The sequence below is a fragment of the Aquila chrysaetos genome, chromosome 1 (genome assembly GCF_900496995.4).
Source record: "Aquila chrysaetos chrysaetos chromosome 1, bAquChr1.4, whole genome shotgun sequence".
NCBI lineage: Eukaryota > Metazoa > Chordata > Aves > Accipitriformes > Accipitridae > Aquila > Aquila chrysaetos.
In genome coordinates this window covers 12,830,000-13,074,759 of record NC_044004.1, presented here as the reverse complement: position 1 = coordinate 13,074,759, position 244,760 = coordinate 12,830,000, and the positions used below count along the sequence as shown (strand labels likewise).

Sequence of the window (244,760 nt, the reverse complement as noted above, 5' to 3'; positions counted from 1 at the left end):
AAACTTTAAAGGATCTTTCTGTTGTAGATGCTTTCCTGACCCACATAGTCATTTTGTGTGATGCACTTTTCCGGCAGCAAAGCTAGCTTAAGAACTTTTGTCACCATATTTTTCCACCCACTCAGTAGTACTGTAATGAGAGTTTGTGGGGTTGTTTTGTAAATAGGTACAATGAGGTAACCAGGGCTAAAAATAAACCTTGTTCCCAACCCCTTTTTCTGTGTGCTAGTTCATTTCATCTCTGACACTAGATGCTTTGGATTAGAACAAAAGCATCTTCCAGAGTAAATATAAGCTGCTATCAGCACTGTTGAAGAAGCTTCACCTAGTTTCTAGACAAAATATTCTGCATGCTGGAGCTGCCAGCTGCATAACTCAACACTAAATGCACAAATGTAGATATTTAAATACAAGAGAAACTAGTTTTTCCCTTGAATATACATATACAAACTTCATTTATTCTACATCTTTGATCACTAGTACCAAACATAACATGAATGTCAGTGCTAACAGAATTATTTAATATAATTAAATAACATCATTAAGTATAAATTATTTGCTTTAATATATCCTTTCATTCCCTTGAATTTAAAGGTATTTGTTTGTCCTCACTAACTCTAAAAGGTGATAACTAAGTCAGCTGAGTACCACCAGAAATGGAGATAGCCTACAGCACTTTTTGACATTTATCTTTGCTATTGTCTCATTTTTAATTTTACTTGGTAGCGTAAATGACACTGGAAACTACTTCTGTAAGGTAGCTACTAAGAAGCAGGTGAGCTGATGCATCATGCTTTTGTTGCTGACAAATGCAAAGGAACAGTGCTTTAGGCTTTCAACGGGGCTGTGTCTTCACTGCAAATTGCAGTTCAGCTGTTCTGGACACCTGCCCAGTGCTGCTAAAACCTGACGTTAGTTCTAGGAAATTTTGTGCTTGACAGGTTCTTACAAGTTCTTAATTTAACTTATTCATGTTCTCAGCATTTTCTATTTGATTTGATATTTTTTTTATTATTTTTTTTTTTTTAAGTTCTGTCATTGCAATTTTGATGTTACCCAACTGAATGCTTTTGTGGGACAATTTTGTCTGGCCTGGTACCTTTGCATTTGAAACATCTGTCCAGGGAATAAGACTGGGTAAGTTGAGAAAATGGAAGCAATGTTTTGTCTTCCACTTCTCTGGCCAGGCAATGTAAGTGATTCGGGGTTGAAGCCAAAAATCAGTACTGGAGAACATTAAACAACATACAGTTATCTATATTTGTAGAATTTTTTTTTAATAATTGAAGGCAAGTGAGTTTCAACATGGGCCTTAACTTGATGATGTAACTATAGATCATTTTATTTAACCCATGCTTATAACCATCCTGAAACAAGCCTTAGTTAACATACATGGCACTGGTATTGCATTAATGCAACTGCACCTGCAGAGGTAATAGTGAGACGCATTGCGTACACAGCGTAGTGTCCTGGATTGTTTCCCACTGATGTTGCAGGATGTTGGGGCCACTGAAAGTGCAGTCTTCAAACTTGGCCTTCGAACTCAGCCTTCTTCCATTGCTCCTGCCAATGGAGCTATGCTACTGTTAAGGCAAAAGTAGGAAAGTACCTTTCACAGGAGGGAAGAATTTAGGCAAGATTTCATCAAGATGACAATTGAATGTGTGATAAAGAAAGATAGAAGTAATACTTGGCATCAATGTAACCTAAGTACAATCATTGCCTCTTTGGATGTGGACAAGATTCATCAGGTGGGCTGGAAGAGGCTACTGACAAGATGTACACAGTAACTAAAGAAGTCTAATCTTCATAAAATGCCTTTAAATGAAGTATTGCAGAAGTGCAGTGGTGAACATTCACGAGACCACTGTAAGTATGGAAAAGCAGTTCTTTATGTCATATCAGAAAAGAGGCTAATCTAGTGCTGAAAGGTAACCAGTTAGGACACAATTTAAAATTTAAAGAAGAAATGTTCTGATTTCAGACAGTATGGGTGGGCTTTAAAACAGACACATCTATGACGGCAATTTCAAAGAGTGTAGGGAAAATGTGGGTTGCATTTAGGTTATTATCGCCCTCACTACGTGAGGGAAGAGGAAGTTAGACTAAGAATCTGACATGCTTTCATTTGTTGTTTTGCTGATCTTTGACAAAGACGCCCTCATGCAAGCGCTAATCCTAATCCTTCATGATGATCATAATTTCACTGGAACTTCTTTTAACAATGTGTTTTAGCTGCTTAGGTAAGTGCTGTTTATTTTCTTTGTTTTGTTCATAGTTAGTCACCTGTAATTCTTGAACTGGATTTAAAAAAAACTTCTCACAGTATATCCACCTCAAATACTTGTGTGTGAGACAAGGAGAATGTTAACTATATTTTCATAATGCTGAAATAAAAATTAAAATGCATGGGGAATCAAAAAGCATTTTCACAAAGAAATTGTTGTACACCCAAAATTCTGTTAGCTTAATGCAAGCAGCATTTTTCTTAGACCTTCAGACTTTAATATTTATTGTGACAAACACTGAATGTAGAATTTTAAAACGTTGAGGAGGTTTTGTTCTAGATCACGTAGGTACTGAAATACAAAGCAGATGAAGTTTCATGTTTCTTATTCAATACAAATTGCACTGGATAATACTGAGGGTGTTCAGCATAAATTAAAAAACAGAATGAAATACAGGGAGAGATTAAGAGATTAAGCAAGGGCAAAAGTATTTTTTCAGTGATATTTTTCAGAAAGACACTGAAGTCACAAGACGGAAATGTAGCACAGCCTATAGCACAACTGCATTGCACAAATGAACAGAAAACCTGAAATTAGTGGTCAGTTCTTTGACACTTGAACTGCTTCTAAGTTGTCATTTACACACTACATCAATTCTTTCCCTTATTTTTCTGCTTACCCCTATACTGTCCATATTGTTCTCTGAAAGACGTTGAGCACTGCATTGTGGAAAAAACAGAGGTGCCTAACTCCTTTAGGTGTGATGAATATGTGGCTTTTTCTAAGGGCAAAGGAAAAAAAATTATTTGCGTAATTCTGATAAAACTTATCAGATGCCATTTTAGAACCAGATAGGGGCAAAATCATTCCATTACTTATATGTTGGTGTGAAATATGCCTGAGTTACAAACAGGATAAAATTTGGAAGAAAATAATGCAGTTTACTGTCATTATGAGTAGCTCCTCACTTTAATAGTATAAATGCTAGAAAAAAGGAAGTTATAATTCTTCATGCAGCATATGCAATTAATGGTTTCAGCAGTCATGGGGATAGATTTTATATGAGTAGCACTTTTGTGATAAGCATCAATGTCATTAGAATAAAAAAAAAGTTAGCTGATATCTGCACAGTGGTTTCACTTCTGAAGAAAATATTTTGTACGGTATTGCACACTATCTCATGTAGATCACTTTGCATATGGACAGTGAGTGGTAAAGATATTCAAAGCAGGAAAGAGTAAAAAGGTTGATTTCCTCTGATACAGTCCGAGTCAGCCTTAGCTAAAAGCCAGGCAACAGACCTGATGAGGCAACTGTGGTCTGCATGGCATATTGTGTACTTCTTAAACTAAGGAGGTGAATTTGATTCTATAAACCACTTGTCAGCAAAAACTTAATGAAAGAAGTTTAAACAAAATTAAAGAACCTACCTCAAAAATGCTGTACCCTTGCCACTAATTAGAAGCAGTGCAGGACAAGAACTCCTACATGGTCAAAGAAATTGTAGTGGATTTTTCCTTCGTTTTGATGAGTCTTTCACTATTTACTGATGAATCATTCTGAATTACTCCTTTTGGTCAGTCTTTATCTGGCAGACAAAGTGTTTAATATGCTTCAGACTCAACCTCTATTATAAAAGCTTTTTGTTGAAAATAAAAAATAAACATATCAGCAAGTACACAGAAAATCTTCATTTATTGTGCACAAACAATGATGGAGGGCTTTAACACACCAGATTAAAAGTTTCCTTTAGCCAGAAGGTAATTGCCATTGTTCAAAGGAGAAATGGGTCATAACTAATCTTAAAAATTAATCTCATAATGATTTTATAGTATTAACATTGTTTTAAATACTGTGATTGTAGACATTACAGCTGTGATGTCATCTCTTTGCTGCTTTAACTTTTAAATTTATGTGTATTTCTCCACTAGCTACAGGTCCCAATAATTTAACAGTCATCCAAACACCAACAAAAATACATCTGTCAGTTGGAGACTACACTGAAATCACCTGTATCTGGGAAAAATCTGTTGTGAGGTATAGAGTAAGCTGGTATCTTGTTAATAAAGAGAACATCACCAAAACTATATCATCAAAACTTTTCTATGTATCCAACGTCACCCGTGAAAGCAAGGATGTGCTAGTGATACAGTCTGCCAATGTAAATGACACTGGATTTTACTACTGTGAGATAATTATTGAAATACCTTTCTGTAAGAAAGTATGTGGAAATGGGACAACAGTGATAGTTGAAGAGAAAGGTAAGCTAGCAAGAACATATGCGTGCCATTTAACTTGTCTTCATAAGGATTCTTCAGTTTGAACAATTTTATACTTTTCCTCCCTCTCCCACTTCATTCCTTCAACACTGTGGATCTCAGGATGAAAGAGACAAACACAGAGAGGACCTGGACAGCTCTTAATAACAATTGACTTAAGCTCTCTGCCTTAATACCCACAATGTAGTGTTTGTTTTCTTCTATAAGGGTTTGCTAATAGGAATTATTAGTTAAGGTTTACAAAAAAGCTGTGCATCAGCTGTGTATTTCACAAAAGACCCAAACACAATTCCTCCTCAGAAGGGATTTGGTAGGCTAGATGTGAGACAGTGAATGAATTTGCCTTGTGGTAATGAGTGGCTGAAACAATCACATGGTTACTCCGTTCAGTAATACGTACCCTTTACTAACCATTCTATTTTTTTATTACAAGTTCCTAATAAAAAGTGGGAGATAAATCAACATGGAAGATAGAGCAGTATGGGCTCTATATTTATAAGGATTTGTGTCCATAAAGTTGTTACGACAAAATGTTTTGTATAGGCTGTGTCTCCTTATTTTATTATAGTCATATGGTAACCTTTACAGGGGAGCAATTTAAGGTCTCAATTCTGAATTAAGCATTGAAAAGCATTAATATAATGAGTATTCAAACAATTAAATTTTTCAGCGATAGGATTGACGTATGTTTCACCTTAAATTATGAAAAGAATGTGACATACCTAGAAAACAATTTACATCACTTCTGTTACACAACTGTCTCAAGATACTATGCATCACTTCTTGAAGATGCTGATCTCTGCCTCTCTCTTTCTACCTGTCAACTGTAGTGAAAGACTGGGGGACTAGCTCTGACTAGACCTTTAACATTATCAAACATCACTCGTATACCAACTAGTCAAGTCATGGGAAGTAACCTTTCTGTTCATCCGGGACAGTCCAGTTTTGGACACTATTTTACACTATTGGCCAAGTGGTAGTCCAAAGAGAGGCACAAAAATTATCAAAGATTTAGAAAACATCAGTGGCAGAGAATGAATGAAATAATGTTCAAAATGGGGGGAAATGAATGTAAAAGGCTGTTAAAGAGTTAAAATAATCTGAGCTCCTAAAATGAGTTAAGTGATCTGATCTCTTATTTGGTCAAGTAGTAATAACCTTAAAGTACAAGCAGAAAAGACTCAGATTAGACACCGGGGGGCGGGGGGGAACTGCAGGAGCTATAGGAGGGATTGATGTTACTGTTCATCAGGCGTGCATCCTTCAGGAATGGTATAGATGACCTTGCACTTGGGTGGGGGGATAGACTGATTCACTCCTGAAGTCACTTTTAATTTTTAATTTTTAATTTAATTTTTTTTTTGCTATGGTGGTGTTCTTCTATTGGATCTTTGAATAGTACATAACTTTATTTGAAACATATAATTGCAGAAGCTGACTCATTGAAAAAGATACATTTGACAATATGGGCCATCATTCCCTTCTTAGTGGCAGTGGGAAGCTTGTTTCTTTGCTACAAAAACAAACAGCACTCAAAACTTTTTGGTGAGTGACAATATTTCCATTAACACATACTTTCTAAGTTAGATGTTTGTTTTGAAATGGCTGGACAGGTGCACTTAAGAGGCATCACTAAGAGGAATTTAAGTGTATAACTTTTGCTCACCTGGTGCTGATCTGCTGAGGGCACCTCAAGCTGAGAGGAGGGATCGGATGGCTCAGCTTGTAGTTCAAGTGAGCGTTCTTGCAGCCACTTGCCTCCGTTATTTTCTTTCCAGAAAGAGTGAGCACTTAGACTGACCTGTCTAGGATATGGAAGGAATATCAGTTCTGGTAATTTCTTAGCAGACTGAAAAAGTGAGGAGTCAGAACTTTGCTCTGCATAATGGTCTTACTCTAGGTAGTGACACCTGGAAGTGACATCTGAAAGACCCGACTTCGGGGACTTTGTTTTGAGCTATGTTTTTTAAGCTGCAAATTTTTTTAACTAATGATTAATTTTTGTTTGTTGCAAAATCCTGAAATGAAGGACGGAAGAAGTCACAGGAAGAAGCAGTGAAGGGTACAGGACAAGTATAAATGTAGGGCATCTGTGGGCGGTGCGTACAGATCAGTGACATATAACCTAAGGCAGCCTCTTAATTAACTGTAGCATGAGTATTATGGTTGCAATGTGAGGCTTACTCGGCTTGTGAGCTGTCAGGGGTATAGGTGGAATATCTATGACTTGAGATGCAATTCCACTTGAAGATTAAAAAAGCAGAGGGAGGGGATTTAGGCAAGTGAAAGCTCCTATTTCAGTCGCTGGAGTTGACACAGGCGTGGATCTTGAGGCCTCTGTATGAACTGACCCATGGTAGATGTCTACTTAAGGGTGAGCCGATCAGTTCTCTTGATTGGTTTCCATGGCTCAAACTCTGTTGAACAGAACTCCATTGATTAAGGGGTGTTCAGAAACCTGAAGATAGCTGTTTCCATCTGCAAGCTGAATAGCGCTCGAGCACCCGTCATCAAGGCTGGCTGTACAAGAGCTCTGCACTCTTCATTGCAGAGCTGTATAGTACTCTGGTAGAGTACCAGTGTGACTCTGGAAATGGACAGTAAGCAAGCAGTGACTGTGACTTGGTTTTTGCTAAGGTTCTGCACAACTTCCTGTGACGGCAGGAAGGCATCAGGAGGAGCAGATGCTCGAAGCTGCAGAACTTCATGGGGGGAATAAATCCACCAATGAAGCAGCTGAGGAAAACTCATCATGCAATTCTGCTGAATGGGTAAGTGGTTTATAAAGAGACTCTTGCTATGACAGAAGGACTTTCAAAATGAGGCACTGGGGAGTGCGCCGAACAGAAAGCTGCTGTTCCTAGGATGGCATCTTGCTATACATGAAAAAGGTTTAAAGCAAAAATTAAAAAAAAAGAAAAGTTTTCTTGCAAGAGACAACACTTAGAAATAAGAAAAAAAGATATTTATGTAGCAGGAAAGTACTGGATTCTGTATTTTATATTTAATGACACTCTAAAATTGCCTGGAGAAGAGGGCAGCAAAAAGTGGAGAATATCAATATAGAGACGGAGTGACATAAGTGCAGAAGAAGAAAAAAATGGCAGTAAAGTCCCTTTACATATAATTGTACACCAAGCTCAAGGGGCTTGGACCAGCTTTGGCTCATAGGGCCATTAGGTCAAGCAACACTTGCTGAAAGCAAGTAGCAGATTTCAGGCACACTCCTTTTTCCAGGCAGTTATTCATCTTTTAATTACATTAAAATATAAGGTGGGCAAAGCGAAGAAGCCCTAATTTAACTCTTGCATATGCAGGCGCAACTTCCATTGCAATCAACTGGACAGGCTTGGACAAGCCACACAGAGGTGATGTAAAATGCCAAAGCCCATGGTCACAGCTGCAGTTACTGAGCTTATAGATTCCTGAATTCTCCTGTTAGAGAACCTAGCTTCAGTCTTGATTTGGTCATATTGGTACTGAAATCATGGTGAGAGAGAATATCAGGATGCAGGTAATAAAACAGTAATATCAATCTTTTATTGTGCAATAGTCATCACTCTAAAAAAAGAAAATGTATACCTGGGAAAATTCATTCCCCATATGTAGATTCCCACTGAAGGTAAGAGACTTGCTTTTAGAGGAAATGTCATAGTAGAAAATTATAAAAATACAAGGCATGAGATGGTCTGGTCATTGTAATAAAATATTCTAATTACTAGCTATAAATGGGTAACTCTTCTACTTGTTAATATTTAATGAAGATGTAAGAAAACAAGGTTGAGAATGACAAAGCAAGCATCAGAGGTGGTGCAGAGTTCGTTAGTAGCCATTAACTGCTCAGGGTTTGTATGGACAACAATACTCATCCAGAGGATGTGCGAATACAATTATAAAAGGTCTTTTGTTGTTGCTTTATAATTTAGCAGTAATGTGTCATGATATAGGTTCAGTGTTTTCTTTAATGTAACAGACCTTTTTGCTATTTTAAAGAAAGCAGAAAGAGTGATTTCATAATGGTATCATTTTAAATGTGAAAGCATAATTGGATCTTATAAATCATTCAAGAGATCCAGTAGATTAGTAAAGCCAGTACAAATGATGTGCATGGACCCTATATTTCAAACAAATTAAGCCAGTAGTGATGAGCAAATATTATGGTATGTCTGGAGTTGCACTCATTGCCTTTCAATTGTGTTGCAGAACATCATCGGTTTAATTTTTTTTTCCCCTGTTTGTGCAAACGTAAGTCTCTAAAAAGTTCACACTAGTTTTTTACGTTGCTTACGCTTTTTTTTTTTTAAGCTTGGAAATTTGCTGTACATTCTGGGTAGGTTTGGGCACCATTTCTAGAACAGCGAAAGTGAAGGTTCTGTACGCCTCTGCAAGACTATTTACAGTCTCCAATTTGTGTCATGTTTTTTTCCAATTCTTGGGGTTGCAAAGGCAATCTTGTACACAGAACTTGAATCAAGCCATGGATTTTATTCTCACCTGTATCATATGTCATAACAATGCTGAGCAATTAGGTCAGGTGACAACACATAGCTCCAAGTATCTAAGTTAACTTAACCTGAGAGTGAACATCCCCATGGCAAAGCTGGCCACTGTAGTTGTGCTTTTACTATATAGCATTTGTCTCTATCTCTCTGGAGATTCATCCCATATTTCCTGACTTCAGATGCTCAGAGAGTGTTTCCCAGACAGTTCTGCCAGCTGCAGGGGAATTTGGCCCTTTTAGGGAATTCTTGAAGCAGTTGATGATTTTTTCATTGCTAAGTTCTGCAGGTTCCAGCCCAAATCTAAGCGCTGCTGTAGCATTAATTCAAACTTCCAGCTCATGGAACCACACAAAAAGCGCACTCCTGAGGGGCTCTGGTTGTGCAAAAATGCACAGAAGCATCATCCAGATTAGTTGGCTGTACTTACCATGCCTCCTGTTTGACATTCAGCCAGCCGGTACCTCTCTCTGTTCTGAACATCTTTCATTAAAACAAAAATAGTTAACCCCCATAGTAAAGTGTAAGTGTGAAGACAAAAAGCTACCACTGCATGACTTCCACCTTTTAATTATTTTATTCCATGTCAGCCCGAGAATTTGATTTGATATATCTGTGAGCACAGGTCTTTGTACACATTTCAGGGAGAACTTTAATTCTCAGGTTTTGCTAAAGGACTTACCTGAAGATCCCAAATCCTACATGCGCTTAGGAAATGGAAACAGGATGATTTTTGCACAGGCTAGAATAACATCTGAATAGCGCAGCAGTTTGCTGGTTTACTGCATCAAAAGAGCATCCATCCAGAAGGAAGTGTGTGATAAAGCTTTTTGGAAATACTGGAGTTAAATCATTAAGGGGATAAGAAAGCTTTGTCATTTCAGATTTCATAGAACCTGGTTTACACTGGAACTTGACATCTTTGGTATTCTAATTAAGTACTTTGTGCCTGGTACCTAATTAACTAAGAGAATTGAATCCAAACATAGGAAGACTTTGCCTTTCCATGTTAGTATCAAGACACTCTTTCCCTCTGAAATTATAACTCCATGGCCTGTGTTTCTCTCTGTTCCCTCGGGCTGTGCTAGATGCTGCGTCTTGGGTAAAAGTTCATTTTAAATAGACTTTATGGGTAAAAGTTATTTTGACTGGAGTTTTCTTTGCTTTTTAAGGCTGTGTCTACACTTTATGAATCACTTGATTCTTTTTTGCAATGAACCAAGAGGAAAAGATGACAAATCCACTGTGACTATTGTATCCAATGCAGCAGATGAGCAAATTTCACAAACTAGGGCAGCTGAAAAGTCTAGAATGAGACAAGGATCTGCCATCTACTTTGACATTCAGAACTAAAACGACGATGTCATAAACAAAATATGGCTAAACAACTATGAAACTGAAAACAATATGATAATTTGCTGCTGAAGGATGGATTAAGTGAATTTCCTCTCAGAAGCATGTCAGTGGGACAATATACAAGAAAAAAGGTTGGTTCCAAGCAGTGTCTGAATGTTTTGTCACTTAGAAAACACTGTAAGGAGCTTGAATTTGGAGGGTATGTCATTTTAGAAGACTGTCTTCAACTCTTCCCTCCATGTCCAGAAATAATAAAGGATGTATTATACTTTGAAAAAGTCTCCTTGACTGAACAACATTCTCCGACAAAAGCTTTTCTTCAGACAGCCCATGTATAAATAGTAGAACGTAGAGAAAAAAATGCACATGGTGGTAATCATTTGACTGAATAGACAGTACTATGCAGAGGATGGAGTCTGACCTCTGAAACTATCATCACTGTTGATCACATCATAGCCAGAGTGGTATGCCAGAAAGGATTACATTCCTGTGGAAAGGGACTGTTAGTGTTAATTCATTCACACACTAGGAAAAACCTTCCAGAGAAGGTAGTCTCCTATGCACAATGAAATACTAGGTTTAAATGAAGCTATATATATTATTATGATGTATAATTATTCTCTAACTGGTGGAGGAGGGTTGCTTGGAGGAGATGGGAGTGTTAACACTTGTTCCACTTTTGCCAGCAATAAAACTTTTTAAAAAAATCACTGAAGAAAAATCAAAACTGAAAATGTAAGTAAAACCTACCTTCCAAGGTCTGAAGAGAAGTGAAGAGTATTGACAGCAAAGCTAATGGCACTTGTCCAAGGACTGCTGAATACTAAGAGCAGATATCTGAAATGTGAATGTATTTATGTACCAAGGTTACTTCAACTTCTGTTAAAGTTTTTTCAGAGCTCAGCTGGAGGTTAGATCACCTTGCCAGCAAAGCAGGGAGAAACGACTTCACTGCTCAAGAGGTTTGTTACAGCTCGTACCTGGGCAGTGCAGTAGATGCAGGCTAGCTTTCCCAGATCCCTTACAAACAGTTTGCCTGGTCTAAATGTGTGACTGCCTTGCTACCCAATATTCTGTAGTGAAATCATTGAGGCCGTACAGCATGGCTCGTGCTCTGGCTCTGTCTATGCTATAGTGACTACAGTTCACAAAGCTACCTCTCAAATTACTGTAGCTCAGCTGTGGCTCACTGTTTGGTGGGGATCCCCTTTCCTGGGCTATTCTGTAACCTGCCCTGAATCCCCTTCTGCACTAAATATACTGCTATCCAAAATATGCTGTAATCGCTGTACTGTGAACATACCCTGTATGAGAGAAACTGTTTGTTATAGTACATCCCATTGTATTTATGTATAAATCGAATAAAGCAAGAGGATTTTCTTTTCTTCCTTTTGAAGTTCAGTCACTTTAAAATCTCGATGTTTTTTGTCCTGAAACTCATTATTACAGATTTGTTTCCCTTACTGCATGGTGAAACACTGCCACATGCCATATTCCTTTGAGGATCACAAATGAGACTCTGGATTTCCACAAACCCTGTAACTTTGTCCCCTGCACAAGAAAGTCATAATCAGTAAAAGGGGTGATGACCTTCAGCCCAGGTCCCTGATCAAGGAAGCTCTCAGTTATGCACCAGCGCTGTGACTGAGTGCGGTAAATTTTGGTCTTTCCATATCTTACTCGTTACTTCTCTATTTAAGCACAACAAGAACATGTAGAGCATTCAGGGAATTGTTAAAGGAAAACCACTAAATTGGGAAATTGCCACCAAGCCACAGTTAAATAGTGTCCAAATCATATTTTTGTTACAACAGTACTAATAAAATTGTTGATTAAATGTGGTTCCTACCAGCAAAGAATGCTGCCGTATTAACAGCTGCTAATATTTTGTATGCTAACATGGTAATTTCCAACATCTGGCAGTTGAAGACTACACTCAGTTTATCATGACCTATTTTTAACTATAGCCAACAGTGGCTATGAGCCAGCAGAGTATTTTCAGAGCTCCCGCTGGCTGTCCTACTCAGTCAACAAGAGTTTGACATCTATGCATCATGTATATCATCTCTGCTTCTGTACCAATTGTGGAACAGCAAACCCTGATGAGGACTTTCCAGGGCAGACAGACTTCTGCTTTTTCTTCTTCATGGTTATTTTGGTAGCTTTAAACCAAAAAAGAGCTCTTTAATTAACCTCAGCACACATTCTAGTGTTCAGTATGATCTCGATTTTAACTATCTCTTTAACTGTTTAGTATATCATGAAGCCCACCTGCCTAACAACAGAACTTGAAGAGAATCCTGAGCCTTTGCTTCTAGCCAGTTTTGGTGGTTATTCTCTCTTGAACAGGCTGCTGCAAAGTGGTGGTTCCATTCCAATTTGATTTGAGATTCAAAGTCCTGTGTTAAGCACGGGCTAAAACGTGCTAATTTAAGAGCGAGACTGGCACAATGTATTCTAAAGCCTCGTACGTGTTCTGCCCTGCTTTTAATGTCTCAACAATGTACTTGGCTTAGGCATAGTCCTACAGATGGGGCTCCTTCTCTGTTTCTGTCACACTGATGACCCTGGACTGGAGAGCTAGTATAGTCAGCTCGAGACTATGGCCCTGAACTTCCTCTCTTCCTGCTCCATTGCACAACGATCCGAGGAGTTGCAGCTCAACTAATCTACCTAGCACTTAGGCAGCTAGTCTTAGCAGTTGGGTACAGATGTTTTCAGTCTAACTTGAACCACACTTTTTTTCCAAGCCCTGGGTTGGGGTTCTTTCCTCTCATAGCATCTGTGGAAGAAGAATACGGAGCGCGTATTCCCGGCTCCATTACGTCAAGGATCCTCAGTAGCAGGCAGGAAGACCAGTTGTGTTTGTGTGCGATGCTGTGACTAATGTTCTTATGCCTGATAACGGTGCTGTCAGAACAGCAATGACATTTACTTGGTTGACTAAAAGTTGTTTGAAACCTTGTCTTATCTAAGGTGGTTTCTCTGTACTGCTGACATCAGAACCACTGCAAAACTGCCACTATTCTCAAAAATTCAACAGCTACCGCCCAGGCTTAAATCAACTTAAGGATGTCTTCATTCAACTAGTTAAGAACACTCTCAGTTTAAAAACACTCCTCCATAAGGTAGGTGCAACTCTGGAGATAGGCTAAATCTATACAGAAAGTCTGATCTATGCAAACAGGAAGGGTTTTGTTTGAATTGTAATTCTTGCCTAGTTCCTAGCATTGCTTGGGAAATAGAAGTTGAAATCAATACTTTGTCTGGACTAAAATGTTTTTACCTGCTTCTCTATTAAAGACTGCGATCTTCAAATAGATCCCAAATTTAAGGAAAAATACCATCCGAGGGGAAATTAACATGTGTCATGGGGTCCACAGGGCCCATGTTTTCCACTAACCTAAAGCGCATGTTATGTTGGTTTTATTCTGCCTTGATGTACTGTGCATTCAAACCAAATGCAATTTTGTGTGCTGCTGTATCTATTTCACCATCAGACTCCAAATCAAGATATATTGCCACATCCTCTATAAAAAACAGCAGAAATAAACCAGAGAGTAAATTTATAAGATGATCAGAATTTATTTTTGCCATCATGCTTGTCTTGGGTATTTATAACAAGGGCAGCTGTAAAGGGATTTTTGAATTATTATTTCTTTTAATAAGCGGTCTTGTCTCAGTATTTTGTAAACAGAAAACCGCAAATACAACTGACGAATACGCAGATCAAAAGAGCGTTAACCAATTTCTCTGACCAAGAGAAAGGACAGGTGATAATGTATAAATGCTTCTCATTCTCTGCATAATACGAAATACTGAGATGGGAGGAAAGATTTTGATGAACTACTACATTCTAGTAACAAGGCTTTGGCTAGGTCGCTGTGGTCTGGTGCTGGGCACTGGTGGATTTTCTTGGCCGATAGGATGTGGCAATGATTAATTCCTCGTCCTCTTTCCAGAGAATAGCTAGTTGGCAGGCTCAGCAATGTCTTATACAGCCAGAGCTGCTCTTATCAAAGTTACTTCATAACTCTGTCTCAGGAAGTATTCAACTCCACAGAGGTAGAGGAGTATTAAAAGGATGAGGCAGAGAGGGAGTAAGTGTTTAGCATTATTAGCAGACTAAAGACAGACAGAGTTTAAAGAAATAATTAAACAACATAAGGATTTAAAATAATAACAAGGAACGGGGTCTGTCACGTACATCTGCTCTGACATGCTCTATGTTCTGTTACCTGCTGATGTGCTTGTCTTGTCCTAAAGCTGAATGATCGGCTCCGTGAGCCAGGAATGCTGTATCTGTACATTGCCTGGCGTAATAGGATTGCAGTCCACGGTTGGGGCTTCTGAAACTACTGTGGAAATAAATCATGAAAGCAAGTAATAGGTATTGCTCCCTTTTTCACTTTATAGCTTTTAATTCTGGAAAAGAAAAACAAGATAAGCATCTCTAATGAAGACAGCAGAAAAAGATCAGGTATTAAGGTGACAGACACTCCAAAAATACCAGCGGGCTGACTGGGTTTGCTCAGATAGACTAAGTCTCCTTCCTCTGTTTAGCAGCTGTACAATATTAAACACAATTTGTCCTTTTAAGTGTCGTCTTAAATACAGACTAAGCTTAAGCTAAAGATTCTAGGTCTAATCTAAACAGGGACTGCTATTGAGGAAGAAAAGAAATCGAAAGACTAGCTACCATTTCATTCAAGCTCTGCAGGGAAAAAATGAGCTGATTGCCTCTGGCTAGAAAGAGTAACAACTGGTTTCTCAGCTCGCCTTCAGCTCTGCAGTGTGGTAGCAAAGCTATGTGAGCAGTGGGCATGGGCGCAGAGCACGAGGACCTCAGAGAGGCACAGGCCATTTCCCAGACACCATCACCAGTAATTGTCACACAAATGGCTACTCTGTTAAATACACCCAGTAGGTGGTCCATCTAGATTTAAACACATTTAAAAGATAAATGTTGGCCAAAATAATGCAAGTCCTATATTTATATCCATGACCACGTTTCCTCAACACAATCAAGTATCCTCTGGCTTTAGGTAAGAGTCTGTTCATGGTTGGGATCCCCCCCTCAAGCCAAGGACTCTCCCAGTTCTGTGGAGGTCTGTTTCTTATTTCCCTGTTTGTTGAAGGTCTTCTCTTTTTCTGATAAGCAAAATCTGAAGTTAAATTGTCTGTTACAAAAGCATGCTCTGATTCCCACTTCCCACCCCATGTTTTAGTATTTCTGAGCCTGGCATGCTCATTTGCTGCCCCGTTAACAATGACAGAACAATGTCAGTGTTTGCCTACTGAAAAAGCCCTACGTCTTCTTATCAGTTGCGCTACGCCCCGTGGTTACTTTCTGGAAACCAAAAGCAGCCAGCTCTGTGAAATGTGTGTGCCTCGGAAACTTCCACTCAATCAAGTTGCCTTGGAAATCTTCCTGACAGTGTATATGGACATCACCTCACTTCACGCTCAGTTCTGTGGTAGCAAGTCAGCCCTTCTCATTTCTTCAATGCAAGCATAAATTAATATTTTAAAATGAAAAAAAAATATTTTTACGGTGGATGCAAAAGTTTTTTCTTGTGTTGCCTGCACAGACACTCAACAGGACGCCACTTTCTCTTTGGGATTCCTTCCCTCTGAGAAAATGTTTTTGTACAATAAAGCAAAAATAGTATTGCTTGGTTCATGAGAGCTTAACATGGCCAAAATACTCTTTGCATACAAAAGTCCTTTGAAAGCTTTCTTGGAATTGACTCAGTCATTCTTGTGTGTCTTTACCTCTCTCTAACAAATAGGAACTTCCCTTAAAAGGTTCACTCAGTCTGTTTTAAAATTTACAAAACAACCATATCCTCTCACAGATAATGTTTTTTCTTTTTTTTCTTGTTTCTTTCTTTCTTTTTCTTCTTTATCTTCTTTTTCTTTGTCCTTTTCTCCCATTCTTTCTGACCATGCCACAGAACAAGTTTTTGTGATGGTGACCACAGCTTAGCATGATGGCCCTGTATCTGAGGAGGATTTTATAAGCATTAAGGTAGAGCAAATGATACTTGGACTGCCTGTATGAGACCAGCTGAGGAATCGCAGCACTTTTAGAAATCATGACTAAAGCACTTGAGTGGACAATATTCAGTTACCTTAGGGTGTGACCTCTCTTTCTGTCATTACAATAAAAAACAAAATTAGTCTTGGAAGCCTTAATATCATAAACCTTCAAACAGAAGTATAAAAAAACCCCTGTAAAGATTAGCATCCAGGAAATTATTCAGTCAAGGACTGAAAACTAGACAGAAGTATTTACACTGTAAATAGTAATTTATTGGCTGTAATATATTCATTGATTTTACAGTCTAATATGGCTATGTCTAGTGCACTAATAAATGTATTTGAGTAGAGTCAATATACAGTGATGAAAGTATGTTTCCCATGGTACAGCTTTGCCAGATGACAGTGTTATTACCCCAAATCTCAACTCAGAAAGTCACACAGCCAGTTAGTCTTCCCCATTTTACCCGCCTTTAAACTTCACTTAAACAGTACGTGAGCTTATTAATTGCATTTGTGAAATATGTTTTAAGGATATTTTGAGAAGTAAATGATAATAAAATAATGAAAACTTACACATATGTAATTTACAGAACCTATACAGCATCACCGAACATCACACTGTGCTGAGTACGAACTCCTCTTCTGTCTGTGCCTCGTCAGTGCCTGTTTAGTCTAATCTTTCTAACTGTGTTTTGCAAAATGGTGTAGTAACTGCATCATTTAATCACTAGACGTAAATAAATTTACCGTGCATTGTGGAAATGAAATGACCTTTAAAAACTGTTAACCAGACTTAGAGGAGGTTTTCAGAAACAGCGCAAAGGAAAACCTTACTCTTTAGTAAATAAAGTGTGTTGATACTCTAAGTTCAACAAACAATCCAGGACACTGGAAAATTTGAGGGTTTTGATAATTTTGTCTCAGTGTGGAACATGCAATGCTTGTTTATGGTTCAGATGTTATCCTCTTGCTAAGAGAAAAATAAAGTGCTTTTTGTACTGCTGCCAAGATAGATACAACTTAAGAAAAACAGCGAATTCATCATTTCAGGTTGTGTTTTCTTCCTCCTGTGCTTCTTCCATTCAGATACATAACAGATTTGTGGAAATTGTCAAAAAGTCCTTCTCATTTAATTTCCTGCATCTTTTGGAGTAAGCTTTAAGGGATGATAAGCTCTGTTAGAAGTTTAACATTTCAGCTACCCCATTTCAGCTATTCAGCTGGCTGTGACACAAATGGCTCTTTAGAGTAGAGCTCATAAATGTATTTATTCAGACTTTTCCAAAACAGACGCTGCTGCAAAGAGCATAGGATAAAATTTATTCTCTAAGAGCAAATCAGCACAAGGTCACACAAATCTCCTGTAAGCCTGAACATCTGGCCAAATGCCATAAAATTTGAGTATATCTGAATGGGTTTTGAAAATTATGTGTGTGACAGTCCACATTTGTTTCACATAAATAATTTAAACTTTTGGCCCAAGTGAGGAACAGCAAGACCTAATTCTGTATAAACCCTCAGTAAATACTCACCCAAGCTATTGCCTATACCATTCTTCAAAGAAAGAAACCTGAAAGCAGCAAATAATGGATAGTGTGTACATTAAAATAATGATATAAAATTTAAAGAAACACACAGAAAATGGCTTATCTTGCTGGGGAACTGGACAGATGGCCCGACATCAAAACACTGTTTGGTCTCCTGTGTGTACCTCCTATTTGTACTCTCCTTTGTTTTTGCAAACAGTTTTAATAGTCTGTGCCTTGTGCACAGAATTGCTATTTTAATGAAAAACAAGTTGTAAGAAAATATTTAAACAATACAAAAAGTGTGAATTGAAAAGTCTGAGCAGTACTGATGTGTGTGTGCACATGCATGAATACAAATATGACACATTAAAAACAAACAAAAAAAAAAAGCCAACCAGGCAGTGCTACCACGGTGACCTTTCAGTTTGTAGAAATTCAAGCCCTGTGGTTTATTTTGTGTTTTAGCATTTTTGGAGCTGTCTTTTCAAAAATTGTGTGTCACCTGTGTTTGCAGAGGAAAATGGGTCAAGAATGAGGACAACTTTTCTGCCGAGTTATGTGGCAAAGGTGTGGACATACTGACATATCCTGTTGACTGAAGGTGATGATCTCCCCCTCTGCCTTTTCAAGGCACTTTTTTCCTTCTTCTGTATAACTAACATCGATGTTCATGATTCAGTCATGCGGATGCATGAAGTAGACGTTTTATTTTGTTAGGTTTTCCTTTAGAGGGAGGAATTGATTTGTCTTTAATGGCCATGTTTAATATTCATGTTACAGATATAGGTCAGAAAAGGACAAAGAAAAGTTCCTGGCACTTGACACACCAGCAACTGCCATTGTGTGTGTATGCAAACATCAGATGATGTTCATAGTTAACAAGGGCCAGTTGTTTGCTCTCTTCTTGTTCCTTCTTCTGAAGGAACCCCACAGGTTTCAACATGCACTTTAATGTAATACGTTCAAAATTCACTTAAAACCCTTACCCACTTAATGTAAATCAGTTGCAACTATGTCATGAGGTTGAAGTCACAGGAACAAATAGTTCTCATGAACTGTTTGAAAAAAGCATACAGCCTGAGATGTTGCCATGATTTTCTGGGAAATGCAAAATCCCTTGTTGGAGAATATAAGACTGAAAATCATGGAGTTTTTGTCTCAGAAAGGTAGTAGATTTCCGTGTACTTGTGATGTGTAGTCTTGCTCTGAGATATTGTAGGTGTTACAGGACAGATTTTGCCTGGGGAACAGGTGGCTATAGACGTCTGGGAGAAAAGAGTTTAATTTTTAAATTTTTTTCTTAATTAAAACAATTTTTTGCTAACTTGTCTATGGCATAACAAGTGGAAACTTATCTTCAAGCATTCAGAGGTATGTCCAAAGACATCCAAACTCAGGTTTAATTTTGGGAATCCACAGTCAGAGTCTTCTATAGAGAACACTGCACCCTGGGGTCCATCAGCATTATTCATGCATGATGCCCTGCTTTTGATAGGTTCCCCCAAATAATTTGCTCAGAGTGTGTCCACTCTGCAGACCCTAGTATAGATGTAACTCACCTTAAATGAGCTCCTCCAGGTCTAGCATAGCCACCTCAAGTTTGAGAGAGGCCAAGTTACCCTGCTGCTTGGCCAGAAATTTTAACTTGTTCAAAACTCAGTGTAGCTGTAGCTGAATGAGCTTCCATCGCCTGCGCTAACGCTGTGCCCGTACCGCTCAGCTGCCAGCTCTGACCCTCAAACAGCTCTCTTGCGTGTAGATGGGGGTCCAGTGCGCTTGGCATTTTAATGACGGGGGACCACGGTTTCAGGTGAATCACAAAGTTAATCAGAAGGCACAGAGGACCACGGGACTTCAGTGACCTTTTGTTTTCAGTACAGCCCATACTATTGCAAGGTTTGATGCTGCGTAGGGTCAATAACAAGTTGTTTCACTGCAGATCAAGATGGATTTTGATACTGGCTGTTTGCTCAGGTATCAGATGTATTCCTTCAGGTATCCCCACGTGAGCAAGTTCTTTGTGGAGCGGCTCTGCAAGGTTCCCTTTACTGGCCCTGGAGAGATGTTGGTTCATCAGACCTGTTTCAGACATCCACTCTGGCCTGAGTGCAAGCCCAGGGGGACAAAGTTAGCTGTCTGCGTCGCAGACCTCTGCTTTTGATCTGGTGAATCCCACCCCCAGCGTGTGCTAGTGAGCCATCTGCTCTGCAACAAGGTCCTCTGCATGGCAGCAAAGGCAGTCTATGTCTGCTCTTGGCTCGGCACAGGCAGCACCTTGCAGAGCCCCTAACTATGGTTGTGAAGGAGAAGCGAGATGCTCCTCTTCCTCCTGAGCAGGCTAGAACATGCTCGGCTGAAGCTGGGCTACCAACCCTCTGCTCAGATGGGGATATCTGAAGGAACAAATCTGATTCTTGAGCAAACAGCCACTATAAAAATCTGATTTTCGTTTGTTAGTCATACTGTGTATCTTGAAGGAGAGGCTGGTTTCTACTGGTGAGCAACTGGTTGTACCAGCCACACCAGGGTGATAAAGCTTGAGTTTTGAATAGCTGTCACCACAGAGGCGTGTACTCCAAGCAGTGCTCAGATACGGATGTTTGCTAAGGGATAACTGTCCCTTTGGCATGTGACCATTGATTGGATGGGACAGTTGCATAAAGAGCCCAGACTAAGACCAGTCTCCATCCTCTGAGAGAGCCCCGAGGCTGTTCCTGTTCAGAAGAAAGCCAGACTCCAGCAGCAACATGTCTCAGCTGGAAACTGCGATGGGAATGACCATTGCTGTCTTTGACAAATACGCAAATACTGATGGCAACAGGCAAACCCTCAGCAAAGCAGAACTAAAGACCCTCCTGGAAAAAGAGCTGCCAAACTTCCTCTCGGTAAGAAAAGAGCGCAGCATCGTTTCTGTGTAGTGGATGCAAGGGCTGCCTGCAGACACAGGTTTTAGTACGTTATGGGGGAAATGATATCTGGAAATATGCAATGGCTTGTAGAAAAATTTTAAATAAAAAAGTCTTTGCACATACTGTGTAAAACCAATTCTAATATTCAGGGCCACTCCGTGTTTACTAAATTCAATACTCAAGTTGTCAGCACAATGGCTTTGAAATAGACTGGGTTTCATCTTCAGAATTCACCTACTTTTTCTGTTTGCCCCTGGATTTATCAGCTCATGTCGTGTTACAACTGCTGTGAAGGTAGTTATGTTGTCAGCAATTGAAGATCTTGATTGCAGATGGAGAGTCTCTAGATATTTATACACTTAGTGTCGCTAGGTATTTATACTACATACGCAGTATGCTCATGAAAATTATGCATAAAAAAGAACAACAGATGTACACAGAGCAAACTGGTTTGCATTTGTCTTTAATAGTAAAAGAAAGACCTGAACAAGTGTTTTACAACATAGAGTTGTATGTAATCATCACGTGCATTTAAGTAGGTTTTATAAATATATATATATATATATATAATTTCTCTTAGTAGGTATTCAAAATGCTTAATATATTATAGTAAAAGCTCTAGCTAGCTGGGAGACAAAATGCATTTCATTTTCAATTGCTTTTTATTTGCTTCCCCTCACTAAAAATCCAGAAAACACTTTTAAATGTCTTGTTCTTTCCATACAGGAGTAATGTTTATCTCTCTGTACAGTTATTCTTAATTGCAAAAGCCTAGAACCAAATTTTCCAAATGTGGCTACCACTTTTGGTATCCAGCATAATTCGATTTTTCAACTTTTCCAGTGCACTGCAGCCAGGGTACTTGATACAATTCGGTATCTTTCCATGCAAGCTACCTGAAATCACTCTATGAAATCCTTGCCTGCTGGATTTATGACTCACAAATGAAACACAGCTGCAATATTCAGAATGAGAACCTGGATGGCTCTGGGGGGGATAGATGAAAATGTCTCTGAAAAAACTCTATAAACCAGATCAGTGGTTGTGACCCAACAGCGTCATCGGAAGCGTCCTGTTCCTGATCATGGAGCTGTGTGTTACCTGTAGCACTTTCATGTAAAGAAAAACAAAACCAACAACAAAACCACAATTGTAAGAGAGCAAGGAAATCCCCCAGAAACTTGACATTTGGTCTAAATAAAGGTGGGGAGCCGCTGCTCTAGACAACTACCAAAAGGGATGATGCTCAAAGGTCATTCCTGACGACTTTTACTGGCCAGGCACCACCTTTTCCAGTTCCCCACAGCTGCTCATACTGGCTCTACTTATTTCCTGAAACTGCTGGAAAAACTGGAATTTTCCAGGAAGATGATTAGCTGAATGTCCTCTTATGTTCTAGTCTCCATCTCCCTTTCCCATTTTACCTATTTTAGAAAAAAACAATTATATCCATTTTTTTAAATTTGCAAGAGTGTTCTGGGAAACAGAGTCATTTAAATACTCATGTGTATTTCTGGTCTTAGAATTGGTTATAGCTGACACAGCTCACAACTACCTGGAAAGGTCTTGAATCAGTCAGAGGCAGAAATGAATCCATGCCACAGGACTGAAGGACTGGACTCAGTTATAAAGAGTTTCCAAAAAATAATTCCCACGTGCATTTCAGAAGTAATTCAGAGGCTAAAACTAGTTCATATATTTAACGAAATAATTTTAAGTATTTGCTTATAGAATCAAAACTGATAGTAATTTGCAAAGTGAAAAGGAATAAACCTTCCAGACACAGTCATCAGTCAAATCTAGGGAAGTGGTTCAGTTTTTAGTGATTTTAAAGGTGCATATATTTAAAGTGAAACATGAAATTAAAGAATGAGAAATTTAGTTATTTAGACAATGATCAAGAAGTGCCTTCAGATTTCAGTTAAGGTAGTACTTCTTATTTTAAATTCATGGAAATTTTCCAAAAGTTTATATAATTTCTTTCTAGTACAGTATCAGATTTTTTTGTTTGTTTAGCTTCAACAAAATCCACATGGTTGTTCATATATACGATAGGTATCTACTGCCATCGCCTGTTTATTTTTAAAACTGCGTCTTCTAAAATCAGTGGAGATAATCAGTGCCAGGACTCAAGCAAAAAACCCTCCTGTAAGCTACTTTAGAAAAAAAAAACCTGCCTTTTTTTTTATATTTTGGCAAAACTGAAAAAAAAAAAAATCAATCTCTTTTTAATTGGGTGGTGCCTTGCTTAACATCAGCCTCGAGATGTACTGGTTCAGTCAGTCCATCAGAATTATGACAACTTTGAACGAAAAAGATTTTTCTCACTGCCATAACTCAAACTCAGCATCACGCTTGCTTCAGGAGGTGCCTTCCCGGGCGCCAGCTCCCGTGAGCAGCTTGTGCTGGGCACCAAGGCCAGAGAGAGCACTCGAAGCACTTTTGAGGCCGTTTGCATCTTTGCTGGGGCAGCAGTGTTTAATGAAGCTTAAATTTGACATTTGCCCCAGGAAATCATCACTTTGCAAAACTGCAAATTGCCGAGCCCTTCCAAGGCAGCAGATGGGGAATGCATGGCAGTTAATTCAGCTGGGTGATGTCCTCAGGGCTTTGCATTACACAGCTTTAATCATGATAAATGTTGTTTTAAAAGTAGAAAACATGCCTCTCCACGGCGGTGCATGACTGCAGCTCTCAGGTGTAACAAACCCAGGAGCACAGGCTTTCGGGGGGACGGCGGGGGGCGACGGGCTGGCTGCTGCTGTGCAGAGGGTGGGAAGGTGTGGGTCTGTGCCCATGCTACGAGGATGCTGGGACTCGCGCTCGGTCCTGCTGTCACCCAGAGCCCCCAGCCTGGGCCTGAGGCCGGCGGTGGCACGAGTTCCCGCGGGAGGGCTGTGCTTTTCAGGGAACCGGAGGAGATGTGCGGCTCCCACCAAGATGGGCAGGCGGAGGTACCGCAGTCCCACGTCCCGTGCTGGGCGCTGAGCAGTTGTCTCAGCCAAACACGGTGCAAAGGACTTCATGGCTTTATACCCAGAGATATAATGCACAAAACAAGCAGAGAGAAGAAAAAAAAAAAGGTCTCACTAGCAGAAAACATGATAACCTGATATTCTGGGCAGGCCTATGGCAGGGCTGCATGCAGGAGCCGTTACATCCCCATCGCATCCCCCCAGCCACCTCCCAGGCAATTCGATCGCAGTCCCCCATGGAAAGGTACAAGGTGTCTGAACTGGCATCAGCCTCACGCTCCCAGGTGCCCCCCCCCCCAACTCGAGGGCCCAGAGCCCCACCAGGGCCCTTGTTTGGGGTGCGGGTAGTGATGCCGCTGCGGTCAGGTTCGTGCCTCCTCTCACCTCAACCTGCTCTTTTTCTTTTGCAGTCAGGGAAGGACAAGGATGCTATCGATAAAGTCTTCAAGAACCTGGATGAAAATAGCGATTCCCAAGTGGACTTCAAAGAATTTGTCATCTTTGTGGCAGCTCTGACTTGCTGCTGTCACAAATATTTTGAGCAGAAAGCAGCCAAATAATGGTTGAACTGCTCACAGAAGCCGTCTTTGCCTGTGCTCCATATGCTAGTGGTATGGATCCCTTTACTTCTTCCATGTATCGCCATGCAGTTTACAAGCATGCTGGGCTGTAAAAATAAATCCTACTGTGCTTACTTCCCTGTCTTGAATGTTAATTTCTGCTCGTTTGTGGAAGAGCCTGGGTTTAATGGCTCCCACTAACTCATATTGAGTAGTTTCTCTCTTTTTCCGCTTTTCAAAATTCTATTCTTAGCCAAAAGGCTCAGTATTCATCCCAGTGTAGAAGCTGCACAAGGGTAAATGCTGCTGGAGCCATGAATCAGCTGCCAGCTGCTTTTATACAGCAGCATCTCTGGGATGCAGCCTGCCGAGCTTCGGCTGACAAAGGCTGCAGCCTAAATCTGCCCACGCGTGTGCCACCATGGCTGTTTGGGACCGGTCTCACCGCAGCTGCCTTTGAGCCCGTTTGGTACCCTCAGCTGTGTGGTTGTGGCAGGGCTGCCATGCAGACTCCTTCTTGGTTAAAAAATGAAAACAAGCCCAAACACTTTTTTTTTTGCAGCATGGAGGATTCTGTGCAGTTTTCTGTGCTGGTGAACCAACTCACCCAGCTCATATGGGTTTACTTCCTATAGCATAAGGCTTTTGTAACAATATAACGATATTACTCTACCATTGGCAATGTAGGTAGGGTTGTACACTATAACCATTTTATTTTAAATAAATTTGAATACCCCCCAAGTAGCATGTCATAATATTTTTGCCTGAAGCAAGACTAGTGGCAGCAATTATTGCTTCTTTACCTGAAAAATGTCTGTGTGGAGAAGTGGAAGAATTTGCTTTCAGTGGAACAGGCAAAAGACATCAGCTGTGACTCTGCAGCTGGAGCAAGAGTGAACCAATCTATATTTTGAAGCACTTTTCAGGTGAGCATCCTAGTGCAAACTGCAAAAGCATCAATTTTAGTGCCTTTATCTTCAGAACAGTCCTGTTTGGTGCTATTCCTGTCTTATGCCAAGAGCCAAGTCATTCCCTGTCCTACTGCACGTACAAATGTGCTGTGCAGGTAGGGGTGCCACAACTCCCTGTGCAGCTGCACACCAGTTTTGTGCAGGGCTCAAGCTCTGACTGGAGGCCCCGGGAGATCGCGCAGCACAGCAAACGTAGGAACAAGAGCTCTGGAGGTGCAGAGCACTGCTTTAACCGCAAAAACATTTTCCTCTTCCTGCTGAAGCCTGGTACAATGACCTAACTGAGCACAGTCGCATAACTGGAGCTGGAACAAAAACTTAGTTTCACTGGGTTTCCTGAGTCTGAAGTTAAGCCACAGGTTCGACCCATTCATAACCATGTATAAGCATCCATGTCCTTAAGTGTATTCATCTTTTGGGGAACCCGCTGGGAAAAGTTTAGGCTTATTAGATGATTTCAGCCTGTTTTAACCATTACGGGTATGGCTGTGACTGCCGGCTGCTTTGGGAAAGGCTCTGCCCTTCTCTGCCCCTGCGCTGCGGGTCAGATTGAGCAAATCGTGATCCAGGGGCCCGGCTGTCCTTGGTGAACATGGCTCTGTCCGCACCAGAGCCGTACACACCAGCACCGTACCTGGCACAGGCACCCGCAGAGGTGTTCCCCCACCCAAAAAGCATTAAGGCCACGACTGCTGCAAGTGGAAGCAGCCACTGGTGCAGCTGCAATGCGTGCTGTTAGCCTGTGGTCACGGTTAAATAAGACAGAGACCGTACTTAGTATGCAGCCAAAAACTAGCAAGTGTTGCCCACGTTCATGCCTTCTCCTTGGCACCTTGCCGAGAACAGATTCTCAGCTCAGCACGCACATACAACAAAATACTAATGATCAGTTATTCCTCGCTCTTGAATAGTCTTCATAAACTAGTATCTGTTCGTACAAGAGATTGCTTGAGAAAAAGGAAGCATGCATACGCGTGTCTGCCTGCATGTGTGAGCATGTCTGTCCCCTGCCGAAAGGGACAGCAGAGGTTTGTCCCCATTCCAGAGCTGCTACAGACTGAGCTCTTGCAATCGACCATTTTGAGCAGGGGTCTGACTTCTAGTCGCCAAATCCTTGAGGCACACAGTCACACTGAACAACACTCAGGGGGTTGCTGAGTTCCAGGATGGCTGGAAATTAATTGCATCACATGTATTACACTTGCAGAAGTAAGATCGTTTGTTTTATTGGCAACAGTAATATTTCTCTGCCATACCTGAGTGAGAAAACTGTTAATCATGAAAATGTGCAAAATTCTTCCCAATCCAGGGATACCAAATCAGCCTTTTTTTCAGACACGACTCCATATTATTTCAGTTGTTTGAGATATCTACAGCTCTAATCCAGTATGCCCCTGCCCGATGGCTGCTGTACAGCTCATCACTTACAAGGGCTGGCAGATTCCAGTATCACATCCCTCACTATTTTGTCAAGACTATAAATGAGCAAAGCGCTCTCCTTATTGCAAAGGAAGTTGATTATAAATTACAGAGGTAAATTTCATATATTGCATATCTAGCTAGCTAGTGGTATAAACGATCCTCAGGTAAGGAAATTCAGGTGAAACCTGTCACCAATGGATCAGTGTACACTAATTTTTTTAAATGTATTTTTCCTTTTCCAAGTTTAGCATTACCATCGAAAAGGTTTCCTCTGCGTTGTTTCGCAATATCCATTCTCACTGAAATTACTTTTTTTACCACTGTGTGGCACTAAATGCAGCCTTTTTATTACCCACTGAGCCCAAAATTCCGTGTATCATTATTGAGACAGAATGTAAAGAATTTGTGTTAAGATTAAACAAAAAATCAAAAGAGTTCTTAACATCACGGCAATTTCATTTCTAAACAAATACTCTATGTCCCATCGAGAGCATTTCACTGATGGGAGTGGAAGCAGCAGGAGCTGAGAGCCACGCAGAGGCTCCATCTCTTGGGCTTTCGGTAGGGTTTAGCTGCACCGTCCCAGTCTCACCCTTGTGAAAGAGGTTCCCCTTGTTTGTAAATTGCAAATCCCTTGTGCAATTTATTGTAGTGTCATTCTGTGCCCCACTGAGATGGCTTTTAAAACACATCTGTTAAAGAGAATGTTGGTGGAAATTTCCTGTCTTGTCAGCCAAGAGATTCACCTTATTACTCCATTTTATCTACTAGATTTTTAAAACTGCACTGTTCAGCAGTGAGAGCTGTCATGTATCCCATATTTCACTCTTATTCCCTAAACTTCCTATGCCCGGTGTCCGATACCCACACAATTTCACTCGCTCTCTAATGCCATTTTACCCATTTTCCTGATATTGTGTAGGTTTTTTCTGTGCTTGTAGGGCACCTGAAGACTTGGTTTACTCTGCTTATCTGCAATTCTGCTCACAGCAGCCCAAAGCCGCTCTGTAACCGCTCCACCTCGCAAAATGGGTACCAACCAACCCTGATGAGCTCAAGCACCCTCGCTTCCATGAAAGAATACCTGAGCTACCCCTCTCGCCACCTGCTCAAGTGTGCTATGAAACGAGTGGAATGTTATTTTTCTCACTGTTTCTGCTGGTCCCAACCCTGAAAACTCTTACACTTGTGTTGAACTCTCGTTAGGCTCCCCGGTCCCACCGGTACCTGGGGGGATACCTGGAAAGCTCAAAGACTGTGCCCAGGAGCACACGGATGCTGAGTGCTGCTTTGCTAACCAGAGGGAGCTGTGCATGTTCAGAGCTGCAGAAAGAGGGGGAAGAAAACGGGTTTGGTTTTTTTTTTTCTTTTTCCCTGCAGATCTTTCAAAAGCTGTAACTCGGTGATGAATATTCATTTCAATGTAGTACTGAAAGTTCAACTGATGACACCTCAGAGAGAAAATGATCCGGGAATAAAAGAAATTAACATATAGCTCCCACCTTACCATAGAACAAAAGTGACTTTTCAGAATATATTATTTAACCTAAAAGCATTTGAGCAGAGTCACTTTAATATCTTTCAATCCATTAATTTTATTCCCCAGTATTATTTTCACTATAAACCCACAGTTTACCCAGAATATACTGTATATTTCCTTCCCTGGGTAAACTTTTGTCATTCAAGGTTCAAGCTGCGGAGATGCTAGACCTGGTTTTATACCTATCATTTAATGTCAGCTCTTAGGCCTAAATGTATTATGTAGGATGAGATAGGTAGTTTAAGAAACAGTATAGGCAGCTGTAAGAGAAAGGAAAAGACAATATAAAGAGCAGCTCAGCAAATAGGAGCTAACAGTTGTGGACAGCACATGTTTGACTTAGTTATGTTAACAGAAAATAAAAGATATGAGAAAAGATATTACTAGCAAATGACGATACGGGAAATCATCATCTGTGATGAGTTTCAAATTAGGCAAGGCTTCAAGGCAGAGGTCAGAAAGACAGTTAAGCAGCAAATCAGCCAATAGGTATTTTTGTTATCTTATACAGAAAAAGTATAAATTTTTATTAGCAGTAGATACCTTCTATAGATTAAGATACTCCAGTATCTATAGTTGCCATTTTGAAATTTGGTGGGATATTGTCAAGGCTCTTCAGTTTTTAAAATGACATACTGAAATCTTATTTCAGAGTGTATATACAGGAGAAAATAGGCATAATGTTACCTAACCCTGAAGTCACTTGTGGTCACTTACATTGTGGTTTTACCTGGGAAGGTTCCTCATTATTTTACCTTCAAGTTCACTGGGGCTCATGGGAAAAAAAAAAAAATTCACCCAGTCAAGCATAGTGTTTATTTCCCCAGTAAAGCCAGTTTGGGGCTGGAAGGTGGAATTTCTCTCCCCAAGCCCTCCGAGCATCCCATGCTAGCAATGTGCACCTTCAACACTTGACCTACAGTGCCAAGGTCAAGCTCTTTACAAAATACATTTTAGCTGCTAGTTTCTTTATAAAAGGTGGGTAGAGGAGGAGGAGTAGATGTTACCTATCTTTTATGCAAGTCTCACTGTGAAACGCTCCTGTAGGAGCTGGGAAATTGTGTTCAAATCTTTCCTCGGCTGAAACCCACACATGCCAGCTGAGTGCACTAAATAGCAGGAGCCAGGGTAGCAGGAGGCCCAGGGTACCTGCCACCTCCTCCCTCCATCGTATCAGCCACTGGTGCGGCTGAGGAGGCCTGAAAAAGGTGCAGGAGAAATAGCACGTCTCTGTAGCCTGTAGACGGAGAATATAGCTGGCAGTGCAGGTGGCTGTGTCCCAGATACACTATAAGTGCAGATTTTGTATTTTAGTCAATAACCATTTAGTACAAAAGACACAGCCGGCATAACTGTAAAGATGCTCTTTGCCAGACGAGTTCCCAAGCCATCGAAGGGTAGAGTTATGGTCGCTGCTCCGGTCCTTTCTCTTGGACCATGTTCTCTGCAACAGGCTGGAAAGGTCTCAGCAGAGGAGGAGAGGGAGCGTCTCCTCCTCCTCCTCCTCCTCCTGCCCTGTAAAATGGTGTAACACGGCCAGTGATGCTCAGCCCACCGCCAGCAGAATGAAAAGTCCTGCTGGCACATCTCCCCCACCCTAACCACTCAGCAGTGCTCAGCAAAGCTCTTAAATGAAAAAAAAAAAGCTGACTCCTGCTCAGATACCTGGCAGGAAGGATCGAGATCTCTGTTTTGCTGAAGAGGGATCACGGCGGCAGCCCAGGTGAGGTTCGGAGCTTGCCCGGTGTCCTCTGGGACATCGCTTGTGTGCAAGCAGCTCCCCAACGGATGGACTCAAGCTTTTGGGTCCCTTTCTGAGATACCTTTCCCACATGTTGGGAGCAGAGCCTTGGGGCGTAACACAGGTTTCTGCAGTCTGCTCAGATCCACCCACCTGGAAATTAGTCATTCCAGCAGCTAATTGACTATGCTTTTGTACAGCTTTTTCAGGCCATTTTCTTCCCCAGGCTCATTCCTTTCTTTTTCCTTCCTAGTCAATAATTTTTTTTACTCCTGTGCCAAGCTGAAAACCTCTGGGTCACAGCTCCATTCTGGAAGCTGCTCATTGTCTGAAGGGAGAGGAAACTTCATCTTTTAAGGGCACAGCTCTGCTACTCTCTAGCAGGTGATCAATAGGTACATACACCATATTATGCTCCAGGACTAGGCACCAGAATAGTCTATAAATAGGTTTGATTTTGCCTAGTAAACCTTTCCAGTATATACAAATAAATGTACTGATTTTTGTTTCCTTGTGATTTTATAGCTTTCTATTTAGATGCAATTGCCAATAACATTTTCTTTTGTTTAACGACAGGCAGAAGTAGGTCTCTAAAGTATTAGGTAGCTATTGACTGTTGCATTCAGAAAGAACAGAACGTTCCTGAAAAGGAATGGATAAGAAAGCCGAGCAGAGATGTGCTGTGAGAGCCAGGAACTTCCTCTCCAGGATGCAAGTACAAGCACAGAGAGACTGAAGCAACCTGCAGGTCACTGTCACAGTTTTAGCCTTGTTACTTAAAGGGGTTTAAATCTGATGAAAGCTTGAAATCCCAGGATTGTGGTTTGCTTTGGAAGCATTTTAATGTTCAAATATTTATTTTCCCTTAGTGACGCGAAATCCTTGTTATAGTGATTATAGCTCCCTTCTTTCTCCTCATTTCCAAACCTTGCTCTGTAATTTGAGTCTGTGATGCTTTGACCAAGTAGTTTCAGATGAAGGTGTTCTGGAAGCTACCAACACATCACAAAAGTCAATTTGGTGTTTCTGAATTAACTTCTTCACCTGTGCTGACCTCAGCTAGTTCAGTCTCCCCACACTCTCTGTGAGATTTCCTATCTGTCAGTGTCAAGTTAATAGGTTTAAAAGGCTGAGCAATAAAACCTGCAGAACAGGTAAAAGGTCAAAGACCCTGTGCCCTCTGCTGCTCTTTCTGCAGGTACTAAAAGGGCTGTCTGAAGTGAATATTTAATCTCCCATGACAAAAACAACATCTTCCTCCCCACCACTGACTTCCCAAATGAAACAGGTGAGAGAAAGAGAAAGCCCAGAGCTGCACCTGTAGGGGAGCTGGAAAGGATCTAAAGTAAATAATAAATCCCGATTAAATCAGCGATGATGCTGGGTTTGCGTATGAGGGCTCTGTAGTCAGAGGCAAAGATGTGTGCCTTGCCTGGGGCTCAGCCTGGGAGAAAGGGGAAGCCCAGCGCTGCAGTTTTAGGGTGCTGGAACGCATCTTCCAGAGCTAACTCGGGGCTGTTCCTTGATTTCACTACTGCAGAATACGTGGTCTGAACATAGAGCTGCGTGCCCGGCCACGTGCAACCTTACACTCCAAATTCACAAGGATGCTGAAAGCCACGCACTCCTTAGGCTGGTATTGTTCCCAGCAATCATCTCAGAGGCAGGAGGATTTTAGTCTGGTTTGGGCAGGGATAAGGGCAATTCCTGCAAATCCAGCTACTGCCCTGCCGGTCTTTCGATAGGAAGACTGTCGGCTTTCTCGCATCACGAGGCAGCAGCAGATCCTTGCTGACAGCCTGCTCTTGCTAACAGACTCTGCAGGCACATCTCCGCAAGCTGGAGAGGCAGGGAAGATAACAAAGGGCAGGAGAAGGCCAAAGCAGCGCAGCGGGGTGAGGCAGACCGGCAGGAAAGGACACTTTCCCCCCGCAGAATTTGAGCTGTATCCTTGTTTTTCCCTGCTTTCCACGTTTTCCTTCTTTGCCTTCCTGTTTCCTTCCTGCCTGGATATGAAGGAGCCTTTCAGCAGAAAGCCACCCTGTTGTTTATTTTGTAAATAAAAACCCAAAGCATTTCTCTCCTGCTAAGTCCCCCAAAATCAAGCAAAAGAACTGTCCTCTTCCTGACAGAGGAGGCTGCTATTTTGGCTCACAGTTCAGCCGGCACAACGTAGTCCTTTCTAGCGAGTCTCGCACTGCTGCATGGCAGCTCAGTCTTTCAGCCCTCAGAGAATGAGCACATTAGGAGCTGAATATAAGCAATGTTTGCTTCCAATTTGCTGAGGCTATGCCCAATTACTTTATTAATGGACTGGTTTGCAGCAGGGTTCAGATAAAACAAAGCTGTGCTTTAGATTTGGTTTTGCAGTCTTCCCAGTTTCAGAGCAATAAAAACGAAGCAATGTTAACTTTCTTTCTGCGTGATACGGTCTACAGAAGCATGAGCTAAAGATCTCTCTATGGGCAGACTGTCCTCTGCACAGCTCAGTGCTAATGAAAGCAGAAGGATAAATAATTTTATTTTCCTGATACCTTTGATTAGGAAAGGATGGTTCTTCAACAGCTTTAAATGTCTGTTTAATAATTCTTTTGGGATAATGAGTGTGGTGATTCCCTCCACCAAGCGAGTCCAGGGTCCAGTTGGGACTCCTCCTGCAATCCCACTTTTGGATTAAGTCCTCCTCGCCAGGAGTGTTTCGTGTACTCAGGAAAGCTGGGGGAAGGCTTTTTAGGGAGATCCGGGGACCTCTGGACCAGTTGTCTGGGGTATCAGGAGCACGGCTGCTGACAGCAGCATGCAGGTAGCGATAACTGTGCGCTTCAGAAAACAGCGAGCGAGGCTGCTAACCTCTGAATGGGAAGGGGAGACACGTGTCACTCCTACCACCCCCCTCACAGACGAGGCCTTGAGAGTCTGGACAAGACGATAGGAAGAGGAGGTAGCTTTACATAGGTTTCTACTATTGTAAAGCATAATTTTGGCCACTTTAATACTTTGTCTCTCAGAGATTAAAACATCCAATACATGTGCTTGGAAATGCTTTCTGTAGAAGGAATCAGTGCAGGCAGAGCCACCTTATACAGAGCAGTACGAGACACGCTGGAAAGCTGCTGTCTTGTGAGATGATGTCCGGAGCCTGCTATGAACTGGCCCAATGCCTGGACGGAGACTCAGTGATGCTGCATGCTGCCCTGTCCACAGGCTTCTCTGTAACTCGAGGAGGTCATCTTTAAACCAAAGGTTTTAGCGGTGGCTACTAGCTGCTGGGCTCTGTAACTGGTTGTGTGACCTCTACATTTTTTTAAACCTGCCTGTTCTTTGAAAGAATCATCTTCAAATAAATATAAATCAATTATTAGTACACTTACTGTCCTGTGGAGCCGATTACTGTATTTCTTTGACAATTTTTAAAAAAGACTAGGGCTTCATATAGCATTGTAAAAATAAACCAGAAAATTGTTTTTTGTACTGCCTGGGGAGAGCTAATAGGTCTAGCTGTTTTGCAATGAATACCCACCTCCCCTTGAAATATTTTTCTTTTTATCTTTGAAAATGTACATAGTACTGAAGCACAGCTAGAAAAGAACATAAGAAGAAAAGGAGAACGTACAGACCTGGTAAGTGTCAAACTTTATAACCACACAATCTTTTCAAATGGCATCAAATGTCAGCTACACCTGGGGACCAGAAGCGGTGACCCTCCTCCTGCCCAGCTACAGGAATGCCGATATATGGTCATCAAACAAGACGTGGACCTTGGCAGAAAGATGTGGGGATTAAGATGCTTCCTTGGAAAAGCCCTCAAAGCGATTTGAAAAAAGTGCTGTGTCCCCAATTCCAGTTGATAGCAAAAAGTACTAAGTTTCACAATTGGTCAACAATATGGGGTGATAGAAGACAATTCGTGATAACACACAAAAGAGCCTTAGATGCTTTGTTATAGGATGTCATCTGTTCTCTATTTACATAGTGCCTTTGTTTCAAAGTACAAGTGAAGGATAACAGCAGTGAAACGGAAAGCAATACTTGACAATGAAAGCAAACAAGGCATCATCTCTGGATCTCAAGTGAGAACAATAGATTGGGCTTACAAAGGAAAAGAAAAGATCGAGACAGTGGGAGAAGTGGCATAAAAGAAAGAAAATAGATTCCTGTGGCTATATTTAGAGCTGAAACTGTGAATGATGAGGAAGTACTTTTTTGCTGCATCACGTCAAGGTAAGATACAGAGACCAGGTCTACTTTTCTTTTAGACCCTTTCTCATGCCCTCCTTTGCTGGTGATGGTGCCTCAGTCTGCAATACCCCATTGCAATGGATCCTGCAAGTTTTAAGTCATCTGCAGAGCATGTCTACCTCGCACTGATGTGCCTGACCTTCTGAGAAGCATTGCAGTACTTAGCAAAATCCTTTTAGCTTTGTTTTTCTCCCTCAAGTATCTGAATTGCCCATGCCCTTTGCACCCCTCCTTCCCCAAAGAGATTCTGCCTCACCCCTGTCATCATCTACCCTCCACCAGAAGAACTGGTTCTCCTTTTCTCCCATCCATGATGTCCTATATGCCATCTAGGGCTTATCTACCTCTGTCCCAGGAACAGTCTGCAGCTGGGCTAGGAATCACTGCAGCACCCAGGAAGACAGCAGAAGATGATGTGGGAAAAAAAAGGACTCTTCTAGAGATTGTGGGGATGAGATGGGGATGGGGAGGATCACCTTTCAAGACATTAAACCAAGACAGCAGTTACACTTTCTATGCAGGAAGGATCAAACCCCTTCATCGTTGTCCAAATAAAACCAAATGTATTAATTTCCATAGGCCCTAGGCGAAGAAGTGCTCTGCACAACCAGCAGCTGAAGGACTGAAGGCAGTGGCCTTGTTGTCCTGCAATCAATGCTAGCCCGACGTGCCAGACAGGAGTGGACTCTGTCTTCCCAGTCCACCCGGGAAAATCCTGAAAGCAAACACTTCAGGACATACGGAGTAAGACAGGGCCTCGAGATAAGTGAGAGATTCTGCAAAAGACAGGCAATGTTAGCAGACACATCTCTGGCTTTGGTCTTCTAAAAGGCCAGGAATTAAAATCATAATTAATAGCTGTGCCAACAGGTTTTGGCTCCACTTAACAGGACCCCTCCAACAAAGTCTTGAGCCTTCATTTTCTTTCCAGACTGGCTTCTGTGAGATCAAGGACTATTTGCTCCAACAGGCTGGCCACTGACCTACATAGAGCAGCAAAGCTCAATGCAATAAAAGGCAAAGCTGAAGTTCATTTTTAAAAATAATCTAAGTTTAGAAACAATTTAGATGCTGGTGTAGCCGTGTGACTCCAGAAGCTGCAGAGCCTAAAGTCAGTTGTTTAATCTGTACCTGGCTCTTGGCAGTCCATGTGCTGCTGCTGCTTTTGCATCTAAAAAAATCTCTCTTTAAGGTGTTACTAGTTCTGAAAGCAGAGGATTAGATGGAAGCACAAAGAAACCATATTTCTTAATATGTAACCGTCTCTAAACACGGTATTTTGTATTAATTTAAAGAGGTCTGCTCCAATTTATGCATACTGCCTAGCCCAAAGGAGGTTCAAATTCCTGACCTAGGCCTCCAGGCAGTATGGCAAGATAAGTAAAAAATGTTAATAATATCTCTCATTATATGTCTCTAGTTGCTTACATGTCTTTTAACAGTTTTCAGGGCTGGGATTTTCCTAACTGCTCAGTGTTGGTCTAACTCTTGAGGCATTCATTCGAAACAGATCCCAATATGAATATATAATTTGGGACAGAGAAGTAAATTTTTTCCTGTTCTTATGGAGTAATATTTCGCGTGTTAATCACATAAACTCTGTCTTCTGCAAGCCCTGAAATAATTTATCCTGGTAGAGCCTGTATTCATCTTGCTGTTATTCAAAGTGGTTGATCTTTGATGACCCAAACACATAGTCAATCTTATAATTTCTTAATCTGCATCAGGAGATTTTAAAAGTGCAATTTATGTAATATCTGAGCAAAAAAACCTCTTACGTGTGAGAAATTACTGGCCATCCATTTTGTGTTCGAACGCATACAGCAAGATTCGTGATCATCTGTGGCTCAGCTGTTATTTTTACTGGGCTATCAAAGCCCTGGGGAGGATTTTGTAAAGCTATTTAGCCTGAAGGAAGGGATTAAAGAGGTTTCTCCCCATGAAACATCTGTTGCAAATGTACTTTCTAATATTCGGAGCAGAATGTTAAAATTAATCAGAAAGGGGAAGAGTCTCTTCCCTGTTCAGCAGCCGTACTCTCTGCTCAGCCATCCCACGGGTCAGCCCACTGCTTCTTTCCCAGCCCAAAGCAGAAGCTGCCCCCACCACTATAGAACAGAGGACTTCTTTGGATGCTGTGCCCCTCAACACCTTGATGGGGTACTTCAACTTTTTCCTCAAGCTCTCTTCCCTTTTGTCAATTAATGAGAAACTGGAACTTGAAGTGACTGTTATAACCAGAGAAGCCAACCATCCATGATCTCCTTCTCTTCTCTTCTCTGGAGCCCATTATCTACAATCCCCCTATTTGTGTGATTTAAGAAAAAAATCTGTGCTCGCTAAAGAAAATAAAAGAATAGAATATTAAACAAACTTGGGTACTCGCAGTTCTGATACTGATATGGCTCAAGAGCTGTTTTCTGTACCTTTCTTCTCTTCTCACAGAGCTCTCTCAAGCCCACTTATCCCAGCCCCAGGATAAAGCTTGTACTCTAGGGGCAAGGACAACTTTTTTTTTCCAGTAGCAGATAGGACTAGGTTGTGCTATGCTTTTACTACTTCTAGTATTGCTTTTTATGATATGGGGAGGGGGCGGGAGGAGACAGCCAGTAATAAGCAAGCCCATTCACTACAGAGCAATATATACTGTGCAAACTTAAGTGCTAAAAGAATTTGCCTAAAAAAAATTTCTCAGTTTATTCTCCTGGTTCATGCATAGGAGATTTTCAGAGAAATTGAGGAGACCAGACTTGATGTTCCTCATTCTTAGTGCTTTTTTTATTATTGAGTTTAAGAAAACAGTCTGACTTTTTTTCTTTTCCCAAAGCAAAAGGAGAAGTAATTTAATTCTTCCCCTCTGTATAAGAGGGGGAAGAATTATATACTCATGCTTATAGATGCTGGGTTTAGTAAACTGAAGCTTCAGGACAGTGGGGGAATGGCTTACTGTTAGCATCACAGTTGTATCCTAATCAGAGCCATAAGTGACACTGATCACACTGCATTTCTGTCCTCAGTTCATCCAGACAAGTGACAGAGCCCTCAAAAACACATCACCATTGTTGATGAGGATGATATCCCTTCAAACACAAGAAGAGGAGTAGCACGACTATGGTGGTTGCTGAATGCTTAGCAGGACATAGCTGCCCTTGTCAGTCTGTGCTGCCAGCTCAGTGGAAAGGGACTGAAGTGTCTCACTCCTCTGGGCCAAGCTCACCTGCTCCAGGTGAGCTGCTGCCAGCAGACATGAGGGCAGAAGCAGTGGTGAAGCAATGATGTACCTACTATGCATGTCCTAAGAAATAACAAAGCAAGGATACTAAGGCAAAAAGCTCCTAAAGCTGGATACTTGGGGAAGCTCCCAGGAGGGCCCAGGACTTACACCCTGTAGTCACCCGGGAAGGGAAGAGGTTTCTTCTTGCAGAGCCAGGTTGTGGTAACAGAAAGTAGAACAGAAATTTTTAAAAGACTTTTTCAGGCTGATATATAGAAGAGTTAGAGAGAGAACTTCTAGTGCTGAGTATGAGGACAAGGTCATAAATAAGAAGGCAGACAGTAAAACAACAGCAAATGCCTGTGCCTACTGCTATAAATTGCAACTCAAAGATTAACTGGTATAGGTATACCAGCCAAGCTTTTCTACTATGGCATAGGCTTTGAAAAAGTCCTTAAGCACTTCACCTGGTTGAGGTTGTACCAGAAGTCCTGGTGAATACATCCTGAAACCTGAGAGTGGATACAGTGACCAAATGACCAGGATTTCTTTCCAAGGCAATGAGAAAGGGGCGCCTAGACTTTTTCCATCACTGGTATGCACAGGTTATGCCGCAGTAATTTGGGAGTCCACCTTCAGTGCCTTTTGGTTGAGAGTAGCAAAATAGTGAAACACGTGAGCTCTTGTCTACTAAAAGCTGGAGTAAATCCAGAGTAATGTCATGGGGGTCATAAACCAGCCTGTAAATAACTGCTGAAAACCTGGGCTATATTAAAACTGGTGATATGTGATTAAAAAAAGCTATCATTCCCCTCAGCCTCTGTGCCCACATCCAGGTGACATGCTGCCCTCTCCACGGGGATGGCTGGGACACAGTAGTTGACTTGGCAACTGTTGCTGTAATAAAATATTTTCCCTCCGAATCAGAAAGTATTAAAAACATACCGACAAAATGCACTCTGCATTTTTCTCATGTAATAAATCTGCTTTTATATTTAAAGACCATACTTCTTCCCCTGGCAGGACATAACTGTGGAATATTTCTTTCCTCAGAAGACACTGTACCAGCCCCATTTCTGGAGGGCCTGTGAAGGGGCGATGCAGAAGTGCAGAAGAGGAGCTTTGTGCAGATTGCTGCTGGTGGAGGCACAGGAGATGTTCAAGGGACATCCATGGGCTTTGGGGAAGATACTGCAAGGAGCAAGCCATTACACAGCTCGCAGACTCAGCTGGCTAATGCAGGACAGAGGTCTGCCAAAGCCCTCCCTACCCTGGGAAAAGGACTGTCACTCGGTCACGTCAAAAATTTCCTGCATTCCCCGTAGTGCATGGGCTCTCACTCCAACACGCTTCTGAGCACGGCCCAAGACAGGTGAGAGCATTTACTCACGCTGTAAGAGCCCTACAGAATCTGTACAGGCTGTTGTGACCTGTTCTTAAAGCCATTTTGACTCAAGCTATGCAGATAATATCTTCTGTTGAGGGGTGGGTGTATGAGAAAGAAGCTAAGACAATTCCCAGGTACACCCTGCCTTTGGGGGCTGCTGCCTGGCTTTAGAGGACATGGAGCTGTTCCCTGAAAGGAGTAACCAGAAATAACTGCAGCCTTACATGACATCTGCAGCCAAGTCTCAAACACAGATGACAAATATCTTGCCTTGAATATAATCTTAGCTATGCTATTTAATAAAGGCATCTATTAACTAATTATCGGCTGGTGGTTACACAGCACTCTCAAGTACAGCACAATCAGGATTCATGGTGTGAATGGTAGCTGCCTCCTTTTCCTACATTTTTTGTAAAATAACTCTGGGGAGGCATGCAGAGGAGCAAAGCCTCTGAAACACATTTAATTAGATAAGCTGAATCTGCAATGTAGAATTTGGAAACTGTCCAGGTTCAAGAGGGATAATTCAGTAATCTGGCTGAGTGATAGCGGACTCTGCTGATTTATGTGTGAATCAACTGCTGCTCTTCTGGGTTTCCCTTTCCCCTCCAGCCCGATAATTCACTTGACCACCCCTTCTCCCATCTAAAGCTTCGGGGGGTTTTTTCACATTGCCATCCCTTTGCCCTGAAACACACACATATGCTTGCTTTTTCAGGGCTGGCTTTGCAGGGGTGAAGAGATGGAGGTGCACGGATTAGCGAGACCATTGTGCTCGATGGGTAACGGGGCCACGGAGGAGATGACTTCCCATGTCCCCAGTCCTATGGGATTTCTGCTGTCTCTTCTGCTTAACCAAGAAGCTCCCTCTTCAAGGGAGGGAAGAGGGCTCTGTATATCTCCTGCTGTGGCCCTCACTGATATTTATTTCCCTGGAAGCAGACTGTAGAAATAAAGAAATCAAAGGGCCCAGACTACAACTTGCATGAGGGCTGAGAAGCTTCTTAAAGCAATTCCAGGGCCAGTCACAGTCACTGAGATATTCTGAATTAGCAGCACTGTGTGTGTGTCAAAGGGTACCCTGATGAAGAAACATAGATTATCCTTCATATTGGCAAAGTAATACCTGGGACAAGGTTGCACAATATTATAATCTAGAACTCAAGGTGTCTCTGGCCCTTGCCCAGGTAACTGCACCCAAACTGTAGACTGCTCACAGGTTGAGGTTAATCCACTAGAATCCCAGCCATCAACTTTTAATATTGTCTGAAAAGTGCTGGAAGCGTGTCACATCCCCTGCACGCTCATATCTGGGGGCCAGAGACAAAACCCAAGCTGGTCCACGGGGCTGAGGGCAGCAGGGAAGGGGCACAGCTCCCAGTGAGCACAGTGACGGCTTCTGCTGCTGGAGGGAAGAGGGAGGTCAGGAGCTGCAGGGAATGTCTTCAGTGAAGGACAGAAAGCAAAGAGTCTTCAATTCTTGGAGCTGCCCAGCAGTTCAAGAAGAGGAGTCGTTGCCTGGCATTTTCTCTCTCAACAGCAAACTGCTGGCCAGCCGCTGTGGAAGGAAACTCATCAGTCTGCTTACAGTGTCACCTGGAGCACTAAAATAATTTTTCTTTTGCTAGGAAATATTTGGGCTTAACTGACACTGGTAGTGCTGCAACCCCGGGGAAAAATACGGTGAGGGAGGGGGAGACAGGGCTGAAAATGCAGGAGACGTGCTGTGTTTGCACAGCAGGCTGCCAGTCCCCGAGCAGCCTGTAATCACTCCCGCCTGCCTCCCAGAGCAGGTACTGGATGTGTGCGTGCAGAATGGGGCTGAGTAACACATCTGTGCTCCAGAGGACGCTTCGGCTTCATCAGCCTGTGAGCAAGAATCAAGGCATGTCTTACAAATAAATAATTTTTGAATGACAGAACATGTGAAGGCTGATTTCAGAAGGCTTTGTGTGCTGGGTTGGATTATTATGTGTGTAATAAGGTGCAGGCAGTGACTGAAGCATTTCCTGCAGCTCTCTCCTCCCTCGTGTGAGTTCCCTGGTACTCACTCACACGTTTGCTTTCACAGTGTAATCTGGCTTTCCGCAAGGGGTGCTCATTTTCCTCTGTCCTCCTGCCTAAATTTTGCAAAGCTGTGAAAGCAGACTGTCTTTAAGACAGCTAATACTGGATTCCTTTTGGTTGAAAACTTTGAGTTTCCATTTTGGGAAAACAGTTGTGGTGTATCTCCATTGTAGGGGGACTTTTTAAACGCCCGGTGTCTGATGTCTCTTCAATTAATCATACGTTCCAAAAAAGTTTATTTAATGGGTAAGAGCTAAACAGAAGTGCAAATAAGTCATGCACATGCAATATCAATTACCCATTCAATTCTAAAATCATTCAAGCCTCATGAAATTCCTTTGCTGGTACCTGGACCTATTAGCTGAGAAATTTCTGCCTAAATCTAGTCTCTTCAAACCAGAACTGAACCCTGTTGTTTGTGACAGAGCCAGGAAGGGAGCCTGTGCTTTATTATTTTTAATAATAGAACAAGAAATAAAAGAGTTTTCTTTTTCCAGGATTCTCCAGTGAGTATTTTTCACAACCAATATCTTTTCTTCTTTGAAGGTAAATAAATTGCTCTCTTGCTGGTTGAAATATGAAGCCAAGGAATCTATATTAATCTCATCATTTTAAGCTCAAAAAAACACCTGTACTCAAAGAAGCTAAGAAGAATAGATAGCTGACCAGCATCAAGGTTTCCACTGCGGTTTGACTCTCTTGCTGCATGTCTGCTGTCCAGATAATTCTTTGAATGCAAAGGCCAGAGTGAAAGTGTTGCCTTTATACCATATGTATACATGCACTTCAGCTCAAGCGAATTTAGCCGTGGACACATAGCGACTCCATTTCTTCTAACAAGCATCTCACTATTTGTCTCACCAACACATACCAGCATCTTTTCTGCAGGATAGTCACTACCATTCCTCCTTCTGCATGTGATGTGCATATGCATGCAACCCAAAAAAATAAACACTGCAAAGCAAGAAACTGATGAAGTAGTAAGCAAAACCAAATGGCATAAAACCAGGTACTGTAGGAATACGGTGAGACTGGAATAATCTAATTTACAGTTAACAACCCAATTTTCCATGAGAGCAAGAGGCCACACTGGAGACACACTAACAATTTTTATTCTTTCTAACAAGTCTATTGTCACCTGAATTGTACATCAGAGGATCATCCTGGTCGCAGGTGCAACCCAGATTTAAAGGTCAGCCTACAAAAGACCCAACAACCATCATAGTGAAATTCAAGACAGATATGGACTTCAGAGGAGTGAAGAACTTAGTTAATAACCAAAAATAACGCAAATTCTATCCTGATACCGTGAATGAAAGGATATTAAGAAATTCAAACGTTCTCCATTAAGAAGTACAAAGTTGCCTTGTTTTAAGGAGCCCCAGACTAAATATGTGTTAATAGTAGTTGGATGGTTACTATGTGCTTCCACAACAGGATAAAATGATGTTGAAAAGTTTCCAACACTGTTTACTGATGTATTAGGATGTGGTTTAGAAGGAATAATTTTTTTTAAAAAGTATGTAACGGAGAGGCAGAGCTGCAAGGCAAGGTGACAATCAGCCCCCAACTGTGTGACACAGGGTAGCCTAAAGATTACATACAGCCTTTCCTCCCAGCTTAAAGATGGACTGATGGACTGTCAGATTAGTCCTACCCCTGAGCAGATTTGCCTTTCCCTTTTATCTCCCAGCTTTCACTGCCTTCTGCCTTTCTCCATCTAATTAGATGAATTATCAAAGCATATTTTTGTGCTGAGCAGAATACCCCATCCCGGTGCAGCATAGATGGATTTTCAAAAGAACATAATCTTGGTTTTGATTAGGCTTTTGATGAACAGAGAAGATGAAGCCTGTTAGTCCCTGCAATGAATCCATCAGGCACTCCTGAAGGTGCACCGACGGGTGTTCATTGCTCGAAAAGCCCTCCAAAACTCTGCTTTTTAAACCCAGGCTCCATCGCTATCACCTCTCTGTCTTCGCTCCCTTCCCCGCCGCCTCCCTGCCCCAAGCCCCTCCCTGACGCCTGCCACCGCCGCCTTGCCCCACGTCTCTCCTGCTCCTGCCTGGATCTCCTGCAGTCGGGGCTGGAGCCCAGCCAAGCAGCCTTGGTGCAGCCTGTCAGCTGAGGATCTGCCAGCAGTAGGTCTTGGCCCCCACCGGGGCCGGCGTACCTTGCCACCAAGGCGTGCCTCTGCTGTTTGAGGGAACGTGGCCGTCGAGCAGCCTCAATGTCACCCAAAGCCAACGGGGACCTGCGGTGCCGTTCCTTCCAGCCATGCCGTGCCGCGTCGGGAGCCTCTGTGCAAATTACTACGTCTACGTATCACAGTGATCTGCCTGTCAGAAATAGTAGCTTCAGTCTAGAAGTCGGTATGAGGATGATGCTGCACCCAGATTAATGAGCACGTTCACTCTCAGCAGGGCCAATTAGCCAGGGAGGGCTGGTGGGTTAATTCAGTTCCAGTGCTGGCTTGTTTTCTAGTTGTGACCTTGTTTGCCTCTCATTTGGGTATCTTTGCATGCTGTCACACTACATCTTGGGACCTGGCAGCATCTATGCCACTTCTGAAATGCCGCTTAGTCATTTAGTTCATATAAGCCTTGTCACACTCGGCAGAGCTATACATAAATATGTTTTAAATATCTAGGCACCAGCACACTTCTCAGGTGGTTTCAGGAGTCCAGCCCACACAGCCCTTTAATGCCAACCTGAGAGTGGCTGATTGCTGCTTCATGCAAAACCTGGACTGATGCATTGTTTGATATATCTATCACAAAAGTAAATCAAATTGAAGCATAAAACACAAGAATCAAATTAAAATACTAGTGATCACCATACTACTAGTTCACATGAAGAGGGGACAGCTAGAATGGGCACCTAGAAGACTGACACTCCACCAGAAAATACAAGTTCAGTGACAAGTCCTGAGAACTGCTTACATTTATTTGAAGAATAAAATCCTGTCTGTCTCCCTCGTTTGCTCTTGAGGGAGGAAACTACCACTTAAAAGATGTACATAAAGTCTTCAAGAAAACAGTTCAAATGAGGTGACTGTCTTCAGATTTACTTTCAAAAGAAATTCCCTTATGCTGGGCTCATAGTCACAAGGCTCAAGGCAGTGGTAGCAAAATAATTTAGTAAGCCTTTACCATAAAGACACAATCTTAGCCAAAAAAGAGTTAAAATTTTAAAAAGTTGAGAGAAAATTGCTCATTATACCTGCAATAATCTGAATTACTGTACCATATCTGTATTTTAATATTACCTAGTCATCGGGGTTGAAATATCTTGTTATTGCCATAATTCTCCAAGAAGCAATTATATTACTAAAGACATTATAAAAAAACAAAAAGGAATTTTCCTGATTAGTAGGAACAATGTCGCGGGACCGAAAAAAAAAGTTTTATTCAGTATCTCTGAGGGATAGACAGAACCAAATTTCTGAAAAATTGTCTCTTTCATCTCAGAAAATTGAGCCTGTAATTATATTCTAGATCTTGGTAGAGACTTAGTATTTATATCATTGTTATGCACTTCTTCTTTGTATATATGTTAATGTGCCATTTTTTAAGTTTTCATAATTTTTATGTATAGATGATTCATTTTGAGCAGCAGCAAAGGAATCTTGAAAATTTTCATCTTTTTTTCCACACATTTTTGCAAATCTGGTCACAGCTTTGCACAGACGTGAGTTTGTAACCAAGTTTTTTCAGTCCACGTATTTACAGAAACAGTTCTGACTTAATGCAAAGTAACCACGGAAAGCTGCGACAACCTTCGTACTCGAGCAAAACTGTAAGGAGATATTGAAAACGAGCTGCTGTTAAGAATAACTCCGTTAAATAGCAAATACAGATGTCACGGTTGCGCAGGGCGGGTTTTGTAGGAGGCTTGGGGAAGGCAGGCAGGCTGGGGAGGTGCGATTAGCCGGGGCCCCGGCGGGGACGGGGTTATCGCCGGCAGAGACTCCTGCCAGGTCACAGGGCAATATTTCTCTGAAGCGGACAATCTGCAGGAGTTTAGTCATAATAAAACAGGATAAAGTGTGTTTTCGTAAACACAGAAAGGACACAGGCTCATGCTGCGAAAACAGCTGCGAAAACCGTCAGTGTTTTGGAGTCTGGCTTTCTCGGCTTCAACTTTTAAGATATTTAATTCTTCATAGAATATTTAAAAAGGAAACAGTGACCATGAGTAGAAATTTAAGGTCTGAGTCGGGGGGGGGGGGGGGGGACGACACGTATTTTCAAGGGAATGTAGCGTTTGGGATTTTGCTTTTGCAAAATCTGGTAAAAACAGAAAGAACTGAGGGGAGAAAAAGGAAGTAAACTTTTTTTATCAGACATTTTCCCACAGAATGATCAGTGAAGCAGAGGCGCTTGTTTCAATTTGTACGAATCTCCAGTTTAGGGAAGTATGTGAATATCACAGGGGGAGTTTCAGAATTAAATGACTGGATCTCTCAGACCCAGATTCTGCACAGAGAAACCAAAAGGAAAACCTCAGCCACTGCTGGCACTTCCAAGACTACATCAATAACTGCGTTGCTTCACTCACCTTATACTCACTGTAGAGTGGCTATTTTTGTCTGCGGTTGTAACGCCGCAGCGCAGTGATAGCTCACTATGAGAGTGTGTGGGGCTTCGCTGTGTAGTTTCACCTGCGCTTGGGCTGATTGTTGAGCCTGAGCCCCACCAGCTGCTTCGGCAGGGCTCTGGGTAGCGGTGTGGCACATCCGCTTTCCAAGCTCTATTTCATACTATGTCCATGCCTTCTTTTTTGCATATAAAAGGGTTTCCACTTTTAACGCCTTAATTCCTGCTCAAATTTTAGAGATTGTTAACAGATAGAAAAATTGCACGGGGACACCTAAATGTTTAATCCAGCTCCGTGTCTACTACTAGATGGCTTAGACGTTGCTCATATACCCTTGTAGAGATCAGAAAGCTTGTGCTAGCAGATCCCTTGCAGGACTAGGACCATACTTCATGAGTTAAGAACAGCTCTCCATGCTCAGCCATGTTTGGCTTTGGCATGTTGCATATGACAAGGCCAGCTGTACTAGTAGGGGTCTGGATGTCTAATCAACCAGAAAGAGCAAGCGGCTATCTCTGGTGTCCTCCCCCATCCCCCAGCAGAACACATTTTTCCAGAGCCACTGATATTCTTGCAGCGCAAACCTGATTTATGACCAGTGCCTTCAGGAGCTACTGCAATGCACATACTTAATTTGATAGTGATAGTTCCAGTAGCACAAACTGATAACATTTACAGAGGATCTTTCTGTAAGTGACTTGTATTTACAGAAATAAATTCCATTAGTATCTCCTATTTTCAAACATTCAAATCTGTGAATATGAATGCTCCCGCATTTGTATAAAAATATCCTCAAGATACTCATGCGAAAACATTGAAACATGCACAAATATATATATAGATGTATGAGAGAAACACAGTATGAGAATTAAAGAAAAGAAATACACTAAATATAGTCTATCAAAGAAATACCCTAAATAAATACCTGGTTTTAACTTGCCTGTTCAGCCCATGTAACAGTCCAACAACTACGTTGCTCAGGTGGATGGTCCCCTCAGCTACTTTCGGTTGAAGTACACAAAGCTGAACTCAGCAATTAGATAAAAAAGTTGAGCTACTTTCTAATTTCCACATGTTCAAGTACATTAAGCAATTAGCAGGAACACTTTGTGGATTAGCTTTTGCAAGCCCTGCTAGAGGGGCCTCATGTCCTTAGCCTTGCCGGAACTGCACACTGATGAGATAATACGCAGGTAAAACCCGCACAGCCCCCTCCCATTTGCTGCAAAACACTTTGCATGTGGTAGTAGGGTCTCTTCTATTAACTCGGAATGTTTTTAATGCCTGTAAGTTATTTGTTTGATAGAGGGCAATAAAGAAAGGTGAAAAGGGCTGTCCCTCTGACCCACAGCGTAGTGCTCTGCAGCAGCACGCAGTAGCCTCGGGTGGTTTTTATGCCCAGGATTAACAGGGATTGGGAGCGATGCAGAAGCAGCATGCTGAATCAAGGGTCGGAAATCGCTTTGCGGGGCAATTTCTCTAGTAAGACTCAAAAATGATGATGATTTCCAAGTACAAACAAACACCCGAATGCCCTATATTCAGAATTTGTTTATTTAATCTCAATTTTTGTACAGTAAATGGTGCAGCTCAGAGCTTGTTTGGATGAGCTGACAACGCTGCGTTTCATGGCACAGAGGTTTGGCTGCAAGTGACAAAACTATCAGAAAATTTGGGAGAAGTGAATGCAAATAAGTTTGTTAAACTTTGACAGCAAACAAGAGAAAAAAGAGAACTTGTTTTCAATCAGAGACATTGCGTCAGGCCCTTTTTCCCTTATTAGGGAAGGCACTGAAGCATTTCTTTTTATGCTGAACTTAGTCCTGGTAGCTGTGGATACAACTAGTTTCAAATATGTATTCTTTTTAAAAACCTTTTTTTCAATCTCTAAAACCTTTAAAAAAGATTCTCTTGAGTCTGTTCTCAGTCAGATGGATTTCTGCCTCTGGGTTTATTTTTTCCTCATGTTCATTTTGGCCTTACGAAGGATTCAGTATTAAGGAAAGTGAAACATTTATTTTGCTGCAAAGTCCTCTCCTTGTAAAAGCAGCATGTCTTTTTTTTCCCTCATCCTTGATTCTCTGTCCCTTTGGTCCATTTCTTCTCCGCAGTTTTCAGGCATCATAAAAGCTGCAATTCTCTTTTCCCTAGGTTTCTGATAATTATCTCTTACTTGTTTCTACAGTCTCTCTCCCATTCCCTTTAAGAAAATTGCCAACACTCTACAAACTGCATAATGAACAATAATGAAGTATTTTATTGCACACTTAGCTGTAAGCACACTCATGAATTACCTAAGTTTGTGAATGAATATTTACACTTAACCTTGCCTCAGATACACACATGCGTTGAGAATATCAGTAATATCTGTGACAGATAGAAATGTCTCCAAGTTTTCTGTAACAGGGGAGAAAATCCTATCTTCATTTGCTCTTCAGCAGTCTCAAGAATATGTCTGTGGAATAAAAGTATTTTTTTTCTTTTAGCTGAAGGATAGAGCTGCATAGTTCATCATGCCAAGCTAATGTATTTATGGTCCGAAAAGCTCTCCTCACTCCCAGACTTCAGGCTTACAGTGGAATCCAAGGTATGTAATGATGATATGAACATGATATACTTTACTGTAACCTGTGCTTCAGGCAGCTGTTAATGCCAGTCTAGCTTTCTGTAGTCTGTAGCCAAATGAAAGTTGTCTGTAGCATATGTATAGCTTCAGTCCGCAGCATACTTACTGTGAAGTCAATGGCATGCTGAAGTAGATGCCACAGAACCTAAGAGCCATTTGTTAAAATTCAAGTCTCAGATGTTAACGCATCTTTGGGATCATTTCTCTGTCTAAGAAAGAAATTAATTTCCTCCCTGCTAAATTACTATTGTGGTAGTGTCTAAAGACTCGTGCAAAGATCCAGAGACACATTGTACCAAACTTTACAGAAACACTGGGGAGGATGGTCTGGCTCCAAAGAGATAAAAGTCAAAGGTAGCAAAAAGGTCAAAACACATAAAGGAGAAACCAAGAACTACAGTGTGAAGGGAGACAGAGAGATACACCGACCTCCCCACAACTGCTGAGCAGATCAAGAACAGAAGGACTTGAACTCAGTCTGTTGGCTCCTAGTCTCATCTTCTATTGTATGCTGCGCTTCTGACAATCTTGGCCAGGAGAGAGGTGCCTTATTATTTCAATATTGTCCCAAATAATCTCTCTTTAAGTTGCTCTTGTTATGCAGACCCTTAAATTTTCAGGCCCAGTTTATGCAAGTCATATGCTGCTTTGTTAACCAGGAGGTCATTATATTTTTCACCAAGTGTAAATGCTTTCAGTGGCATGCAGGTCAATAATACCCTACTCCCTGCTTCGTTTATGAACATGCAACACTTATGCATATGATATAGATCCAAAAAGGTGCACAGTAAGTTTCTCTGCAGCATCTCAGTTAGTGGTTCTGGTCCTGAACTGTCAGGGAAGGGAATCAATCAATCATTGCTTTTCCTTGGACTCTTGCTCTCACTGATCTGCAAAAAAGAACATGAGTAATTTTTAAGTTCAGACCTTCAAAAAGCTAAGTAGTGTGGAAGGATTGCTTGATTTTATTCACATGCAACACTCCTCCTAAGACATCCTCATAGGATGTTTACTTTTGTGCAGCAGTATGACATTGTTGACTCATAAGTGCTTTTTTTTTTCTTCTATCATCTTCAAATATTTTTCTACCAAACTGCTGCAAGTAAGCAGTTCCCATTTTTAATTAATTAGTTTTAATTTATTAACAGTAAATGATGTTTGTCAGTACCTAAATGTACCTTAACTATGAAAATACCAAGTGAAGTATTATCAAAGGCTTCATTAACCTCATCACATATACTTACAGCTTCTCCCTCTACACTTATTTATGTGCATACATTAGTGAAAGCAATGGCAACATGTATTGATTGTACTGTGGATTAGATTTTAATTATTACAGTTTGTAGAACAAAGACATAATTAATTTCACGCGACATACAACTGCCGTAGGATAACTTTACCTTCTTTGCAACATTTTCTAGAGAACCGGTTCTCTATGAAGTGACTCTGCTTTTAATCACACTGCCAAAATATAAAACTGTGTTCATAATTCAGGTGCTGTACACCAAGTACATCTTCAGTGTGGAGGTCTCAAGACCTTTTTGGAGTGCAGGGGCATCACCCATGCTCGCAAAGAGGTGGAGCTCAGGTATGGACACAGCTATCGTCTACATCTGAATTTCTCGTCTACAGAGCCAGCTATCAGGTGCCAGACTGAACTTGCAAATGCATAGTGAGAGGCAGGCTTTGTGGACGAGTGAAGATAAGAAGTAGCTGCAAAACTCACAGCAGACAGCACAGACATGTATTTATCTTCCCAGAGCTCCTTGGAAAGGGCTCAAGACACCTTCAAGGGCATTTCCTCTCACAAGAGAGAGAGTGAGCACCTTCACGGCTAAACTCCTTGGTGATCTATAAAGGATTAAGCATTAGGGAGAAACAAGAAGAGCCAAAGTTCTGTAATTGATTTTTGGCAGAGAGGAGCACTCAAAAACCCCCACAGATTTGGTGGTAGCAGGCAAAACTGATTTCTTGGATCTAGTGCTGCACAGAAGTATGAAAAGGGTGTAGACAGGAAAAGATGACACCAAGACAACAGGGCAAAAACAGAGAGTAGGAGCTGGCTGCCTGTTAAGAGGAGAGGGAAAAGAAGGCAAAAGAGATATTAATGTCAATTTTCTTTCCATAAAAGCCCTATTTTCTACTTGATTGTTTCCATTTTACCTTAGCCTTTGATGTCAGTGAATGGCGTCTGTTCATTCTAGCAATAAATCTAACCCACAGTTTCTAGATCCCATTATTTAACAAGATTTCAGAACTTTGTCATTTGATTATTTGCACATTTCTATCTGATTATTTGCACATTTCTACTGAATTATTTGTCTGTGTGACATTCTGACCACTACATCCATCATAAAACACACCTTGGAGTAAGTGTAACAGTGGGTTTTGCTTGCCTGAGCTTCTTTAAAATTGAAATGCAATTCCAAAAGAGGAGCTAACCTGCATGTGTAGAATCATGAGACTACTTTAGCATCTTGCAAACACATTTGGAGAAAGCAAAATTAAACATTTAAGCATGCTGATTAAGGCATTGATTCTGCAAATACTTACTACCAGGCTTAATCCCCTTGAATCAGGGGGACTATTCATGGTCAGAAAAGCCGTGCCTGTGAGTAAACATTTGCCTCTCTCAGCCCTTGAAAGCAATTGCAGACAATATTTTTCTTCTAGATGGACAGTGCTCACTCGTCGGCAGTCCACAACTATGAAATGACATATATTGTAATTGTGAAAATTATATAGGACTGCCCCTAATAACAGCCTGTAGTCAGTAATTGGCTCGGTGGTGAGACAAGAAGCGCTTAGTCATTCCGTGAGAGGCACGCAGGAAATGCCAAGACGAACTGTCGTAATTAGACACATATTATTAGTATTTATTAAAACACAACTAGTTACACTGGTTGTGCATATTCTGTAGGCAGGCCTTTTGAAAAGCTGGGTAATCTAGCCTTAGCCATGCAATATAGGCCTTGTTTACAATAGAAAGTTGTGCTGACCTAACTATATTACTACAGTTAAAGCTGTATACCTCCCGTTTAGAAGAAGCTGTATCAGAATAGCTTATTTTTCCTTAGCAGAAAACCAGGGGCAGTGTAAAACACATTTGTACCAGTATAAGCATGCATCATTCTAAATAGTACAATTAAATCGGTTGTAAAAATTCAGACAGCTCAGATAACGTAGTTAAATTTGTATATGATGTATGAAGAGACCAGACTCTCTATTTCACAAATAAATGTGAATCACTGATTCTCAGCCCTCTTGCATGAAAGAAGGGGGAGAAGAGAGAAGTGAAAATGCCCAGTGTTTAGGATAAAGCCTTTTATGCCTGAGCATCTTGTGACCTAACCAGCATTTGCAACTCAGTGAAATGCAATGTATTCATTTGGCAGCCGCCTCTAAAAGTACTTGAATCAGTCTGAACTGATTCTTTGAATAGGAACGAAGAGGGAATCACTATAGCTGGAGGGAGAGAAGCTGCTCATTTAACAAAACACTAAAAGGTCACGGAGGGATAAATGTTTCTGCCAGCATTAATTTTACTATAAAGTTCCAGTTTCTCATCTTGAAAATTGAAGGGATTTTTTCCCTTGTTCTTCCAGTCAGAGAAAGTAATGCATATATATGAACAAGCAGCGCACTGTGTTATGGTGGAAGCTGGTTAATACTCTCTGAAGAAGATTTTTGTTTTCCATTGATCACTGATGAGCACCACAGCGCTGGTGGACAGACAGCAGGACCAGGCAGCAAAGCCTGGGCTTCTGCTTGGGACCCTACCTCTGGCCTGCTGTAACACCTTCGGTAAATCACCTTCTCTCTCTGCGTCGCAGTTTCTTCCTTTACAAAATGAGAGAAGGTCAATTGGCAAAGCACTTTGAGAAATAATGATTACAAGTGCTATATATTAGTTGGGTGGACTTATTAGCTTCTATACCTTCTTTTCTTGTGCAATAGCCACCAATAAAGACAGATATTTCAGCTTTGATTGCTTATTAGATAATTTACTAATTTTGGATTCAAATCTGAATTCAGATTTCAAATGAAATTTGAAGCTTCAAATTATTGAATGTGATTTTTCAGTTTCATGTTACAGAAAATGCAAATTTTCATATAGAATACTTCAGTAAAACACATTTTGTTCCTATTTATTATTTTGAGTATCCAAATGGACACAATCGATCTGCTCAGCAACGCTACCTCTTTTTGAAGATTCCCCTCATTAGGTATTTATAGAGAAATTGCTACAAGTAATTCCATTACCAATTGCTACCAGTAATTCCATTAGGCTGAATCACCAAGTAACCTTGTTTCTGACACTATAACCAGATATATCACATGAAGTTGTGAACTGAATGCATCATGCACTGGGTGGCTGCTGAGAAGAGTATACTGAAAGTTAGGAAAAGAGAAAATCGTACACAGACATGGGATGTAACAAACTGAGACAGGATTTGGAGTCCATTGTTCCTTGCTGTATCTTACTAGCAAACTTACTACAATTAAACTGGGGGGGTGAGGGGGGGAAGTTTTGATTTGCATAATTACCTAGCATGTGGCACATCTTTTACCTAAAGTCTCGAATATGGAAATAAAACTATTCACATGTCAAAATATTTTCAGCATCAGAACCGATATCATCGAATCATAGAACAGTTTGAGTTGGAAAGGACAGTTAGAGGTCATCTAGTCCAACGCCCCTGCAATAATCAGGGACATCAGGTTGCTCAAAGCTCCATCCAACCTGACCTTGAATGTTTCCAGGGATGGGGCATCTACCACCTCTCTGTGCAACCTGTTCCAGTGTTTTGCTACCCTCATCATAAAAAATTTCTTCTTTATATCTAGTCTGAATCCACATTCCTTTAGTTTAAAACCAACAGGTCCATGTCTTTCTTCTACTGAGGACTTCAGAGCTGGACAGAGTACTCCAGGTGAGGTCTCGCCAGAGTGGAGTAGAGGGGCAGAATCACCTCCCTCAACCTGCTAGCCAAGCTTCTTTTCATGCAGCCCAGGATACGGTTGGCATTCTGGGCTGCAAGAGCACTTTGCCACCTCATGTCCAATTTTTCATCCACCAGCATCCCCAAGTCCTTTTCCACAGGGCTGCCCTCAATCCCTTCATCCCCCAGGCTGTCTTGTGCAGGACCTTGCACTTGGCCTTTTTGAGCCTCATGAGGTTCACATGGGCACACTTCTCAAGCTTGTCCAGGTCCTTCTGGATGGCATCCCTTCCCTTAGGCATGTCAACTGCACCGCTCAGGTTGGTGTTGTCTGCAAATTTGCTGAGGGTGCACTCAATCCCACCATCTATGTCATTGATGGAGATATTAAACAGTACTAGTCCCAGTACAGACCCCTGAGGGACACCACTCGTCACTGATCTCCAACTGGACATTGAGCTGTTGGCCACTACTCTCTGGATGCGACCATCCAGCCAATTCCTCATCCACCCAACAGTCCATCCATCAAATCCGTATCTCTCCAATTTAGAGAGAAGGATGTTGTGGGGCACCATGTCAAAGGCCTTACAGAAGTCCAGACAGATGACATCCATAGCTCTTCCCTTGTCAACTGATGTGGTCATTCCATCATAGAAGGCCACTAGGCTGGTCAGGCAGGACTTGCCCTTGGATATTGTCAGGTGTTCCCATATGTAAGTTCCAGGCAGCATGTTCTGTCACTGCAAGATCGTACTTGGTGTCAGTTTTACTGCTTTAGTTCTGTAAAGGATCAAATACAGGTATAAACTGGAATAAACAGAAGCTAGTCTCAGCTGTTTGTGTACTAGGTGTGGGAGAATAGCTACTCTTGCTTGATTGAAATTGTCTCTATTTCTGTTTTACAGTTGTCTCTCTTTTGTATATGCTAGCTAAACTTATTTAATTACATGTTTTATATTTGAAACATTTATATTATAATATTTTTCTTGATATAGCACAGAAAATAATCTAAAGCATACATTTCAATAATATTATTTGTCAAATTATTTAATCTATTTCATGATGGACTACTCCTTTAATTTTTTTGTATTTCCTGTATTCTTGGTATACGTAAGAAATTATCTTTATATGACACTGAATCTTTGAATGATGATAATACATGATATTCTGTAAGACAGAAACTTCCTAGTTATGAAAATGGTTCGTTCTGCAATTCCTCTAAACCTTTCCAATATTTAAAGGTATAGTCTTGAATACCGATGACCCAGGCCCCACTGGCTTTATCAATATCAATTTTACTGAGCTGTTTGCCAGGGTGCCTGTCATGAAATACACAAATAGCTTTTGTTCTATTAATTGTCTTTTGGATATCATCCCAGCATCTTCTGGCCATTCCAAATCATGTTTGCTCGAGATGGGTTTGAATTAATTCTCTGAATTCAATGACGTCTCAGGTCAAGGAAGTTCAGAGGCAGGCTCTGATGTACTCCCTTCTCTTACAAATTTCCTGCCTGTGTCCCTTCATCTTGTGCCATGCAGTTATCTGAAAACCCTGTGCAAATTATGAACGCTTTTTTAAAAGCTCTAATTTTGCCCAGATTTGTATTAAAATTATATTGTAGACATATATATAGGGATGATGAGAGGAGTCTAGGATCTTAACAGGTTGTGTTCTTCCTGTTCAATTAGTTGTAAATTGTATATCTTTCTGGCCCTAATTTAGGAAACCACTTTAATGCATGATTAAAACCCAGTGAAATCAAGATCTCAGCACACATTTAAGGCTTAGCCTACACTTCAGTGTTTAAAAGAGCAGTTTAACAACATGCATTCCTGAAGGAATATTTATCATGGTAAACCAGTATTTCCCTGTGATTGGGACGCAGTCTCTAGGGAATCCACCAAAAGAGATCTAAGAGATCATGAGACACTGAAAAATTTATTAAATAACACTGAGACAACTTAAATATTTAACTTCTGTGAGGTCTGACATAGTAAGTTTGGTAGCTCCACCCTTTTCATACCCTGCAGGTGACTCTTGGCATTATCTCAGTGCTCCACAACCCACACTCCCTTATCATTCACCGTCAAGAATTCAGTCAATCTCTTGAAACATGCATGGAAATGATGTACGCATATACTGAGAAACACAGCAAGGTACTGTTCAGCACTCCTATCTGAAAAAACAGTATAATTTATAGGCATGAATACATACTAGCATATACATGTACATTTATGGATTTCTGCTTTTACTTTTATGAACCTGTGCAACAAACTTTGCAACACCATTATTTTTTTCTTCCCAGGGGAGTAAGGAATTTGTGTATATTAACCAGGTAAACATAGATTCATCTCTATATAGTGTCTTCTCTGACATTTTGCTAAACTGAAAAATTGGCTGCATCATTGTTATTCTGTGCTTTCCAGAAGTCCACAACTGAACTGTCAGCATGCTGGAGGTGAGAAACCATTAGAACCTTACATATGTGCTATACCCTGTCAAAGTGTGGCAGAGCTCGTATGGTCCTTCCCCAGATCCCTTCCAGGCATTGGGGCTTAAAGGTTATGTTCCCTTCTGGAAAACCACGTGTACCCCATTTTGTTTAACTAATGCTTTATCTTCAGAAGCAGGTTTTCCAATACAATGTAAATATAAACATTCTGCTGTGACTTCCTGTGGACTCCCTTATATTATAGTGTACAAATGGCTTTTTTGATTTTCTGATGTCACATGGAAAAGGGACCGAAAGTGGAAGAAAAAACCCTTATACAAGATGAAAGGAGTATTCATAGCTGTATGTGGTAAACCTTTCCCACAGAGACAACTTAAATTATGAAGCTTATTTTTTTCATTGGCATTACATTAATTTCTTACTGAGACATTTAGTGACTGCAAACAGCAACTGATATTGTCTGCAAATATGATACACTATGTGGGTGTTGTGAAAGCTAAATATAGCTCACAAGACAATTCCTCTCGTACTATCGCTACCATCTTGTACAATCTTGGAGTGGAGATGAAAGGAAGTGACTAATTCAGGAGGTGCATGAATCTCAGCAGAAGTTGCTGCTTCCACATGAAGGAGTGGTTTGCCATCGCTCGGCAAGCAGAGACTAGTGTTTTTGTCCAGCAGCAGCTCCAGGGTTTAAAGAGTGGAGAGTGCAGGTGCATGAACCTCTGATAAACCTTCTCAGCTCCTTCTGGGAATGGGTTGCTGCTGCAATAATGTTATCACAAGAGCCTGTCTGTAGAGACTTCTGCCGCTGTTGTGTGTCAGTGCAGAAACGTGTTGGTACAACCTCTCTATTCAGCCCTGGGAAGGCTGAGAACCTGGTGAGACCAGTGGGAAGACTGAGCTTCTACTCAGTGGAGCAGCACCATGCTGTCCACTATACCTATGATACTGCACTCTTGACAGGTGATAAATCATGTCAACCTCCTTAGCTGCCATAATGTTTCTGTTGTAATTATATCTATGTATCTATTTATTGTGATGTTTTATCTTGCAGGTTTTAAATATGATGTATTAAAACATGGTGCAGTGCAATCCAAATGCAATGAGGCAAGTAACTGTAAAAGCCAAAATTAGGATACAGAGAACAATGTATTTCAAATTAAGTGGGAACAAGATTACTTGTTAGCTGAAAATAATGAGCACCTTCAGTGCCTTATGTGCATGCAAATGATAGGTGTGCCAAAGGAATATAATATCAGCTGACATTACAAAACCTACCACCATGAAAAAATAAGAGAAGTGCACTGGAGAACCTAATCATTACAGAATTAAAAGAAACTCCCCCCAAAATCAACATCACAAGCAAAGAAGCATGCTGATTTAAAATGTCACTGCATAAACTCAAAACCGGGCTGCCCCAGATAAGACATGCCTCAAGTGAACCCCTGAAATGGGATGGTGAGCCAGAAAAAGGTATGCAGTTAAAATGTTCTCTGCATCTATGGCTAAAAAAAAATTAACAAATCATGGAAGCTTGTTATCATCCCATGTAACTATAGAAAGCAGAATAGTTGGTGCAAACAATCACATGCTCAAAATTTGAGACCAATCACAGAAAAATGTAAGCACTTATCATTGACTTTGGATGAGACCACTAACAGCAGTGAAACCAGGCAGTTATTAAATTTCAGCTGAGCTATTTCTAAGGTTTTCTTTGTAAAACAAATGGGGCAGTACTTTTACCGTACATTGGAAGTACTTCTTTCTACCACTAGCTCATGTAACAGTTTTCAGAACTCCCTTGTCACAAATAGTGACAAGAAGTGACTGTCTAGAAAAGTCAGTTAATGAGTTTGCTGAAAAGAAACTGCAGCTGAATACCTCACTTTCACTGCACAATACATTACCAGACAGTTGGTGGTAAATCTATGAAACAAGGAACATGAAGACTAGTATCATATATATTGTTAACCTCATTCACAGAAGTAATACTGCACAGACACACAGAAAATGTATCAGATATCTGAAGGAGCTGAAGCCAAACTATGGGAATTTACCCCCTCATTCAAAAGTTGGTGACTGTAAGCAGAGAGGCTGCCTTCTTCACTTTTCCAAATCTGCATGTATGAAGATGAGAGAGCAAATAACACATTTCAGTTATAAGAGCTTATCTCTGCTCATTGGTCTTCCTACCAGCTTTGTAATAGCTCCAGTCTGCATGGTGCCTAAAATCTGAGAGCTATTCAGGTCACATATTATCCATGGAAGAGCTTAAAATTTACTAGAGTTTCCATGTCGGACTGCAAAATTTTCTACAAAGACACACACACACTTAAAAGTATCCCAAACTGAACTCTTAAAGCTGTAATTGAGAAAGAAGTGCCTAAACTCATCCCTAGAGAGCCCATTCCCACACCTAGCATCCATGAATAGCACTGAATTTAGCTCAAAATCCATTTAGTACTCCCAGCTGACATTAAGCACTCTTATCCCGCCTGTGGAGCGAGCTCTTCCAGAAGACTGCTCTAAGCAGCAGTATAGAGAATAGCTTAGGATGAGGTCCATATCCTCCCTCCTTTTAACTCTCAGTAACTCACTCATGAGATAGAGATAGTATTTACATTTTGCATTACAGAGTTAGGTAAACTGCATACATATAAATGGAAATAGAGTTTGAATTCCAAGACTTTTAGACTTTTCATTTTAAAGGAGTATCTTCAGCAACAAGATATAGGGAGTTTGGGTCTGGTTTTATACCCTTCTTGGTTCTGCCTTTCCTTTCTGAACAATAACCTAGTTGCAAAAAGAGGGATGGAGAGTGGCCTGTATCCTAGGGCATTCTACCATTTGCTCATTCCTTTGGAAAATCAGAATCGGTGGGTTCAGCTTACTCAAGACTGAAAAGGTCCTAGAAGAAACATTTCTGTCTTCTAAGACAAATGCACAAATCAACAGATTATTGTGCACAGGGCTGCCACAGCTATGTCCTCCACTGGTACCTGCCTGCTCTGAAGACACAAAACAGTATTTTGAACTCTGAAGTTATGTCTACAGTGGCATATAAACCAAGACCAGGGTATGGACTTGAACACAGGACTACGTAGTACTTTACTTAACTGTTAGCACAGTTGGCCAATAACCACTGTCTAGCATCATCTGGAGTAGCACATGCCAAGAACCATCCCCGACAGGAAACCTGGATATAGCCACACTGCTTTGGGGGAGTGAGGAGAGAAGAAAGTGCAGTCATGTGGATGTGAAGTGGGGGCCTCTCACGACCCCTACTTACTTGTAAAAATGTCTTGTTGTCTAGAGTTATTTCTGGCAAAGCCAAACCTGCTGTCTTTTCAGATGGTTTTCAATAGAGTTTTCTACTGATGAGCTCTAAGCAGTTCTCCATTTCAGTATAAGGGAGCCCTGGATCACCTGGCAGCCCTAAGCAGTCGGGGGAGATATCATGGTTTAACGCCAGCCAGCAACTAAGAACGACACAGCCGCTCAATCACTTCCACCTCACCCAGTGGGATGGGGCAGAGAATTGGAAGGAAAAAGGTAAAACTCATGGGTTGAGATAAGAACAGTTTAATAGAACAGAAAGGATGAAACTAAAAATGATAATAATAACAATAATAAAATGACAATACTAATAAAAGGATTTGAATATACAAAACAAGTGATGCACAATGCAATTGCTCATCACACACTGACAGATGCCCAGTTAGTTCCGAGCAGCAATCCACCCCTCCCCAGCCAACTCCCCCCAGTTCCTATACTGGGCATGATGTCACATGGTATGGAATATCCCTTTGGCCAGCTTGGGTCAGCTGTCCTGGCTGTGTGCCCTCCCAACTTCTTGTGCCCCTCCAGCGTTCTTGCTGGCTGGGCATGAGAAGCTGAAAAATCCTTGACTTAGTCTAAACACAATTTAGCAACAACTGAAAACATCAGTGTGTTATCAACATTCTTCTCATAGTGAACCCAAGACAACACTGTACCAGCTACTAGAAAGAAAATTAACTCTGTCCCAGCTGAAACCAGCCAAAGCAGAGAAGCCTGTGCCACATACAGATGCCCTGAATCCCTTTTTACAAGGGCTTATAGTTTCTCACTGACTGCATAAGAAACATTGCCTTAATATTTTTTGGCACAGCAATGCTTCAATTCCAGATATGGAAATCACTTCTATGCACAACAGTGGAGCATGGAATTTTCAGCTTGTTTCTTAAGGGTATAATTTCCTACCTGAAAAACTTTGCTATGAAGTCCTGTTTGGTGTAAAGAAACACATGCATCTGTGAAAGTATGCTCCCAGGAATAAAAATCTGTAAAATCAAAATATTGCAACAAGCCAGAAAGCAATGCCCTTGGCTGCCAATTCTTATTCACTGCTGTGAATATTGACATTGACATTTAGGAAGAAAATACGTGTTCTGAGAAATAAACTACTCTTTTATTTAATGATACTGCATTCATTTTACCCCTTTAACAACTAAAGTCCAAGAGATCCATCTCATAGGATTCTACTTCCATCTGTGATCTGTAGTTTTGGCCCAAACCTGGCATCTAATACTCTCCTCTGACACACCGCCACTGGATTAGTTTGGTCTTTAGTGCCTCCTCCTTGTGTTATCTTATCACAGTAGGTTCAGGATTTAGCTCTATCTGGGCCTACAATCAGCCTCAAAGAGAGAAAAATGTTGCTTTCCTAGGGGAAATGACCTCTGGCTTACCTACACCTGGAAAAGCTGGCTGGGTCTAGACATTTAACCATTCCTTTATTTCATGACCTCCTCAACTGTCGAAGCATGTGAAGTTTTTCAACATCAAGACAGAAATTTTCATTCAGCCAGTTAAAGCTATGCCTGCTTTTTTGTCCCTTGGCAGTTGATATTGAAATATTATCAAACTCAAGAGACACACCTATTTCAACACAAAATCCTAATGAAACCAGAAAACAAGTAATATTCATGTCAACAGAGATAACTTCCTTGAGAGAAAACACCTTTGTAATATAAATACATAAATTGGCCTTGGAAAGAGAGATAGTTTTTTTTCCCATTAACAAGTTCCAGTGAGTAACTCTTCAAATGAGCGCCTAAATATCATTCAGTTGGAATTACAAGCCAAAATATCATGAAAGATATTTTAGAGAGCTTATCAGTGTAGTTGCAAAGTATTGAAATATTAGCTACTTCTTGACAGAAAAATACCCTTTCCCTCTCTTGTGCTGCTCAGTGCTTTCTATTTCAGGCTGACAGCCCTGTAGTCAATCACGGTAGCTAGAAATCTCTCCTTAGTGCAGTTACAGGTTTGGAAATGCAGGTACTAGATCTCAGCAGTATTTCCAAATAATTTTTTTCTAAGATCAAAATAGTAATTTTTTTGGTTGGGTTTCAATACCCTTTTTTAAATGCTGCTTTTGTCAAACTTGACTTTTTTCCCTATCCTATATGAACTCTTTGTAATAGCTGCTGGCATTAATCAGCCACTCTTAATGGTTCTTCTATCTATGGAATTAGTTATTTTTAATGGCAGCACTTCCCAGCTTATCAGTTCTATCAGAAAGCAGCAATGGCCATTTTTCCTTCTGCTCCCACACAGATAAAACAGTTAGTTCACGCACACAAAAGTATATAGAACAAACATAAGATTATTACAGCCTATAAGTCACGCATACAGATTCCCTTACCTGCCACAGCTTTCAAAACATGTATTTTTTTTTTTAAAGCATCTGAAAACATGCACTCTTTTTGCTTTGCAGTTTTTACCATGGGATCAGATAAGAAAGCTTTTTTGATCAGTCAAAACATAATGTCAGAGTGCCAAGACAATAAGGCATTAATACACAAAGAATCTTTTCTTTTACTGGGGTCTGCAACAGAGTATCATGTTAAGAAAATGCTGATGTATTGGATGAAAAGGATAATACCTTCGATGCAACTACTTTAAGAACTCGATACATTTTCATGTTTCGTTCACTTTTTGTTTCATATAGATCATTAATAAAGATGGAATGACTCTTTTAGTATATTCATTCCAAAATCTGTGGCCAGATCGTCAGCTAGTATAATGCAATCAACTCTGTTTTCAGCATTTTCACTGACTGAGAATATGGCCAATATCTGAAAAAAACGTTTGGTGGAATTAGTGTGGAACAATAATTGTATTTCTGACGAGTAAGGCAAGGATTGGATGCTGATGCTGCAGGCTACTCAAGGATGGTTAATTGTATTCATGAACTATTTGTAAGACAGCAAGCTGCCAAAACCTCAGACATTTCCAACATGGTAATTCTGGAATGCTGTAGTAAATAGGAAAAAACAGATGTCATAATGTGTTTCATCTAGTTTAAAACTTAACATGTAATTAACTTAATGGCTTGACAATAGCTGATGTAGCAACAAATATAATGCAATTAAATTAGTACCTCATTATGACATCAAATTCTTCTACATATGCATTACAAAAAAAAGATCAGATTTTGAGATATTGGTATACTTTACAGTGACTAACTGTCCTTAAAATGCAATTTGTATTGTTTCATCCCTTGTGAAAATTATCTCATTTTTATAACACTGTACTTTCTGTACTCTTTTCATTACACCACTAGTGAAAGCTGTTCCTTGGTTTACTGTTTCCAATGCTCTATCTAGGTACTTGGACTTCTACATTCATTATGTAGCATAAAGCTTTCATTTTCTTTATCTTTTGTGCTGCTTGGCTGCTTGTCCAAAGTGGTGTAGGCAATTATCGCTGTTCTTTCACATCTTCTCTAGTATTTCTTACAGTAGACTTCGGGTGGTCTGTTTTATGCACACAGCAGCATGTTGAGACAGAGTCCTGTTCATGTATTATTTTGGACTTCCCAAAGGTTTCTCAGGGTATTATTAGGGTTTCCCAATTGTTAGTACTGCAGGATGAAAAAGGGTAAGAGTACACTGAAGCAGAATAACTTTAAAAAAAATGTAGGATCCCAAAGAAATACCAACACCAAGCCCAGCCATTCTTGTTACAGAACAGCAGTGCCTGACCTGCCATTTCTGTGACAGTTTCATATGTGTGGTTTGTGTTCAAAGAAAGCAAAATAACATTTTGAGGTTATAGCGATAGGGTTGTATTAAACAGAAAACAATTTTACTTTGAATTTTGTAATTGATTTTTCAAGTGACTCAGATCTTCCAAACTCACCATGCTAGTGCATTCCTACTAAATATATTGAAACCTGTTAGAGAAAAGTCTGAAAGGAAAAAGGTCGAACTGTGGCCTAATGCAGATCCTACTAAGATTTAATGTTACTTTCCATTCACAGTGGTAGATGAGGTCCTTGATGCTGACAACAAAGTGGCCCTCCGATGTGGTGGGTATCTACAGCTTGCTTTTTCACTGTGCTGGGATATTATTAGGAAAAAGGGATCAGTAAAAAGGAATCCGAAACCTGATCTAGTGCTGAGGAATGCCTTTTGAATGTGTCATTTGAACCTAGTTATTACTTCTGGGAGGTGTGAACGTCTTTGCTCAAAACCTGAAATGGACCCTGAAAGTAGTAAAAAAGTTACACAAGCCTTCATGCAATTAAGCAAAGTAGTTTCAAAGAGGTAATTATATACTCCTGAAGCTGTACATCAAGATACCCAATAAAACGCATCATGTATTTGTTGGATGTTCCTTGTTTCACCTTACATTAAGGTCCATCCATTTTCTGGATTTTAAAAATATCTATGAATTTATGTATATATTTAGATCCTGCACACTTAGATGATCTTTTTTGTTCTTAAACTACATTTATTCCCTCATGAATGTTGCTCTATCTCCATTTATAAAACGCTGAATGGGCAGATTGTTTCTATCAAGCATTTCATATGAACAGTTTATGAAGTGTGAACAATAGAGGACTGTCTAATGATTGGTTATCATGACTTTCAAAGTTAACTGATACAGAACCCCTGCTCAGGGAGAATCAGGGGTTTTTATTGCACCAGCAGGAAATTTTAGGGAACATTATAAACTGGCCAATTTTAAGGAAGTAAGATGGATGGCTGACAGTAAAATGCTTACAAGCCGTGGCTATATATGTAATACTGAACTGCTGTGCAATTCCTCCTTCGGTATGTTCCTTAATAGGAAAAAATATTATATGGTGAAATTGATAAACTTTTAGAAATTTACTGGAGACCCTTTCCAGCAGAGCTCAGAATGAAAGAGGGAAACAGTGGTACTTGCTGAGGCTGACAGCTAAAAGCACAAGACCATCAGTCATTCAGATGTGGTTTAGCATTCAATGCAGGTCATTTAGCCTTGATTTTCCAAACAACTGCTGTCTCCTACAATACACACCCACCTAGTTGTTCTCGCTGTGTGTAGGTTGTCACACAGGGGCAACAAACAGGGTTCCCATAGAGAACTTCCATCTTTGCAGTTCAGAAAGGAAAAGCCACTGATTGGAGTCAGCATGCTGTATCCCTACAGCTTTTTGGAGAAAAAGTTCATTAGCTGCTTCGCATGCCAAGGGACCAGCTGTCCTTCAGCACATGGAGCAGCTCTGATTGACCAGGAGGACAAGTGGGAAATAAGCTCACAGCAGTGCCAGCAAGGCATATGGTCATGTACCAGCTGTTTCTGAAATGCTTGCCAAACGGAGATCAGAATCGGGTTGGCTGTTAGGAAAATAAAACCCAACAAAAACCAACAAGCAAACAAAAAATTCCACTGTCGGGATTCCTGAGATCTGACCACAAAACCAGAACTGTCAATTTGAAATGTCACACAGCAACTACGTGACTATTCAGAATAATCTATCATTGGCTTGCATGCTCTGACTTGCTCTATTAGAGGAACACCGATGTTCTGAGCATCTGTCCCTTCTACAGAGCTTTCAGAGAAAAAATAATTATAGAAAGGGTGAAATAAGGTAAGTGGATTCATATTAGTGATATATATTACTAATACATTGCAAATACGTTCAGAAGACTGAATGGAGATTGATTAAAATTGGTGCCAACTGTTATTACAGACAAATCCCAGGTGTCCCATATTTTACTGTATTTTATTTCTACCTTGAAAAGGGGAATTCAGATTCTGAGCTTGTGAACAAAAGAAGATTTGATTGCAATTGGCGCAAGTCGTATTACAGCGTTGGTGAAATGCTTCTGATAAACCAGTGGAATGACTCAGCAGAAAACAGTCAGCAGGATTTTTCCCCCAAAGCTTTTCAGTTTCAGCTTTTCATAACAAGAAAATAACTTGGAACAGTAATTAAATGGTTCAGAGAACGACACTGCCCTTCTATCACAGTGTTTAAAGCGCTACTTTCTCTTTAGAGCTTTCCCGTAATACTCCTTCAAGGTTTGGAGAAAGCCGAACTGATGAACTGCACGTTCGTATGACATCAATTACTGCCTCGGCAGCATTTAAGACAATGTCGGTAGCTCATGTAGCTACATAATCCTGCATATTTAACTTTTGGCTAGCCTAAATCAAATTTATGACTAAATTAGGTGCTAAGGGTGTTCAAAAAAGGTGAACCCTAGCTAAAAAAAAAAAAAAAAAAAGCAATGCTGCTCATGTATCAGGAAATGAGTACATAGGCTGGGAGGCAGTGGTTACTATCTTGGCTTGCATTCATGTTTCTTATGAGACTTATTTTTATATACAAGCTTAACTTGTCAAAAGGCCTAAACAGGACTACACTCAGGGTGGGGGGAGATCATCTTTTCAAAGATGAGCTTGGTTCCAGTGACCAAAGATGACGTTTGCACAAAAGAAACAGTGTTAGCCAACGTAGATGACGTACCACGTTTTGGAACTCTAGGAGCCACACACTTAGCAGTAAATAAAAGGAAGAAAACCCTTAGAATTGCGCGCAGACAGAAGACTTACTCTGACATCTTACGTAATATTGACTTTCCTTAGACCCGTATGTGTTCACGTATTTGAGAAATGAGAGGTGCTACTGTACACCTGAAAAGGGCATTATTATTTTCGCAATTAAGGAGCTTAATTAGTACTTTGGTGTGTCGTCTTTGTCATATTTTCAGTCTTACAGCGGCCCATTTTCACCCATCTACTATGCTGAAAATGTTGCTCTTTCATTACTCCACAGTTGTGTAAACAGTTCCGATTAAGCCGGCATTTAAAAAACTGGAATAAAATCTTCCCGGCTCCTGAGGAGCTCTGCTACCAAAACCGACTTTCAACGGCATCAATCTTCTAAAAGACGACTTTCCTCCCAGACAGGCTTTCATTTAGCAGCAAAATAAACTTTATTTGCTAACCTTGCCCTCAAGAGTCGTTAAGGATTTCAAAAGGACCTCCCACTACAAACACCGCCACACTCCATCATTATCCCCCGGTTTCCTCCTTCGCATTCCTGCCCCGGCCCTGGGTGTTTCCCTCTCCGTCGCTACCACGCAGCCCGCCCTCCCGAGGGGGCGAGGGTGGCTCCCGCCGGCAGCTCGCTGAGGGAGCCCAGCCCAGGCGAGGGGCCGCCGCCCGCCTCCCCGCCCGGGTGACGGCCACCCCGCGGCAGGAGGGACGGCGCGGCGCCGCTCCCCTCCCCTCGCCCGCCGCCCCGGCGGCCCTCGGAGGCGCTCTCCCCGCCGGCCGGCCGGCCGGTGACTTTCAAACGCCTCGCCCGCCCCTTTTCTCCTCAGGCGCCCGGCGGACAGCGCGGCGCTCCCCCGGCGGGCGGGGCCGGGCCGAGGCCGTGCAACCAGGGTGAAGAGATACTTCCCCTTCTCCCCCGCCCTTCCTGCGCGGCCGCCCGCCATGGAGCCGGCTCGCTGGCGCCCGGGCGCTACTGGACGGCGGCGGAGGGGGCCCGGATCCCCGTCCCCGTCCCGGCCCCCGCCCCGCCGGCGCGGCGGGCAGCTCGGCGCCCTCCTCGCCGCCCCGCTGCGCGCGCGCAGGCAGCCCGGCGCGGCCCCAGGGCCCGGCCCGCGCGCCCGGGCGGCGGGATCCGGGCCGCCCTCTGGGCGGAAGGATACGGGGAGGAGCCTGCGGCGCGGTCCGCCGGGGCGCTGAGTCCTGTTGCCGGGTGACGGAGCGGCCGGCCCCCCCCTCCCTCCCCGTGGCGCTGGGAGCCGCCGCTGCCGCCGCCGGTTTACGTAACGCCTCCCAGGGCAGGTCCCGGCTCCGTCCCGCCCGCCTCACTCGGGGACGGCAGCAGCGGGACGGAGTCCGCCGCCTCCTCCGGCTGCCAGAGGCCCCGGGGCCCCGCTCTGCGCCGCCACGGCAGGTAAATACCCGCCGCGGGCGCGGGGAGCGGAGGGAGGGGTAGGGCTGGAGGGAGGGCGGCTGCCGCCCTCCCCGTGGCAACGGGAAGACGGAGCCGGGAGGCGGTGGCGAGCGCCCCCCCCCCCCCCCCCCCCCCCCCCCTTTCTTTCCCGCCGCTGCGCTGAGGGACGGACGGGCGGGCTCGACCCCCGGGGAGCGCCGGGCCGGCGGCTCGGGGCCCGGCGGCTCGGAGGCCCGCGCCGGCCCGCTCTCCCCGCTCTCCCCTCCCCGCTAAGAGCCCGGGAAGAGGAGGAGTTGCGGGGCCGGGCCGGGCCCGGCCGGCGCCGGGAGGACGGTTTCCCGGGACGGCGCGTCCCGCTTCTGGGCTGCGCCTGCCGCAGCGCGGCGGGAGCGTGCCGGGGAGGCCGGGGGCAGGGCCGGGGGGGGAGAGGGGAGGAAGCGCGGCGACGGGAGGAGAGGGGCCGGGCAGGGGGTGACAGGGAGCGCGAGGGGCCGGGCGGGGGGGCTGGCTGCAGGCCGGCGGCGAGGCAGGGCTCGGGGGCGGGGCCGGGGGCCCGGCCGGGGTGCCCCGGTCCGAGCGCCTGCCTGGGAGCCGAGCCCTCCCCGGCGCTCCCCCGGCCCGGCCTGGCCCGGCCCCTGGGGTCTCGGCGTCAGGTGAGCCCCTTGAGCCGGCGGGCGGGAGGGAGGCGCCGGCCCGGAGCGGGAGCCGGGGCTCCGTGCCTGCGGGCCGGGTCACGCCCGGGAGGAGAGGAGGAGGGAGAGGAAGGCGGCACCCAGCACCCACCCGTCGTGGGTGCCGGCCTGCGCCCATGTCACCCGCCGCAGCGGACGGGAAACCGGAGGATGCGGCGCTTCGGGTCGGGGTAGCGAGAGCCCGAGCCGGGCAGCCCCTTCGCTGCCCAGCCTGACGGTGAGGCTGAAGTGACAGGGCTTTCCGCGCCCCCCCCCCCCCCCCCCTCCCCGGGTGCTGCCGGGCCCGGCTGGCGTGCGGGTATGGCTCACGCCGTGACCTTTCATCCTGTGCGTAATTGTACAAAGCGCAGGCAGCGGCTGCTGACCTGCCGGTGGGGAGGAGCTGGGAGACGGGTCCAAATGCCTCGCACCGGGGCAGATGGAAACCACCGCTGGCTTGGCTACGGCGTTACAGGGTTACCCTGGGGGCCGATCTGGTGGGACTGGCTCCCCTCCTGGGGTTTTTCTTCTTTTTTTTTTTTTTTTTTTTTCCTTTCCGACAGCATTGTCCTTTAGGGCCTATTGAAGGCAAAAGGCGGATAGAAAGGCTAGGGCTGCTGCTGTTTCAGGAGGAGGAGGAGCTGGGCTGATGGGAGACTGATGGGAGCCGCATCCTATGGCCGCTCGGAGCTGCGCGCCGCCGGGGCGGGCCCGGCAGGGCCGCAGCCGCTCGTAGGCAACGGGCGGGGTGGGGGGGGGGGGGGGGGACAAGGTTTGGCGAAGGTTACAGCTGAATGCAGAAGTGACACAAACTGACGCTTCGTTCCAGCAAACTCATTTCCATCTTCTCCTCGTGTCGTCTCGATTAAAAGCCTACGTTTATTAAGTCGCGTTAGGAAACTTTGAGAAAAGCGAAAGTGCGGTGCCTTTTTTCTGTTTTGTCTTTGTTGTAATTACTCATTGCAGTACCTGATACTGATCTGAAGGGTGAAAATAGTACGATTTGCTTGTCCTTTCAAATAAAAGGCATTCCTGTATTCCGATGTTTTCTGTGTATAAGTAATTCGGGTTGTAGTTTACAGGCCTGGGATCAGAGGACACTGTGGTGCAGGTAGTTGATTTTCCTCATACCAACCCTTTTAAGTGTTTAGGTTTTTACCCTTCTGTTGCACACCGTGTATTACTTCTGTGCTCCTGGGATGAGCTGGGAATTGCAGATCAAATTTGGTTTCTAAGCTGTCAAAAGTGAGCTTGTGATGATTCAGTAGATAATTGTGTAAAACAAACTACTTCACTGCAGTGCTTAAAGCCCAAGTATTGCGGGCTTCTCACAATCCATGGGAGCCTGAAATTGACATTTTTCTTTATTATTTAAGACAAAAATATGCCTTATAAATGACATGGAACTTGATCGTTACTTGACATGTAACTGTGCAGATTTTATTTTGTACTAATCCTCCATCTGCTGTTTCTTGTCAGTATGGATATGCTAAAATGGTAGTGTACAACCCCTCCCAATCAATAAAGCATATTGTATAGGTATCAAAATCTTCTACTTTGATCATTGAGATATAAGAGGGGATGTAGGTAACTTGAATAAAGTAAGTAGTACACTATATATTTATAATGTTCTTCATTTTCAAAGACTAAGAATTAAAGGGGAAATCCTGATTTGTACACTCCATTGAAAGCATCAGCAGTTTATATCCCCGCCATATTCTGCTTAGCAAATATTCACACACGTACAGTCACAGAACTTTATCAGTTCATTTGTCTCATGCACTGTGGGGGTAATGATCCTCTGAGATGACAGATTCTGCAAATTTCAATTGAATCCATGACCCTCTAGCTTTTCTGCTTATCAGTGAGGGAATCGGAAGGAAAGGAAGGGGCAAACAGATCTATATGTGACTCGAGGAAAAATTGGAGGCCTTAAACTTCTCTTGTTAATATGCTGATTTCATAGTCTGCATTCCCCACTGCTTTTGTTGTTGTTGTTGCTATTAGTTAATCTTCCAAGTAAGAGAAATTCCATAGGGGTAAAATGATGTCAGCATTTTCCTTTGCTCATTTGCTGTGCGTTCTAGCAGGAACAGGGACAGAGGAAGATCTAGATACTGCTCATAACTTCATTATTTGTCCTTCCTGAGCATCTTGTTTCTAGGTGAATAGGGGGAATGAAGGAAGCCAAGAGGTACATTTTATACTTAGCATGGGTGAATTTGCTGTGGAATTTTATTGGGTTTTAGGCATAGCGCTGTAGAGTCGGAATAGACTTTCTATCTACTTAGAATCCTAGCAAAATCGTATATCAGTTTTCTGCTTCTTTACGCTTTGCATAAAGCGGTACACAAAATTTGTACTGATGGATGCTGAAAGTAGTGTTAAATACTTCCTTTAAAGCCATCTGCAAGTTAATGTGTTCAAAGTAAGAAATTTGACCTGGTTCTTTTTAATTATTTTTTTTTGTAGCTTGTGAGAGTAAAGGACCCTTATTTCTTGTTATTCCATTGCAGCTTGTTTTTCCTTCTATCTTTTCTTAACACATGCATTTATAGCGTAGGTTTCATACCTGTCTGATAGACTGATAATGCGAAGCCCATAAATTGTATAATGGTAACAGCAACTGATAGCTAATTACTAAAAGTAATAACTTATTACTATAATAAGATGAGTAACAACGTCTGGTAAAACAGAATGTGATGAAGAGAGCAAGACTCGGAATTCCTGTAGGCTACGAGAGGTAGCAGGAACAATTCTAGTTATCTGCACTGCTAGTGGAGCTTGGAATACAAATGATCTTCTAGAAGCTATTTAATGTGCTCTGTTTATTGGGATAGTTTCTTCTGTATAGCGCGACAGAGATTGGAATCCTTCATTGTAGTCCAAGAACAGTGACAGGCTGGTTAGGTAATTTGTAAATGTAATTATAGAAACAAGTTGTTGTGTTGTGTCGTGTCCATTCCCCTAACCCTGCCCCAAGAAATTTTTTCTGAGTAAAGTCAATTTCATGATACAAAATAAAAATGTTCAAATGAATATATGAATGCTCAGTTGCATTTCAATACACAGACAAAAAGAAAATTGGCTGATAGGAGGGAAAAGTATGTTGTTTTCATAATTTGGAAGTAATTTACCAGATTTTTCTAGGCAGAAATACTGGGTAACTGCAGGACTGGCAGAGTGGTTTAGTAGAAAAAGACCTAGATGAGCTAGTTATAATGTTTTTACTAAAAGCATCTTGTGCTACTTTCCTGAAAGTTGGTTGGGTGCATTTGTGATGGATGCTGAGGGACTGAATGTGTATTTTATTGGGCCACGGTGGCGGTTGGTGGTGTGGGAGGAAGGGTTGAGTAGTTTGAACATTCAGTGCAGAGATTATTTTTTCACAGACTTCTTACTAGAAGTTATTTCTCTAGCTTTATTGGAAGCCACTGAATATTTTTAATTTTAATCTGCTGTTTCCTTTATAATTTCATATGCAAGTGTTTGGATTTACCTGCATAAAACTGTCCATTTATTATTTCTGCATCATCTAGGTTCTGTTCATAACTTGGCTTCTGTATGTCCACTTTGGTATCTGTCTTTCCAAGAGGTTTATTTCTAAGGCAGTAGTGTGGAAATTTCAATTATAAAGGATTTAAATTCATTTTTCACTGTTGTGGTATTAAATGTAGTAGACGAATTATATCCTGCTAGGTTTGTGCATAGTCTGTGCTCAGGCTTGCTATAACAATTTTAACTTTTAATATAATTTGGGGAATGTTTAAATTTCTCTTTTTTACTGTGTTGAGGAAGAAGTTGCAAATATGCGGTCCATGCTAATTTTACTTTTGTCTGTAACTTTCTAGGCCTTATTCTGGAAAGGATTGCATCTGAAAAATTTATACTCTGTGCAAAAAACTTGTTAATAAATAAAAATAAATTGTAACGGGGATGAAATCTGAATAGTTTTGTGTTCTTTTTGTAGCTTTTAAAAGTCTTCCCCTGATTACTGTTAAATTTATATAAGGAACAAGGTCTGCTGGATGGAACGCTGGACTAGGATTGAAGAGATCTGCAGTTTTCTATCAGCTGTGTCACTGAGTGAATTCAAGCAAATTGTTTCATCTTAATGTGCCTGTGTTTAAGATGCTGTGTGGAAAGGAGGAGCTGTTATGCCTTTTGTGTGTTATTAAATAGTGTGAGTGTGGGATTTTTGTTGTTTTTATGGTTTGTTTAGATGAACTAGCTTGGTTAGAGAAGAATTCTGAAGAGAGCCATAGTTGCATTGCAGATGAGGTTTTGCACATATAGACTGCAGAAGAAAGTAGAGAGAGAGATAAGAGGTACAAGACTAGGGGAGGCTGAAGGCCAGAGAAAATAAAGCAACTTTTCATAAGATTGTGTAGTTTTAACATCAGAACACCAGAGTTGAGTTGCAAGATATGTATACTCTGCAAGGTTATTCCAGGTAGTGTTAGCTTAGTCAGGACTTAGACTGAGATAATAATCTTCAACAGTAAAGTGGGAAAATGTGCTAAAACTACACAGAGTGATTAAGGAAATTATTTTGGTCATTTAGTATGTGTCATATGTGCTTCTTAAGAAAATAAAGTGTTTTATTAGCCTAAAAAAAAAAGGCTGCTTGAAGCATCACTAATGAAGAAATCAGTAATGCGTATTGCTGCCATTGGATGAGTAATTAATTCTCACTAAATCCTTGTGACACTGTAATCTGTTATTACAAACTTGAAACAAATTTGAAGACTGTGGCTGAGTGGGAGTGCAACATTAAAACACTGCATTGAATTTAGGACACTGGAGTGTCTTTAAAGAAACAGAGCCAGCTTCCAGTGATTTGTCTGATTGATAACTTAGCTTATGAAACTTCAGGAAAAACTTTTACTGTTTCATGATATTTTAATTCTGCTGGCTGAAGATTTTGAGCTAATGACTGTTACTAATTAGCTAAAGGTTGCTGTTGAGTTAATTCCTATTCTCCTGGTTCTGTCTTCTGGGGTAGAAGTTCACTCTGCTGCTTGTTTGACTATTGCACTTAACAGTGAAACTGAATTACCTATAGCAATTTTTGTTTTATTGAAGTTTTTATAGCTGCTTTGCTGGGAAGTCATGTTGAATTGTGTGGGGTGACATAAGAGTTTTAAAATGTTTCTGTAAGTCCAGATATTAGTTTAATTTTCATATTTACGTAGATCACTTTTTCAGCAGCTTCTCTGAACAGGATATCTTATCAGCTTGAGAGAAACCTCAGAGTTCCAGTTTTTAGTAACTTTGTTCTTGAGTTGTGAAAGAAATGCCTTGGTTAACAGTATAGTAACTTCCTTGAAGAGAAGTAATATAATGCTGACCTGCTGTTTTTGTAAGAGGTTTACTGGTGGTGATAGTTAAATATTTTGCATTTTATGTAAAATAAGATTTCCGGTTGTCATTTGAAGTAGCAAACAGCAAAGTTATTATTTAAGAGCAATATTAACCTGTTCTACCTGTTAAGTCTGTAAACTTTTTTTTTTTAAATAAGCAATAGCATTTTTCAGCAACATACTTAATCATAAAAGTGGAGATGTGATATGGCAACAAATATCACCACTGTTTTTATGGAAAAAGAGAAGAAAAAGTTGTTTTCCTGGCGGTCTTACAACATAAACTGAACAAACAATGCCTACGCAAATGCACTCAAATGCTAAAATATGTATTCCTTCATGTGAGTTGTTATTCAGTTCAAAATTGCGGAGTCTCCTACTTCTGATCTCAATTTCATAAATATATAGAATTTCATTTACTCACATTTTGGATTAAAAATTAGAGGTGGTAGCAGTGCAGGAGAAAAGCGTTTGAAACAATTTCCTTTGTCGGTCTGCCATATTTTCTTTGCTGCAAAGTCAGTACCTTCTCTGCTGGCTAAGTCATAGAGCTTGCAAATTCAGCGTGTCATAACTCCTTGCCATTACTGAGCTTCTTGTGGCTGACACATACTATACATTTTTACACGGTTCTTAATGAAATCATTGTCTATATGTGACTTCCAACTGAATTTATGCTAACATCGTTTTTTTAATGAAAAGAGCTGTTGAAAAGACTATATAGTTAGGCAATAGTTATATTTGTTTTCAAACCCTTCATGAGGCTATTTTAAGCTTTTCCAAAAGGTAGTCATTAACTCCTTGAATCGCAGACCAAGTATAGAAAACTTCAATAGTAAGCTTTCAGAGAAGACCTTCATAGAAATTAAAGAAGTTAATAAAGCAAAGTAAAATATATAGTATGGTCATTAACTGGTTAGATGTTTATATACAGCTGGATTATTAAGTTTTGAAGTACAAATAGCTGGAGAAATACCATAGCCTTTAAACGGGCAGTGGTTATTTGATCTTTGGAAGTCATAATTCATTCTCCTTTTCCCTCCCCAGCTGAAAGATGCAACGTATGTCTAAGAAAAAATTGTATATTAATTGAAATAAATCCTATATGGTTGCACTAAAAGAGTAGCCACTGGGCTACTTGGTGCCACAGTAGTGTTCCAGCTCATGTGAACAGCACCGAATATTTTATCAGGGTGGCCCCACTGGTGGCCTGGGGGATGGGATGCTCCTTCTGGTGGCTGCCTGTGCCTCGGAGGAGGCTGGCAACGCCTCTTGGGGCACACTGGTGTCTGTGTCTACGCACTGAGAGGTTATGAAACTGGAGGCAAGTCTGTTTTAATGGATACACATTGCTCAGGCCTCCAAGCCATTACTGTCCCGCTTGGGAAGGGAGTTCAAACACAGGTAAATAGCTGTTAGTAACAGGTAGTTTGAACGGCTCTAAAAGTCAGGTCAATAGAAGACATCAGGAGGGCAGGAAGGAGAGTGATCAAAGTAGTCAAGAGCATATATCTGATCTTCCCGTTACTTGACTGCATCCTCTGTTGCGTTGTTAAGCCCCACATATATTCTAGGTGATAGAAAGGCTAGTAAATACAGTGAGACACAAGTAGTAGAAAGTTTATAGATATTACATGCCAAAAGTCCTGAGGATAAATGTCTCAGTGAGCTTAAAATGTGTGCATCCTTTGTGATGTTAGTTATATTTGGTTTTGGTTTTTATTAACTCCGTTTACGTTTCCTTAAGTCTGAGAAAGAGTTATTGAAGTATGATGATGGTAATCAACGATGTGTGGTCTGCTGCATGTGTACATAGTAAAAGATACAGCTTTTGATAAATAGTGTCCCTGTGAAGATTCTCATGGGACTGAACGAGAAAGACTATCTGTCTCCTTGAAGTTACAGCTAGACAAGTATTTCTCCCCAAGACCTCTCAGGCCCAGTAGCAGTCCATCCAGGCAATCCCAATGTGTAATAGACTTGAGGTAAACGGGGGAGGGTGAGATGTTTGTCACTGGCTTTGCTCTGGTATGCTGATAAGATCTGCAATTTTAAATTGAAAAACTTAAATCATACCAATGTCTTCAACGGTAAAAAGAAACGTAACAGAACAGTCTGAAACCTGATGTCGGTCGTACTGAAATTACACCGATGGTTGGGGAGTGCTGTAAAGTAGGAGCTGAGGCAACGTCTACGTTTTTGAGGTGTACACATGCCGCTTTCTGCATTAGCACTCACACTTACTCTTGGGTTCTCCACACTTTGGTGACCCATAATATTCTAGGCTAGTTAAAGCGCAACACCTGCCTCTCTGTGACCAAACTTGAAGCAACCAGTAATTTCTTTGTCATCTCCAGGCTACTGTTGTGGTGGAATTCTGTTTGTTTTGAGGCTGAATCTGCTGAATTATATGAGCATGGGATACAGTTGCATGGGTCAGTAGGGAATTTCTGTAAAAATGTTGGAAGTACATATCATACCTGCTGAAATACCTGTATTGGCTTCCCCGCTTCGTGTTCCAAAGAATAACGGTGGTCTGAAAGACTTGTATCTGAATTAGCTAAAATGTAGTTTCTGAACTCTGCCTTCCTAATGTTTTCTTGTTATACTTAACTGGATCTAACAGTGGGTTGCTTCTGAAAGGGACAACCCCACTTCCTCTCGTATGCCAGATGTAGAAATATTGTGGCAAGGGAGTGAGTTGAGAGGTTATTTGTATTTTTTTTGAAGACTGGCCCACTAGAAATGAATTTTTTGCATTTGGAACAGGGTGATCCAGTTCATCCCTGCAACCACACAGTGGACGGGTTAAGTACAAGGACAAAAGGGTGAGAATGCCAGGAAGGGACAATGGGAGAAACAGTAGAACATCCTCTCTTGGTGGCAATATGCAGTTTCGGTGCAGTTTGTGTTATGCTAACAAGCCTTTGAGTCAGCCACACAGGTTCCTCTGTCAAGATGCTGCTGCTGGTGTCGTTCTCTTGAAAGTTAGGTACTGCTGGTATGAAAAACATCACTTCTGTTTTTTACAAACTGGTACTTGTGCCGGCAATACCAGCAATTCAGATTTTGTCAGTTACATGCAGCATTTTTTAAAGTTCATTTTTAATGTGAAAAATATTTACTTAATCCTTGTCATTAGATGCCGATCTGTATTTTTAAACTTACTAAAAATTATCATTTTGAAGTTACGTGATATGTGTACATTTTTTTTTTTTTCAGATAGGATTTTAAAAAAAATGTAATCTTGTTTAAACAAGGGAGTAAAATTTAGTTCAAACACCAATTTTAAGCAAGCTTGAAATTTAGTTCAAAATCCAGTCTGGACAGTAAACTGGAAAAAAAATCTCTCATGGCAGTTTATGTTCATCATTTTTTAAGAATAGAATAGAATTATTAGGACTGTACTGGTGTCTGGATAACCTTGTTTGGACGAATTCATACTAAAATAAGGTAAATGTTGCCATTGTTAATGGCAGATGGGCATTTAAAATTAGTGAAGCAGTGTTTCACTCCTTTAGATTCAGACAGTCTATAAATACCTTTTGATTTATTAGATCTGATCAATGTTTGAAGGCGTTTTTAAGAGTTGTAAGCCCTTCTTAAAATTAATACTGAAATTTTGGAGACATAGTGCTTTGGGTTGGAGGGGTGCAGGTTACAGATGTGCTGTACTTAGACTTACCTGGTACAACTGCACAACAAACTGTGGTACCAGAAGTTGTTTTATTTTGTCAGAAGTGTTCTGGGCTCCCTTATGTTTATTGAAATGGAAGTGGTGGCTATGTGCTGCATAATGAAGTGCTTGCTTTTGATTTTTTTAATGCATCTTTAATATTGAGTCTTGACCTCATGAAACAGTTTCCTAAGTGATGCTATGAAATAACAATACTTCTGTCTTGAAGGTAAAATTTGCTTCCTAAATTATCAAGACAGCTATTGAACCATGATATGCAAAACTTGCCAACTATTAGGACTTATTAATTAAATTTTTAAGTCATATTACATGTAGTGAAGAACCACTTCCTAGGTCTCCACTATGCAGAGATGCTTCTTTTCAAGTTTGCTATATGTAATAGGAACCCTTTCAAAAGAGTCTGTTTATGAAGCCACTTTCAGACCTTCTTACAATTCTATAAAGCGATGACATTTTGGTATGTGGTGGACATAGTATGCTGTGAGTGTTCTTCACAGTGTTTGTAGGTTTTGCTGCTGGGTCATGCTTTTTCCTCTTTCCATCTTGCCTTTTTTTCCTAACTTACAAATTGTACTTTTTCCAGCTTATATTACATGTTTGTTTTGAGGAAGTGGAGAATATTCAGATTACGGAGAATTTGCAGTCTTGGATATGCAGTTGAACCCCTAGTGCAGGTGCCTCACCTGCTAATTCTGCAGTCCATTAACAATTGTTTCCCATAGCTCAGTTTTTGATCTGTGACAGGATTGATATTCTGACATCTTGTAACAAAGTTCATATATGTTAATAATGTGCAGCCCTGTGAGTGGATCAGCTAATTGAACTCCTCCAACTACTGTTTTTTGAATTGTTGTTCTTGTATTATGGTGAACATGAATGTTTTATAAGAACAGCTGTACTGGTTCAGACAAAGGCTTTCTCAAATCTGGTACTTGTGTGCAACAGCATCTGTAAGTGAGCTGTTAGGGACGAAAAAGAACAGGGAGAGTATATGTGATACCTCTCCTGAATACTCCCCTCAGCCTCACACCATTTTCAGTCTAGGGGATTTCCTGAGCCTGATGTGGTTTGTCTAGTTGGAAACTCTCAAGGGATCTCTCTTGTTCAATTTCCTTTGAAGCCCATCTAAATTTTTTTTCTTTTTTTTTTTTTTTTTTTTTTTTGAGTCCTCAGTGTCTTTTGGCAAGGAATTTCTAGTAGCTGTTTTGTGAAGTTTTGTACATAGCTCTTACTAACTCGTTGGTACTTTCTGTTAAAAAAAGACATTGACCAGTCAATCTCTATCCATGGAGAGGCATGTTGTCTTTGATATTACAGGACCAGGGTTGCACATTATGTACAATATGCGTGCAAAACATTAATTCAGTGACACAAGTATGACTTTAGTTTTGTTCTGTGATTTGCTCTTTTGACTGCTGCTGGGTTTGAGCTTACAGTTTCATGGAATATCTAACATACTACTTAGGAAATAGATCCTGGGATTAATAGTCAGCTCACAACTTGTTGTTCTATGTATTAATAGCATGAGGTTATTACTCCCGCTATGTCTCATTTCAAGTTTACCTATGCTGAATTTTGTTTGCTTTTTGATTGCCCAGTCCAGTTTCATAAAGTCCTTCTGCATTTTTTCAGTTACGTTGTGTTCACTATCCCTGATAGCTTGCTGTTGTTTGGTAGCTTCTCAGCTGTCACCCATCTCATCTTCCAGGTCACTTACAAATTTGTTAAGCAATGCAGGTCCCAGTGCAGAATCCTACGGAGCTGCACTGGCAACTCCCCTGGTGTCATCTTGGTTACGTCTCTGTTCATCTTCTTTGCTAACCTAAGTAAATGAGGCTTATATGGTAGCTCTTGAATCCTTTGAGTAATTCCATTAAGCTTTTATACAGGATTAGCAGCTTCAGATTTTCATTTGGATAAGTGTTATGAAAATAAGCTTGCAGATTTAGAAGAAAAAAAATCCTGCAGTAACACCCACACACTGGTTTCTCTGTCCTCTGTGGGTTCTCTGACTTGACTTGAGTTACGCTAGAACCATAGCATAAGCCCAGCCTCGTTAGACATCAGTCAACCATAAAACATATATCCATTACAAATGAGATTGTATCATTCTTGCACTTCCCAATAATACTTCTTAAAAAAGGAAATTCTATGTATATCTAAAAGTTAATTCACAGAGCTGCTTTTATGCTTCCAACCACTTTTAGTGTTCCTTGCGTTGATTCCAGCCAGGTGTTTTAATCTGTGTTTCTCATGGCATGGCAATGCTTCTGAAGCTTTGTGGCAGAAATTGTCTGAACTGAGGTAGAGGGAGAGGTTTGTTTATACCATAGGCATTATAAATTTTTTTGTTTTACAGTAGTGTTTCAGTGCCTTGGTCATGAATCAAGTCCCTGCTTTGCTGTTTATTGTACAATAACATCAAACATCACCAACACATAAAAAAGCTGTCCTTGCTCTGAAGACTGTACAGCCAAGTTTCGTAGATTATCGAGGAATGTGATTAAAAAATAACAACTTCTTTTACTTCTGAATTCACATGTCTTTTAAGTGCCATGTGAAATTTATTAAGGACACAGTTTCCATTGTTTGCTAGATTTTAAACAGGCTTTGTTTCTGGGCTTTGACAGTGCCCTCCCCAGTGAGTGGCTGTTTGGTTTGTATGTTAAGGATTTGTTTAGATTTTTCACTGAAAGAAACAGAAGAAATGATGGTAAAATTGCTAATTCCTCCATAATATATAAGAACAGTTTTGGGCTTCTGGTACCATCATATGATGTGACCATGCTTTTGATTATCAGTTTTCTAGAGGGGACTGAAATTTACTGAAGCAAGTATGTGATTTTAGTATGTTATTGATGAAACTTGATAAAATTTTCACTTTGATTTATAGTAATTAGTGTTTGCATTGTTTTTGGTACATGTAGTTGCCAGGGAGAGGAAGGATTGTCTGCTTTTGATACAACCATTCTGGGGAGAAAATACTACTTCTAAAAAAACTTCGTCCTGGTTAAAAAATGTGGACACTTACATCCACATCAAAAAAAAAAAAAGTAGGAAAGGATTCTATAATCTTTTTTTTCTTGATGCCTTGAAAAATTGTCATACATTGACAAAGACCACAGCGGGGAAAAAACTTCTGAAAATAAGAGCTGTTAATTGTAAACTTTGTACTGTACTGGCATATTTCAAAGAATAATAGAGGAAACTTTGTATAAAACAGCAGCTATGACTTAACTATTGTGTGAGAATGTGTTCAGTCTAATTGTTAACATATAGCAGTAGGCAGAATGAAGCACTAAAAACACAGATATTATCCCTTTTGGGAATGGAAGGAAGGAAAAAGGTAGCATCTGTAGCTTTATCCAAGAGATTGACTTCTCTGTAGTAGATGCATCAGAATGTGTAAGGAGTAACTTTTAGGCTTGAGAGACTTTATTTGTAGAATATACAAATAAATAATATTTTAGTTTTCAACTTCCTTCAATATGTAGATCCTGTAATTTTTTTTCCACTGAGAGTGTAGACCCCAGTGTAGTGAATTTAAGCCTGCAGACAATTTGCTTCCTTTTTAAGTTACCTTTTTATGATTTCCAAGAAATAGTTTGTGGACCTTTAGTTTACCTGAAAGGACAATAGTAAGGGGTATGGTTTTTACTCTCCTATTCTAATATTTTCTGTTACACCTACTATCAACTCTTAAAGTATCTTTAAGAAAGCTTGAAAGCTTGTTAAAGGGTTAAGCCTACTTATTTTTTTCATTCCTGAACAAACATTTTTTTGTAACCTTACTGTGTAGATACGTAATTTTCAGAGGCCTCTTGGTGCTGATAAAATACAGGTGAGGCTACCTTAGATTAATTCAGTGGATTTTGTGGTTTGGCTTTGGTCACTGTTTTCTAAGATTAGAAACAGTTGGAAAAAAAGGCCTTACTTAAAAGTAAGCTAAGTAAGCTATCAAGCTCCTTAAAATAACTTATTTTTTTATATGAAAGGGAATTATGGAGAAAAAAAGCTGTTGAAGACATGGAAATGGCTTGCCTGGCATGAGCTTTTAGCCAATTTACTCTTTTGGTTGATAGTCTGATATGAACAGTTGCATATGCTAGCACTTTCTTGGTGGGCTTGTATCAAACTTCATTGAAGAGTGATTTAATTACACTGTTCTTTTACTGCAGGCTTTGGTAATCTTAGTGTAATTTTATACTATCATGCTGTATTCCTGTAGACATAACTATCACAAGAAGGTGTTTGTGTGGCTCTCATACTGTAGTACCAAGGCACTTTTTATTATTTTATGTATTTCTTATGACAATACCTGTATTCAGGGTCACTTACAGGGAAGCCTAGGATTATTTAGTTTTCAGAAGAGATTATTTACCATGAAAGAACAACTCTATTCTAGGGAATGGCCCTGGAGTGTTCCAGCTTCAGTTTCTGTACCATTGATCCTCCTTCCTGCTTCTTGCTATCGATTATTTAAAGTTGTTGCTTTTCCATAACCAGATCTCAGGAGACTAAAACTCAGTTATTGTCTTCTGCTGTCTATTTTAGGTCAAAAGAATGTTTAGTAACTATCACACTGAGTAGAATTTTGAGAAAGAGTATCTATTCTAAGATAATCTAAGTTGTAAAGTCCGAGTGTTTACACAATTATCTATTCTCATTCCTTTACAAGACACTTCATAAGTTGGCTCTTGTGCCTCTAGTTGTTAAGCTGTTGACAACTTACCTAACAGTGACCTTATTAAGGTCATTGATTAATGTTACAAAAACTGAAGGTTACTTAAAAGGAAAAATTCTGCTAGGAAGTGGAGTAAGTAGAAATTCTTTTGAAAGAATTTCATAATATATTTTTTTACTTTAGGATTTGTAAGTAATCAGTAGTTTTTACAAACTATTGAGAGAGATGTGTAAATTTTTACTTGGTAATTCTCGTTATAGGGCATGTCCCTCCATCATATTTTATAGCTGTAAATGGAAAATTCCTTCCAACTTCGTAGTTCAAATAACTAGCCTCGCACTAATTACTTAGGCTGTATTGTAGTCTTCCTGTTCACATTAGCCATGGTCATTGTGAGCATGGAGAAAGTTATTTTTAACAAGATATTGTGAAAAAGATTTAGAAGGGGTGATAACTTAGAAAATGTTGTCTCTAAAATTGAGCTTCACATCTGTTAGCAGAAGTGTTCACTCTGAGTGACTTGTATTAATTTGATATGGAAAGCCTCTCTAGTACTGGGATGGGAAAATACTCAGTTTGCATGAAATTTTGTTAGTTCTAAAACATAATGGAAGTACATTTAAGACTCTGTAAAACAAAGTACTTGAGACAATTTTAAAATGAGAACTCTCAAATATTATTTCAGAATTTTGTTCAATTTCCAGGTTTTATATCATGTATATATTTTGAAACTTAAAATAATGTTAAAATATGTAATTGAATATGATACTTAAAAAAGATGGACTATAATATTTGAACACCATAGAAATTTTTTTGTTGTCTCATTTCTTAAATCCAGTGATAACCTCTCTCTCTTTTGCTGTCTCTCCCCTCCCCATCTAAAAAAAGGAAGACATGCTTTAACTGGTCAGCCAAAGTCAATCAGATTTTGTTAGCCTGGATCTCAACAACTGAATTTCTCAAATGCCTCATGAAAATAAGTGTTAAGATAGAGAGGCCACATTATCATTATCACCTCATTCAGGGAAAAGCTGAAGCATAAACTCAGTCCTTACTAGGTGCGAAGGATCTAAACCATGTGTCTAAGTAAGTTTTGCTTGAAGTGACTCAGTATCCAGAAGCCCTTTGCTTTTCTATATTGTAGAATCAGAATGGTTTGGGTTGGAAGGAACCTTTAAAGATCATCTAGTCCAACCCACGCCTACTGTGGGCAGGGACATCTTTCACTAGGTTAGGTTGCTCAAAGCCCTGCCCAGCCTTACCTTGAACACTTCAAATAGGTCATCCACAACTTCTCTGGATAAGCTGTTCCAGTGTCTCACCACCCTCATTGTAAAAAATGTCTTCCTTATGTCCAATCTAAATCTATCCTCTTTTGGTTTAAAACCATTGCCCCATGTCCTGTCACAACAGGCCCTCGTAAAAAGTCTGTCCCCATCTTTCTTAAAAGCCCCCTTTAAGTACTGAAAGGCTGCAATAAGGTCTTCCCAGAGCCTTCTCTTCTCCAGGCTGAACAGTGCCAGCTCTCTCAACCTTTTTTCATAGGAGAGGTATTCCATCCATCTGATGATTTTTGTGGTCCTCCACTGAATCTGCTCTAACAGGTCTGTGTCTTTCTTGTACTGGGGACCCCAGAGCTGGATGCAGTACTCCAGGTAGGATTTCAGAAGAGTGGAGTAGAGGGGGTGAATCTCATCCCTTGACCTGCTGTCCACACTTCTTTTGATGCAGCCCAGGATACAACTGGCTTTCTGGGCTGCAAACTCTGGCTTATGTCCAGTTTTTCATCTACCAGTATCCCCAAGTCCTTCTCTGCAGAGCTGCTCTCAATCCCTTCATTCCAGCCTGTATTGATACTGAGGATTGCCCTGACCAATGTGCAGGACCTTGCACTTGGCCTTGTTGAACTTAATGAGGTTCCCATGGGCACTCTCCTCAAGCCTATCAAGATCCCTCTGGATGGCATCCCTTCCCTCAAGCCAATCAATTGCACCACTCAGCTTGGTGTCACCTGTGAACTTGCTGAGGGTGCACTCAATCCCACTATCTATTTAATTGATGGAAGATATTAAGTAGTATTTGTCCCAATATGGACCTTAGATGGACACCACTCATTACTAGTTTCCACTTGGACATTGAGCCATTAACTGTAACTCTTTGGACACAGCCATCCAGCCAATTCCTTATCCATCTAATAGTGCATCCACCAAATCCAATTTAGCAGCAAGGATGTTGTGTGGGACCATGTCAAATGCCTTAGAGAAGTCTAGCTAGGTGACATCTATAGGTCTTCCGTTGTCCACTGATGCAGTCACTTCTGATTGAAGTAACTAAATTTCTAGAAGCCCATTGCTTTGCTATATTGGGTACTCAAAACCTTCAATGAAAAATGTGATCACCTTAACCAAGCTCTCTCCATTCTGCCCCTCTTGAGTGTTTTTGGTGGTATCTTTGCAAACCAGAGACTACTTGGAATGTGTGTTTGTGGTCCCTCTCCATTCTCTGTACACTTTATAAAAGAAAAGATTATGGGTAGGTGGGAGACCTGCTGAATTAGAATAAATTAATTTCTCATTTGGTCAATTTCTCACTTTTTTTTTTCCCCCTGACTTTCCTCACTGTCCACCTTTTCATAATTCCCCTTTCCAGTGGAATTTTGTCAACTCCGTCAAAAAGTTGTTGATTTCCTGACCATTCAGGTAGTTCTGCTCCATGTCTCAAAAAAGACAAATCACGAGTGTCTGTTTTCCCCAATCTTTGAAACATGGGGCTTGGGGGGCTGACTGGGATTGTGGCATTGACTTGGCAAGAGTGTTCATCACATGCTGTGATGTGGAGTACCAACAAGAGAAGGACAAAATAGACTTTTGAGTGGAATATTGTTCTTCAACAATTAAGAGAATATGGAATGCTTAAGAGTTTGGACTTGTGATTCTTGATTTGGAGTATCTTGGTCACAATATTAGACTTTTCTCATACTTTGTGTTCTCTTAATTATGTGATGAAGCAGTAACCTCCAGGCCCTTTGCAGGATGTTTCTACCTACTGTTATTTGTGCTTACTTATGACATTCTGACTAATACAAACATGTTACTGACAAAGATCGAATACTCTTGCATTACTTACTTTCTCAAAATGAACATTGTCATCAGAGAAGTAAGGTGGCATAATGTAGTGTAGGGTTTTGTCAGCTTTGTAGCAACTGATTATAGTGAGTTTCTTTTTGATGATGTCACAGCTGACTCAGTAAAGATCTGGAATATACAGTTGTACCTGGGTGGTGATGCAAAGAAAGCTCCTAAAAACTATGATCATTTGTTGTGTGGGCATAGGTATCAACTGTAAGGTCACCTTTCAATTTTGGCCCCAAAACACATGCTGCCCACAGTATATAGTTTAGATATATTAGGTGATGTCTGTTTTGAGTGTGTTGGTCATCTTGCAGTGGGGTTGACAAATTAGTAGATTTTGCTTAGATCCTTTAGTCTTTGTTTCCTTTCAGTGAAGGGATATTTTCTGCTAGGATTTGAGCTTTGTTTTCTCTGCTGAGAAGCTGGAGAGGAGAGAGAAGGCCTACACAAATGCCAGATTGGCATGTGGTTGATTGGCAGACCAGTCAAAAATGCCTTTTTTTGGACTGGCTGCTTCTGGGTTAGAGGGCAGAATGCCTACGTGTGTGGTGCTTGCACCTTCTGCCCCTTACTTATTGAGATTGATTTGGGATTGTGGGTGGTATAAGTCTTAGGATGGTTTGTCTATTTTAGGATATGGTATAGAGTGTAAGCTCTCAGGTAAGACTGGTGTATGCTTTCTGTAAAGAGGGTTAAATGTTAATTCTGGCACTGATAAGTTATGTTCTGCTCAATTTTTTTAAGTTATTCCAGAGATTTATGTTTTTATGAGGACAGATTTTGGATGATAAAATGCTTTGCTGTCCTGAGGCAAGGCAAATATTGAAACTAAAAAAAGCACTCAAAACCCAAGCTTGAAGATAGCAACTATTTAGTAGTAGGATTTTTGAAACTCCTGGCCAGATGAATTTCATAAATTCAGTGTTTTATAAACAAGACACTTTTTTCTATCCCAGAAACAGAAGTCACTGTAGGACAGTAAGATTATATTGTCTTCTAGTGATGCAAAATATACAGGCAGTCTTTATGCAAACTAACATAGATTGGGAGTTTTTTTGTTTTTATCAAAGTGGGTTTTTTTCAGCTGATAGTGAAAGTAATAAAGTCTCAACTTTCTCATAAAGCTAGGTCAAACATACATTTCAATCAATGGATTAGTTGTGAAGTCTTTGATGAAAGAGTCTCTCTTCCTGCATTAAAAAGTACCTTTTCTAAAAGTCACCTTTAAACTTGGAATAATTCCTGTTACTCTTCAAAATGACACTGAATAGGTGTATTATATATGTGGAGTAAGCAGTATGTAAATGACTGCTTTCTACATTGGGTGTTTTTTTCACTGTTTAATATTATTCATGTATGGATACATATTATCACAACTTATCATTTTTTCCTCTTTATAGGTCCTGCTGGGGACTTGCATCTGGCCTCAATGTGAAATTAAGGTAGAAAAACACATCTACATATGTGTTTGCTATTAGGATTTAGTTTATTCACTGGTCATGCCTGAAGAGTGATGTTCGTCTCTAGACGGCTAACTGCCAGGAAATATAAATGATTGTCCTAGAAGTCAAGCCTCTCTCCTATTTACTGGAGTGAAAATCACCTCCAGATATCGACGGAATATCAACTACAGAAAATGCTTCACGTTATAAGGATGCCAACCACCTAGATTCATGCGCCCTATCTGTACAGTTGTTGTGGATGGTTTGCCATCTGAAAGCTCCTCAAGCTCTTATCCAGGCCCTGTATCTGTTTCTGAAATGTCTCTGCTACATGCTTTGGGTCCAGTGCAGACCTGGCTGGGACAAGAGCTAGAGAAGTGTGGCATTGATGCCATGATTTATACTCGGTATGTCCTCAGTCTTCTGCTGCATGATAGCTATGACTACGACCTGCAGGAACAGGTATTTACATATTTTAGATGTTGTCCAGTGAAAGTGAGTTTTTGTATCAGTTATGTTTTGTGTATTAAACATGGGTGTGGCTCAGATGGGGAGGTGGTTGTCTTTCAGTGTGTGGGTGGAAGGGGGGTATAACCCACATGGGAATCAGATTTGATGGGTGAACTGAGATTAATGTAGTTAGTTTGTTGTTTGAGCAATTACATTAAACAATATTTTCACATTGCTACAATTGATATCACTGGGATGTTCTGTATCATAAATGCAGACCGTCAGTACTCGTGATTATAAGGTTAATTTAATTTTGGAACATTAGTAGTAAACTAATGTAATTCTTGTAAACTGTGTGTCAAATTGGCCTGCCTCACAGTAGTTTGTAGACTCCCCATCACTTCTCATGGATTTCTTCTTGTGCTATTTTCAGTAAAGAAAACCCTTTTTTTTTTTTTTTGGTAGTATTCAGGTATTTAAAATAAATTATTGCACATGCATTATTCATCTCTTCTTAAAGAATGTTAGTGCTGAATCCTGATAAAAGGTATGCAAAAGAGTTGTGGAACAGTGAGTCGCTGTACATGGCTGTAATAGGGGGAGAAAAGTGAAGCTATGTATCAGATAGGCACAACTTTATTACTGTTTCCATGTGCCTTTATTGCTATGGATTTCATATGTCCATAGAACATACTTTTCAGTCCTGATTTCACCTCTTTTTCTGTTTTTTTTTGTTTGTTTTTTTTTTTTTTTTAATTTTAATTTCTCTATATCATCAACCTATATCAAAATACTTTTAATACTGGAGTTTTCTGGATATAGGACTCAGGGAAGTTCTGATGTTTTCAAGAAGGGATGAGGTTGCTGTTGATCATAGACTTCGTCTCATAAGATGGCTGTGATTACAGTGGGAAAGAAGGAAAGCAAATGCCTCTTATTTGGTGGCTTTATTAGTTGTTTTTTGTTGCTGTTGTTTTGGTTGTACTTCGCACATTGCTATCTAACTGCTTCAGAACTTTCATTGTTTTCTGGTTTACCTTTTTTCATTGTTTTCTGGTTTACCTTTTTAAAAATCCAGCAAAAGCAGGGCAGGGTGTTGCAGAAGAGATGTAAACGTAGCTGAAGCAGAAAAAAATTCATGTCAGATGCTGCCAGTTTCTGAACTCTTAGCAACCATTACTGTGCATAAAAGCCTTCATGCTTCCATTGTGCAAAACAGAAAACTTTATGAGCAAAAGTAATTTTTGTTAAAAAGTTTATCTGGCAGCAGTAGAAGTCACCAGGAGCAACCTCCTGATTAATAATAATAATAATTAAAAAAAAAAACCCCAAAACCAACACCATAAGCACTCTTTGGAATGTACCTTAACAGTGAACTTACTTAAGTCTTGGTGAGACATGAATAGCTGTATTTTAGAAGGGGACAGAATAAAGTTCCAAAACCTGCTTGAAAGGAGGGTGTGGGGTGAGGACAGAAAAAAGAAACCAAGTTAAACCACACCAGAATTTGAGGAGCGTTATAGGTAGTCCTGTGGCCTTGGGGAAAAATGAAGACTTGTTTCTTTTCAGTCCATTTCAGTCATAACTGTGAAGTCACTACTGTGATTATTTGAAATGACTGGAGTGCCAAAATTAGTTTTCTTTTCATCAGACTTTGCAAGAAGCAGGGTAACTATATTATGAAAACCTCATTCAGTTTATTTCTTGTTTTGATACCTTAACTGGGTGCTTTGCGGGTTGATAGTAGATCTTTAAGGAATGTGTCTGTTCTTTTTCCAAGTTGATTATCTGAGCCTAATGAGCCAAAGAGAGAAGAATACCACATGCTGACAGGGTAGCCAAAACCTGTGTTGCTGAGCGGGTGCTGTAGTACAAACGTACAGGATGTCTTCTGAACAACATCATGATTTGAAGAACTGGAAGTTTCTTTTTCACCTCCTCCAATTTGATCCTGCTTATAACATACCTTATTGGATTTGTTCCCTCTACTTCAAATAACCATTTTCGAAGTTTTGAGACCTAATATCGATTTAGTTTTGGGATGATATTATATAATAGTGATTGGATGCATATGTTGTGAAACATACTGCTACCTAATTGCTTTCTCAAATAGCTTAGTCTTTAAAGACTGCAAATACAAATATCTTATGTGGAGAATTGAGGAAATCTTAAACCACATGTGCTTGTCCTTTTATTTATTTTATTATTTGGTTTTTTATTTACTATTGGTTACTGGTTATTTGTATAACCTCGCATTTCAAAATTAATTTTGGTTTAGTTAAGTCATTGAGAAGCAAGAAAATCTGTACTCTAAAGCATGTTTGCCTATAAGCAGTTTCAATCCAATTTTGATGATACGTACAACATTGACAAAGGGGAAAACCAAATACTAGTGTTGTTTACAAATAGAAATCAGGGAAGAGTGCAGCAATTCAACATCTAAATTAGAAATAATTTAGAAGTAAAATACTGAGAGTTGCTGAGCTCCTGTAATTCAGATTAATTTCCATGGAAGAGTTGGTTCTTGGCATCTCAGGGATTTTCTCCCATATGATTGCTTTGATTCTTGAGAAAGATGACAGAATTTCCAGGGAAAGAACTGTTCTAAGTTGTGGGTTTATTGCAGTGATTTCTCCCCAACTGAGAGGACAGCTACAAATAGGATGGAGGCTGTCTTTTCACAAGGAGCCACATGGAGAAGACAAAGGAAAACGGGTACAAGTTGTGCTGGGGGAAGTTTCACCTCAGTGTGAGACAGAAATTTGTTTATTTTTTTGTAGCAAGAACAATCATTCACTGGAACAACCTCCTCAGGAATGTGATGGAGCCCCTCTTGCTGGAGGTTTTCAAGATGCAGTAGGACAGGGTGCTTGAAAATCTATCTAGGCTCCCTTTCCCTCGAAAGGGGGGACCACGTGATCTTTTGAGGTCCCTTCCAACCTGGGCTGTTTTATGATTCTATGATTCTTCGCTTCTAGAACTCTGTTTCTGTGGGGAGTGATTAGCCATCACTTCTTCCACAAAATACAGCAATCGCTTCTGTTTCGAACAGGTTAGAAGGAATGTGTGGTCTCTGAACACCCAAAATGGGATTACACATATGAACAATCCATTGCAATGTGTTTTTTGGGGGGTGGGGTGGGGTGCACAGGTGGGCAGGTGGTAAAGAGGAACAATTTAGGAAGTCTTAATCTTATGGATACGGTATAAATCATCTTCATTAGAAATGTTACAAACTGAAGTTAAGATGGTCGTTAAGATCTTTCCACCTCACAATGTTGGTGACATCATTAGCACTGTTTTAGTCGCTTCAGGGAGCCTCCTTCCATGCTTTCTTTATAGTATTCTGGTGTCATCAACTGTAGCAGGGAAATGGGACTCTGAAGTCCTGGACTGAGATTCTGTCAGGTAAGTACAGAAAGATTTAAAATAAAAAATGTATGAAAAAAATCCCCAACCTTACTAGGCATACCCAGCTATTTAAGATATCAGTGTTAGTGTGTTATCAGTCACTTCTGCTTACATTTAAAATAAGTATTTCAAAAGAATATGTGGGTCTTAATTGACTAGGTCTTCAGGGTTATTTTTGAGAATGAGCAGGCATGTTCCCTTTGGTTTGTTAGTAATATATAATATGTGGTTTCTGGTCTTGATTCTGCTGCAGACTTCTGTGGCTTGGGTCACTTGACCTCTCTTCCTCCAATACTATCTGTCTCTGTACAGAGAGGTAGTTTGATATGTAGATAGAAGATAAAATGTGTTTAAGGGTTTGGTGTGTGGGGTGGTTGGTTTTTTTCTTCTTTGTTTTGTTTTTGTTTGGTTTGGGTTTTTTTTGAGTTGAGTTTTTGGTTGTTTGGGGTTTGGTTTTTTTGCTTTTATTATTACTGTTAATTCTATGCCTTGCCCAATTAGAGTGGTCTCTGTTGGGTGTCATTATATGGAGTCAGACTCAATATCACAAAATGATAGATCAGTAAGTCATGAGTTTTCAGAGAGTTGATAGGGGCTTTTTGCAAGTACTTGTGGGGGGAGCTGTGGAGGGAGGCACAGTACAGAAAACATAGATGAAAGTAAAACCCTAATACACTGCAACCAAATTTTACTGGAATGTTTGCAGTTTTTATTGATGACTCATTGAAATATCTGTTAAAATATTGGGAAAATTGATAAGCAGGTATGTTTTGCCCAGCTGTGTTTCAAAGTCCTAGAGAGCTTTCAAGAAAAGAATCTTGTTTATGGTAAATTGCACTCTGGTACCAAGATCTTCCAGAGCTGCTATGGTTATGCATATGTTATACATACCTGTCAAGAATTACTGTAATACCTCTGAAATATACACGCTTTAAATGTTTTTTAAAAAATACTCAAGTACTGAAGTGAACTTATCTTTGGCATTTATAGCACAATTCTTATTCAAGCCATACTTGCTACTTTTGGAAATGAGTCTAAAAGCTTAAGATGTAAAAGTTCTTAAGCAATCCTTCATTCTTAGTGTGTGCACTTTTTTCATTTTTTTAATTTTTTTTTACATCACCACCCCCCCCCCCCCCTTCTTTTTTGCGGCAATGATATTGCTGGTGGGAGGGTTTAAGAGGGTGGAAGGAAGGAGGCTCTTTGGGATTTTTTCCCCAGCGTTGACTGATGGAGGAGAGAATACAAAGACAATATGAATTGGGTTTGCACATTTTCCTTGATTACTGTGACACAGCAGGATGTTCATAGAATTAGTTTGGGTTTGAGTTTTGGTGGCTAGTTAGTTTAGGTCTGTGATAGCAGAAGACAAATAAGGACTTCAGTGGTAGATTTGCCTTTTTTTTTTTTTTTTTTTTTTTTTTCCTCCTAGAAACAAAGATGTTTCTTGCTTACAAACTTTCTAGACAACACGATTCTCAAATTGATTTACACATAAATTAGATGTCTAATGGTCAAAATTACTACAGGAATCTGTTGAACCGTGTTTTATAACATATATTCATTATTTAGGTGTGTTAGGGTTTTTTTGTTTGTTTTGGTTTTTTAAGATTTGAGGCCTATCAATGGTCTCTGTTCAAAAAGTTTTGAAAGCACTATTTTGTTCTGAGGTAGATGACCTTTTAGATGGTTTTGGTCTGTTAAGGAAAACTTCATAAAATCAGTATGGATTTGAAGACTGTGTGATGGTAACTAAAGTGCAGAATGTTTCTGTTAAGTATATTTGCTTTCATAATTTGCATTTTATTACTGATTTTTTCTTATTTTGGAATAAAAGATAAATTAAGGAGAAGAACCCATGAAATTACTGACAAATCTTTAACTTTTGGGGACCCGCAGAATTGCTGTTGGGGGAGATCTGAACATTGTGAGACAGTCATTTGACTTCAGACTAGATTGGTTTTTATCAGAATGCCTTGTTCTTAGTTTCCTAATGTTAAACCAACTAGGTGCTTTTAAGATTTCTGATTGTTATTTAAATGCTAATTAAAAGTACATTTGTAGATACATGTGTTTTCAAACCAGTTTGTGATACAGTAAATATTGCATTAAGATAGTATAATCTGTGTGAAGCGGAAGGCATAGCCTTAAAATATATTTTGTGTGAAACATTATTTCATTGATCTTTATTTGTACAGTATTAAAATCAGTGTTCTGTATTGTATCATTTATATACTATTTGTAAGCGTAGCTGTTTCTGAATATAACAAGTTCATGGTTTTTTTGCCTGCAGACTGTTCTCCCTTTTGAAGAGATAGAGCCTTTATTAAAAAAAAAAACAAAACCCAAACCCAACAGCTAGACACTCTGTGAGATAAAGGCTTTGTTTGTAAGCCTTTGGTCATGCAGCATGAAGGTCTAAATGCATTTGTTATGCATACTTTCCATATCAAGTGTCTTCTGTTGCTTTTGATCTACTTTCAACTCATTTTTGGAAGTTGACATTTTTTTCTGACCCTCAAAAGTAAAAATCCTAAAAAAGTGGGTTTTTTAAAAGATATTTTCCTAACTCTCAGAATTAAGTAGCTATTGTACTGCAAACTGTGTTCTTCTGTGACCAGCATGAGATTTTTCCTTTTGATTTTTCAGTCTGTAAGAGGGAGGGTTTCATTCTGGAAGACTGATTATTTGTAGACTGATTTGAAGTAGTTCCATTCGGGTAATCTTATATATGGAGGGTTAGGAAAAGTCTTCAGAATGATAGCTACACTTCTGCTGATCGTAGTTTTTATTCTTGCTTTTTCATCATTAGCACATACATATTTAAAGTCCAAAATGTAGTTTTCTTTTTTTGTATTAAGAGAAGAACAGAGCAGTGGAAAAGAGGCCTCAGCCCATATATGATAAATTTTAGGTCTTTCCTGTGTGGTTTTATCTCTGCAAATGCTTTTGGCCTTTCACTCTGAACTGGGATGGGGGTATCATTGCCAACTCTTCTGCATTTGGCTAGCGTGGGCTGGTGACGTGGGACACTTTGCTGACAGCACCTGTGATGCACCTGTGCCGTTCCAAGATACAGTCAAATGTGGGGCGTTTGTTCTCCCTGCCATCCCAAGTTAACCCAGTAGAGGGACCTGATGTCTAGATTTATATTCTAGTAATAGATATTTAGTTTTTCACATGTATATTTTAGGGGGAAGAGGATGTGTTTTGTTGTGTTTGTTTTGAAGTGAAAATCTCATCCATAATCTAAAGATAGGAGGAGAAATAAGGATTTGGTCCTCTGTACTACACTAACCTGTGTTAAATGTTAAATAGGCATACCAGCCAGATTAACAAAAGATGACAATGCAGGTTCTCATGTAAGTACACCTGCTCTTCTATCATCCCTAAGAAATAACTGTGGGTCATTCAAACCCATTTTTTTTAAATGCATTAAAATATGCATAGTTCAGTTACAGTAGAGTAGTGCCATGTGACTGCTGCACACAAGCGAAATTAAGTTCCAGAATTCACCAGCAACATGTAGAAGTAAATTTCTTGAATGCAGAACATTTCCAGTTTAGTTTTTATTTGTGTTACTGCTTATTAAGCTGTGCAGCATTCCCATTGGAGCAATTTTGAAAATATTCTGATGTTAGTTTTTTAATCATTACCCAAACTAAGTACGTAAAATTCAAGTTGTGGAAATTTGTGAATGAAGAAAAGAATAGTTAGGTAGGAAAGGGAACTGTGAGACCAAGACTTCTGCCTGTACTTTTTTATAGGATTAATTTGAAGTCCTTAGAGTATTCAAATGTGTATGTGTTTGCAGGGTACGGAATAAAACCCCTCTTTTTCTCATACATGAATATGTAAACTGAAGAAAGAGTAGGTTTATCATATTTAGGAAACAGTACTATAGCCTCAAGTTAATATGCCCATAAAGCTTATTTATTAATAGAAAATAGTTTATGTTTTGTAAAAGCTCAGACAACTAAGTTAAGTTCACAGAGGAAAACTTAGCTGTGCTTCCTTTAAACTTTGGAAAATAAATCTTTTGTATACAATATTAACTTGGTGAGAAAAATGGGGGGGGGGGGGGGGATTCCTCTTCAGTTAAGCAGTGGAAGATGACTGAAATGGCTTTACTGTAAAGGCATGTGCCTCAGAAAACTCCCAGATATTCTCTCTGAACTGCTGTGTGTGCAGCAGGGTAGGGCCTCTTGTTTTCGGTCTTAGTCCCCCAGCGCAATAGGCTTTGTCCTGTGAAAGCACCTGTAGATAGGCTTGTGAAGAACAGCTGCACCTATGGTTGTTTGCAGGTGCTTAAGTCATTTCAGTTGCGTTCCTTTGCAAGTGCTGTCACTACAAGAGCTTCCAGCTGTTGTGGTTTAACCCCAGCCATCAACTAAGCACCATGCAGTCACTCAACGCACTTCCCCCCCACCCAGTGGGATGGGGAAAAAAAAGTAAAACTCCTGTGTTGAGATAAGAACAGTTTAATAGAACAGAAAGGAAGAAAATAATAATAATGATAATAACAATAGTAAAATAATAATAATAATAATAATAATAATAATAATAATAATAAAGAATTGGAATATACAAAACAAGTGATGCATAATGCAATTGCTCACCACTTGCTGACTGATGCCCAGTTAGCTCCCGAGCAGCAATCCCCCTCCACCCTGGCCAACTCCCCCCAGTTTATATACTGGGCATGATACTACATGGTATGGAATATTACTTTGGCCAGTTTGCATCAGCTGCCCTGGCTGTATCCCCTCCTGTCTTCTTGTGCCCCTCCAGCCTTCTTGCTGGCTGGGCATGAGAAGCTGAAAAATCCTTGACTTAGTCTGAACACAATTTAGCAACAACTGAAAACATCAGTGTGTTATCAACATTCTTCTCATAGTGAACCCAAGACAACACTGTACCAGCTACTAGAAAGAAAATTAACTCTGTCCCAGCTGAAACCAGGACACCAGCCAAAGCTTATGTAACAGTTCTGACCAATGCAACTCAAGTTCTCACTGGTGCAGTGTCTCTGGGGGACTTACTCTTTTTTCTTTTCTTTTTTAAAAAATTATTAATTTGTAGTTGGCATTTGACTTGTTAATTAGGACTGCTCTGTTCTGTATTTCTGTCTTGGTGACTGTTAGATGTCAGGTAGATTTGGAGTATCATGGACTAGGCATTTATATTCTTTATTCCATTTCAGGGATAGGAATTATGGTGGCAGGGATTGGAGCTCAGCAGTAGGCTCTCAGGGTCATTGTATTTATGCAAACCATACAGGTTTCAGGGTAGTCAGCTTCAGCTGATATGTTAGTGCAAAAGAAAAGCATTTATTCTTAAAGACTGTGGTTATCTGAGAAAGTTTTTCTTTTAAACTGTCTTCTGCCTTTGTACTGATGTGAGTGATTATGTTGAAATGCCGATTCCTTTGCAAACATGTTTGTTCCAATATGTGAATCATAACTTTCAGGACATTAAACTTACGTAGGGTCTGCGGTGCCTGTCTTATGTACTATCCTATTGAAGTAGGCACATCCGTGTAATATAGTTAAAATGTTATCATTAGCTTCTGCTCTTAGTAATCAAACCTATCTTATAAAACAGTACTGTATTGCCTTCTGTGACTTTCTAAATAGCATCCATCTAAAAGTCATGCAAAAAGAATAACAGAATCACTTTTTTATTGTTATGACTACTGATGTATTCTCACAAAGGCTTACATAATGCAAAGCAGAGATATAAGCTCAAGTGCCAAGCTGGTTAGTCCTCCTAAGAGTCGGGATTTATTTGCGGCCATCTCTGTGCTGATGTAATTGTATTGTTTTGGATTCTGGGGCTAGCTGAGATACCTCCTTGGTGTTCTTTGTACAGTAGACCATTGTGTGACAGTACACTCAGCACATGTCTCCAAGCATAGGTATGCACTGCCTATATTCTCTGAAATCAGATGGTTACAGTGGTCTGTGATGCTTGCCACACAGCTTTATCCCTAAGTCCAAGACAGCTACCATAAATTCTGTGGAATAACTTCTCCAGTCATAACATGTCCCTTTCAGGTATCTGCACTCTGTAGTGGCAGTTTCTGTTGAGTTCTTGGCTTTCTTTTCTGCCAGGTAGGTAAGACGTGCAAGTAAAATTGTGTCTTTGTAGCTGTAGCTATAGCCTTGCTAAATTTTCTTCTTTTCTGCTTTTACTTTAATGGGAAAACTCTAAAGGCAGCCTGTTCAACAAACATAGGATTTCAACAGATGCAGCATTTGCATGTTCTCTCGCTCTTTGGAGTAGGTGTGATCAAATTTCTTCTGCTTGGTTTCAGCCTAGAGTAGCTTCTAATTAGTGAACAACACATAGACTGCCCTTTCGAGTTGGTAGCATTATAAGCAAGAGTTTATAATTGACAGAAACTCGAATTACAGGATTTTATACTTGGATTGATTGGTTTTGATAGGTAGAGTTCTCTGGTAATATCTGGATTTGGAGTAATTATCTAACATTAAAGAATGTTTTCCGGTCTTCTCCATTCCGTTGTAGCATGGCTTTTGACATGGAGAAAACTTGTGCTGCTCTCTGACAGTGTCCTTATCTGCTGTTTGTCTGTTGAACCTCTTGTTGCATGTCTTTTGGAGAATATAAGCTGAGCTTGTGCCACCGTTCTTGTGTTTTATTCTGAATTGTCTTGCATATGTATTATCTCACTATCTTTGTCTCAGTCTGAGGCAGCCTATGAGGAATGTCTGAGCTGATCCTCGCCCATTATAGACCTTTCTCATTAATTATAATGAGATGCAATGTCTCAAAAATTTTCGCAGAAGCCATTATGAAAAGGTATATGTCCCAGTGGCTTTAAGCAATCTATGAGAGTTTTTCTTGAATCTCAGTTTAGGGGAAGTATTTTTTCAGGGAAGATCACTTAAATTATTTATACAGTCTAGTTCTTGAATAATCTTAAAGGTGAAATACATGTGTGATCTGTTGCAGTTTTCCCCAAATTCTCCACTATGAGATCCTCCTAGAGGTAGTAAGGACCTATTCCATTTTGGATATAAATTATGGCTATTTTCTTCCGTTCCCTGCCTGTCCAAACATCTCAAGAGTTGTTTTTTGGAGTTCTTTGAGTAAGTTTTTGGAACAGCTTTCTTGCAGAGCACAATGGTTCGTACCTGTCTACGTGAACACTGCATTTAATTAAACATCAGTGCTGTAAAAACTGTTGTTGCCAGAAGAGACCAGGACTGCTGGACTACCTGGGTTTTCATTATGCCAGATTATGTAGTCTTTGTTTTCATTTATTCACTACAAACCTTGATAGCCGTCACTGACTTAAGTTGTACTGATGATAGACTTTAGTAGGGAAATTTTGTGGACTGCATATTGACATTCAGGAAATATTTTGTGTGTGTTTGTGGAGAGGAGAATGTGAATGCCTTTGGAGAATGCTGCTGGCTTGAGTTGAGACTGTTCTGTCTCATAGGCAGAGTAAAGGTCTGCAAATTCTGTAGTTCCATCAAAACATTTTGGGGTTTGTGGCATCTTGTACAATCCGTGACCACAGTATAGCATTTGGTTTGGGTGATCTGTCTTTTCCTGGTTTTTAGCTTCTTTATAAGGAATGACAGCATATGCATTCACTGTTCACTCTGTCCATATAAGCATTCATTCTCTTTTTCCCTTTGGCCTGTCCAGTAATTTGATGATCTATTTTAATTGCATTTGAGCATCTTTTAAAAAGTTTTGTAAGAAAGGTTTCTCATACAGCTTAGTAGAGGAGTCTGCATACTAATGCCCCATTTTAGAACAAGCAGACAAAACTTAATCGTTATGTACTACGCTGGACAGAACTGGGCAGACATTCAGTAGACATACAACTCCAAACTGTTCATGGCAAAAATACAGATCAACTGTTCTACTGAGTCTTTGGCAAATGTTTGCCCCTTTTAAAAAAACTGTGGGTAATTTTTTTCCCCTTCCTTGGAGATATATCTTAATCTGTTAACTGAGAATTATAAGAAGGAAAGATTGTTCACATGTTAGTCTTGCAGGACTCTGCTTGCATACCGTAACAATTTTGGGAATTCTTTTTCACATTAGATGATCTTGTCTGGATGTTTAGGTTACTTATTTTGATGGTATTCTTTGAGTTGGATCCTTAAAGGGAGAGACTCTGCGTGTGTGATTATTTTGTATTTGAGAAATTATGATATTGAATGCTGCTTAATTTTTTTGTAAGAACTTGTTGTTACTAGAACTTGCTTGTTGAAGCAGCACATTTTGGCTGGCCAGCAATAACTTCTATGAGAGCAAGAAACACCAAGCTGGTAATATGCCTGATTAGCAACTGGTTTGTGCTGAAATTAAAACACTCAAAAAAGAGGAGTTCTTCAAAATTCACTGATTCGGACTTTTTTTTTAACTCAGTATTTTATTCTCTGCTCTAAGAGAATGGAAATTCTTGCCCTAAAGTCTCTTGTATATAATTTGAAATAGAAATGTTGACCACATAGATAATTAAGGCTGTTCAATACATTATCTGAAAACTTAATATACGCTGTATTTGTTCATCATCTTAGTGTGTATCTAATTAAATCTGTAGTGCATTTACACAGGGAGAATCTTAGGGAATCAGTTTCCCTGAACTTACTTGAAGAAAAAAAGTCTGATTTTTTAAAAACATGGATTTCCCCATTTGGGGAGTTTGTTGATCTGATTTCTTTCCTGTGTATTCTGCTGATAAGGCAAAATTTAAGCCTGTTCACTTACCTGAACAGAAACTGGGACCTTGAGTCATCTAGTGTTTCTGCATCAGTGAACTTGACTCCAGCTTTTATGAAATACGGGTAGTTCCTGGCAGATTCTTGAAGTATGTTTTAACACTGATTTTTTGTTTATATAGACTATGAACTTCAGAACAATTTTCAATCTTATCACAAGGCATCACATCTGTTCTCTTACTGGTAATAGATATTTCTCTATTATCTTTCTAACAAAAGTAAGAATCACTACCAGACTTGCTTTTCTTTTGCTTCTCCAATTTCTTGGTAGTGTGGAGGGAAGCAGTGGAATTCCTGCTTTTGCGTAGTTGAGCAGGAGAACCAATTTAGAAATCTTTTTCTAGAATTTGCACCTGTACATTAATTCAGGATTGAATTAAACACTGCAAATACTGGATTTCTTGAGGCAGCATTAGCATAAAGAATACAGATACTTCAAAATTTCTTTAGCCACAGTTATGGTTCTTAAGTTATTCTTGTCATGAAACTTCGCACTTTCACTGTCTTTACAATTAGAAATCTCTAATATGAGATTATCTAGTAGTGTAGTAGATAGGTACAGTAGGACTCTGAAGAATATATGTTTAAATAACAGTTTAGATATTCAAACTTGAATTTTTCCAATATCCAGATGGCCCCGGCTTACTGTTGATATTTAATATTGGGTGGTTGTCCCTTAAAAATTTAAGTAGTGGTAGTCTGTTTTAAGTATTAGAATCTTGTAAGCCAAATTTCAGTTTTTCTTCTGTGTGTATGCATGCTTTTTAAATCTCTAAGTTTGGGGTGGCATTGCTGTTAGGAAATATTCAGCGACCACTAAACAGAATTGTGAAAATTCTAAGCTTATGGTAGAGCTCTTGCATTAAAACAAGCATTATAATAGAATCTCTACTTCTGTTAGGAAACCAAGGTAAACAAAGGCATCTAGTAGCTGAAGAGAACAGAAGTCCTTAGTGATTCTTTCCATGTGAAGTAGCTAGTTTATTTGCCTTCGTGCATACAGAATGTTTTGTTGAACGGCTTTCTTTCCTGTTTGTCATGGGCTTAATATTTTCCAGTCTAAGAAGTAAACCTACTGATGGGCTTCTGACCAGTGGAGACAAAAGAGGGGAAAAAAAAAAAAAAAAAGGCAGGGAAAAAAGCAAGAGATTAATTTAAACCATTTGAAACTACTGGATTGTCTTTTTTTTTTTTTTTTTTTTAATCAATTTAGTCATCATAAAAGCAGAATTCCACTTGGTTTCTGTGTAACACCTCAAGTTCTACAAACTCACTCTCTAGGGTATGTGACATTGTCTTGTTTCTTAGCCGTTCCACTGTAATGCTGCTTTTCTTTTTTTTTTTTTTTTTTTTAAATTGATTTAGAGTCATTCTGATAGATTATAACACAAGAATTACATGTAAGGATTTTTTTTCTTCACTGTTCTATAGTGCTTTATGGCTGTGGTGTTTGATTTGTATGCAGAAAGTGCAAGGTCCTCAATAAATTTAGACTATATCAAATTCATATATAGTCCTGATAAATATTGAAGTTTACATGAAGATTTTAAACTTCAAAATTTTATGTGGCATAGCTGTAATCCATGGTGTTTGCTAATCTTTTAAAATCTGAGGCTAAAAAACCAGCAAGTTTGTCCAGGAAAAAAAATTCAAAAACTCAAGTTCAGGCTTTTTCCTATAAAACCTAAAATGGTGGCATGAAGCACTGGCAGCCAGGTGTGACTGAAAACTATATGTTCAGAAACAAATTTTCTGTGTATTGTATAAAGAGCTAGAAAGGAGGAGAGGATTCTACTGGAGCTCTGTCCTCAACTGCTGCATCCTACAAGATGAGCCGTGTTGTTCGCAGAGTGCATGAACAATGTGTTTACTCTGGAAGGAGGGATGAGACTGTGATACATGCAGCTATATGTTCAGAAACAAATTTTCTGTGTATTGTATAAAGAGCTAGAAAGGAGGAGAGGATTCTACTGGAGCTCTGTCCTCAACTGCTGCATCCTACAAGATGAGCCGTGTTGTTTGCAGAGTGCATGAACAATGTGTTTGCTCTGGAAGGAGGGATGAGACTGTGATACACGCACCTCTGTGGTGGGGGGCCTGAAGGAGAATACCACTTGGCCTCCCTTACCCCATTTAAAAATGGGTATTTGTTGCAAGGATTAAATTTTTAAAAATTGAAAAGTGTCAAAGTTTGTGGACGAGTGTCAGATACCTTTCAAATTATGTATGTGGAGAACTGAATGAAATGCTTTATAAATTTCTGTAAGCATGAAGGTTCTTACTGCTCTGTTGACAGACTGCTAGCGTATACAGCTAGTAAAGCTACTCTTGCGGAGGTTAGCTTTAATGTACTAGTACAAAGCAAAGCTTTGTTGGTGTAGATAAAACAAAATACTTTAATATATAGTGTTTTGGCAATGTTTTCCTAGTGTAGATGTTGCCTTAATCAGCTTTCCATCTAAAATCAGAATAAATTAAGTTAACCCAGTGCACATTTGCTGGTGTGCCTGGATTTTCATTTTGAGTAATGTGTTGCAAGTGGGTATGTATTTTTTCATTTGTAATTGTGCCCATGTGGATGAGCAGGACAGGCTTTGGAAGCTGGTAGACGCAGGTGGGTCTCATCAGTTCGTATACTTTCAAGTGAATATTGGGAAGAATTTTGAGTGCTCCACAGCCTCATTGTGTATAAAAAAATATATAAACTACAATTTTGGAAAAGACTTATAAATTTATTTTTAAACAATGGAGTGTACGTGTGCACATTCTATTGAACCTGTTTTCTGAGATTTTATTTTTTCTTTTTTTTTTTCCTATTACATATTTCTGTTACTCCTTCTAAGAACAGTAGCCTGTTCAAATTTCTTGTTTTAAATGAATCACTGGCATCTTGCACAAGTATAAGGAAAAAAAGAGTGACTGGTAGCTTTTTGTTCTTTCAGAACTAGAGCCATTTCTCCAGTTTTTGGTGATCAAATAAGACTTTAAGAAATAAATTCAACAAATTGTTCTACTCTTTCCTGAAGGACTTGGTCATGTAAAATCATGAACGGCAGCCATTTCAATGGCTGCTTCTGAAGGTGATTGGTCTCTCTCCACCCCCTTTTTTCCCCATCTTATTCTTTGCACAGAGACAACTAGTTTCACTGACAGCTTGATTTTACTTCATTTTGAAGCCATGGGGAATTGGGAGTTGTTTTAAATGAGGGTAGGCCTTAGCCGGGACTTCATTAGCAGTAATAACAGATATGTTGAAAAGGTTGGAACAGGTATGTTGAAAAGCATCAGGTGTTTGTGGATCTCTCTGAAGAAGATGATTTAGACCAGTGTACATTAAAAGACGTTAAAGATTATTTTCCTGGTAGCCAAAATATCTCTTTGATGAGATTAATATGGGAAATTGTGTATATATGTGAACGGACAGTGAAGAATACGCAAGTCTGATAATAAATCTTGTAAATTCTGAAAAGCGATATAAAATGGATACTACATATCTTCAGATGATTACATATAATACAGTAGCATTCTTTGATTTTATTGTTCTTAATTAAATGTTCTCACATGTATGGGAAACCCCCGGCCCCATGTTTAATTTTCTTCTGAAATTAGTTCAGGCTCATTTTAAGATAGGCACTGCTATCTCTAGTCTTAATGATGTTCATTGTGAGACTGAGTTGAAGGCTTTGGGATCTAATGTTGCATTTTCTTCTTTTGGCTTGTTTAGCTTTCTCTTAAGTTTGATCCTAACTCTGAGCTACTTGCTTTTCATCCTTATTATTTCAGAGATCAGTGAAACTCTCTAACATATTTTGTGTAAATTACAGTAATACATTCAACCATAAGTTGGCCATAAAATGATCATTATGTATATGCTTTGCAATTGGAAAATATTGCCATGAAGTGTGAGTAGCCTCCGTGTCCTGTGAAAAATATGTGTGCTTTTCTGAATAGTAAGTGCAAGTTTTCTGGAATGAAACTTATCTTTAATTTGGCAAAAAGTAGTTTTTAGTAGATAGGATGAGGTGGTTTTTATTTTGAACAGTATGTTATTTGTACTCCTGTTCTGCTATAGTACTGAGATATTCATGTATTTTAAGTAATGTAATTTCTTTATTTTGATTTTAGGAGAATGACATCTTCCTGGGCTGGGAAAAGGGAGCTTACAAGAAATGGGGAAAGAGTAAGAAAAAGTGCTCTGATCTAACACTAGAGGAAATGAAAAAACAGGCTGCTGTCCAGTGTCTTCGCTCTGCTTCTGATGAAGTAAGTTTGGACTATTCAATAGATTCTTAAGACTTTATGCCCTTCTTTGTGTTAGATATATTTAGCTTGTGATGCTCATCTTTTAATTTGTGGCTTCTCAAAATGCAAGTTCGACGAGAGTTCTCGGAGAGTTCTTCATTTTTCTTTAGGAAATTATGAAACGTGTATGGCAGCAGGATTTCACAAAAGATTCTGTAGTGTCATGCTTTCCTTTCTGTAAGCCCTCACCTATTCTTGTCAGGGAGAGTTGCAATGCACCAGTTTGTGTTGAAATTACCACAAAGCTTTGCATAAAGGTATTTCTTAAAATTCTAAACTTACTTTGTGTTGTGTGTGAGCAGCAAGGAATAGAATATTTGGGCAGAAAGCCATCTTGTTTTGTGCATGCTGTATGTGTAATCCAGAATTGCTAAATAAACTGCAATGTATAGTAGCAAATGTTCACTTTCCAGATTACATCATTGAGTGGAAGTGGAGTTGAAGTGCACTGACTGGAGAAGGTGAGGAGAGGTGAAGGCAACAGGTTGAATGAAGATACCAGAGGCAGCAGATACCATGTAGCTCAATGGAAAAGTGGAGAAAGGGAGAGACCATCGAAAGAAATGTTTAAAAAGCAAAAATAATCTGTAGCACAGGTCAATGAAAGCTCTCCAGGGAGATTTTTCAGACAGCAGAAATGACAAAGTCTATGTTTTAGTTTACAGAACTACAAATACTCTGACCTGTAAGAAGAAACTCTACCCCGCCTATGCAGCCTGGTTGCGTTACTGCTCCATACAGCTACCTGGTCACAGTTTGTGCTTGCGCAAGCATTTGTGTGGTTGTGTGGAGAACTGGATTGGGAAAGTGAATCAGTTTCTGGAGATTGACCTGGTTTGGGTGGAGGAAATGTTAACCCAGAGAGGTTTCCTGGTCAGATTTGTAGCACAGTTACTTGTGCCAGCAAGAGTGGGGAAGGTATGTGGCCAAGAACAATGAAGGAAGTGGGGTTGATTTGTGTGGTTATTCCCACCACCACCACCTTCAGCAGCATTGCCATCATATACTGGTTTACTGTTTGTGAAGCTACTTGAGCATTTGTTTGGTTACTAAAGTGCTAATTGACTAATTGGGAGATTTCTGAACTCCCATTTTCCCATTACTTATCCTAATGAAGTGATGCAAAATATAATTTTGTTGGTAATTTGCTCTGCTCTCATAGTTACAGAATATTGAGGTCAGCACTCTGACTACCATAAAAGTTAATTTAAAATATAGAGCAAGTAAGAAGAAATAATTGCAAGAAGTAATGTCTTTCTTGAGGATATGACTATCTTTGTATACACATGAACAACAAGAAGTAGTAGTCTCATACATAGACCACAGGACTACTGATGATTGATTTTTTTTTTTAGCTTTAGAAATTACTCTCTTGATGCATCTTCACAAAGCAGAAAATCAAGGAGCATCACTTAGAGCTAAATTTATATTATTGTGGTGGGTTGACCCTGGCTGGGTGCCAGGTGCCCACCAAAGCCGCTCTATCACTCCCCCTTCTTAGCTGGACAGGGGGGAGAAAATATAACAAAAGGCTCGTGGGTCAAGATAAGGACAGTTTAATAAAATGAAAGCAAAGGTCGCGCGCGAAAGCAAAGAAAAACAAATGATATTATTCTCTACTTCCCATCAGCAGGCGATGTCTGGCCACTTCCTGGGAAGCAGGGCTTCAGTACGCGTGGTGGTTGCTCCGGAAGACAAAAAATGCCTTCCCTTCCGCCTCCCTTTACTTAGCTTTTATATCTGGGCTGACGTCATATGGTATGGAATATCTGTTTGGTTAGTTTAGGTCAGCTGTCCTGGTTATGTCCCCTCCCAAGATCTTGCCCTGCCCCAGCCTGCCATTGAGGGAGGGGGCAAAAATGTTGGGGAGACAGCCTTGATGCTGTGCCAGCGCTGCTCAGCAGTAGCCAAAACACTGGTGTGTTATCAACACCTCTCTAGCTACTAATGCAGAACACAGTTCTATGAAGGCTGCTATGGGGACTATTAACTCCATCTCAGCCAGACCCAATACAATTATATAGAGAAATCTTGTTGAAAAGAAAAAGGAAGGAGGTAAATTTATTAATAATCCCTGGTCTGCCTCCACTTGAAAGTTCGTATAATCTAAAACAGAAGAAGAAGGGAAGAAACCCTTCAACTAGAGTTTTGAAAGAATAAAAAGATGTGTGATCTGAAAGATTGAACAAGTAACTTCCTCCTTTGACTCCTGCCACCTAGTCAGATTTTAATTGTTCAACATTAACCTAATAACTTCTGTTATTTCAGGGCTGTTTTGACTTCTGTTGCATGGTCAAACAATTAAGCTTGCACATTTGTTGTCTAATGAAATTGTAGGTCATAATCTTTTTTAATGTATTTTCAAACACAGGGTGGAACTTTAAACCTTTAAAAAAAAAAGTTGTTACTTAAAGCTGTTCTGTAGGTGGTTTTTCATGTGTATTGCATAAGAGAGAAATATAGATTACTTGTTTTATTTATTTTTTTTTTATGCTGAAGTTGGGAGGAAGGGTGATCCTGCTTTTGATGCTAGTGATATTTTAAAGTAACTTGTATCTTTTCCTTCTGCTTTTCAAACACATTTCCTATGTTGGCTGGTTTCTGTACTTATGTTTGTACACTAATCTGATGGGAATAATCAGTAGTTTTTGGACTGTGAAACATAATGTTAAAATACTATTTCTGCTGACGCATTCAAGCTGCTCCATGGAATCTTCATGATTTCATCTCCACAAAAAGATAAAAATACTCTGTAAACTGTAGCCAAAATTGATGATTAGTGGTGTGTGTGAGGACCATTTATAAAAACTATTGAGATACAAATAAATACTTTGTTTCTAATACCACTTGAATTTTTTAAAATTGCTTTCTGAATCATCTGAAATGTTTACCTGTGGAGTTTTGGGGTTTTTGTTTGTTTGTTTGTTTGGGGTTTTTTTTGTCAAATAGGTAGATGTGTTCACTAGGAACTTCATAAATATGTCAATTAGTAGCTTTGTTCTCACAGTTTTTTCTTCTTGCAAGGGGTCTGGCAATAGTACACATGGGCAGTTCTGGAGCTTTCTTATAGTTTTGCTATCCTTCTGTGATCCTTTTTTCAAAGTAGGTGGATATAGAAATACCAATATCCTCACATGGATATGGAACACTTTCTTTGCCAGCCTAACCTCTTCTTTCAACCTTAGCATTGGAGCAAAGCAAGAAAGGTTGAGGTAGCTCCATTATTGGGAGTAATCAAAAGAAGTCTTAGTGTATTTAAATTTAAGTATATTTAAATAAAATTTTATTGAAGTGAAATGGTTAGAATGTTAACCCTGTGTGTGTCTGTAGAGAGAATATATATACACACGTGTGTACACTCACACAGGCAAAAAAAAAAAAAAAACAAAATAGGGAGACAATTAAATGAAAACTTCAGGACTCTGCAGCCTGATCTATTTTAAGGGGGGAAATGTGCAGAGGATGAAAAGGTGTTGAGGGTTAATAATAACTGTTCTAACTCTCATAGAAAATGACAGAGATCCAGGTACCATAATTTTGGTGTTTAATTACTTAAACCAGTAATGTGTTGAGAAATTGCAGACAGTCTGCCTCCTCCCCCCTACCAGTAATCAAAGGCCCTAAAACTGGGTGATCATTTCAAAAAGATACTTGATGGGGAGAGGAAGTCATAAAATAGATTAGATGAAAATTGACTTGATAACAGTAAACACTGTTTTGTCAGTCCTTCATTTAATGGTTGAAATAAATATTTTGAAATCTTGTCTCTTGTGGATTTTCAATTACATAGTATTCATTCTTAGGGAGTACTTTATTTGGTAGCTTAGTTTTGTTTGAATTCAGTTTTTTATCTCTTATGAAAAAGAGTAATGCTGTAAAACACTAGTCTGACAGAAATCCAAGATTCTAGTTATAATTTTGTGGTGCAGAAAACAAACATTTGACTTCAAAAAGCCTACAGTTTGGTGCTTATTTCTAAAACATTTCCTGAGTTATGGAGTATGACAAGTCAGAGAAGCTGCAGTCTTTTGACCACTCTGCATCACTGTGTCTTGCAGTGGCAAAGCATGTTGTGGACTAAGTGCTTTTCTGAGAGGAGGCCTGATTTTGACAGATACTATCTGGTATATGTAAGAATGCAAATTGTTAATGTATGTATGTATGTTCTGAGGACAGTATTTTTTGTGTGACGAGCATTTTGGTGTCTCAAATTGTCTGTATTCACATGAATCTTTGGCTGCAGATGCTCTTGATGCAGTCAGAAGCAGAGAAAATCTAAGTATATTACAACTTGCCAGAAAATGAAGACAGAATGATGGTGAGAAGAACTTTTAAGACAAGTACTTTAATGTAGCAATCAGTTGCTATTCTTACCACAGTTCTAAAGTTTATTTTTTCCAAAACACTTGAATGGAATATAAATAGCAGTTCAAAGATGTGCTGAAGAATTGTTCAAATTTTAAAAAGCTTGTTAACATTGACCTGTGGTGTGTTGACCCTGGCTGGATGCCAGGTGCCCACCAAAGCTGCTCTATCACTCCCCCCTCCTCAGCTGGACAGGGGAGAGAAAATATAATGAAAAGCTCATGGGTTGAGATGAGGACAGGGAGAGATCATTCACCAACTACTGTCATGGGCAAAACAGACTCGACTTGGGGAAAACTAATTTAATTTGTTACCAATCAAATCAGAGTAGGGTAATGAGAAATAAAACCGAATCTTAAAACACTTTCCCCCCACACCTCCCTTCTTCCCAGGCACAGCTTCCCTCCCAATTTTCTCTACCTTTTCCCCCCAGCGGCGCAGGGGGACGGGGAATGGGGGTTGGGGTCAGTTCATCACACGTTGTCTCTGCCATTCCTTCCTCCTCAGGGGCAGGACTCCTCACTCTTCCCTTGCTCCAGCGTGGGGTCCCTCCCACGGGAGACAGTCCTCCATGAACTTCTCCAACATGGGTCCTTCCCACGGGCTGCAGTTCTTCACGAACTGTTCCAGCGTGGGTCCCTTCCACGGGCTGCAGTCCTTCAGGCACAGACTGCTCCAGCGTGGGTCCCCCATGGGGGTCACAAGTCCTGCCAGAAAACCTGCTCCAGTGTGGGCTCCTCTCTCCACGGGGCCACAGGTCCTCCCAGGAGCCTGCTCCAGCATGGGCTTCCCACAGGGTCACAGCCTCTTTCGGGCACCTGCCTGCTCTGGTGTGGGTCCTCCTTTCTGGGCTGCACGTGGATATCTGCTCCACCGTGGACCTCCCTGTGCTGCAGGGGGACAGCCTGCCTCACCATGGTCTTCCCCAGGGGCTGCAGGGGAATCTCTGCTCCGGCGCCTGGAGCATCTCCTCCCCCTCCTTCTTCACTGACCTAGGCGTCTGCAGGGTTGGTTCCCTCACGTGTTCTCACCCCTCTCTTGGTTGCAGTTTCTGTGCCCCAGCAACTTTTTTTTCTGTTCTTACATCTGTTATCCCAGAGGCACTACCACCGTCGCTGATGGGCTTGGCCTTGGCCAGCGTCGGGTCTGTCTTGGAGCCAGTTGGCATTGGCTCTGTTGGACACAGGGGAAGCTTCCAGCAGCTTCTCACAGAAGCCACCCCTGTAGCCCCCACCCCGCTCAGCTACCAAAACCTTGCCACACAAACCCAATACTTCCTGACCTGGAGTAGAGATTTTATCTTAATTCTTATCCTGCTGAATTGTAGAAGAAATTTTAAAATATTGTTTTGCAATTAACTGGCAAAGTAAGGGTATCCCTTCTAATGAAATGTTGGGTTAAAAAAAAAAACAACTGTTTAGGACTGGGGAGTATTTATGTAAAAGTCCTTTGAGGAAAATAAGAAATTTTATCCTGATATTGCTGCCTCAAATTTTAAGTAAAAACAGCTGTTTCTGTCAGCATTAAATGACTTCTTTGGTTAGGTTTGTTGTTGTTGGTGGTTTTTTTAATTCCTGTGTGGTACACCTAAAATTGAGAAGGTCAATTTGTTCATGTTTAGTTTCCAAGAGGCTTTTTTTTCCTTTTCTTTTCTTTCTTTTTTAAGCCTCCTAATTCTGAAAGTCTGTAAATTATTTTGGATGCGAATAATGAAACTTGCCAGTAACAAGACAAAATATCTTTGAGACTCAAAAGGTTATTAAAACTTAAGAGTTTAGAAATTCACCTGTGTTGTATTTCTGCAAGGTGGATACTGTCTGAGCAAGATGGGAATTAGAGGTTACTTGTTGAGACTGATATGTGTAAGACTTTTCAGTAAGTATATTTCCTAGTAATAATATTGAAATTACTCATGTTGCCTGTCCACTGGTCATAAATCCAAGCATAATTACATTTTAACTGACTAGTTTTCTGCTAAAAGTTGTGTTGCTCAATAGGGTAAGCAGGTTTTCAGCTGTGTTATTGCAGTTTCTATGTAATATAGTTCATTCACTGAACCCTTGTAGTATTACATGTGAAATTCCACCCCAAGATGGTGCTAGAATTTCAGTTAAAGCAATCAGTGTCTTTATTCTGCTGAACTGTATGAGGACATTTTAAGAATGAGACTACTTCATATATATCTTGCTTTCTGCACTGATGAAACCAGATCTCCCAGACTCTTTCCTTCTCTGCCTATAGATGGCCACTTCACCTAAGCTGTTCCACAGCACATACTGACACACTGTGCTGGTGTCTAATGCGGCTGATCTTGCAAGGCATGTCCTAATGGGGTTGAGGCAATGTGGACCATTTCTGAACTAACCAGGCTCTCAAAATCTACTAACTGCCACGTGAAACAGTATACAACATGTTAAAGTAAGAATTAGTCTTGGTTGATAGATTCCATAATGGATTTTGAAAGAGCACTGCTCTAATGTATTTGACAAAAGACAACAGTGCCTTCCATCCCACCATTCTAGGAAGTTACTGCTTGGGGGTAACACTGAGACATAGTTGATGAAACTTTGTAACAGTAATTTCTTTGAAATGTAGTCAGGTGTGGACATGCTGTTACTTGGAGCATTGGCTTTGCTTGCCTTGAATTATGAGAGGGGAATACGACCCTTCGATAGCTGTGCTATATGGGAGCAGTTAGAGGGGAACAAGTGTGGCTCTAGTGAACAGTGGTGTTAAAAATTTGAAGAGATAATCTTATTCTCAAATGTACCTTGCTTTCAGCACAATTTTGAGAGGTGTCTAAAATAAGATTCTGTTGAAATTTTTTTAGCATTTGTCATCTTTCTTACTCTCAGTGCAGAACTGTCAAACTTTCCATGTAGTTACTACAGTTCTACACATAAACCTTATTTGAAGAAATAAATTTCTAATCAGGCCAAATTAATCAATTGGTTATGATTCCATGTCTGAGCATGTTTTTATTGATGGGTTACTCTGGCCAACTATTGTAGTCTCCAAAGATTATGGTATCTGTGTGCCAGTTAGACCAAGGCACTATTGCATGATCTGTCTTGCACTTTGCAATAGTGATGTGCAAGGACTGAGGTAAAAGGACTTGTGGAGCCTGTAGCACAGGGACTATGTTTCTTCTTATGTGGGTTGCCAGATTAACTAGATTATTTAAAATTAATTTTAATCACTGATTTATTTCTGTTGTTCTCTGCTCCTCTGATGTAAGCCAATATTAATTAGGTAAATCACTCTGACCACTATGCTGGGGTACCAGGGAATCAGGTAGCAAACATTAGATGGTTTGTTAAGTGTTTTAACTTACGCATCTTCATATAACTAGAATTAACATGAACAAGAGATGTGTAAGGAAAGTGCCTGATATTCTTTTCACTTATTTTTAAAAATAAGTGAAAAACATTAGTCAAAAAGCCCTGTAAGGAGAGTAACAAAGTGCTAGGATGAACACTGTTAATGTAAAGGACAGCACAAGAATGAAGCGAGTTGTGTAAAAGCCATCTTAATGAATCAGAAGGATGAAATGCTGAAGTTGCTGTTGAAAAGTTTGAATTTATTAAAGCAAAAAAATGAAGATCAGGTTCCAAAACAACCATAATGCTTCTTGAAGCATGTATTCTGACTAGTTCAGTAGTAAGCATTTCTGTATGTCTGAGGATGATTGTTCAGAATTTTTTTCCAGGAATGCCAAAACACTTCACAAAACCAGTGAATATCATCTTTCTTCTGGGTTGTATCCAGTTGGAATTCTGGAAGGGGATATACTAGCTGTTTCTAGAACACACAGCATTATTTAGGAAAGGATTTTAAAATTTTTCAGGAGCTAAGAAGAATTTTAAACGAGATTTATGTTTTGAAAAATAACCAAGCTAGGACTGATGTCACTTAGCTTCTTCTGTAAGAAGGCACCATAGGGTTTTATTGTTTCCAACCAGTCATTGTTTTTCTATGATAATTTAATTTGTATTGGTTTAAGAGAATTTGTATTGGCTCTGTATTATCAAATCCAGTGGCTTCAAAAGTTTTACTTCTTTCTCCATTCATTTACTAAGCAAGCTATGTGGTATTGAATTTGGCAGACTATATTAGCCTGTGTTTTATAACTTCAGATACCATATAGAAAATTGAAGTGAATTGTCTTGCCAAGGTAACCATCACAGAATAAAATAATTACAATAAACCAGTTCCTTTTTCCTTATGACTTTGGCATTTAAATAGATATTTATAGTACTGCATATCTGATTTGTCAGACACGTGAAGCTGAAGCTGCTACCCTCAGTATAATAATAACTTTAATGGAAATTGACAGAAGTTTTAATTATTCCAATTTTTGTATTGAGTTTTCTTGATATAGAAAAAGTATATATCGAACTGGAAAAGTTCTTTGTGGGAGCTTAGCCTACACAGAAGTTGCTTTGTAGCATTTTGGGGGGCATTTGTTTCTCGGTTTACATCAAGCCAGCAGAAGTAAATTAAAGCTTCTCTTGTATTTCTTGTATTTAAGTATCTCCCATAGTTTAGATCATTTTGTCTTGGAGACTGAAAGTAGGTGTTTGGTATGACTGAAAGTTATTTCACCTAGTGTGTACTCCCAATGATAATGGGAGCAAAATGGGGCAAGGCAATTTTCTCGACAGCAGCTTCTCTGATAAGTCTGGGACAGAAAGAAAGTTTGCATATGCATGTCTTGGAGGGAGAAGGTGGGACAGTCTTTCAGATACACAAGCATGGCCATGAAGATGCCAGAGAAGTTGGTTACAGAGCTCTCCTGAATAATGCCTTGTGTTTCATTGCAGAACAATGTTATTAGATGATAATTTTCCTTAATATAGAACAATAATTTTCACCAAAGATTTGAATTGTGGTCCATTATGAATTCTTACCATAGGTACAGGCAAACTTCAATGAATATGGCAGAGTACCTACTGAGGAAATTTCAAGTGTCCTCTCTGCATTTCACTTTATGCAGAAAATAACTTTTGCATAATTGCTGGGAACACACTTCAGAAGTTTCTCCCGTTTCATTGATAATATAGATAAGAACATTTCAGTATCCGCAAGCTGAAGTACTGTGATTAAGTGCAGTCTCACAGCAGCACTGCTTACAAGGATAGTAAGTCTCTTCTGGCTTTGAAGTCAGCATGTTTGTTTATAAGCAATGAATAATAATCAAGAAGAGTAGTTTCTAGAGAGGAATTATCCTTTCTTGAGATAACTTTTATCTCAATGTAGCCCGCTATGGGAGGGAGCTACAAAAATTAAGTTTTAAATAACAGAAGTCAGATTAGCTGCTCTAGTAACCTACATTTAGGGATAGCGTGTTCATTTTAAGTTAATTTGAGCTGGTAGTTGACCTCTTTTATCTAGAATTGGTAAATAACATGTGCTATTATCTCTCTGTCTTAGAATGTGTGAAGTGGTGAATTACAGCTCTGAAATCTGAGCCTGATCTTAGTTATGTGATTTATCTTTCCTAATGCTGTTTTAATACAGAAGACAGGACTAAGAGAGTTGCAAGAACATATTTTTATCTCCTTGTTGGATAGCTATTGCTCTTGTATTGCTTGAGATTGCTTGGGGTTTTGTGATGTTAAGTCAGTTTATCTGCTTGGAAATCGATATTGTAAGGTCACGCATCTATTGAAGATTACTTAGATCAAGTATTCATGAGCCCCAAATGAGAAGTTAATAAATAGAATTTGTTTTTCTGACTGGTCCAGTGTCTTTGTTGTAAATCATTATGTAGTAAAATGAAAAGATAAAGATTTAATTGTGTTCTCACTACTGTAGGATCAAAAAAGTGTTGTACAAATACATACTCTTAAATGTTTCTTAGTGTCATCAACCTTACTATGCTGGAGGAAAATCCCATAATGCAAACTGGAACCTTGTTTTATTCCTTTTAACTTGTCCTACTTTCAGCTGGGATAGAGTTAACTGTCTTCCTAGCAGCTGGTACAGTGCTATGTTTTGAGTTCAGTATGTGAAGAATGTTGATAACACTGATGGTTTCAGTTGTTGCTAAGTAGTGTTTAGACTAATGTCAAGGATTTTTCAGCTTCTCATGCCCAGCCAGCGAGAAAGCTGGAGGGGCACTAGAAGTTGGCACAGGACACAGCCAGGGCAGCTGACCCAAAGTGGCCACCAGGGTATTCCATACCATGGGACATCCCATCTAGTATAGGAACTGGGAAGTGGGGGTGGGGAATCGCAGCTGGGGGACTAGCTGGGTGCTGGTCGGTGGGTGGTGAGCAATTGCACTGCGCATCATTTGTACATTCCAATCCTTTCATTATTGCTGTTGTCATTTTATTGGTGTTATCATTATCATTATTAGTTTCTTCTTTTCTGTTCTATTAAACCGTTCTTATCTCAACCCGCGGGTTTTGCTTCTTTTTCCCGATTTTCTCCCCCATCCCACTGGGTGGGGGGGGGGAGTGAGTGAGCAGCTGCGTGGTGCTTATAAACCATGACATAACTCTACCTGGATTTAACACCCCAGGGAGGCTGCTGTTTTGGTAGATTGATTTATTTATTCATTTATTTATGTAGTGGTGATCTTGGGGTTAGGGATTTTTTTAAATTTATTTTATTTTTAGTGCTTTTTTAGTTTTTCCGTCTCTTGAGCACCTCTTTTGAGAGTACTTGTAATCAGATGACTTATACTGTATTACAATGTTAGAAAATGAAAACCTAGACTTTTATCTAGCTCTCATCATCCTACAAAATATAGAAATAGATGTGTGGTTGCAATGAATCACATTTTGTGCCTTATTCAGTTCACGTGGCTTAACAGCTGATTCATATAGAACAGCTACCTAATCCTGCTCTTGGTGACAGGCTACATGCCAAGAAAACAGTCCTGGTACACTAAGAGTACCATCTCTGTCTGGAGAGTCCTGTGACCGGTTAAAAGAATGATTCAAAACTATGAATATTTTCATTTACTTTAATTTCTAGATTGTTTGAACTTGTATTCTGTGAAAGGAGCATCTGTATTCTGCTCTAGCTGATCCTGCTTCAGCAGGGGTTTGGACTAGATGATCTGCAGAAGTCCTTTCCAACCTAAACAATTATGTATGTCTGGGAAAGCAAAATGAGGATTTCTTTTAAAAGTGTAAGCTAGAAAGCTCTTAAAAAACTAAAAGCGAATGAGTGATTATTTTAATTGTTAAAGTAAAATGAAGTGTAATGCTTCTGTTGTTTCAAAAAGCTTAAAGAGGAACAAGGAACTTTCTTCATACCTTACAGGCCTGAAGTAACAAGCTGTATTTAGTAAATATTTACACTAAACAGTTCAAAGCTTCTGGAGGAAGCTATTAACTTATGTTAGGCTAGAAGCAAAAAAACACCCACCCCCCCCAAACCCAAATGAAAACAACCCCCCCCAAAACAACCCTTCCCTTTGAGTTGTATTCATCTGATGGAATTTTTCAGTTTCTGTGTATATATTTATGGTACATCAGATGTGGAAAGCTCATGCTAAATATTGGCTATCAGAACTTGTTTTCCTTTTTTTGTCCAGAATTTTTGGCTATTGCATATGTACAGATCTGCAGAACAAAGTATACATTTGCATGGCATTTTTTGTATGGAAGTATGAGAGCCATAGCCAGACGACATTACTGGGTGACAACAAGGGGTGAAAGCTCAGTGAAAATGAAAAAAATTGCTGACCAGTGCTATCCTCAGTTCCATAGAATAACTATGTGAAATAATAGTGGTGCATGAACATTTGTGATCAAATTCAGGAAAAACTTGCTCAGTCTCCTGGATGGTGACTGTGCAGTGCTTGTTTGCAACATTCACAAGTAATCTCCTAGCAGAGATGAATGTCGACAAGAATTAAAGTGATTCGTCAAGAATCTGAGAGGAGCTAATGTTTCACAGCTTCTTACTAAAAACTCTCAGAACATAGAAGTCAGTGCCCACTGTTAACATAGGCAAGACTTTTTAGTGGATTTGAATTGGTGTACATAATATTGTTTTGTTTTCATGGTTCACAATTAAACCGATTATTTTAAATTTATAAAAATATTTCAGAAGTAACTAAATTTATAGATTTAATATCTTCTGGGAACATTTTCTGCAGCTATACAGGGGTGTGAACATACGTATAAAAGCGATTGGGTTGCTTTAAGCTAATGAGTTAGCACTTGTCATCTCTGACTGCTCTATTTCCAAAGTAGAGCATGTTAAAAAGATCTTTGATTTAAGATTTGATATTACATATATATATATATATATATGCGCATGTGTGTTAACAAACAAAACCAAAACCCAACAAACATTTTTACCCAACAAACATACATTTACATTTATGTAAAAATGTGAGAGCTTTTTGGTTTTTTTTAATTGCTCTCATTCCTCATTATGCAGAACTGCATTAATTTGGCTCTGAATGGAGTCATGTTGGTGAGTAAGGAAGACACTGGCTATTAGAGTCCTGTAACTCCAGCAGTAAGATTGACTGTTCTTGTTCATGCTGGGTGAGTTCAGAAGCTTAATTTATCTGGTCACTCCTATGGCAGTAACATAACACCTATCCTTTATGTAATCCTTCCCTTGCTTCAGCGAGCTGATGAAAAGCCCAAAAGACCAACTTTTGATGGAACTGGATGTAAATTAAAGCAGGGGAAGGAAACAGAAATATGTTGGAAACAGGAGAACACAATAAAATGCGTTTTTATTGTGGAGGAAGTTTTGTTACGCAAAATGAAAAATATGAATTAAAAAAATGATGTGCTGCCCTTTGTAGTTTGAATGAGAGAAAAGGATTGGTAGAAATTTGGGTCAGTGGTTTAAATAATCTTATAGATAATCATGAGATTTAAGCCTTTTGTGTTGGAATTACAAAAGCAATCATAATTAGGCACTTCCATGTTGAAAAATGTTTTTAAGGTACTCTGGTATTTGTACTGTTTGGGGACTGCCTTTAAATTTGAACATAAGCAAAGCAGTTCAGGCAGATCACCTAATTTTGTTAACCGATTGTGTCCTATTGAACCAAGCCAGTGCCTGGAATGCCTTACTTTGTGGCAATGGGTTTTCTGCAACTACAATGCATTAACTTAAACAATGAAAAAATACAGTAACAAAACCTCATGTTTAGAGAGCAACACTGTCATACACAAAATGATTGCTGAGGCATTTGTTACATTAAGCCTGCGGCTTGTTTTTATATACTGCAGTAAGAGGTTGAGCAAGTGGTCTCTAGAGACTTGGCATTCTGCACAGTGGCTTCCCCCCTGCTTTTTTTTTTTTTTTTTTTTAAAGCTAGCGCTAACTACATCAGTGTGCTATGCAGGACAGCGTGCAGTCTGTCAGCTGACTCAAGTATTAGTTTCATGGTACAGGAGGAAATGAAGCATTTGATTCCAAAAGTTTTCACTTCTTCGGTGTAATGGTGAGCATATTGTTGCTGGTTTGGGGGAATTTTGGGGGGTTTTTTTGTACATGGTGTTATAATTAAGTTAAGGAAGTGAATCTATATTCCTTAGATTTTGAGTATTTGCTACAGGTGTCCTTTCAATTAGACAGTTTGGAGGGCTAGGCAAAACCAAGGCCAGCTCCTCCTCTGTTGCCCTTTTGGGGGGATGAGGGGGGAGTTAGGAGTGGTGTAGGCATAAAGTGACGATTATTACAACTACATAGGTTTGTCTGTATTACTGTGCTACTTGGTTATTTCTAAACAATTTAATTTATGTTGGTAAATTTACTGATACAGAAGATGCCTTCTAAAGTTTAATATTGCTAAGTCATCCTCAGTTAAGTGTGTGGCATAAAGGTTTATATTTAGCACTTCAGTGCAGCAATGCAGTTAGGAATAGAAAATTGCTTTCTCACTTGACTGCAAATAATTAAAATTTAGAAGTTAGCATATAAGTCATTGCTTCCGTATGTGATTTTTCAAGTGTGTGTTTCTGACAGAGAATTAAAGAAGCTAGTTTCACTGTATAAATTAGTATTCCCTTTTCCATAATATTTTCTTGTGCTTTAGCAACATATATTCATATTTGTCAGCAATTTCTAGCTGGTGATCAAGAGAGAGGAGAAACTCTTAGATCTTGGAAAAATGAAACCTTTATACCGCCATGGTGACACAGCAAATCAAACTCTTTTTTATGCATTTCCGTAACTTGATATTTGACCTGCATTACCTCTGGAGAGAATGCATATTCCATGACTATATGCACACAAGATCATGTCAAATTCAGGTGGTGAGATAATTTTGCAGGAGGTTTGTATAAGTCTCAGAATCTCCAAGTACAATGGGGACAAGATGCTGGAGCTGTTATTGAGGAAACTGTGCACAGGATACAAGAAGCTGCACGGTTCTCCCTCGTTGCCATTCCCAGCTGTATGGTGATGTGCAGGGGACTTCTTACATCCTCCTCACTTGTTTTGGATTGCTGCGTTTAGCTGCGATTCCAGCCTTCTGTTTGCAGTTATGGAAAGTGCAAAGTGTAATCTCCAAGCGTGATCCCTGAGCATCAAAATACCATGAACATGAATATCTATGCAGTACCCACCTTGCCTAGTTTTCCTTCCAACAAGAACGGTCATTTCAGGCTGTAGGTTGGTATTTAGTATTTCTCTGACTAGAATTCAACGAATAGCACGGGGTTTTCTCCTGTGGGACAGTTAGTAGTATATTGTACCATTTTGTGCGTGTGTGTTTTTTTCAGTATTTTGCTCTTCTGGTGCTGTTGCTTTATCTGGAACTGCTTGCAAGTCTAGGTAGATAGTAAAAGCAGAAGCCTGTGAGAATAACACTGAAATGGGATTTAAAAGGAAGCTTGAGTGTATAGAAGGTTTATGTGGAGGAATAAAGGAGGAAAATACAGGCTTATGGGGAAGATGAATAAGGTGTTTATTTTTCCCTGTGCTTTCCTGAGCAAACAACAGAATGTTTAAAAAGAAAAAAACTAGGCATCGTAAACTGGCAAAACTATGGGATAAGTTTTGCATGAAGATACCGTGGAAGTGTTTCCTCACCTTCTCTGCCACCTACACATATATGTCTTCATACTGTTTTCCTTTTCACCTTCACTCCTGACTTTCTGTGTCCTTTTAACAGTCCCTTTCTCACGGGTATAAGTTGTGCAACCAAAAGGGTTAGGCTTAGCTTTTTAAAATGCATCTTAGTGATCGGTTGATTCTTGCACTTTTGATCTCTTGATCCTGAGACTCTGGGCTAAATCCTAAGTGATATAGTAATACAGTGCAGTAAATGTGACAGTGCAGAGTTTGTAAAACCTTCGATATGCAATAGTGCAACAATGTGACTTGTAGTTTGAAACCTTTGTGTGAATGTATGTACGTGTTTAGTGGAATCATTTTGACCTCTAATTAATGTATTTTTAGGAATGGATTTACATCTAGTAATAATTTTTGTTCCTTTTTAATGTGTAGTTACCATGCAAAATTAAAAATACATGTCTGCTAAGATATGTTTACTGTATTAATGTCTTTCTATAAAATGAATATTCTTTTTATTAAGTTATGTTTTCTTTTTTTCTTCCCCCACCCTGCCACCCCATGGTTTTGTTGTTGTTGTGCAGAGCTCTGGGATTGAAACGTTAGTGGAGGAGCTTTGCTCCAGACTGAAAGACCTTCAGAGTAAGCAAGGTGAGGAATAAATCTCTAAACTTCTGAGGCCGTAGATCGTATTTATCAATTGTGTAACATTCTGAGATGTGGGGCTGGGGGAGCAGGCTGCTAATTCACTCGCTTTTAATACAGGCCATGCAATTTTAAAATACATTTGAGTAATTTAATTCAAATAATTGAAGCAATTCTGTACTAGTAAGCTTTGTTTACCTAAGAAATAGCCATTCACAAAGGGAGTTTTCCTCATGAAAAGCTATAACTGTTCATATCCAGCTATGCCTGTTTTTTTAGTAAATATTCCGTATTCAGCACCCCCCTTCCCCACCAAAAGAAATAAAGTAGGCTTGATTCTGTTCTATTGTGTATTGATACTTGTGAACAGTAGATTGGCCTCAAAATCATTATATACTAGCTATTCCTGTGAAAAGCATCCAAGTAGCCATCACAGAGAGGTGTGCTTAAAATTTCCGGGCTTTAGGGAAATGATAGTAGGGACTTTATGTTGTCAGGCTTAGGGCAGGGAGCATAATATAAAATTGTGGTGTGTCCAATGAAAGTTCATCACCCATAAATGTTTGTTCAGGTGCATAGCAGCAGCCTTTGACACTTAGAGTAAAATTAATATGCTTATCGTGAGGTATAAATAGCAATAAATAAGGGATAAATATTTACCTGCTTAAAGCATGATTTTAGCTGTTTTCATTCCCTTTTTCTGTTTTTAAACAGTAATTACTAGTCAGCTCCTAGTATTTCATAGTGCTATGCTGTGGCACTTTATTACTGAGCCAAGGTGATGTTGACCATTTATTTGGAAAAAAAATAACATTAATGTGTATCTTACAGCATTTTTTTGGTATTTTACAGATTTTAATATAAAGAATTAGAAATCTTTAGAGTCACCTCTCACACAGGAAATATGCCTTTACATCCACCCAAAGCACAGCAACTACTGCAGGGGTACTTCCTTGTAGTGCAATAGGTGAGAAGTTAGATGCAACCATTCACAAAAATATTTAGTTAAATAGTTGATTTTTTTTATATATATATGTAGCAATGCAAGAAGTTAAGGATTTGTATGTGAAATAACTAAAAATTCAATAGGAAGTCTCCTAGTGGGGGCATTGCTAACCATGAAGTTGCATGCAGCTGCTAGCCAGTCATGTTTGGTGAAATTTGCAGGACATAACAAGACAACTGTGGAAAACTTGAATTTTGGGTGGTAACTTGTAACTTCTTTATGTATAATAACCAGAATATAAATTGTTCTGTTATTTACAGTGTTTTATGGAAATTTACTACTGTTACAGATATACATCCTGATGTTCTTTGTTAAATACTGTTATAATATACACTGGCTTTTTGAATTTTTCTGTTAAGCATTTGGAATTTTCTTCCAAAACAGAGGAGAAGATTCACAAAAAGTTAGAAGGCTCTTTGTCTCCTGAGACTGATTTATCTCCCACAGCAAAGGATCAAGTAGAAATGTATGCATTTTTTTATTATTATTTTTATCTGAGATGCTTTTTTCTTTTCTCCTTTTACTCCCATGTTTTAACACAGTGAAGTTAACTTAGTGGGGAATCTGGACTTTGTGGATATTAAGAAATACATTTTTTTTCCTGCCACCTTCTTTTGTTAATTTCATATATTTAAATATGAGCATTTGGTACCATGGGCTAGTTTAATTTCTGGCAAAGTCCTGACTGCTTTCTTTTGACTGTGTGCAGAACTCAAGCCATACTGCATTTTAGTTTCTTTAAGGCCAAGTGAACTAGACAAATTAAACATCTTTAAAACAGCATTAATTGACACGTTAGACTTGCAGGGAGAGAATCAGTTTCCTGGGTTCAGAACTCTTTGTCTTCTGTTGCAGAAAAGGGAAACAAACTCTTTTCTAACCTTAAAACTCTTTATACCCGAAGTGGTCTGCTAGTTACCAAGTACCCGAGTCCAGTGTTACTGAAGTACCCAGGAGTTTTTCTCATTGACTTTTCTTGGAGATATGACTGCTTCTGTATCTCTTAATAGTAACCATTGGTGGCAGAAAGTGTTGCTAAATGGATGATACTTCTTCAGGGAACCGATTGTGCTAATGTGCATTTAACTTAACTGACTTCTGAATGTTGGTTAATAGGTTTTCATTGAAATATATGTGATTCAGTATAAATCTCTTTGCTGTCAAACACATACTACTTTAAACATTGCAGAAAACCGTATTTTAATCTTGTCCCTGTTGCACAAAGCTGTTAAGCGTCTTAAAATACTCAAGAACTAATCTTTTTTTGCAATAGCTTTTTCTTAATAACTGGCCGATCAAACTATGTAGAACTTAACAGATAGTGTCTCAGTTCACCAAGGGGAATTTAAAAAACAGAAATTCAGGACTGAACTGACTGAAATTCAGGACTTCCTCATTTATACTCTAAATCAAACATGTTTAAGAAGACTGTAGTGAATTGCTACATTATCTAATAAATCTGGAGGTAGGCCTTCACTGTTTCAAGCATCCACAATTTCTGTCTACAGTGAAGTTTAGTACTCCCTAAAAATGGGATTGTTTTACCTGGCAGTATGCTTTTAAACATATATTAATATAAGCACTTTTAAAGCTTATCTTAATCTCCCCTTTGTTATCATTCAAATAAACAGTGCAATGAGTGGCATGTGCATATGTAGAACAAACTAGATTTTTTGGCAATTAGATTGGTAGTGTTTTGATGTGGTTTAGTAATACCTTCTAATCTTAATGCCTATCTGAATGTCACCTTTTTGTTTTGATTTCAGGTACTATGAAGCATTTCCTCCTCTTTCTGAAAAGCCAGTTTGCCTGCAGGAAATTATGACTGTGTGGAATAAATCCAAAGTATGCTCTTACTCTAGCTCCTCATCTTCATCCACTGCTCCACCAACTAGCACGGATACATCTTCACCAAAGGACTGCAATAGTGAAAGTGAAGTAACTAAAGACAGAAGTAATAAAGCATCTGCCACTGTACAGGAAAGAACCCAGCAGAAGAAAAGTAAAAATGAGAAAGAAAACAAATTTAGTAACAACAGTGTTGAAGAGAAGCCTGTTTTGTACAAAAAGCAAGTCCGACATAAGTCTGAGGGAAAGATGCGTCCTCGCTCCTGGTCATCTGGATCCAGTGAGGCTGGCTCAAGTTCTAGTGGTAATCAAGGTGAATACAAGGCATCAATGAAATGTATTAAAGTAAGACACAAAACAAGAGAGGTTCGAAATAAAAAAGGGCGTAATGGGCAAAGCAGGCTTTCAGTGAAATCTGGTGAAAAGGCTGATAGAAAAGTCCACAGTGGAAGCAGTAGCAGCAGTAGCAGCGGTTCCATCAAACAGCTGTGCAAAAGAGGTAAAAGGCCATTAAAAGAAATTGGAAGAAAAGAAGCTGGCGGTAGCGATGGAAAAGATTTGTATTTAGACAGCAGAAATGAAAAGGAATATAAAGAAGAACCCTTGTGGTATACTGAGCCGATTACAGAGTACTTTGTTCCTCTTAGCAGAAAAAGCAAGCTGGAGACTACATACCGCAACAGAGAAGATATATGTGGCGTAACATCAGAGGCTGTAGAAGAGTTGTCTGAATCAGTGCATGGTCTTTGTATTAGCAACAATAATATTCATAAAACATACCTCGCAGCAGGTACTTTCATCGATGGTCACTTTGTAGAAATGCCTGCAGTTCTAAATGAGGATATTGACCTCGCTGGGACCTCAATATGTTCTCAACCAGAGGACGACAAATATTTAGATGATGTTCATCTGTCAGAACTAACACACTTCTATGAAGTGGATATTGATCAATCCATGTTGGATCCTGGTGCCTCAGATACGATGCAAGGGGAGAGTCGGATTTTAAATATGATTCGACAAAAGAGTAAAGAAAAAACTGATTTTGAGGCAGAATGTTGCATAGTGTTAGATGGAATGGAGTTGCAAGGGGAAAGTGCAATATGGACAGATTCGACCAGCTCTGTTGGTGCTGAAGGGTGGTTCTTGCAAGACCTTAGTAATTTAGCTCAATTTTGGGAGTGCTGTTCATCCTCTAGTTCTGGTGATGCAGATGGGGAAAGTTTTGGAGGAGATTCTCCGATCAGATTCTCCCCCATCTTAGACAGCACAATGCTTAATTCACACATGCTTGCTGGCAATCAAGAGCTCTTTTCAGATATTAATGAAGGGTCTGGTATAAACTCTTGTTTTTCAGTGTTTGAAGTGCAATGCAGTAACTCTGTTTTACCATTTTCTTTTGAAACACTCAACTTGGGAAATGAAAATGCAGATTCTAGTAGCACTGCTAATATTCTTGGGAAAACACAGTCTAGATTGCTAATATGGACCAAAAATAGTGCCTTTGATGAAAATGAACACTGTTCCAATCTTTCAACAAGAACTTGTAGTCCATGGTCACACTCGGAAGAAACACGTTCAGACAATGAGACTTTAAATATTCCATATGAAGAATCCACGCAATTTAATGCAGAAGATATTAATTATGTAGTTCCTAGAGTGTCTTCGAGTTATGTAGATGAAGAAATTCTAGATTTTTTGCCAGAAGAAACCTGCCAGCAACAAGCTAGAACTGTAGGAGAAATGCCCACTTTGATTTTCAAAAAAAAATCTAAGCTAGAATCTGTCTGTGGTATTCAGCTAGAACAAAAAGCAGAAAGTAAAGACTATGAAACTACACAAGGGTGTAGTGAAAACAGTCCACATGGAGATGGCTACAGCTCAGGGGTTATTAAAGATATTTGGACAAATATGACAGACAGAAATTCTGCAGCGATGGTAGAAATAGAAGGAATAGAAGATGAATTGTTTTCAACTGATGTAAATAACTATTGCTGCTGTTTGGATACAGAAGCAAAAGTTGAAACCCTCCAAGAGCCCAATAAAGCAGTGCAGAGATCAGAGTATCATCTTTGGGAAGGTCAAAAGGAGAATTTAGAGAAGAGAGCCTTTGTCTCAAATGATTTATCAAAAGTAGATGGTGGTGACTATACTACACCATCAAAACCTTGGGATGTTAACCAGGATAAAGAAAACTCATTTATACTTGGTGGTGTGTATGGGGAGCTCAAAACATTTAACAGTGATGGAGAATGGGCAGTGGTGCCACCTAGTCACTCAAAAGGGAGCTTATTACAATGTGCAGCTTCTGATGTAGTGACAATAGCTGGTACAGATGTTTTTATGACTCCAGGTAATAGCTTTGCCCCTGGTCATAGGCAATTATGGAGGCCATTTGTATCATTTGAACAGAATGAGCAATCAAAGAGTGGCGATAACGGATTAAATAAGGGTTTTTCTTTTATCTTCCATGAAGACTTACTGGGAGCTTGTGGTAACTTTCAAGTTGAAGAACCAGGGCTTGAATACTCATTCTCTTCCTTTGACCTGAACAATCCATTTTCACAAGTTCTTCATGTAGAGTGTTCGTTTGAGCCAGAAGGAATTGCATCTTTCAGCCCTAGTTTTAAACCTAAGTCAATTCTGTGCTCTGATTCAGACAGTGAGGTTTTACACCCCAGGATATGTGGTGTTGATCGAACGCAGTACAGGGCTATACGGATTTCTCCAAGGACTCACTTTCGCCCAATTTCTGCATCTGAACTTTCTCCAGGTGGTGGAAGTGAGTCAGAATTTGAGTCAGAAAAAGATGAGGGAAGTATTGCTGTCCCTTCTCAAGTAGATGTATTTGAGGATCCACAAGCAGATCTCAAACCTCTGGAAGAAGATGCAGAAAAAGAAGGGCATTATTATGGAAAATCAGAGCTTGAATCTGGAAAATTCCTTCCCAGATTAAAAAAGTCTGGAATGGAGAAGAGTGCACAAACATCATTGGATTCCCAAGAAGAGTCAGCTGGGATGTTGCCAGTAGGAAACCAAGATCCCTGTTTAGAATGCAGTATGAAAGAATCTCTAGATGGGAGGGCAATGGAGAGCTCCAAAGTAAACTGCAGAATAGTGGAGCCACGTGAGGAGACTAGCAGGTTTTGCAGTTGTAAAGCAGGGTGCCATTTCCCCACGTACGAGGATAATCCTGTTTCTTCAGGAGAGCTTGAAGAGGTATGTGGATATATAAAATTACAGAATTTGCAGCTGGCAGCTGATAACCAGCAATTTGTCATGTGACAGTTCAATTTTAATGCTTGCAATTGTATAGCTCTCTAGAAAGTACAGTTTTGTAGAAACACTGGAGGTTCCATCTGAATATAAGAAAAAACTTTTTTGCTGTAAGGGTGACCTAGTGCTGGCACAGGTTGCCCAGGAAGGTTGTAGAGTCTCCATCCTTGGAGATACTCAAAAGACATCTGGATGCGGTCCTGGGCAACCTGCTGTGGGTGGCCCAGCTTGAGCAGGGGTAGTTGGACACGATGACCTCCAGAGTTCCCTTTGAACCTCAGTCATTCTGTGATTCTCTGAAAAATTAACTATCTTCAGGCATTATGGTGTCATCTTGCATACCTGTAGAAATATATGCATGTGTACACTCATGTAACTTTACAATCTGTTTACCTTAGGTTTTTAGCTTATTTGATTTACATATAATATGTTAAAATGTGCATAAAGTTTGAATAATGAGATATTACTGATTTTGATTCAAACCTATTTTAAAATTTTGAAGAGGAAGATCTGAAGTCACTTTTTTCAATATAGTTACTTCCAAGTAGAATAATTTGGAGTTGAATTATTGAATGTAAACTTCAGCAAAGAAAGGTTTGTAGAAAGGCTTAATTGTCTGAAAATTAAAATGTTCTCTTGTCAGCATAGACACAAAAAGAAATAAAACATGGATGCAAAATATCCATCACTACCACAGTACTGTCAGGAGGCCTAACTATAACTAGGAGTTAAGCTCAGAGTTTTCTTTCAGGTACTTGTAGCCATAGGTTAAATAATGGTCAAGAGCAAAAATCCTTTCCAGCCAAAAATATCCAAGTTTTACTTGCGATGAGCTCCCTCTGCTCTTGAGAAGAAATATTTGACCAACAAAATAATTCAGTTGTGCGGCCAGCCCAGAGATATTGTCTGGATAGTTATAGGTTGCATCTCACATTTTCTTTTCTTCTTCAGCCTCCTCTTCCACATACTCAGCAGTTGTAGTATCTACATTAGGAGGGATTTTTTTTTTCATTTTCAACTGAAGAGGTGCACCCAGCTTGTGTTGTGCTATTGTATACTCCTCAATTATTAGTCTGAAACACTAATTCATGCAGGGAAAGCTAACTTTTCTCTTGCTAAAACTAAAGCTAACCTTTTTGTTGAACAAAATCAGAGTTCCTTATTTTCCTTCTTCCCTATTTGTTTCTCCTCTCATCCTCCTTTAAATTCATTGCTATTGCAGCTTCTTTCCCCAGTGTTAATAAGTTGATCTCTGCTGCTTGCACAAGAGAATCAAATTTGTGACTTTTCCAGACCCTTTGTAGACATCTTGGTTCCTGCTGCTCTGTTAAGTTAATGGAGATGAAGTGGCTCCAAAAGTCTTTTCTGGAGTCTGGGAAGCTTCTGTGTTTGTGCCAGGCCTTGCAAAAAGTCACCAAAAATATTAATAAACTTAGACTGTAAGTCAGAACAGATTCTAGAATTACCTTTTACCAGGAGTAAGCAGAATTTAACTTCATCATGCAGTAGGACATAATGAATGAACAAATGGTATAATACAGTTGTTTGTGACACCAAGAGTCTAAAGTTCCTTCCAGCCCCTTCCAGATCTCCTTTCTGGATGCATAGTGCTCCATGAGGATGTTTATTCTCATCTTTGCTTCAACCACTTATCCACTCAAGAAAGTAGAAAGTGTCTGGTGTAAGTTTACAGTGATTCCATAGTTTATGATAGCTATGAGGCTTGAAAAAAACGTTGGTACTGAATGGTGCTCAAAAAGCTCTGGTATTTTATTTTCTTTAAGTTCCTTAGTGCAAGAGGAAACCTAACTGCTTCTCTTGCTCAGGTCATGTGATTTTGTAGGCATTTTCATAGCTTCAAAATTATAAGCCACTGAGAAGTACAAAGGGCCAACAACCATCTCAGCAGTCTAGACTCCAATCTGGTTTGCAATTAAGCTCTTCCTGGGGGGCTTGAGGAGCCTGATTACAACCTAAACTCAGAAGGACTGGGTTAACCAGCTCTCCTGTATCTAGTGTGTCTCAAGAGGATGTATGCACACTGTGGGCTTTTCTGAGAGCCATTAATGTGCATCTGAAGATAATTGGCTTTTTGGCTTGAGACCATTTATCTAAATTTATTATTGTAGTTAAGTCTATCTGTAAAGGAAGAGGGGGTTTTTAAGCATTAAAGCAATTTTAATATGTTGGTTATGAAGTAAACTTTGATCAGTAAAGATGATGACTATATTGTGTGTAGGAAGGGGTGCAAATGTCTTATGTGTGTGAGCTTTTTTCTTTTTAAGAGTGGTATTTTTTATTTTCATGAACATTAAACAAAATCAATATAAAATACCTAGAAGTAGAACAGTTTAGGAGAAGCATTCCTCCTGGACACCCCACATGTACATGCATGGGAAAAAGAGTTTTAACTTGAGAAGGGGCTGTTGAATTGACTGATTAGTATAGATCAATATTTGTAAAGAATTTTTTTAAATGAAACTTCTGTGTGTCCTTTTATTGAATTATGACAAAAATTAAAGTTATTCTTTAACTCACTGTTGTCTAACATAAAGTTTGAGTTGTGTTCTGAGGTACCTCCAATATTTTTGCATAAATAATGGATGTGAAAATACTAATGTAGACCACAGTGTAATAGTAACACATTCTGTTTTGCATCACATAAACTTGAATTATATATGTGCTGTGCAAACACATGTCTTTGAATACCTATTCATCAGACTGTAGGAGAATCTGGTTCAGTTTCGTCCCTCTTACCTTGTATATTAGAGCACTTCTTTTAGAATTATAGCATATTTTGCAGCAGGAATTTGCTTGATAGCTCCTGCAGAAGTTCTTCAAAAGTGATTGATAATTATATACCTAGCCTTAAGATTAAAAAATACCCCCAAAACCCAAACAAACCAGACCCCAATCCCCCACCAACAACCTCTAAACAACAATAAAAAAACCCACAAAAAATACCCCTTGAAGTACAGTCCCTTTTCTTCCCAGTAAATGCTCTTACCAGTTAGGTGTGGAGTCATCGGTAAGTACACAATCTGGTCCAGTTAATGGTCTCTGCATATAACTGCGCTGAATCTCTTATCAACAAAGGTTATATGGGCTCTGATCTAGTAGGCGTGCCCTAATAATGCTTATACTATCAAGTCCTTGAGATAGATAAAGGGACTTGTGAGGTTTGTTGGGATCGGTACCAAACTTTTAAGGTCTGAACATGCCTAGGACTATGCATTTGGGGATGAGGAAATTTTACTGGCAAAAGCCGTAAGTGTTTATGGATCTCATGACTTAATTGGCCTATTAGATTTGGTGAGGTACTTTGCTGGACTGGAGTAATGCGATGTAAGTGTATAACTCCTTTAGGCAGGGCTGGCAAGAGAGGAAGGGAAGAAGGGTGCCTTACAGAGATCAATAGTGTAGGAGATAACATTCCATAAACCTAGGTAGTGATAAGAGGGAGAGAAAATTCAGAGAGGTCTGCTTTGTGCCTTAAGATCAGGAGAATCAAGTGGGAAAAACATTAAAGAGCCCATAAAGTCATCCACATAGAAAGCAAAGGACTTCACTGTAAAAGAGAGAGTAATTTGGGGGCTGAGAAAGGGTTGGTCCAGATAGTTCGTGGTATGTGCTGATCATGGCAGATGATGAAAACACCTACAAAGAGTCTGAGCTCTAACTTTCTAATTAATAAGACATTAATCTGCTGAGATTTTGAAGGGTGAAGGTATCTTGTATATACGAGAGGGTCCTTAAAAAGATAGAGTTCACAATGACAGTATAAAAATTACAAGGAAAAAACCAAGGTTTAAAGTAAGCCAATAAAATAAACATTTGGTATACCTGAAAGTCCTGGAAGTAAATCAGAAACAGAAAAATGACTGAAGGATATTTCTGAGAGACAGAACTAACAGGCTTCGAAAGCTATGGAAAGATAATGTCAAAAAGGTATTGTTTATTGCATTTTTGTCACTGTTTGAATTGTTGGTGAAAAGATAATTAAGCAAAGCAGTAGTAAGATAAATTACACTGTTTCAGCTAGTCATAGGAATATTTGGCTAAATATCATGAGGAGCAGCAACTAATTTGAAAAAATCGTAGTAGAATACTTGTTTGAGAACACACAGAAGATGGAAATGTGTTTGCCTTTTATATATTTTTTTATCTTTTAAAAGAGGAAAATGGAACTTGGGATATTACCAATGACTCTCTTAAATTCCCTAAAGAAATGTTTTAAACTGTAAATGGCACGGATGCATGAGAAACTGAGAAAATGTCTTAAGTATTGGTTTGGCCAAAAGGTTGTACTCAAAATAACAGTCAGTGGCTTACTAGAGGACAAGGGAGATGATTAATTTCTCTGGTCTAGGGCATAAAATGCATGTTTATGAAAATTCCTGATGACACAAAATTGGGAAAGTCTGCAGTTACATTGGAAGACAGGATTAGAATCAAAAGGTTGTTAAATTGGAGAAATGGTCTGAAAAATAAAATGCAGTCCAGCAGGGACAAATACAAACTTCTGAAGAAAATAATCCTCTTCACAAACACAGTGTGAGGAGTGACAGGCGAGGAAATGATGTGAAACAGAAAAGCATCTTCAAGTAGGTCATAAGCTGAGCATAAGTCAGGAATGACACACTGCAAAAGACAGCAACATTGTTATAAATAGGAATGCCTTTCTGTAAGAGGGGAAGTAATTGCTCCTCTGTAGCTGGAACTGGAAAGCCTTTTGCTGGAGTACTGGGCTCAGCTCCCATTGCCTTGTATCAAGAAACATGTCCTGAGGAGAGCAACACAAAGATCACTACTTGTGAAAACAAAGTGAAGGAATTGGGGTTATTTTATCTCCAAAAAAAGAGAAACTTGAAGAAGAACCCAGCAGTTTTGCAGAAGCCATGTTCACAGTTACAGGAGATAAGGAAAAAGCTGTGCTTGTTCTGTAGGCTCTGGTAAACATGAAGGAAGTTGATGTGATGACCTTGAATCACAGCAAGGGAAATTGAACTAAAAGAATTCTAACCAGAAAATGAGCTTACTGTAAGGCTCAATTATTTTTAGGGAAGCGGTGGAAATTCTGCCTTGAAGAGATTTAGAGTGTAGGAATAGTGCATTATAGTTGATTCTGGCTTTGTGCAAGAGTAGGAGCCAGATGATCTCGTAGGGTTCCTTGCACATATATTTTCAGTGAAATTAGAGAATTAGGTGACTGCCAAATAGGTTTTAAGAATATAAAGTCTAGACTTGGCTCCCTTTAGTCATTTGTGACCAGCTTCTTGAGCTAGTTGTATCTTCCCTGGGTAGCTGATGAACTAAAATTAGGATCTGATCTTTTGGAATGGGACTCAATGGGTTCATTGCTGCTTTGACTTCTAAATTATTCATGTGTTTCTTGTATTCTTTGATAACAAGGGGCTGCAGAGCAGGTTCAAGGCAGTTTGTACTTACAGATTTATATGACTTACTTTTTCTGTGGTTGGTTATGAAACTCAGTCGTAACACTTCAGAAAATATTCAGATCATAATGAGGCTTTAGTGCTTATTCTGTTCAGATTGTGCAAAACTCTTCACTGCCTCGATCCTTGTCAGCATGCATTTTGAAAGAGTAGAAATATTGGATGCTGGTGTTTTCAAATTATTATCTAAAGCCCAAACAGTCTATCCTGAAAGGCATATCAATTTAGATGAAAAAATAATAGCTATTCAGATGAGTAGCTGGAAAATTTAATAAAACTTTTCATAAAATACTGTAAGTACCTGTTTTTTCAAGACCTTCAGGCAGATGGTCTTTAAAACTGTAGACCCCAGCTCTGAGAAGATGCTTTGCATAAATTTTGCTTGAAGAATAAAGTTCTGACAGTTGTACCTTTTCTGACTAGCAAATGACTAATCTGCCGTATGAACTTGCTGTGGACTTTTGTCTGTAACTGCAGGGAAAGACACCTGGTCCCTCCCAACTTTGGTAGTTGTTGTTTCCTCACCTGCCTAAATGCCCCTGTCAAAGATATTCCTAAAAGTTGGCTTAGATAGAAACTACAGTTAAATTTCAGCTCTGTCAGCAAGCCAACAGTACCACTCAAATGTCCTGTTTATCAGGCTGCCTGCTGGTCACAGTCGAAAACCGTGTCGTTGGATACATCCCTTGCTGTAATGAGTACGGGACACTTTACACAAGCAAAATAAGCAAAAGAGTAAAATGCTCCTCCCGGGCATTCGTTCTGGCAGGCCCAGCTCCCCAGTCTGAAATGTGTTCACCAAAGCAGCTTGTCCTTTTCCCCAGATTAATATAATATGATATTCTGCTGCATACTCACAATACAGCTTTATCAGCTAATGAATTACGTATTGCTGTCCATAGCAGTCTGGTGAAGAAAGCAGGAATACAATAAAACTGTGTAGAACAGTAATCTTCCTTGGCTGCTGTATTTCAAATATGTGTGTGAGGGGAAGAGGTGAGGAAGAATCTCATCGGTTGTAGGAAATGGCATTCATGGTGCAGGAAACAATCTTTCACTTTTATGCTTGTTTTCCCTTTTCAGTTGTATCCTTAAAACACTGAATTGCTTTTCCATTGTGATGCTGGAGATCAAATACACTGTTTAAAATGGTTGTTGCCCACTTAAGCTCACAAAATCTCTCCTTCATGTAGCTACTTTAGCTAGATTACGGAGTCATTTCACTGTAATTTGATCTTTTAGTTGAAAAAAACCTAATACTTGCTTTTGTTCCTCTAGAAAGTATTTGTACTGATGTTTGCCAGGAATGACTGTTCTTTTGTATACCAGAGGTTTCATTTGAAATTTTGGATAAAAGACCTACGTGGACAGCCCTGCTGTTGTATGAAGTTCTTAGGAATGTTCATTTGAGAAGACAGACATAAAATGATGTTGGAGGGAACACATGTGAGTTAGATGCCAGTGAAACACATATAACTGCTATTTAAAGTTTGAAACTATTTTACTCTTTCAAACTCTGATGCAAACATTAAATTATTTTTTTTTTGCTGTTGGCTTAACTCTCAGTATAGGAGAGGAAACGGGGACAGAAGCATAATTTGAGTTTTAGTTTTTGCATGTAACTGCACAATTCTGACCCAAATCTGCTGAAAATTCATAGACAGTTGTGGTTGAAATCAGCTGGGACTTGGGGCAGGAGAATCTTGCATAGCTATAACATTATGGTAGTGTTTGTGCTTGTGAATGCTGAAGTCCTCAACTGATTTTACATCACCTGAAACAGAGGCTCTCAGAGAAGCCTCAGTTACCATACATCTAGCTGTAGAACAAGAAAGGAAACCCATCAGTCTTCTCTCAGACCTGCAGCAAGACTGGGAGCAAAACAGCATTGCAGTTGGGTTTGCCTTGTTGTCTTTGAGCTCTGCTTGAGAATAAAGTAAAATAAATATGAATAGTTTCAAAGGAAAGACTTCCCCTTGCAATTTCTAATACCAGTACCACTGAGAATCATAGCTATTTAGATGGGTAGCTGGAAAATTTAATAAACCTTTTCACAGAATGCTGGAAGTGTATGTGAGTATGTGTGAGAGAGAGGGAGGAAGCAAAAATTGAAAATGCTGTTTTAAAAGGGAGAGAATGCCAACAAAAGAAGGTAGAGTCATGGTACTATTCTGGAGTTGGTATTTCGTATTTACTAATTGCGAGTATTTCTTTAATTCACAGAAATTTTCATGATGATAGGCTGTGCAATTATAGTAAACATCTAAGCAACCCTAGGAAAAAATGGTTTTCTTCAGTGAATGTATAAAATGGACATCAGCTTGTGCCCTCCATCCCTTCCCAAATAAAACTCCCAAATTGCTTCAGTATGGATAGTGGGTCTTTCTACAGATGTCCTTTTGCTTTATACATCTGACCTTGATGCTGGTTTAGAAATGAACACAAGTCATTCCACGAGGGTCAGTGTGAGGGCAAGAGGGCCAGGTCTGAGCTCAAACTGAAGTCTTGCTGGGCTGCTTCTGCATTCAGCCAGGAGATGTCTCTGGCTTTCTCTAAATCTTCTGGTATTGAGGCAGTGATGGAAGGACGTGGGAGCTGAGGCAGCCTGCAGCCAGCATCAGTTCAGTCACCAAGCCGTCCTGAAGCAGGTGCGTAGGCTCTGATGGTGACTTAGCCCAGGAAGCAAGACTGCCGTAGCTTGTTACACCCTGCAAGACTCAAGCTGGCTTTGCTTGTGACCAGTGGTGGTTCATCCAGCTTATCACGAGTGCAGGTGTGACGCCAGCAATGTGGGAAACTTTTAAGTTAATTAAGTATTGTGCCTGTGCAGTTTAGATGCCTCTATCTATAGTCAGCAGCAGAGCGAGGCTTCCATGATTGAATTTGTTTGTAAATGCACATATTTCTTATTAAGTCCTGCTTCAAATGCCCTTGAGCTTGCTTTTTTTTTCCTTTCTTTCTTTCTTTTTGCTTTTTTTTTTTAAACTATAGTTTAACTTTCTAAGATCTTCCTCATGTTGACGCATTAATTATCTAGTTTAATTTTATGTTATCCCATTGGTGGTAATGGTACTGCTAATTCACCCTTCCAGACTTTAAACATTAAATTTTGCCGCTTTCTGTTTGCTTTCTTTTCTGTTTTGTTTTACACTGAACTATTTGTCATGTTGACTAATGTTGTTTCATTGTATTGTCATCTCTTGGGTAGCTATCTGTTCTCCCTTGTTTTGTACTTAGATTATAAAGTGTAGGGCTGGAATTCATCTTTTTGTTCTGGATTTGCACAACTCTATATGGGCGAAGCACGAGCGTGGAGTTCATATTGGCTACAAGAGTTCACATAACGGATGTTCTATTGTAGTTTGACAGTCCTTTCCCATTAGAAATTGAACAGTGTGACCTGTAAGACCTAGCAAATTGGTGGTAATACCCGAGTGTCCTCCTTTACATGTAAGTATATTATTTATGGCATAATGAAGTGTGATTATTGTCTAAACACTTTCCTATATTGAATACTAATCTGCAGAGAATGAGTGGCAGCCAGGAAAAGCAATGCTGGTGGGAAAAGGCGCTCTATTCTCCCCTTTTTCCTGCATCACAGTGTGAAGGTAAGAAGCTATGGCTGTTTGAACTACCTTGCTGTTGCACCTGTGTTAGAATGAAATGCTCTTTCTTGCGGATTGGAATTGCTGCAGATGAATTGGAAGTACCAAAACCCAGTAAACTTCCACAATAAATTGTCTTTATCTGAGAGAAAACTGGGATGCTTCAGTTACATTCGTAATAGATCTCTAGCATGCTTCTAAATAGTTTTTAAATGAAAGTGCTTTTAAAATAGTCTTAACATTTATGCAAATTTACTTAATTCCAGCAGCTGGAATTAAGTAAATAGAATATTAATCTCTGAAAACACTTTACTGCATTTTTTTAGTATGTTTCAACCTGAATAATACTTACTTAGGTAGCTAATTTTATAAGAATGTGAAAACATGATAATTACCTTTATGGGTTCACATAAATAACACACCAGTTACTCAGTGAACGTGTGGACTTTCTCTCAAGCTGAGAAGGAGAGGGATTTGCCTGTCGGCCACTCCCTTCACAGTGACAATCTGGGAATTTTTCTGTCCTGCACAGAGATTAAGTCCAGTCTTGGTAGGCAGGCTGCTCGCAAGCGGAAGCAGGTGTGCTTCCAGCACTCTCTGTTGCCTCCCAAGAATTCGTAGCATCTGACAGCTGGCCCAAGCCCAGTTTTTCAGTGGACAGGCAAGAATCCAGACACCTTTTTTTTTGCCTGCATACCAATTTACCTTTGCTGGGGAGAAGGCAAGAAGTTAAATAAGAACATCCTGTATACCGAATTGACAGGCTGTCTGATGCTTTCTGTTGGTAGAGGCTCAGTGCAAGAAACTCTTGATCAGAGACCTGGTTCCATAATAAGCCGGAAGTAGATTAGCCAGTAATTATTACTGAACTATTTTTGGAGTGCACCTTAAAGTGCAGCCAACTAAACTCTGTTCTCGGTGCCTAAATGCCCTTACTTTGGTGTTTAGGACAGTTTGGGTTACTTTCAAGAACACCTTAACTTACTTCACTCCCAACTATAGAAGTGTGTTTGCACAGTGAGAGAGAATAGATTGATACCCACAGGACTGTGATTTGCCTCCTGGACTGGTCACAGAACCTCCCATATTAGAAAAATACTCAGTATTTACAAAGTAAAGATATTTAGTGTTGTTTTGTAAAGTTGTGGGGGTTTTTTTGCACGGTGATAATTGCAGAGGTATTGTTGGTCTGATAGCAAATGCAGTGACTCGCACTCTTGAGTACTTATTTTATACAGAGTAGTCCTTGAATATCTGTGAGTGAATTGTGTCATCTTTTTGCTGACATCTGCTGGTGAACCTGCATAACCATGCAAGTGTTTCACCACATTATTTCGTCAGAGGGAGACAGAATATGCAGTATAATATACTAGGAAGTCCAGAGCCTGCTTGATACAGTGGCAGAATTTCTGTGAAGTAGAATAGTTGCAGGATTTCCTCTTTTAGACTAAGTTTAACAAAACCAGAGCTTTATACTCAGAGATAATGCTGTTATTTCACAGATCTTTAGCTGTATCCAGTTTTCTGTATGGCTATTTTTTGTATATGGATATTGATGCATGTGATCCATATATATCTGTATGATATACTTTGATATTATATATGGAAGTTTACTCTGGTAAGTAGAAACCACAGCCATTCACGTCAACTTTTTTTTTTGAGCTTCAGTCAGGATCAAGCTGCTGCTGCAGTATATTTTGTATGGGTATAGAAATAGGAATGATCTAGAACACCATGCAGTATCAGAACTGAAAAATGTACTGAAGCATTTATAATAAAGAAGTAATTCTTGCTCTTTGTACCTTACTATTTTAGATGTTTTCATTAACTAAGTAGCTTTTTTTTATTACTATTATTTGATTATCCAGGTAAGATGTGATGAAGCTTCTGTAAGGTATTATGCTTATCTCTTTAAGGATGTCAGACTATAAAATCCCCCACAAGCACAGAGTTTACATGGCTTAGAGTGTGAATTTCAAGAATACTTCTCTAGATGCTTTCATTTTGGCTAAATGTAAATAACAGTGTTCCTCAATTCTGTTTTTTTCTTCCTTTTTCCTCTGAAACACCCCCACAAACACAATGTAAGAGTGTTATACAAATGCCAAGGGAGAGAATGGTGTAGGAGAATTTGCAGATGTAAAGGAAATACCCAATGATGATGAACATCTTTTAGATTTTAATATGGTAAGTGTGTCATTGGTTTGGGGGAGGAGTTTTTTTATTTTATAAGGGTGTGCTACTACATCTTTCCTTTCATCACAGTTTTCAGTCTGGCCTCAAATGAAATTCCTGCAAAAACCTTCAAAAGCTTTTCTTGCCTTACTTTGGTTTTTAATCTTCTCTGCATCTTGAGCATTCTTGTGAAAATGCCTCCAAGCATTGTACTTTGGGGAGTACAACCCTTTGTACAAACAGTTGAACTTCTAGTAGTTAAGCAAACTCAGTTTCCTTTGGGAACACTTGGCTTTTGCTTGTCATGTGTTAAACATGAGTCTTCTTTTCTTCAACTTCTAGTTTCAGTAAGCATAGAGTGGGCTGATGTGCACTATGAAGGCAGAAAGGACCAGTAATGAAAGGCGTAAACATAATGTATGCTGAATTCTGTCCTGCCTACAAGCAAAAAAAACCCTGGTTTTTTTCTGTAGGAAGAAAATTCTGTGTACATGTGCACTTACTGATACACTTTCAAACTTTATAGTGATGATAGCACTTAAATTTACAGTGTGACATGCTTGCTATAGCTTTACTGATTCAACTGAAAATATATTGGGTTTGCCTGAAATTTAGTCAGATTTGCGTGTGTTTTCTTGACATTTAATACTTACTACCAAATTTTGGAGATAACTTTTACAGTAATTTTCTAACACGACCTGTGGTAATGATGCATTCTAACTGAGTTCACTTTTGATTCTCTTGCTGTTTTGTGCAAAACCTAAAATTAAGGAATAGGAAAAAAATAATAAAAGCCCCACCTTTTTTTCCTGCTGTTCTGCAGTCCTTTCTACATAGTGGACTAAGTCAGGAAAGAGGAGGACTTGCCCTGTAATCGTGACATCTCTCTTGAACAACTACAGAATTATATAACCTCCCAGCCCAGAAAAAAGCAAGCATGTTCTTTATTGTTCCCCATCAACACTGTCAGTTTAAATCCTTAGGTTTCTTCTGTTTATGAAGCAAGATGTGCAGATGATATAAATGCTGAGGCAAAACCAAATGGCTTCAGGAAGAAGATCTACTCCAGTGATAGCTCCAGCTCTGAAGACACAGCTTCAGAAGGTGGAAGTGAATGGGCTGATCCGTGTGAGGAGGAGCTTTTTTCTCGAACTCAACTATAAAAACTGCAGAGTAGAACAGATGATTTAAAAGTAACATGAGATGGAAAACTATCCTTCTTGAGGGTCTGTAGCTCTAAAACAACAACTTGAGTTTCCTCTTCAGTTAATGGATTCAGATGTGTATTTATCTTTCTCTTCTTGCTTATTTTATAGATGAGGACACAGCTGTCCTGTTGAAGATTCCCCCCCCCCCCAAAAAAAAAAAACCTGTTAAATTCTTGGCTATTTGAACTAGACTAGATTGTGTTGTCAAATCAAGAATGGATGTGCATGTGCTTGTCTTAGTAGTACCACTGCTTTTTTGCATCTTAATTGCAGTTATTTTCATTCGTAACTGTAGCCCTACCACTATTACTATCTTCTTAGCATCGCAGTGTCTACAACTACTTCTGCTATTCAGAGACTTCAGCTTTCTGCACATTAGGCTTTGTTCTTTAAGAACTGGGAGATAAATACTTAACACTGTAATCTATCAGTGCCTTTCTGAATGCAGGAGAAAAGCATGAATGACTTGTCCAGTCTTCATTCAGTAAATCTCATAACTTTGAAGTAGGAACAACAGGGTTGTGCTTTAGAGACTTACAGAAACTGTGTTTTCTATCCTATGATTCCCCCCTCCCGCAAACCAACACTGAGGATACCATGGTTTGTATTTTTGCTAACTGGAGAAGCCAAGGATTTTTTGTAGGTATGGAGGCAATGTGGGGTTTTTTTTCCTTTTCTTTTTTTTCTTTTTTCTTTTTTTTTTTTTTTTTTTTTTTTGTCCTTTTTAGCAACTTGCCAATGTGGGGCAGAAGTTTAAAAAGTAACACCAAAAATAATAAACCACTGGGGTGATGTGTGGATTGTTGTGAATTTTGTAACGAGTAATGAGAATGTTGTCTTGTTGCAGATGATGGCATTCATGTAACCTGCAAAAGCATCCTGTACTGAACTTGAGCCTGAATGACTGAAACTATCTAAAATGCTCAGAGTGTTCAATGTTTTAAATGCAAAGGGTCAGTGCTTCACTTGAAAGAAATCCTGTGGCTGCTGCAGTTAGCTGCTGTTGTGGCTGTAATTTAGTAAATCTCGTAGTTCATTTTGTGTTTCTGAGAGAATGTGTGGGGCAAGTTCTGTGTGTGGTGGGTGGGGGTAGGGAAAGTGGTGACTTACAACATACATGTGTGAGTGCAGTCGTGATTGTTGCTTTATGTGACTTGCTTTTAAATTTTATTTTGTTAACTTAGAAAGTCAATACATTGTCAAGTCGCATCTGTACAAGACTATCAACTCCTTGTGCTTTTAACACATTATGCAAAATGTATAAGCCAGGAGGAGCAATATTTGCAAAACTAAACATTCTAAGTTTTCACCAACTCATAGTTTAAAAAACAACAACAACTAACTAGTCTATACAATAGCAGCATGTCTATAACATCAGGAAGTGCAGAAAGTCCAATACTGACTTGAAAAGCTTAACCATTAATTTTGACAGGCAATAAACCTCATGAGAACTATAGCTGTCTGAAATGTGAGCTGAACTGCCTTTGAAATATGTTCTGTGCTAGAAAGGTTTTCTGAGTAACTGGGTTTTGTTGCCTTTATTCAATTGATAATGTAAGAATTTAAATACATGGTTGGAAAACCATGCCATTCTTTGTGCAACGCTTTTGTTGAGATCCTTACTTAAAATGGGATTGGTCTGTCCTTACCCAGGGACTTTCTTTTGGTCCTCCTCTTAGACTATGTTTTGGGGTTTGTATTCATACAACAACTCTTTTGACACTTTACAGTTTCTTTTCTTAATTTATTTGCAGACTTTGGATAGATTTTTTTATATATATTTTACTTTCTTCTGGAGCTTCCTTGAGAGGTTGTTTAGCACCTGCACTGAGAACTAGTTAACTGTAACATGAAAGTAAAAAAGAACTTCACACAAATTCTTGAAATCACTACAGTGAAGAATGGAATAGAACTTCATTTGAGAACAAGAAATGACCAAATGGACATATTTCAAACACAAACTTCAGCTCAGTTAATTTTGGCTAGAGCTGCTTCTTTGGTAAGAAAGGGCTCAAAAATAACAAAGGTGTTGCTTATAGTTACATTGTGGCATGTAATAATTCCAGCACCTTTGGGGAAAATAAAATCGTATATTGAGCTTGGGCAATAACGAATTGTCTTTACTTGTTTTCATAGTTTAATGGCTAAAGCTCTAAAGCTTTCAATGAGAGTTGAAGTGTGGTTTTTAGTTTTTCTGTATGGATAGAAACACACACAACAACAACAACAACAAAAGCATTAAAGGTTGGCATACGCTGAACCGCACTGTGGTATGAAGCGCATTGCATATCCATAGCACTGAAGTATCAGTTTTCCATTCCTGGGCTGAAATTTGTTTCTACTTTTTGCTTCAAGTGGTTGTATTGTTCTGATTTCACGTACACCAGAGTAACTGATTTTGTTTTCTTGTGGAGTTACTTAACACCGAATAAAAATATAAAAGGACAATTGGATGGCGTGTGCGTGTGTGTGTTCATTTTCTCTGGCTAACTTATATAACTTAGCTACAACACAGCAGTTAAGCATTAAAGATTCTGGAGAGATAGCATGAGGTATCTAATTTGGGAGTGCTTTTCATTGCTGTAATTTTTTAATCTATTTTTTCTTCTTTTTCATTACGAGGCAGGAAAATGAAATACACTGCATATATTCTTAAAATAAAAAAGACAAGCAAACAAAATAAGCTTAGTGCCCACTTTAATTATTTCTGTAGAAAATATCATAATCTCATTACAAAAATTAATTTGTAATTACAACTTCACATTTAGAGAACATGAGACCTCTTTCAAAAAAAAAATAAATAAAACCCAAGCAAACCCAGACCCTCTCTCAGAAAACAGTTAAAGAACTTTTATATAGTACAGGATCTAAAATAGCAGGCTTTTATTTCTGCTTTCAACTTGTGTTCAGCCATCAAATGGCCAGTATCTCACTTCTACATTTAGAAAAACTGCATCTGTGACAAGAAAATGCATATTCCTAACTCCATGGCCGGACCCCTTTATAAAAAGGAAAAAAAGACCCAGTTTTCAACAGCTCACATTCAGCTTGGTGGAGACATGCGCGTAGTGTTGCTGCAAGTTTACAGCCATAGTGAGTTGGGATTCCGTGCAGAATGATTCCGACTGTCCTGAATTAGAAGTGCAATGAAGATAACACATAAATACACACTTGGGAAATAATGGAAAGTAGTTGCTGTCTAAGGTCCTTGGGTGAATACTTTTGTTCATTAGTATCTAGCATGCTTTAAACTTGGTAGTTAAAACTTTCAAAGGCATAAATTATTTTTAATTTTCTTAAATACAGCAGAAGTATATTTTCATTGTGTTTATGCCTGATGTTTGATAAAAGAATTAAGCAGCCAGGCCTTTCAATTACTGTATTTCAATTAATATTAACTCCACATATCCTAAAGAATTAGTTTCCCATGTAAACGATGCTTCTATCATGCAAAACCCACTGTATAGTCCTAGGTAGCAATTGCATCTGCCAGTGGTAGGGCAGGCTTTAAATGCGTGTCCGACTATGGCTTCATGGGAGTGCTGTCCGCAGTGAAAATCCACGGAAAGGTGCTGCAGCTCCTGGAGAGCCGGTCTTCCCTTGACACTAACTCATTCTTTTCCTGCCAGCACCAGCATACTTAAGTATTATCCCCAATGAATTTGTCATCTACCTTTCACATACAGCATCTCACATAATTTTATTTTTTGACCTATGAAACTAGTAGCAACAAGACTCCAGAGGTTTGGGACAAATGAGACTGATACATTTTAGCTTTCTACAGTAAGATTCCTTTTCCCTTCTTCAAGCTGCTTTTCAAATGTATTACAACATACAAGTGCTTATAAATTTAATGAGCTACCTCTATGCTCTGATGTGATGATAATGGGATTAAAAGGAAAAACAAAGCTCACAGAGCTGGCAGTGGGTCAGCATGCCGCCGAGAACAAGTGACTGGGTGGCAAAACATTGGTTTCCCTGCCCTGCTTCATCGTTGCGTATAGCTTCACCTATAGAGAAAGCACTGAGGACAGAGATGGAGATGAGAGACTTGCAAGTACGCTGCCTTCTCCTACCTGACAGCCTTCCTGCAGGGAAGTGCTTCTGGAAGAACTGTGTCTGTTACTGTAATGTATTTGCAACTGTAGAACCCAGTTAATCGACAACACGAGGAGGTGCAAAAGCAGTAGTCGGTCTCTGTTTCCCTCTCAGTACAATGCAGGGTCATTTTTATTAACAGCAGTAACAGCTATATAACATTGCTACAACTGCTTTTCACATAAAGATTTTAGAAATTGTTAATGAAGAAGGCTTGACTGCCCATCATTTCTGCGTAGACCTTGTTTTCCTCACTACAAGGAAGCAGAGGCACAGTGAGATGTAGCGCAATTCTCCTTATATTACAGAACTGAGCAGTCTCAAATTCTTGAATTTCTTTTAAAGTCAGTCTAAACAATCAAGCCTGTTAAAAAGAATAGATGAGTATATTTTCATATTTGTTTCAGTGCTTTTCTTGTTTGTAGCCATGGAAATGCCCGAGCAAAGGGCACTACAGTACAGTAGCAGTACTGAAAGCAAATACATAAGCACTAGAACAGACTGCCTAAAAAAGGGATGCTACTTCTACCATTGGAGATTTTTAGGAACAGATTAGACAAATGTGTCAGAAATTAGGTATGTAAGTATGTAGGTATACACACATCCTGCCTGGGAAAAATAAGGAACTAAGTGATCTCCAGATTTCTCTGAATCCTGTTTTCCATATAGAACAGCTTATATCCAGAAGGGCTATTAAATTGATACAGAGTTTACAGAGAAAAAAGAACCATTAGATTGCCTATGGGACATTAAAACTTGTGCAGTTTTTCCTTTATTGATCCCCAGCTTCTATTTGAAAAAATTACTTGTTTGTGGTTTAAGCCCATCGTCCAAAGAGTAATTTGCCTCATTAATCCCTACCTGCTCTAGTAGGCCACCCTGATCCCTTCCAGATATAGGACAGAAATTGCTATTGAATTTTTCTTTTTTGCACAGTTACTTTATTCATGTAATAATGAATGTTAGGGAGTGTTATCCTTTTTGTTCCTAATACCCTTTTGGTAGGATTTTTCCCTTTTTTTTTTTTACATTTCATAACTTCTAATTTTTCTATTGATGTTTGGCTTTTAATTGTCTTCACTTTGCGATGGGGTTTTAGCCCATAGTCTTCTGACTCTGGAACCCTCATCTATTTGACAACGAAGTCTTCTTCATGCTTTTAAAATATTTTTCCTCCATTTTTCCTATAATTTTATTCAATACAAAAACATTAAATTCTTTGAAGCACTGCAGATCCATAGAGAAATAATAATGGGTCTGTTATCTGCCCAAATTGAATGTTACTTGGTTTCATTCATTATTATTAGTTCCAGACAACAACTAATTTTTAGTCCAGTATTTTTTTTTCCTAGTGAGTTCCAACAAAAAGTTACCACATGTTGGGTGCAATGCCTGTTGTGTTACAGAATTAATATATTTGCTTTTGAAAATGTAATTTAAATTGTGCTTGCTTAAGAGAATAAATCTGCTATAGCATCCCAACTTTTCATTATGCAGCTGTGCATAATAAAAACCTTGTTTCCTTCTCTGGTATGATTTAGTGATGAGTGAAGATCCATAACAGAAGTACCATGGAGGCTTTGTTAGCAATTATTTATGGGCAGTTAAGATTCTGCAATTCTGAGATACAAGTAGCAATATTTTTAGTTTGTATAGTCTTACTCCTTCACACCTTATTACTCATTTTGTCTTTCCTAAACAGCTTGTAGATGGCGATAGAAACAACCCAGTCACACGCGTCATGTTTCAGTAATATCAATTCAAACGTGCTGGAAAGTCTCACAACTATCTTCCCTGCTCTTCATTTTCTTGCTGTCTCATGGAGGGGAACTTTAAATCATGTAAGTCTATTCTTACCCAGTGGTAACAGAAGGGTTAACAGTAATGGTAGTTATAGACCTGGCCTCATTCCTCATCCTTTATCAAGCTTAAGTTCCTATAGGAGGAGGCAGCCTTCTGGGAGAGCGAAATGGCACATTCTCCAGCTATTCTTGATTCATCCCAAACCTATTAAAATGGTTTGGTGCACAGATGTTCCCACTGCTAGTAGGAATGCCTGGGCAGATGGTGGCTGTGCTGGGAATGGACTGCTATCAAACCCAGATGTGCAAAAGATAGACAGATATTAGTTTTGTGTGAACAAAATTAATTTGTGATTGATTTGAAGTAGAAGAGCATAGTATTCTTCATTTGTCAAAAACATCACCATTCGCTTGTGAGGTATCGATATTTTTGATCAAGTCATCCTGCTCATTGCTACAAGTCAGTAGAAACTTGAATTTATTCATTGTTCTCTTTTCCTGTACCATAAAACATGCATTAGTTACTTTACCATACATACAAGTAATTCTGTAAAGCAAGGAGGAAAAAGATCAATGTCTCATCTCCATTCTAACACTTACCTTCAAGGGAGAATTTTTCTGACTCTTACCCTGATGGACGGTAACAGAGATTATCCATCACTTGCTACACTTAGTATGCTTGCACTCTTGCTTGCGCAAGCTAAAACTACCTTAAATGACAGTAATGGGAAATGAAAGCAGGAGCTCTTGGTCAGCTAGTATTCAAAGATGTGCAACTGTTGTACCTTCACAATATGCAAATCCTTGGTTAACTAGAGGAAAAAAAAATATTGAAATGCCTCCTAGTTTTATGATGGAGAATTACTGACCTCAAGATGGATAGGGAGCTGCACAGCTGATTCAAATGAAGCTGTTTGGCTGTCTCTGCTTGCATCATACTTGGCTTCTGATGAATGAAAATTCAGTCTAGATGTTCCCATCTAGTTCTTAAAAAAACCTAAAAGTTGTATCAATTGCAAAATTGCTGAAGCTTCAAAACAGAACTGAAAGCCTAAGCAGAGAATGATTTCTCACGTCTACAGGGATAAGAAGCAGGAAGGAAGCTTGCATTTCTGTTTCTTAACTCTACCTTGTTCTAAAAGAACAAAGGAAGGACTATTACTTTGCATACTTTTTTCATGTGTAGTGTATTTCGAGAAATCAGTGAGGCACAACACAGCACAAACTCTTCATGCTTTCTTGCAGAGTAACCGTAAAACGGGTATCAAATTCTGCTGGCATGACTATGAGTTTGTATGACAAGAGCTTTTGAAGTGAATGTTTTTAAAAAATTAAATTCTCTAGCATTAATCTGTTATTAGACCACATAGATGTTTTTTTGCCCACTAGGTGAACATCAGTTGCCAATTTGAAGCTGCTCTATGTAGTGCTTCATTTCTACATACCAGCCACGGGAAGACTCTCTTGAACAAAACATCAGGATTTTGTCCCAAGAATTTTTACAAAATTAAGTATTTTACAGGTTTACCTGACTCTCGATGGCAGGGGACTGATGGTCCAGAGGACCACGCTGAGTAAGTGCCACAACTAACTTCTTACCACACTTTTGAGGATTTACTTACAACCCATCTGTTAAACCAGGAAGACTTGATTTCTCAGTGTCCCCTTCTGGATGAACTTTAAATTTTGCCCAGCTGAAAAACAAAGGCATTAAAGGTCCCCTTTGCACTTAGTTATGCATTTATCCTTCCTGTATGTGGTAGTACCTGTTCTGTTTCCTTTCAATAATTAGGACATGTCATGCTTTCATGAGAGCTAATGGTGTGATGCTGTATTTAGTCACATCATGTCAGCCCTTTGGCTTTTACCAATACAGAGGAATAGTAATACACAATACTTGCAGACAGAAACATTATCTTGGATGGAGGTGGCTTTAACAGAATTGATGTTAACTGCTAATGCAAAAACTCAGCTTTTGCTAATAGCTTACACCAACCAGGAATGCTCTTTACCCTTTTCCATGAGTTATACAGTCATTCACATGCAATAACGAGTGGGTTCTTTTAATATTGACTAGGCTGTGATTTTCTGTAAACATTTGTGGCTGACCCTGGTATTTTTATGCTGCCTAGCACATTGGGACCTTGGTTGTTCTGTGTTTCTTCAGTGCAAAGAACAGTAAGAATTTTGTTGTGAGTGGGTAACAAAAAACCTACCAGCTGAAGAGTCATCTGTGGGTTGGAAATGGAAAATATCCACTAAAACAAATCACTTACTTACTTAGAATGGGATCTCAAAGGTATTATGATTGTTAGGTAAAATTCTATCCTTAAATAAGTGCTGACTCAAAAAGTGTTTAAGCGCCTAACTCGTGTGATTTGAAACTTTCAGCTGTACTCTACGCTCTGCTACTGCTGAAAGACTTCCTGCAGCATATTTTTGTAATAGTTTCTTCAGCCTAAATAATATTACGAAGATGGGAGTATCATTATTTCCTTTGGACACACTCTGCAGACTTAGAGAATCCATGACCGTGTATTTCCATTCTGTTATTTACCGTAGGAACCCAACAACTTTGACCCAAGTTTGATAATACCACGATGACAATACATTCTTCTGCTCACTCCAGCGGAAGAACTGATTCCCACTCTCAAAACCAGAAGGCAAATGTTCATACTGAAAAAGGAATTAGTGACAGCATATGCTCCAAAATAGTATGTCTCTTGCATATAAACAAGTTCATAGTGCTTCAAAGCCATTTTGCTTTTATTTACTTTAACAGTAATATGCAAGCTGTCTTGCAGAGGTAGCAGTGATTTTCAAAGAAAGGTAAGGAGAAACTGGTGCCAATCTTAATTGTTTTACGGTGATACCCATCTGAGAAATCCAGCAAAATAAGTGCTGATATTTATCAGTCTCTGACCCAGTCACAGAAAATGTCTGCAGAGGTGCAATTTTTGGTTGATGGTAAGTGTTCAGTGCCTAGTTCTCATCTTGGTAATGACCTAATTCTCATCTTGACAGCATGGAACTGGTGTCAGTGGGGTCATGGTGCCAAGTACTTCTGTACAAGTTTACCTCAGCCTCTCACGGTCTATTCAGGTGTAACTTGCCTGTATCAAAGCTTGAATAATTGTGGCTTTGCTCTTCTTGATATTGAGCTAATTACATTAACACAAGTTCAGATATTTCTGCATTTGCTGCACTCAACATTTCCAGCTTCAGGGTAGACATAAGAGATGTGAGGTGATGAGAGGCAGGTACTTACATCCTCAGTTAAGATGAGGGACAACTTTATCTTACTACCACTCCAGAGACATGATCACCAAGTCTAGGTGCAACGCGCATATGACCTTTGCAGAAAAAAGCAGTAACGAGTTTCAAAGATGATAAGGAAGCATGAGAGCTCTGCTCCTGTAAGGTACTGACTGCTCGTAACTCCTTTGATTTCAGCGTGGGGGTGGAGAGAAGGGTTGTGCACGATAGGTTCACTATGCAAACGCCAGAAGATGGAAGATAAAGAGAATGGAAAGATTAATCAAACATGCTCGAATAGCAATCACCACCCTAGAGCCTCCACTTTTGGCACTACAGGTCAGTTCCACAGAGCTATGGATACACCTTCACTTGATGCCCCAGACCTTCCACAGTCCAAACTTTCCAAACCCACCAAATTCTGTTTTCCTCGTAAACGCAGCCAGGAACAGAAGGGGAGCCCCGCCGCAGACCTGCTTCCCCCGGGAGCCGCCACCTCGCAGGCCCGGCCGCCCCGGCGCGACCCGGCCCGGCCCGGCCCCCAGAGCTACGACTGTCAGTAACGCAGGACGGGCTGCAGCCGCCCCGTAGCGACAGAGCGGCTGCCCTCCTCTGAACGCCCGCCCTCAGTTAAAGCCCATCGCTCTCCAGCCCGCTCCGCTCCCCGGGACCACCCCACCGCGCCTGGGCCGGGCGCGCACCCCCCGCTGCCCCCCACCTCGGCCGCGCTGAGGCGATTCAAAATGGCGGCCGGCGCGCAGCCCCGGCGGCCGCCTCCCCGCCCGCCCCCCACCGCGCAGGCGTTTCCTTCCCCGGCGGGCGGCGCTTCTCACCGCCGCGCTGGGGAGGGGGAGCGGCGGCGGCGGCGGGGCGGGAGGAGGCCGAGCCGCGGGGACCGGGGCGTCCCGGGAGGAGCCCTGCACCTGTCCCGCCGGCAGAGCCCGCCGCTGCGCCCGCAGCCAGGTGTGCGCCGCGCCGCGTCCGCCGCGGGGGCGGGCGCCATGGGAGGCCCTGCGCCTGGCGGAGACGGCGCTCGGCGGGCGGGGGCTGCTCCGCCTCACCTCCGCTGAACCCGCCGCTCCTCCGCGGGCACCGGAGAGCGAGATGGACCGCCCGCCGCAGCCGCCAGCCGCCTCCTAGTCCCGCAGCAGCAGCAGCAGCGGGGCGGGTTGGGCATGGCCCAGCGCGCGGAGAGCGACGGAGGGCAGCGCTACCCCGGTGAGGCGTCAAAGTTTCTGCGTGGTTCTTCCTCCTCGGGCGGCAGTCCCGGCCGGGCGGCGGCTTGCGCTCCTGCCGGGGCTCGGCCCCCGCTTGGGGCCGGGGCGGTGTGTGTGTATGTGTGGGGGGGTGTTTGCTGGCACCTGTTGGGGTGAGGGGCAGAGCCCGGGGCGGGCGGGCAGGCGGGAGCGGCCCCCCACCCCACCGCACCGCACCGCGGCGGTGAGGGGCTCGCCGGGGGCCGGCCGGGCTGCGGAGGGGCGGGCGGCCGCTTGCGTTGCCCCTCTGTGGCCGCCTTAAAAAGTTAGGAGGAGCAGCTGGGCTCCGCCGGAGTCTTCCCCGAGCGGTTTAAAGACCGCAGAAGAGGGTGAGCGTTGCTTCCTCGAGCCGCTGGGGAAAGGCATCGGTTGTGGGTTTTTTGTTTCTTTTGCCGTTTTTTTCTAAGGGAAGGCCGGCAGCTAGGAAACCTTCGCAGTGTCGGGTCAGCCTCAAAGCCCGTGAAAAGCAAGCAACTTTCGTCTCTCTCGCTGCTTCTCTTTCTAGTCGAAGTCTCCTAGGCGATTCCCAAAGACCAAACAAAATACAACTAACGTTAGCTGAAGTTCTCGTGACGCTGCTGCTAATTTGACGTGGCCTCGCATTTTTCAGTAATATTGGGGTGTGTGGCGGGGAAGCGCTGTAAGCTGCCTCTGGAGCAGAGGCTTTAGAAGAACGCTGTGAGTCATTTATATTGCCTGCCTGACATAGCAAAAAAGTGGAAAAGCAGTGAATGGTTTGCTTATGATTGCTCTGCAAGCACTCTGCTCAGAAGCCAGGTTCGTGAAGCTCACACTTTGTGAAGGGTGCTGGCAAGGAGTTAGGTAGAAGACTTCTTAATTAAAAAAAAAAAAAAAAAAAAAAATCCCAACTTGTTTCTTTTCTTTTTGCCATTAAAGTTTTGGTAGTGCTTACGTATGTAGCCTTAATCGCTGTATCTCATGCTGCTTTGACAAAAGCTAGACTTCTGTAGCCTCAGGAATTCTTCACTGTTGGCAATGCTGTGGCTGTTAGGCCGTGAACATAAACAATCTGAACCAAGACATGTTTAATAAACAAAATGGGGTTTGGTGCTCTTGTGCACTGAGGTCATCTGCAGTTGCACTTCATAGCAGCAATGTGTTTCTTGGTACATGCAACAAAAATAGTCAAATGCACGGAGAGTGTAAACTGTTAATTTTTTAAAAAATATTTTTCCTTGAAGAAGAGAAAAACAGCTGCAACTCTGTAATTGAGAAAATTCCTTGCTCTTAAACACTTAATAGCAAAAAAAATTGCTGGCAGAGATAAGTGTTGAAGAGACAAGGCATGTGATAAAAATTGAGATGTTAACTCTTTGAGAACTGAGCAGTATATGTAAACCATTCCTCTTCTCATTCCTGTGAGGCAAGAAGGTATAAAGCCTGTTTTGTAGATAGTTGTCTTGCGCTTCCTTCTAAACAAGTTCGTTGCCTAAATTGCATTGCAAGTCACAGCAAACTTGGAAGAATGTGGTTTGAATTGGCATCTTTCTGATCTTTGTTTTACTCTAGTGGTTTGGCATTGCTGTTAACTTTCTTTAAATTTTACATTAAAATGGGTTAAAAAGCCATTTTATTCTAGATCTTAGAAATTATAATCAAATATGACTTGCTCCCTCTGTGTGGTTGAGTGATACGCAAAGTCAAAATCTGTTTTAGAGCCTCTGGTAATTGTCAGAACATGCCTTCTTGCATGCCATGATCAGAATCTGGGGAATGTAAGGCTGTATGGACAGCTATACTGGGACGGACCAAACTTCCACCTGTCAGACTGAAGAATTTACCTGGGAGAAGGCCTAAAAGCAGGGCTAATGTATGTTGATGTTTCTATGAAGTTCTGACACTTGCAGTTCAGGGGCTTCCTGAGTTTGTTTAGGAATCCTCAGTCATTTTTAATTCCCTGAGCTTACATGTAAATTTCTGGTATCCATGGTGTACTGTGGCAAGGAGTTATGCAGGTCAGCTACCCTTTGCATGAATAGCTATGTCCTGATGTTAATTTTGAACCTGGCTACAAAACTATCTGGTGCCCCTTAGCACTTATGTTGGAAGAGTTAATGAGTAAATAATATGTACCTACCCTCTCATTGCCACTTGTGACCTCTGCTGTGTTTTCCTATCTCCCTTTCCCTTGTTATTTCTCTTCTGGGATATTCACACCATGGTTCCTGTAAGACATAGGATATTAAGACTTTACAAATACCAATTTTATTTAGATGATAATATATTTAAGTAACCCATGGGGATTATGAATGTTTTGCAGACAAGAATGCTTGTTCTTTCTCAGTTTATTATACTACTAATACTTTAATAATGCTATGTTTATTATGATAATGTTGCAATAATGTTATGTTAATAAATGATTTATGGAAAGAAGTTAATATTGGAGCACATGACACTTAGAATGTTTGACGTCAATTGTCAGATTTTGCACTTACCAGTGAGGCAGCTAAAATAAGGAGTATAAATATCACTTCACTACATACTTAAAAACAATCCTACAACAACCTAATGCAAAATGAATCAAGGAGTTTTCATGTATGTTTTTGACAGCTGATTACATTTCAAGTTTTCATTTAAAGCCCTTGATGGGTATACTTCAAAACTTCCCATAGTTTTGCTGAACTGTGTAAAACCCTTGTAGCTTGTTATTGCATAATTTGCTCCAGCAAGCTATAGCTGTTATGTGCTTCTGCATTTGCTGGCTGCCCATTTAAAGGATATCTTCCTGTTAAATTTCTTGCTTAAAAAAATACCAAACCAAGTTAAAATAGCTTCAGTACCCTGCATGGAAATTTATTTTCACTTCTCTTTGAACTCTCTTATTTACAGAGTTGTTTGGCCTCTTGAGCTGCTGTATTTACGGGCTCTTCCAAGGCTGCTTGAATGCTTACATTTGTAAGCTGAGTCGAGAAGAGGCATGCAATTAAACTAAGGACTGGCTGCTGCTCCAGAAAATCACTGAGCAGAAGTGAAGGCAGTCAGTGGAGGAATTCATTATGGGAACATGCTTGTGCTATTTACCCAGACGTCATCAAAGTTGTTCCTGGCTGATTACATTTCTGTACTTTGTTTTCTGGATGCTTTAAGAAGTATGAATTGTGGTAAAGCAAACGCCTGCACCCTTGCTTACACAGTTTCATAGTGTGTGTGTATGTGCTTTAGACTAACATTGGAGCTGGGTGGGCTGGTGATTTAAAGGGCAATGTAATGTGTATGAAGGGGTGGGTGAGCATGGGAAAAACAGTCAGACTTGTGTTAGAAAAATAAGTGAATCCAAGCAAGAAGGTCTGAGAGCAAGAGATCCAAGTATATGCAACACTGCTGATGTCTAATGCTCCATGTTATGTCATATTTGTACACTTTGACTGTCACAGTTGACTTCATGAAGTAGAATAGTTTGTTGCCTGTATTCAAGGATGGTTGTTGAAGGGGTTTTGTTTGGTTTTTTGCTGGCCCTTAGAATTTTAATTTAGTGAACAGAGAGGTTCGTAATGTACACAGTTGGTATGCTAACTATCTCAAGACATCATTTCTTTAAATTGCAGGGGATGTAAACTTTTCAAACCACGGTAATGTGAAAAAAGAAAAGTTGCTATAGCAACTCAGTGAGAAAAGTGTATATCTTCACAAGATTTTTAGTCAAAACAATACATTTGGAACCTTGCTTATCCAAAGGACTAGGCAGTTGATGCATTGATTGATTTGGGTGGGTTACATAGTTGGCTGTTAGAAAGTTCTGAAAAGGTCTAAAAGATCCAGGGTTGTTTCTACTTGACTTTTCCCTACACTTAGGAGTGGATTGAACTGGAGCGTCAGATCAACTAGTGAATAGCATTTGTGTAGTAAGCTAAAGAGTTGGTATAGGATACAAAGTACATTTGGATTCATTAACTTTTCATGTGACTGAAAGCTTGTGGAAGAAATTGTTACAGTTTGGACCAGTGGAATATGTTTGAAATGTGTTTTCTGTCACTTACTGCCTGTCAGTATCACAATGCCAAAGTGTATTGATGGGCTCAGATCTAAGAACGGACAGTGCATCGAACCCTGGTGTTTGGCAGGGCTTAGTTGCCATTAGCCAGTGGTTTGGAATTGCTGGGAGGAACCAGTTTTCCCAAATGATATGTTTGGGTTTTGTTTTGTTTTGAGGGGGAGAGGAGGTTGGGTTTTTTTGTTTGTTTTAAAAAAGTAGAATGCAGGGAGGACCTCCTAGAGAACAACTGGCAGCTTTAATTAAGTGCTACGCTTGAGAGAGAATAGGAGACCAGAGGCAGGAGACCAGGCTTCAGGAACTGGAAAAAAATCTGTCTAGAAAGCAAGCTGTTTGCAAGATGGAAGGAGCATTCTTCACTCCTTCACACTTAACCCAGAATGTTTCAGAGTGAAGAAACTGAAGCAATATGTGCATATTTGTTCTGCCAACTGCTGCAGAGTAATTACATTGCAAACTTCAGCAGAGCTGTAGATAATTTAACCATTCATATAGAAAGAGAGGATGTATGTAATGTCACAGTAATAACCATGTAGAGTTTTAAAGGGTCGGTAGTGGTTCTGGGAGCCAGGGCAGCAGTCCTGATGGTGTTCCAGGTTTATGAAAGGCTGCAGTTGCCCATGAGGACAGTGCATCTAATCTGCAGCTTGTACTCGACTGCCCTGTCTTTGAGAGTCGCTCAGATTTAGACTGGAAGTGGGGCACTGACTGGATTAACTAACCTGCTGGCAACCCCTGGGGAGACAGTGTGAATGTATATTGCAAATATGAAGGATAGCGATCCCTGAGTGCAGTAAATACAATGCATTTGCAAGTGTCAGTTTTACTGTACGTGCACTGATGAAGTGCATCATGCATATTGTCAAAACGTTGGCTACATTAATAGCTTTAAAGCTCTTCAGATTTTGCATCTCTTGCTTAATGCAAAACTGATATATTATGCATTCTCTTTCAGTGACAAATTTATTATCAGTTTTATGGTTTCCAGAAGAGCGCTAAGAAATTCTGTTTAAATGAACACTTCAGAATTTTGGTCCAAGTGTATGGAAACAAGTTTTGTAGCTCCCCAACATCAGTAAATATGCATTTATGACTGTATAAAAATAAATTTCAAATATTTGTCTTAATATTGACATGGAACATTAAAGTACTGCAGTTTTTATAGTATGTAATTTCACTCTCCAGAGATGTATATGAAGCAAACACTGGCACACAAACTGCTTATGAAAAGCCTTTCATGCTTGACATTTTCTGGAAGCCTAATTTAAGTTGCCATTGTCCTGCTTGTTCAAGCAGGGGGAAGGGATAGTAATCATGTGCAAAAGAAGATGAATAACTTTTAATTAAAGCCTAAATTATGACAGGACTGAGGTACTTAAAAAAACCAAACCCAAACAACAAACAGCCAAGAACAAACTGCAACCTTCTTGCAAACTCATAATCTTGTCTTTTCTTTCTTTTTAACTAGTTACCGGTTGGGCCAAGACAACTGATGTAAATTTATCCAACTCCTTAAATGGTTTGAGCTTTCTGGGAATTCTGGATGCAAGAGTGGGCAGCGGAATCCAGGGCCTTCAAAACTTGAACTCCGGGACCCCAAGATCTCTCTCATTGCCTGAGTATGGGCCTGGTCAGCTGTCCAGTGCTTTGGAAGATTGTCATAGCCTTAAATCAGTGGATTCTGGTATTCCAACTCTAGAAATAGGAAATCCAGAGCCTGTTCACTGCAGTGTGCTAAATGTGAAGAGAAAGCAGTCAGAACCTGAAATTGTGGCTGACAGGGCTTTTCAGAGTGCGTGCACACTGCCGTCTTATGTGCCTCCACATTCTCTGACTTCTGAACATGACCATGCTGTGCGAAAATCCTCTACTTTCCCAAGAACTGGGTATGACACTGTCAAACTTTATAGTCCAACTTCAAAAACTCTGAATCGAAGTGATGATATCTCTGTCTGTAGTGTTTCTAGTCTTAGCACAGAACTGTCAACAACTTTATCGGTTAGCAATGAAGACATTTTGGACTTTGTGGTCACAAGCAGTTCAAGTGCAATTGTGAATCTTGAGACTGATGAGGCGCACTTCTCGGATGTTACCCTGAATTCCACTAAAGAGACCAATGATCAGAGTCAGCAGGAGTGTTGTCAAGAGACAGACGTGGACAGTAAACGAAAAATATTGGGACCTTTTACGAACTTCTTTGCCAGGTAATGTTTCCATAAAATATATTTGTATTTTAACAGTGAGATCCAGTAAGATCATAGGAGAAAGGTATTGTGTGATATTTTACTTTGAAAAAGATAATAGCTTGCTATTTTAATTTAAATTGGTATTAACAGCATATTTTTTTTCTGTTCCAAGTAAGTAGGCAAATACTGTTAGGGACTAAGGCCTCTGAATCCTACTTTGTATTATCTTTGTGATATATGGAAGCATCTTAAATCTTCTTAAAAGATTCCCTCTACATTACAGTAAAAGGAGTTCTGAACAAGGTGTTTTTCCTTTGAACAAGGGTTTTCTTCCTGGCTTCTCCAGTGATGCCTTCTGTGATTTTGGCCAAGGTCCTTAATCTCGTGTCGCATAAATAGGTAAATATAGGTAAGATCCATACTTGTATTGAAGAGCTTTTGTTGTCCCACAAGCGGGGTTCGATACCCGGTGTGCAATAAGCCAATCTTACACGCAGAGCTGAAATATTTATTTCCTGTTTGCGCAAATATGGGTGCTAGGTGATAATTCCACAAAGCTAGCACATCACACCAAAGAACTACAACATATTTATCCTGTTACATGATTAGTAAAAACCTGCCTAAATTTACATTCGTTAGTTAGTAGTCACCATCTCATCTACTATTGTTTAGTTATATTTAAATTAGCCTCGCTTGCAATGTAAGTTAGCAGGCATGCTCCTTGCAAGTGTGGGGAGGCAAGTCTTCTTGGTCTTGAATTGAGTCAGTGGTCACTATCTACCCCTGCTGCCTTTACCTTTCCCCTAGTTACTGCAGTTTTTCTGACTTCATGTTTCTTTGGCAGTCATCCCGCCTTCGGCGCCTTCTGGAGCAGGATGTTCCCTTTTTATCAGCCTTTTAGTTCTTCAAGGGCATAGTGGTTAGTAAGGTGTGATACAAAGTAAACAGGCCTGCATAGTGAAACTGTTGAGTAATGGGCCTCCTTAAAGGACAATGCATCAAGTTTAACCCTAAATTAAGGAGTATCACCACAGCCTAGGCATTAACTCAAGCATATGGCTGCTCTTTGACATTTGAGGATTCGTAAGTGGTCTAGTCGTGATGGAGTATTTTATTGATTGATATAAGTGTATGAAGCTTAAAATACAAATACTTGGCAAACACTTGTGTGACTACTATGATTTTTCCAAATCTCAGTTATAGTTTTGTTAATACCTTTTTTTCTTCATTTTTGTATGGAATGAGAACATCTGACATTTTGTCTCTCAGTTGTTGAAATGAAAGCATTGGCCACTCAAAGCAGTTATGTGATCTCTTCTAAACATGGCCCTTGTATGAATGATAAGGTGTTCTAAATGCAGTTACCCAGTGGCAGTGGTGAATGAGGAAAAGGACTAGTCTACTTCTTGGGGTTTGGGTTGTTGGTGGTTTTTTTGTTTTTATTTATTTAAGGCCTTCATAACATCTCTTATTTTTAGGATATAACATCTGAAGTATGATATATTTTGAAGAAACAGTTTTAGAAGTAAACTTTAGACACCAAGCAGAGTTGGCTGTATCTAACCTGTTTTGAAGACCTAATCTCTTCCTCGTGTAGTTTTTTTTTTTTTGCATGAGATGAATAGACTGATATGCAAAGACTGATAAAATACTTAGAGAATTGGCAAACAACATTCTTTGAAAGGCTGCCTTATTTGCAAAGCTTAAGAGAAGCAGTTTCTTTAGATCTACTAAACTGGCTGAAGCCTTCATTGGTTTTTATTCTTAGGTTAAAGTAGAGTACTGTGCAGCAGAACTTCTGTCATCAGTCCTGTTTGAGGTGCTGAAGCTTTTGTGGACCTCTGTCTGTTTGTTGCCAAGGAACCAGACTTAATTCTGAAGCAGGAGGCTTCTCAGCACTTCAAAGCATGAACTTTTGTTACCCATTCTGGTAGCACAAATGCTAACTCAAACAAATGCTGTCCTTCAGCCTGGAGGGAGCACAGTGAAACAGGTGCATTTAGACCCTGCTCAAAGTAGGATGTTTAACCGCTTCTCAACTTTCCTCATCCAACAAAATAAAGCCATCTGTCCAAATTCTGTTCTAGTGTAGTCTAGTGGTTTTTGCCAGTGTTACAGAAACGGTGGTACTCACTAGACTGAGCCTTTTAACCTGAATCTTTTCAGGTACATTGAATTCCACAGAACAAAGGCTGTCCTTACTGCCTTTTAAATGGGGAACAGGTAATCTTGGTAACCATGTGATCTCATCATGAGAATAGGAGGATTAAGTTCAAACTAGGTGATTGGCCTTGAAGTTCTAGGTCCTCTGTCTGTAACCTGGCCTTTAATATCCTTCCCTTTAACATCCACTTTCTGCTCTGTTTTGAAAACAAGAGTTGCTCACTTTTTGTTTGTACTTGCACACCACATCCCCATATTTTATGCATCCTTTCTCTTATGTTGTGCGACCTGGTGGTGAGTTTCACAGGTATTAGACAAGCAGGGAGCTTCTGAAGGTCCTTCTGTGCCACAGGAAATACTGTCTATATTTATGCTGTCAACATTGTTAAGGATCAAAACATGCTGTTGCTAGTTTTTGATGATATTTGCAATCTGCCGTCCGTGGAATTGTAATGGCTTCTTCTAATGATCCCATACAGTCCCTGTTTCCTGGAGTTCCTATGGGCTCCTTGGATTCCCAGGGCTTAAATGAGTACTTCAGTAGATGAACTTAGGCCCTGCAGTGTTTTGTTTGCAAGTAACAGACTTCCAGGGGCCTTGCTACCTAGCTCACCCTGCGTTGTGTGCCAGGGTTTGTGCACAGTGTTAGACAAGGAAGCGGCATTTGGAATAGTATCTTTGAAGAGCAGCTTGCTGAGAAGGGAGCTTCTTGAAGTAGTTTGTAAAAAGTGCTGCAGTGGTAGGTATAAACAAAGTCCCAGAGAGGAGCATGTTCTTAGCACTTCACTGTGTTGAAAGGAGTTTCACTTGAGATTCACAGTCTTGCAGGTTAAGTGCGTAAACCTTCGCTTTTGAAAACCAAGGATGAACTATGGCAGGAGAAAGCCAAATTGCTTTGGCCAGTGGCTGGCACACTTGTGTACAACGTGGCAGAACAAGCACTTGAGTGGTTTGTACACAGCCTCTCTGTCTTCCAGCAGCCTAATGGTCATGGAGTAAGGCTGCAGTGCAGGGGCTCTCAGCCTTAATCTGCAGGTTTAGCTCTTTGAGGGCTCCTTTGAGTAATGGGATATGGGTTTTGAACCACTGAGAGTGAAGATGAATCAGCTTAGTTTTTGCCTAAGTTGTTGACATTTGGTAAAAGGAGAAACCTTGCTGCTTGAAACAGCAGCTGTGCTTGTATTGAACCCCGTCTGTCATCTGAGAATGTGTTAGTTTCTCCGAACTTGTCAAGACAGAGTTTGCTCTGGATATGTCAGTTAAGATTTGTGGCTGCCTGTAGAGATAATACTGACAAAAATTAGATGCCTGCAGTGCTTGGTCACATGCACCTAAGCTGCTTACGTATCAGTTAAGGGTATATCTTCTACAGAATCAAGAAAATGCTTAGAGAAGCACCTGCTTTGGAATGTAAAATTATTTCTTGGCACTCTCTAGATTTACTTTTCCTTGCGAGATCGTATCTATGTGTGCACATGCCCTATGCATGGTTGTGTGTTCCTTATTAGTTGTGGCAATATCTGTGGTGTGTTACAAAGGGTTGGTGTTGGCTTGGGGCTGCAGTTGAAAATTGAGTTGTAGATGGGATCGAAGACAGGAGAACCCTGTTGGCTCCGTGCCTGTCAGTCCCGGCACCTTCAAGGGCACTTGGGAATGGAGTGCTCCTGCTCTGCCTTCTTGAGCACTATGGTAAAGAAAGTTTCTTGGCCTGCTCCTCTGGCTCAGTTGCTGTCTCTTCAGCAGTTTGAGGCTCTGAAAGGTCTGTGTTTCCTCAGGCTGTTACATGCCTCTTTGGGTGTGGCAGGAAGATCCAAAGTGAGAAAAAGAGACCGCTTTCCTGCTTGTTTATGCATAGCTTTCCTCTTGGAAGAGCTTAAGGCACCACAGGTACAGTGCGAGGTGGAGTACTAGTGCTCTCATTAGGCTCCAGGTTAGCCCATGAAAATGGATTATTGCTTCTGAAAGCAGCTGTAAAGCTGACTGCTGACAAAGAAACCTGACACGTTGGTTGTTTTCAAGTGTCATGCGTACTTGTATCAGCTCTAAATGGCCGGAGGTCTTTCACATAAAGCATGAGTTTGAATTAATTTCCTTCGTTCGAATATACGCAGGAACTTGGTTTGAGAAATAGTATGAACAAACAATTGGCTGGGAGACTAAAGAGTGGTGGCTTGTCTGTCCCTTTGCCCTAGTGACCCAGAGTAGCGTAGGTTAGTGAGTTTTACCTTTGGACTTTGCTTCCGTATAGTACTGCTGAAACACAGACTTTTTAAATGTTCAGGTTTTAAACAGCTTTGCGGAATCAGGACCATTGTGATCTCACTGTAGAAGCTGTACTTTTCATTTATCGTTTTGGAGACTGAGGATGAGGCTTTTTATGGTTACATGCAGCATGACCATGAAAAGGACTAGAACTATGTTCAGTTAAATAATAAGCCATGCAGTTACCTTCCTTTTTAATGGACTAGAAGAATCCTAAGAATCTTTACTTAGTCTGCTGCTGTGGATATTGTGTATTTTTCCAGGAATCTGGATCCTCTTTCTTTTCAGGCTGCTCCTAGAAGTTTTTGATTCAAATGTTCTAAGTAGCAGGATCTCAGGAGACCTCTACGGAGAATAGGAACAACACATGAAATAAAGGGCTTTAAGAAGAATATTTCGTTTTACTGTTTCCAAAGAGTCTCTGTATTTCTGAGAGAAAGCTTCTTGAGCAGGATTGGCATCCTACACCATACATAGAAGCACAAACCTCGTCCAGAGTGTGGCCTTACTTGTAGTCAGATAAGAAAAAGGGCTTAAGTTTCAAAATAATAGCTACTGGTTTCAGCATTAAGTCTGAAATCATGTGAATTTAATATGTTTATATCACAGATACACATATGTTCTGAGGTGGCTGGTCACCATAATTCGGAGTTCTGAACTTAGGAATTAGGTCCATCGATAGCATAGATAAGTCACCTGTGTTAATGAATAGGACCCTTTCATAATGTCCTGTTGCTTTTAATGAGAGTACAGCTTATTGTACACTTTCATTTTGGTGTTAAAAGGAAGGTAGAATAACAAGGAGCATTATAGTGTTGATTCCCCACTTTCATCTCCCCAGAAAGGGAATTCACTGACCACAGAAGGGAAGAGAAAGGATGAAAATAATTATGATTGAGTCATCTGAGAGATTAAATTTTATATATGATGTTGTCTCCTGTGCATGTTTTATGTTAAATGAAGCCTATTAGATCGAGTATAGGCTGTTCAGGAGGAGACAGGCTGAGAACAGGACTGAAGTGTGTAGGAGGAGGGACAGAAAGAGCTGGATGCGCTGTGGGGGAGGATATGAGTACACTGCTGTTAACCACAAATGAACAAACACTAGCTGAGCTGCAGGTGGAGTTGTCCAGAAGGTAGGAGGAGGGACTCCAGAAACCCAGCCTGGGACAGAGGGAAGCCGCATGGATACCCAACGCAGGCTGCTTCACTGCCCTGGGGGCAGGCTGGACTCCCCAGTGCTGTGGTTGCCTGACCCCCCAGGATTCACTCTGTTGGAGGGAAAAGAGGAGTTTGGTTGCAGTAATTCCTCCCCACTACTCTGTCTGTGTGCATTTTGAGCTAATTGTTGCCAATAATGGGCATCCAACAGGGTTGGGGAGAGAGGAAGGCAACCAAGCTTACGTTTCAGTGGTGTGGAAAGCAGCATAGGCACTGAGGATCTGTATTAACAGATGGAAACAGTATTTCAGCAGCCCATGAGGTGTTCAGGTATACTCATTGGATGGTTGCTTCAGTATTCACAATATGGTTTTGGATACTACTAATTTGAAAGCCACTTTCTGTCTACTTGATACGAAAGACTAGTGGTTCTCCCCTCATCTGTACATACTATCACGTCTCTGTGTAGAACAAAAGAAAAGTTGCAGAATTTTTCTGAAATAAACATTCTCTGTCAAAGCAAATCTTCCATAGGTGCAAAATTTGAGTTCTACAAAGATAATAGCCTTTTCTTTTGATAAAGGTTGAAAATTGTATGATACAGTTTTCAGAATTCCTGTCCTCTAATTCAGTGTATGAAGTTTTGAACTTTGACATGTGGCCTGTTCTCTACTAGGTGTTGAACTGAAACTGTCCACATTAATTTTAATCCCTACTTTCCCTTTATGTGTGGAATAATGTAACTTTTGTTTAGAATTACTGTTCTGTTAGTTCTTCCTTAAATTTTGCACTAAATCTTATTTGAGATGCGGGTCTTCAGAATAAAGGGAAGTTGCTTTTGCAGATAAAATTTGCTTTAAATAAAGTCCTGTTTGTGTGAGACTGTTTTCAGTTACTCAACAGCAAAACTAAGAGGCTTGTTGAAGTTACTTGTTCATTATGGAAGCTAATGAAAATTTGCTCAGCAGTACTTTGAGTTTGAGTTTTGGCACAAAATTATGTGGTGAGGACTTGATGTAGTCCAGTTATTATTTTAAATAAAGTCAAATACGTATTTTTCTCTTGTAGTGGCTGGTGGGAAGCATTACAAAAGTCTTGCACTGGCTAGTGAGTGAGATTTGTAGCGCGGATGGGTGTTGTATGTTGCTTGCAGCATTCAGCTATAATGCTTTGCCTACCCACCCCCCCACCGCCCATTCCTTTATCTCCTGTGTGAGGCTGCCTTTTGGAAAACTTATGGTTGTTCAGTTCTACGGATTCTACATGCTTGCTTTTGAGTAGAAACAGTAAGAATTACATACATTGTGATAGATATATACAAAACTCCAGGAACTAATTCAGATGAATTAAATTAAGGTCTGTTTTCATTCTGATTCATTGTCTATATGAAGGTTTAGTGAAGTAGTGGGTCAGATGGTCTTTGTATCTTCAGTTAATTCACGAGAACTTTCCTGACCTTTCCCTTTGTTAAAAGGAGCTGTGAGAAGAAGTGGATGGGCACTGGGGAAGAGGGAGAATATCAGCATGATCGCTGCCATGTGACACTCTATCTAATCAAAATACCATTTGATGTTCAGCTGATTTTGTTCCCTCCCTTCCTTATCAGCAATATCAACTGTTGTAAGTTACTGCAAGTATAGAAATGATAAAAAAAAAAAATCACTCTGACTGTAAAGAATACTTAATTCAGGGTCAACTTTGTGAGGGAATGTTATATATGCTTAGAGATTCTGAAACATGCAGCGAGCAAGGTGAAATTAGATGGAATAAATACCAATTCTTTCTCCTTGGGTTTTTTTTAATACTGTCTCCCTTCCTGTGTTATGTCATCTGTGGAGAAGTTGGCATCAACGTTAAGTTTTGTTTTTAAACATCTTTATAAAGGCTCAAACAAGAAGTGGTCTGTTAATAAAATTCTATGTATGGATGAATACTTGTTTAACAGAAATAGTATATGGAGACAACGGGTTTTCTGGAGCAGGAATATGTGTTTTTATGCCTTGCTCTGGATATTCAGAGTTCTGTTAAATGTTGAGTTTACTGGCAGGAAAAAAAAATAATCTATGAATTCTTCTTTATGAAGTGTTAATCTCAATTTGGGCATTAGTTACATTGCTATTTTAAGGGGCTATCCATATTAAGCCTCTCTTTGTAGTCATTAAGTGCGTCAAAAGTTTTCAAGCCATACTGTAAGAATAATAAAGAAAAAACCCTATGGTAAATAAGGAGTCATTCACACCTTACATTGACAACTAACAGAATAAACACAAGAACTTGGTAACAATCATGAGGTAAGACATGATATTTACTTAGTGCTTGGACTCCCCTTTGTGAGCTGCAGCCTTTTGCAAGTACAGAATCGCAAACCAGTTTAGGTCTGAAGCGACTTCTGGAGCCAGCTGGTGTAACCTCCTGCTTGGTGCAGGGCTGACTTCAGCACGAGATCACGTTCCTCAGGACCTTGTCCAGTCAATTGTGAGCGTATCCAAGGTTAGAATTGCCACAAACTCTATAGGCTGCGTGGTCCAGGATTTATCTACTACCACTGTGATTTTTATTTATTTTTTTTTTTATCCAGTTGGAATTTACCTTGCAGCAGCTTGCTGCTTTGCCTCTTGTTTTTTCTGTTTACATCTTGGAGAATGGTCATCCATGCTAAATGAAACCACCTCTCAGCATCCCCGCTTGTATGTCATAGGCCTCAGCACCCAGCCATCGTAATGGTCATCCATTGGACTTCCTCCAGTTTTTGATCTCTTTATTTCCATCCAGGGACCCCAAACTGGGTACAGGTAGAGTCTCATGGGTACCAGCTAGAGCTTTTAATCATTTTTTCCTCTTGATCTTGGTAATATAACCCAGTCCATGTTTAATCTGTATTGCTGCAAGGTCTTACTGCTGACTCAGGTTCAGCTTTTTGCATAGGATGATATTTCATGTATTCATTCCATGTTTGATTTGTGTGGTAATAGTACTTCAGATCAATGAAGAAATCTGCTTTCAGACTCTGAGAATAGAATTTTGGGTTATTCTGATAACATTGGGATAACTGGGAATTTTGCCAGCCAGAAAAGAACCATTGTGTATAGCTGGTTGACTCTAATAGTTTGAACTTGGACCCAAATGTTGCCTTTGTATGAGAGTCCTAACTTGCTGAAACTCCTGTTTCTGAGAACTTGGCAGCATTCACATGGTAGGCTAGCAGAGTGCATCATCCACATACAAAATAGTTCTTGGTTTGCTACAACCATTCCTAACTCCTACACATGCAGGATTACTGTCTGATTTATCTTTTCATGTCTTTGACACTTCAGTGGAGGCAGCTCTGCTTTGTTCTCCCCTAAAATGAGGGCTACTCTCTAAGGAAAAAAAAGTAAATGCAGAACACCGTAGTCTTGATAAGTAGTTTATCAAATCCTGCTTTTTTCCCCCAGAAATCTAAAGAGACATTTCCAAGTTACCCTGTTGCAAGATTATCAAGTATCCTGTACTGCTAACTTGTATTACTGTCTCCCTCAACTGTAGAAATCTTTTTTTCAGACCTGCAGGTATCTGTTACCCTGTAAAGTGTGATTATTCTTAGTTCTTACTGAACATACTGGAATGTCAGTGGTTGGAAAACTTAGTTTATAAAATGTGATCGGGATTTACAAAACATGATTTGTCATTAGTTACCTCTTTCATAGGTAGGTCAAATTCTAGGCTGTCTGGCTCCACTTCTGTTGGATTTGTTTATCCATAAACCAAGCATTGTTCTTCCTTTACCCTGACCTTTGTCAATCGCCCAGAGAAATTCTGCAAATCCTGCTTTTGTATGTGATTTTGGAATCTTATTCAAAGCTTAACTTTCTACCTGTTGATGAAGATTTTTTGCCATAGCCAAAATACTTGGACTTCTTTGATGATATTTTGTTCTGTTGGTTGTTTTGGGTTTTTTGGTTTTGTTTTAATAAAAGTGTAGGTTGACTGAGAGGTGATCTGGGGTTGGGAGGGGAGAATGCAAGAACTGGCAATCACTGCATCTAGTGAATTATTTCTAGAAACCAGTGTTACCTGGTCATGGGTACTAACTGTTAGCTTCTACCTATGCAGAATGTACATTCAGGGCTTTGCAGGAGATTTTGGTAGGTCTCCTGACAAGAATGTCTTGTCAAGTCCATCAGTTCCCTAGTCATCATGATTTATGTGTCAAGAGTCTTGTTCTTCCACTAATCAGGTAACCAAAATTCCTGTTACTGACTTTTCAGGGTTTACTTTCTGTGCCTCTGCAAGTTGTTTAAGTGGCCAGAGTGCAAATTTGGAACATCTAGAGGTCAGAATCTTTCTTGTGTTTGTTGAGGGTAAGTTGTGAAGGTTATGGTTAGTACAGTCATTGAAGGATGAGAAGAAAACAATGTTGTTATACCTTTTGCCTGAACTCTGTAATAGTTTGAGAATGTTTCTTAGATAGTGTTAATTGAATTTGTGCCATGCCAGGTAAGGTGGCTGGACACTTTTGCTCACAATGCAGCAAATATTTAATAAAATTTGGCTTAATATATTTTTTGCTTAATAGGTGCTGTACATTACTTAAAATGTTTCAATGTAGGCTTCTGGATGCCTTGTAGCACTGTGCTTATGTGCTTGACATGGGTTTACCTAGTTCTTATGATTAGTATCTGCTTACTGTCAAACTCTTTAAAGTCCATTATACACAGTACGACTGCCTTTGCATAGGCTGAGGGGCTTAAGACCTTAGTGCTCTTTCCTCACGTACTTTAGAGTTACCAGGAAATTTCAGGATCTTCCTCCAGAAGTAGCTGAAATGAACTTTGACTTGCGTCTGTTTGCTTCCTGCTTCTTAAGAATGCATGCGAGTCTGATACTCATTTGAAATTGTTTTTCAAGATAATTTTGTTCTACAAAATCTGAACATTTTGAACTTTCTTCACTGTCCTTGTTTTTCATCTGCTCTACTCATGAGACTGATAAGTCCTTCCAGTTAATTGGCATGACTATTCCAATTGTTTTGTCTTCTGAAAATAACCTTCTTAATTGAAAGACTAATTAAAATTTGGATGTGAGCATGCATCTTGAGAGCAGGAAATGTTGTATGTGTTTTTAACACTTGTAACAAAAATTTACCCGCAATTGCAAATTTGTTTTGGGAAATGCAGATAAAAAATTGGATCAGTCTGTGCATGAGTTGGGTCAGTGTCTAGTTAATTCTCATGCATGTTTCTTTACAGCAACTGTCTCTTCTAAGAGTAAGGAACCCATTTATTTGCAAATATAATCTCTATGCTAGGTCAGTGTTAAAGTAGTCTACCACAGAGCAGCATATGCCATCTCACTTTTCTTTTGTTTGGAACTATCATTTCGTGCTGCTTTCCAGTAGTTCGTGTACTGTGGAACTTTGTCTAAGGAGCCATGTCAAAATAGCAACAGCAAAATAGTTTGAAATCATCATTTTCAGATTTTTCTGAAGAACCCAAATACTCTAATCGTGAAAACTCCTAAGTCCTAAGCTTCTGTACTGTTTTATGTCAGGCAACTGGTATATCTTGGGAGTTCTGGGGAAGAAAAATACCGTGCATTGCCTGGAAGCCCAGGTGTGTGTGGGGGTTGTTCACGCTGACAGGCGTCAGTGGGTGTATGTATGTGTGTCTGCCTCATACAACTCCACCCTAATGACAGGTACTGTGTTGGAGCCTGTCCTTTTCTTCTTGTTTCCACCTGTCCTTGACTCCCGTGGTACTGAACTTTAGAGGTATCTTGAGGGGCACAGTATTGAGTCTGCCTGGCTAGAGAAGACTTTGAGACTTTTTAGGGAGGAGGTTTACAGCTGACTTTAATATCTGGAGTAGGTTGGCAGCAGGAACCATGACAGTACTGTCTCTGCTCCTTTTAGTGGATAAGTTTGTATACTGAACTGGGGGGAGTGGTTGGGAGGGATGACCTTTTGAGAGGTGACTTGACATGAGTGACTAACCTTGCCTGGGACAAGCCACAGCTGAAATGTGGAAAAGCGAATACTTGAATGCTTGCGGAGCAGCACTATGAACTCGTTGCCTGGCAGTAGTTGCTGGCAGTTGTGTTACAGGCTTCCTGTCTTTTCAGAAAGAGGGTCGGACTAAACTAGATAAGCTTTCTGCTTCGGTGGTGGTGCAGGACTTTGTTTAAAAGGATAAACTTGAAAAAGCTATAATAGATGCTGTACAGATAGTTTTGGCTTGATTACTTGTTATTGATGTGGTTCTAAGATTTTTAATATTTTTTTATTATTATTATTTGATTGAGGCTTCAGCCTAACAATAACAGTACACAAGGCTACATAAATCCTGGCAATATATGAATGTGCAGTATGTATGTATGGCAACTATTCAGTAAGTTTATCTTAGCAGTGCTTATAGAACCAAAACGAAGTGGTTCTTAAGTTTTTGTTAAAAAATAAGGTTTTCCTGACACTGCTGAAATTATCTATTGGTATTGACTTCCTCTCTTCCCCACGAAAAAGGCAGTTGGGCAGATCAGTATACAGTAATGGTGCATTATGCATATGTTCAAGCAAAAGATTGTTTGGTCTTTCTCCTGTATCACAGGATGCTATTTGTATGTATGTAAACATTAACTCTGGAGTTAGAATTAAATTCTCTTCAGGCAGGTAATTCCTCTCCACAGCTCAATTGAAATAACAAGGTTAAACAGCTGTCTGGTGCCAAGTAGTTTTTAGGGGACTGTGCAAAAGTAATTTTCTCTTTGAAATGTGATCTCAATTTAACTTCTGTGCTTAGTTTTCTTAAAATAAGCAGCTGCAGACACTTAGTGTAAAATAGTTAATGTGTTCAATAGGAATGCAAATGTAATCCATGACACTTTAATGGCTCCATACTAATGATACTGCAGACATGATGTATCATGTCAGATATTCCTGTTAATATCCCTGTTGTAAATCAGCATGATGTCCTCTAATGGTTGTGAAGAGGACAATGAGACTGAGACAATGATCAGCATGTGATCTTTTCTTTTAAGGTGTGTCAACCCTTTTTACATTCAAGATCTCAATTTTTGTATCTTAAAACACTTGTAATTAAACTTTGAGACCTTTTACCCTAGGATTTCTGAGCTCATCTTTGGAGTGAAGAACTGTTTGCTGTTTTTTCAAATAGAGAATTTTTCTTCCTTGTTAACCTGTGTTTTCCATTAGGTAAGATCTCCTTAAGTTACCTTTTAGAGTGGAATTTTTTTTTTTGTGAATTATATTTGCTCAGAAGTGAGACTGCTTAGTACTTTTTTTGAAAATCCTAGGGAGCTGTGTAAGCATGGGAGGAAAGGAATTCCTTTTTGTACTGTGGCAGCAGAAAAATGAAAGCTTTTGCTATGAATTATTTGCTCTGATATATATATATGGCAGAAATCATTACTTCCTTCCAAGGGAGTTGCATATTTTAAGGGTCTACTTGCAGTCCAGAAGTCTCAAGTAGTGGTTTTATTAGGACCCTGTGGTGTTGTCTTGATGTACTGCAAAGCTCTGCAGAAATCAGACCAGAGAACATTCCATAGTATTTTTTTTCCTTAAGTTTTCTAAAATTAGGTGCAAAGGGAGCAGCACCTCTTCTGCTTCTTCCATGCCAGCCCAGCTGTCACGTGGTTTACTTTTGGCTTGTTCCAGTCTGAGGCAAATCAGGGTTTAACAATGCTGTGTGTCCTCAGTCAAAGCAAGAACAGGTTGTAGTCTGCGGTTCTACATCTGATTGTGCCAATTTGTGGCTTCTGATAAGGTTATGCCTTTTGGGAGTTTTGAGACTTTTTGGAGTGGATAAAGAGTGTGGACACCAGCAAAACACCAGGACTTAGGCACAGAGAGCAGGGAAGAAGAGGAAAAGGAGAGTAAGTTGCTCTGTACAGAACGGGAATTGTATATGGACCATGCTTGATGCTCTCAGTTCAATATAAATTTTAAATTATAAAAAAAAAAAAGTGAACTGGAAATCCCTGACATAGTACAAAGGGAGGAAGAGAAGCCTGGTGCCCTAGAGTGTACAGTGGAAATCACACAGACGTAGACGAGAGTGAGCTGAGAAGGTCCTGTGCCATCTGCTAGATAAGCTGGAGAACAGATTACTTATTATGAAGCTCCCTCTAAAGGCAAAACAGATAGTTAGGATTGCAGAATTGAATTGAAGGCAAATATGTGAGATTGACTTTTCAGGCTTAGTTCATCTTACGCAGGCACTTGCAGCAGGGAGCTATTATACTTTATCATTCCAATTCATCTTTATTTTTGCTCTGAGGATAAAGACCTACTGCTGCTCTTAAAATCCCTCAGAGAAGATTGTTGCTTGTGTATACCTGTGTTAGCAACTTCTAATGTGGATAGATAGGGAGAGAAAATTGCCTGTTAGTCCTTTAATTTTCATGTTATTGCAGTGCTAATGAACTGTGGTAAAAGCCTTTTATTTGCAAAAGAGGATTTGAATGTGCACAGAACTGTGATGCAGGTGTGCCTCCTTATGGGGCTCTCTCAGGTGTCCCTGAGGCTCGAAGTTCTTGTTTTCTCTGAAGACAGTATGTAGTCTGGAATTTAGTTTGCTTGCTTCTGAAGTAGTAACAGTCTGAAAGAAAACCTTCTGCAAGAACAGCCAGCCTGTCTTGCATTGTGTATCCTATTTACCTGCAGTGGTTTTGATGATGTTATTCCTGTCATGTTCTCCTTTTTATTCTTAGATATATTTCAGAACTTGCTTGGTATTTCTCCATTTTAAATTAACTAACATATGTATAAAAAGAAAAAAACCTCATGTCTGTCTCTGTTTACATTTTATTTCCCTGGTAGCTGTCTCAAATGATCCTATAAATCCATCATCTCAGGCTGTTTTACATACATGTTACAAACTTGGGCAGCGGTAAGAAGATAATTACATGCAGAAGCCCTTCAGGGTACTAAATGCTCAAACAGAATAGATTCTTTATATTGCCGAAGTGAAGGAATTGCTGGTGAAAAGAAAGCAAATTCAACTGAGGTATCTTCATTGGAAGTTTTTGTTGATGGTCTCTTTTTCCCAGCACTAGCAGTTGTAGTGGTAGCAGTGTAGTCAAACTTGTTGACTAATGCTCTAGTTAGCTTATAAATCTCTAAGTAGCATTACAGCTGTAACGATGAGCTACAGGAGAGCTTCATAACACTGAAATGGAGTATGCTAGTTACAGAGACAAAGCAATTCTTTGGGTTTGATCAAGTAGTTTACCTGTAGAATTATAATTTAACGCTTTGAAAAAAGTGCAAAGATGGAAAACATGGCAGTACATTTCTACGTTTTCCATGCTGTTCTTCTTTAGTGCTTTCCCTACAATTGTTTCCTGTACATCTTTATGCTAATTTTTATTTTGTGTGAGGTGGGGTAGGGGAAAGCTGAAAGGGGTTTGTAGAAGTACAGTTACTGCTTAGCTTTGACATCGGTTGTTACTGACTTGTGTGATTTCTGTACCTAAACACTTTGTTCTTATCTTTTAATATGATAAAGTTTCTGGTTTGGGTTTCAAGGTAACTGTACCCTTGTGATATAGAAGCATGTGATCATTTATGTAAATATATGCATATTTAAGGATGGCAGTGCTCCCTATTAACCTTATAATACATTCGAGTGCACTCTGACGTGTATGCCTCAATTGTTTTTCTCGTATTAAACATTTCTCTTGTATTCCAAACAGTACTATCTCTGTTGATGTATTTATGATATTGTTCATGTTAGCTGATCCAAAGTGGCCAGGAAGAACAACTTTTTAGTGTCCAGATTGTTCCTATTGCAGATGTGTATTCAGCCCTTTTAGAATGTGAAGCTCAATATAATTTTATTTCCCAAACTGCCACACTTTATGAATAAGAAACAATCTGTACTTGGTGGGTCAACCCACTGGGCATTAAAGTAGTAACTGTATGGAAAAACAGTAATGCCATTCCAGAAGCATCCATAGTATGAAGGTGCTATAGCTGCCTGCTGATTGAAGGAGCAAAAATGCTTTTGTCTCGGTGAAATTTTTTTCCTTTTAAATGAGGGATCGAAAGCCTGGAGTCAAGTTCCCAGAAAAACCTACCACAAGGTGTGTAAATAATTGAGCTAACCTGGAGGTATCTGAATATTCACTGAACTAGACAGTAGGACAAAAGAGAATCTGTTACTTCAATAATCCAGACATGCCATGGGTGTAGAACATCTGTTTTGCTCTTGGAGAAGCTGACTGCTACCAAAAGCATGAAGACTGGTCTGTACTGTATGTCCAGTTTTGGATAAACATAGTTGTGGTGAGAAGATGCAGGTCTGGCATATGGCTTTATGATTAAAAACTTGTAACATCAATAAAAGTAATGTAATTTTCAGTGGCTTTATGTCTAGCTTTATGACTGTTACTACGGTGTTTAAGCGGGTTAATTTGAGACATTTCAGAGAGACTTCAGAATTAATGTGTTTTGATAGCTGCTTTTAAGGTTATTCAGGAAAAATAATCTTTTATGAAAGCAGATCAAATACAGTAGAAGGCTGCTATGTCTACAACTTTTGTGATTTTTGGTTAGTAGGGTGTTGTAACAGGCGGGTGGAGAATGTTTATACAAAAAGATTTAGTGTCGTAGTCTTACTGTAAAAGACTGAGGCTGAATTATCTAGAGGGAGGGTAAAAAAGAAGGCCACTTTTAGAAAGTTACAAATGAACTTTTTTTATCTACTAAAAATTCTTACTTAACCAAGTCTGTTGCCTAGTATGGTGATAATACTGCATGATGTACCTCTTGAGGATGGAAAACAGTGCCTACTAGCACAACCACAAGAGGAATTGAACTATGTGATTGGGATACATAAGGTTAGCAAATTGTCTATCCTTCTGTTTATTATAATTAATCAACCCTTTTTCTTAATCAAACTTTTTTTTGCAGGAATTTGTTTGTCAGAAAGCAAAGTGCAAGATTTGAAAAACAAAATGATGTGGGATGGAAGTTGTTTGGAAAAGTACCCCTCAGAGAAAACTCACAGAAAGATCCAAAGAAAACGCAAAAGGTATTTGTTTAATTCTGTGTTAGTATTAGTGGTGAATGTAGAAGCCAGTTAAGTTTATGATCTGTATGAACGACTGTGAAGCCTGTTTGTTTGATGAGTTGCGCACAATTTCTTGGACAGTGTCAAAGAAGGTTCGTCATTGAAATTTTACTTCCATTATAACAGTGCCGTTCAAAAGAATGTGTTCTTACATGGTCATTACATTGAGTACTCCATGAAAACACATACCAGTTTGGTATAAAGCATTTCATGTGAAGATTCAAAGTATGTGAAAGTGTATTTGTTTTTTATAATCAAGCTTAGTAGGTATTTTGCAAATCTTTCAAATTCCTTTATCTTGGTCTGGCTTTCACTGGTTTGTGGCCTTTGTGTCCTGGACCCATCTATAAGATGCTGTTTGAAGGGAAATTGTGTTCTGCTGGGCCTTGGCTTATTTATGCTTAAATAGTAATTAAAAATACATAAATTCAAAATAGAGTGAATGTGGTAGAGTGCCAGAAACTTGTGTTGGAATGCTAGTTTCACCTATTCCTTGTTTTCTGAAGTATTTGCTGTTTGGAGTTGAAATTTTCCATGTGTAAGCCTTGATGAAAATTTGTTTCTTGACTTGAAATGTTGGAACAATATAATACAGTTCAGGATAAGTGAATGGAATAATTTGTTTTTCCTTGTACAGTACAGTCCAAGAGGGAGTGTGTATTGAAATTGTTTGTTGAAGTGGTTCCCTGAATAGAGAAAAACTTTAAAAGTACCAGACACACCAAAGAATTTAGTTTTTTCCCTGTCTTCATTGCTGCTTAAGTAGTTTTGATGCTGGTTTTTATGTGTGTGTCTGTTGCTTATATTCACCAGTAGTTAGATCCATGATCTGTCAAACTTTAGCAGCTGTTTTGGGGGCTAGGGAGGGGGGTGAAGAGGTTATACAAAAACCTTTTCAGGCCTTCCTTAGTGTGTCATAAGAGAGTAAAAAACCACAGTGAAAACCCCTTTTCTCTTTCTTTGCATATCACTTCTCAAGCTATAGCATTATAACATTGTTGAAAACATAACTTTTCAGAGGACTGATTCTACTACAGATGAACCCAAGCATATTGCTAGTGAATCAAATAACCTGCCTTCCCAGTGGGGAAAGATCTTGTGAAATCCAACTACGTGGTCAGTAATTTATGAGCTGCTCTTTTGGGGAGAAGAAAACATCCTGTGGGAATAGGAAGGTTTGCATGGAGAGAGACCACATAGTAAGAACTTCAAAACCAGCTGCTGTATGTGAAATGAGAATGCTGATTTGAAGGACTGTGCTGTTTAATTTAGGGTAAAGTGGTCTGGAAATCCAGGTGTGTCATGTGACTGTTCTTAGCTGTAGCTAGGCTGTTAATTTAAGTGAAGTTTAAGTAGCTTTTCGAAGTTGTCACTGTGATCAATCATTCAGGCTTTATCTACAGCTAGTCTTGATATAATTAACAGTTCTGAAAGTGTTCACCAAAGATTTTTGATGACACAATTGAAGAGGCTTAATAATTGCAGTACTCTGACACTTAGCAGTGTATTTTATTGTAGTCATCTGTTCTTTGAAAAGTGGGTAAATACTTTATTAACATTTTGCTGCTGCTACTGTGAATATTTTTCCTTTAGATCCAAACTACCTTATGTCATGAGTATTCAGTGTTCTTGGAACAGTACAGCTTTGAATGGTTGTATTAAATTTGTTAGAAAAAAGTAGCTATTAAAGAATTTTGTGGTATGGCTTCCAACCATTAGTGAGTTTCTGGAAAGATTGCAAGTCTGAAACAATTGTCTCCAGTGCCTCTTGGATGACAATAACTAATCCTTTCTAATTTGTTTGGCACTTTCCTGAAGTTATTTTTGAAATGTAGACTTTCTGAGACAGGAGTAACCCTGTAAATAACTAATCAAGCCTCACCAGCACTCCAAAGCACATCCCGATTTAGGTTATCCCTCACAGGTTGCTTTGACAATGATGAAGTAGCACTTGTGTTGCAGTTTTTTTCCCATTTAGAGGCATGCTTTTAGCCCTTTGATTTGTGCCTAAAGAAGTTGCATATGTGTAAGTGGAGGAGGTGACAGCATGTGGCTATTGGGATGATGCCTGCTGGCCAACACCAGTGCTTTCTTCTTTCTGGAAAAAAGGGTACTAGGCCAGAGGAATAAATGCTGTGACTCTATTTCTGCCTTGAGGTATGTATTTTATTTCCGTGGCCAGAAGAGTAGGTGCTGGAAAGATCCTTATCTCATGTATTGAAGAATTTGGAGGTATGCGATGAAACGTGGGGGTTGCGGAAGATGGCTGTGATCAAGGTAAATGGTTAGTGTCCTAGTAAACTATTTCAGTCTCCTGTGGGGCATTAAACAAAGTGCCTAAACTATTTCTTTTATGGGTGGCTGTTAATTGTCAGCTCTTTATGTATGCTTTACTTGAAATTGGGCTTGATTTTTTTTTTTTTTTAAACTTATTTTTCTTTCCAGAAGTGCTGGGGCCTTCCTTAAAGCTCAGTGCAATGGGAGTTACACTTGCATTATGTGAAATCCACTATAAACACTAGGTGCCCTGAGAAGCCAATTGTTTGGAGATGTAAAGTTGGTGACTGTTTTTGAGCTTGAGACTTCGTATCTTGATCACCAGTGTTTCACGACTTGACTACCACACTGACTTACACAAAGAGATGTGGAAAACATTGTGGAACACTCTTTACATGAACTTGTCTTCATGTAAAAGATTTCTTGAGGACTGTGCAGGGAGCTGCGAGGCCCTGAACAATGATGGCAAATCATAATTGTTAATTGAACAATGTCAGCTCTATGTATTGAGTGAAGTGTGTAGAGCACACAGTCCAAGTGGAAAATGCCACCTCGACAGAAGGGACTAATTAAAAATCTAAGTATTCTTTTAACATGGCATTTTGTGTAACTTTCTATACGCTTCAAGAAAACCAAACTGGAGGGAGAGAAGAGAGAGTCAGTTTTTTGGACATCATGGGAAATCAGCAGGGTTTTGAACCCTACTGTCTGATCTCTTGAGCTAACATAGTGATTTGTAGCAGCAAGTCACCTGTCACTCCACACCATGAATTTCTGATTATATTACACAACTGGGCTTGTGCAGACTTGGTGAGAAAGGGTTAGACATTGCTCATGTGCTGCTGGGCACAGTTATCATGAGTATTGCTTCCTTGCCATCCCATAGTACACTTTATTCCTTCTGTCTTCTTTATGTGCAGGATTATCTGTCTTCATTCATAGGACTCAGTGCTCTGACAGACTTCTTTCTAATGTACATCATGTCAGCAGCACGAAACAAAAGAATTGTGCGTTGGTGTGCCCTTGTAACTAACTTTTCATCAGTCTGCCCTTTTGGGTATTCATCTGGATTTGTACTGAAGAGATACTCAGCACCCTGTTAAAGCATTTCATGCCTTTTTACTGGTGGCAGAAAACTGACAGGCTTCTGAGAGTCTGTTACTTGAGATGCCTCAAGTCTGGGAAAGGGTGGAGATGTAGACTGTGCCATCCTTTTGAGCTTGATGCTTTCCCTCCTGTTCCAGTTCCTGCCTCTGTTGGTGCTGGTACTTGAAACAGGGGTTATTTATTGAGCAAGAGGCTTTCCATTCTCTGGCTGCTCAGGCTTGACTTACTGTTTCTTTTCAAGGAAAAAAAACCCCAAATTATTCATACCATGGAGTCCGGGTCTTCCTGCAAATTGTGTGCTTACAGTCATGTTATTGTCTATGTGGTGAAATACTCATTAGCTGATAGATTGTAGGAGACTCAATCTGCCTAACTACAGAGGCTCTTGAGTAGTGTTTCTATTAGCAAAATCTTGGTCTAAGTTAATTCTGAAAGGCAACTTAGAGGAACGGTGATAAAATCTTCATTGTGATTTTTACTTGATTATGGTTTCCCATCTTGAAAAAAGGAAAAAATAAAATTCAAGTTGTGTGTAACTTTAGACTATCAAAAGTTCTTTGGATTATCTAAGATGCCACAAAATAGCCTGACTGTAGTAGTAGCTATGGTTATCAATTTCTGTTTGTAGCAGTCCTCAAATTTCACATACCTAGGGAAATCCATTTGATTGTACTTGCTTGCTATGAAGCTATTTGTGCACAGGAACTAAGGTGACTGAGCCACCGAACAATCCTTTTTCAGGTCAGCTTCTTTTGCTTCTGGACAGATATCAAAGAAATCCTTTGTGCCAGGTAACTAATTAGAGCCCTGTGACTATCCTACTAATTTGGCTGTAGACTCCTGTAGGGAGTTTGTTGGTATGTTCGTGGTTCCATCTTCTGATACCTTTATTATATGGATGAAAAATTATTTTTTTTCCAGAATGAGATGAACAAAGTTGACTGCAAACTTAAATAGTCTTCTGAAAGATAAGGATGATGTGTTTGTGTGCACATTTTTTAAACTTATATAAAGGGAACAATCTTTAAAATACATTTTTATTGTACATTGTTCTGATACTTTCCCCATAATAATCTTGTCTGGGATTGAAAGAAATTTGCAATAAAGAATGCAATTTTAAGATATGTGCTTATGTAAAGTACAGAAGAGAAAAAAAAAAGTAATTGAACTGTGAAGTGGTTAAAAATTGATCTTAGATGTACCAGTTCTTATTTCCTTCCTGCTTTCTACTTGTAAACTAAGTAAATAAATGATGAAAACTCCAGACTCTCAACCTTCAGTTGCCATTCACAAGTTGAATGTTGTTATACCATGACTGAAGATGGCTGTACATATACAAGCGAGCCAGGCACAATATGTGAGAAGTAGCATTGTTTTCCCCTCTGACCAAAAGAATGGACAGGTTTTTGAGCACATAAGCCTCTTCTCAAGTCCTATAAAAACTCTTCTGACAGCACTCACTTGTTTAACTAGTGTATATACAATATAGTATCATACTCTGTTTCAACAATGTGGGAATTAAAATCAATCCAGCTAAATTGCTGTTTGTCCTACCTTTAATGCTGACAATATGCATGAATATTAGTCTTTTGATGAAGAATCAATGTTAGCATATGCTAAGGTTGGATTGCTTTGCATGGTCACCAAGAGCTTTTGTATGGTTTTTATCCAGTTAAATGTTTTAAAGCTTAAAAGCTGTCAGAATAAGTAATTTCGTCTGAGAAGCTGGAAGTGCATTTACAATGGAGGCTTGCATGAATCATTTTTTGTATCAATTATCTTCAGGAATCCTGCTCGAGCAGAACTGGTTATGCTAGTTGCTTTTGTAATTGATGTGTGAAAACGCACTAAAAGTCGGATGACAGTACTTCACTGAGAATAACCACTGAAGTTAAATTCTCTTCCCTTCCAATAGACTGTAGAGCTGAGCTAGGCTTTGTGGCCACTGTTTCTTTCAGGAACTCTTCTCAAGATTGACAAGAACAGCAGATGTAAATACCATATGTTTGCAACTTTTTTTTTTTCCTCCCCCCAGTGGTTTTGTTAGTGAATGCTCTTGAAAAAGAAATGCCTTTAAAAATTCAAGAAGAGGTAACATTGTTCTCAGCATATCATTTGGTTGTCTTCTCATGTGATCAGTCTTCACAGAACTTGTTTGCAAATGGCCAGTCAAGATCTTGTGTATTAAGAGGCTAACGTGTGTAGAGGAAAGTCAGATTTTTAGCTATATCCTACAGATGCATTACAGTTATCTTCCCCAAAGGAGCGTCTTAAATGAAATTTTTTTTTTCTGTAGTGTAAGTACCTTTTTTTCTGTAATAGGAAAATCCATTTTTTTAATCAGTGTGTAATTTTTTTTCCCTTCCAAATGTGCTGTGACCCTATGAAGACTGTTCGATTTAACTTTTAACTGTATGAATTCAAAGAGTTCAATGGAATGTCTTAATTTTCTTTGAGTTTCAACACCAGTAAAATTCAACACTTGAGGCCTTTCAATAACAATGTTTACTCATAAATTAATGTCTAAATATTCTATGATCTCATTTGTTGACATTCCATATCAGAATATTTAGAATTTCTAATGGCAGTTCCTGAATAATAGAGTAGCTATGATTTTTAACCTGGGGATTGTCATCTTCCCAAATGTACAAGGATTCCTGTTCTGAAAGCCATAGTGTGCTCTCATGGGGGGGTAGGGGAGACCGTTTTTGGTTTTTTGGTTTTTTTTTTTTCTTTTTTTCTTCCCCGTAAGGATATGCTTTTAAATAAATGAATTGCTGGGGAGTTGGATTCCTGCCCTGAAGTCACCAATGATGAAAACAGTCTGCCCACCTCAGCGGCAGTGGAAAACTACAGGGGTTTATGTGCAGCTGTAGATAACAAGTTTGTCTGTGCGAGGCCCCAGGAGCAGATTGCAGGCGTGCAGTAGGTGGAGTGGCAGCATAAGAGCTTACAGCCAGGCTTTTCAGTACAACTTGCTTGTTCTGCCCTTACCACTACAGGAAAGTCATTTGAGTCAGATTGTTCAGCCTTGATGATCACATTAATACAATATTGCTTCTATCATACAAGCTGCCAGCAGTGTGTTCCCACCCCCTCCTACTAAACTGTTTTGATTTTTTTTTTTTTCAATTGTTCCTGTATTTGTTTCTTTAGAGGAGACGGGGAGATGGAAAAGTCTCATTCTTTTTTGGTACCACTGATAAAATTTCCCAACTGGGCTGTCTTCAGCTGGAGACACAATAGGATTTCTTTTAGGAGTGATGCACTACCAGGAAATAAATCAACATGATTTACCAATTACGTTTTTCTGTAATAATTAGATCATGACTATATGTGGGATCAACATTTCAGTCAATTAAAATGAATTGTAGTTAAGAGGCTTACTCTGCAGCATATGATAAAGTGAAAAGGAGCTCTTGAAACAGCTAAATACATTGCTTGGCTCATAGGTGATGCTTTTTTATGGGATGAAGAGTTAAGCTTCTAACAGTACTCTAGGAAAAACCTTTGTAAGTTTATTTGGGTCAGTTATTCGACTCGCTCTTCACTTGATTTTCCTTTTTTTAAGCTATAATCGTAGTTGATTAATAAAATCACTTTATTCAAAGTCTGGTTTTTTTGGCTTGAACCTATTAGGTGGGAAAGAGTTGCATAGCAACAGCACCCAGCAAGAAATACTCAAAGAAGTTACTACAACCCATGCTTTAGGCAGACAGGAGCTCCTGTTGAGAGCAGTGTGTTTTATCCAGGGGGAAAAAAAAATAAAACAACCACACAAAAAACCCAACCCCCAAAAATGTCCATCCTGTCCCCCCACCCCCCGCAAAAAAAACCCAAAACGACCAGAGAAAAGTCCACTGACCACTGATGTGGGGAGGTTCTTGTGCAGCTCCATGTGCAAGAGCACTCCAGATGGAAGCTGTGCAGCGTGGCTAGCTGCTGCCATGTGTTCCGCTTCTGCAGCCCTCTGCTGATGGGTGGCAGTTGTCTAAAAATACTGAGCTTTTCTAAGCATTTGTCTTAACCATGCTTTACGCTGTATTCAGATGGTCCATTCAGGGCCTTTTGAAGAGGAAGTGGTTAGTTCAAGCTGGCTGCTGATTCTGGCAGGAACTAGATCTGCCATTTTGGATAGAGCATTGTCTTCTGCACATACTGAGTTTGTCTTTGGATAGATCACTGGATAAATCATTGTGACTAATGGCTATAGCTGTTAATGGCAGGCTCAGTGTTCACATGTAGACTTCGTTCACACTTTAAAGCTTTCTAGGTTATAAACTGTCTAGTGCGTTGTTTCTGTTCTGCAGTAGAAGTCCAAGGGTGTAAATGAGTCACTTCCTGTGTTCTCCTCCTCTGGGTTCATTTCTACTTGTCAGCCTTCAAAAAGGCAGGATTTAGATCTGTCATGGTGTGCCTGAGTTCCTTTTTTTAAGAATAAAGAAACAGAAGTGGAGTTGCAGTACAAGAAGGCATAGTTACTGTGGTTAGTCTAAAAGTAACCTATGCTTATTCTTGTTGCAATCTCTAGAAATAAAGGTGTAACTAATTTTCCCACTTAAGAATTAAACCCAAAGTGTGCAAGTTGCCTTAATGCACTGCTATTTCATGTCTTCTGATGCAATTAAAAATATTTTATTGTAATCATATGTAAAGGGCATCTAATTTTTGTGAAAGTAAATAAAAATAAGTAAAGAAACCAAACCTGTTTTGTCACTGAAATCCTAAAATATCTTTTTTTTGAACAAGAACTGTACTAAATAGATGATTCGGCAATTGCAGTAGGCTGTATTACTCTACAAAGAGTGTGTTGCTCTTGTCCTGACTTGAAAATTACCTGCCTCAAACAAATCTACTATCATATTTAAACAGATAAAGCAAGAGTAATAGCTTCCATCCATAGTAAATGAAAGGGTAGTTTAATACTATGGCAGAAGGATTGTTCCTGAGTATTTTAATAATAAAAGAATGTAATATGACCCACCCAGGTATTATAATCTAGCAGAGTCTAGCTGCCAAGTGCTGCTTTTGATGTTATTGGAACTTCTTCCCTTATGTTACGAACATGTGAAAGCACAGAGTATGTTACGAACATCAGGCTAATAGAACATAATAAGATTTGAGTATCAGTTTTAACAGTTATGACAAGCTACAAAGTATTTTTTGAAAGGAAGTGAGGGGTTTTTCCCTCCTTTTCCAGTTAAAAAGCTTTAAGAAGTTAAAGCTTTTATTTTAGTTTCATCACTCTCTAAAACTCCTTATAAATTGCCTGGGTCAAAAGCTGTGGAAGCTGGAGGGGTCCTAAACAGGTGTAACAGTCAGTGTTTAAATTGTTAGTTGTTATTGCAGTTAAAATGGTAGCTGCTAGTCTCTACTGAAGGGTCTGTTTCAATGCCAGTGGTATGTTTTAGGGGAAATGCAGTAAGTCTAAAGTTGTCCAGTGAGATCATAAAGTTTGTCTGTCTTAATTGAAACAGTTACTTTGTAGCCCAAGCTGATGCTTAGCATTAGGTGGAACATAAATTCACATGGCACAAGATTATTTTTAAATGCAGGAAGCCACAAATTCATGGGAAAATGCCTGACTTTTGAGGATGAAGTACACAGCTCTTCCTACCCCCAAAATTTCAAGGCCAGGGAAGACATCTTTTCAGAAGACCTGATGCATCGCTGGAAGTTTGTTCTTATTTGTTGTTAAATGAGAATCCAACGTGCAGCTGGCATTTGTGTGTCTGCTAGTGCTTATAGATAGATACTTAAACACCTACATCTTTGTGTAGCCAGTAAGTTTTTTCAGTGTAGTAACCTTCCACCGTGCATGCTGATAAGTAACACAGAGGAGGCTTTCGGACTTTTTTTTTTTCTTCCCCCCTTGGGTTTTTGAATGAAAATAGAAGTCCGTAGAGAGCCTGGAAATACCGACACATGCTTCTGAATGTTGCATCGCACAAATACTTGGCAAAATGTTATTATGAAACAAAGCTGGAGATAAATCCATAAAGGCAGGTGTGTTAGCCTCTAAATATTGTGGTGGAACTGCCTATCCTAACAGGAGACTAGAACTTGCATTGCTAAAATGTAAAATTGAGAAAGCTTTGCTAGACTTCAATATGTTATTTTTGTGTTAAACAGAAGTAAGCTCCCAAGAAATCTGACCCAAAGGTTTTCTTTGTCTGTCTTCCAGTTTATACATCTCAAACTTCATCTAAAATTAAAGAATGGGGGGGAGGTGAAGGTTTTGAAAAGCTAACTCTTACTATGCTCACTAGCAACAACAGACAAAGCTGATGTTCTTTGGCTCTGCAAAATGAAAGGAGTTACTGTATGTGTGTTACTGGAAACCCTGAGGATCTGGATGTAAGGATTTTAAAAAGCCAGACTGGTACTTTTTCCATAAGTGTCTTTCAGAAGAAAGATTGGGAAAATATTTCTTCACATTTTATGTTCTCATTCTCCCTCTCTCAGAGGACAGTTGATCTCATTTTTCAATGTGATTTTATTACACGTTTTTTGCGCCAGTTAGTAATTTTCACATAAAAATTTTCTTTTGCTCTATTGCAAAGTTGTCTCTTTAGCATGACAAAGTTCAGTGAAACAGTTTCATTAATATTAAAGCATGGAAATAGTTATTGCTTTAAGCTAGACTATGAAGGTATGTTGCCTTTCTTCATATATTTTATTCATATTTGTGTGTAGCTTTAAAAAGCTACACTCTTTTCTCCTCAAGACTGAACCTTAAGTTGTAAAGAAAATTATATTCAGGAAAATTTACATGTTGATACAGTTTTTTGTAAAACTAAAAACAGAATGCACAAGAGTCCACCAGTCCAAACAGATGATGAGAGATAATATGAAGCACACTATCAGTATGAGTACAAAAGAAGCTTTTATTAGACACATAAAAAATTGGCACCAGTAACCGCTTCAAGGGTAATTTTGGGGATCACAAAAGCAAACATGGATCTAGAAAACCACTCAAGGAGGCTTTAGTGCAATAGACTTATCGCCTTGCTTTTCTATCATTTCTAAGGGCAAACAAGTATCAAACTTGAAAAGGTCAGAGATCCTTAGGGATGCACAAATCTTGATGAGGAAGCAGAAGAGAAATTAGCAGAGGGATTTGAAAAAAGAGGAGGAAGTGAAATATGGTTAAAAGTATCAAGTGAAGTACCTTTTCTCGCACTAGTTTGGTGTATGTACTGAAGTCATGTAGCTATACAAGCCTGCATGTGCTTACCTACATTGACAGCCGTTTGCAAACAAAGATAGTAACTGTGTGCTGTGCTGGGTATCTGAACAGCATAATAATACTGAGTCGTTGTGCATTGCAAAGTAGATGGTATTCCTGGGTGACTTTTACGCTGCCTTGAAGATTGCAAGTACTTGAGGTGGTATTTGCAACTGATTTGAGAACTTGCAAGATAAAATGCCATATTCCTGTGACTCCTTTCCTATATCCTGGAGTTAACCTGGTGCCTTGGCCATTTCAGAATGGCGTCAGCATGAAGCTGACGTGGCATAGAGAGTCTTTTTATTTCTGTGTCTCACTCAGAGCGAGGGGGACAGTTCTGACATGCTCTTCAGCCAGATTGAAGAGCATGTTATTTGAGACTAGATAGGAAGGATAAGTTTTCTTCTGCCACATCAGCACTAATGTGAAATGTCGGGAGAAAAAGTTGCTGAGAGATTATTTGGAAGGATATGGTGCTGAGGCTATACAGAAAATTGAGGCGGAGAGATCAGTGAGTGCACATACGGTTTATGTAAAATTATGTTTTTACATGAAGTCCATATCTAGTGTACTCCCAGTCCCTGGAAGTGACATTTAAGGGATATGCTAAAAGCAGGTGTTGGTAGTATTTTATTCTGGTAGATGTTCATTAAAAAAAAAAGTAAAAGACACATTTAGCTTGTATTCTCTTGCTCAAGCATTCAAGCAGCTTGCCCTCCCAGAAGCCTTTCTTGTAGATGTTTCCACTTGTTTGATACTGCAGTGTATCAGATAGTATCAGTATATAGGGAAGCTGTGCACATGTTTGTATATGCAGATCAAGTTACATCCTTTTCAGTGTTCTAAGCAGTAGGGGTTTTTTTTGTTACTGTGACTCACATTGGAGTCACTTGTAACACTACGCTCTTACAATCTGATTAAAGATCCTGCATTTGACAATGAAGAGCTATTCTTAAGCCACATGGTTCATAGGTATGTTTTGTCTCTACTTCAAATATAGGGAACTATTCTAGGTTCCTTCCTTTTTTTTTTAATAAAGCATGTCACTCTGCGTGAACCAAAAAGCACTTAAATTATTTACATATAGCACAAATGAAACATGAACCCTGAGGGTGAGAACCATCTGATATGTAGCACGTTGCATGGTTAGAGGTGAGACTCCAAAACAGCGAACTGTTGCTTTTTCTTGGAAGACCTAACTTGGCCTTATCTAGGCCTAGGTTTTAAATGTTCCTTAATTTGATGCCTCCGTTGCTCAAAATATGATGCTATAAAAACACGTATGTGTAAAAACTGTTAAAATAGTCCCGTGGCTGGAGCACAGGACTGCAAAGCAGGGTATGTGGCTTCTGGTTCTCTCTTTACTGTTAACCTTTTGGAAGATGTGTGCATTATTTTATTCATTTAACTTCAGTGTGATTGCATGGGACCACAGTTGCAAGCCCAAGTTCTGTATCACCTGTAATCAGAAGAGACAAGTAGACACTTCTCAAGGGAAAAGGGGGAAATTTCAGAGCACTTGAAATGATGCCTAAAAATAGGTAGTGTGAGGTTTTCCTCATGTGAACTGGCTATAGCCTCTTACCCTTACGTTGCTTACGGATTCCTAATTTGTTACGTATAGAATGGGAGAATACTGTGGTACTAACAGATGAGAAGGATGTGCTGGTGGAAGATAAAACTTCACGCACTTAACATTATTTCAGTCAAATTCTGTCATCACATTGCTGTCTTCTGCTCTGGTATCCTTTCTATAATGTAAGAGGATTAAATATGTAGAGAAATGGGTAAAGCAAGTAGGGCTGACGGTTCTTGAACCATTAATTAATTGTAGAACTTGCCAGATCACTTTGGCAAAGTGTGCAGGGTGAGCATGCAACTTGGATTTCTCAGGTTGTTAGATCAGTAACTGATAAACTAATTGCCTTTCAGAATAGTTCTGTACTGGTTTTGGAGTTACATAAAAAGCCCTCATATATATCCCTTAAGGAGTTGTTTGAAAGTTTAATATCTGAGCTCAGCAGTTTGTATTCTCTTTCTGTTAAGTTTTGAAGGGTATTTTCATAATCTGATCTTTGCCTGAGGTGATGGACTCCTTAAGTTCTCTTTTGATTACTGTGTATGTAAGAGCCTCCATTAAAATGACTTTTTTATGGCCTGGTGCCATGTCAAGAATCAGATCCTAGTTTCTCAACCTGAAGATTGTCACAAGTTTCATGATCTGCTGGTTTCAATTAAGCTTCTGAAAGAAACAGTCCTGCTGCTTGCTCCTTTTCCTTCCACATTTACATTGCCCCACAGCAGACATTGCCAGAGTAACCAAACTAATCCAACAAAACAAAAGGTTAGTTTTTAGCAGTATCATTTCCCCAGTCTAGTGTATTGTACAGTCACACAACTACTTAATGGTGGCACAAAAAAATTGCTGCGAGGGGCCAGAAGGGCAAGGGAGGGCAGTGAAGTCCTGGCTGCGTACCAGCGTAAATTTATCTGGTAAACCACTTTATAAATAAAAAGCAGGAGATTGCAGATGGAGAGATGGACATGCAGTAGAAAGCTATGAAGGAACAGAAGGGAACGTTGAAGCAATATTTAGGTAGCAGTCAGACTCAAAACCTAGGAAAAAACAATTTTCTGTTTGCTTGTGCAATCCTGGTCCAGTTCCTATCTCGCATACTGAATGAGGTGGAAAAAATCTCGTGTAACTAAAGCTTGTGCGTAACTTGTTCGAGTAGCCTCAGGTACTCTTATAGTTGCGGCAGCCCAAAAATAATGACTGCTACCAACTGTCTGTGTAATGTGTGGCTAGCTATGGTTTGAGTTACAGAGCATGCTGAGCTTTTCACCCCACAGAATTATCTTCCCATGTCACCAGGCATCACTCTCTCCCAATCAGTGTGTTGCAGAATGCATAGTTGGTTGAACTCCTCTTTTTGTGGATCAACATATGGCTGTTTCCTGTGTCTAGGAGAGCTGCAATATCTTTCTATTTTCAGCCTGTGAAACCACAGAGATTTACCACAGGAATACTGTTGTCTACCTAGAGGTTGCTCTTCCTCATGATCTTAAGTTTCTTCTGTGTTAACAGCTGTAATTTTACATATATGTTTTTTGATATGTGCGATAATTTACTGCTTCAGATAGCTAATGAGAAAAAGCGTTAGCATCGGAGTCTGTAGTGCTTTTCATGAGCTACGTTGACTTGCAGTTGTGGTAGTTATTAGTGCTCTGACACTAGATGCTTGGATGGCAGATGTCTGTGGTTAATTGGCGGTGGCAGGAATGAAGCTGAAGTGCTTTTGAAGACTGAGCTGTTCCTCGTTTGGTATAATATTGCTGCATCCATGAGCTAGATGAGAAGTCACAGGTTGAATACAACAGCTGATGTAACAGCTAGCCATTTTGAGAAAACAAGTTATCTCAGCTTTTGCAAAGCCACCTCTTGAAAGCAGAATACTTAAGTGACTTTGGTTGTTTTCAGGTCTGTCCTTGCTGCTCTCATTTTGTGATTCAGGATCAGGCCTCGACAAAGGCCATGAGCAATGCAGCCTGGCAGCTGCAAACCATAGTCAATGAGGTCGAGGAGTATGAAACCCTTAGTACAGTGCTGAGAAAAGGACAACTGACGGTTGCAGATGAATAGATAATAGGATAAAATGTGGGTTTACCAAAGGCGGTGCCACAGCGACTTGGGTATCTCCCCCGAGTTAGGTAACAGCGCTTTGGGCCAAAGGGAAAATGGCAAACTTAATTCATCTGGACTGAGGCAAAATACTTGATGTGACGTGGAAGTTGTCCGAACCGTGGAAGAGATTTACGTATCTATCTTTTAGAGCTGTCTGAAGAGGACAGGGCGCGAGTTGTACTGAAAAGCTGCTTACGCTGTAGGAGGTATGTCAGCGCAGCGCTGCTGCTGTTCCTTCGGGGCTGACGTAAGGGCTGGTGAGTTTTAGCGGTGACGGAGCCGTTCGGCGCGGTGACGGGGGCAGTCTCAGCAGGGCACAGCCTCGCAAGGCCCGACGCGGGGCCGGGGAGCGCGGGAGCGGGAAAACAGCGGAGAGCGGGCGGGCGGGCGAGCTGGCCGTGCGTCGGGAACGCGGCCGCCTCCCGAGGCAGCGCACGCAGTTCCGCGCTGTTGCAGGCCACGGTGAAGAGGAGCGTGGCAGCTACTGCACGTGAGCTGGTGCAAGGTTGCTGTTACCCACCTCGGACCTAGAGCTGAAACGGGCCGGGAAGAGCTGCTCGGGCGGCCCAAGAGGCGGAAGGCTTGTGCCAGGCGGAGCAGGGCGCCTGGCAGGGCAAGCGCTCGCCTCCCCGGGGCGGCCGGGGCCGGGGCCGGGGCCGGGGCCGGTTCCCCCGCGCAGCGAGGAGGGCTCGGGGCCGCCTCTCCCCTTGGGGCCGCCGCCGTGCGTGCTCAGGCAGCGCTGGGCGAGACGGAGAGAACCGATCGGGCGCGCCGGCTCCGCGGGTGATTAGCGGGGCTGGCGGGGCGGGGCAGAGCGGAGGCGCTGCGCCCGCGGAGGGCGGCCCGGGCAGGGCAGGGCAGGGCAGGGCCGGGCCGGGGCGGGCGGCCCGCGAGGCCGTGCGGGCCCGGGCGGCGCCGCGGCGGGGAGCCAGGCCCGCGGTGCGGGGGGCGGGCATGGGGCTCCGGCGCCGCTGCCTGTGAAGGACCGCAGCTTTCATGGTGAGCCAGGCCGCGGTGTGGGTGCGGGCAGGGCAGGGCGGGCGGCTGGCTGGCTGCGGGGCGCTTGGGTCTGGGGGAGACGGGATGGGTGGGCGCGGGCTTCAGCGCGAATGGGGTAAAGCCGGCCTCGTCCGCTTGTAGATCGCTTTGCTGGGTCCGGTAGAGAACCAACTTCGCGGGGAGGGGATCCCCTTTGTGCGAGGCGAGGCGAGGCGGGGCGGCGAGACCCCGGCGGGGGTGGAAGGCGGCGGCCCAGGCCGGCCGGGGCTGCTCCTGGGAACCGACGGGCGGCCGCGCTCACGGCCGGCCGCCTCCCATCCCATCCCATCCCATCCCGCGCAAAGCGGCTAGCGGCGGAGCGAGAGCCGAGCGGTCTGGTGTCTGCCACTCTGGCACCTGGCACGAATATTTCGTATTCGACTTCGTCGGAGAGTCGTTACCTTCGAACAAACAGCCCCAAAACAAGATGACCTTGATAGAACAGTTGGTGTTCCTGTAGGTTCGGTCACGCCGTGCTGCTCGCTGGTCCCCGGGGAGGCTCCGTGCGTGTGAGAAGGCACACAGCCCTCTCCCGCTTAGCGCGGTTGATCTTTTTAGCACTTGCCCTGTGTTCTGGAGGGTTACTTGTGTGCCTCCGCAGAGATGGTTTAGGATCCCTGTGCAGGTTAGCTGCTCGAAGAATTGCGGTGGATCACCACGACTCGAGCTTCTTGCGTCTCAACTGCAAAGCTGCCAGGTTCCACCCAGAATTAAACTTGGTTTCGGGGGTGTGTGCTTCTGTGGGATTTTTTGTTTGTTTGGTTTGGGTTTTTTTGTTTGTTTGTTTGTTTTTTTTAAATCGGTGCTTTAATCTACAGCACGCTCTCTTAGAACATCTTCAAACAGTAGTTCAGCTATTGTGGCTGAATGTTGAATAGGTTAAGACGAAACCTGGAAGAAAGCCTAAGTGATCTCAGCGATAAGGATGTTTTCTAAATTGTAAATGATCAGCTCATCCTAAATTGATCCTAAAATTAACTTGCAGCTACATCAGGTTAGTAACCCCTAATTACAGTACAGGATTTAAATAGATGCTGAATTATTTGTACCTGTGAGAGATTTGAGTCTGGTTAAAAAAAAAAAAAAAGAAAGAAAAAGCTTAAAATGAGCTATTGTGTGGTTCAGCCTATTGCAGTATGCCTGTACGTGCAAATACTTCTACTTGCTCAGTCAGCAGATGCTCTTAATGTGAGTTTGTGGAGGCTTCAATCTGCTTCATTGCTGTATCATACATTGTACTCTGTTTGAAATTGCATTCTCTTCTTACTGGAATAAAAGGTCATTTTCACGAGCTTTTGTCTTCTGTGAATTTTGGGTGTTTTTTGGTTTTGTTGTGTTGGGGTTTTTTGGGGGTGTTGGGGCTCGTGGGGTTTTTTTGTTTATTTTTTAATTTTCCCTGATTAAAAAACAGTCTTGTAGATAATGACTGTCACCAACAGACATTTTTATTCTTTTTTGGCTACCACTGAAAAGGATGAAATTACTACAAAGGACTCATACTTGTAATCTGATAAAATGTGCCACTCCCATTTTTGTGCTGGGCTGGCTTCTTTACTGTAGGGTAGTGCTGAGTAGAACATGTCAATGAATGCTTGCTGAAATGCAGGGTGGGCTTTTGCTCTTTTAAGAGGTTTGAATAACTGTACTAGTGTGCCAGTACTGTAACTAGCCACCCATATTCCAAAATAAAGCGTTCCTTAACCAATAAATTCTTGGAAGAATGATATGCTTAGTGCTGGTGTGGAAGACTTTGTGCTTAGCTGAATGAGATTTCCAAGTTAATTCTACTGTACAGAATAAAATCCCCATTGCAGCCCAGTGTGTACAGTTTTTCTTGCCTTCCAAAAGCAGTTTTGCTCTGCAGTTGGCTTTCAGTGAAAGAAGACCCTGAAAATAATTTTTGTAAGCCAAAATTAAGCAGTAACTTCTACTGTAATAAGCATTGGGTGCATGTGGTTTAATATCAAGTTCTGTGATGCTTTAGGGAGATCGATATGATGATGTCTGCATATTAGCAGTTGCTTGTGGATGCAAAATGGTTTTTCTTTCACTAGTAGTGTCTCAAAGGAATAAAAATGTTAGATTTAGGGTCAAGGTTCACTTTGTCCATGGAAGCAGTAATAGAGGTTAATATTTGATGGTGTTAATTTGTGAAAAATAGCTAATAAAAAAAAAAAGTAAGTCTTCTAATAGAAACTGGGAGAAAGTATAGCCATTTGCTTCTTTCCTGTCAGCACAGTGGATATAGTCTGCAGTTGATGGTGCAGCTGAAGCACATTATGATGGTGCACTCATACACTGGTCACTATCAGCTGCTTGCAAGGAATTATTAATGCAAGAATAATGTCTTAGCTGTTGATCACAATACCTTTTTTACTAGATTTCTTTGCTTATTTTCTCACTGGAGGGTTTTTTTTTTTTTTAGTGAATAGCTTTGTCAGCATGAGCACTATCCCTTTACTAAACAAAGCTAAGTACTATTCAGTGGTTGAAATACGTTTTTCTTGATTCTTTTCCTTGCTTTCAAACTGATGTCATGCATAGCTGTATTAACTGGTATTAATGAGCCAGACATTCCAAATTCATGACAATGTTTCCTGTCAGCAATGCTGGCATCATAGGATTGATTGTTGAGACAGTGCCCAGTTAGCAAGGAAAAAGAGGGGTTTTCTATCTCCCGAGACCTTCACAGACCTGCATCTATGAGTCCCACAGAACTAGCTTGAACTAGAATTGAATTGTACGAGACAAGAGTAGAAAACCACATCCATGTTGCTCTGCATTCATGTGTGTTTTTCATCCATCCTTTTTTTTAAGGTGGGGTTGGAGGAGAAGGCCTTTCTGCAAGTGGTGGGGATCCTGTTTTAGTTTCTGAATGATCCAGGCTGTTCTGATTGTGTTGGAAAGGCTGGCTCTATTGCCCAAGGAAGTTTTGACATAATTGACAGGTTAGGTTGAGAGAAAGAAATTGGTACCATTTGAGGAGCTGTTTGTGCTAATGGGAAAAAGTCTATGGCTGGAACACTGTTCATAGTGCTTATTTGCAATGATTAGTTTTCACAGTATAGTTTACTTGTTTATGCCGTTTCTATTACAATAAAAAAAAGCTACACGTGAAAGCAGGTTTTTGGAAGTGGCAAAATTCATAATAAGGTTGAATGTAAAAGTATCTGTAATATGGATTTGGTTTTTCTGTAGGACTGTTTAATCGTGTTTGTTGTTTGTATATCACTGACACTTTGAATACTTCATGTTTGCTATAGTACTGCAAGCTTTGGAGTAGATGGAAGTTGTGTAAAGGTTGTTTTATCCCAGTAGGTTGTGGTTTTGGTACATTGTCTTCCAAAACAATGTTCGTAGGAAAAACAAAAATAGTATGGTACATGTAATGCCAAGTCCTCTAATGTAGATCATAGTAAAACAGTAATTAAGGGTGGAAGGACTTCTGAGGGGCTAACTCCCCTCTCAAGAGCAGAGTCTGCTTAGACCAGGTTCCCAGGGCTCATCCATCTGAGCTTTGAATGCCTTCAAGGTCAGAGGTTCTACCACATCTTGGGAAACTTGTCCCAGTGTTTCACTACCCTCCTAGTGATGGTTGGTTTTTTTTCCTAAGACCAGAATTCCCCTTGTAGCAGTTTGTGCCTGTTGTCTTCCTGTTCTTTATACAAGCGCCTCAGAGACTTGTATTCAGCCTTCACCATCCTGTTACTACTGTCCACAGCTACCGAAGATCCAACAAAGCCTTCTCCTGTGAAGGCTGAACAAGCCCAGTTCTCTCAGCCTCTCTTTGCGTGTCACTTGCTCCAGACCCCAGTCATCTTGGTGCCTCTTTGCTAGTCTTGTTCTGGTATGTCAGTGTCTATATTACAAACACAAGTTAATACATTATGCTCTGTTATGATTTAGGCTTGTTGTACTTCAGGGCACCATAACAAGTGTGGGGTTTCTGCCTAACCGTGACTTTAACCTTTTTTTTTTTTTTTTTTTGCCATCATTGAAGTCTTGCATCTGAAAATAGCTTGGGTAGGAGAAATCTCACCATGAGATTTTAAGACAAGAAGCTTGTGGCTGGTTTTGGCTTCAGTTTCAAAACCATGTAAATCAAAACAAAAATATTTTAAATAGGGCTTATTTTGTACCTCAGCTAGTATCTGCTACTTGTAAGCTGATTCTTAGCAGTACTTCGTAAAAGCAGGCTGTCAGTCAGAGGAAGTTAAGATGCTTCTACAAATGGAATGGAAAAAAACATCAAAATTCACTCCTGAACATAAATTTTAACAGTTTTCAGTTCTGAGCTTCTTCCAGTTGAAAAGCTTTAAAGGGACTGCTGTTGGGCAGAGATGTGAAAGCATTATCGTGAAGACTTTTGTAGACTTTTGTAGACTTTTTAAATTCTTACGTGCATCACCTTAGTGTTCTCCACTCTTGTAACTTGCCCTGTCTTTTTCTTCTCTAGGAATATGAAGAAAAAACTGGAAGAGCTCACAGACCACTCTCTCCTAAACAGAATGTGAGGAAGAATCTTGATTTTGAACCACTCTCCACTACAGCACTTATTTTAGAGGACAGACCAGCGTAAGTTTTTGGAAGTACCACAGTGAAGGTCTCTTTAAAATTAGGCTAGCAAAGCTTTTCTTACTGTGTGTATTTGATTACTCTAATGTAAACAGATGATTTTAAATTTAAAGTAGTGGGGTTTTTTTTCAGGCAAGTGAATATGAAAGTGGGATGATTATGAGAAAAATTATTCAAACAAAAATAACTGTTTTATAATAAAAACAATGGCTTTGTGTGAAAGGAGGTAATTAGAAGAGCAGAGCTCTAGTTTTGAGTAATTCTACCTCCTAAACACAAATAAGGGATTTTTATTTTCCCAGACAGAACATAAGCATAAAAGAGAAGCTGGTATATGTTAAAGAAATTGAGAAGCAAGGATACAGTGTCCTGTTTACACAGAGAAAGACCACACCTCCGTAAATAATGAAACAATATAATGATTGTTCTGCAGTGGGTTCAGCATCGCATTTTAAAGCTTGTCAAGTACTTGATAAGTTGTTTCATGCTTCTGTTACTGCAAGGAGATTCTTGCATATGCAGGCTAAGTCAGTAACAATTTGCTGACAACTGCTTTACCATGGTTTGCTCTTGAATTACACAAATTCAGTCATGTTTATTCAATTTATGAATGGTACCCAGTTTTACAGGCATGGTGTCTGCATTTTTAATATAGCTGTGCATTGATGTAAAGAGCTGGCATAACATAGGTCTGTGTTTTCATCAACAAATCTGTGTGAAGAATGCTCATATCAAAGTAGTCTAGTTGTAGGGTTATTTAAGACACTTTTTGGCTTGACTGGTAGACTGTGTAACGACTTCTTGGGACATCTAGAACAATGTAAGAGTGATTGTTAGAGCAGGTTTTATTGTGTACATCTGGAAACAATACGTACTAGCTTATTTGTTGTATTTAAAACCTGTCTGTTGAAAATCATTCCTTATGTGAGATAAACTGAGAAGTACAGTGTTCAGATAGATTGAATTAGTTATACGTTACAGGATAACAGTCAGATTTTGCTTTCTTTCCTATTGTTGATAGACTGAGGAACTTCTAGCAGAAAAGGTATTTTTAAGATTCTAAACAACTGAATCATCATTTCTTTTGTCTAGTAGGGAAAACTGCTCTGGACAACAGTGCTGTCGTCTGATGAATCTTTCTAGAGAATCTTTTTTAATTGTTTACTTACAGTTTGCATGCTATTTTTTTTTTTTACCTATTAGGCTTTAAGTAATTTCTTTTTGATTTCCTATGACAAAAAGATTTAAGACTTCTGGAAGAAAAGTGCAGTGAGATTTTTTCCAAAATGACTGCTCTTGATTTTGCACTCACTTGTAAGGTTTAGATAAAACTTGTAGCAAAAATCAGTAAGTATTCCATAGTCCCTCTAGCTTTAACTGGGAAGAGTGTTAGTTGAATCGTAATAGATACTAAACATAATCTCACATGTATGGTGATGTCGTTAAGAGACAGGACAAATAATCTAAGTGATGGAATTTAAGCTAGGAGAACTTTCATTGTTTCATCTGGTTTTCTTTTCCAAACTTTACTCAACTTACACCATTTCTAAAGACTTGGATTTAAAAAAGATGCTGGTCAATTTACAGAAATGAAATTGGAAAAGAGTAGGTTGTCCTCTGTGGTTAACAATGACATTAATGTGAAAATCCACTTTTCTTGTTCTTGTAAAAATCCTGATTCTAAAAAATATTCATAGGCATGTATCACATGGCTATGCATACTGTACAGGGAATATGATGTTGTAAATAGTAAAGCATACCACTATTAATGGTGACTGTGTTGATGGCTAGCAGCTGCCTTATGTGTGACACCTTACGGGAATGTGAAAGTGAATTTTTGCATATCTTTTTTATTAATCAAAGATATAAACTGTCCTAGGAGTACAATACAGTGTTCTACAATACAGAATAACAAAATACTTATCGTCATTTCCTGTTCTGATGTTTTGGTGATCCTGTAGTTGTATGAGATACCTAGCGGTTATGTTAATTACAAATATAATTAGCTTAAAGTTAATGTGGTCTGACATATAAGCATGTGTATTTGTATGGCAGAGATGTTACCAGTCCAGCCTTTAATCACAAATCAAAATGGCTGTGTTGGTATTGATAACTGGAGAATATATAGAGGATGACTCCAGTGCCACTTGTTGCTGTAGAAGCGAGGGGAAGGAGTTAAGCCTTTAAAATAGAAATGGGGCCTCACAGAGCAGAGGGGAAAAGTAAGCTGGTGTAAGGAGTCATTACTGCATGGGTAAAGTAAGTTGTGGATGTAAGTCTTAAACGAGGTGCACAGTAAGAGAAACTACGGTCTTGCATCTTATTTGTAGAGATCAGTTTAAATCAAAACTACCAGCTTGGTATATACCAGTATATTCCCTTTATTTATGAAGATCAGCCTGTAGGTTCAGTTGGTTTAATAATAAAAATGCTGAAATTACCAAACATAAGGAAATTACTCAGCATATTTTGTGTATAAAAGTAGTCGTAGCTGGTCAGTGTTCTTTCCTTCTCTTCTGCTGACTCTGGCAAAAAAAAAATTCTTTCCAAGGATCTGTTGCTCTACTCTTTGATCAAATATTTTGACAAGAAGCAGTATATGCTTTTCTTTTAGAAGTGTCTAGAATTTTCTTTAGACAGGCATGCCAACTTTAAATACTGATATTTTTAATTTTTTTTTTTTTTTTTAATTTGAGGAACCTCCCTGCAAAACCAGCAGAAGAAGCTCAGAAACACAGACAACAGTACGAAGAAATGGTGGTTCAAGCAAAAAAAAGAGGTGATGGAATTTCTTCTTGTCGTGGTTTAACCCCAGCCAGCAACTAAGCACCATGCAGCCGCTCACTTACTCCCCCCACACCCAGTGGGTTGGGGAAGAAAATTGGGAAAAGAAGTAAAACTCGTGGGTTGAGAGAAGAATGGTTTAATAGAACAGAAAAGAGGAAACTAATAATGAGAATGATAACACTAATAAAATGACAACAGTAGTAATAAAAGGATTGGAATGTACAAATGATGCGCAGTGCAATTGCTCACCACCCACTGATCGACACCCAGTTAGTTCCCGAGCGGCGATTCCCCTGCCCCCACTCCCCCCAGTTTATACACTAGATGTGGCGTCCCATGGTATGGAATACCCCGTTGGCCAGTTTGGGTGATCTGCCCCGGCTCTGTCCTGTGCCAACTTCTAGTGCCCCTCCAGCTTTCTTGCTGGCTGGGCATGAGAAGCTGAAAAATCCTTGACATTAGACTAAACACTGCTGAGCAACAACTGAAAACATCAGTGTTATCAACATTCTTCGCATGCTGAACTCAAAACATAGCACCGTACCAGCTACTAGGAAGACAGTTAACTCTATCCCAGCTGAAACCAGGACACTTGTCTTCAGAGGAGAGAAGTAAAGTTAAGGGGTATTTCTAAACCTGAAATGCACTTGTGTCAGTCTTGTTGCACTGTAACATGAGGGATCTGTACCTCCCCCCCAAAGAAGAATCAATCCAGAGAAGAGAGAGGAGTGAAGGTAGTTTCATTAAAAAGCCCCACCCCAAGCTGAAAAAGAAAACAATCCTAGAATCCAGCAGGAAAGAATTTTTTAATTTGTAACCCTTAAATAACTGAGTGGCATCTGTTGGTTTAAAAATTTACTAATATATTGAAGTAGATTATCAGTGAAATTAGTGAAGACTAGGTTTATTTAGCTAACTACAGGATATTTGATAGTTTCAGGTTGGGAACAACTTGTTCAGGCTGTAGTACATAAATACATAATTTTCCACATAGGAAAATGCGTGTAGTTACGTGTATTTGATAATCTGTCTCCCACTTAAAATTTACAGCTTTCCCAAAGTTTTGCTCATAATTTCTTGCCTGACATTGTTCACAGAGGTGTCTCAGTAACGCTGTACCATGCATATCAGGTAGAGCTGACAGTAGTGGTTTCCTTCTGCTGATGTTTTTTGACCATCTAGGTTTTCTAATTAAAAACGAGCATTGCAATAATAGGAAATTTGGACTCTCAGAAGTTTTGTGTCCAGTGAGAGCTACTGGAAATATTTTTTTTCCAGCTGGCAGACCCCTGAGCCATATGAAACAGTGGAAATGTGATATGAACAGAGGACTTGCTTGCTTTCTGCAGTTGACATGTTAATAAAAATATCCTCTTGTGGTTTGGAACATCATACACCTACCAGTGAAGTTCTAACTTCATGTGACTCCCATGTTAGTATATCTACTTAATGTGTAGTAGTCCAAAGGAGTTTCTCTGTTCTTTCTTTGCACACAGGGTAGATGGTTTGGGAGAAATGGGATGATGCTCAGGTTGGGCTACGGGCCAGGTCCTTTTGCTGTCTTCACTGGACTAGAGTATGTCATTCTGTCCAGATAAATACCCTGACAAACCCATTTTCCCTAAAGCCACTCCAGATGAACAGCTTTGAAGAGTGATGTATTGTGTAGAGGTCAGGAAATCAGAGTGTAAACACCCTCTTCTTGTTTAGAGAAAAATTCAAAGCCTGCATTTAGGCAGGCTTACAAAGAGTTTGTATCAAAACTGAAAATATTATAAGACAGTCGGTATAGTTCTGCTCAGGCACAGCTTCTGTTGGGCTTTAAAGCAGACCCGTCACGTTGTGTGTGTTCATTCCAAAGACATTCTTCATGGTACTGCTGTTCTTCAGTTAGTTTTCCTTGCTAGGTCAGTTCCCATGTTGTAAACAGTGTGTGCGTGCACGCACACATCCTGTATTTCCACTGTGCTGCTATAAAGAGTGTCTGCCTGCATTTGTTAAATTGCATATCTAACAAATTGCTGGCGGAAGAAATAGTAGTTAATGATGCAAGCAAAAATACTGAGTGATAATGCAAAAATGTAAAATGTGTTTAAACTAAACATGAAAAATATTTTCTTTTTAATGAACTGAAGGTTTTCAGCAGATACATATTTGTGATGTATGACATTTAGATTAACTGTATGCTAAGAAGGATCAAAAATGTGGCTCTTGTGATTTCCTGACAATATATCTAAATCATAATTTACAAAGACAACACATAAGAGTGAAAACAAAATACAAAATTTGTGCTATTCTAGCCTGTATTTTTGAGTCTGCCATAAGAAAGGGGGTGAGGCTTTATTAGGAAATACTCTGACCTGGCCTACTAGGTGGGACTGTTGGCTGTCAGAGATGCTAATTCAAAGTTACTAATGGGGTTAGATTTGAAGAGTCAAAGGAGCCCTATATTATCCAAATCCCTTTGTCCATCGAAAATGAGCCTTATGCATAGTTCCACTTTGTTCTTTATTCACACTGGCACCAGTGCTTAGCTTGTTGTGTGTCTGGGAAATATTTAGAATTTGAACAGTCCACTGTACATTTAGGTGACTATAGTGTGCTTTTACATGGCTGAATAGCCATGACTAGCTAACTCTGAATATTTGGTTTCTGGTTTTATTAACTTAAAAAGCAATTGCTTTTCTGCAGAGCTTAAGGAAGCCCAGAAGAGAAAGAAACAACTGGAAGAACGCTGTAAACTGGAAGACAGCATCGGCAATGCTGTTTTAACTTGGAACAATGAAATCTTGCCCAACTGGGAAACTATGTAAGACAGTATGTTATACTGAGTTTTAATTAAAATTGCTGAGTGTGTATTCTGAAAAGAAGTTACAAACTTAGCAAGTATAATTTTAAATGGTCTTGGAAGCTTTTGTTTGAAAGTCACTTTTGGACAGCTACGAAGAAAATAAGCAACATACATTTCATTATTTCTACAGGGTGGCTGGAAGTGATGCAGTTCTAATTCTTATTATTTGTCTTCAATGGAGGTTCAGGATAGAAACTGTGAAACACTGAGAAGTGGTCTGTGGTAGAGAATGTAAAAGCAGAAAGCATAATGCTTGACCACCATGCATTTATCAGAAATGAGCTTTCCTTGGCTACTTGAGCTGTTAATGTTATAATATCAAATGTAGATTGAAGTACGTGTATGGTATTATGAAGACTCTTTAATTACAGAGTGGTATACCTGCTGGGATAATCAAGTGATGGAAAAGAGAAGTAGGGAAAAAGTTATTTAAAAAAAAAAATTAAGTGCTAAAAGATTTCCTACAAAGACACAGCACAGAAAATTGGTAAGCTACCTTCGCTGTCAGGTTTTTCATGGACTTTGCTAGTCATCTTAAAAAAAACAACCCCCCCCAACCCGTGAATATAGCACAACAACAACATAAACCAACCTCCACAGCACTCTCAATTGCAATTTGCTTAATCATGGAACTCAGTTGTCCTGAGAATATATGTTAAAAACATGGACAGAATTTGTTGGAAAATGCATTTCTGGAGAACTGAAGTAATAAATTAAGTATAAGCAAATTGTAGATTTATATGTCTGTCTTTAGTATTTGAAGATGCATCTGTTATGGCTGCTGTAAAAATAAGGACACCTTCTCCTGTACTGGTTTATAAATCCAGAAGTTCCCCAATGTATTCACTATTTTACATTTCAGTTCAGAATCTGCTTTTAGATAAATGAATTGTTGCGGGTTTTGTCACTACCACAAATTTTCATTGGTGCTTAGGTGCTATTCTGTTCCTCCTTCTGGGCTCTCAGATTGATGAACATTAGCTCCAGCCATTTCAAAGCCTGTGTTCTGTTAAAATGTCTTTCATGCTCCCACCTAAAAGTTATTACTTGTTACATCTTCATGCATTTTTCTGGATGGTTAAAGCTGCAAAGCTGGGTGGGAAACTGCATGTCTCATTTGCACAGCAGGATGATGACAGAGGGGAGAGGGCAGACTTCCATGACTTGTTTCTGTATATCTTACATGGAGATATCCAGCCTTTAGCATAGGTAGTGGCATAGATAGGGATTTCCTTTTCGTTTGTTTATTTCAGTCCCCTACGAATCTTGCTGGTCAAGTGTGGCTGCAGATTACAGATACTGTGATTGCAGTGCTTCTGTCAAAATAAGCCATTAACTTGGAAGGAAGTAAGCTTTCCTTTACAGTTCAAAGCAAAATAGTACTAAAGAATGGGCATGTGCAAATCGTGTTTGACTTCCTGGCCTGTTCATGTTCATTTTGGTTTGGATCCCTTCAGCAGTGGTAGGAGGACACATTTGCAATTCAGCTGGCAATGAAATATTTCTTAGAATAATCTGTTTTGCTTTAAACAGGTGTTGTTCCCGTAAAGTTCGAGAGCTATGGTGGCAGGGCATTCCACCAAGTGTGAGAGGCAAAGTCTGGAGCTTGGCAATTGGCAACGAGTTAAACATCACCCATGGTGAGACTGTTGTTTTGTCTACATTGTCTTACAAAGAGAAATAAGGGGATAGCCTTGTATTTATTAGGGTGTATCAGAACCTGATCTGTGGGTGTGAGGAGATGTTATCTAGTTGTACTCTTTTTTGTGGTGCTTTGACGTGTTTTGTTAAAAAATAGAGTCTCTTTTAATCTTGTAGCTGCTCTGGGATTGCTGCTGTGAGTTGTTTCTGATTATTGCTGTCACTGTGTCTTGCTTTGATGTTAGATGGAAATGGTTAGAATTAATGACTCAAGATTTTTTTTTTCTTTTTGAAACTTAGGATTGTTGTTAATTTTGTAATGCCTATGAGTATGCGTATAGTGTGCTTCCTTTGATTTAGAGAAAGATGTTAGGTTTGTGAGAGACTAAAAGACCCTTGGGGAAATTTGTACTTTTGTTTATACGTGTGTGTGAAAATAGAAATAATGTGCTACTTTGGAGTACAGAAAAACACAGCTCTGAAAGACTAACATATGTAATTAAGTCCAACATGGAAATGTGGTAGGCTGCCTGTATTCCTGCTGTATTGTGCTGCTTTTCTGTGCTTGGCTTAGTTACCTTGGGTGTAGTTCTTACATGGAATTTTCTAGACTTATCCCAATTATCCAATCAGACTATAATTTTGAACATCAGTGGTCTGTAAGAAAAGTAAATGGTTGAACATAAAATGCGACTTGTGCCTAGATTGCCTTTCCTTTTCACTTAATCTCAAGTTACAGGTCAGTGGAACAAGTCTTTCAGAACCATAACCTACTTAGAAGTTCAACTGCTATGTTAGAGATACTGTTACTTGTAATGACTGGGGCAGCATTGCTCGTATGGTAGGTATTTAGTACCTTACAGTGGACATGAGCATATACAAATAGTGGACTTCGTTTTCTCCGTTTTTCATTTTCCAGAACTGTATGATATTTGCTTGGCTCGTGCCAAAGAGAAATGGCGATCACTTAGCACGGGAGGGGCTGAAGTAGAGTGTGAAGGTATGCTTTTCATGAATGATTTATGCTGTGTTATAGAATAAGAGATTTTGTAAAATTGTTCCTTAAAATGAAATCACAAACTTTAAACAAAAAATTCATCTATAAAGATGTGTCTGGTAAAAAGAAAACTTTTTGTGGAAGCAAGAAATAGCTGTATTCTTTCTTCTCAATGAATCTCTGTTCTCTTATAAAACACATTTGTTCATTTTTCTTTATAAACTACGTCTAGGTACAGTTCTTATTTGATGCCAATTTGTAGGAAAACTAGGAAAGTTTGGGGATTATAATTTGAATTGCAACACTAAAATACTTTGCTGCATCTGTAGTTTTGGAATTGAAACTCAAATTACAGCAGAAGATTGCATTTTAGTACCTTATTGCAGCTTTAAGCCCATCTCTTGGGTATGTTTCAGAGAGCAGCAATTTATTTTTGCAGACAAAGTGGTTAGAGATTTACTAATTGATTGGAGGAGTTGTCTGTTTTTGAGAGAGTATAAAACTACGTGCAGATGCTTGAAATTGCCTTTGGTAAGTAACTATGCTGACCAGAAAAATGAGAACGAACATACTGGCATTTATCAACAGAAAAATATTTTTGATTGGAAATCCCCTACTTTGTTCTCTTAAGATTGTCTGCATCTTAAATAAGATGACATCTAGTATGTTTCCAGCTTCCTCTTGCACTTTGTTTTCTGGAGCATAGATGCTCATGTGACTGGTGTAAGCATTGGCTAGTGACAACTCTTGTTTTTTGATTGTTCAATAAATAGCCATAGGTAATTCCCAACTGTACTTACCAGAACAGACAAAATAAAAATAAAACTTTTTGATATCAGAAAGAAAACTATTACTTTAGAAATTTACTTTGTGTGAGATCTGTTTCAGTTATGGAGAATGTATTGCAGTGTCTGTGATCTTTAACAACACATACAAAGAGTAAATAAACATGATTCTGGAAGGAGGCCTGACAGTAGTAGAGATAGGTGGCATCTATCAAATGCTGCTGCTTTATGACTTCTCTCTCCCACCACAACCTTTCCACAGAGGCAGCTACTTCAGGAGCCATTGGGAAGCCTTGTTGAGGCTGAGGGGTCACAGGTTAACAGGCTTGTGTCTGTCTAATGATTTGTCAGCAGATACCAGTAAAGCGCCTGGCCTGCCTTGCCCTGCGTCTTTCCCCCCATCACTTCAAAACATATTGAGGGTCAATGTGCACTGTAGGGTTGCTTTGAGTCAGGACATACTTGCTTCTTAGCCTGTGTGCTGAATTCAGGGAATTGTCCTGTCTATGCCCTTATTCCCTAGTGTTTGCGTCGAAATAAATGAACTGTGCAAAAGTCACTGGGGGAAAAAAAAAAGAGTGTACACTGATCCGTGTAATAAAAGCAGTAACTCTGGCTTTTGTAGATGCTGGATTTTCTGCAGCTGACAGAGAAGCAAGCTTGGAGTTAATAAAACTGGATATCTCAAGAACGTTTCCTAATCTCTGTATATTCCAGCAAGTAAGCAATGTTAACTTTTGTCTTGACTTCTCAGAGAAATTAAGTTTACATAATCTTGCCTGTTCCTTGGTTGAAACAGCCCATTGAGTTCAAGTCTGAAAGAGTAGACATCTTGAGAGGAAAAAGTTCCTAAAAGATTTTGGAAAACTAGAAATAATCTAGAAAAGAGTAACCTCAAGGTACTACACATTTGGAAGAGGCAAAAACCCAATCTGTTGGCTAATAATCATCATTCATCTAGCCTAGTCCATGCTGGTTTCTGTCTGATGAAGTGATGCAGGTGAGTGTTTCCAAGTCAGTGAATCAACACTGCTGGGTTGCAAATACACGGTAAGTGAGAGAGAGCACAACTCAAGCAAGCAAGCAAGATTTGGTGGCCTTTTTTTGGTTCCATGCACAACCAATTTAACTTGTATGTTTTTTGGTGTGCTTTAACAACTCATTTTAACCGGTTATTTTGTCCTTCTATACACAAATTGCAGCAGCCCTGTAAAAAATTTAGGTTGTGATAAATCAACATTTTTGGGTGAAAAACTTTTCCCTTTGGAACTTGTCAGCCAATTACAGTACTTAGTGTAAGATATGGCAGCCGTTAATAGCCAACACTGTGAAGTTCTTTTTAGCTATATGTATCATTCTTGATATTCTCTGTGTGTTATGACATATTGTTGTTGTTTTAACTATTTCCTGCTTTCTTGGCACTACTGTCAAAGTGCTGCTAAGCTATAAGGAATGTCTTAGGCTTACATTCCTCTTGTATGAGGATTTAATTTGTAATTGATGTATTGGATGAACTGTATGCGTTTGTAATAAATAGGGTATGGAAGGCTGTTTCATGCTTTTAAAAGCAAAATTACATTGAAAGACTTGGGGCTGTTCAAAGCTGCATAGGGAAATAATGTGTCCTTCATCAGAAGTAATAGATACTGTCTGTAGTACTGAAGGGTTTTTAACATGTTTGTTATATACTCAGATGTATTGTCTTGTTTTTGTTTAATTATAGGGTGGTCCTTACCATGACACGTTGCACAGTATTTTAGGAGCCTATACTTGTTACAGACCTGATGTGGGCTATGTAAGTGAAGAATTTTTTTTCAGGGGTGGGGAGGGAGAAGTAGAGGGAGGGAGGATTGTGTTAATCAGTCCTTTGTAGACCAGTATTAAATGATTTTGCGGATACCTGTGGGGTTTCTGTGTGCTTTCGTCTATTCCAGTACATGCTTGAGAAGTGTATATAATGGTTCTGTTGCTACATTTAAGCTTTTTAACAGGTTAAGTAATTGGAATACTCAGAAGTACATATTTGTGGTGCTTGAAAATGGGAGTCAAAATAGAAGATGTGGTTAAATTGGTCCTTTGAAGTACATACTGTTCTTAACAGCAGTCTTACTGAGACTCTCCTATTGAGTCTCTTACTCCTCTTGATAGGCATTTCTGTGCCTTAGCACTGTGAGCTTCTGGAACAGTTTTTAAAGCAATGCCCATCGAGGCTACATGAGCTCTCTCAAAGTATTTGAAGTAGTGATTATGAGAGGGCTGACTGGATTTCAGATACTTAATTTAGTTTTTTTTCCCAGAGCAGGGATATATATAGGAGCTTATTCTTTATTTGGGAGCAGTTGTTTTAGAGAAGGCAAATGTAGAAAGATAATGTTCCTATTCTCTGAGTAGTATGTGATGCTTGACAAAAACTGCTGAGTGTGACTGCTGGGAAACTAGAAGAAGGGCAGATCAGGTGGTGTGCTTTATTTGGCATGGAACCTGTTGTTGTGTTGGGAAGGAGCTTGTTCCTCAGGTTTGCAAGAAGGACTGTCACACCTTGGTCCGTGTGACTCTGCAATGGCAGTGCTACACCCTCTGAGTGAGCGAGCTTTGCCTAGATTCAGCATTGATTCTATAGCATACTTTGTAGAAAAATGCAACATCATCATGAGCTTACGGTAAATGAAACGAGCTCAATCTTAAAAAGCTACTGCTTGTCAAATGAGTCGTTGCAGTTTGCAGTTGTCTGTAGCTGCCGGTAATTGACTGAAAAAGGAAAGAGCAGGCTTTGTCTCTAGGGTTGTAGTCTAGCTTTCCACAAATAAGGGTATCTGTGACCCATCCCTAGGAGAAGAGGAATTACTTACAAATAGCTTATTCTTCAAAAAAATCTTCTGCATATTTGAAAGTGCTGTCATCCTAGCCTGTCTTAGGAGTTTTACTTAGAGTCTTCGAAAGGAGGCAACATGGGGATTATTAGCTTCTATGCTCTGAACATTCAATACCAAAGGGTCACGTGGGTTAAAAAATCCTGCCTTTCTGAACGTTTCGCAAAATTCAGCAGCTCAGCAAGTGCATTAAACACTAGTGATTATGAAGACAAAATGAGGCAGTATTCTTGCAAGAATACAGTTATTGCTGAATGGTAACATTTCTTCTTTCTTTAGGTACAGGGCATGTCATTCATAGCAGCAGTATTGATCTTGAACTTGGATACTGCAGATGCCTTCATTGCTTTTTCTAACCTTTTAAATAAACCCTGTCAGATGGCATTTTTCCGTGTGGACCATGGCCTTGTAAGTATGCAAGAAAACTGTAATCTACATGTTGTAGATATGTGTGGGGAAAGTTTAAAAAAAAATATTGATGGTCTCAGTAGCTTAGAAAGTCAGTCAGAATTTATTTTAAAGCAGCATGCTTGATAAACAAGAAAACCCCAACACACACATATGCGCATGCACACACCCCCTCAAAAAAACCAAACCAAGCCAAAACCCACCCCACTAACCTTTTTGAACCGGCAGGTGAATGAAATTGTTCAGCTGCTGTTTTATGATGCTCAGAGAATAGTTAAGAGAATGTTATCGTAGGTGTTTTTCAAATTGAGTGCTGCAGTTGAAAGCTGAAAACACCTTAATGTTGGAAGAAGTGTCTTGAAGGTGCTTTTTAACCCGAACTGATAGGTTGCTAAAAATAGACTGTTGCAGAGAGAACCAGGTTTCCCATCTCTTACTGTAGCAGCTGGGTTTGAAAAGGAGCCTGGGGGAATCACATGAGCAGACCCCTCCAATTTTCGGTGGGAGCTGGTTGCCCAATTCTCTCTAGAGTCTCTAAAATTCCGTGTTAGCATGTACACTGGACTACTTGTGTACCATAGCAAAATAAGACACATCTCCTGAAATGTGTTTTTAATTTACTTTAAAAGTTTTTTTTTTCTTTTTTGTAAAATAGATGGCATTCTGTATTTCTCTCTCACTTACTTACCTTCTAACACTATGAAAATAGAATCTGCTTCTCAAGAGTTCAAATGGGAGAAATAAAGAAAGGGAATGGATGACATCAACAACAATCACTTTTGTTGCTTAAACAGTAGGACACTAGGGATCCTATCAGTATTTCCTGCTGGAAAAGCAGTATGTAATTTCCTGTTGCAGTCCCTGAATCTCATCAGTTGTAAATGCCCATAGGGAGGTGTACCACAGCGCAGACAGCATTGCTAGAAGCAGTATCAGTCATCTCTATTACTGTACTTCAAAAAAGAGGACATGCTCATGCATTCAGTGTGTAAATATGGTTCTTGTGAAGATGATTTTGGAATTAAATTTGCTATAATAAGATTTTTTTTTTTAAGCTGAAATAGTGGGGTTTGGTATGCTCTTGGATAGTGCCATTTAGTTCTGTTAGCCGTGCTAAATAGATGCTACATGGTAAAGGAATGCTTGCAGAAGAGTAGAGATGGTGATACATGAAAGAATATTAACTTATTGTGAAATTACAAAGCCATGATTCACAGCACAAGGAAAACTTTGTATCTAATATTTCTAACAAAGTAGTGAGGCATAAAGTGAGAGTTTGGGCTTGCTGTGGTTAATACACTGATCTGCAGTCTACTGTCATCTTTTTGTGTCAGTAATAGCCAATATTAATAACCAAATGCTGATTTGTCTTAACATATAATAAATTAAAAAAAAATAAAACCGGCATAAATTAGTTGTGGAAGTGATAGTAATTTAATCTTGATTTTTTTTTTGTTGGTTACAGTTTCATTAAACTAGATTATTTTTTTTAATTGCTACAAAGTAAATGTCTTGTTGAATGTTGATTTGATCAAGATAAATACCTGAACTGCTATTGCATTTCTAATAGAGCTGCCTGCATTACTATCAGTAGATGTGATTGTAGCAGTTATTTGTAAGATCCCTTCTCTAATGTACTTTTGAAACACTTTAGTAGAACTCTTACCGTGGTGCTAGCATGTAAACAAATCATTGTGGAAGTAGGACTGTCTGTTGCATTACCTGCTTCGTTCTTTATACTCACAGATCTCATGTGTTGCTTGGATTTCATGCATTTAAAAAACTGTGTTGGGAAGCTGTTTCAGTTGTGCAGTTCTCTAAAGTGGCTTTCTAGATTTCTGATGTCATGTTTGCCACGAAGCTGTTTCTCAGTAACTGTTAGTTCAGAGATTTTACGTAACTTTGTATGGCTATTTCTGTAGCATATACCCATCTCTGATTGGCTTTTAAGCCTTACACTCTTACTGACTACCAGGGTCAATTTTTTATTTGCTGCTGCTAATGAAGGTAGTCCACCATCTTGTCACTTTATTCAGATGAAATGGGAAAAATTTCTGTAAGGACATTAAAAAACCTGGGAAACAAATCTGTCATCCTTTAAAAGGATTTCATACAAAAGGCTCCTCTTTTCCCTTTACTGTCATGGTGTTTTGGGGAGAAGCGTGCTGATACAACTCATACTTTGAGGAAATCACAGCCACTCTATTGTTTTTATTGGGATATTGTAATTAAAATTACTGAGTCATTCAAGGACTCTGCTTAACTTTTCTCCCTATAATATTAAGAGAATGGGGAGAAGGGGAGCTAAAAAGCCTTTTGTTTTTAACTCTTACTTGGATTGGAAGATTTTCTTTTTCTGTGCCTCGTGTTATGAAATTTGACCTAAATATTCAAATTTTAAAATAACATGAAAGTCTTTGTGTTAAAAGCAGTACAGTCAAGGGTATCAGATGGGAGTTACAATCTGTTTCCCTTCCACAGGTGTTTTGTCTTGATCTTTGGCTTTTCTGTGTGAACTTTGTCTCTCCCTCTTTGCAATAGAAAGGCTATTACCCTATTTTAAAACATATGGTATAAAAGAAGCTTTTGTATTAGCATATGATTTATGATTGGAGCCAACTGGATGCTTCACTCTTGCTATGGACTATTAAATTATTTTAGTTTCTTATTTAATTTTATAATCCATTGGGCCTTGGATTTTATTCAGTGTAATATTAAATTACTGCCACAAGCTTAAAGCACCATTCTGTTATCATAATTATTTTGAGAAATCAGCAAATAACTTATCTCCTGCTGGTATTTTTCTTTCCAAAGGCAGCTGGCCAAGACCCAAACCAATAATTTTATTGTTTAGTGAGAACAGTATATAGGGTGGATCTTAAACTCTATGTGGTTGCAGATGCTGTCCTTAATATAAATGTTTAGCTCTTTATTGTATCATGTAACTCATATGATCCTGTTTTTGAAGAGCATTAATCCAACAACAGATAATACATTTAAACCCATTAATACGGCTAACTGCTTTTTTCTCCCCATTGTATTTTCCCAGATGTTGACTTACTTTGCCGCATTTGAGGTATTCTTTGAAGAGAATCTGCCAAAGCTATTTGCTCACTTCAAAAAAAATAATTTAACTCCAGACATCTATCTTATTGATTGGTAAGGCATTGAAAGTATAATTAATGTGCATACTAGCATACAGCTCCATGTCAGTATTCATGACAGAAGCTGGAGTGCTCTTACCTGATTTAGTATTCTTTTAAGATAAAGGCTTTCTCTTTTGTTCAGTACTTAATTTTGTCAATCCAAATCTTTCCCACATACTTCCATGATGTTTAACGTTTGCCTAACCTTTATTATTATACTTCTGTTGAGTTTGAAGCTTATTTTGAAATCCAGCTGTATAGCACTGTTTATCCATATTTAGTGTGTATTTGGATTGATCTTCTGAGAAAATCTGTTAGTTTTTCTACTTTATGTGCAGGTGTGTACCAGGGGTGTGTTTCGAGACGGTATTGCTAGTCTTGCATTTGAAAGTTATAGTTTGTCCTCTTGCACAGAACAGGAAAAGAGTAGTTAAAACTGTTTCTGTCCATACAACAAAAACCTAGAAGCTGCAGAAAAGCAAACAGCTAGGCTTTTGGCAGGATGAACTATGGCTCCTGGGCAATATCTCACTCATATGTTAAATGGTCCTAGATTCTGTTTAGAGGATCCCTTTTAGTTCTAGTGTAGTTAGAACCTTTTTCCTTAGAGAAGAAAAAAGGCAAAGATCTTACTTGCACTCTTGCCAAATTTCGGTGTGGTATAAGGCACTCCAAATTGAGTATTTGCATTTGTGCCTATCAGACTTTGGTTTGGGGCTGCTAAAATGTCTCTTCTCAGCAAGCAAGACTTTGTTGTCAGTTTGGGGATAATATGAAATCTTTTTTGTGAAAAATTGGTTTGCCCTTAAATTGTTAACAACTTCTCCTGTTCTCAGGTATCTGACTAAATACCTTCAGTAAAAATTAAATTCCCAGTAGTAACAGCATTTTTTTCTGAGATTCGTAAGTTGTTATTTTGGAAGACATTTGTACTGTTAATGCAATTCTACCTGAACCAAGCTCTTGATACCCTGGTAATCTTTAAGACCTAGTTGTTAGCACTGAACATATTGCTGATCCATTAGACAGAAATCCCTTTAAAGTAATTCAGTCCAATCCAACCTGAATACATGAGTTTTCACAGGATCATAGAGTTGCTGGGGCATTGGAAGGGACCCCTGGAGATCATCTGGTCTAAGCCCACTGCTCAAAGCAGGGTCAAGTAGAGCAGGTTGTTCAGAACCTTGTCCTGTTGGGTTTTGAGTGTCTCCAAAGAAGGAGTCTCCACAGTCTCTCTAGGCAACTCTGTTCCAGTGTTCAACTACCCTCACAGTGAACAGGTTTTTCATTTTCTTATATTTAAATGGAATTTCCAGTATTTCGGTTTGTGCCCATTGGCTCTTGTCCTTTCACTGGATACAGCCAAGAAGAGTCTGGCTTTGTCTTCTTTGCACCCTCCTATCAAGCATTTTTACACTTTTAGGTCCAAGCCATCTCTTCTCCCAGCTAAACAGTACCAGCTTTCTCAGTCTCTCCCTGTGTATCAGATGCTCCAAGCCTTTAATTGTATTCATGGCAAGCTGGACTTGGTCCAGTGTATCCATGTCTCTCTTGGACTGGGAAGCCCAGAGCTGCCTCACCAGTGCTGAGTAGAGAGGAGGGATGACCTGCCTCGGCCTGCTGGCAGTGCTGTTCCTAATGCAGCCCAGGAGTTTGTGGGCGTTCTTTGTTGCAAAGGCACATTGCTGACTTACATTCAACTTGTTGTCCACAAGGACCTCCATGTCCTTTTCTGCAAACCAGCTTTGCAGCCTGTTGGCTTCCCACATGTATTGGTGCCTGGGCTTATTTCCTCCCCAGGTGCAGGACGTGGCGTTTCTCTTTGTTGAACTCCATGAGAATCGTTTAGGCTCATTTCTCCAGTGTCTCAAGGTGCCTATGGAGTGGTGTATCAACCACTCCTCCTAGTTTTGTATTGCCTGCAAACTTGCTGAGGGTACAGTCTGACCCATCATCTAAGTCCTTAATGAAGATGTTCAGAAGTATTGGATGAGTGTCAAACCCTGGAGTACTCTACCAGTGGATTGGCTTGAAGCTGTACTTCATGCCACTAATGACAACCTTCTGAGCTTGGCAGTTCCAGCCAGTTTGCAGTCCACTGTCCATTTATCTGGTCCATACTTCATCAGTTCATCAACAAGGGTTTTACGGGATACAGCATTGGAAACCTTGCTAACATCAAGGTAAACAACATCCATTGCTCTCCGCTCATCCACCAAGCCAGCCTTCTCATTGTAGAAGGCTATCAGGTTGGTCAGGCATGATTTTGCTTTCAGAAATCCATACTGACTTCTCTCAATCACCTTTTTGTCCATCATATGTTTTGAAATGATATCCAGGAATTTTTCTTCCATTATTTTCCCAGGGATAGGAGGTGAGGCTGACCAGCCTGTAGTTCCCTGGATCCTACTTCTTGAGGATAGAAGTGACATTTGTTTTCTCCTAGTCCTCAGAAACCTCCCCTGATCACTAGGACCTTTCAAAGATAATTGAGAGTGGCCTCAGCACTCACCTGTGTATCTCACCAGATCACATGCACTTGTATATGCCTGATTTGTTTAAATGTTCCCTAATGTGATCCTCCTTGCACTAGGCTTTCCCACTGGTCTGGAGGACCTGGGATTCCTGAAGGTAAGTCTTCTCAGTAAAGGCTGAGATGAAGAAGGCAGTGAGTACCACAGCCTTCTGCATGTACTTTGTCACCAGGTTTCCTGCCCCATTCAGCAATGGGCTCGCATTTTCCTGAGTCTTTTTCTTCTGCTGATGTACCTGTGGAAAGCCCTTCTCATTGTCCTTAACATCCATTGCCAGATTCAACTCCAGATGAGCTTTGACTTTCCTAGCCCCTTCCCTGCATACTCAGACAGTGTGTCTCTATTTATCCAGGGTCATCCTTCCCTCCTTCAGCCTCTTGTATGCTTCCTTTTTATATTTGAGTTTTGTCAGGAGGTTCTTGCTCATCCATACAGGCCTCCTGATGCCTTTGCTTGAGTTCCTTGATTTTCATATGCCTCTTGCACAGAGGATAGTGTAACACAGGCTTTGTTTGACTTGGCTTTTACACTGGGATTAAATATTAATGCAACATGAGTAGAGGAATGAGGGGATGTGTAATGGATAGGCTCATTTCTCCCATCGTTTGATGGGAGAAATACCATCGGAAGGATTTTTATGACTGAAGGTTGAGAATATTAAACTGAACTAGATCTATGCACAGAGCAGGAAGATGCTAGAAAAAATACTGGAATAGGATAGAAGGGAAGGAAGAGGGCAGAGGCTGGTACATTCAATGCTAAGAGGAAAGATGTTGAAATTATATTGTCTCAGACAATGTTGTGAAAAGCCTGTGTATGAAGGAAGCAATTGAAAAAAAGGGATATCAGAATACGAAGACTGTAAACATGCTGGATGATAACTGGATAAACAACATTAAAATCACCAGGTTATCATCTTTTTAATGGATTACTAGTTTAATACGATGCTGTTGTAAATAAGGTGATTTGTTTATGTAGGAGAGACTAACAATGAGTGTCTTCATGGTGCAGGCATGTTAATATCACTCTGTTGTCTAACTTTGAGCTTTACATTGTACAGAAGAAATCCTGAAGAACAGCACCAGAAATTGGTGATTTGCACCAGAAATTGGAGATTTAGAAAAAGATTGTTTTGATGAAAAGTTGAAGGTTTACATTCCCCTCAGCAATTTTGCCTTGATAGACTAGTCTTTATTGTATTTTCTTGAGTAAACACTTATGTGATCAGTTGTTCTTTCTGAGCACATTTATACATTAAATAAAAAAAGAAAAAAATTACTGACTTACGAGCAAAGAACTGAAATGTTGAAGTCTAGGTGTGTGGGGCATATCAGGCCTCCCTTTCGTTCCTTTTTCTATGGGTATTAAGAGCACTTGAAGGAAACTTGTGTCAGGAGTGCTTGTGGATGGTGCTTCTCAAGGTCTTTGTACAAATGGACTGACAACCCTTAGCATTTCTTGCTGACTACCTGCTTCCATATTAAAGCTGTTTATTTTAATCACAAGGACAATTTACTGTGTTCCTCCCCATCCCTGGAGAGTCACAACACTATGATCTTGCACAGGAACGTAGACTAGTTGAGGTAGTCCTGCCCGATCCTATATTAAATTTTTTTCACACTTGACTTGAGCTAGACAGCTTGTCCCACTGTGTCTTTAATTTTGTTAGACAGTAGAGTTGGTATTTAACTGTGTAAGATTTAGATATAATATGAAAATATATATGTGTGTCTGTATATGTAAGTATATGTATACATATGTGTGTGTGTGCATACATATATATACTTTCTACTTTAAAATACTTTGATCCTGTAGGAAGCAGTTTTAATTTTTTTTTAATTTTTTTTTAATGGCCACTGGAAACTTAGCGAATTGGACTTTTTATGCACTGTCCTTCCATTACTTCCAGGAAGTAAAGATGTAAGGAAAAATATGGTGGGTCTGTGTTCTCACAGCTGAGTAACTGTTAAAGCTAAGGACTTTGGAAAATGTTGTTTATAAGGTTGCCTGTGGCTCATGACTGACAGTGAATTTGCTGTAGTACAGATACTGCTCTATTAAAAACAGAACTGTTTCCAGAAAGATAAGACTGTGGTTTCAGTGTGTTTAAAGTCAGAGAAGAATACGGTACGGTGTCGCTCTGAATAGACAGACCTTTTGGTTGTAGGTAAAAATCTCTATGAAACAGCCTTGCTTTAACAACATTACTTTTATTTAAATGCGCCTTTGTTCTGAGCTCCAAAGGGATGCCTGCTGCTATTCCGGTGGCTGGCATGGTTACTGTGCAGACATGTGTGCAGTAAATCTCAGTTGGTGCCAGCTCTGGGAGGGCTCCAGTAGCCAATGCTGCACAGACCAGTTGCTGGGAAACCCTCCGGCTCCTGCTGCAATTACAGTGGAATCAACTAGTCTCCTTTATGCTGCTTCCTGTAACCGATGCTGCAGGGAACGGCAGTAAAATTGGTATGCTTAAATCATTTTTGAAGGGATATGTTCCAAGAAAAAGAAGTGCTGTGCATATAGATGGGCCCAGCTATTCAGGTGATGCAATGCTGCTTTGGGTTTTCTTGGGGCTGGTAGAGGATTTAGGGAGGGGAGCCCTCCTGCCAGTTCAGTTCCACCTCTGCCTTCTGTGATGGGAAAACGCCAAGGACTTAAGAATTTAATTAAAAGGTACAGTGGCATGATTACCAGCGGATACCTGCCAGAAGTAAGGCATCTGTTTTAAAAAGGACCCATGTGCTTCAAGCTCAAACTCCCAACTGATGAATCTCATGGAATGAATTCAAAAGCTAGACAGGTTTTTACTTTTTTTGAAGAATATAAAGGGAATCAAGTGTGAGAGTGCTGTAAAGAGCAACGTGCAGTCAGGTTCACAGAGAAGAAAGGGGAAATAGTGTGTCTGAATAGCCCAGTTTTGGCCTCTCAGCTCTGTCAGCTGATGTAGCACAGGCTCTTGTGAGCAGAGCAGAATGTGGATTTGCAAAGGACACATGCTGTCTATTTATGGCCTGCTGCTGCTGTACAAACACCTCTTTATCCCTACTCAGAAAAATGATTTTGGCAATAGTTATAGCCAAGGGCTTTGTTTGTACTGATGGATTGATCAGTGGTTCTTTAGTATTACATTGACTGTGATTGTGTTCTGTGCACACTAACTTTCTATTGACACCACTTGCTTCTTATGATAAAGGTCCAAGCCACTTTGTGTGGATATTTGTAGTGGGTGCTTCCAAGGAAGTATTTATAAGCTTTTACATTAAGAAAAACATAGTCCATGTCATGCTATTAACTCTCCACCCCACCAAAAAATGAAGCTTAGTATGATGTTTTAAATGCATGCCTCATTTTCAAAGAAAAAATGGAGCGTAATTCTGTCCAAAGGTTTCTGGTGACATCCTGATTTTTTAAATTGGAGCTGTTACTGGACTCCAGAAGATCACGGTCTTCAGCCCAGTTTACAGTGTGCTCATCCTTATGTCACTGCAGGTTAGGGTGGAATCAAGTGAAATATCGCACTGCTGTGTATAGTACTCCTAGGTGAGAGAGCAGGGCTTTTTGGATGCATCTGACTGGTTGGAAATTGCTCAGAAACTCACACAGTATTTGTATTACGTGGATACATTTTACAATGCTGTCAGATTTGCTGAGTGCTAAGAAGTTGCTCTGTTGCAGTCAGTATTGTATAGTACATAATAGTTAAGTTTTCTTTTCCTAATATGGAACAAAGTAAATACTTCCACTTTTTTTTTCAACTGTAATCACATTAAAATTGTACTAAATAAACTTACCAACAAGCTTATTGCGGTAACTCTAAAGGCGCTAATGAGAACAGAGATGCCACTGTACAATAAAGTAATGCATGAACACTTAGAAAGATGCAGTCTTTGTCTCAAAGCAGGTATAGTTGAAATTGGTACAAAATGTAACAACTGAAAATTCGTATCAGGATGAAGGAGGGAGGATCCAAGAATAAGTTTAAAAGGTGAATCAGTTTGTCAGTTTCCACAACTGAACTCGGAAGTTGCAGAAATATTTTTGTGCTGTTACAGACATGGGAAAAGAATGTGTAGTGCAAGAATATATAAGATAGGATTTGCATCAGCATTGTTGTGCATGAGTTGTCAATCCAAAATCTGGCATACCTGTTGATAACAATATCTTGTGAAGACTTTTTAATTAAAAAAGGAAGGAGGAAAAAAAAATAGGGGGGAAAAAAAAAGAAGGAACAAAGGAAAGAAAACACGGAGCCTATGTTTATCATGGTAACAGTGCTTTGCTTTCTCAATAACATCATGGTCATACGCTTTCCCTGTGAGTAGCAAACCAGCCAGGATTTCACGCATCTACTTCAAAGTTCGCTCTCATCATAAGCAGGGCTGGGAGGAGCAGGAGCATCTGGTACCTTGGGTTTTTTTCCCTCTTCCAAACAGCTAGTGGACAGTAGTCTGCATTTACTTTACTCTGACACTGGACATCTCTGTGCTAGTTAGCTGTGTTGTCTGCACCTGGGACTTCTAGTGACTTGGAAGAGAGCTGCAGACAGAAAATCATCCTGCAGTACAGCAAAAGCAGATCATGTGCAAGTAGTGTGCTAGTGCTGCTAAGAGCTGCTGCTGTAACTTTTAGTCTAGCAGCTGCTTTATTACTATAATACATTTCAGCTGGGTTTCAGACCAGTAGCTCAGATGTCTACTAAAATTGTCTTTCAGTCGGAAATGTTTGAAGGGAGCAAATGCTGTATCCATTCTTAGCAGTAACGATTCCTACTGTTGTTTCATTGCTTATTCTAGAGGGCCGAGTCTTGGTTCTTAGGGCTTGATGCATTTAATTCCATGTTAGTATTAATGAAAGTTAATATCCTTGTGAATTTCCTGCAAATTGTACTTCTTTCCAAATTGTGAAGAGATCAATGTCAAGTACCTTATTTGATGTGATAGCTTTTTCGCTTTGAGTAAATCTTTTCCTACAAAAAGTAGTGTTCTAATAAATAGTTCTCACTATTTCTTCTGACAGTTAATTTTCTGTATAGTTGCAGATTTAATACACATGGGTTATTCAGGTTAGGTCTGAATCATGACAGAATAATAGCTTTTGTGAATAAAAACAGATTAAAAAAATAGGCATTGTTACTTATCTTTAACCAGGACTAGTTTCTGGCTGAGTTTCTGGCCTGCTATTTGGTGACCAGGAAAGGACTCAGCTGAATTGCTTCCTATTACACTGCTCTTTTTAAATGGAAAAGCCATTGCTCTTTCCTGTGCCTCTGTGTGTGTATAGACAAAAAGTCTTAATTCTACTGTGTAGGTATTCTGTAGCAAGACATTTTTATATGGTGTTTGACTGTACAAAAATGCTGAAAGAGTATACAAAGTCTGCAATGCATGATCAGCCAATAACCCGAAGAAGGGGCTTGTATCATGCTATTCTTATACGTTCATGTATGTATGTAAAAGACATATATGAACAATAGTGTTTTTTTTCATGCCAGACTCTACCTCTTATTTGCTTATTTTTATACTTCTACTTTAGCTTTTTGGAGAACAGAATTTAAATGATTTCCACTTGTTACAAAAACATTGCAATGAGATGTAGAAATAGAAAAAAGTAAAATCCCAAGGATCCTAAACCTGCAATTTACTTGTCACCTGAATTTGTGCAAATGGTTTAGTTTCGTCTTGCTGCTTGTAACATTAATATATTTTCCCATTTTCCTAAAGTGCACTGATTCACAGAGAAGCCGGATATTTGATGACACATCAATCAAATAATCTTGTGTAGTAAAAAGCAGATATTGCAGAAAACCTTTGGTTATTAGAATTTGCTGTGAAAATATATCCATTCATATTCTATACCTATATATATGTGTGTGTAGATATCTGTTCCATTGTATTTTTTTAAGGTAATCCCGAATTTCCTAAATAAAAAATTGGAGGGGATAGGGGGGAGTCTTAAACACAAGAGAGCTACTGTTTAATTCAGCATACTTGAAAAGAAATTTTGTGTTAAAAGATGTGGAATGGTTTTCTTTAAATTTGAGGCTTTGCTGACCTCTGCTGGAGAAAGAATTATGTGCAGTGTAACGGAGATCTTTTATGCAGTGCATCTGTGAAGAAATGTTCTCTCTCTGAATTCTGAAGGAAAAAATCACTGTAACTCTTTTCTCTTACATACTATAACGTGATTCCAGGAAACTTACTTCTCTTCACTTGCTGTTATGACGTTGTTAGTGGCAATGAAAACTGCTCTGCCTTGTAGCAAAGTGTTGGATAGAGGAGGGAGTAGGGAGCATCTTCGTGTTCCTGGCTGCAAGGCTGTCAGCATTTTGATGAAGGAAGAAATGTGCTCTTGGCAGTTAATGAAAATACAGTTTTAGGAACTGGGAGGAGGTTCTTGCTTCTGCTGTTTCCTTTACTCTTTGGCGATCAAATCCATTTAAGCATGCTGAGCCACCATCTTATCGCAGCTATCTACACATTCTCCCTGGACATCTTGCCTGTTTCTCTCAACTTATTAGAGTTTAAACTGATCTTTCCTCCAAAACTCATGGTATTATTGCTTTGCCAGTCAATCAGGCCTGGAACACAGAGTTAATTTTACACATCTCCTTCATCTGATCCACAAAATTTCCTTTGCGGTATGTCTTAAGGTTCAGCTTTTTGTGTTCTCACAGCTAAAACTGCATCTGTCCTCAACTCTGAAAGACGATTAAATATGCCTTTGATTATACTTGTGGCCAGTGCACGTCCATCATGAAACCGTGTATATTGTTTCTTCTGGTGTGATTGAAGGAAATTGAACTTGGAGATGCGGATTGATAGCCAGATGCCTTAATGGTTGTACAATTTTATATTGTTTCATGTATTGGTATGCTGCAACTAATAGAAGTACTTTTGAAATAAAAAAAGGAATATTCAGTTATAAATATCTGAGAAGCCTCAAACTTACCGATGATCAGTCTGTGTACTTTTGTGAGTATCTAAGACATTGTTCTTGTCCAGTAACTCTGAAAATTTTACTCTGTTTTTCAGGATATTCACATTGTACAGCAAATCTTTGCCGCTAGACTTGGCGTGTCGCGTCTGGGATGTGTTCTGCCGTGACGGAGAAGAGTTCTTATTCCGTACAGCCCTGGGAATATTAAAACTTTTTGAAGATATTTTGACCAAAATGGACTTCATTCATATAGCCCAGTTTTTAACAAAGCTACCAGAGGACTTGCCTTCGGAAGAATTCTTCACATCTATTGCTGCCATTCAGATGCAAAGTAGAAACAAAAAGTGGGCTCAGGTAAAGAGGATGTTAATCTTTGATAACAGATGATTGTACTTTATTCATGAAAACAGAGTTTGGCAACACCTGGAAGAATGTTTTAGCAGAGCTAGTGTTTGATTTTACAGGTAGGTAGGACTATGTAGCTCACTCCGTTCTTTTAGTATACATTCTGGTGAGTAGATTCGTGAGCTTACTCTCCTCTGGAAAGGGAGAGCTCAGTCAACATTCAAAATTGAAATGTTGAGTGGAGTTGATGAAGTAAAGTATCATACAACTTCTTAAGTGTATTCATTACAAAGGCTGCTGGCAACATTACAACTTGATTTTTAAAAGCAGAAATTCACTCTTTGGGAGAAGATGACAATTTGTCAGGACACATTATCATACAGTCATCATCTTAATATTCTTGAGGATCTATTTTGCCTAATTCTGGGCTGTACAGAAGTGATTACATCTCTGACTTCTGTATTGGAATTTAGCACTGAAGCCTTTATTTCAGAAATTGTTTCTCATCACTGTAATTTCAACTAAATTCCAGTTTAAAGAAAAAAGATGGAAGTATGTCAACTGAATATGGAAATCGTTAAGTGGCTGTAACAGCCATTCATGTTGGAGAGTTAGGTCAATGTACTTCATAGGGTTTGGAATGGAAACTTCCCCCACCCCTGCTTTTTTTCTTTCTTCAGAGCAGTAATACATCATGCTTAATGAGTCATGCTGTAATAGAGCTCTGCCCATTTTATCCAAATTCCTTTTTGCAGTGAAACTGAAAGGTGATATTAAATGTAGTGGTTATGGCAATTCAGCTGCAAATGGGAGTTATGGTTCTTTCCTGGAGTAATAGTCTGCCTGTAGATGCTGGCGACTGCCTGCTTGCTGTTTGAGATGAGAATTTCTAACCTTCACAGTAGGAATAGCTTGCGGCCTTCTGAGCCTTATCTCCTGTGTGAGGGGGAATACAACCTGCGCTGCCCAGCTAAGAGCAGCACACTGCCAGAATTTCCTCCCTGACACAGCTTTCCTCACAACTTAGTTTGCATTTCCCTTCTGGTCTTGGCCATAAGTTGCTAGTACAGATCCAGCTTTGTTTCTATCCTCAAGAACATTTTTCAGACAGTAGTATCTCTACAAGTAAACTCCGAGTCTTGCTCCTCATTTTTATGGCTCACTTTCTTTGAACATGTCGTGTGTGGAGGAGGATCGCATACCAAATAAATTCTCAGCCTACTGCTGCTTCCCTTGCAGAGAAGGAGAGGTAGGTGTCCTATTCTGCCAAGTACCCCAAGTAACAGGCTTTCTTAGCCAGTGGTTTTCAGTCTGTGACACATGTGAAGGTTTAGTGGTGATTATCACAACAGGAGGAGGACTTCTAAGTAACCTAGCCCAAGCAATCTTCCTCAGTCTCCTCGTCAGCTTCGTTCTGACTGCACTGGAATTTGCCAGATTGTTTTCGCTTGTTGTGGCAAACTGGAGAAAAAATTGTTGCTGAACCATGGTGCACATAGGTCTCAGACAGAGTTAGCATGCTGTAGGGTTGGTGTTGGCTGACCTCTTACCTATCTTGACTTCTGTGCCAACTGGCTTTCTTCACCAGGTAGTTCCATTGCTGAGTAAGTTTCCATCAGGAAAGCCTGTTCACTCCCTAGCCTGCCATCCTTTTCCAAGCCAGAAGAGGGTAGGGGCTACAAGTTTGCTCATGTTATGCACTTACTGGGACTGCTCAGTTGCTGAGGTACCACTATTGGAACTGGCCTAGAAACGTCCACAAGACAAAGAGGATATGGGATTTTGTTTTCTATTACTAAGATGCTGCCTGTGATGGCTTCTTACCTCTCCTTGGTCTTTAAAGTTCACCGGGAAGAGTTTGAACTCTGAAACCTGAACTTTGCTTTTCTAGAACAGACAGGCTTTTGGTAGTATGTGACTTGGTTGCAGAGATGGACTCATAACAGTGCTGGGTGTGAGTCCCACACAGTATGCTTGAGAAGTCTGTCTGCAGTTGGGATGCTTCCTTGCTAAATAGTTTTCTGACTGTGACTATTGCTTTGCCGTAGTATCCATGTATTTTCTGCAGGGAAATACCTTTTCAAATTAGCAAAATGAATGTCAAGAGTGATGGATGCACCACTTTCAAGATAAACTCTTAGGTGGACTGACTGACCAGGGACACTAGTTCCCAGAAGATGCAGAATGCTCTTGAGCTCAGAAAAATGGGCTTTGCGTTCTCATGTCTGGCATCATCTCATTTGCTTACAGTAACTGTGCTGCATAAGCAAGCAACAGAGCTTGAGGTACTACTTCTTTGTAGGAGTATATTTGACTGTAGAATTCAGGAGTCAAATTCAGCTGCACATCTCAGCAGTAGGTGTACTTGGCACTCAGAAAAACACCCACTTACTGAACCTTTCACCTTGCTGTACCATGGTTAATTATGGTCCTGTTATCCTGTGGGTCACATTCTGACCTGATGCTGTCTAGAGGTGATGTATGTAGGACCTCATCTAAAATGCTAAAGGGGGGGCTTATGAAGCTGGTTTCCACAGTCCTGCCTCCCTCATCGGATGGGGCTGGTGTGTGTTTTCCATCTCACTCCATTTTCCCTTGGTCACTGACAATGTGATGAGGAAACTAAAGACTGAAAGGAGTCCTGGTAAATCACGGACACAGCACTTCTAGTAACAAGGACTCATAGGAAACTGCAAGCTCTGTTTTTCTTCTGAAATAACCTACAAAGAACTCCAGGGCCTTGTGCCAATACAGCCTTAGCCTGAAATGTGAGTGGATGTTGTTACACCTACCACTTTGTCATCAACAGCAGAGGAATAGAGATGGTAGAACAGACTGGACTGTGGGCTTAGCATTTCTGTAATCTCTGTGCTTCAAATCTTAGCTCTGTAAAGTTTTCCAAGTAAGTAAAGAATTTGAGCTTTGTTAATTGGCTTAAGGTCTGCTTTTCTGCTTTTTTGGGTCAGTATTTTGGTGTCATTCTTGTATTCTTTAAAAAGGGTAACTTTCTTCCACCAAGGACATTGTTACTATGGCACTTAAAACTCTCTGAGTAGCTGTTGATTTACCCTGACTCTCTATGAAGAGGACCTCACTGAAATCTCTCTCCAGTTCTAGAAATTGCTGAACAGCCAGCCAGCTGTGGCTCTGTTCAGACCCACGTTGAACTCTTTTATTGCAACAGCTATGGGTGCTTCTGTATTGAAGTATAGGTGGTGGTGTGTGATTGCTCCGTGAGTGATTTAGCCCCACCTCCTGTTAATTCTGATGGTGCAGAGGTTTGTTTGAAGTCAGTCAGAGGGAGAAAAGAAGGTTCCTTTCTCATAACTGCAATTCTTTGAGATGAAATGTCCCACGGTACATTCACTTCCAGGGTGATTCTTGAGGATGCTGCTGGACTTCTTCAGCAGAGACTAACTATGGGGCAGGGAGCACGTTAAGCAACATGAGAAACTGGGTATTACTATGCCTTCTACACAAAGGCTAACAAAACAAAATTGTGCATCGGATATTAGGAAATATAAATTTTCGGTATGCATGCAAATGCAGACTTTTTGCTTCAGAAAAAGATGTAAGCAGATCTAGAGACAGCAGTGTGCTCTAGACAAGCGCTAAGGTAATTCTGTCCTGAACTCTTAGGTAATGTCATATTGCTCAGGCTACTCACTTGCTATGTTTTTAGACATTCCATTTATTAAAAATTACAACTTCCCATCAGACAGTATCCTTTAATAGTGCTAGACCTGTGTAATCTGGGTAAGAATCTCATCTCCAGGCTTCAAAACTGTGTGTTGAGGGGAGGTTGAGTTTAAACCTTTGTTAAATCCATTTGTATCTACCATGCCACAAGGACTTATGGGACAGGTCTCCATCAGTGGAGAGGTTCTTTAAATTTGATTACATTTAATAGTTAAAATAGTATTGCTCAAACATAATTAAATGAGAGACTCTTCAGACAGTGATTTATTGAGTCACGTTTTAAATCTAATACTTTTTTCTCTCTCATTCCTTGAAATGTCTAGATACTGGCTGCTCTGCAGAAAGATAACCGAGAAATGGAAAAAGGAAGTCCTTCACTCAAACGTTAACATTATGGTTGCCTCCAGTGACTCATGGGGAAAGAGCTAAAGTGCAAAAGTATCGAGTACTGTTTGACATGTATGAGCCTGCAAATCAAAGTGTTATTTCAGAATTTTGTTTAGTAGTAGGATAGCCTTAAAGGGGAGAGAGGAAAAGAGAAGGAAGGGGAGGAAAAAAAAAAGGAAGGAAGGAAATCAGGGGATAAACCCCTTATAAATTAAACCTAGGCTTAGCCTTAAACTTTTAGTGGAATGAGCATTTGCTGTGGACAGCGTTACACATTCTGTACTTCTGATGAGGGCAGTGAAACTAAGTAAAATTAAGGGGTTTTTTTAAGGCGGTTTTTTTTCCTTTGATGTTTTAAAAGACTGGGCATTCAGCAATGTCGGTTGCTTTGAAAGCTATTGCCCAGTTTCATTCCTAGGCAGGATATATTTCCCATACCTATAGTAGTAGCTGGATCTGGATTTTAAATAACTGGTGCTGGAATTTATAGTTAACTGATGTAAGGACCATTTCTTTAGAAATGCTTCTTGTTTTATAGGCTGTGGGTCCCATTTACCAAAGAAATCATGTAGACATAGAACTACATTCCATTATTTAATAAGAAAAAGTTAAGTAGAAAGTAAACTTGGAAGAGAAGTCACGCTAGCAGTGCAAAACCAATTATTCTTCAAGATGCCTTGGAAATCTGTGTTTCCGATCTGGATGCATATGCGAGAAGTTCCATTAATCAGACTAGATTCCAAACTCACTGGGGGGTTTCTAGTATTAAGCTGGCACCATTTCCCAATTGTATTCTTTCCTCTGTTTAAAGCCGGGGTCACGTACTACTAAATGTATGTTTCCACATCTCCCTCTTCTGGGGCAGTACCGTTTCGGGGTGTTCTTGCCTACCAGCTGCTTATTCCTGTGCCACCTCTCCAGTCATGCTGATAAAACTGTGGGCTGAGCAGATGAATTGAGAAATGGTTAAAAGCAATTTTTATAGTTACTTTAAACCCAGCTCTGCTCACTGGCAAAACTGAGGAGGAAGGGTGTGGGGGACAAGTTACATAAACCACCATTGCTGCTGGGAAGAAAAGGTTCTGTGGGATCTCCTGAAGCTGCTGCTGCCACAGTGAGAAAGCATTATGTGGAGCTGATATGTACGTAGTGACAAGTGAAAGAAGTTTATTGGGGAATGTGCCAGACAAATACTATCAGGACAAGTACATGCTGTCATTTCCTAGCATTTTATCCAGCTTCTAATACATGGGAGCAAGTTACAGAGGCAGCAAACTGCGGTTGCCTAATTCTGTTATACAGCTTAGATCCCCTCTGCATTCAGATGAATGTTGAACTGTAAATCGTGAGTGCCTCTGATTTACAAGAATGTTTATTGCATAGTGTAAAATCTATTTTATAAATAATGATGATCATTGAAAAGGGAAACTAACTGAAGCAATATTTGTGTTAACTGTAAACAGGCATTACTAAATCCTCTAGCTATATTACTAAATCCTCTAGCTATATGGTCAGCGGTTTCCCAATGCTCTTCAGTCTGTCTTATGCTGATTATTTTGGCATTGTCTGAATAAAAAAAAAGAGAATAATAGTTGCACACTGCTCAACTTAACATAGAATGTAAAGGACTGTGGGACACAATCAAAATACTGTCCTTTAGTACAAACATCGTTTCTGCAAGGGATAGTTTGTAATATTAAAAAGAGTGAGAGCAAGATTCCCTGGTAAGTGAGGACTCATAATTACTTTGGAAGACATGTAATGCAAATGCAGTCTGATATTTGCAAATTGCAAGTCTGATACCTCATTGGCCTCTTTTCCTGTCCACTTTGTGTACCTGGTGTAATGGATGTGTTTTTCTGTTGGCCATCTGAATTCCTCCATAAGACTTCTTCTAGGTCATCACTTACTGAAAATAGACATCAAGATGTTGATATCAAACACATGTTAATTCTCCCAGAATTTGTATAGCCTTGGTCCTTCAATGACCGGTACTTGTATGCTACATTGGTTTGAAGTGCAATAGAAAGCTGGAAGGTCAGTAAGTGTTTTTTAATATTACTTTTTCTATTACTACAACAAATACGCCTTTCCATGAAGGATATGAGAGGCCTACCATCTGAAACATTTGCACTATGCTTTTAAATGGTTTATTAAACACAGAGACAACTGTTTCCTCAGTATAAATTTTCAGGTGATACTGTAACTGGCTTTGTAATTTAAGTCTTCATTGCAACTAGATTTCTCTTTCCTTTTAAACCAAGTCTACAAGTGTGGCTCATTTGTCTGGTTAAAATGCATTCTTTAGCTACTACGTATCTTTGCAGCCAGGACAGCCTGTTCTCCTTCTTTTCTCAATAAGATGTTGAATGTAACAGTGAAAATGAGCATAGTTGTGGGAAAAAGGCCTGCTGCAACAACACTTGTGCACTGTTTGTTACTTGCAAATGTAATTATTTTGTTCTGTGATTTGATCTTTCTGTTCTTAGAAGATGTATATATTTTCTAAATGATTTCTTTGTGTATATAAGGTATGTTCTTTAATGAAGAAAAGCAATGCAATAAGGAGCTTTGCACAGTTTGTTTTCAAACAAAATACATTTGAAAAAAAAAACCCCACCTGCCTAAAGATGCAATTGTTTCAACTTCTCAGTAACTTGATTTGAAGGTAATGTTTGAATTTTGATAAAAACGGAGATGAGTAGTAAGGGCATAGAATTACTTGCCACTGAGCTTTTTAAGTTTCTTGCAGCATACCAAATCTCTTAATTAGCTATTAAGGAAGATTTCTGTAATAAATTCAGGGATTGCATAAAAAGTTTTGACAATTTTATTGTTCAGGTGCTTGAGAGTATCTGTAACAACATGCATGAGATTTTCTTTCATTGAGCAAATATGTCCCATCAAGCAAACTTCCTTTTCTTCATGGGTTTAAGGAAAAATAGAAATGCTGCAATACATCAGAAGTCTACCACTACCACTCTACATGCAGCAGATTAGAGAAACCAGAACACTTCAACCAGGTTTGGAATTCTATATGACCTGCACTTTATAATAAAGCCGTTTTGCAACTTCAGTCAGCAATCAGTCATTAACGTTTTTTCATTTAGTAAAGAATTTCATTTGGGGAAAAAAGGTACCTTGTAACAGCTTATTTTTGATTGTTTTAAAAACTAGAGTGACATGTAGAGATACATCCCCTGTACATCATGTTTAAATTGGTTTTATGCAGTTAGCAAGTTTGTTTTGTTTAGATATGTGTATCAAACTGGAACTTTTTTCGAATGTAAATATATGGTTTTGTTAAATAAAGTCGTGTAAAGTTATCTTAATCACCTATTGTCAGTGTAATTCAGAAATTAAAAATTCAACTACTTGTCTGTTTCTTCACAGGCTTCTTTAGCAGTTTTTGTCTCTCCAAAGTCAGGACTTTGGGACATTTAAGTATTCCAGGTGGAGGATTTTTTTGGTGATGCTTTCCAAGTTCTCATGTTAAAATACCTCTTATATTACATATGACATTTAGGAGATTTGATACTTATGGTGGCCATGGTTTAATCCATTTCATATGCCCTCCTCTGGACTAGGTCTGAGATCTGAAAAATTTATTATGAAAAATAGATGTAAATCATCCTTTTTTTGTTTTAAAAGAAGAAATCTTGGTTTATTGCAAGTTTCATAATCACAAGGCATGTTTGTGCTCAACTTAAGGCAGTATTGTTTTAATTCTTACATAGGCATAACTTCAGAGATTGAAGTGGAGAAGCTTCCTGTTGCTTACTTAACAGAAAAGAGGTTAAAGCACCAAATAAAAGCAGGGGGGAGAAAGCAGTACCTGTGCAACAAGACTATGTGGGGAACGCAGTCAAAGACTTGGCTGCCATGATTCTAGTTTCTCCAGTAAACGTCTTACTTCCTTGTACTAAAGTATCTTACTGTTTGATTTGCTGGCCCTATACCAATTTGATATCGATAAAGCTTTATATTGTATACATTACAGAAGTTGCATAACTGTTCAAAACTAGATTTACTTTTCCTCACCTGTTTTCCCAGTACTAATGCCAGTCTGTTTTAACAGAAGTGAAATACTTTATTGCATGCCAGCACATGAGATTAGGAAATAAAAAGACATTTGTCTTTACTGCTTCCTGACGGAACATCTTCCTATATTTATAGGAGGAAAATGGAGGAATCTTTGATCTTCATCCTCAGGATGCTTTGGAAGGCCACGGTAGCAGTGGGTTGTCTCAATAACAGCGCTAAGAAAAAAGTCCTGGAGACAATGTGTGAAGTTTAAGCAAATGTCTGAGTAGTATTTGTTTCAGTAGAAATAATTCAGTTCAGGGAATATACTACCAGCCTCATTTGTACCCTAAATTCTTGCCTTCTCCAGGTGTCAAACATGCAGCAGTGAAAAGCATTTAAGATTCTTCTGCTTTTCCCTTTAACTGTCTACATTTGTTGCTTAATGGTGTTTAAGAAGTTAAAGGAAGGTTTATACGTCTTAAGCCAAAAGCAGCAAGAAGCATAAGAATTTTTCTGGCAGGAATCTGTAAGAAGTCAAAACAGGTAAAAGTAGCTTCTCTTAGGGAGATGACTGCTGATTATCCTTAATTATTTATGAAAACAGTTTTCGTGGAACACCAGGAGGCTGCTCAACTTGTGCAACAGCCACTCTCTCAGCAGGAGAAGAGCTCACTTTTGGTAACAAGGCTTAAGATGAAAGGTACTGATATGGGGTTTTTGGTGGGGGGAGGTGTTTTTGTTTTGTTTTTTTAAGATAAGTGGTTGGCAGTTACACTTGTCTCCTTTTACTGTCCAGCAACAACAGACAGGGGTGGATCTACTGGTACTTTGTGGAAAGCTTTTGAGTATTAGTTGTGTAATGTCTGTTCATGAATAGGAATGTTTGAGCTACTGAAGATACAGGGTACTTCAGTTGTTTGCAGAACAAAAGCCTGCACTGTTCCCCTGTGTTTATGCAATAGTTCTGCAGAACTATAAGGACCTTAGAAGAATATAAGCAAATTGCTACTGCATGATTGCAGTAAAAGTAAGAAATTACTGATCTCTTCTCTCACTTCACTATGACAAAAGAACAAGATTTAAACCTTCAGTAGCATAATAACCACTTTAATTATGTTTTGTCTTTTAAATGTCCAGGCAATTCAGAAAATCTAGTTCAGAGATTATTTAAAAGAGGTGTAAGCCATTCCTAGAAATGTCTTTATGTAAGTTAATCTACTTTTTATCCCCATATAAGTGCATTCAGTGACTTGTGTACTTTGCTTAAATGCGTATGCAACTTACCTTAGAACTAAAACCAGCAGCTCAAATACAGCTCAGCAATGCTGGTTCCATGGGGTGTAATTCCAACTTTTGGTTTGGTGGAAAACCAAAAGATTCCATTCCTACTCTTTCCCACTGGGATGTGCCTTCTTTCCTGCAAAATTCACAGCTCTTGAACACTTAAATCTGGGCCTTTAATACCCAACTCTGACTACCAAAAATGGGACTAAAGATTGCTGGTCTGTCTAAGCAAAGTAGTGGTATCATACATAAAAATTAACAATTAACTAGGAAGGACTGATTCAGTAATTGGGCACATCAGCCAGTGATGGCCTATAGGGAGCCTACCAAAGTTGCAGTTCCTTCAGTAATGAGAAGATAGTATGTCAGAGCTCCAACATTTTACTGGCCCAAGATGTTTCTATATTCTTGACGTCCATCCCATGCCTTAAATCAAAAATAATGTTACAATAGCAGCAGCAAGAGCTGCGGGATATAGGTAAGTCTCATAGTCACTGCTTGCCATGGGGGAATTGGAGCTTAAAGAATATATTATTTTGAAAGGGGAAGCTGCTTCCTGTAACTAAAGCTCTGTGAGCTGTACAGTCATAAATGTGTAAATGTTTGTCGCTCCCTCCCCTTTTCCTTCAGTCGTCTTTTCTGGAATTCAGGTATAGTTGAGCAGTGCAGAGGAGCCTGAAACAGGGGTGGGCTTACTCTCTACTTCTGCACACACCGTGAATGAGGAGGACAAGGCTGAGCACCCCCTAAAACTGTAAAAGCTGAAAGACCAAAAAAATCCAAACCTCTAGTTTTGAGTTAGAAGATTTATGTATATATTTATACTATGAAAGCAGTTCTTAAAGTAATAAACCTTTCTTCTTGTGCACCACCAAGGCAAACTCGGCAGTCAAGTATATTTACAGAATGGGTGTATGATTTAGTGCTTCTGTAGTATATTGGCAGTATGCAAGCCATGTCAGTTATTGACAATAAGCTTCTGTCCCATTCTTAGCCACATCTATAAAAGTTACCCCTTGCGATGTGCCCAGAAGGCAGGTGTATTTATTGTAAAGATGAAGTTGATACTGAATTATGAAATCCATACAGAGGGTGGCAGGATCAGGATTTGAGTTAGGGTATGGTGAGTGCTCTGCTTAAACACTATTGCCATGGCCCTAAAGGACTGAATGTGAAGGTTTTCTGTTAGCCTCAGTCAAAAGTCTACACTTTTTTTGTCGGTGCTTTTTTTTGTTCTTTGATGAGTGGATCATGGGAAGGAATGCAAAGGAATATCAAGATGCTAGAGGCCTTTTGTAATCTAACAGGCCTCAGGACACAGCGGGAGAAATGCTGTGGCTTTTATATACAACCTATTAAGGACTGGTATACCATCAACGATTGTCCTCCATGGCAAATTAATGGTACCCAATTAATGTGATTGAACCTGGTAGTTTGGAAAAGTACCTGGGACTAAGAATAGACCCATGGATCGGAATATCTAAACCTGAACTACTGGTGAAGATCAAAGACTGGCTACAACGGAATGGTGATACGCCATTGAAACCATTTCAGAAGGTTGACATCTTGAAGGGATATACTAGCCTGCGATTGATCTGTTTAGCAGACCAAGCAGATGTAAAAGCAACGTACCTAGACACACTTGACCTGACGATTCGAACTACAGTCAAGGAGTGGTTACATCTACCTCCAGGTACCTGTGATGCCATTCTCTATTCCAGTATGTGTGGTGGAGGTTTAGGCATCACGAGGCTCTTGGGTCTGATCCCCAGTATACGAGCTCGAAGACTGCATAGGATTGCGCAGTCTTTGGATGAACTAATAAGATCAATAGTAAAACAAGAGGGGATTGAAAAAGAATTTGAAAAATTATGGGTAACAGCAGGAGGTGATAAGAATAAAATTCCATCCATTTGAGACCTGAGTGCAATTAGGGTAACATCTGAGGAACTGGGCGATGAGGAACCAGCTTCAGAATGGGAGCTATCAGCCCCCCAAATTATTTTTCCTAAACCACGTGACTGGCAAAACCAGGAATTTATAAATTGGACCAAGTTGCAGTCCCAGGGCTGTGGTATTACCAACGCTGAGAAAGATAAAATCAGCAACAATTGGATTGAACATTATAGGGGTATCCCTCACAGAAAACTCCTCACCACACTTCAGTTAAGAGCTAACCTGTATCCCACTAGGGAATTCCTGGCAAGGGGGAGACAGGAGTCGCAAATAAAATCCTGTCAACACTGTCAAGCGGAAAACGAAATGTGTGCTTATACCATTGGGTATTGCCCCATCGTACAACGTGCTAGAATTAAAAGGCATAATCAATTACGCAAAATATTGATAAATGAAGCCCAAAAGAAGGACTGGATTGTATTCCAGGAGCCCGTATTAAAAGATGAACAAAATGAAATATACAAGCCTGATCTGGTATTTGTAAAGGGAGATCAGGCGATAGTTATTGATGTGACAATTCAGTATGAAAGTAAATTGACATCACTGGCGGATGCAGCGGCAGAAAAAGTAAAGAAATATTGCCACCTTAAAGAGCAAATTCAAGATCTAACGAATGCTAAAAATATCAAACTTAAGGGTTTCCCTGTGGGTACACGAGGAAAATGGTATTCTGGCAATTACAAAGTGTTAAAAGCATTGGGAATTTCAAGTTCCCGGCAAGAAAAGATTGCATATTATATGTCAAAGAAAGCATTATTTACTTCTGTTGATATTATGCGTATTTTTGTGAGTCAATTGAGAACTGCTGTGAGAACTTAGTATTTGATGTTCTGCTGTATTGCCATTTATATCTTTTAATAAAGTTAATGCTACCCCCCCCCCCTCCGCTACATCATTGGGGGTATAGCTGACTCATGATGTTTAGAGATAGGGAAGTCCCTGGGGTAAATTCTTGGAAGGATCAACCTTGGCACTGGAAAAGTTGGGAGAGTATTAAGGAACTCATGGTCATGTCACATCACTCTAAATTTGGACAAAAGTTTAATTGGAATTGCCAACATTTTACCAACTTGGAAATCTTATTACCGGTCTTGACATAGGTGGACAGGCCACCACTACTTAGCTTGGAAAAGAGACATGTATAATTTATATGTGTTTGTTAATTATAGCCTCAGTCAAAAGCCTACACTTTTTTTGTTGGTTTAAGATGGGCACCTGTATATGGTTTCATTCAAAATGAGTAACTACTGTAATCTCTTCATTGAATGCGTAATACTGACACGTCACTTAGAAAAGGCTTTTTCAGCAGTATGGTGTAACGTATTCCCCAAGATTTGCCGAAAAAAGCGCATTTTAAAAATCAGAATTACGGAAAACTCCTTTGTTTATTTCATTTCCATGCTTCCTTTTCTTCAGTCATCCTCAGCAAGGAAAGAGGAGTTGGCTTCCTTGATTTTTTTCTGAATTCCCCTACAAGTAAGGATCAGAGCAGCATGGTGACGTTTCAGTGTTTCCAATCGCTGACTTAGCAGCTCTGCAGCATCCACCTTTTCCTCAAAGTCCCGAAGCAGTGCCTCATTTCCAAGCAACCCGCATTTCTGCTGCAGTTTCAAATTGTTTCTCCGCAGTCTGTCTCTGGCCTGTTTTGTTTTGGTCAGAACGTCTCTCTTCTGTGACAAGACGCTCTCGATGTCCATCAGTTCAGCCTTTCTACCTTGATTTTCAGCTTCCACAAACTGTAGCTTTTCCCTGAACTGGCTGAGAACATGCACTGTGTTTGATACCTTCTTCTTGAGCTTCAGGATTTCATCACTGAGGTCGTCAATCTTTTTGCTGTGTTTCTGATTCTCTTTCTTCATGTGCTCAAAGTCCAGAAAACGTTGACCCTCTACCAGTTCTCCCTGAGCTTTCAAGATGGTTTCAAGGTTTTGGATTTCATGCTTCAGCTTGATGTTTTCCACACGGGCCTAGAGGAGTAGAAATAAAAGAAGGATTGCTCTATTTCTTTAATCCTTGCCTCGCCAGGGAAGAAGTTTAAAGTACATCATGACAAGAGCAAAGCTCCAAGGGGAGAAAAGCAAGGGACGTCTCCCGTTGCTCAATAGCGGGCGGCAGGTGTTGGGGGGGGGGGGGGGGCGAGTACCCCAGCTGTGAGGAGAGGACAGCGCCGGCCTCTTCAGAGACCTTTTCGGCCAGACCGGCGGAGCCGCAGCTGGAAGGGGGCCGGAGCCTCACCTCGCGCACTTGCCGTTCTTTGTCCCCTTCCCCGGCCTGGATGCGGGCCACCGCCGCCGCCGCCGCCTCCCTGCCGCCCAGCCGCCGGCCCAGGCTGGAGACGGCCGCCTCCTTCTTGCGGGCCTGGAAGGCGGCCCACTCGGCCCGGGCCCGGGCCTGCCGCTCCTCGCCGTCCCGCCGGCGGGCCGCCACCCGCTCCCGGCAGGCGGCGGCCGCCCGCTCCCGCTCCTCCCGCAGCTCCCGCAGCCGCAGCAGGCGCTGGGCGTACAGCTCCGGCCCGCCCGCTCCCGGCTCCGCCCGCGGCCGCCTCTCGCCCCGCCGCAGCCGCAGCAGCTCGCCCAGCCGCAGCTGCAGCCGGGCGCCGGCCCGCCGCAGCCGCTCCCGCTCGGCCGCCAGCCCGCCGTGCTGCTCCAGCAGCGCCGCCCGCTCCCGCCGCTCCTCCTCGCCCTCCTCCGCCGCCTCCCGCGCCTCGCCCGCGGGGCCGCCCGCCTCCGCCTCCCCGGCACCGCCGGCGGCTGCCGCGGCCGCCGAGGGCCCCGGGTCGGACGGCTCCGACGGCTCCTCCGGCCCCTCCGGCTCGCCGGGCCCCGGCTCCTCCGGCCCCGGCTCCTCCGGCTCGCCGGGCCCCGGCTCCTCCGGCCCCTCCAGCTCGCAGGGCTCCGGCTTCTCCGGCCCCGGCTCCTCCGGCCCGCAGGGCTCCGGCTCGCGGGACCCCGGCTCTTCCGGCCCCTCCGGCCCGCAGGGCCCCGGCTGCTGCTGCTCCGGCCCCGGCTCCTCCGGCTCGCAGGGCTCTGGCTCCTCCAGCCCCGGCTCCTCCGGCTTGCAGGGCTCCGGCGGCTCCTCAGGCCTCGGTTCCGCGGGCTCCCCGGGCCCGTCTAGCACCTCGGGCCCCGGTGACTCCCCCGGGGCACCCGGGCTCGGCTCCCCGAGCCCCGCCGGCCCCTCGGTGGGCTCCGGCTCCGGCTCCGGCCCCGCCGCCGCCTCCTCCATGGCCGGGCCGCTCCCCGCTTCCCCCGTTGCCCGGGCAACGGGACTCGGCGCCGGCGGACGGCCCGGCCCTGCCCCGCCCCTCTCCCCGTGGCGCCGGCTCGGCCGCGCCCCCTCGCCGCTGACTACCACTCAGCGGCGGGGTCGCTCCGAGTCGCCTCTCCGATTGGCCGCTGGAAATGATAGACGGATCCCGGTAGGCCAATGCTAGCCGTTCATTCCGTTTAATACCCCCCGCGCCCGGGCGCCTTGGCCCCATTGGCCGGGGGCACGAGAGGAGGGCCGAGCCCTCCGCGTCGACTGGCCGCCCGCCGCGGGGCTCCGCCCGCCGGGCGCGCTGCCATTGGCGGTGCCGGCGCGGGGGTGTGCCGGCGCGTGCGCGCAGCCTGTCGGCGGGCGGGGTAAGATGGCGGAACTGGGGAAGAAGTACTGCGTGTACTGCCTGGCCGAGGTGAGCTCCCTGCGCTTCCGCTGCACCGAGTGCGCCGACATCGAGCTCTGCCCCGACTGCTTCTCGGCGGGCGCCGAGATCGGCCCGCACCGCCGATGGCACGGCTACCAGCTCGTCGACGGCGGCCGCTTCACCCTCTGGGGCGCCGAGGCCGAGGGCGGCTGGAGCAGCCGGGAGGAGCAGCTGCTGCTGGACGCCATCGAGCAGTTCGGCTTCGGCAACTGGGTAAGGGCCGAGGGCGACGGGGCGGGCCGCCGCCGGCGGGGTCCGCGGCCCGCCGGGCAGCGGGGGAGCGGCGTCCCTCAGGCGGCGGGCGGGCGGGCCCGGTCCCCCCTTCCTCCTCCTCCTCCTCCTCCTCCCGCCGCCTGCGGCGGGCGCTCCCCCGTGCCGAGGGCCCGTCGTCCCCGCTCGGGGCGGCGGCCACGGGTGCGCGGGGCCGCCGCTGACCACCGGCCTGGGCCGCGGGGAGCCGGCGGGCCCGGCAGCAGCGGGGGAGGCGGGCGGGCCTGACAGGAGGGCCCCGGTGCCCCGCCCCGCTCGGCAGAGCCGCGTCCGTGTCCCGCGTCGCTACCCGAAGTTCCAGCCTCTGCCCCGGCCCGTTTGTGCTGGGGACCTGCTACCCTCTTCCTCGCGGTGTTTGGTCTTCTCCTTCGGCGTGTCACGGCTGTAAACTCGCTGCTTGCCTTCTGCGTCAGCGTACGAGTCAGGCTCGTTTTTAAAAAAATAGCAGTAAAAAGCATCGCCGTTTGATTCGTTAGCCGTTACCTGATTGCGTTTTGCTTCATCAAACGTAAAGAGTTGTTCACCATCTTAAAGCTTATGATGACTGTAGCTCGTTTTAGTTCTTAAAGAACTAGAAATGAGTGAATGCTGTCTGTCTGTATTTCCATACTGCTCTAAAAGTACTTCAGCAATGCAGTGTAAGTGGGCAAAATCCAAGCGATGTAGCAATCTCAGTGCTGGCTTGGGACTTAGAAAGCTTCCTGCTGGTGGTAAGCTGACTTCTTGAGAGAGCGGTGGATGCTCAGGAATCGCCATGTGGACCCGGTGTCTCGATGGTGTTCCTGTACCCAGAGGATCTGACGCAGCTTGCCTTAGTGATGTTCCTGGTGCTGTTTTCATGGCTTGCCTGCCCCTGTGCGCTTGCAAATACTTATCTGGACCCAAAAACGCAGATCTGCTTGAAGAGTTTAGGTATTGCGAGTTGGCCTTTGAGGAGCAGGGAAGAAAAAGCCATGCTCTTACCTGACTGCACGTTATGTTGGAGATGTAACGGGAATCATTTTATCACTCCTCCTTGTTTTCCGTTTAGGAGGACATGGCTGCTCACGTGGGAGCATCCCGAACGCCTCAGGAGGTGATGGAACACTATGTGAGCATGTATATCCATGGCAACCTGGGAAAAGCCTGCATCCCTGACACCATTCCGAACAGAGTAACGGATCACACGTGTCCCAGTGGCGGCCCGCTTTCTCCTAGCTTGACCACGCCGCTCCCACCGTTGGATATATCGGTGGCTGAACAGCAGCAGTTGGGATACATGCCGCTTCGGGATGACTACGAGATCGAATATGATCAAGACGCAGAGACTCTGATCAGTGGCCTTTCAGTGAACTATGACGACGATGACGTGGAAATAGAGTTAAAAAGAGCTCACGTAGACATGTACGTAAGGAAACTCAAGGAGAGGCAACGGCGGAAGAACATTGCACGAGACTATAACTTGGTACCGGCCTTTCTGGGGAAGGATAAAAAGGACAAGGAGAAAGCTCCCAAACGGAAGATCACAAAAGAAGAGAAGGAGTTGAGGCTGAAACTGAGGCCTCTGTACCAGTTCATGTCTTGTAAGGAGTTTGAAGACTTCTTTGAGAACATGCACAAGGAGAGGATACTTCGAGCAAAGATTCGGGAGCTGCAGCGGTATCGTCGAAACGGAATCACCAAAATGGAAGAGTCGGCAGAATATGAGGCAGCCAGGCATAAACGGGAAAAGAGGAAGGAGAACAAGAACATAGCTGGTTCCAAGAGAGGGAAGGAAGACGGTAAAGAAGGTGAATTTGCTGCCATTGAAAACCTGCCTGGCTTTGAACTCTTATCGGACAGGGAAAAGGTGCTCTGCAGCTCTCTAAATTTGAGTCCTGCACGTTACGTGACAGTAAAAACTATAATCATTAAAGACCATCTCCAGAAAAGACAAGGAATTCCCTCAAAGAGTCGTCTTCCCAGTTACTTAGATAAGGTACTGAAGAAAAGGATTTTAAACTTTCTAACAGAAAGTGGTTGGATATCCAGGGATGCTTCATGAAACTCAGCTGATCTGAAAAAAACACAGCAGAGGCCCATTGTAGCCTCAAGGACTCCGTTATTTTTTCCTTCCCTCCCCAGAGATACAGAAATTATGTCACTTAGAAACAAACAAAAAAAGCAAATACATAAACCCCCACAGTATTCATGATCCATGGTTCAAATAGACTTTTGCTTTGGATCATGGAAAATACTTAATTGTGAAACTTCTACGTTGGATGTCACTGCTTTTGGTACATTATTAGAATGGATTTCTTTCATGTGAACTTAAGTCCAGTAGTCCCAGAGTAGTTACTTTACTCCTTGCTACTGGACAAATGAGTATCCGTGTAATCCTTGCTTTTCTTTGAAGGTGGGAGATGGTTTCATTTGCTGGAAACTTTCTTCTCCCTTTGTTTTGTTTTTTGGTGTAATGCTGGCAGCAAAGTGAAGCTTACAAAAGTCCTGAGCTCAGGAGCACGGCGAGCAGGGATTTTTGTGACCACTGCTAAGCTTTCAGAACATTCTCCTTAGTAACTACAGCCAAGGCGCTGGGACAGCAGGGTGAGAGTTTCTGTCGAGAGTACAGCAGGGATGAGCCATGGCAGGGAATGGAAGGAAAGAAATGCGGTAGGTGAGATGCCTTCAGGTACTTGTGCTGTGGAAAGGGTTCTTGAAGAGCTACCTTCACACCCAGCTGATCTGGACATAGTTTTGACTTGAGTTTTTGCTGAAACAGACCCCACTGAAGCTTTGATGTTAACTAACTGGTAGCAAAGTTGCAGGAGTACAGGGCAGCTGTGGTGCTCTGTCCGGAGGAGGGGTCAGCACTACTGTGAGATGGCTGATTTGGGCCAGAAGTGGGGTTTGGGAAGATAGGCAGTGAGTTGTCCTGCAGTGGTTGGGAGCCCAGGCAGCAAAATCGCCGTTTCCTCTTGTTTTGGTATCTGTAACTTCTGAGCTTGTATGCGCTGAGGAGGTGTAGCTGCCTCTTCCTGAATGTGATTGGGAGGGACAGGGAAAGGGAGCGATCACCGAGATTAGTTTTTAAAAACAAAAATGAGAAGTGATGCAGATCAGGTCAAAATGCACAGCTGATGTGCTCCTAAAGTACGGAGCTGTAAATTAAGCCATTACAGGGTTCTAATTGCACATACCTTGAAACGTACCGGACTAAACATGTTGAAGTTGAAATTACTGACATGGTAGAACTGTGAATGCAGCCCACTGCAGTGAGGACAGTGCCCCTTGAGAGGTAACTCGTCACAACTCTAACGACTACAGTCTGAGCTGGATGCTTGCGACAAGCACCAGCTGGTGATGTAACACGGCGTGTAACAGAAGTGCTGATCCACAATACTGTTTCAGTAAGATCTACCAATTAAGGGAAATATGTTGAAGGAGGACTAGAAAAGGATTTTTATGCTCATTTCATCCTTAAACTCCTGTGCTGGTATTTAACCAAATGAATAAAAAATGGTGGTTGCCACATGGAAGACAGCACAGTGTTACTCATGCCTAAGCCTCTCTACTGGTCATGTCCAGAGCCGTAAGCTGTGACCGGAGGCCACTTGGGCAGGTCTTCTGGAGTGGAGGTGTGCCAAAACATGGAACTTGACTGGCTTCAGAACAAGCGCAAGCACTGGAAATGTCATCTTGGTTTGATGCTTTGGGCTGTAGTCAGTGAGGATACCACAAAATCTTCAAACAGTGTTAATTCTGCAACTTGGCAGAGGTATACTGATTAGAACTGGGTTTTAGTTAACATATCCAGCATTACCAAAATAGTGTTACCAGTGAGTTTAGAATAAAAGGGGTACAATTACAAAGCCAGCATTTCTAAGGAAGAAAAAACCAAAACTGTAGTGCCTTTTTCTTTTGAGCTTGTGATGTTACGTCCTTTCAAAAAGGTAAGGGCTATGTCCTCTCAGATGTAATACTTTGTTTGGCTTACCCGTAAGTGGCTTGTTGCGGAATACTTGAGACAAAACTGTCTCTCCTTGGCAGCAGTGGAACTAACTGCAATGTGCTGAGTAGCTTTAAGAACCATTTCCACCCTATATGCATGTACAAACAGCACACAAGTTCATAAGGTATAAACACTTAGTTATTTTCTGTGTCCTACTCCTGTGGAAAGGAAGCTCAGCCTTTCTTTCTAATATTCTAGTTATGCAATTTGGTTCTTCCTGTAACTTGTTACCTAACCGCCATAACATACCATTAATGATAGTGTTCTGGAGCCTCAACTCTGCATGTAGCTGGGAGGTTAAAAGAATTGGGTTGTTTGGTTTTTCTTTTAATTTTTTTTTTTTTCAAATCTGTGATTTTTATATTTCCACACTGTTGGCACATTTAAGTCTAACTGAAGCAATAGTTGAAAGCCCATTTGAACAATAACTTAAAAAAAAAACCAATTTAGGCACCAATGAGTCATTTACATGTTGAAGTGAATTCTGCATTTACACTTCGTAGTTTCTCAATTCCTCAGCCCCGCCAAAATGTTTCTTTGGTGCTAGACATAACTTATTGAACATCAAAATGAATGTAAAATAAAGTATTTTTAATGTATGAAATATGGATATCAATATTTATTTTATACTTGCAAGCAAATTCAAGGTGGTAAATGTTTGCTTTAGCAAATACTAGTCCCTTGGAAAGGGCTTCCCTAGAAGCAATGTCTCATTGTCAGCTATGCTTTTAATTTTAAAGGTGACTTGCACTAGAGGATGCTGCTGTTCCATATTTTCACATGGAACTGATTTAGTCTAAGCATTCCTTTGTTATGAGCTGCTGTTTTGTGTTTGTTTGTTTGTTTGTTTTTAAGTTGAGATGCAGTTATGTTAATCCAGCAACTTACTAGAGCTACGCTGCTTCTCTTCCGTGGTGAAGGGGCTGAGAAAAAACATAGGAAAGCGCTCTTCAACTTGTATCTTGTGTTGATCTGGAAGTGATTCCTGTACTGTACAAATAACCTAGCCTTCATGTTGCTAATGAAAAGGTGTTTTATATGCTTAATGCTCTTGACTTTTCTAATTAAAGATATTACTAATTATAGTATCTGTCCTAACAGCATTGATGTAAGCCTATGAAAAAGTGACACTCCATAAGCTGTTCAAAATACTGATCTTCTGCTACTGATTAGAGGCAACAATACGTCTGTTTTAATGCTGTATGTTTACTTCAATCAGTCCAGTCCCAGTGATGTTTTACAGTAATATTTGCTCACTAGGTAACAAGGGAGCATTAATCCCCATTCTGTGTGTACTACCCAGTGCAGAAGGGCTTGTTACAGAGTATTCTGGATGCAGACCCTCCTGCCCTGTGTTCCATTGCAGTCCCAGCAAGCATTAAGAACAGCATTAGTAGGTTTGCACGAGTCTTTGACCATCAACTGCCTTGTAAATCACAAACTAAGCACTGCCATTATTCTCTTGTGCAGCGGCTGCATCAAACTTCTTTGCAACTGTAACGGACTTCACTAGCCTTTCAGTTTACTATCTCTTCTTGCAAAAGGTTTTTGCATGTGCCCCAGTTGCTCTTAAGTGATGACACATTAAATACTGTGAAGGAAGGTACCTGGTGAGTATATGTTCAGCTCATCAGCTTCTTCCTTAAAGGGAATGTTGCACTCATTTGAATTGTGTACTGGTGTAGCTGTGCCAGACACGCAAATGCCTGTGCTGAAATCATGTAAAGCCTAACTGATGTTGTGCACACTCAGCATTTTGCTAGGTTTTTGCATTGTATATTGGTAAATAAACTTGTATTAAAGTTTCTTTCCATTATTGATTTAATGGTAATGTAGCTCGTGTAATGAGGAAAATGGCTGAAGTCTTTGGAATAACAAATGAAGATGCATTTTAGCTAAAGGATGGGTGGAGAAGTGGTCTTTATGAAATAGCTAAACCAGACGTACTGGTGGTAGCTTTGTTGGCTGCTCTTACGCTTAGATTTCAGAACCACCTCCCTCTCTTTTTTGATTTCTTCATTACTTCTTCTGTCATATGGCAGAGCGCAGAGGTGGTTTGAGCTCTCAATGTAAGACCGAAGCTCTCCATGCTGAAAGCCTCTCTGAAAGGGCAGGCCAAGAAAAAGGAACTGCTTAAATGAGATGAGATAGATACTCAGTTATCAGCTTTAAAGATACTAGTTTGAGTCTTGTGCTGAACATTTAACAGTAACTTGTGTTTTAAGAACACCCTGAATGAAGTAATGTAGTCCAAAAAAGACACTTTGTTTGAGGCATTGGGAAGCTCATTAACAAAATCTTCATCTGCTAGAGAAGAAGCCGTCCCTTTGTTTTAATTGCCCTGCTGGAGAAACTTCTATACTAATGAAATTGTTAGTTTTAGTTTAGATCCAGAGGGGTTGGAAGCAGGCAGAACAACAGATGACAGTTCTTAAAAAGCTATATAAATCAACCCTGGTCCCCTTTACAGCATATCAGTTGAGGATGGGTTCCAATCAAAGTGCAACTCAATCCAACTTTGCACAGCTACAGCATGCTCTAACTCACTCAGATGGAAGTTCCTTCCAAATTCAACTTAAGTATATGGAATCCCCCTTTTTTCTGTACTTTTACACTCAATCTTTGCATTTTGATCCCTGTACTTGATTAGTTTAAAAAAATTAACACTGTTGTTGTCTTCTCACACACACCAAAAACTATTCTGCCTCTCCTGCCCAGTCAAAGCATTGATTTTCTTTCTTGGAGTTAAGAAAGAATGAACGAATCCTTAAACATGACTAACCCCCAAACAGTAGTATGCATTTAGGTTGTTCTAGTTAACTGTCTGATTCCCATGAGGCAAACCAGTAGTGGGAAGAAAATAACCACTTCTCACCATGAGTAGTAGGTCTAGTGTTCAGTAAGCTTTTGGCAACACTGCATCTGAACCAAAAAAAAATAATCAATACTTGAGCTTAAGGTAAGAAGCTCCTTAATACCAAGACAACCAGAAACAAGGGTGAGAAATTCAGAACTACTTACTGTTTACCAGTTGCTAATAACATGCATAAGTTTGAAGTTTCTGTCCTGTGTGTTAAATGTATGGGCTGTGAGGATACAAGAGGACAGATGCTTTGTCAGTTGTGTAATTTGACAAGTTCCATCCAGTCCTATCCAGGTGACCAGACAAATGTAGGACAAAGCATTCAGTTAATCATGTACTGTATTTTAGCCTGACTCTGCAGGATTGGGAGCAGCAGGTGGAGTTACATGGCAAGAGCTGCCTATGGGAAAAGTTCTGTTGCAACTTAAGAGCCAACCTGAGTAAATGCAAGAAATGAAGATGAAACTAAGTTCACATTCTTGTTTAAACCACTTACTTACTTACATGCAATTATGTATGTAATTCTAAAAGACAGTATATATATATATATATATATACACCAAACTCTCAGCTACTCACTTCTTTGGGTATTCGGGCTTTCAGCAGGGTTGTAACTACAGTTTGCATAACAAACTGATTGTAAAGCTTGGAAGTTACAAGACTATCAAAATTGTTTAAACCAATTTATACAATATTAAATTAAAAATCCAGAGATAGGATAAATTCCATTGGTTCTTCAATGCCATACAAGTATTAGATGGTTTTCTTGAGTCAATGTTACTACAGAACAAAAAGGGTTGAACAATTACAAAAGATGTCTACTCTTCATTGCCTTTTATTTACAGGTCAGAATTCACAAAGGTTTCAATTTCAGTTGTTGAGAGAGATTATTTCTGAATAGACAAAAAAGGGCATCTATCACATCAATGTGTAAAAGCTGATGGACGCTTGCAGGAAACGGGTTATTGTGCTACTTCACCCACTTCTGCAATGTTAGATTCTACAAAACAAAGGAAGTGTTTGAACCACTATTTGCATTTTCAATGTACACACAGTGATAAACGTGAGATCGTAAAATTCTTGTGAGCATTTTGTTCCTTTCAATTTAATGCACCTTCGGTAGCAACAGTTGTAGAAAATGCTATCTAACCTAAAGCATTAGAGGCCTTAATGGCTCTTGTATTTCACACTTCAGAAGAGAGCTTACGGAACAGTGATGTTGAAGGCCACTAAGCTGGAGAATTTCATCAGTTGCTTCATTTTCACTGAGAGAATTCAACCAATTCATTTAAACCCCTCAGGGGGCAGAGGAATGAGGAAAGCATGGGGTAAGAGAAAAACCATCAAGCTGTTTAATAGTTGTATGGCATTTTAAACTCTCAGATTAAGCAGCTAAGCGTCTTTCACAACACCCACCAAGGCAGGCCGCAGTGTACGCCCATGCAGCTTATAGCCAATCTTGGATACTAATGCAATAGTGCCAGGCTCCTTCCCTTCCATGGGAGCATGGAACAATGCTTCATGTTCATAGGGATCGAACTTGGCTCCAACAGGATCCAGTCTGAGCAGGCCATGTTTTTTAAACACCTTTTGAATCTGTAGTTCTGTCATAACAAGACCTTCATATAAGCTCTTCAAGTGAGGATTTTCATCCTTAATTTCTTCTTTTGGAACACTTTCTGTTGCTTTCTCCAGAATGTCTGCAACTTCTAGTAAGTCCTTACAGAAGCTCTGAATCCCTAAAAAGAAATAAAAGAGAAGGGAATGGGATTAGTCCACTGAGGGAAGCAAGCATTAAAAAACAAACAAACAAACAAAACAAAACACAACCCCAAAACCTACAGCAATAATCTGTACTCTTTTACATTTTTAACGAGGTATATGATACTGTAAACATTTGGGGTAAAATGTCCTTTCCAATTTTACTTTATAATCCAGAACTATTACAGAGACCTTGAAATCCAGATGACCTCCTCTAGTTCTGTGGAAGAGCTAAAAAAGAGCTAAAGCTATGCTGATGACCTGACATTAACAGTTAAAATTCTAACTGAAGTTACCAAAACTTTCAGATGGCTTAATGTAATTTCCTCATGTCTCTCATCCTGGGATTCACCTAAAGTTCAAAGCATTATGTTGCCCTATTCCTACCCTTTAATCTGATGTGCTAAAAATATTTACGGAAGAAAAAGCATGTAGTCAGACTGATAAGGAGTCCAAGAGATGAACAGGGATTCTTCCTTGAATGAAAAGAACTCGCACCTCTCCCTTGCACTACAAACCACTTTTACAGAGTCAGAAGCTGTGCCTTGTAAAGACCAAGCAATTCCTAAGCTAACGATAGTATGTATCCTGAAGCTGTTCTCTGGCTCACACTAAAAGAATCCGGACTAATCTCACTTATGGCAAACTGTCTCTAGAAATAATGAAAAATCAAAATGATTCAGTAGAGTAACACATTTCTATGTAGAGGTAAACCAATGACAAACTGCACTGCATTTTGGGAGCCTTTTTTTTTTTTTTTTTTTTTTCCCCCACAGCCAGCCTTTTTAATTCTAGCTCACATTTTAGAAGTTGTTTTTTTCCTTACCAAGAAGCAATATGCGCATTACCAGAGGACAAGTCCTCGGTTTAAACAAAAAAACACCTATGGAAGCACCTTGCAAAATCTACAGGGATCAGGTAGCTCTCAGGAAAGGGTCACTTTAACAACTGCACACCTCTGTAGAGACTCGAGCTCTTTATAGAACAGTAACTAACAGTGTCCAAGTAGTTCCAAAAATATGAACAAATGAATGAAGGTTTTAAATTAAAACTAAAACTGTGGTTAGGGCTGAAGTGTCCCAAACATAGATTAACCAGTTGTCTAGTGATCTGGATCAAACCAAATAACCAAACTCTTCAGAAGGTGGTTTGGGGTTTTTTTTTTTGGTGTAACTTATCTCTGCAAGTATCTGTGACTGCATCTCCGTGAATTTATGCAAGTCTCATTAATGAGTTTCTCTTCCTTCAACAGAAAAAGCAGTCATATACAAATGATAAAACTTAAAATCATGCAGATTATCTATAATTTAGTTTTCAGGAGAAATTGTATTTTAATATTTATTTCTATTGTAGCACCTCCGAGGTCAGACATGACTCAAAGTCCTTCTGCACTAAGTAGTGTATTAGTGAAACAATGCTTATTGAAAATCAACTTCAGGATGAAGCATTCAAACATCCATGAAAAGGTACAAGAATAGTATCTAACTGAGAAATGCTTTTTCTTACAGTACACATTAACTGAAGACCCTGTATTCAGAAATTAAAACTTCTATATTCAGAATTAAACTATACAGCTGTGGATAGTGTGTGGCAAAAAAGGTTAACTCATTTTTCAAGCCAGAGTGACAGTCAAACACTAAGATGATAGAGCACTCCTCTGCTGCAGTATTTGCATACAATTTCTGTTTTACAGATTTGTGTTTGAACTGTCAAAAAGCTAAATCAGATGTCAGTAGCCTGGCTCTTGAAGAAAGATGTGTTTCTAGCACGCTTCAAAGTGAGGAACTGTTCGAACCTCTCTGCCTCAAATACATTTTTTAACCAACTAGTCAGAATCACTGGGAAGGACAACTTGTCAAAACCGTGAGCCAGTTAGCTCAATTTTCCAGGCTTTGCATTTCCTGGGTTTTATGAGTACACACAAAAGGAGCCTCCACTGACCGTATAACTTTGCCTCTTCTACCAGTTTCTGGCTTCTTTGCCTCACATTTTCTGCATCTGCCAAGGCACGCTTGTACTTGTCCTAAAGAAGAAAAACCAGTAACAGAAGATATTTCATTCCTGGTGGTTGGGTAGTTGACAATAATTCAAAACAGCATATTCAGTATAAAACAGCATTTTAAACAGTTACATTGCCTAAACACACCATCTGAAGACAACATGTGAATTATCACAGCATCCTTCCTACCAAGGCAGGTGTTTGCTTCACTTTACTGCAGCCAGAAGTGAGGAAAAGGAAATAAGATGGGTTTCCAGACTCTCAGTATTTGTCAACAGATTACCTGGAAGAAATTTTTAACTCTATGTATATATCAAGTTTTCATAATATCAAAGATTTCTGCTTTTTCTGATGTATGTTCACAGAAAGCCTTCATCAGTCATAAGGTATTCTGACACTACGGCAAACGAGATTCAACCCAGCCGTGACTTTCAAACCATCTCTTCCCTCTCCATACGTACCACAGAGGGTCCTCCAGTTTTTTCAGACTTCACGAACTATGAAGTCTAACTCCTCTGTTGTTCAGGTTAAGTTTTGGTCTATTCCTAGCAATACGGCCATCTAGCAGCAGATGTGCTAAGAATGAAATTCAATAAACTTAGGCACTTGAGGTTGAGTGCTTCACCACCAACCCAGAACTCCATGTTGGCCTTCCGCTCTGAATATGCTTGACCTTCACATGTTAGTGAAGAATCTCAAAACAGAATGAAAATAGCCAACGAGTGGACTGAAGAGCCACATTAGGTAGCCAATAGTAAATGCTGTCAACAGAGATGTTAAGTGACACCTCAGCTTTGTTCTTCAGTGCTTTAGGAAAGGCAACAGAAAGGAAACTCAATCCACTTATGATCCATAGGTGCTGCTTCTATAGAAGGTTTGAAGGGCTCTCCAAGAGAGGTTGGAAACTTCCTAAGGATGTAATAAGTACAGTATTATATAAAAGCTAAGCATCGTTAACCCCGACCTTTGAAAAGTCAGCAGCTGTTTTCAGAAAGCCTACCTACTCTTAGCACACACAAATACACACATCAAAGACACACTCAAACCCTTCCATGGGCTTCCAAAAATTATTTCTCCACTGAGCAAAACCTAAGTGAACTGAAGCCAGCAAAACTCAGTAACAAATGTTCAGGCTGAACAAGGTTCAATTCCATCCACAAATCAGAAAGAAACTATCCAAAATTTTAATTTTGGACCAGGGATGCATCTCGGGTCTTGTAGTACATCTACTCTTAAGTTTAAAGAAATTATTGAATTGTAGGTTTTTATTCAACAACTAAACAGTAGTCACACAACTGTATCCAGATTGTGCACCGAGAACCCGTAATGAACGCTCTTAGGTATGTGGTTTGTAAGGTATGCAACCTGATGACCAAAAGACACTTACAGTGACTTCTTTTAGTTGTTCTTCCAGTTTGGCCTTTTCTTCAGTTAAAATTTTTTCAGCAGAGCTGGGTTCAACCTTCTGCTCATTTTGGCTCTGACTCTGGTCCTCTTCCAAGTTCTGGCCAGTATTTTTCTGTTGTGTTGCTACACAAAGCAGTCGCGGAGAAGTCCTAAGGCAAAAACATGTGGACAATATTCATCAGTTGCTTACTTTGTAAGATATTAGCCTTTTCTGGACATAGTGGACACTTTATTTGACACATCGATGTCTACAAAAGTCTCACATTAAAGCACAAATTAATACAACAATTCTAGGTCTATGAAAACTGTTTGCAGAACGTTTCATCAGAAGTAACTGAACTTAGCCCATCTAAATGGTTGCAAAAAATAACTTTGCTGCAAGATTCCAACTGCTGGGCAGCAGCTTCTAAGTGTCCATTATATTGTGTTTATAAAATTGCAGCACTTTTACGGGGAATATGAGCTCATTCTCAGCACCGTACTCCATCAGGAAGCAAATACAGTTTACGTGATGCAATCACCTGCAACAGTCTCCCAGAAAACATACCAGCAAGAACAGCGGTTTGCCGCTGACTGCTAGCGAGCAACAGAAAAGCGCCTTCTGTGTCACTGCTGTATCCATCGCAAATATCACATCAAGAAGGGCCCAGCCTCCATGAAGACGACTATTTATCCCTTCCTAACGCTTCTTGGGCTGAACTAGCCGAGCAACCTGAGCAAACCGGTTCGCGAACGAGGCGGGTGGATCGGTGCCGCAATGACAAAAGGCCTCGGATCCCTGCAGGCCACATCAGGACTTCAGGCCTGGAGGCCTTCGGGCTCAGGACAGGGCCAGGAGGGCCCCGCCACGCCTGGCCGGGCCCCTCTCCCGGGGGAGGGTAAGGGAAGCCAGCAAAGGGCAGCGGGGGGTGGGGGGCCGGCACCAGCCCGCCCCGGCCGTAGGAAGGGGCTCCCCGGCGCAGAGCCCGAGGGCCGGGGCTCGGCAGGTGGAGCACCCCGGCGCGGCGGCGCTGGGCCCCGCTCTCCTTCTGGCCCGGCCCGGGCGGGCGGTGGCGAGGCGGTGAGCGCGGACCCGGACGCGGACCTGTCCCGAGGCGCCCGATCCAGGCCGGGCGGCGCGGCGCGACCCTCACCTCAGGGAGAAGCTCAGCAGCGGGTACCGCGGGCGCAGCGCGGCCCGCACGCACTGGGCCACCGCCGCCATAGCGCCTTCCTGCCCACCGACAGCCTCAGCCCGCCCCTCCGGGCCTCCGCGAGACCGCCGCCAATCAGCGAGCGGGCACGCTAAGAGTGACGCGGCCGACGACCAATCCGCAGGGCGGATGCACGCCTCAGGCCAAACAGGCGAGGTGGGGGATGGAGCCTACAGCTCTTCCGGGGCGCTGCGGAGCGCTCCCGTGAGGAGCTCTCTCCTCGCCTCCCCCTCGTGGCGGAAGCTGACGCGTGGGTGGGCGTGGCCGCGGGCGAGGCGGGGGAGGGGGCGGTGCTCGCGCCGGGGGGGGGGCCATTTTGTGTTGTGAGGGAGCGGGCGAGACAGGATCTGCTCGGGTGCTCGCCGCCCTTCTGCGGGGTGTTAAGACGTAATGTCGGGAACGAGAGCCTGCGGGAGTTAGCAGGGCACTGGCTAACGTCAGGGGTTGGTATGTCCCTG

General features: G+C 40.3%; 7 protein-coding genes and 1 long non-coding RNA gene across 15 annotated transcripts; 5 read left to right on the top strand and 3 right to left on the bottom strand.

Annotated features, from left to right (window-relative positions):
• The first annotated feature begins 1,993 nt into the window (after positions 1-1,993).
• Positions 1,994-11,747, top strand: LOC115333227. The gene is made up of 5 exons (XM_030010286.2): positions 1,994-2,243; positions 4,160-4,489; positions 5,939-6,052; positions 7,145-7,278; positions 10,179-11,747. Exons 1-5 carry the CDS (start codon positions 2,189-2,191, stop codon positions 10,221-10,223), a joined length of 678 nt encoding a protein of 225 aa, XP_029866146.1. The 5' UTR covers positions 1,994-2,188; the 3' UTR covers positions 10,224-11,747.
• Positions 11,748-20,186: 8,439 nt separating this feature from the next.
• Positions 20,187-24,514, top strand: LOC115342929 (S100 calcium binding protein P). Its single transcript, XM_030018195.2, has 2 exons — positions 20,187-20,821; positions 24,231-24,514. Exons 1-2 carry the CDS (start codon positions 20,684-20,686, stop codon positions 24,378-24,380), a joined length of 288 nt encoding a protein of 95 aa, XP_029874055.1. The 5' UTR covers positions 20,187-20,683; the 3' UTR covers positions 24,381-24,514.
• Positions 24,515-66,643: 42,129 nt separating this feature from the next.
• KIAA0232 (KIAA0232 ortholog) lies at positions 66,644-139,778 on the top strand. Of its 4 annotated transcripts, none has more exons than XM_030028358.2 (9): positions 66,644-66,818; positions 85,765-86,268; positions 102,561-102,698; positions 118,694-118,760; positions 120,145-120,226; positions 121,527-124,824; positions 133,864-133,945; positions 136,032-136,129; positions 138,173-139,778. In XM_030028358.2, exons 2-9 carry the CDS (start codon positions 86,038-86,040, stop codon positions 138,188-138,190), a joined length of 4,014 nt encoding a protein of 1,337 aa, XP_029884218.1. In that variant the 5' UTR covers positions 66,644-66,818; positions 85,765-86,037; the 3' UTR covers positions 138,191-139,778. The 4 variants fall into 4 exon arrangements, with proteins under 4 accessions (XP_029884218.1, XP_029884045.1, XP_029884133.1 ...); XM_030028185.2 differs by having other exon boundaries at positions 66,645-66,818; positions 137,101-139,778; XM_030028273.2 differs by lacking the exon at positions 66,644-66,818 and adding an exon at positions 67,382-67,471 and having other exon boundaries at positions 137,101-139,778.
• A 227-nt stretch (positions 139,779-140,005) lies between these two features.
• Positions 140,006-147,192, bottom strand: LOC115339071. The gene is made up of 2 exons (XR_005933159.1): positions 144,095-147,192; positions 140,006-143,723 (listed from the first exon to the last, which is right to left on the bottom strand). It is a non-coding gene; the product is annotated as an uncharacterized LOC115339071 (long non-coding RNA).
• Positions 147,193-147,347: 155 nt separating this feature from the next.
• TBC1D14 (TBC1 domain family member 14) lies at positions 147,348-223,220 on the top strand. Of its 4 annotated transcripts, none has more exons than XM_041124376.1 (15): positions 147,348-147,698; positions 150,587-150,846; positions 153,217-153,952; positions 170,430-170,550; positions 190,384-190,502; positions 193,199-193,281; positions 195,981-196,098; positions 197,674-197,780; positions 198,701-198,781; positions 200,189-200,283; positions 201,287-201,358; positions 202,713-202,841; positions 205,891-206,000; positions 215,553-215,811; positions 219,825-223,220. In XM_041124376.1, the coding sequence occupies exons 2-15, from the start codon at positions 150,762-150,764 to the stop codon at positions 219,888-219,890; spliced, it is 2,181 nt and encodes a 726-aa protein (XP_040980310.1). In that variant the 5' UTR covers positions 147,348-147,698; positions 150,587-150,761; the 3' UTR covers positions 219,891-223,220. The 4 variants fall into 4 exon arrangements, with proteins under 4 accessions (XP_040980310.1, XP_040980306.1, XP_029864226.1 ...); XM_041124372.1 differs by having other exon boundaries at positions 150,587-150,858; XM_030008366.1 differs by lacking the exon at positions 150,587-150,846.
• A 5,300-nt stretch (positions 223,221-228,520) lies between these two features.
• CCDC96 (coiled-coil domain containing 96) lies at positions 228,521-230,379 on the bottom strand. The gene is made up of 2 exons (XM_030008435.1): positions 229,390-230,379; positions 228,521-229,121 (listed from the first exon to the last, which is right to left on the bottom strand). The coding sequence occupies exons 1-2, from the start codon at positions 230,377-230,379 to the stop codon at positions 228,567-228,569; spliced, it is 1,545 nt and encodes a 514-aa protein (XP_029864295.1). The 3' UTR covers positions 228,521-228,566.
• A 370-nt stretch (positions 230,380-230,749) lies between these two features.
• On the top strand, positions 230,750-236,886 carry TADA2B (transcriptional adaptor 2B). 2 transcript variants are annotated; one of them, XR_003922624.2, is made up of 3 exons: positions 230,750-231,052; positions 232,140-234,649; positions 234,690-236,886. XR_003922624.2 is itself a non-coding variant. In XM_030008392.2 (2 exons), the coding sequence occupies exons 1-2, from the start codon at positions 230,783-230,785 to the stop codon at positions 233,130-233,132; spliced, it is 1,263 nt and encodes a 420-aa protein (XP_029864252.1). In that variant the 5' UTR covers positions 230,750-230,782; the 3' UTR covers positions 233,133-236,886. The 2 variants fall into 2 exon arrangements, 1 of the variants encoding a protein (XP_029864252.1); XM_030008392.2 differs by having other exon boundaries at positions 232,140-236,886.
• Positions 236,887-238,263: 1,377 nt separating this feature from the next.
• Positions 238,264-244,372, bottom strand: GRPEL1 (GrpE like 1, mitochondrial). Its single transcript, XM_030008405.1, has 4 exons — positions 244,243-244,372; positions 243,090-243,258; positions 241,645-241,726; positions 238,264-239,681 (listed from the first exon to the last, which is right to left on the bottom strand). Exons 1-4 carry the CDS (start codon positions 244,311-244,313, stop codon positions 239,335-239,337), a joined length of 669 nt encoding a protein of 222 aa, XP_029864265.1. The 5' UTR covers positions 244,314-244,372; the 3' UTR covers positions 238,264-239,334.
• Positions 244,373-244,760: the final 388 nt, after the last annotated feature.

Coding starts and splice junctions, on each gene's coding strand:
- GRPEL1 (XM_030008405.1), bottom strand. CDS start 244,313: ATGGCGGCGGTGGCCCAGTGCGTGCGGGCCGCGCTGCGCCCGCGGTAC. Junction 241,727..243,089: donor AACAACTAAAAGAAGTCACT/GTAAGTGTCTTT, acceptor TTTCTTCTTTAG/GACAAGTACAAGCGTGCCTT. Junction 239,682..241,644: donor AGAAGAGGCAAAGTTATACG/GTCAGTGGAGGC, acceptor ATTTCTTTTTAG/GGATTCAGAGCTTCTGTAAG.
- LOC115333227 (XM_030010286.2), top strand. CDS start 2,189: ATGATGATCATAATTTCACTGGAACTTCTTTTAACAATGTGTTTTAGC. Junction 4,490..5,938: donor AGTGATAGTTGAAGAGAAAG/GTAAGCTAGCAA, acceptor ATATAATTGCAG/AAGCTGACTCATTGAAAAAG. Junction 6,053..7,144: donor ACAGCACTCAAAACTTTTTG/GTGAGTGACAAT, acceptor GTTTTTGCTAAG/GTTCTGCACAACTTCCTGTG.
- LOC115342929 (XM_030018195.2), top strand. CDS start 20,684: ATGTCTCAGCTGGAAACTGCGATGGGAATGACCATTGCTGTCTTTGAC. Junction 20,822..24,230: donor AGCTGCCAAACTTCCTCTCG/GTAAGAAAAGAG, acceptor TTTCTTTTGCAG/TCAGGGAAGGACAAGGATGC.
- CCDC96 (XM_030008435.1), bottom strand. CDS start 230,379: ATGGAGGAGGCGGCGGCGGGGCCGGAGCCGGAGCCGGAGCCCACCGAG. Junction 229,122..229,389: donor AAGAACGGCAAGTGCGCGAG/GTGAGGCTCCGG, acceptor CTACTCCTCTAG/GCCCGTGTGGAAAACATCAA.
- TADA2B (XM_030008392.2), top strand. CDS start 230,783: ATGGCGGAACTGGGGAAGAAGTACTGCGTGTACTGCCTGGCCGAGGTG. Junction 231,053..232,139: donor AGTTCGGCTTCGGCAACTGG/GTAAGGGCCGAG, acceptor TTTTCCGTTTAG/GAGGACATGGCTGCTCACGT.
- TBC1D14 (XM_041124372.1), top strand. CDS start 150,762: ATGCTTGTGCTATTTACCCAGACGTCATCAAAGTTGTTCCTGGCTGAT. Junction 153,953..170,429: donor TTTACGAACTTCTTTGCCAG/GTAATGTTTCCA, acceptor TTTTTTTTGCAG/GAATTTGTTTGTCAGAAAGC. Junction 201,359..202,712: donor ACAGACCTGATGTGGGCTAT/GTAAGTGAAGAA, acceptor TTCTTTCTTTAG/GTACAGGGCATGTCATTCAT.
- KIAA0232 (XM_030028185.2), top strand. CDS start 86,038: ATGCGCCCTATCTGTACAGTTGTTGTGGATGGTTTGCCATCTGAAAGC. Junction 102,699..118,693: donor TTCGCTCTGCTTCTGATGAA/GTAAGTTTGGAC, acceptor GTTGTTGTGCAG/AGCTCTGGGATTGAAACGTT. Junction 133,946..136,031: donor TCCTGCATCACAGTGTGAAG/GTAAGAAGCTAT, acceptor ACACAATGTAAG/AGTGTTATACAAATGCCAAG.